Source organism: Globicephala melas, chromosome 15 (assembly GCF_963455315.2).
Source record: "Globicephala melas chromosome 15, mGloMel1.2, whole genome shotgun sequence".
NCBI classification, from domain to species: Eukaryota; Metazoa; Chordata; class Mammalia; order Artiodactyla; family Delphinidae; genus Globicephala; species Globicephala melas.
This window is the reverse complement of record NC_083328.1, coordinates 36,249,632-36,514,251: the sequence shown is the minus strand read 5'-3', so window position 1 is coordinate 36,514,251 and position 264,620 is coordinate 36,249,632. Positions and strand designations below refer to the sequence as shown.

Sequence of the window (264,620 nt, the reverse complement as noted above, 5' to 3'; positions counted from 1 at the left end):
ATCTATCTCCTCCACCTACCCATGAGCTCTGCAAGGGCAGGGATGGGGTCAGTCTTGAGCCCTGCTGTGGCTCCATGCCTAAGCATGGTGAGTGCTTATGAATGTTTGTTGAGTGACTGAGTAACTGACTCTGTGTGTATGTCTGAGAGAGTCTAGGTGTGGACCCCTCTCCCACGCCCCTCTCCGTCTCCTTCCCAGCCTGTCCCCTCCGCAGAGTGGGCACTCCCAGCCTAGGCCCCCACAGCATCGCAGGGTGTGCAAGCAGCTGCCCCACTCTGGAAAATGATTAATAACACCGTGCAGTCCCTCCCTTTGTGGGGGACAGCTGGGGGAGATTTCACACATTCGGGCCTTCCAGAAACTTCCTCCCCTAGAACCACACCCTTACCCCCCAGACCCACTCCCACAGCCTGCTGGGATTCCTCAGCCTGCAAGGGGAGCCGAGGGGAGGGGGCTGCGACCGAGGGCGGGCCCAGCTGTCCTTGATTTGTGTGGGATTTTTCCACTTGAGATACCGGATTTGCCCGAGCACATTGAGGATGCAATTTCCTCCTGGGGAGGGACCCCTAAGAGACGTCTACCCACCTACCCCCAGAGCCCAGTTCAGCCTGGTAGGGAACAAGGGGGCCAAGAGGCCATGGGGAGTGGGGTGGGGGGGGTCGTGCAGCACAGTACAGAGCTGACAGCAAGAACTTTTTAGGCGATGAAGGCTGATTCAATCCCAGCTCTACCCCTCCTAACAGGTGACCTCGGCAGGTATCCAGCCTCTCTGAGCTTCATTTTCCTACTTTATAAAACAAAGATGACACCAGCCCCCACCTCTTTGGGTGCCTGGCTTCTAAGCTCTTTATGATTAGGAGGTAGTGGACATGTGACAGTGACCCTGGCACAAGAAGGGGTGCCCTGAAGCTGCTCCCACCCTGAAAGACCTAAGTACTTCATAATTCATCCTCCTGGGGGTCCAGGCTGGAGAGCAAAGGCCTCCCTAGTCTCAAGGTGTCCAGCCAGCCTGGCTTGCTGGAACCCAGGGTCTTGTTCCTGGTGACCAGCTAGATGTGGGGACACCATGGGACACAAGGGTTTGCCAGGGCAGACAATATTTCCAGCATCAGGAAGGACATATGAAGGGCCCCTTGGCAAGGAGTGGGGAGGAGCGAGGGCTTCCCCAGCCACCCTGAGTGGTCACACACATGCATGGAGCCTGCCTAGGGCTCCAGGGTTTGCCAGAAGGAGCCAGACACCTCTCCTGCACAGGGATGGCCCCCAGCTTGCTTCCAGCCACCCTCACTCCTTTCCCTTGGGTCTTCCTGGAGGGCTCAGCACAGACAGAGGGCCGTTTGCCACAGGCCCCTGCTTCTCCAGGAGAGGGCAGGGCTCCGGGTTCTCAGGATGCACAACTGGGCCTGCAAATTGCTTCCCACCCACCAGCCTGGCCCAGCTCAATTTACAACAATCCTTCTTGGCTGGCAGTCCCAGCCCTGCAAAGAGGAGGGCTGGTAACAGCCTTTATACCCAAGGTGAGTCTAAAGGGGGAAGAAAGGAGGGTCAGACAGAAACAGGACTCCCTCTGTCCCCACCCCATCCCCACCTCCTCCAGCTTCACAGCCCCACGCCAGGCCTCTGGGCGTAGGAGCCTCTTGGCATCATGGGGAAGGCTGGGAATCATCTAAGAGGCCCCACATTAAGACACTGGGGCTCTGTGGCCAGGTCTGTCCGCCTGTGCCCTGGTGAGGGTCCCCATGGACTGGAAGCTGACTGTGAGCACGTTCTGTCAGAAGCAAGGGACCCGGCGCAGGCTCAGGAACCCCACGCTCTGCAGAGGGCACACGACCATGGGTGTACACACACACACACACACACACACACACACACACACACACACACACACGCAGGAGTGGGGTTCAGAGACCTGCTGCCCGGCCCCAGCCACTGTCCCCCACCCAGTGTGGAGAGCCCCAAGTTTGAACCTCCCTGACACGAGTGACCTACTCACAGGTGCACAGCCAGCACAGCCAGTGAACAGTACCCCCACGGAGGGCCACACTCCATCCCCCCGCAATTCCAGGAGAAACACCCCATGCCCACAGTTGGCAAGACAGACATACAGACAGGTATGCAGCCAGTCTTGTTCAGCTGGGGCTCAGGAAGACCCAGAACCCAGAGCCCAGGGCCGAGCATCTTGGGGCAGGTGCCTGGCACTCTGCCCTGCTCCCCGCCAGACCCCTCCCTAAGCGGCAGGCTTCCTGCTCTGACAACAGGACCTTCAAAATTGACTCCCACCCCCTTCTCAGAGAACAATGACTCCTATACCAGTCAGCGCTGTCCTTCCTCTGACTCTAGCTTCCCTGTCCTCCCCCAACTTCCAGACACACCCCAGGGGCTCCGGTCTCAGAGATGGGGTACAAAAAACCTCACACTCTTGAGACTACGGGACCAAAAAGCCACTGCAGTCGGAGATGGGATGGGGAGCCCAGGGCCACAGGCAGACTGCATCTCGGGGTGAGGTGGGGCAGAGCCCACAGGGCCCGCCTCGTCTCTGCTCCAGCCTCCGGCAGTGCAGCCACCAAGCCTTTTGCAGCCAAGAAGAGCTTGTAAATGTCCTAGTTGGAGATGAAACATGATAAGACATGAAACCAGGGGCTGAACCATGGATAATCTCCACGGTTTTACAAGGAACAAATCACACCTAGAGACAGGTGCTGGGGGTGCTGAGGGCCTGGGGTGGAAGGAGCTTATAGACAGGTAACCCTCAGTCCCCTCCCCAGCAGCCTCCCCTCCTGTCTGCTTGGGAGGCCCACCAACTGTCTTCCCTGGGCTTCTTGCCCCTAAGCTCCTTAAGCAGAGCCCTAGTGCCCAGGGCCAGGGGAGAGTGACAGGTGGTCCCGGGGTTCCTGCATCCACCAGGGCACAGATTCACTCATGCAGATGTGTGGTTTGCTCATCCTGAGACTGTGCAGCCCCTGCAGAGGGAGCAAGCAGAAGGCAGTGCAGTTTGATTCACATTCACCTGATTCTACCTCGGGCAGCACCCCTTCAGGGCTTCGTGTTTGGGGTAGGGAACAAGATTACCCCATTCTAGAATGGACTCTGGCTGGCCTAGAGGCCCAGGTGCAGGGGTTTGGGTGCGGGGGCTGTGGGTAATAAAAACAACATAGTTATGATTAAAACAAAACAAAACAAAACACTGCTATCATTTGTGGAGTGGGAAATCAAGACAGTGGGGGGGTTCTGTGGAGCCTCAGCAAGCAGAGCCAGTGGGAACCCCTGAGGGAAGTTACCTGGTCTGATGATTATTTTGCAAAGACCACACCGGTTGGGACAGCTGAGAGCTGTCACTATTGTGGGGGAGAGAAATGGGCAAAGATGCATGGGAAGTGGAACTCCAGGACGTGGTGCTCCCGGGGTGGGCCAGGGTGGCAGCAGGTACAATGAAGGCGTGGAAGGGCCACAGCCAGAGGAGGTTGGGGGCATCAGAGCAGGCGGGTCCCACCCAGCTGCCCTGGAGAAGGGGCTGAGGCTTGGCTGGGGCTGGGAGCGTCCTGTCTCCACCTTCCCCCAGCCCTCAGCTCTGTCCCGCTCCTGCTGACTCCGGAGGGGGCACCCTGGGCCTCGACTGCTCGCCCCGCACTAGTCACCGTCTTGAAGCCCACCGTATGCGGCCCCACCATCACCGGTCGCCGCACCCTCGTACGCCAAGAGGCCTCGGCCTGTGTGCCGGGCACTGGCATGTTGGGCGGGCGCGACCTGGGGGCCAGGTGATGCCGGCGCCGACCACTGGGTGCCGCGGGGAAGCGCTGCCGGGGCGCGGGGCTGGGCTGGGACAGTGCGGGTCGCGGGCGTCACGAGGGGCACCGGGTCGGGCTGCGGCCGGGGCGCAGGACGGCGGAGTAGGGGACGCGGAGCCGGGCTGGGGTGCGAGGCCACTGGGGCGCGAGGTGCGGTTAGGGCGCGAGGACCCGGCCCGAGTGGGGGTCACAGGAAGGGGCGCGGCGTGCGGGGAGCTGGGCGCTGGGACCCGCCCAGACCGTCAGAGCTGTCGCCGCAGCGACCCCGGCGGCACCACGGGGAACTGCAGCACCGCTCAGGCCCCAGCGCTCCTGGGGCCTGAGCGGCCCCTGCTGGTCCGTCCTGCACACGGTCCCTAGGCCCACTCCCAGAGGAGGGGGCCTTGAGGAACGGTTGACTCAGAAGGGGGTCATAGCGCTAGGCCCCCTACCAGGGCCTTGTACGGGGGTGGGGGCACGGTGGATGACTTGGCGGTGACCGCAGACTTCTCCGGGCTGCCACTTCCACTTGCCGGCCCTGCCCACGTGCCCGCATGAGGTCAGGGGGTCCTGAGACCTACCCACAGGACCTGCCCTGAGCAGCACTCCCCCCAGGGTCACGGCTTTCCCTGGCAATTGTCACTCAGAAGAAAGGAAAGCCTTGGATGAGCGGAAGTCCCAGTCATTGTCAATTCACTTGTCTGTCCCACGTTTATTGAGCTCCCCTCTGAGCCGGTCCCTGCCTCCAGGCTGGGGATCAGCAGAGTCCCAGACAGATTTCTTCTTTCTCCCACTGGTCCGCTGCCCAAGGTGCCCTGCTCTGCCGTGCTGTGCCTGGGCCTGCTGGCTGCTGTTGGCTGGTGTCGGCAGAGCACTAGGAGCTGTCTGCTCCCAAATGCAACACTTGGCTCCGAAGGTCGTGTCCTAGGGGCTCCACCTGGCAAGGAAGGGGGCACGGGTAGGGAGCAGAGGGGGATGGGCTCTCAAAGAGGCTTTTGTTTCTCAAGAAGCAACTGGGGCTGCAAGCCAGAGGTTATGATGTAACCCAGCAGCGGGGGGAGGGGTGGGTGACATGATTCTACCTAGCCCTTGGCAGAGACACTGCCCGGGGCCATCCATTTCCAGGCTCACGATGTGAGGGGACCTCGGGGTCCTGGGGCTCACCCTCCTCATTCCCCTTCTCCAAGGACACTGCTTGCCAGCTCCCACCCCCCCAGTTAACCACCATGTACAAATGAGCGTGGGGCCCCTGGGGTGCAGGCAGCCAGGCACTGCTGCTCACAGCTCCCCTACCAGTCTCACCAGCCCCAGCCCCAGTCCACCTGGGCACCAGCAGATCTTCCATCCAACCCCGCTACAGGTCTGAGCCCAGAGAGGCACCCCCAGGGGCATGGCCTGGACACATTGGCCCAGTTTGCAGGAGTAGGCCAGCCTACTCTTGGGCCGAGTTCACGCTCAGGGAGCCCCCTGGGCCAGTATGCAGAGCCAGGAGTGCTGGGAGAGGTGAGCAAAGTCCAAGGTCCATTCTGGCCCTGGGGCCGAGATTCCTGCTGACCATTCAGCTGGCTTCCTCCCCACCCCTAGCCACCTTCAACATGCTTGCTGACATCAGACTACAGTCAACAGGTGGTCGCGACCTTCCCAGAGCCACCGTTTGTCATTGGGGGTGAAGAAGAGAGGAAACGGACAGGTGTGGACAGAGAGGACCTGAGGCTGAGCGGTCTCAGGCAAGTCCCGCCCCCTCTCTGAGCCTCCTGTTCCTCCCCTGGAGAATGAGTACCTGCCCCACCAGGGTTAGGGTAGAGCTTCAGCACCGTGATGCCCATGAAGACACACTAAGCACTCAATAACTGCTCACCTACAGTGGGCTTGCCCTGGGCCAAAGCTGGCTGCTAGACTTGGCGTGAGCAGGCCACAGGCTGGGCTGGGACAGTGCCCCAGGGCCGGTAATGACCCCAAGTGACTAGGCTCCACTTCAGCCGGTAACCAGTTTGGGACACAGAGGGGAGTTTGGTCAGAGATACGAGCTGGAAACACAGGGTTCTCTGCAAACCCAGCTGGATTTTCTAGCAGCTGCAATCAGTGCTGGCCCCCAGCAGGGCAGAGATGGAGAGGCTTTCTAGACAAGGAGGCTGCCGCACTGTGGGGAGGGGATGAGCTGCAGGAAGCCCCTCCTGAATGGGGGTCCTCCGCATTGGCCTCCTTGGTGCTTTGTCAGTGCTGACCCCTCCCACCCGCCACATACCTTCCCCTGCTCAGCGGCTCAGGTCTAACTCACAGAGCAACATGCACTCAGAATCCATGCATCAACGCCACCTTCCTGCCCCACCCCCATGGCTTTCCCGTGCCCTCACCCAACAGGGAGACAGGCTGGGTTCCCCAGACAGGGGAAGGTTATGTGCACCGCCCAAGATCGAGAAGTAAGCCGGAGGCCCACCAAGGCCCAGCAGGTGAGCCAGCAGCCCCTGCACAGTGACCCTGTGCCAGAGCAGAGACCCCTGACCTGTGGCTGGGGGTCAGGGAAAGGGCAGCACTGGCCTCTCCCTCCTCCCTCCCCAGCCACACCAACCTCATCTGACCACCTCTGCCTTCACACCTGCAGGCTCCACTCTGCCCCATGTGGGATGCTCCCAGCTGCTGAGTACGTCTGTTCCAATCATGCACTCAGAACTGGAGGAATAACCGCAAAATGGGTTTGGAGACCCACTAGACCCACTGTGAGATGGACCTGAGCTAAAACTCCATTGACCGCCGGGCCTCCATAAGCCCCTACTTGACACAGTTTGTGTATCCTGGAATTGGTATCAGTCCAGAGCCAGTATCCAGCAGTCCCCAAAATGTCTGATTATTTCCGTTTCCCCAATGCAGAGTGACCCTGGTATAGGTCACTTTGGAGAAGGCTGGGAGAAAGATTAACAATCTAAATTTTTGGTGATATAGCAGGGTCCTTCCTTGAGGGGTCCCACCTCTGGTTCATTCAAGGTGTTCTGGGCATGTAAACTGGCTCAAGCCTGGGAATTGAATGAGGGGTCATGACTGTCTTTATGACTCAAGTTAGACTCTTGCTCACTTGACCTAGAACTCTTCTGCTCATTAAGATCAAGTGAGAATTCAGCAGGCTTCCGATCTATTTCACTTCCAGGAGCACCCCGTCCCACTGGCCGACGCTGTAATTCTGTGGGAATCAGACTATTCTGACAGCCGCTTTGCCTCTGCTGGCCATCACAGTGAGCACCACTCCCTTGCCTTTCATCACTGAGCGCCACCACGTGGTCCTGTCACCCCGGGATCCAGTGATCCCCGTGAATTTCAGTCTTCTGATTCAGTGGCAGCAGGTCTTCTGTAATTCCTGGCCTACAGAGAAGAGTGATCAAAGAGCGCTTCTATGATGCTGGGGCTGCGCGCACAAACTTTCCTCACAATCGTGGTGAGAGGTGTGCTGTCTGGATCCTCCAAGGTGGGAGAGCAGGTCCTAAATGACAGACCCACTCTAACTTTCCTGTCTCCCTAAGCCTTTGGATCCCTCCCTCCATTGAACCAAGGCAGGTCTGGCATTACAGCTCATTCAGTGTTGGCCACTTTTTAGTCCATGTTTCAGCCAACCAACCAACCAAACCATTAGAGCCCTTTCTGATCCCCCAAGCTATATCATTAAACCCAGAATCTCTGCTTAGTGAGCCCCTATCAATAAATTTGACCTGACCCAACGTTATGTTCCTTCCAACCTTATCCCACCCTTAGTATTCATTCCAACACGTTCCCTGGATTTCTGTCAAGATAAATTGGGGGGAAGCCACCACAATGAGAAGCCTGCACACTGCAACGAAGAGTAGCGCCCTCTCGCCACAACTAGAGAAAGCCCACGCGCAGCAATGAAGACTCAATGCAGCCAAAAATAAATTAATTAAATAATTTTTTTAAAAAAGATAAATTGGGAAAATAGTGTAGTTCTCCTGGAGTACACCACACCTCCTCACGGGGCCCATTGTGCACATCCTCCTGCAGGGCCTGGGGCAGGCCAAGTCCGTGGCCTTCTCAGGGCCTCTGCATATACTGTGGGAAGCTCTTCTCCTTGCTTCTGTCACCTTCGCTGCTGACCTGGCATGACTCCTCCTTGGCATACCCCTCCCTGACCACTGGGCCCAAAGCACCAGCCCCCTAATTGCTCCCCCGCCCCCATATTCTAGCGTCTCTCTCTGCTGTAATCATACACAGCCCTTCTCTTCATCTGGCGTGAACTTACTGTCTCAACTATGCCTTAAGACCTTGAGGGCAGGCCCTGAACCAAGATGGCGGAGTAGAAGGACGTGCTCTCACTCCCTCTTGTGAGAATCACAACTAGTTGCTGAACAATCATCAGCAGGAAGACACTGGAACTCACCAAAAAAGATACCCCACATCCAAAGACAAAGGAGAAGCCACAGTGAGACGGTAGGAGGGGCACAATCACAGTAAAATCAAATCCCATAACTGCTCGGTGGGTGACTCACAGACTGGAGAACACTTATACCACAGAAATCCACCCACTGGAGTGAAGGTTCTGAGCCCCACATCAGGCTTCCTAACCTGGGGGTCCGGCAACAGGAGGAGGAATTCCTAGAGAATCAGACTTTGAAGGCTAGTGGGATTTGATTGCAGGACTTTGACAGGACTGGGGGAAACAGACTCCACTCTTGGAGGACACACAGAGTAGTGTGCACATCGGGACCCGGGGAAAGGAGCAGTGACCCCAGGGGAGACTGAAGCAGACCTACCTGCTAGTGTTGGAGGGTCTCCTACAGAGGTGGGGGGTGGCTGTGGCTCACTGTGGGGACAAGGACACTGGGAGCAGGAAGTACTCCTTGGCGTGAGCCCTCCCAGAGTCTGCCATTAGCCCCACCAAAGAGCCCAGGTAGTCTCCAGTGTTGGGTTGCCTCAGGCCAAACAACCAACAGGGAGGGAACCTAGCCCCACCCATCAACAGTCAAGCGGATTAAAGTTTTACTAAGCTCTGCCCACCAGAGTAACAGTCAGCTCTACCCACCACCAGTCCCTCCCATCAGGAAACATGCACAAGACTCTTAGATAGCCTCATCCACCAGAGGGCAGACAGCAGAAGCAAGAACTACAACCCTGCAGCCTGTGGAACAAAAACCACATTCACAGAAAGATAGACAAGATGAAAAGGCAGAGGGCTATGTACCAGATGAAGGAACAAGATAAAACCCCAGAACAACAACTAAATGAAGTGGAGATAGGCAACCTTCCAGAAAAAGAATTCAGAATAATGATAGTGAAGATGATCCAGGACCTCGGAAGAAGAATGGAAGCAGGGGCTTCCCTGGTGGCGCAGTGGTTGAGAGTCCGCCTGCCGATGCAGGGGACACAGGTTTGTGCCCTGGTCCGGGAAGATCCCACATGCCGCGGGGCGGCTGGGCCCGTGAGCCATGGCCGCTGAGCCTGCGCGTCTGGAGCCTGTGCTCCACAACGGGAGAGGCCACAACAGTGAGAGGCCCGCGTACCGCAAAAAAAAAAAAAAAAAAAAAAAAACAAAACAATTAAGAAAGTGGTCATAGGAACATACATATCGATAATTACCTTAAACATGAATGGATTAAATGCTCCAACCACAAGACACAGGGTTGCTAAATGAATACAAAAACAAGACCCAGGGCTTCCCTGGTGGCGCAGTGGTTGAGAGTCCGCCTGCCGATGCAGGGGACATGGGTTCGTGACCCGGTCCGGGAAGATCCCACATGCCGCGGAGCGGCTGGGCCCGTGAGCCATGGCCGCTGAGCCTGCGCGTCCGGAGCCTGTGCTCCGCAATGGGAGAGGCCACAACAGTGAGAAGCCCACATACCGCAAAAAAAAACAAGACCCATCTACATGCTGTCTACAAGAGACGCACTTCAGACCTAGGGACACATACAGACTGAAAGTGAGGGGATGGAAAAAGATATTCCATGCAAATGGAAATCAAAAGAAAGCTGGAGTAGCAATACTCATACCAGATAAAATAGACTTTAAAATAAAGAATGTTACAAGAGACAAGGAAGGACACTACATAATGATCAAGGGATCAATCCAATAAGAAGATATAACAATTATAAATATATATGCACCCAACACAGGAGCACCTCAATACATAAGGCAACTGCTAACCGCTATAAAAGAGGAAACGACAGTAACACAATAATAGTGGGGGACTTTAACACCTCACTTACGCCAATGGAAAGATCATCCAAAATGAAAATAAATAAGGAAACAGAAGCTTTAAATGACACAATAGACCAGATAGATTTAATTGATATTTATAGGACATTCCATCCAAAAACAGCAGATTACACTTTCTTCTCAAGTGCGCATGGAACATTCTCCAGGATAGATCACATCTTGGGTCACAAATCAAGCCTCAGAATATTTAAGAAAATTGAAATCATATCAAGCATCTTTTCTGACCACAACACTATGAGATTAGAAATGAATTACAGGGAAAAAAACATAAAAAACACAAACACATGGAGGCTAAACAATACATTACTAAATAACCAAGAGATCACTGAAGAAATCAAAGAGGAAATCAGAAAATACCTAGAGACAAATGACAATGAAAACACGACGATCCAAAACCTATGGGCTGCAGCAAAAACAGTTCTAAGAGGGAAGTTTATAGCTATACAAGCCTACCTCAAGAAACAAGAAAAATCTCAAATAAACAATCTAACCTTACTCCTAAAGGAACTAGAGAAAGAAGAACAAACAAAACCCAAAGTTAGCAGAAGGAAAGAAATCATAAAGATCAGAGCAAAAATAAATGAAATAGAAACAAAGAAAATAATAGCAAAGATCAATAAAACTAAAAGCTGGTTCTTTGAGAAGATAAACAAAATTGATAAACCATTAGCCAGACTCATCAAGAAAAAGAGAGGACTCAAATCAATAAAATTAGAAATGAAAAAGGAGAAGTTACAACAGACACCGCAGAAATATAAAGCATCCTAAGAGACTACTACAAGCAGCTCTATGCCAATAAAACGGACAACCTGGAAGAAATGGACAAATTCTTAGAAAAGTATAACTTTCCAAGACTGAACCAGGAAGAAATAGAAAATATGAACAGACCAATCACAAGTAATGAAATTGAAACTGTGATTAAAAATCTTCCAACAAACAAAAGTCCAGGACCAGATGGCTTCACAGGTGAATTCTATCAAACATTTAGAGACGAGCTAACACCCATCCTTCTCAAACTCTTTCAAAAAATTGCAGAGTAAGGAACACTCCCAAACTCATTCTATGAGGCCACCATCACCCTGATACCAAAACCAGACAAAGATACTACAAAAAAAGAAAATTACAGACCAATATCATTGATGAATATAGATGCAAAAATCCTCAACCGGGGCTTCCCTGGTGGCGCAGTGGTTGAGAGTCCGCCTGCCGATGCAGGGGACACAGGTTCGTGCCCCGGTCCGGGAAGATCCCACATGCCGCGGAGCGGCTGGGCCCGTGACCCATGGCCACTGAGCCTGCGCGTCTGGAGCCTGTGCTCCACAGCGGGAGAGGCCACAACAGTGAGAGGCCTGCGTACCGGAAAAAAAAAAAAAGAAAAATCCTCAACAAAATACTAGCAAACAGAATCCAACAACACATTAAAAGGATCATACACCATGATCAAGTGGGATTTATCCCAGGGATGCAAGGATTCTTCAATATACGCAAATCAATCAATGTGATACACCATATTAACAAATTGAAGAATGAAAACCATATGATCATCTCAATAGATGCAGAAAAAGCTTTTGGCAAAATTCAACACCCATTTATGATAAAAACTCTCCAGAAAGTGGGCATAGAGGGAAACTACCTCAACAAAATAAAGGCCATATATGACAAACCCACAGCCAACATCATTCTCAATGGTGAAAAACTGAAAGCATTTCCTCTAAGATCAGGAACAAGACAAGGATGTCCACTCTCACCACTATTATTCAACATAGTTTTGGAAGTCCTAGCCACAGCAATCGGAGAAGAAAAAGAAATAAAAGGAATACAAATTGGAAAAGAAAAAGTAAAACTGTCATTGTTTGCAGATGACATGATACTACACATACAGAATCCTAAAGATGCCACCAGAAAACTACTAGAGCTAATCAATGAATTTGGTAAAGTTGCAGGATACAAAATTAATGCACAGAAATCTCTTGCATTCCTATACACTAATGATGAAAAATCTGAAAGAGAAATTAAGGAAACACTCCCATTTACCAAGGCAACAAAAAGAATAAAATACCTAGGAATAAACCTACCTAGGGGAGACAAAAGATCTGTATGCAGAAAACTATAAGACACTGATGAAAGAAATTAAAGATGATACAAACAGATGGAGAGATATACCATGTTCTTGGATTGGAAGAATCAATATTGTTAAAATGACTATACTACCCAAAGCAATCTACAGATTCAATGCAATCCCTATCAAATTACCAATGGCATTTTTTACAGAACTAGAACAAAAAATCTTAAAATTTGTATGGAGACGCAAAAGACCCCGAATAGCCAAAGCAGTCTTGAGGGAAAAAAACAGACCTGGAGGAATCAGACTCCCTGACTTCAGACTATACTACAAAGGCTACAGTAATCAAGACAATATGGTACTGGCACAAAAACAGAAATATAGATCAATGGTACAGGATAGAAAGCCAAGAGATAAACCCACGTACCTATGGCCAACTAATCTATGACAAAGGAGGCAAGGATATACAATGGAGAAAAGACAGTCTCTTCAATAAGTGGTGCTGGGAAAACCGGACAGCTACATGTAAAAGAATGAAATTAGAACACTCTCTAACACCATACACAAAAATAAACTCAAAATGGATTCGAGACCTAAATGTAAGACCGGACACTATAAAACTCTTAGAGGAAAACATAGGAAGAACACTCTTTGACATAAATCACACTTTTGATCCACCTCCTAGAGTAATGGAAATAAAAACAAAAATAAACAAATGGGACCTAATGAAACGTCAAAGCTTTTGCACAGCAAAGGAAACCATAAAGATGACGAAAAGACAACCCTCAGAATGGGAGAAAATATTTGCAAATGAATCAACGGACAAAGGATTAATCTCCAAAATATATAAACAGCTCATGAAGCTCAATATTAAAAAAACAAACAACCCAATCCGAAAATGGGCAGAAGACCTAAATAGACATTTCTCCTAAGAAGACATACAGATGGCCAAGAAGCACATGAAAAGCTGCTCAACATCACTAATTATCAGAGAAATGCAAATCAAAACTACAATGAGGTATCACCTCACAGCAGTTAGAATGGGCATCATCAGAAAATCTACAAACAACAAATGCTGGTGAGGGTGTGGAGAAAAGGGAACCCTCTTGCACTGTTGGTGGGAATGTAAATTGATACAGCCACTATGGAGAACAGTACAGAGGTTCCTTAAAAAACTAAAAATAGAATTACCATATGATCCAGCAATCCCACTATTGGGCATATACCCAGATAAAACCATAATTCAAAAAGACACATGCACCCCAATGTTCATTGTAGCACTATTTATAATAGCCAGGTCATGGAAGCAACCTAAATGCCCATCGACAGATGAATGGATAAAGAAGATGTGGTACATATATACAATGGAATATTACTCAGCCATAAAAAGGAACGAAATTGGGTCATTTGTTGAGATGTAGATGGATCTAGAGACTGTCATACAGAGTGAAGTAAGTCAGAAAGAGAAAAACAAATATCGTATATTAACGCATATATGTGGAACCTAGAAAAATGGTACAGATGAACCAGTTTGCAGAACAGAAACAGACACAGATACAGGGAACAAACGTATGGACACCAAGGGGGGAAGCGGCAGGGGGTGGTGGTGGTGGCGTGATGAATTGGGTGATTGGGATTGACATGAATACACTGATGTGTATAAAATTGATGACTAATAAGAACCTGCTGTATAAAAAAATAAATTTAATTTAATTTAAAAATTAAAAAAAAAAAAAAGACCTTAAGGGCAGGCCCCGTCTGCCTTTCTCATGGCTGCATCCCCAGCACTGAAGCTAGAGCCTGACACTGAGCTCAATAACTATTTGTGGAACAAGTGAAACAGCTATGCAAAGCCTGATCCTGGGTCCTGGAGTCCCTGATGTTGTTAATAAAGACAGCAAGCCTGGGTTCTGTTTGTTTATTGATCTCTTTCTGATTACTCCAAAGAGGATTCAAGATGGAAGGGACTTCGCCCACCCTCCCTGATGGCAGGACCCTCAGAGCATGTGCAGTGAGGCACAGTCACTGTGTCCCCGGAAACGGTGAACTGTAGGCTGTGAGCTCCGGTGTCCCCAGCCTTGCACAGTCAAGGTGATGGAGCAATAGCTGCTTTCCTAAGCCTGAGTGGGGCAAGCAGCATCCACACAGATGGTGCAACAGGGTTCGGGATTTCTCCTTTCATAACCGAGAGGCCAGAGATCTGACCCCTCTGCCTGCTCCCCCAGCAGGTCACAGATCATCACCACTCTGGCTGCCTGGAAGGGTTTAGTCAGAGAGAATCATAGAGTGACCAGGGCTGGAGCAGCCAACTGGAGCCGCCCCTGTTTGCGTTCTCTCTCCTAGCACAGCCTGCTGGAGACAGGCAAGAGCTTCGGCGAGGGCCAGAGCCCATCTCAGAACTGGGCCTCACCGGGGTGAGTCCAAACAGGCAGGGAGGGGGCAGCGGGCTGAGGAGAGAAGGTAGAGGCTGCACCATCACTCTAAGATGAGCCAGGCCTAGAGCCCCCTCCCTGAGACTCCTGTGAGAGCCGACAGTGGGGCCTCCAGGCACCCCCTGGCAGCCTAGTGTAGACTTCTCCTTTTCCCAGCCTCTTCCCTTCTCCTAGCCTGTTCGGAGGCAAGGCCTCGGGAACCTTCCTGATGTTTCAGCTACCCCTCTCCACCCCCCCCCGCTCCCCTGTCCAAATGTCTGAGGTTCCACTTCTAAGGTGGGATGTCCAGAGTGTGGCCACAAAGCAGTGTCCATCTGGGTTGGGTGTGGGCTGCCCACCTACTGTCCCTGGGAGGCAGAAGTTTCTTTGCCTGGAAGAAATGAGGGAGGGGAGAGAAAAACAAGTCGCTGCTAACTTAGGTTTCAGACACCGTTCCCTGGCCCAGCCCACTCCCACTGCAGCCTGCAGACCAAGAGAGCTGGGAGGACCCAGACCCGCAGCCTGGGGGTGTCTCTGTGCCCAGTTCTTTCCCTGAGATCTGCAGGAGAACCCAGAGTCTGTCTTTCCTCCACACGTACCGGAGGACAAATAGCTACAAAAGGACAAAAGTATTATCAAAACTTTATCACGCACCGGCCCTCACAGACAGCCTCACTTAACCCCACAGTGAGGGCAGCGAGCAGGTGCTGTTAGCAACCCCATTTTACAGAGGATAAAACTGAGACTAGGGACTGGCCGCAGTCTTGCGGGCAGCAAATGAGGAGAGGGATTTGAGGTACAAAGAGTGCGAAGGAGTCCAGAGGGCGGCTGGGGATGCAGACAGAGAGAAATGGGTCAGAGAGGAGGCTGAGCTCAGATAAAACACACACAAATGAAAAACGGCTCCCAAACAATCTACCAGTGATAAGAATATTGCCAACAGGAGCACATATTTACTGAGCCCCTACTACACTCCAGACCCCAGTGCACTTTCATGCAGCCAGTCTTAACGGGCCTGTAAAGGAGGCTCTGCCATCACGCCCACTACACAGAAGATGAGGAGGCTCAGAGAGGTTGACGAGCAAGCCTGCAGCTGCACAGCCCCAGAACTCAACCTCCGCACCACCCTGCACACAATCAACCAGATGCAGGAGGCAGGACATCTGCCCTTTGTCCCTGTCCCGCAGCCACCTTCCAGTGGCCCTGGGCAGCGCGCTTTGGTGCTCCCATGCTCTGTCACTGTAAGTGCATGAGAACAGTGTGCCCCTGGGCCTCTAAAGGCCTGTACATAGGCCTGAGCCCAGCTGCCGGCAGGCAAGCTCACCTTTAGGGATGAACTTCAGTGAGCTGCTGAATATTCAGAAGCGGGACTGTCCACGCTTGGGGCCATCGTTCAGGAACTCATGGCCCAGCCCATTGCCACACCTGCCACAGGACACCTGGGAAGACCACAAAACAGCCATGAAAACAGCTGCAGCCATGGCCCCTGCTGCCACCAGCACATGGGGTCCTCCCCATGCCTATTTCCCAAGGTAACTTCTGGCATGAGAGGTTGGCCTTGGCCCAGAACCTGCCCCGGAAAACCATCTTGTTTCCCTGTTCCCACCAGGACCCCAGGCTCTCCCAATAGTTTGGGGTGTCACTCCCCTGGCTGAAGCCAGAGGTCTGGAATAGACAGACCCTAGGCCCCTACAGCTGTAGGGGGAACAGCAGGAAGGGGTGGGGGGCTCTCAGGACCCCCCTGGCTGACACCTCCTCACCGCCCCCCAGTTGCTACCACCCACCTTTAAGGCTCCAGGCTGATTGTGCTCTGGACGCTTGGCCACACTGTCAGCATGGATGGTCTCGGTGAAGGCCGGCCATGGGGATGAGTGTGCGTACTTTGAGCGGCTGGAAAACAGCTCATAGCCACATTGGGCACACACGTAGATGCCTGGGGCGGAAGGGGAGGTAAAAGCAGAGATGCTGGCTCCAGCGCCTCGGAGGTGAGCACCTAAATCCTTGAACCCAGGAGAGGACAGCAGCACTCCGGTTACAGGGTGGGCTGCACACCCTCCCCACTCACCCACCCACCACCCATAAGCCTGGGTATCGGCTCTGTGGGGGAGACACAGCATGGAGCTCACATTTAGCAGTTCTGAGCCTGTGCCAGAGGCCAGGAGAGCCACTTTTCACAATTATTTCTTTCACTCTTCTTAACAGCCCTGTAATGCAGATGTTCCCATTTTACAGATGAGGAAGCTGAGGCTCAGGGATGCAAAATGCTCAGCTACAGGGTGTGCAGCCAGGAAGGAACCCAGGCAGTCTGATGAGGACACAGCTCTGCCCCTCACACACAAGCAGGCCCCACACGGTGGGGGCTGTGGCATGGCCAGCACCACCACTAGCCCCCCGCCCTTCCCACGTGGACCTCCCTCTGCCCAAAGAAGCCGTAAGGTGGATGCCCAGACACCAGCCTGCTCTCCAAGCAGGAAAAGACTGATCCCAGCAAAAGACCTCCAGTCAGACAGAGGGCCAGGAAGACAGAGCACCAGGGAGAAGGATGAGTTTTAACCTACCGCCAAAAGATCACCCTGAGAGGGGAAAAAGAAAGGTTGCAAAACTGACTCGCAGAACAGGAAACTGCTTGGGGGTCACTCGAGGGGTACTGAGTCACCCTTCGCCCCCTGCCTGGCCTGGAGACAGCCTGCCCTGGAGTCTGTGACCTACTCAGCCTTTACCAGTAACTTGAGGAAGAAAAGAGGAAATGGGAGCTGCTGTGGGAGTGGAGTTTCCAGCTTGGCAGAGTAGCCTGAGGACAACCCGGAGTCCCACAGCCAGAGAGTCTGAAGGGAGGACTTTGCCCAGAGGGTCCTATGTCACAGCTGGCTCACAGAGACCAGGGTGTCACATCCCAGCTCCCTCGAGGGCTGACACCCAACAAATCCCACCCAGGGGTAGGTCGCTGCCCTAGTCTTGCCTGTGGACATATTTTTACCAAATTAGTCCATGACCAGGCAGCACAGCCCAGAAGGGGATTCATCTGGGCCTCTCAAAGCCTGGGCCCAGGGCTGACTGCCGGCCATGCCCCCAAACCAACCACTCACCCCCTACCTTCCACCCCTCCTACCTGACCCAGGCTGTCCAGTCAAACTTCACTGGCCATTGGCAGCCTGGCAGCACTCCTGGTTACCCAAATCTGGGGCCCTGGGCAGGTGGGGTAGGCACCCAGACGGTCACATTTGGATCCCAACAAGACGTGCTTTCCAGCTTACCCCGCAGGTCTGGGGCACCGGGGAGAAGAAAGGGCTGGAGTAATATCAGGAGGATGCCCCAAGGAGAGGCAGGCCAGTCACAGGAGCTGCCCCTGGACAAGACCTTCCACCGCCTCCCCCTAAAGTTCCGATCCTGACCCGGATACCCGCAACGGCGTCACCACCCCTATACCTTGACCCCGCAGATTTCCTCGGAAAAGGCCACGCTCACACTCAAGTTCTGTTGTCCTCGAGGACAGCGACACCCTCTCTCCAATGTCGCTCTCCCCTCAAGTACCCCTACTCTCCGGAACCCCCAACTCCTCCCTTCTCTGTATCCCCTTTATCCACATGCGTTCCTCCCCGCGCGGTCACACTCGGCCCCCGTTCCCGGGACTCCGGGGCTCCATCGCCACCCGGAGGGCTGCGACGCCCCCTCTAATACGCGTCCCCGCCCCCGCTGTCCTCCAGGAGGTCACAGGTCGTACCCGGCTCAAAGTGGTTCTGGAAAACCTCGCCCCCAAAGAAGCTGCAGAACGACATGGCGCCGGCGGGACCGCTGCACGATCGCCGCCTCCAACAGATCCGAGGCCACAGACCTACGACCTGGTGCTTGTGCCCGCCTCCTGCCCCGCCTCCCGAGAACCAATCCCACTCGGATTCCGGACCTGCCCCGGCGCCCTAGGCCGCGCCCCCCAAGGGGACCAATCACGTCCAGAGGTGCGAGACACCCTCGCAGGGCCCGCCTCCCGTTGACCCGCCCTTTCCACGGACCAATCCCACCCCGGGACTAGGGTTCCGGCTTCCGCCTCCAGGAGGCCCCGCCCCCTCCCGAGGACCTGCCCCCTCCGTCTTCCAGCAGGCCCCGCCCACCACTAAGGACCACTCCTGAGCGGTCTCCGCGGCCCCGCCCCTGCCCCCCTGCCCCCCCCAGCCCCTAGCAGCAGGGCGGGGCGCTGAGCTGCGCTGGGTTTGGGGTGGCTGTCGCGGTGCACCACACTGAGCCGCGTACGCTCTCGTCGTTTCCCGGCGCTTAAGCCCCGGGCTGCCGGCCGTTGACCAGCCTTTCCGCGCCCCCCAACTCTGAGACACCGCGGGAAGAGTTGTCTCTGGCTTTTATTAGACAAGGGGACAGGCGGGGGTTGCGCCGCGCTTTTTTCAGGCTCCCTCCATCCCATCCTGCCTACAAGTCTCCCGAGGTTTCCGGCTTTTCCTTCTCAAGATGCTTCTTCTGGGGACCCTGGTGGGAGAGGGACAGGAGGAGCGTTAGTCACAGGGGTCTAACCAGCCGCCTGGGTTACGCGGAGTCGGCCCTGTGCCCTCTCCCACTTGTTCCTCCCCTACTTCCTTTCTGGCAAGAATCAGTGCCCAGGACTGGACCCCTAAAAGCCCCCTCCTGTGGATGAGTGCAGGGACATGCGTGCCACCCCCATCTGCTCAGCTTCTCCGCTCTGGGGCAGGTAGGATGTGGTGTCAGAGCCCCAGAGAGCAAGGCTGGTGGGCTCACCATGAAGACCCTCTTCTCTTGGGCTGTCTGGAAACGGCCATGGCCAAACTTGGAGGTGGTGTCAATGAACTTGAGCTCGATGTTCTCCAGGGCCCTGCGGCTGTGGTGCACCAGGAGGGACTGTGGCCGGTGGGAGAGGGGAGCTGTCACCGTGGGAGGTCCCCACTCAGCCCCTCCCATTACCCCCAGTCAGGAAGGTCTTGCTCACCCAGATTCTGTTAGAACCTCTCCCTCTTTGCTTTCCCCATCCCCACCCCTCCTGAAGCAGGCTGGAGGACAGGGTAGGCCAGCCGCCCAACTCCCCCAAGGCCCATGGGGCTCCCACTCCCCAGCTCACCACCTGGCACTGACCTTCCTCAGCGTGATGACCCTCTTCTTGGTGCCCGCGATGCAACCTTTCAGCATGATGAAGTCATTGTTGACTTCCCCGTAGTGGGGGAAGCCACCCTGTGGGAAGGTGAGTCCAGGAAAGGGGCTGCTGGGTTAGGAGGCAGCTGGAGGCCCTAGGAGAATTCCCCTGGCCTAGGGTGACATTCTCAATCACTAATCAGGGCAGCATCTGAGCCACACCCTAAGTCCTTCCCGTGATTATCTTATTTAAAAATCTGCATTTTACAGAGGAGGAAACTGAGGCTCAGAGGGGTGAAGTCACTTGCTCCAGGCCCCGCAGCTGCTACCCACTGCAGCTGGAGTTTGAGCCCAGGCAGCCTGACTCCAAGGCCACAGTCAGAGCTGTTGCACTCCGCACCCTGTGACAGCAGCTGGAGGATGAGCTGTCTGCAGTGGTGGCTCTGAGGATGCAGAAACAGCAGGGGTTTGGTCCACCAGGTGGTCCACCCTGTAGCCTGAGCTCTTGGGAGAGGGCAGCACCCCACAGGCCTGCCCCACAGCCAAACTGGCGGCCCACCCTCACCAGTGGTGTGATGGATTTGTCGGTCACATCGTAGCTGGTGGATGCGTTGTTCTTAACCACCTTCCCGTCCTCCGTGTGCAGCCCCCGACCAATGCGGTAGATCTGCTAGGAGCACAGGGCACATTGGGGACAGCAGGTAGCCTCTGGGGCTGGCAAGATGCCCACACCCATCAGAATGTGGGCTTAGACCCAGGCGCTGGTGGGGGCATTTCAGAGCCTTAGGGGGCCAGGCAGCATCTGGGTCATGCACCCCACTCACTGGGGTGTGGTCACGGGCATCCCCCCTCAAACCAGGCCTGCGGACACACCTTCTTGTTGAGCTCTGTGCGGTGATGGTAGCCCTTCTGCCCAGCCCGGGCGATGGAGCAGCCCACGCGGGCAGGGTGCCAGGCACCAATGCAGGCCACCTTGCGCAGCCCCTTATGGGTCTTCCTCGGCAGCTTCTTGGTATGCCAGCGGCTCGTGACCCCTGCAGGTGGGAGGGGCAGGGTGGGTGGCTTAGAGGCCAGTTTGGCCCCCACCTCCTCCAGGCAGCCTTCCTGGAGCCGCCATCCCCACCCGGCCCTACCTTTGACGCCCCTGCCCTTGGTGACGGCAATGACATCAATGACCTCACTCTGGCTGAACACACTGTGCACTGGCACCTGCTTCTCCAGCCGGGCCTGGGCCCAGGCCACCTTCTCAGCCACCGTGCCGCCATTCAGCTGGATCTCCATGATATGGGCCTTCTTCTGCCGGAAGGGCAGCAACTTCATCTGTAAGACATGGCACGGCCAGTCGGTTCCCAGAAAGTCACACACACACCCATTTGCCGATACGACATGGCCAGCTGGTGATCCCTGGCAGACTTTCACGCATGCATTCATTCAACAGATGATCCCATGCTCTGGTGTGCCTATATGCCACGTTCTGTGCGAGGCACTGGGGATGCAGCATGGAATGAGGCAGACAGCGTCCTGGCCCCCATGGAGCCACCATCTAGTTGGGCGGCAGAAACCAAGTAAACTCTTGGATAGGCCTAAGTGTTATGATGAAATATTGAGGGTGGAGGGGACAGTTATTGCACATGACGGTGGTGAAGGAGGGCCTCTCTGAGGAGGTGACATCAATGGCAAGAAGGAACCACTAGGTGAAGATCTGAGAGCTTTTGGGGCAGAGGGAACCGCATATGCAAAGGCCTTGTGGCAGGGAAGATGGGGGGGCAGTGGTTGGTGGGACAGAAACGAGACCAGTGTGTCTGGACTGTGGTGAACAGGGAGGAGGGTTCAGGATGGTGATAGGTGAGCAGGGGCTTGGCCAGGCAGGTCTCATAGGGAGTAGCTTGGGCTTTATTCCAAGTGCAGGGTGTGACATGATCTGTTGCACATTTTTAAACATCTCTGGCTGCTGCTGTGTGAGGTGGAAGCAGGGACACGGTTAGGTCACAGCATAGGGCTCAACCTGTACTGATGGAGGACCTGTTGCATATAAGCCTCCTGGGGGGTGTGGTACAGCAGTGAGCAGGAAGCTGTGATCCCTGCCCCCATGGAGCTCAAGTCTATGGAGGGAGATGGATGTTAACCAATGACACACATAACCAGGAACTACAAGTGGGAGAGTAACTCAGGCAGGTGGGGAGGGTCATTGCTCCGGGCCTGGGAAGTCTTCCCTGAACGTTCCAGAAAAAGCCAGAGGGTATAGGTAACCTGTCAACCCACACGAAGCCAGACCCCACTCACGAATGTTGATTCACACCCACATGTGCCAGACCCCAAACAGAGGCTGCCGGACCCCCACACCCAACACTGGGCAGGTGATCCTGGACCTTTGGGGCATTTCAGGGCCTTGGTTGACTGCTGGGTGTGGCCAGTACCCCGTAGCCCTCAGAGTGCACTGATGCCCAACACCCCATCCCCGGGGCTGCAGGCGGCTGGCTGGTCAGCCGACACTTTGGGCCCATGCCCGAGGCTCACAGTATTTTTAGGCTGACATTTGCCAGGGCTCAGGGAAGCCAGGCTGAGGGAGGTTGGGCCCAGGTGGTGGACTGGCTGACCAGTGTGGACCAGGGGGTAAGGGCTGACCTGGGTGTGGACGATGACCCGGATGACCTTGCAGTACTTTTTCATGGCAGCAAAGTCCCTCTGCAGCTGCTTCTTGCCGTCGGCATCGCGCCACCTCTTGCAGGCCTTGGTGAAGGCTTTTTTCTTGCTCTTGTGCCTGAGCCGTGCACAGAGGGTGCTCAGCACAACCAGAATGGCAGCCTCTACTGCATCCTACCAAGCATGGGCTTAGATGTCCCCCTCCTCCCTCCTCCCCTTCCCAGGGGAGGCATTGCTGGGCCCCTGGGGTCCCTGGGCTGGTTCCGGGCGCCCTCCTTAAGCACAGACTGTCTTTCCCTCTCTAGGCCTCAGTTTCCTCCTCCGTAAAGTGGGTACCCTCCCTGCCTCCTGGGGCTGAGAGTGAGCAGATGTGCAGGAGCCCAGGGAAGGGGCGTGCCAGCCAGTCATGGCCACGTGCCCACTTTGCCATGGCCGCTGAACCCACTTCTAAAGCGAACAGTCAGGACTGGCCAGGCCCCACACCCCATCGTTCCTAACCCTTGCCAGGATGCTGGAAGGTGGACATCATTATCCCCATCCTACAGATGAAGAAACCGAGGTTCACAGAGGTCAGATGAGGGGCAAGTTGATCACAATTGCAGCAGCAAAAACAAGGCCAGCTGGCGTTCGCTGAGCTCTTTCCCTGTGCTGAGCACTTGACACACTCTGCTCAGCTCATCCTCAGGGCTGCCCCAAGATGCGGAGACCTCTCCTGTTCCCATTTGATGGTGTCTGTGGGGAGTGTGTGTGGGGGGGGTGAGGTGAGGTTCTAAAAGGTCAGTCAGCTTGCCTGTGGTCACACAACCTGCTCTGACACTGGGGCCCAAGGTCCTCGCCTCCCATGGAGGCTACACGTGCCTCTGCCTCCATATGGAAGGGGATGTCTGTGAGGTTCCTCAGGCAGGGGTGCCTTCCCTTTCTGGACTTAATGCCAGGGAAGATTTGAGGCCTAAGGATGCCCTTCTTTCTGATGAAAAGAGCTTGTCAGTTGGCTATTTCCCTTTTCACCCTGGCTACTAGGAAGCTTGAAACCAACTCTGACATTCCATCAAATCAGTTCTTAGTTCACCCTGAGGATGAGAATGTTTGCTTTCCTTTTTCCTCTAACTAATTTCCTCTCCAGCCCTCTAGTCCTTGTCTTTTATTGGAGGGAAGGCATCACACACTCACACGCATACACACACACACACACACACACTTTTCTGCCTTCCACACGCTGCTGACACTCCTCCTCCTGCCCAACCACCCAGCATCCCTCACCAGTCCTTGTAGAAGCGGCGGCGGCACTCATCGTTGAGATGTTCCGCAAAGATGGTCTTGAAGCTCCGCAGGCCTCGTGGGGTGGCCACGTAGCCCACCACGCCCACCACCACCACAGGCGGCGTCTCCACAATTGTCACCGCCTCCACCTCCTCCCGCTTGGAAATTTCTGAACGAAACCCAGAGACAGAGGCGTGGAGGGGGGCCTCCGAGTCCCATGGGGAGTTCCATGGAGAGGGGACAGGGGTGGAAGTGCCGACCACAGCCCCACCTGCCCGCGGGAGGACCCAGCACCAGAGCCCCAGGGCTGTTGCGGACAGAGGCCCCTGTGAGCAGGCCCCTGACCTCCAGCCCTGAGCCTCCCCACTCCCAGCCCTTCTCTCCCTGCTCTGCCCTGCGTGTGGAGCCACTGCTGGGCAAGACCCCACAGGTGTCCATAGTAGCTCTGACTCAGCTCAGGTAAGGCCTGACCTGCTCCTGCCTTGGTTTCCCCACCAGACCGCCCAGGAGAGCCACAGCCAGAGCAGCGTCCCCCAAAGGGTAGGGTTGGTCATCCTCTAGGGGAGTACAAATGGGCACTATGAATGTATATGGATGAGTTCTAGAACAAAACCTAAGACTTGTCCTAAACCCATGATTTTATAGATGTTATTAATGAGGCTGATCTGAAGTCAAAGAAGTATATGCTTAAAATATATATTAGGGGAATTCCCTGGCGGTCCAGAGGTTAGGACTTGGCACTTTCACTGCCGAGGGCCCGGGTTCGATCCCTGGCCAGGGAACTAAGATCCTGCAAGCCTCGTGGCACAGCCAAAAAATATATACTTTAGGAGAGATGGAGAACAGATGAGTGGTTGCCAGAAGGTTGGGGGGTGGCGGCTGTGGCTATAATAGGGCAACAGGACGGACTGTTGTGGGAATGGAACGTTCCAAGGTGGTGGGTACACGCATTTACACATGACAGAAACTGTCATTTACACGTGACAGAACCAGAGAACTAAATAAACACACATCTTATTCAGGAGAATCCAGCATAAGATGAGTAGGGTGTATCCATGTCATTATCCAGCTGTGACATATTACAATGGTTTTAAGAGATGTTTCCATTGGGGAAACTGGGTAAAGGGTGCGTGGAATCCCTCTGTATTATTTCTTATAACCACACTACGATGATCTCAAAACCGGAAGTGTGTAGGGGCACCTGCCCTTGAATCTTAGCTCTTACAAGTTTCATAACTGCTCTATTTCCTCATCTGTAAACTGGGGCAATGACAGATCGGTTCTTGAGGCACGGCCAGCAGTCAACGTTCTGACTGAGGTGCCCATGGGCGGGGCCTGGCCCCTTCTGGGGCTGTTTCCCCTCTGGAAGCCCAGTTGTGGCTCCTAGCCTCTGGAAGAACCTCCAGATCTTCTGGCGGTCGGGGGTGCTCGGCCCGCCCCCCAGGGGCCCCTAGAGGCCACTCACTGAGCCCTGGCCGGTGCACCTCCCGCAGAGTGTGTGTCATGCCAGCCTTGTAGCCCAGGAAGGCCGTGAGGTGCACGGGCCGGCTGGGGTCGTCCCGAGGCCACGTCTTCACCTTGCCCCGGTGCCGGCGGCTCCTCTTGTGTGGCAGGAAGCCCAGTTGTCCATGCCGAGGGGCAGAGAACTTCCGGTGGGACTGGGGACAGAAGGGAAGGGAGATCAGAGCTGGGGTCTCCCTGCTGCGTGCAGCTGGGCAGTCCCAGAGACCAGACCAGAAGTGAGCTAGAGACCCCAGGCTGAGACCTGGTGGCCCTCAGGGCCTGCATCTGTCCACAAGAAAGGAGGGATTTCTCCAAGGGCAGTGTCTTAGGGACAGAGCCAGCGGCAGCCCCCCTTACCCGTGGGCTTCCTGTCTCAGTGGCCTGGTCCTGCCTGTCTGGGCCCAGAAGAGGCAGATCCACACTGCAGCCAAGGCCACAGAGGCAGGGGGCCACTGCCATCTGTCCCTCTGTTTGCCTGTCCTAGGCCTGGAAGCCAGAGCTTGGGCCCCCTGCTGTCCCCTGTAATCACCTACTCTGTCACAGGCCCAAGGACCTTCTCTGCTGGGATAGATCCCAGAAGCCCACCTGCCCCTCGCCAGGAAGCTGGCGTGCTTCCCCCCAACCCCCCTCCCGCCAGCCCACTGACCATGGAGGCCTGTCCCTGCAGGTTAGGAAGGGAGGGGGCCACCTCACCAGGCGTCGGACGTCAAGTGGCAGGGCCAGGACGCACAGCAGCCAGATCCCAGATTTAGCCCCTGGCAGGGGAGCTCTGTCATCTCCTGTGGCGGATGTGGGCTCTGGTGTCAGAAGCGGGCCTGGCCCAGGACAGGGCGAAGGGGGGCAGCCTGGGCAGCCTGGGGGGGGTGCACCTGGAGCTAGGGCTGGCACTCGTTTCCTCAAATGTCCTGGGACTGGGTCACACACTTTGTTTTCTGCTTTGTGTGACCCTCCAAAACGGGAACAACTTGGCCTGGTAGGGGGTTTAGGAACTCGGGTTTGGGAGCTGCCCTTGGGCAGCTGCCATTAGGAGTGTCTGAGTCCAGTTTGCTGGCCTTGAAGCAGAGCAGATTCCTGTGCTATCCTGAGGCTGTGAACCTGAACTGGAAAAACGGTGGGAAGATGGGGAAGTTTGGCTGTGTGCCCAGAGGATCACTAGAGCTGTGATTCAATCAAGGTCCCTTGACTCTAGTAGCTGTGAGCCAAGAACACTTAGGATACTTTTTTTTTTTAATATTTATTTATTTGGTTGCACCAGGTCTTAGTTGCAGCAGGCGGGCTCCTTAGTTTCGGCATGCATGTGGGATCTAGTTCCCTGACCAGGTATTGAACCCAGGCCCCCTGCATTGGGAGCACAGAGTCTTAACCACTGCACCACCAGGGAAGTCCCTTAAGATAATTTTTATGAACTTAAATTTTTTTTTATACTTTTTAAAAATAAATTTATTTATTTATATTTTATTTTTGGCTGCGTTAGGTCTTCGTTGATGCCTGCAGGCTTCCTCTAGTTGTGGCCAGCAGGAGCTACTCTTTTTTTTTTTTAAATTTATTAATTTGTTTATTTTTGGCTGTGTTGGGTCTTCATTTCTGTGCGAGGGCTTTCTCTAGTTGTGGCGAGCAGGGGCCACTCTTCATCACGGTGCGCAGGCCTCTCACTATCGCGGCCTCTCTTGTTGTGGAGCACAAGCTCCAGACGCGCAGGCTCAGTAGTTGTGGCTCACGGGCCTAGTTGCTCCGCAGCATGTAGGATCTTCCCAGACCAGGGCTCAAACCTGTGTCCCCTGCATTGGCAGGCAGATTCTCAACCACTGTGCCACCAGGGAAGCCCAGGAGGTACTCTCAGTGTGCAGGCTTCTCATTACAGTAGCTTCTCTTGTTGCGGAGCACGGGCTCTAGGTGCACGGCCTTCAGTAGTTGTGGCTTGTGGGCTCTAGAGTGCAGGATCAGTAGTTGTGGCACACGGGCTTAGTTGCTCCACGGCATGTGGGATCTTCCCAGACCAGGGCTCAAACCCGTGTCCCCTGCATTGGCAGGCAGATTCTTAACCACTACGCCACAAGGGAAGTCCCTGAAATCTCTTATTTTTTAATTCAAAGATTTTATGGTTATAAAGTTCTGTAATTGTAGAATCAGAGTTTTACAGGCCTAAGATATCTCTGCAGGTCTGTGGATTTTGCATCCCTGGTTGCTAAAATTCTATGCTACTAAAATCTACAATTCTTTGTTTTTGTCGTTGTTTTTGAATGACAAAGCTACTTTTAATACTTTGGGCTGAGTCTGGCAGGAAAAAAATCACTGGGAAGGGGTAAACCCCTCAGCCCAGAAATGGCCCTGGGGGAGAGGGGCTCCCTGAAGGAAGGAAGCACAGGAGTGACATGTTGCAGACTCAGGGCCAAAGGGAACACCCTCGGTGCTGGGCCTGGGAGCACACAGTGGGGGCTCCAGCCACACAGGCCAAGGGCCAGAGGGTCGGACATGGAGCCACAAAGCTGCTTGGGTCCCTCCCTCTCATTTGCCTTTTTCTGCTTCTGCTGCGTGATCTCTGAGTCCGTCTGCTGCTGGGTGGCAGCAGAAAGCCATCATCTGGGTGCTTTCCCTTAACTGAGTACTACTCTGCTTTCTCATATTCCTCTGGTGGGCGAGCTCGTGCTGGTTACTGCGGGTCATGCGATGACTCCGGCCCACCTCCATTGGGTCCCCTCGTTCAGCCCGACATTGCAGGCCAATGTTATGATTAGTTGAGTGTGACAGTTTCTAAGAGTTCATGATTTGAAGATTTAAGGTTACTATGATTCTGGATTCTGTGCGTCCATAGAGTTAATGACTGACCCCAGCCTCTGGGCAGGAAGTGACCAGCACCCATCCTCCCTGGTGCTAGCCAGAGGGTGTGCCAGGTATGGAGATCACAGAGGGTGGCCAGTAGGGCCCTGGTCAGTGGAGCTGCCTCAAGGGCACAACAGTGCTCAGGGCCAGGATGGAACCCTCAGAACCAAAACAGAGTGCCCTGTGCCCAGGGTAGGAGCCACTTCTCCCTAGTCGTGGGGTGGGGAGGGGTGAGGGTGGAGAGGGGAAACCCTACCTCCTGTGCTGTCCCAGGCAGCCCCCTCTCCAAGCTCAGTGGCATCAGCCAGTCCATGAGGGGCCCTGGCAGACACAATGGAGCTCAGAGAGGGATGTAGGGAATGGACAATCCAAGAAGGCTTCCTGGAAGGGTACAGCTTTTGGCAGTTTGTGTTATCTGTTGACTTTGTTATTTGCTCTACCGGCCTGAGTTCTCCAGAAGAGCCCAGCTGTGTTCATCATTCTGCTCCCTGCTGCACTTGGCACGTGCCTACACGCCCTCTGAACTGAATGGTTTCCTTACTCCTGTGTCTGTCTCCCCTTAGAATGTAAATAGGGATCTGTTTCCTTCACCGCTGATACCAGCGCCCAGCACACAGTAGGCGCTCGTCGCGAGTGCAATGGCGCGGCGGTCCCATGCGAGGGCGCTCGCACTGCGAAGCATCTCCCGAGGCCACACTTGGGCAGGCGGGGTGAACTACAAGTCCCATGGTGCCTCGCGGGCGCCGTCGTTGTCCTGCGCAGGCGCGGCCGCTCTCCAGTTGTCCTCTGTGCGGGCTAACTAGGCCGCGGGACCGAGGCGGAGGCCGCGGGAGCGCGTCCGAGAGTCGAGCCCGCCGCGCGTCGCTGCCATGCCGGACAGCTGGGACAACAACGTGTACCCCGAGCCCCCGCGCCGCACGCCGGCGCCCTCGCCGCAGACCACTCTGACCAACCCTATCACCTATTTTACGAAGGCTTTCGACCTCCTCGTGGATCGGCCAGTGACCCTCGCGAGAGGTACGAGCCCCAGCCGGGCCTTGCGCCCCGGGGCCCCCCACCGCTCCCGGGCCCCCCGCACCCGTCACTCAGCCTGGATCCCCACTGCACCCCAGGCCTCACCTCTTGGGACGACCCCGCCACACACACACCAAGAGCCCTCACTGCTGTATGGCCCCTGCCGCCGTCCACGGACCCCTGGTCTCCGGCCTCGCTCAAATGTTAGGGGCTGTTTGCTGATCGAAGTCATCTGCGTCCTGAGGCTTGTTAGATCCCACTCTCCCTAAACGCTTTGCATCCTGCGTTTTGCACAGAAGGCGGTCACAGAGGGCTGTTGAGGTACAGGGGTTCTCCCAACCCTTTGCATGCCTGCAAAATGGCCCGGGTGGTCATTGATGGCCGAGGCCCCTTCCACCTACGTGTGCTGTAACTTGCCCTCCGTGTGTGCCCACGCTTGAGAGCTGCCCAAATTCCGCCATCTCTGGTCCAAACTAGGTGAACGTTTTAAACCATCGTTGCCCAGTTTGTGGTTCAGCCATCTTGGTGGTGCAGCAGGCAGAGCATAATGCCCTTAGTCACTAGTGCCAGGCGATTCATCAATCGCCTAATTAATCAATCCATTCATTCAACAACAGAACGTTTGGGGTGCATAGTATGCTCTGGTGGCTCTTTGTGGGGGGAGGAACCACCCTCACCCCACCCCACCCCGCCCAAGGTCTGGAAAAAACAAGTAGTGGATCTGCTCCCTCTTTTGTATAGCAGTTTTTTAGAAAGTGTTTTATACGTTTGGATGGATGAGATCTCACTAGGTCCAACTTGTTCATTTACGCATGGGGAAGTTGAGGCCAGAAGGTCAGCAGTAGCAGAACTGGGACTGGAATCCCTGCTGGTGGCTCCCTGTTGGGGCCTGTTTGCCTCCACAGTGGAATCCCCGTGCTCTGGGGGAGCTGGGCCGGCAGGAGGGACTGTAGCAGGGTGTGGGCTTGCAGAGAACAGGCTCTGAATCCTGCCATCTCTCAGAGCCTGGGTCTCCTCTCTGTAAATGAAAAGGACCTGCCCCGCATAGGGTAATCGTGGGGACAAAGTGAGTTAATGTATTATGCAACACAGGGTGGTTCCTGGCTTACAAGAAACTCTCCATAAACCGTAGACATTGCCATTTGTAGCCCAGTCCTTTCCAGGACTGTGTGCCAGCCCACACCTCTTCTTTGGGAGTCCAGTTGCCAGTCTTTGTAAAAGCTGGGAACATTTGGGAAACCTGCCTCTTCCACGGCTTATGAGAAATACAAAGCTAAGAGCCCTTTCAAACTGTGGCTTCTCCAAACCAATAAGGCCTTTGGACCTGGGGTTTTCTCTTTGCAGAGTTTATAGAGCGGCAGCATGCCAAGAACAGGTATTACTACTACCACCGTGAGTTCCGCCGCGTGCCGGACATCACTGAGTGCGAGGAAAAGGACATATTGTGCATGTTTGAAGCAGAAATGCAATGGAGAAGAGACTAGTAAGTCCTCCCCCTTGGGCTTCTGCTCTTAGTCAGTGAATACTACTGAGAGCCCTGTGCAATGAGCATATTCCCTCCGGATGCCATGAGATGGTGGCCAACCCAGATCTAGGGGTGGAGGGGCCAGAGCACAGGGCTCCCAGGCCCTGCCTTCATTTTACTTTCCCTGAGTACAGGGAATCCTTATAGACCTTAAGACCAGCGGTCCCCAACCTTTTTGGCACCAGGGACCAGTTTCATGGAAGAGTTTTTCCACGGGGTGGCGGTGGGGGGACGGTTCAGGCAGTAATGCGAGCCATGGGGAGTGGCAGATGAAGCTTCGGTAGCGGTCCACGGCCCTGGGGGTTGGGGACCCCTGTTGTTCATCACCTTTCTCATTTTCCTTTCAGCAAAGTTGATCAGGAAATCGTCAACATTATCCAGGAAAGGCTAAAGGCCTGTCAGCAGAGGGAAGGTGAGAGCTACAGGCAGAACTGTACCAAGGAGCTGGAGCAGTTCACCCAGGTGGCCAAGGCCTACCAGGACCGCTGTGAGTCAGCTCCACCCCAGCCTGCCCCCAGCTACTCCTGCTTCTGCCACCCCACTTCCCAGTCCTCCTTCCAGTCTCTACAGAGCTGGGTACTAGACGTTTTGCTAATTAGCCCAATCTCTGGTGGTTGTAAAAGAAAACCACCTCACCTCATCCCTTATCTGCTCAATAACTTGTCTTAGCTGCCCAAGCCCTCCCTGCATGGAGAAAAGACCACAAATTCCCATCATGGCCTATGACTCCCCTCCCCATCTCTTTCCCAGATCATGACCTGGGGGCCCATTATTCTGCCAGGAAGTGCCTGGCAAAACAGAAGCAGAGGATGCTGGCAGAGAGAAAAGCCACCAAAGAGACTGCTGCTGCCTGAGGCAGCTCGAGCCACCTCATGTGTCTGTCGCTGTTGCTAAAATAAAGAGTAATGGAATCCCTGTGGTGTCATCTTTAGCTCCCAACCTTGACACATTGATAAACCTTATTCAGATTTCTCATCTTATTGGCCCCATTTCCCTTCCAAATTCAGCCACCACTAAACTTGAAAATAGGGAGTTCCCTGATGGTCCAGTGGTTAGGAACTCTGCACTTTCACTGCTGGGGGCTCAGGTTCAACCCCTGGTCGGGAAACTAAGATCCCACAAGCTTCATGGTACGGCCCCCCCCCCCAAAAAAAAACAAGAGACAACTATAAACTAGCTTCATTCACTTTATTTTTCTTATAGAAAACTATGTGGTGGCTACAGCTGGAGCCTGGGTCCTCTGCACAGAAACTCTGGTGTGGGTCTTTACAAGATGGTCAGTGAATTCCTAGAAAAACAAAAGAGGCTTTAGTTGTAACCAAACAGACTGCTACCCTTTGCTTTGCCCGGCCTATGCCTAACAGGGTGGCGGGGCAGGAAGTACCTGATACGGAGACTTGGTGAACACCGTCTCTTTCCAGAGATCAGGAGTGAGATAACTGTAGGTCTTGGAAATGGCATCAAAAGTGGCCTTGGCTGAAAAAGGGAAAATAGCAGAGGATTAGTGAACTGACCTGAGATGAACCCCCAGTTACAGCAAGAAGCTGTCGCACTCCTAGGAACAGAGAGGCCACTGTGGGCCAATCTGTCGTGCATTAGGAGAGCCTTCCTCTCTCTCTCAAAATACACCAACCACACAAAGAATGTGACTGAGCAGAGCTGAGAGAAGCCAGAGTCTACATGTGGGCCACCTACCGAAGTTGCCCAGCGTGGCAGTGCAGCCCCTGGCAGAGGTGTAGCAGTCGTCAATTCCAGCCATCATCAGTAGCTTCTTGGGCACAGGGGCTGAGACGATGCCAGTGCCCCTGGGGGCAGGGATGAGGCGCACCAGCACAGAGCCACAGCGGCCAGTCACCTGGGAAGGAGTAGAGTCAGGAGATGGGCTGGAGAGTCTGCACCACTGCAGGCCCTGCCACGCACCACCATCCAGCCTACCTTGCAAGGGACGGTATGGGGCTTGCCAATCTTGTTCCCCCAGTAGCCTCGTCGCACGGGGACGATGGAGAGCTTGGCCAGAATGATGGCCCCACGGATGGCAGTGGCTACCTCCTTAGAGCACTTCACGCCCAAACCAACATGTCCGTTGTAATCCCCGATGGCGACAAACGCCTGCAAAGAGACTGACGTGGCTGGTGGTCCACTGCCCTTCATAACGTCAGTAGCCACCCACCGCACAGGGTCTGTTGTGCCCCTCAAGGAAAGACTGGCCACCAGGAGACCTATCTGAGATCCTGAGGAGATCCTTTCTCTCTCTCCCCATTACGAAAGTCACACGCATGAACACAAGTGCAACCATGCAGAGCTGAGAGAGTCTCACAAAAGCCTTTGATAGAAACAGCCTAGGAAAATAAGATTGCTGGGGTACCTTGAACCTGGTCCGCTGGCCAGCACGGGTCTGCTTTTGCACAGGCATGATCTTCAAAACCTCGTCCTTGAGAGATGCCCCCAAGAAAAAGTCAATGATCTCAGATTCCTACAAGAAAAAAATTTGTGACAAAACTTTAATAAAACCAAAGGTGGAGCCTAGGACCCCTCAATGTCCAACCAGTGACAAAGCTCCCTCGACCCCAGCCAGGCCAAGGCCCCACCCAAGAAAAAGAGAACCTATGTTTACCTTGATAGGCAAAGAAAAGAGATAGATCTCCTCCAAGGACTTGATCTTCATGTCCTTAACCAAGCGGCCCAGCTTGGTGACGGGGAGCCACTGAAAGAAGAAAAGGCGCAGCAGGTGCCCAGGACCGCCTTCCCGGTGCCGTCCAAGTGCCCGCCTCACGCGCATAGCGCAGACCTACCTCCTTGTCCTCGGCCTTGCCTCCGCGAGCTCCGCGGCCTCGGCCCCGGCCCCGACCGCGACCCCGGCCCCGGCCCCGGACGCCGCTGCCGAAGCCTCCGCGGAAGCCACCACGGCTTCCCATGCCAGGGCCCCCGGGGCCTCCGGGGCCTCCGGGGCCTCCCGCAGCACCGGCGTCATCCGCCATTTGCTAAAAAGAGTAACAAGAACCAGCCGGTCAGTGAGGCCCTGGCATCTACGGACACCTCGGACGCCCAGGCCGGGCTTCAGCCCCACAGCGTGGGCGCACCAGCCCGGACCCCGCCCGATGGCGGCGGATTCCCACCGCCCAGGCCCACCGGCCGCAGCTACTAACGTGAATACTCACGTGTTTTTACGGAAAAAAAGAAGGAAGCTTCCCCCAAGGGAGTCTTTATATAGCGCCAAGCGCCGCGAGATCTCGGCTGCCCCACCCCAATCGCTCTTGCGCCAAGGGCCTATAAAACGGCCTGTGATTGGCTCCGAGGGGCCCCGCCCCCGCCGAGCTCGGCGAGTGCCTGCGTGTCCGCGGCCCCGGAATCTGCGCGACTGGGACGCTGCTATAAGGGACAGCTCGGCCTCTACCTCGTCTTCTCCGGCTGCAGGTAGGTCTGTTCATTAAGTACTTCTGCCTGGCACTTTGCGGCGCTGTGGGGTGGTTGGGAGATCGGCGTTGGCTGAAAATCACCCGCGGCTTTGGCCGTGGCCGCAGGTGAGACTCGGCGCCCAGAGCCACCGGGGGCCTCAGCTCACCGCCCGCTCTTCCGTGTGGGGAGGTGAAACCCAGGCCCCGACACGCGCCGCCGCTCCGGGCCCGGTTGCGGCTGCTCTCATGTTCCGGACTCTGGTACCTGATCCCTGATCTCGTCTTCTACCCTTAGGATGCCTGGATGCTCAGAGCCTGAGGCCGACGCCGCCGTGACCGGGGGGGGAAGGGGAGGCTCTGCTTTCGTTTTTCAATAAAGCTGTTGATCTGATTCATCCGTGTGTGGGTGTTCTTGAACCCCCGACTACCATCCTGGAAAACGCATCTGCTGACGTGGGAACCGAGGTGTGCTGTGGAGGGAGACCTTTGTGGGACACCTTCCTGGCCAGCTCAACTCTGCTTTGGATGCCACGCAGGGGTAGAACCCGGTCTTGAAGGTTGGCAAGTGATTTCTAAGATCCCACCCTCTAAAAGCGGCAGAGCCAGGTTTGAAACCCTATTATTTCTACCCATACCCCGTATCTTCTACATCAGCCTGTAAAGTACCTTGAGCTTGAGGTGAGTCAGGCTGGATCAGCAAAACACTAACAAGGGTGGAAGTGTAAGACTTGCAGCTCAGAGGCTTGCAGTGGCTCCCTATTGCTCTCAGGAAAGGGTTAGGGTCTTTAGGATTTGATGAGCTCAACACTCAGTGGTATTGAAACTGCAGTTCTCTGTTCTGTGCCTCACACATGGAAATTGGTTTCCCCACACCTTTCCTCATAGGCCTACCCAGGTGGTCAGCCTACCTGCTCTGGGAGGCTCTCCCACATGCTAGGCTCCTGCTGCAGTACCACGGAAATCTGGTCCTCACTCCTGGTTTGTACCCTGGAGCTAGCTCCATAGGTCTCTGATCCTAAGAGACCTGATGATGAGTCAATGTCTAAAGCCCCCTGAACTCTTGGGGATCTGGCCACCTGGGCAGCCTATTTGAGGAAGGAGAGGGGAACAGTCCCTGCGCTCCTGCTGGAGCCTCAGCTTTGAGGAAATAGCCCCTGGAAGCTTGGTTCCAGCCTTAGTGCTATTTGAAGATGGCTGTCAGCCACCCCCAAGGCAGAGGCAAGGCAGGGGCTCCAGAGACCTATCCCGGCTCTGGGGTGCCCTGTGACTTTTGAGAGGGGAGCAAGAGCCGGGTGGTGCCCTGGGCCAGGGCTGTGATTGGCCTGAGCTGGACAATGCCACTGTGATGTCGGCCTGCTCCTGCTATGAAATGGAGGCTCCTGAGCCCCAGCGGTCAGTGGAGCTGCCATCCAGAGATCATGGTGAGCATTTAGACCTGTCCAGAGCTGGACCCCATTCCTCACTAAGATGATGTGCACAGTGGGGTACAAGCTCCCAAATAGGACACGGAAACCTTTCAGAGGGCTCTGGCCAAGTCTTTTTTTTAAAAAAGTAGTATTTATTTATTTGGTTGCACTGGGTCTTAGTTGCAGCTCACGGGCTTCTTAGTTGAGGCTTGAGAACTCTTAGTTGCAGTATGCATGTGAGATCTAGTTCCCTGACCAGGGATCGAACCCGGGCCCCCCACATTGGGAGCACAGATTCTTATTCACTGCGCCATCAGGGAAGTCCCTCTGGGCAGGTGTTAACTCCAGGCCAAGGCCAGCTTCTACAGCTGGAGGTTGGTAGTCATGGGGGGTCTTGACCCTCCCCACTGTCGCCTCATAGTGGGTGCTAACCCAGCCCTCCACTTGGGGCTCTCATGTGGCCCACCTCCCACCCAAAGCTTCCTGGGGTCCTTCTCTGGGCATGTGGAGTGGGGAGCCAGATCCTGGTCCCAGCCAGGCCCTAATGCTGTCCTGGCCTTTGCAGAGTGGCGGGTATGATCTCAACCTCTTCACCAGCCCTCCCGACTGCAACTTCCTGTGCTCTGTCTGCCATGGAGTTCTCAAGAGGCCGATGAGGTTGCCATGCAGCCACATCTTCTGCAAGAGGTGCATCCTCCCGTGGCTAGCCAGGTGCTACTGGGCACCCAAAAGGCTGGGAGGGCAGGGGTGGGGCTGGGAGCCATTCCTGGGGCCCAGAACAGAGAGGAAGGTCAGCCAAGCACTGGGTCATGACGGCCATAAAGTTCAGCTGCCAAATCTCCTGGGACACTAATTTATGTGAGTCTGGTCACCCTGTGGTATCTGCAACCCTTAGCCCCAGCCTCAGAGCTGAGAGCTCCCTATAATGCCCTCTTATGTCTCTTCCAGCTAAAGAGAAGGAGGGACCACCAGGGGAGGCATGTTGCTGCCACTTGCTCTCCTCCCACTCCCAATAATCACCCCCACTCATGTCTCCTAGGCAGAAGACCTGTCCATGCTGCAGGAAAGAGGTGAAACAGAAAAAGATGGTCCATGTGAATAAACTCCGGAAGCTCATTGGCCGCCTGGAAGTCAAGGTAGCTCAAAACACCCACTCCCACCACCCTACCCTCCTCACCCCTGTAGGGGTGGGGAGCAGAGCCAGGAGAGAGGTTGAAAAGAATCCCATCCTCAGAACTGAGGGTTTCTACACCAACAGACTGCCCTCCTTGAGGTCATCAGACTTGGCTGAATTTGAGTCACTTCTCTACCACTTACTTGCTGTGTGACTTTGGGCATGTTACCTAACCTTTCTGAGCCCCAGGAGCCCCAGCTGTAAAATGGGGATTATAGAGAATGGAGTGTCTGTTGTGCTGCCCATTACTCTCCAGCCCCATAGTTTTATAGATGCGGAAATTTAGATTTTTTTTTAAAAAACCTGACTGGGCAGTTCCCTCATGGTCTAGTGGTTAGGATTCAGTGCTTTCACTGCCATGGCTCAGGTTCAATCCCTGGTCAGGGAACTAAGATCCCACAAGCCACACAGTGGAACCAAAAAAAAAAAAAAAAAAACCTGGCATACAAACAATCCACCCGACCAACCCAACCATGTAACTCCCTGTTCTCTAAACCTCAGGTCCTGTCCCCCTCCTCTCAGAGATTTAGATTTTTCCCACCTCCAAGCATTTGCTCCACTGTTTCCCTCTCTCCACCAAGCCAGTGGTACATAAGAGCTTGGGAGGCTCCCAGTTCAGTGGTTCCTGCTCAGTGGAATGCCATGGATGGGGGATTCTATGGGGGGCAGCCGGCTCATGGCTGGCAGTGCCTCACCTGGTTTGGCTCACACGATGCTCTCCTCCACCCCCAGTGCAAGAACGCCGAAGCTGGCTGCCTGGTGACGTGCCCCCTGGCCCATCGGAAGGGGCACCAGGACTCATGCCCTTTCGAGCTGATGGCCTGTCCCAATGAGGGGTGCACGTCGCGGGTGCCTCGTGGGAACCTGGCTGAGCACCGGCAGAATTGCCAGCATGGTGCCCATCAGCGCTGCCCCCTGGGCTGCGGGGCCACCCTGGGCCCGGCCGAACGCGCAAGCCACAACTGCTACCGTGAGCTGCGCAAGGCCTGGTGCCAGCGCCAGGAGCGCAGCCGGACCCTGGTGCTGTGCCTGCTACGGCGCATGCGCAAGGTGTACCGGTCTGCCAACCACATCCGCCGGCAGCTGGCCCAGCTCGGAGAGTTACTGGAGGAAGATGACGCCCTGCTCTTGGGCGCCCCGCAAGAGGAGGCTGAGGCCCCCCCCAGAAGGCAGCATTGGGGCTGAGATGTGGGGGGCCCAGGGCCAAGCTACCTTGTAAATAGGAGAGTAAATAAACGCAGAGCCCCGGCCTGGCCGCCTCACCACCGCTGTGCTTGCTGGCCTCACGCCTTCCCCTCCAGGCATTACTCACCTCATCTGAAAGGGACATCTTGGCCTGTTTACCTGAACCTTTCCAAGGTCTTTCCCACTAGTTCTTCACACTGGCTCACCGGCTTCTGTGGTGTCTCCCAAGTGCCTAGAACACTGCTTTGCACGTGGAATGTGCTCAATCAATATTTGAACGACTCTGAAATCACCCGACTTATTTACCTGCGTTATTTCTCATACTATACCGGAAGCCCTAAGGCAGCGCCCGGTTCACAGGCTGTATCTGCTAACTCACCACACCTGACCACTCTTGCCCCAAATCCCAGAATGCCAAGGGGGCAGGAGTCTTGGGATTACTTTAGTAAACATTTCCTACGAATACCTTTTTTGCTTTTTTTTTAATACATTTATTTATAAATAAAGATGCGCACGGCCTTTTGCTGCGGCGAGCCGGGTCTACTCTTCTTGCGGTAAGTGGGCGCCTCATTGCAGTGGCTTCTCTTGTTGGAGAGCACGGGCTCTAGACGCACGGGCTCTAGACGCACAGGTTTCCGTAGTTGTGGCTTGCGGGCTCTAGAGCGCAGGCTCAGTAGTTGAGGCGCAGGGGTTTAACTTTAGTTGGTCTGCAGCATGTGGGATCTTCCTGGACCCTGGTTCGAACTCATATCCCCTGCAGTAGTAGGCGGATTCTTAACCACTAAGCCACCAGGTACGTTCCCGAATACCTTTTTAAATGTCCAGTAAGGGCTTCCCTGGTGGCGCAGTGGTTGAGAGTCCGCCTGCCGATGCAGGGGACACGGTTCGTGTCCCGGAGGAAGATCCCACGTGCCGCGGAACGGCTGGGCCCGTGAGCCATGGCCGCTGAGCCTGCGCGTCCGGAGCCTGTGCCCCGCAACGTGAGAGGCCCGCGTACCGCAAAAAAAAAAAAAAAAAAAAAAGTCCAGTAAAACGACAGGCAGCTAGAGACCTCAGCACACTGCCAGTCGACCCCAGCCGCTTCCACGTTGTTCTACAGCCCGCCCTCAAGGCCGGAAACACCTCTGCCATCTTCCGCTTCCTGACGCCGCTCCGCTGCCCTCAGCAAAGATGTCGCCGAGGCCGCAGCGCTGGTGACGTCACATTAGTTGCCGGCGGTGACGCCATCCCCCGGCGCCGACAGTGTGGTGTCGCGCCCAGGTCTCCCTCACGCGGCGGCGGCGGCAGCGGCGACATGGCGGAGGCGGCAGCCGGAGTGGGCCGCTTCAAGTCCAAGTGAGCCGGGGCTCCGCCGGGGAGGGAGGCGGCTTCGCTGCCGGAGTAGCGAAGGCGCCTGGCGTGGGTCCTGCACCCATTTGGGGAGGGGGTGAGGGCTGGATACGGACAGGCCCGCGGAGTCCTCGCGGGAGAGCCGGCACTGACTGCTCTCGGAGGGCGGGCACTGGAGTCCCACCGGGTGCAGCTGGCTTCCGCTACTTAAACTTGGAGCCGGTTTGGGGAGGGGGAGGGGGACAAGAAATCCGAGAGAGGGAGGAAGGGGCGAACTGAGCACAGGTCGAGGCTGGTCCTGGACGGGAGCGGGACTCCCCAGCGCTCAGGTAGCAGGAGAAGAACCACCTCTGGGGCAGGCGGCCTGGGGGGTTTCATCTGCTGTCCCTCTTATCCGGGGAGCAGCAGGAAGAGAGGTCAGGAGATGGGCTGGTCCTCCGTGGCCAGGAAGCTCTCAATCCCGTGCTTTTTCAACCCCCAAACTTATGCTGAACATCTAAGTGCTCAGTGCCCGGGACCAGACACACTCAGCCTCGCCCTGTGCAGCAGTCTGGTGGGATAAACATATTAAGCAAATCGTTTCTATCAGGACCTGTGACACGCATTAGCAAGGGGTAGCCCTGATGCCGAGACCATCTGTTGAATGGTCGAGTGGGTTCAGGGGGGCTCCGTTTCATCTTGGCTGTCAGGCTTCCTCCAGCGGAGTCATCCAGGCACCTTTGAAATTCGGGAAGAGAGACCCGGGCCACATACAGGGAACAGCCCATGTGAACACAAAGAGTCAGGAGACACCCCTCGAGGCAGGGTCTCGTAAACGTGTAAGGAGAGCAGAGGACTTTAAGGCAGGGTGATGACATGAACAGAGTTATGTTCTAGAAGGCCTCTCTGGGAGCAGGGTTTGAGAGAGTGATAGGGACCAAATGAAGAGGCTGGAGCAGCTCCCCGGAGAGGAGAGTGCAGTGGCTTGGACCAGCATGGAAGTAGCCAAGAGGGAGGGGAGAGGACAGCCTGACACTTTTGCTGAAATGAGAATCTGCTCAGAGAGTGAGATGGAGGAAGGAGCCGGGCTTGGGGAAGGGGCAGGCTGGATCTCAGGAATGAAAGTGTTGAGGATGTTGAAGAGGATGTTGCTCTGGGCTGGTACCCAAGCCTTGTCTCTCATGGCCAGCAGGGGGCCCCCAAGGCCTGGCTTCCTCCATACCGGGGAGTCTGGGAAGACTTAGACTGCCCTGGGACCCGTGTGGATCACGGACCAGCCCAGGGTCCCAAATCTTCTGTAACATGGGGGTACCCATCTCACAGTACAGCTGAGAGTTAAAGAAAGGAACAGTAGAAGAGCTCATCACTCTTCCTCTCTCATGCCTCCTGCATCCCTGCTGCTACCCAGGAACTCCTCAAGGGCAGGGCCCTATTGGGTTGATCTCTAGGGGAGCATCTAGCGCAGGGCTGGGCACTGAGGATCAAGGGGTGGGTGGTTCACTCTCTCCCCGTCTCTCCTCCAGCTATGCTGTCGAGCGCAAGATCGAGCCTTTCTACAAGGGCGGGAAGGTGCAGGTACTGGCCTAGGGGAGCAGAGTGGTGGGGCAGGCAGGGGCTGAAAAGTGTTACCTTGACTAAGACTCCTTTGTCACTAGCTGGATCAGACTGGGCAGCACCTCTTCTGTGTCTGTGGCACCAGAGTCAACATCCTGGATGTGGCCTCGGGGACTATGCTGCAGAGCCTGGAGCAGGTGAGGGCGGGGGAGGGTCAGGGTAAGGGGCTGGTGTGGGGGGCAGCCTATTCTCATGGCACCCTGTGCATTCACTCTCGCCCCAGGAGGACCAGGAGGACATCACTGCCTTTGATCTCAGCCCCGATGACAAGGTATATGGGACCGGGACAAGAGGTGGGCTCCGGTACCTCCCAACCAGAGTTGATGAGGATGGCGTCCATGCCTCTGCCCCCAGCTGAACTGCGTGCTCCCCCAGGTGCTGGTGACAGCCAGCCGGGCACTGCTGCTGGCTCAGTGGGCCTGGCAAGAGGGCAGCATCACCCGCCTGTGGAAGGCAATACACACAGCCCCTGTGGCCACCATGGCCTTTGACCCCACCTCCACGCTGTTAGCCACAGGTAGGACCCCGGCGGGTAGAGGGAGCAGCTAGAGCCAGGCAGGGGGCTTTGGGCATACAGCCCCTGCACCTCGAATACATTCCCACAGGCGGCTGTGATGGGGCTGTGCGTGTCTGGGATGTCGTGCAGCACTATGGGACACACCACTTTCGGGGCTCACCGGGTGTCATACAGTGAGTAGGGGTGGCGGAGGGCGGGTGGGTGGGGCGTCACAGTCAGGGTGGCATAGCTCACCAGCCCCACTCCACCTGCCTGCAGTTTGGTGGCCTTCCACCCGGACCCCGCACGCCTGCTCCTATTCTCCTCAGCCGCAGACACCAGCATCCGCGTGTGGTCGCTGCAGGACCGGTCGTGCCTGGCCATGCTGACTGCCCACTACAGCGCTGTCACTTCTCTGACTTTCAGTGCCGATGGTCACACCATGCTCAGGTCAGTAGCCAGCTACCCAGGCCTTGGCAGGAAAGGGACGGCCACAGCTGAGACTTGGGAACTGAGGTGGCTGTTTCCCCCCAGCTCAGGCCGTGACAAGATCTGCATTGTTTGGGACCTGCAGAGCCTCCAGGCCACAAGGACCGTGCCGGTGTTTGAGGTGGGGCGCCAGGGCCATTGAGTGGGGCGGGGTGGGGTGCGGGGCTGCCACCTCTGACCTGCTCGTCCTCAGAGTGTGGAGGCTGCAGTTCTGTTGCCAGAGGAGCCGGCGCCGGAGCTGGGTGTGAAGTCTGCGGGCCTGCACTTCCTGACAGCTGGAGACCAAGGTGGGTGGGGCCAGGCCAGGGCGGGCAGCAGGGGTAATGGAGGCCTGTGGACCCGTGAGTCCCAGCGGCCCTTGTCCCCACACAGGCACACTGCGCGTGTGGGAGGCGGCCTCTGGGCAGTGTGTCCATGCACAACGGCAGCTGCCAGGTCCCGGGCGGGAGCTGACCCACTGCACCCTGGCCCGAGCCGCTGGCCTGCTCCTCAGCGTCACTGCTGACCATAACCTGCTTCTCTATGAGGCCCGCTCCCTGCAGCTGCAGAAACAGGTGAGCAAGCACTGCCCCTGCTCGGCCCACAGCCCAGGATGCCAGCCCTCCACTCACACAGGCCCTGGCCTGTGTCCCTCCTGCCCCTACAGTTTGCCGGCTACAGTGAGGAGGTGTTGGACGTCCGGTTCCTCGGGCCCAAGGACTCCCACGTTGTGGTGGCCTCTAACAGCCCCTGCCTGAAAGTGTTTGAGCTGCAGACGTCCGCCTGCCAGATTCTCCACGGCCACACAGGTGAGGGCGCCAGGCCAGCGCCCCCGAACTTCACCCAGGACTGGATTGCCCCGCCTTGCCATAGCTGTTCTCTAGCCATTTCTTCTCCACCTTTTTCTAGATATTGTCCTGGCCCTAGATGTGTTCCGGAAGGGGTGGCTCTTCGTTAGCTGTGCCAAGGTAAAGCACCACGAGAGGTGCGGGGGACAGGGTCCTGGGTCAGGAAGCCCAGCCCAGCCTCTCCTCACCCATCCCATCCCCAGGATCAGAGCATCTGCGTCTGGAGGATGAACAAGGCAGGCGAGGTGGCCTGTGTGGCTCAGGGCTCTGGACACACACACAGCGTGGGCACCATTTGTTGCTCAAGGTAGTGGTTCAGGGCTGGGATCCGGGGTGTCACGGAGGCAGAGGCGGGTTTTGCCTTGCTCTCTGAGTCTCCAGCCTAGGAATGTGGACTAGAGAACAGGGGCTGGGGCATCCTCAGATGCTACTGTAGGAGGTTCCTAAGAAGTGATCTTAAGGTTGTGTGGATAAAAGAGGAGGGGTGGTAGACCAGGGACAATGACACTAAGCAGCTTCTAGGGGGAGAGGGTGCTCTTTAGGCCTGGGGCTCCCATTGTTGGGACCAAGTCCCCGAGTTTGACAGCACTGAGGGCACACAGTGCAGACTCAAGTGGAAGCAGGTGGTCCCAGAGGTGTTAAGGCGGTGGCACATTAGTTCACATTCCGGGACAGTCTTTCTGGTTTGGACCAAGGTCTGACAGGCCTGAGCTGTGGTGCACTGCAGACAGGGCTGGCCAGGGCTCAGCAGGTGTCTCCCCCTCCCCCAAATCGGGCCTCAGGCTGAAGGAGACCTTCCTGGTGACGGGCAGCCAGGACTGCACTGTGAAGCTGTGGCCCCTCCCTGAAGCCCTGCCATCCAAGAGCACAGGCCCCGATGGTGGACCTGTCCTCCTACAGGCCCAGGCCACGCAGCACTGCCACGACAAGGTGACCGCACGCAGCACACAGGTGGGGTCGTAGCAGGGCCCTTGCTGGGATGGGGATCTGAGCTGCTGTCTGCTCCCACCACCAGGACATCAACAGTGTGGCCATCGCCCCCAACGACAAGCTGCTGGCCACGGGGTCACAGGACCGCACGGCCAAACTCTGGGCCCTGCCACAGTGCCAGTTGCTGGGCGTCTTCTCGGGCCACCGGCGTGGCCTCTGGTGTGTCCAATTCTCGCCCATGGACCAGGTGTTGGCTACGGCCTCGGCCGATGGCACTGTCAAGCTCTGGGCACTGCAGGATTTCAGCTGCCTCAAGGTAAGCCTCCCTCAGCCCAGGCCTGGCCCCCTACCTGGTGACACCTCACACCTCCCCTCTCCCCACCCTGCAGACGTTCGAGGGACATGATGCTTCTGTGCTGAAGGTGGCATTTGTGAGCCGCGGCACACAGCTGCTGTCCAGGTGAGTGGGTGAGGGCGGGGCAGGGTTAGGGGTGAGCTAGGGGCAGGCCCCAGGGCTGAGCCCCCTCCCAATCCTGAACACAGCGGCTCTGATGGGCTTGTGAAGCTTTGGACCATCAAGAACAATGAGTGTGTGAGGACGCTGGACGCCCACGAGGACAAGGTCTGGGGTCTGCACTGCAGCCGGCTGGATGACCATGCCCTCACCGGCGCCAGCGACTCTTGCGTCATTCTCTGGAAGGTGTGTGGCCTGGGGTGGGGTGGGGGGACAGTGGGCAGGACAGCGTGGGTGTGCCAGTCTGACCCCAGTCTGACCTCAGGATGTGACCGAGGCGGAGCAGGCAGAGGAGCAGGCCAAGAGAGAGGAGCAGATGGTCAAGTGAGTTGGGGGTCTCCACCCAACCCCTCACGGCAAGTCCCATGTGTTAGCACCACCCCTGCCCCTTGGAATAGGGCACATTGGCGTCCCTTCTCTCTATAGCTTGGGGAAACCAAGGCTCGGAGCAGCAACACAGCTCACCCCCAGCGGGTGCTCAGGCCCGGGCTGCAGACTCCTCAGCCAGCCCCGATGGCTCTGCCTTCAGCCCTAGCCAGGTCCCCTAGTGGTCCTGTTCCCTCCTTCCCCCACCAGGCAACAAGAACTGGACAACCTGCTCCACGAGAAGCGGTACCTGCGGGCGCTGGGCCTGGCCATCTCTCTAGACTGGCCCCACACTGTGCTGACTGTCATCCAGGGTCAGTGCTGCCTCGGGCCAGACAGGCGGCAGGGGTAGTCTCTCGGGTCCTTCCCCAGGGCTCAGTCTCCTCTCTCCTCCCGTAGCTATCCAAAGGGACCCCGAGGCTTGCGAGAAGCTGGAAGCCACGGTGCTCCAACTGCGGCGAGACCAGAAAGGTCTGGGGCAGGCAGGTCAGGGCTGGATGGTGCCTAGTAAGGCTGGGGTGGCCCAGCAGGCAGGTCTGACGGTCCCCATCACCCACAGAGGCCTTGCTGCGCTTCTGTGTCACGTGGAACACCAACTCACGGCATTGCCACGAAGCCCAGGCCGTGCTGGCCGTGCTCCTGCAGCATGAAGCCCCGGAAGAGCTGCTGGCCTACGACGGTGTGCGGGCCTCACTTGAGGCCCTGCTGCCCTACACTGGTATGTAGACCCAGCCCCAGGTGGGCGCAGGGGGCCGTCCAGCCAGATTCCTCCTACCCTGATCGCCTGCTGTCCTCCCCCAGAGCGGCACTTTCAACGGCTCAGCCGGATGCTGCAGGCAGCCACCTTCCTGGACTTCCTATGGCACAACATGAAGCTGCCCACCCTCCCCGCGGCCCCCGCGGCCCTCTGAAACACACCAAAACATGTACTTTGCTATCTCAGCTGCCTGTGTCTGTCTGGGCTTTGTCTCACCCCAGGTCCTGGACCACTGCCTGGGCCAGCCCGAGGCTGGGCCCACCAGCCAGCCCCGCCCCCACACTTTGGCCCAAGATCCCCCAGTCCCTGCCCCTCAGCACAGACACTGGGTGGGGGTCAGTCAGGAGAACTTTACTCAGAAGACAAGGGAGAGTGTAGTCTCCTTGCCCCACCAGCCAGGGAGTCCCACCCTCAACTGCGCATCCCACAGCCCTGAGGCTGATGTGGCTGGCAGCCACCATCCTTGGGGTCTGGAGCCTCTGGCCTGCCGCTCCAGCTATGGGGTGCACAGCGCAGCCCTCCACAACATGCCACACACTCTCAAGGGGGTCCGTGACACCCTGGGTCCTGCTCCAGTGCCTCACAGGTGATGGTGCAGCAGCAGCTCTGAATGGCACTCCGAGATGGTCGGGCAGGCACGGTAGGCGGCAGGGTCGTGGCCTGGGGGGACTTGGGGGAGCTTTGGGCCTCGCCCTCCCTGTCCTCACCACCATCTACCCTGAGGTGGAGCCATGGTCCACTGAGGAGTGTGCCCAGCCCGTCAGGCTGCAGTATTGCAGCTGGGAGAAGACCAGTACGGCCTTGGAACCTGTGGGGGAGGGCGGGGTTTGGTTAGCACTGGGCCCTGCCTCTGTTAGACTGGGCCCACCAGAGCCCCACCCCACGTACCTGCACAGCCACCAACCACAGTCTGATGTTTCCAGCACACGCACGCGTGCCCCTGTGGTCACAGACAGCTCATCGGCTTGGCTGCTCTCGTAGGAATGGGAAGCACAGAACTGGTACCCTGGGAACGGATCCTTGGTGGTCACCACAGAGGCCAGGGCCCCACCTCTTAGTCCCTGCATCATCTCCTGCTGAATCACCACCTCCGGGCTCCCCTCTGGATCTCTGCTGACACCAGGGACCGCTTTAAAACCCAGTGTGGGGCTTCCCTGGTATCGCAGTGGTTAAGAATCTGCCTGCCAATGCAGGGGACATTGGTCCAGGAAGATCCCACATGCCGTGGAACTAAACCCACGTGCCACAGCTCCTGAGCCTGCACTCTAGAGCCCATGAGCCACAACTACTGAGGCCCGCGCACCTAGAGCCCGTACTCCACGACAAGAGAAGCCACTGCAATGAGAAACCTCTGCACCGCAAGGAAGAGTAGCCCCTGCTCGCTGCAACTAGAGAAAACCTGTGCACAGCAACGAAGACCCAATGCAGCCAAAAATAATAAATAAGTAAATTAAATTAAAAAAAAAACCCAGTGGGGCTCCGCCTCACTGTGGGGACCAAGCACACACTACAGGGCCACTGGTACCCCCTGGTCGTCCCAAGGCCTCATTCCTCTGGCTTGCGTGCTGCTTGTGACTCAGCTTTGCCGAACACAGCCCCGTGGTGGTGGGTGTGGGGAGGAGGGTTAGTCTCACCACTGCTCCCTAGGGACCATTCCCCATCTCGTCCCTGGCCCAGGGCCACCTCTTCCAAGTAGGGAGCAGGAAACCATGCCATCTGCTGGTCCTCATTCGCCACCAGCCACCAGCCTGTGCCCAAGATAAGGGCAGGGGGTGTTTTGGTTCCTGAGGCCCACTGGCATCCCAGGGGGCAGAAGGATGTGTCCCCAGATTCCCACCCAGGCCCACCTGAGGGGTGTTGCAGCAGCACATCTAGGGCCTCCTGGGCCCGAGCATGGAAGGGCTGGCCCCATGTGTCCTGGGTGCTGAAGGGCTGCAGACAGTGCAGGCTCTGAGCCTCCTGGCTGCGGATGGCAGGGCTGCCCGTGGGGCCTGGCAGGGGCTCTTGTGGGGCAGGCAGGATCACCAGGCTGGTGAGGGTGCAGGTGAGAGGTGGGATGTCCACCTGTCCATTCAGCCTCTAAGCCTCCCCTCATTGGCCCTTCCTCCACCCCGCCTCCCCCATATTCCAGATGTTTCTGCTGGCAGAGAGTTGGGGGTGGGTCAGGCACCTGCCAGCTGGCAGCACAGGCTCCAAGTCCATGGGTTGTGGTGCAAAGAAGCCAGTGAGTACCGGGCTGTGGGTCACACGCTCCCCTGTCGCCAGCAGCGCCCTTGAGTAGGTCTCCAGCAGCTGCAGGCGTGCCAGGCCTCTGCCAGTGCGGCCCCAGTGCACCAACAACGATGCATCTGTGGCCAGGATAGGGACTGACCGTGAGAGACACACCCCAGGGCTCCCCACATCAGACTGCTGCCTCCCCCGCCCCTCCTGGGATCCTTGCTGGCCTGACCTGTAAGCTTGGGGAGAATGCGGTCAGATCTCTGCAGCAGACCCGCCTCCACTGGAAAAGTCTCCTTGAGGGTTTTCTGAAGGCGAGAAGGGGCATGTCAGTCTCCGAGGGCCCACTGTTCCCCTGGGAGGGCGGGGGTCCCTTTCCAGGATCTTAGGGGCTGGAAGCCCGAGTGGGCACAAGGGCAGGCAATGCGGGGTGGTCACGGGTGGGTCATGCAGTTGGGGGAAGTCAGGGTGGCTCCAAACTCACTCACATGGAGTCTCCTGAACTCCTCCCAGCTTCTTCGTGCAAAGGTGTCGCTGTCATCCGACCAGCACACGGAAAAGGCGAACGTCTGTTAGATGAAATAGGTTGGGGGCTTCTTGGAGGCGCTAGGCCAGGAACTCCCTCCCTCCCCCTTGGGGCTGGCAGGGGTCCCATCAGTCCCGACCTGGAGCCTGTCTGTCTGTACCAGAGCTGCCCCGCTCACAGACACCGGGTGCCGGGGGCCTGCCATCGCTGTGGCTTCCCCAGATCTCCGTCACAGGTTTCTGGAGTCTGTCGGGTGTGGTCAAGCGTCCCACTGCCTCCCTGCCTACTTGGGGAGGAGGGGAGGCCTCGGGTACCCAGAAGACGGTTTGGAATTCCCCGGCGATGCCCCAGACCTGCCACGTCCTTGCTGCACTTCCCTGCCTGTGACTGGGTCCTTCACAGCTTCCTCACCGCACCCCTAGCCTGTAGAGGGGCAGGAGCACAGGGCTCCGTGGATGGGAGGAGAAGCAAAGAAAGAGTAGAAGGGCTGGGGCTGGGACTGCGGCCTGAGGCCCTCCTGCTGGAGTCTGGCGGTGGGTGGAGGAGGAGGAGAAGGAAGAGCCATCAAAGTGCCGCCAGGCCTGGCCACACCTCCCGGCTCTCCCACACCCTGTGTAGTGCTGAGATCGGTCAGAGCCACCTGCCGGGTGTGCCCTTTGGCTCTTTGAACTCCCTGGGGAGCTAACAGCAGTCGTCATCAGGAACCAGTGACCCAGTGTTAAAGGCTTTAAGTGCTTTGTTTGGCTTAATCCTCACATTGGAGGAAAGGTCTCTATAATGTCCCCAAATCACAGAGGAGGAAATTTGTGTTAAATGGATATTAACTGTCAGGGTTTCTTTCTTTATGTGTTGGGGAGAGGTGGACGTCACAGTTTTACCCCATAGGTTCCCCTGTGGTGGAGAGACTTGGGGCAGGATGAAGAGGGTCACCAGCGCTTGGGGGATGGGGGAAGTGGCGACTAGGACTGTTTTGAGAGCCATCTCTGAATTCATGATTTATCATAGTTTGCTGTAAACACAGCCTCTGAGATCAAGAGTGACCATCCCCCCACTAACTGGGGTGGTGAAGGGAAGGCCCTAGAATCCCCAGACAGGTGGTGTGCCCAGGTGCCCCACATCTCTGGACTGCTTCCTTATAGGGGAGATTTTTGGAGCCCCATCCAACCCTGGCACACAGTGGTTCTTCCCCCTGTTGGAGCCACCGGCTCTGTGTTGAGACTCCCTCTACCCCAAGCCCTCGAGGGAGGGGTCAGCCTCTATGGCATCCCTCCAGGAAACCACTCTGGCCTTGACAAAAGGCCTTTGTGTATCTGTCCAACCAGTGGCTCTCTCTGAAACCTTCAAACCTTCCCTAGTCTTGGCCCAGGCAATGAACACCTGTGGACATAGGCCTAATTTTTGCAAAGTGCCTTCAGCCCAGCTGTCACCTTGCCAATCTCAGTGGGGGCCACTGGCCTGGTAGGGTACAGGGTGGGACAGATCCTGCTCCCTTGGAAGACAGAGGAGAGAAGTGGGAGAAGGGCCAGCTTACTCACAGCCAGGGACCTAGAAAGATGCTGAGGCCTCTCCCTATGCCAGCTGAGAGCCCCTGCTCTACACCCCCAACAACCTAGATCCTTTCCACTCTTTCTTTCTTGACACCCCCTACCTTCATCTCTCACCTGGACAACTACCAACAGCCCCATCCTCCCCCAAAGCCTGTGCTCCTCACACGCTCCCATGAAATCCACTCTTCAGAGGAATCTTTGCAAAACAGAAATGGGATCAGGCCAGGGTACCCTGCCCAAAACTTCCCAGCACCTTCCCAGGGTCCTCAGAATAAATTCCCAGCTGCCACGGCAGTTGATGATGTCCTTGGTGGGTCCCTGACCACCTCTGGATCTCTCCTCCCACCACCCTTCCCGGGTCCTGTCCCACTGGCCTTTCTGCCCATGCAAGTAGCCAAGATCCTCCTCCCTCCTGCGTTGGCCTTGACTGCCCTCCTCAGTTGATTCCTCATCCTTCAGGCCACTGCCTAAGTGTCACCTCCTCAAGGAGGCCTCCCAGATTTACCATGCCCTGTTCATGGCCCCCATCACAGTTTGTACCTGAACATTTATTAGTGTGACTCTTTTTTGTTTGTTTGGTTTTGTTTTTTCCGTCTTGACCACTGGACTATGAGCTGAGGAGGTCACGGACGGACAAATCTTGCTCCTTGCACAGACCAGTGCCTAGAACAGTGCTTGGAACAGATTAGGCACTACACAAATATTTGCAGAATGAATTAATGTACATATGGAAGCAGAGGTATCCCTGAGGCCACTCCCGACGTGGGTTTAACCTCTTCAAGTAGGCTGTAGGATTCGGGGCGGGGTGCGGGGGAGAGAGGCTGCTCGGTACTCTCGGGAGCCCAGAGACGCACCTCCTCCTTTGCAGGCACGGCCCTGCCCCGCGTTGCCAGGCGCCCGTTGCCATGGCGCCGGTCGCCAAAGTGGAACCCGTGGACCCCCAGCACCAACAGCACGCCCTCTGTGCGCTCACGGCCCAGCTGGGCGCTCCCCCAACTGAGGGCACAGAGCCGCGGGCACGCGGGACGGTCAGAGCGGAGCAATGGGGGCATCGAAGACCGTAACACGGACGTGGCCGAGGCCGCAGCCCGAGGCCGCGGCACGGCCAGGGCGCGTCTTCCACAGCACGCTGCTCTTCTACTGGAGGAGGCTGGAGCGCAGACACGGACGACGCAGGTCGGGCACAGGCCGTGGAACGAGGCCCAGGGGCGCGGCCAGGACTCGGGCCTCCGGTTCCGCGCACACCCCGACCCGGGTCTCCGACGCGTCCTTAGTCCGGACCCCTGTCTCTGCCGCTTCCCGGGCGCAGACCAATGCCCCCAGCCCCGCCTCCATGCCGGATACCGCCCCGGGCCCCGCCCCCACCCCCGGCCCCGGCTCCTGTGGCCGCGCCCTGGCGGCGGCGCGCGCGCTGGCCTGGAGGCCGACTTGGAAGCCCATCTGGAGGCCGACCTGGCCCGGCAGGCATTGCGCGGGCAACATGGCGGCGCCCGGCGAGCGGGGGAGTTTCGGCGGTGGGAACCTATTCTCCTTCCTACCCGGCGGCGCGCGCTCCGAGGTGATGGACGACCTGGTGACGGACGCGCGCGGCCGGGGCGCGGGGCGGAGAGATTCCGCCTCTTCGGCCCGGACGCCATCCCAGGCGCCGGCCTCCGATTCTCAGGTCGCCGAGGACGCCTCCCGGAGGCTGCCCTGCCGGGCCTGCGTGGACTTCAAGTCGTGGATGCGGACACAGCAGAAGGTGCAGATGCGGGGGGGCGCCACCTCCCCTCAGAGGCCCGCGAGCCCTGCTGACTCCTAGCCCCGGCCCCCACACCTTGTTCTCAAGCACCGCGGGCCGACTTCCCAAGGCCCAGGCCGAGCGTTCCCACAGGCCCTAAGCCTGAGAGACTTTGCCTCCCGGGTTTGGCTGTTCCTAAACCTTGACCCCAAGGTAGCCCAGGCCTTTCGGCTCTTAGCCACATGTGGGCTGGATCGGCCTCAGGACTTGTGTCTCCAGTCAGCGGGCCTGCGGCTGGTGGGGGAAAAAGGGGAGCTTTGTAGGTTTCTGGTTGGGGAAAACCGAACTGACCCTTATCGGCCTCCTTCCGCAGCGGGACAGCAAGTTTAGGGAAGATTGTCCTCCGGATCGCGAGGAACTGGGCCGCCACAGCTGGTCTGTCCTCCATACCCTGGCGGCCTACTATCCCGACCTGCCCACCCCAGAACAGCAGCAAGATATGGCTCAGTTCATACATTTATTTTCCAAGTTTTACCCGTGTGAGGAGTGTGCTGAAGACATAAGGAAAAGGTAAGTTGTGTCTGCACAGTCTGCAGGCAGCAGAGCATCCCACCTGGAGCCTGGGCCTGGGGCCCCTGGCTGATGTCATAAAGGGGAGCCTAGAGAAATAAGATGCAGAGGTGGCAGAGGGTTGCTGAGAGCAGGGACCACCAACAGAGAAGGGATTGGATCATCTGAGCCATCTTCTTTCTCCTCAAAGGCCAAGCTGTTTGGGGCTGCTGCTGGGTACTGCTTCTTTCTGCAGCCACAAGGCTCCCAGGGAGGGCTTCCCTCATGAGATCCCTTGCTTAGCACTGATGGAGGCTCTGGCAGGTTTCGGAGGACTCCACTTTGCCTAACTTCTGGAGCAGAACTGCCAATTTCAAGACCTTGGGAACTCATTGCTGTTGCTTCCAGGAGCCACCTTTTCTTCACTGGGGAGCCCAAGAACTGTTGTTTGGCACCCATGGCATTTCTGGGCTGGATGTGGGGGGCAGGGCAGCCCTTGCTGTTTGAAGCCTGGGCATTTAGAACAAGGTCTCTTGCTGAGCTGATGTAGCAGGGCCACAGGTGCTAAGAAACAGATCTGTTTTTCAGTTTTGCCTTTATGCCAACCCCACCCCTTCCACACACTGCCTGGGGCCAGGGACGCTGGGGTGAGGATTCCTGATTGTTACCAGGTTGTAAAGTTGAGGCCTCTGCCTCAATGTCTTGCCCAGGGCTTTTGCCAGGGTTTGCAAAGCTCCCGAGGTGAGGGTTTGAGCAGGCCTAGGAGTCCACCAGGCCTTGCTGCTGCAGGGTCTGCCCCCTTCTGGGAATTCAGAGCATGAGGGCACTTCCGGGTGTAGCTCACAGCAGTGCCCCAGCTCTCCTCCCTGAATTGAGCAGGCAAGGATCTGGTGGGGCGGGGACAGTGGGAGCACTGCCTGCCATCCTTCTCCTTGTGCTCCCCCACACGCAGGATATGCAGGAACCAGCCAGACACTCGCACTCGGGCCTGCTTCACCCAGTGGCTATGCCGCCTGCACAACGAGGTGAACCGCAAGCTAGGCAAGCCGGACTTCAACTGCTCGCTGGTGGACGAGCGTTGGCGCGACGGCTGGAAGGACGGCTCCTGTGACTAGAGGGCAGCCAGAGCCTGTAGGCGGCCTGGCCAGAGAGGGTGGGGCTTATTAAAGTGCGTGTCAGAGCCAAAGCCTGCCTTGTCTCAGTTGGGTGGTCCCCAGACGCTACCCGTGGAGCCCTTTCCCTCTCAGGTTCTGAGTGTAAGTGGGGGTACCCGTTGCAGGCACCCCGATGGCCTCCTCCTCAACCCGCGCCCCGTGGTGCTGCAGGTGAAGGAGGCAGGAGCAGCCTAGGCTGTCCCTTCCCTAGGATTTGGCCTCCCGCCCACTTGACACCCTGCTGCCTACTTCCCCGCACAGGAAGGTGACAGGCCTGGCTGGGCTCCCCTGTCTCGCCCCTCCGGACCAGGCAACTGTCTCCCCATCTTGTAGCTAGGGACAGCTAGGGGTACAACAGGGACGGTAGCTGCAGAGGCTGTGTGCCATTTGCACTTCAGGAAAGAGGCCTGGGGGCTGAGCTCTGCTGTGCGCCTTCTGTCTGGCTCATGGTCTCACAGAGCCGTCCCAGGCCTGTCAGAGGAGGCTCCGTGGAGCTTGAGACCAAAAATAAAATGCTGGAGAAGTGACTGAAGACCTGGCCTCAGTGTGTTTTGTGCTGGGATTTGCAACGATGGACAGGGCCTGCCCTCGTCCCTCTGTGGTCTCCTGCTTCCTCCTATCTGGGTTCTGGCTCCTTAGGAAGAGGGAGCAGTTCCAAGGCAAGGGTGGGCCAGGATGTTCCAGGAACACCAAGGAGGCTGAGTTGCTGGAGCCAAGGGAGGATCAGAGAGGTGAGGGGAGGTCACATGGCAGGAGGTCCTCAAGGCCCCAGCAAGGATGTGGTTTTAACACCCAGCTCCCATGGAACATAGTGGAGGATTTGAAGCAGAGGAACGGCAAAATGTGACTTTTGAAAGGTCCCTCTGGCTGTTGAGCTGGAATGAGGCAGGTGTGGGCGAGAGGAGGGGAGGCAGATAACCCTGTGGCAGCCGAGAGGGAAGCTCGCCCCAGGATGAGTGGGAGGCCTCACTGGCTACACTCTGAAGGTGGAGCCCAAGGTGGCTGTGGGGTTCTGGCCGCTGGAAGGAGGGAGTTGCCCAGTGTATCAGTGAGATGCAGAAGGCTGTGAGTGGAGCAGGTTTGGGGGTGACCTGGACCCAGGTTTTGGGCCTTCACACACCCTCTCAGCCACACCTGCTCCCAGGCACTGGCTCCCAGCTGGAATGGCCCAGCAACAGTGCGCCGTACCCCTGTGGTTGTACAGCTCTCACCTCTCCCCATAGTGTCTCAGCTCCTCCCTGGGCAGGGGCCAACCTTTGGCACAGCCTCCTTGGCATCTTTACCCCACTGGCCCCACGGGGGTGCTGGCTTCCTCAGGGGCTGCCCAAGGGGCCAGGTTACATAAAGAAATAGGAGGCAGGGAGCAACCAGCAGAGAAGTCACTGCTCTTTCCTCCTACAGATGGACGTCCCCAGCACAGGGCTTGTCTCTGGCCTTTCCCGAGTCACCTGTGCGCTGGGAGCCAGCAAAGCTGTGGTCAGCTCAGGAGCACGCCGTCCATGTTTGCTCTCCCTCCTTCCCTGCCTCACTTAACTTTTTCCCTAACTCTGGCTTCCCCGAAGTTTCACCTCCCAATAAAACTCTTTAACTTTGCCACAGATTCTGTTTTCCAGGGTATCCAGGCTAAGATGAGTGGGACTGTAGTTCAAGGGAAAATTCTGGCTCAAGTTGTTAGCATGGAGACCAAGACAGTGAGCATAGAGCAGGGAGAAGAGCCCCAGGACCATGCCCTGGGACCCCTAAGGCTCAAAGGTCACAGATGGAACAAGAGATAACAAGAAAGAGATAACAAGAAAGGGCCCATGAAGTAGGTGGAACACGAGGAGAGGGTGACATCACAAGTATTCCTAGGAGGATGGGGACAGGATGGCAGTGGCTGCATTGCCCCTGGGACTAAAGGGAGCAGTGATAGCTGGAGGGGAAGTGGGCTCAGGAATGGAGCAGGTTTAGGCACTGATGTAAATGATCAAGTAAAAGGGGGAAATGAATGATGCATGAGACAGAGAGGAAACTGTCACTGACAGGGGAGAGGTGATAGGATTGGATGCAGTGTCATGGAGTCAACTAGTGGGTGGCACTTCTGACCACACCTGCCCTGGCTCAGTAGGGATCTGGATTTGAATCCCAGCTCTTCACTTTCTAAGTGTGATGAAGGAACTCAACCAGTCTGCCTTTTGTTTGTTCGTTTAAATTTATTTATTTATTTTTTATTTATCTACGGCTGCGTTGGGTCCTCGCTGTGCACAGGCTTTCTTTTAGTTGTGGTGAGCGGGGGCTATTCTTCATTGCAGTGCGTGGGCTTCTCATTGCAGTGGCTTCTCTTGTGGAGCACGGGCTCCAGGCACACGGGCTTCAGTAGTTGTGGCTCGCAGGCTTAGTTGCTCCGTGGCATGTGGGATCTTCCCAGACCAGGGCTCGAACCCGTGACCCCTGCATTGGCAGGCGGATTCTTAACCATTGCGCCACCGGGGAGCCCTTTTTTTTTTTTTTTTTTTAATTTGGCCAACTGTGCAGCTTGCAAGATCCTAGTTACCCGACCATGGATCAAACCCGGGCCCTCCGCAGTGAAAGCGTGAGTCCTAACCACTGGACCACCAGGGAATTCCCACTTGCCTATTTACCATCTGAAGAATGGCAGTAAAACAGTCCCTGCCTCCACAGGTCGTGGTGAAACACCTGGCACTGTAAATGCTCAACAAATGCAGACTTTCCTCAATGTCCTAGACAGAAACAGGAGTCATCTGGGCCCCTGCCAGGCTGGCCTGGAAGGAACATGCAGGAAGGGACCTTGTCTAACCTGGAGCTGGGCCATCTGTGGCGAAGACCCAGCGGGGGTGCTGGGAAGCTAGGTACCCACTCTTCCAACTCCCCATCTCTGATGCTTCTCCCCACTCCTCGGCCCAAAACTAAATATGTCAGCAGAAAGTCAGTTGGGGAGACCCAGGAGTGTGCAGGGCTCAGTGAGCACCCTCGGAATGACAACATCCAACCACAGGAAAAGAGCAGAGATGCCCCAACTCCCACCCATGTGTGCCTCTGGGCTCTGCCTGCCTGGACAAGTGCCCCTGAGGGCAGAGGCCATCCTCCCTCCCTGTTAGGGAGGATAGAATGTAAAGGAGAAGCTAGGGTGCAGTGGGAAGTCATGGGAAAGGCCCCAGTAACCTCCCTCTGGTCTATGGGGACCAGAGGCAGGAAGCTGGGTTCCCTTTCCCTGAGGGCTGGGGGAGACGCTGGAGCCCTTGGACCTGTTACCTCCTTAGGCACTCAGGAAAGGGCCCTGTACAGAGGAGTGGGGTCATGTCGGTCTGTCCACCCACGTGGCTACGGCAAAGGCTGAGCCCAGTGTCCACCTGCCCTGCTGACTCCTGACTACTTGTGAGTGGCCGTGGGGGACTCAGCCCCTTGACCCCGCCTCCTGATGGGGACCTGGCGGATGGTCTCCATCTCGGACCCTGGTCTTGCGGTGAGAGTGGGTGGGGTGGGGTGGAAGGTGGGCAAGGTGGAGGGAGGTGAGTGCTCCAGCCCTGCGCGCGTGGACCAGAGGGAGGGGTGTAGGCTCGGTCCCGCCCCGCGCGCCCCCGCCGCGGCCGGCGCGCACTCCCGGAAGGCGGCGACGGCAGCGGCAGCACTGGCAGCATCGGCAGCAGCCCCGGGCGGCCTCGGGTGGGGTCGGCCCGACGGACAGAAGGACAGAGGGCGCCGGGGACACGCGGCCCGCCCGGGCTGGCCATGGAGGGAGCCTCGTTCGGCGCGGGACGCGCAGGGGCCACCCTGGACCCTGTGAGCTTCGCGCGGCGGCCCCAGACCCTGCTGCGGATCGCGTCCTGGGTGAGTGGCCCCGGCCCAAGCCCCGCCCCGATACCCCGTCCCACTTCGCCTCGCCTCCCTCATCCCTATCACCTGCCTCTAGCCCCCTTCCTCATCCTTGCCGGCCCCTCCCCCGCCGGCCGCAGGTTGGGGTGACGTCACCGGGCAGGGCGCGCCCACCTGCGGGCGGGGGAGGGGCCGGCGGCGACAGCCGGGTACCTTGAGAGGTCACTGCCCGCCGCACCCACCTCTCAATTCTTCCTTAGGTCTAACTCAATCCCCTTCCTCAGCCCTCGCTCGGTTTTTCATGTGCTTACACCCTGGAAGCGGGCACAGGGGTGGGGGCGGGATTCGCGGAGGGGCTTGAGCGCTCAGCCTCAGCACGAGTAAGGGCTACCGGAGCCAAGAGAATCAGGCAGAGCCTACCCCCTACTTCTGCACGCACATCCTCCTGGCTCCTTCGAAGGGAGCTGGCCATTCCCAGGCCCCCCAGTTGCAGTTGTGAGTTGGGGGGTGTGCTCTGGGAATCCTCTGAGTGGGGCAGCTGGAAGGGGCTCTACACTGAGAAGGCTTCCTGGAGGTGGTGTGGGAGGGGCAGATTTAGAGGCAGCCTAGCCTACTGGGGCAACCTTAGGCCCAGTGGCCTGCTCCTCCTTCCCATCCCTCCAGGCAGGAGAGATGGAAGGTGGAATGCTGAGTTCTGGGTTTTGTCCACCTGGTGGTGGCTGGTGGTGGCACATACTCACCTGTGTTCCAGGAGGGCGGTGCCCAGAGTGGGGCAGGGGCCCTTGGGTGGAGTGACTGGCCAGACCAGGAAGTAGGGACCCTACGTTCTAGTCCCAGCTTTGACCTGATTTGTGGACCAACCTGTGGGTACGTGTCCATATCTTGCACCTTGGTTTCACTCTTGACTAAGTCTCTAGGAGCTGGGGCTGGAAAGGAGAGAAATGAAGTTGAAATTAGAGGTCTTTTTTTTAGAAATATAGGGCTGCCCAGAGCTCAAAGAGCAGCTTCTGGTTTAAAAGGACTGTGGTCCACACTCCTTTGCCTTCCAGCCCTCGTGGGCACAGGGCACTGAGGTTTGACTGAACCCCAGAGGTCAACAGTGTCGCCTTTTAAGCCCAAGCATGTATGGATGGTGTTAATTAGCCACAGTCATGTGGGGCCATCATCCCTGGAGTGCCCACAAAGTGCAGGATGGTGGGTGGGTATTATTCCTGTCCCCAGCACCCCATGAGTTGTGCCTGCTACATTTGGCATGCTAAGAAATGAGGCTGTACAGCTCCCAGATGCTGAGGGTAGGTTCCACTCAGGTCCTGGCTGACAGCTCTGTGCAGCTGACCTTCTGCTGCCTGCCCCCCCCCATACTCCCACCCTTCTTGCCTGACTCCACATCTACTTCCCCTAGCCCTGCTGACTCAGGCCTGGGGATCACTGGTCCAGGTGAAAGCTCATGTTCCCACACTCTGGAGTGGGCCATGGGGGACACTACGGGCTCCACAAGATACAGAGGACCCAGCTTGAATGTCAGCCCTGGCTTTTATCAACCATGCAACCCTCCACAAGGCACTTCACTTGTTGGAGCCCCGATTTCCCCATCTACAAAGAGGATAAGAGCAGTGGCACTCTTGTGGTTGTTTGGGAGGATTCCATGAGCAAACACATGTAGCCATTTTACGCACAGTGCCTGGGCACAGTTGATGCTCACTAAATGGTATGTTTTGTCCATACTTACTAAACTTGAGGTAGATATTAAGGGAGGGGGTCCCCGACGACCCCCACCCAGAGATAGATCCTGTGCTGCAGGGGAACGCAGGGACACTCCCGAGGGCATGGGCACTCACGGTGGGCTAGGAGACCTCGGGCCTCGACCAGGAAGGGGCCATCGCAGGGCCTTGAGCGCTCCCACCGCCCACAGGTGTTCTCCATCGCCGTCTTCGGGCCCATAGTCAACGAGGGCTACGTGAACGCCGACAGCGGCCCGGAGCTGCGCTGCGTCTTCAACGGCAACGCGGGTGCCTGCCGCTTCGGCGTCGCGCTCGGCCTTGGGGCCTTCTTCGCCTGCGCCGCGTTCCTGCTGCTCGACGTGCGCTTCCAGCAGATCAGCAGCGTCCGCGACCGTCGCCGCGCGGTGCTGCTGGACCTGGGCTTCTCAGGTAGGCGGGGCCGTGAGGGGCAGGGCCTGGGGGAGCGCGCGGGGCTTCTCGGGTGGGCGGAGTCGGAAGGGCGGGCTTCGGGGCGGGGCCAGAGGGAGCGCGTAGATTCTCAGCCGATTGGGGCGGGGACAGGTCCGGGCGGGGCGGGAGTGGGCGGGACGGGTCGGGTTCTCGGTCTGCGGATTCTCCTTCCCGGCAGAGCTGGGCCGGGCGTCTCGGTGCAGCATCCCTTGACCCGCCCGCCCACCTGCCCGCAGGGCTCTGGTCCTTCCTGTGGTTCGTGGGCTTTTGTTTCCTCACCAACCAGTGGCAGCGCACGGCGCCCGGGCCGGGCACGACGCAGGCGGCAGACGCGGCGCGGGCCGCCATTGCCTTCAGCTTCTTCTCCATCCTCAGCTGGGTGAGTGCGGCCGGCGGCCTGCGGCCGGCAGGGACTGGGGCCAGGTAAGGGTCGGGGCAGGGTCGGCCCTGGCTGACCCCGGACTCCCCCTCAGGCGGCGCTTACCGTGAAGGCCCTGCAGCGGTTCCGTCTGGGCACCGACATGTCGCTCTTTGCCACCGAACAGCTGGGTGCTGGGGCGGGCCAGACCTACCCAGGCTACCCAGTGGGCAGCGGTGTGGAGGGCACCGAGACCTACCAGAGCCCGCCCTTCACCGAGACTCTGGACACCAGCCCCAGAGGGTACCAGGTTCCTGCCTACTAGTGGCCAGCAGGCCCAGACCAAGGCACAAAGGCTGCCCCACCAATGCAGGATCCAAGGCTTCCTGGGACCTCCCTCAGGTCCTCCTGGCCCAGCAGCAACGTGTGGATGCTGTGGTCCATCTGGGGCCAAGAGAGGGTAGCCTCCAGGGTGCCTGGGCCGTTCCCCCCAAGTTCCTCCAGTCCCTTTAGTCCCCAGCCCAGGGCCAGAGGTCCTGAGGAGAGAACAGCACAGCCCTGGGCACGTGTCCTTCAGCCTCCAGTGGACCAGCCTAGGCAGCGGGCCATTCCCCTCATGAGCCAGCCAGGCAGGGCTCACCTGTACACTCTGGTGTCAGGGGTCCAGCTGCCCTCCATAGCCAGATGCAGGGGCTGCCCTGGACTGGGGGTGACTGGGGGAAGGGACACCACCCTCACCCCGTGGCCACTGTTCCCCATCCCCTGTCCCTGTGGGTAGTGGTGGTCCTTGCTCTGTCCTGGTGGTTCACCCTGTAGGGCCATGTGCTCTGTCTGGAGCCTCCCTCCATTTCCTCTTACAGGCTCACTAGAGTAGCCCAGCCCTGTCGATGTTGTGATTGTGGTCAAGTCTTCAGGTTTCACCTCGTAGTTCCCCACAAGCAGCCCCTCTTTTCTGTGGCCCCAGCTCCGGCCCTTACCTGCCTTGGCCCAGGCCCTTGCTGGGGTGCGGGCAGCTCTGGCCAGGAAAGCACAACATGGCTGTAGGCCTGGGCATCAGCCCTCTCCCAGCCCTTCAGTAAGACCTTGCCCAAGGGAGGCTCCAGACATCTGGGTGCCCAGCAGGACACACCCCTCACGAGGAGAGAGGCCTAGAGGCTTCACCTTCCCACCATGCCCTGGAGACAGCCATTCCCCGCAAACCCCTTTACCTCGGCTCCCTGGACTAGTCCCTCAGCTCCCCACACTGCACCCCATTTTAAGGCCCAGCCCAAGGTTGGGGGTCCCTTTGCATAGCTGAGTACTCATGCATTGCTCAAAGCTGGCTTTTCACATTAAGTCAATACCAAATGTGGTTGCCACATTACATTTTTACAGACAGTCGCCTCCCTCTGGAGTTGCAGTTGAGTGACAACCCTGTACATTGTAGCATAGACCAATTATTTGTGGATATTTAAGTGAACATGTTTACAATTTTTGTATATATGAGTCTCTCCCTCCCTCTTCTGAAAGAACAATCTGTGATTGTGTATTTTCAGTGTCCCATGTTCCAACTGCAGCTTCTTTACAATAAAGACTGTAAATGAGTTTACTGTGGCCCAGACACTCTTGGAATCCTTTCTACTCCTGCCCCTCCAGTGCCAGAGGTTGGGACCTGAGGGGCACCAGGGCCAAGAATCCAGAAAGGGGCACAGGGAGGTGGAGACCAGGCTGATGCCCATGTTCTGGAGAGTGCTGGGGAAAGCAGTTGTGATTTCTCCAGATGTCTGCTTCTTACCGCCTTCTGCTCCTGGGAGACCACCATGTGTACCATGCAGCATCCAGAGCCACATTCCCTGGCCAACTCCCCTTTGGAGATTTCCCCAGCTTGGTCTTGTTTACTTTTGAATTTGTCTATTGGGATTCTTATCTCAGTTACTTTTTCATTTCTGACTTATTGGTTAATAACATTCTGGTTGAATGAAGCAGGTAAGAGCTGGAGCTGGAATGCTGGCTTGGCCGTGTTCAGGCTTGGTCTTTCTGGGCAAGTCTCTCAGCTTGTCTGTGCCTCAGGCTCCCCTTCCGGAAAAGGAAAATCGTAGTTGCCATCATCAAAGGTGCGGGAAGGGTTAATGTAAACGTGTGTGTGTGTGTGTGTGTGTGTGTGTGTGTGTGTGTGTGTGTGTGTGTGTGTGTGTCTTTAAGAATTGGTATTTTCAGTATTGTTAATGAGATAGCTCATCTTCCAGGTTACTCTTTGGGGGTGCTGCTTGTGCTCAGGTCTGCAAAGAGGGCATCAGCTATGAGGGGCTTCTCCGGTGTGGTGGGGAATGCAGGTGGCCTCTAGGCAGTCCCATGGAGAGTGAAGAGCGTGAAGTCTCTGTCTCCTAGTGGGCTCCGAGCATGGCCATCACCCAGGAACTTGCTCCAGTCTCAGCCACAGGCAGGCAGGCAGGCCCTCGGCTTCAGATAGGCAGTACACATGCAGCCGTGTGGCTCTGGCCTGGCCCCACTGCAGGCCACGTCCCCTTCATCACCTGGGGTACCCCCTTCTGCTTCTTTTAGAAAGACATCTCTTTCTTTTCATCTAAGGATGTTGCCTTATTTGGATGTAGCTATGTGTTTAGACCTTTTTTCCTACTATTTATATGTGTTTGTGGCAGAAAGGAGAAAGTTCACTGGGTGTCTGGTTCCTTTTCAAAATACTGGATCCAAATAATTAAGTACAAATTATTTTCTTTCAGTATTTCAGATATGCCCTGCACTGTTTCTAAATTGTTCTTGTTGATCTTTAGTAGCTCCTTCACTGGTCTATGGATTGAAACCTCAAGTCTGTGTTACTCCCAGGTTCTGGAAGAATAGTTTTACTGGGTACACAGTGTAGGTCAAGCATGGCTGTCTCTACTCCTGGAAGGCTTGGGCGGTGCTCGACCTCCAGGACTGGAGCCCAGGGTTGGCTGCTTCTTCCTGTGAGCAAGCCCAGCTCTCCCCACAGGTCTTCCCCGCCCCAGCACTCACTGGTGACCACCTGAGCTGTAGTGTCTGACAACTATGATTGGGGTGACCCCGGAAGGCAGAGAAGCTCAGCTATGTGCATTATTGCAAAATAAATTTATTTGAAGATAAACTGTCTTATAAAAGGTCAGAGGCAATTTGAGATCCCAGTTTCAGCTAGTCTCGTAAAAAGATTCAACTTCAAGTAGCACGATTTCGTGTCTGCTTTTAATCCTGAACGTTTTTGAATAATGAAACAGCCAACTGTTTACACAACACACTCAACATCTGACTCCAGCATCCCTGGCCCCACAGCTCAGGGACCACGGTGCCGCAGCCCTCAGGCTCAGGCGGTCCCAGATTGGGCCACCGTGGCCACCAGCTCTGACAGCACACACAGGTCCTGGCATCCCAGCCCTTCCCTCCCCAGCACCTTCCAGAAGCATGAGAATGTAAACCCAGACCAGCCTGCTGCTGAGGCAGGGGTCTTTCTCCAGTTCCCAGGAGAAATCCAGATGGACTCCTGCATGACGGTGTGCTGACAGGGTGGTGCGGGCCTTCCTGGTGATCCCTGGCAGGCCGGCCAGCTGAGGGGCCTGAGCGGGTGGCCTCACCAGGGCCTCACCTGGCTGCCTGGCAGCCCAGAGGGAGGAGGAGGGAGAAAGGAGGCTCATGGGTGTGGCGGCTCCTGCCTGCGCTGGCAGGAGCTACGTCCGGAGCTACGTGAGGATCCTGGCGATGGCCTGCAGGGAGGGGAAGTCGTCGTCCCGGGCAGCGTGCAGTGCCTGGTGGCTGTTGACATCACCGTGCGCGAGCACCTGCTGGCAGGTGGGGCACACGCAGCAGTCCAGGCCCGCCTGCTGGGTGCTGGCCTGCCATGCACTCTTCTTGCTCTTCTTGGCCTTGGTGCCGGGAGGCCTCTCACGGCCTCGAAAGCCTGTGTGTGCAGACAGCAGCTCCTGCTGCTTGGCCGTGTCAGGCAGGAGCACCAGCAGCTCGTTGAAGATCTTCTGGAAGTTTTCCCCCAGCAGGTCCCGGCAGCTTTTGTAATACTGGGCTGCGGAGATCACGCCCTGCCACCCAGAGCCAGACCCAGTCACACCTGGCCCAGGCCTGGGCCCCAGGTGGCCGGGCTGGCCCCCACACCCCCGCCTGCCTGACCTGTCTGAACTGCCCCGAGTGGCTCTTGAACTTGCTGAAGCAGGCCTCGTCGCTCTGCAGAAAGTCCTTGATGGACTGGATGAGCTGCAGGTTCCTTTCCCGGAAGTTCTCGGGGATCAGGTAGGCCCGTGGCACGGGTGTTGGCCTGGGTTTGGAATCGGGACATGGGGAGGAGGTGGAGGCTTCAGCCTTTGGAGTGGCCCAAGGTGAGGGCACTCCCCCCACAGGGGCATGAGGCCAGGTGGCCCACCCACACTTACGCTTTCGTGGTGGTCGTAGTGCTGGGGACACAGGCCGGGTGGGGGCTAGGCAGAAGGCCAGAGAAGCCAGGGGGTGGCTTGCTGACAGGGGGCACCAGACCCGGTGGAGGTGGAGGCGGAGCGCCCTTCAGGAGCACCACGGTGTTGAAGCCTGTGGAGGATGGGGGGGCACACAGGAAGATCTCAGGACGTGACCCTCGCTGGCCAGGCAGACAAGCCTTGGTCCCCCACTTCCCATAAGCTGCCCATCTCACCAGGGTCAGGGTCAGGCTTTGTCCACAACCGCACCTCCCCCACAAAGCAGGCCCAGGGCCTGATGATGCCAAGAGCCAACATGCATGCTGTGCTCCCTCATGGCAAATGCTGGCCTAAGTTAACTCATTTTTGCCTTCATCTCAAGAGAGTGCTAGGGGCTTCCCTGGTGGTGCAGTGGCTGAGAATCTGCCTGCCAGTGCAGGGGTCACGGGTTCGAGCCCTGGTCTGGGAAGATCCCACATGCCGCGGAGCAACTAGGCCCATGAGCCACAACTACTGAGCCTGCGCGTCTGGAGCCTGTGCTCCACAACAAGAGAGGCCGCGACAGTGAGAGGCCCGCACACCGCGATGAGGAGTGGCCCCCGCTCGCCGCAACCAGAGAAAGCCAGCGCACAGAAACGAAGACCCAACACAGCCAAAAATAAATAAAAGGATGCAGAGAAGTTATGTGGCAGACCAAAGTCACGCCGCTCACAGACATGGAGCCTGCATCCAGACTTGGCCGTCAGGTTTCCAAGGAAGCTGGAAACCACCACACAGGCTCATCTCTCCTCACCTGCACCTGCACAACCTCAGGCTATGCTCCTCTTGGGCCCAGGGGCTCCAGCCTGACTCAAAAACCTGGCCCCTTCCCAGATGCCCAAAAGCAGGCCTGAGCCAGGCACACATACCTGGGGGCGGGGGCATCCTGGGTGGGCAGGGGCCGCAGAGCGCTGGGAAGTCTTCCTGGGGCGTGGGGCAGGGAAGGGGCCCCAGGGGCCTCGGGAGCCCAGGGGGTTCCTTGGGGATGCTCCGAGCTGGGACCAGCCCCTCTGTGTGTCCGTTGACGATGACAGCAGCTGACCCCTCAGCTCTGCCAGTGGGGGCCGCGGGGGCCTGCTCAGCCCCGGGGGGCCCATCTTTGTCAGGGGGCAGTGGCGGGGGAGATGAGGCACCCGACTTCTCGGAGCCCACCTTCTTCTTCTTGCCGACCTTGGTGAAGGTCTGGGTGGAGGCCACAGCCAGCAGGGAAGAAACGGCGACTGTCGTGGGCACGCCCCGCACCTCCTGGGTGGTGAGGCTGGAGCGGCCATCCTCCTCCTCCTCCTCCTCCGCGCGGGGCAGTCCGCTCTTTTTACCACCCTTACCCCCCTTCCCAGCCTTCCTGGGGGGCTGGCTTCCCCCGCTGGCAGACTGGGCCCCTGGGGCGGGATGCGCCACCTTCTTGCTACCACTGCTGTTCCAGGCAGAGATGAGACTGGTGGGGGCAGTGCTGGGCTTGGAGGCAGAGGACACCAGGGCAGGAAAGTCCTCCTCCTGGAAGGTGCTCCTGCCCCTGGCGGGGACAGAGTAGGCCAGCGCCAGCCCCACGGGGCCCAGGGCAGCTGCTGCGGAGCAGGGGGAAGAAGTGGAGGAACAGAGACTGGGGAAATCTTCGTCCTTGAGCTTCGAAGTGGGGGGCGGGAGAGCACTGTGCCGAGAAGAGGAGAGGGGTCAGTGGCCTGCCAGGCCCTGGCCTGCCCGGCGGCCACCCTCTACCCACCTTACATAGGAGCCCCGGTTTGTGCACACATGTACCTTGGAAATGTGGCTCCTGCAGCCGAGCCAGTTGCTGGCAAGGCCTCTTGGCTCACAGGACCATTTATTGAGGCTTCCTTGGAGCCTACAAGACACAAAAGAACCCTAGGTCAGGGCTGACCAATGCTGAAGGGCAGGATCAGACCCTGTGGGGTGACTGGCGAGCACACGGGTTCTCACTGGCCTTGTGGGTGGAGGCCCTGCGAGTCCAGGCACCGCCACGCTGGTCAGGAGCCCACCTCCCACCTCCTGCACCAGAGTAGAGTTGCCTACAGGGAAGGCCCACTCACCTGGGCCTTCGCCCTGAGTCCAGGGCGGGCGCCAGGGGCCCCGGGGCTCCTCAGGACCCCGCGCACCTGCCTCCTCCTTCCTGGGCCTGCTGCCCTCCTCCTGGTCCTCACTCCTGCGTGTGTCCTGCTGCTGCTGCTGGTGCTGCTGGTGCTGCTGCTGTTGCTGCTGCGCGGCCACCGAGGCCCGGATGGCAGCTGCCACTTCTCGGTCTTCTTCTTCCCTGGGATGGGGATGACTTCAGGCTGGGCAAGGCCCAGGACTACAGTGACATGCAGGATGAGGGGCTGGGGAGGGGCCTTGCCCCTGGGAAGCCTGGACACCAGGAGGCTGCCTGCCAGGAGCCAGCGGGGCCGGTGCCAGCCCAGCCTCCCTGTCCAGGAGAGGGCGCTGTGGAGGGAGCTGGACCATCCACCTGCCAGCCTCAAGCTTCGGCTCCCTGGGCAACACCCGGCCCTGTCCTCTGGGGTAGCATTTGGGGTCCACAGATGCCTCGATCCAGCCCGGCCATCGGGGGCAGCCCAGCCTGAGTGCGTGCCTGCCACGCTGGGGCTTCATGGCACAACTGCACTGAACCCCCAATTACCCAGGACCCCCCTTACCACCCCAATCTGCAGGGTCCCAGTGTCTCTGGCTAAAACTAGGGGAAAGTGAAGGAATCCTCACTGAGGACACCTAGCAGACCTGTTGCCATGCCCAGGACACCAGAGGCCAGAAAGCCAAAGTCCCCTGACAGCGGTGCCTATCCCCAGCCCAGCTGTTGGCTGCTGCCACCGCCTCAGGGGTGGTGCCAGGAGAACGTTAAGTCCTGGCGGCACGCAAATCCTCCCACCTCTTGTACCTCCAGCTTCCTCGGCGGCTCTGCTGGGCTCCACGACCACTGGCCCGGCCCGTGCGGCCCTGGCGGTTGTACCTGTCCAACTCCTCGTAGTCCTCGCCACCAACAACCCCTGCGGCCAGCACACAGCCCGTCACGGGCCCAGGCCAGACCGAGGCCAGTGCTCTGGCTTAGACAGCAGAGGCCTCCCCACCCACCATAGCACCTGAACCTGGGGTATGGGCGCAGACACCTCTCAGGGTTCACAGTGGTCCTGGGCCTCTAGCCTAGGCACCAGGTCAGAGCAAGAACTGGGCTGGGGGAGGGGCCTGGGCCTGCTGGCCCCACAGTCCCAGGAGGGACCTACACACAGTGGGCACTCAGTCATCCTCCTGACCAGGGGAAGAGTCCCAGGGACCCCAGAACAGCAGATCTGAGAACCTTCAGGAGCCAGTGAAGAGCTCCCTGTCCCAACATGCTCAGGTGCTTGGGGCTCCTCAATGGGCTGGGGGGACACAGGCTCAACAGGCTTGTCCCTTGTCCCCGCTCACACGTGAGGGGTCAGATCAGGACCTGGGTCTGAGGCCTCCAGAGCAGGGCTCCGCAACGTGAGCCCTGCCTTGGGGCCCCCGCTCGGCAGGGCGGGCCCCACTCACCCTCGTTCCGGCGCGAGTGCCGCGGCGTGTAGCTGAACTGCAGGTCGATCTGGCGGTTCTGGCGGGCCTCGGCACGGCTCCGGCTGTGGCAGGCCATCTTGTGGGCCTTGAGGTCGATCTCCGTACGGAATGCGTGGGTGAACTGCTCGGTGCTGCAGCGACCCTCCTCGCACAGAAAGTGCTTTTCTCGGAAGTGCTCACGCAGATACGCGTAGTCGCTGCCGGAAACCGGGTGTCAGCAGGGGCCCTCGCCCAGCCCGCTTGGGTGTCCCAAGGTTGCCGTGCGCCCACTCCCACCTGTAGTAGTCCTGGGCCCCGTCTGAGTCGCAGAAGTGGCAGAAGTAGTGGTCGCGACGCAGGTGCTTGAGCAGCTCGTCGTTGTCCAGGTAGCGCTCGTCACAGAACTTGCAGAGCGGGTGCCCACGGTGCGACGTGTCGTCAGGGTCCCCCTGCATGCGGTGCCGAGCCAGGTCCTTGCGCGAGTACCACTTGCGCTCATATGTGAAGATCTGCAGGGAATGGGGGGCTGGGAATGGGGTGGGGGCTCCCAGGCCTCCTGCCCCTTCCCACGGCCCGACAATGCAGGGGACCCTGTGGCATCAGTTCTGCCCCAGAGCCCCAGACACCAGCAGCCTGGCAGGCTCTGTGAGGCAGGAGAGCTGGGGATGCTGGGAAACCCTGGGGATCTGGCCTGTCCAGGGCCAGAGGCAGCAACAAGCCGCTCACAGCTGTCTGGCTGAGCACCCTGTGCCAGCCTCTACTGGGCCTGGCCTCCACCCACCTCCACCAGGTGCTCCCTGAATGCCCGATCCCCAGGCAGGTGCCATGGGGTAGGGTTCACCTTGAGGTGTTTGAGGCACAGCTTGCAGCAGAATAGCTCATGGTGCTTCCGCATATGCTGCTCCAGGTCCCCAAAGAGGCCAAAAGGTGGCAGCTCAGGACACCGTGGGCACTCGTGCTGCAGCAGCTGCCTAGGGAGACATCGAGAGCCACCAGTGCCCCCGAAGGCACTCAGCATCACTGTCCAGAGGGGCACTAGAACCACCCCACGGCCCCTCACCCAACGCCCCTGCAGATGCCCTGGAAGCAGGAGCCAGGAGGATGGGCACTCCTGCCCCACCGTGCATTTCAGCACTCTGACCACTGAGCCAGATGGCGCTGGGCCCAGAGCCTGAGCTGAACAAGGCCACGGGGTGGGGCTGGGTCCACGATCCAGGAGACTGACCCCTGCATCAGATGGACATGATGACTGAGCCCACACAGGTGCCTGCCCCCTCACCTGGAAGATGAGGACCACCCCCAAAACAACTGTATCCCTTTATGAGGTTTTTCCGCCATAGGCTAAGAGCTTGATTTGCAGGAGCTCCTGACCACCTCAAAGAGCCCCAGAAAGCAGGGCTGTGTGCCTTCCCTGAATTCACCCCTTGTCGCCCACTGCCCCCTCTTTACCACCACCCCAGGAGGGGGACTGTGAGCATCCCCCGTTACAGTAGAGAAAACCAATGATAGAAACCAGCCACCTAGCCTTGACATCTGCACCACACCAGTGCCCCCTCCCCACTGAGGGATGTGAGGAGCAGAGGAGGTGACAGTCCGTCCCCACCACAAAGCATCCCACAGACCCTCAGAAACCCAGGCCGAGAATTCCCCTCTCACCTGTACAAGGCAAACACTTTTCCATCGGCAAAGTAGATGTCATACTTCTTCTCATGCTGAAGCTGATGGATAGGGATTGTGGCAAAGGTAGGAAGCTTCTTCCCAAAGACCACCTGAAACCAAAAGCAAAAGGGACTGGTGAGCCGGACCATGGACGCGTCAGGCTGAGGAGAAAGGGAGGCACTCAGGGCCCCTCCTGGGAGGCTTGAGGCAGGTCCCAGCAGGAAGCACCCTCTGCCAGCCTGGGCCAGCCTTGTCTCCTCTCCCCACCCGCAGCCCACCCACCTAGCGTTGCCAGGACAGAGACGCAGCGGCTGGCCTTGCCACCAGGGGGCAGCCGGCTCCACACTCATCCACAGACAAACTGGCACCTGCCAGAGAGACAGAGGCCGCCCCAGGGGCAGAGACAGGGATCAGACAGCCAGGCAAACCGGGGCTTAATCACATGGGTATTGGGCACAGGATGACTTTCACCAGGAGAAAGGAGAGACACAGTCCAAGGAGCAGCTAAGGAAACAGTGAATGCTACCAGGCCAGATTGCATGCGTCAAGGCCTGGCTACCCTCCACGCACCCATGATGCTTCCATGATGGCAAAGGGGGAGAAGGGCTCCCCCACAGGACTCGGTCATGGCCCCCGCCTGTTCTTGGCCAGCTTCCTGCCTGTTAACTGGGCTGTCTGGGGGTGCCAAACAGAGGAGCTAGTGTGCTGGTTGTGGACACCTCTGCAGCCTGGCCACTTCTCAGGGGTCTCCAGCACTCTCAGGTAAAGCCTGCTGAGCCTGGCCCAGCAGCCTGCTCTGCCTCTCCACAGACCCTGGCACTGGACGATGACCAGACCCCTGTCCCAATGCCCCCAGCCTGGCTCCCAGGGCCCCCGCACAGGCTCAGGCCTACCCTCTGAGTCAACAAGGGCACTGCTCCCTCCAGGGCTCCCTCATCCTCCAGTCCCCCTTTCTCTCTGTCCCCTCCCCCTTGCATCAAGACCACACTGGCCCATCTCCTCCTCTCCGTGCCCCTTTCCGATCCACCACTGTCCCCCAGCCTGGAGCTGGCCACTCGCCTCAGTTCAGAGTCCTTACCAGCACACCCAGGGGGACAGCCTTTCCTTGGTAAAGGCCACATCAAGATCACCCCTGTTAGGTTTAGGCCCAGTCAGGGAGGATGTCTGGGGCCAGGGTGGCCATGAACTTGGGAAAGCGTAGGACTGGCTGGGGAGAGTGGGTGGTTACACCATCCCCAACAGCAGGGTGGTTAAAACTGATTCCCTGGAGAAGGAGATGGGGAGCTCAGCCTCTACTTGTGAGGACATGCTTGGGGGTGTGGAGAGCAGGCTGACAACCAAGCCTGCCCCCCACCCGCCCCCACAGGAGCCCAATGGAAGCATCATGGTCCAGCCACAGCCATTCTGGAGGGTCAGAGCAGGGTGGGGGGGATGGGCAGCGCCCCAACAGGCTTTTCTTCCCCTTGTCACCATGTCTGGCAAAGCTGGGCAGGATGAATGTGGCTGCCCACCCCTGCCCCCGCCACACGCTGAGCGCACCTCATCCCAGCTGCACCCTGTGACCCATCTTCACAGGGAGGTCTTGGCTCTGCCTCCAAAGGGTCACCCTCCGCACCCTCTGCCCCAGTTTTCTCCGTAGTCCCGAAGGGACATGGGGAAGGTCCCCGAGCCTTCCACTGGCCTCTTCTCATGGGATCTGCCCTCCTAGAGCAAGCCCACATCCAGCCCTGCCTTCCAACCACTCCCAAGGGTACCTTTCCAGCACAGACCCCAGTTCCTGCCTGGGGATAGGCGCCTGCAGGTGCAGGGCCATGAACCACTCAGGATGCCGCTGGAGGAGCACAGAGCACAAGGAATTAACCACCGGGACTCGGTGCCCATAACCCCAGCCTCGAGGGGAGCCCCAAAACTGCCAACAAGCATCCAAGCTCGACAGACTCAGCAGAGGAACAACTTCCCTCCCAGAGAAACCTGTGCCGGGAGGGCCCGCGCCCCACCCTCACCCCGTCACCCTGGCACCCTCCTTTCAGAGGTCTGCTCTGATCCACCACAGGTGGTATCTCTCCTTGGGCTGTGAGCACCCTTGCCGTGGACTGAGTGACAGTCAGCTTGGGTGGGGTGTCTGTCCCTCCCGAGCAGTCTGGTAGGGCAGCCCAGGTTGGGCACACCTGAGCCAGGCCAGAAGGGGGACACTGGGTTGGCTCAGGAAGAGACTGGAACCACAGAAGAGGCTTGGGAAAGGAAAGTGTTCATTTGAGAATGAGGGTGAGCAGGTTTGGAGCTGGGGGGTGGGATGGGGAAATGCTAACTGCCCCTCACAGACAGGCTGGGACCAGGACTGGGCCCCCCGGGCCTGCACCAGACGATGGGATGGCAGTGCAGCCTGGAATGGCCAGTGTCCCTGCCCTCAGCAGAGGGTGAGGTGAGACACAAAACTGCATGGATGGAGAAGGATGAGGGTATGGTGGCCTGGCCAGGGATGGGCAGGAACCCATTAGGGATCCAACCAGTGTGGCCCAAGACCCACCCACCCTGGTGATCACCCTGATGGGAGGGGATCATGGGTCCAAGGACAGAGGTACAGGCCAGGCCTAGATACTTGAGGAGGGACCGCCCTGGGCAGCCCCTGGGTGGGCCAGGTAGTAAATGACTAACGGGGCAAGGGTGCCTCTGGGTGGGCCCCAAGATCAGGTCCTGAGGAGAGGCAGATGGGGGCGAAAGTCCCCTCAGACTCCCCCACCACAGGGGTTTCTGCCTGGGGCCTTGCTGCTCCCCACTCCCAGCGTGCAGCGAGCACTCACGGAGAATGAGTGCGTGAGAGGACAGGGATGGGTGTCAGCAACGACCAGTGTGAGAGCGGCTGGACGGGGAGAGTACAGGGACCCAAGGAGCCAGACGTGGACAAGCAGGTCCTCTCAGAGGAGGCGGGCCAGGACCAGGTTGGTGGAGAGGGGGCAGGGACAACAGAAGTACATGGCCTGAGTCAGCAGGTCCTGCCTCCTGACCTGCCTTCAGCTTCCCCTCCCAATTCCTACCTATGAAATGGGGCAGTGGGGCTGTACCAGGTGGCCTGCAGGGCCCCTCCTAGCTCAGACACATCCCACTTTGTACAGCAGCCCCATCAAGCCTCTTCAACATCACCGGGGATCAGAGCAAGGTGGAAAGTAAGACAAGAATTGTCTTTTAGAAGAAAGTGGCCTGGGGGAAAGATACAACCAGGGAAGACAGGAACCCAGGACTTGACAACAGTCTCAGCCAGTGTGCCCTCAAGACCAGGGCTGCTGCTACCCATCAGCTGGGAGCCTGCCTCGGCCTCCACCCTGAGCAAGTGCCGGGCAATCTAACTGATCTGGCTCCTCACCCAGGCCGGCACAGGGAGGCACCAGGTCAAGATGTAGGAATTAACCAGCAAACGGAGCTGGCCTGTCCCAAAAAGCATTTTGGCACACTTTCCTCCCAATTTTTTACAAAGACTTAGTCCCATAAAAGAGACAGAGGAGAGGCAGGGTTCAGGGGTTTGGGGCTGCTGTGGGATTTCCGAGCAGGCATGGGACACAGGACGTATTCAGAGGACAGTGCAGGACTCAGCAGGGGAACAGAAGGGATACAGGGGCGTTCAGAGTTCAAGAGTGAGATGCAAACAGGATGAATGGAGAGGAGCATCATCTTCCCAAACTTCCCAGAACACCCTCCTGCTACCTAGCAACTAGGAGCAGGCCTGAGAGGAAGGCCAGACTTGGCCAGGGCACCTGATGCCAAACCACACCCCAGCTGGAGCCAGCTGAAAGCTCATGTCCACACCCCCTTGCCACAGAGTCCTTGAAGGGTATGGGACCCACAAGGTATGAGAGAGACCAGATGCTAGCTACAACACCCATATATAGGTGTCTGCTTACTTCCTGAGACCTGCAGTGCCCAGGGCCGGGGCCTCCGCTGCACGTGCCTGCCTGCCTGCCTGCCTGCCTGGAAGGAAGCTACAGGTGTGCTGGGAAACCTGGCCATTCAAGAGTTACATCACGTTATGCAAGACTGGAAGGCAAGGCAGGCTCTGGTGAAGTTGGGAGGTGCCTTCTGACTAAGTCACAGACCCAAGGTTTCCCCAACTGCTCCTGCACCCCAGATCCCTCCCAGGTCCGGGTGCATCTCTGTCCACCCCATTACAGACTGACAGCATCTCCAAGTGTCTTTTTCAGATAGGGCACAGAGTAGGTGCCCACAGAGTGCTCATGGGATTACAACATTTTCTTGGCTCCTTTAACATAAAAGTCTACTTTTAAAAAAGAAAGTGAAGAAAGGATGTCGTTTCCTTTCGTTTCACAACTCTGGAAGCAAACATATCTCAAAGCACAGCAAACCAAGGGAGCTCCAGCTAGGTGCTCCCAGCCAGCAGCGGGCATTGCGGGGAGGGTGGGAGAAAGCTCCGTGGAGCCCTCTGACCTCACTAGGGCTTCCAAGTCTGGACAATCAGAAACTCCCTCTCCTCCACTCTGGAGCTGAGCCCCACCCCGCCCCCCCGCCACGCCACCGCCACCAGGTGGAACCGGCAAGAAGGAGGAAAACTTCGCAACACTTTTATCCCCATCCACCAAGCACCCTGAGGAGACCTCAGTGGTTCTGCCTTCCCCTCTGGTGGTGATGGTGAGTACAACCATCACTTAATAGATAGAAATACCATTCTCAGAAGGAGTTTGCTCAGCGTCACCCAGAAAGGCCCAGAAACACAGCTAGGCTGGAAATGCCCAGATTGACCCTCTGCTTCCAGGACAGATTGCCACTGAAGGTGCCCACTTTCCCTGTTGCCTCCACCGGAATGGAGACCTCTGATGAATAATCTCCCAAGACGAGCAGGTCTAGGAGCTCCTGCTCTGATCATGCCCCTCCTGTGGCCCGGCAGGAATTCCCGGGGCTCAGGAGGAAAGCCCCCAGACTCTGTCCCCACAAGGACCGCTGCCTCTTCAAATAAGCTCGGCCACCTCCTGCCTCCCGCCCCCTCACGCCCCACAGTCGGCCCCACGATGGGGACCCCGCCCCGGGTGGCCCCGCCAGGCCTCTCTTTTGGAAGTCGGCGCCACTAGGCCTGCAGCCGGACACCAGGAAAGCAAACTCCCCTTCCGGCCTCCGGGTGACCAGCCGCCCCGCCCGGCCGCGCCCCCGCTCCCGCCCAGTTGCCCCGACATGCGGCCCTGCCAGCGCAGCTCACCTGGCGCAGCTCCTCGCGGCACACGGCGCAGTAGCGCTGCTCGCACAGCACCCGCATCTTGGTGGAGCAGCGGTAGCACACCGGGTGGTCGCAGCGGCCCAGCGCCGTGGCCTCCAGGTCCCCGCAGCACAGCACGCAGCTCCCGCCGCCCCGCTCAGGTGCCGCCACCGCCGCCTCCAGGGCCGCGCGCCTTCCCTCCAGGGCCGCCGCCGCCGCCATGGTCCGGGATCCGGCCCCCTCCCGGCCGGCGCGGCGCGGCGCGGGACAGATTGGCTCCCAGCGGGCCCGCCCCTTCCGGGGCGACGTCACCGCCCCGCCCAGCAACGGCCCCACCTGGCGGAAGTGCGCTCACGACTTCCGCCTCAGCGAGGCGCCGGCTAGAGCGGCGCCACCGGCACCGGGCGCTCTAGGCGGAGTGGGCAGGTTGTAGGTCAGCTGCCGGTCCGGCGCCGGGCTGCGGGCCTCAGGCCCTCCTCTCCTCTGACCTTAGTCTTGGGCCAGCTCTGTCCTCCCAGAGCAAAATGTTTAATGCTCCAAATATTGATGGGTCATACTTATACTAAAGTGTTACTCGTTGTTCATCTGAAATTCAAATTTAACTAGAAGTCCTGTATTTTTATTTGCTAAATATTTTGCAACCCTTTTAGGAGCCCAAAATCTCTTTCCAACCCAGATCTTTCTTTTGAATTTGGGACACACACGGGCGTGGTCATAGGGCACACACACGCGCTTGCGCACTCACAAACACAATCCCTATCAGAAAAGACAACACGTGGTGACATCAGTCTCTGAACTAGGAGCGGTCTCCCCCAGTCCCGATAGAAAGGCGGGTAGAGAACCTGTCCTCTTCACGGCTGGGCCCACCCAGCTAAGCCCGGAGGCTTGACGCAGAGAAACATCAGGGCAGGTTTGCTGATTGGACGGTTGTGAATCCTGGGGCTTTGGGTCTCTGCAGCTGTTGGGGGGCCTCCTCATTACCCGTGGGGGCCAGGCACACTCAGGACCTCCCTTCTGCTATCACAGGAGGCTACTCCGGATCTGAACCCTTCTAGAAAAGAGGCGGTGTGTTGTGAGCGGATGAGCTTGGACTTTAGAATCAGAAATGGGCTGGAGGACTTCCCTGGCTGACCAGTGGTTAAGACTATGCCCTTGGGCTTCCCTGGTGGCTCAGTGGTTGAGAATTTGCCTGCCAATGCAGGGGACACAGGTTCGAGCCCTGTTCCGGGAAGATCCCACATGCCACGGAGCAACTAAGCCCATGCACCACAACTACTGAGCCTGCGCTCTAGAGCCCGTGAACCACAACTACTGAGCCCGCGTGCCACAACTACTGAAGCCCGTGCACCTAGAGCCCGTGCTCTGCAACAAGAGAAGCCACCACAATGAGAAGCCCGCACACCGCAACAAAGAGTAGCCCCCGCTCACCACAGCTAGAGAAAGCCTGCGCGCAGCAACGAAGACCCAACACAGACAAAAATAAATAAATTAAATTAATTAATTAAAAAAAAAGACTATGCCCTTCCACTGCAGGGGACAGAGATGTGATGCTGGAGAACTATAGAAACTTGGCTTCACTGAGACATCAACTCAGCAAACCTCCTCTCATCACCCAGATGGAGCAGGAAGATGAAATGGAGACAGTAGAGAGAAGAATTCATCAAGATACCTGTTCAGATGAGCTGATTCTCCTTAAAGCCAAACAACCACAGCAAAAACAAGGTATTTTGGAGAAATATACACTCAATGGCAAGAAGGAACAAACTCTTGGAGGCAATCCCATTCAATGCAGTGAAATTGTTGAAGCCTTGAGTGTGAAATCTAGCATTACTCACAGTAAAATTTACCCTAGCAAGAAACTCCATCGATACCTTGACTCTGCAAAAGTCCTTAGAGATTCTTCACATCTTAAGCCACCTGAGGGAATTCTTCCTCGGGAAAAATCTTATGAATGTAAAAAAGATGAAAATGCCTTCCTCAGGAGTTCTAACTTAGCTGGGCTTAAGAAACAACATACAGAAGAGACATCCTATGAATGCAGTGACTGGGGGAAAGTCTTAAATTCAATCTCACACCTTAAGAAGGATGAAAAAACTCACATTAGAGAGAAACCTTTTGAGTGTAATCAGTGTGGTAAAGTATTACAGAGCCATTCATCCATTAAGTTGCACATGAGAACCTACACTGGAGAAAAACCATTTAAGTGTGATCAGTGTGGGAAAGCCTATAGCTCAAGCTCTTACCTTACACATCACAAGAGAATTCATACTGGAGAGAAGCCCTATGAATGCCATGACTGTGGAAAAACCTTCCAAGATAGCTCACTTCTCAGACAACATTCAGGGACTCATTCAAGAGAAAAAGCCTACAAATGTAATCAATGCAGCAAAACCTTCAGTAGAAGCTGTAGGCTTACCATAACCAGATAACACATACTGGAGAGAAACCGTATACGTGCAGTGATTGTGGGAAAACCTTCAGTATCCTCCCATATTTTAAAAGACATAAGGCAATCCACACTGGAGAGAAATCCATTGAATGTAGCCATTGTGGTAAAGCCCTAAGTAGTAAGTCATCTCTTAAGATACATCTGCGGATACATACTGGAGAGAAACCTTACAAGTGTGATCAATGTGGGAAAGCTTTTAGGCTGAGCTCCAACTTTATCAGGCACAAGAAAATTCATACTGGAGAGAAACCCTGTAAGTACAATGACTGTGGGAAAACCTTCAGGGATAGCTCATGCCTTAAAGAACATGTGAGAATTCACACTGGAGAAAAACCCTTTACATGTAATCGATGTGGAAAAGCCTTCAGAGTGAAATCTTTCCTCGTTTTACACAAGAAAATTCACATGAAAATGAAACATGAATGTAAGGAATGTGGGAAAACATTCCGTGGTCTCTTATCTCATAGGAGGCATATGAAAATCCATACCAGGGACAAGAAACCTTTTAAGTGCAGTGAGCATGGAAAAGCTTTTAGCAGGCATGTGTCCCTTACAATACACATGAGAACTCACATGGAAGAGAAACTCTATGAGTGTAATCAATGTGGAAAATCCGTTAGTGTAAAGTGTAATCTCATTGCACACAAAAGAATACATACTGGAGAAAACCCCTATAAATGCAATGTCTGCAGGCAATGTTTCAGTAAATCCTTACCCCTTTGGTGTCATGAGAGAACTCATGCTCAGTAAACCTCCTTTTAATGATATCCATGTAAAGTAGCTTTCAGTGAACTCTCAATCTTTAAGACATACAACCAAATGCTAAGTGAAAAGAACTGGTTGTGAAGAATGTGAGAAAGCCTCTAAGTAATGCATATATGGAAGAAACCTAAGTTATACAATGATTGTGAGAAATCGTTTATTCATTCATTATCCCTTAGAAGATATGTGATAACGCTGAGGGAAAATGTTTTAATATCTTCAAGACTTGTTACTTGAGAAAAATAAACACCTAATGTTTTAAGTCAAAAAAAAAAAAAAAAGAAAGAAAGAAAAGCTGTCCTGCTGTCCAGCTGCCCTACAGTGAAGCCCACACTCAGCAAGCCATGCCCCCCCAAAAAGGAGCAGCCAACCAGTGTTGCAGGGTCTCACTCACAACTGTGCAAAGGCAACAAATGATCTCCAGACTCATGAGGAAAGCCTGCAGTGTGTGATACAGGGATGAAAACAAGCAGACCCAGAGATCAGAAAGAAATTTTAGACAGATCATAAACATATATATATATATATATATATTTATATTTATATATATATAAGCCACAGAAGCAATCCCAGAAAAGGAGGGAAAAATCTGAACTTGGATAGTGGCAGTGGAGATTAAAAGGAGGAGAAAGAGGGCTTCCCTGGTGGTGCAGTGGTTGAGAGTCCGCCTGCTGATGCAGGTGACACGGGTTCGTGCCCCGGTCTGGGAAGATCCCACATGCCGCGGAGCGGCTGGGCGCGTGAGCCATGGCCGCTGAGCCTGCGCGTCCGGAGCCTGTGTTCTGCAAGGGGAGAGGCCACAACAGTGAGAGGCCCGCCTATGGCAAAAAAAAAGGAGGAGAAAGATTCAAGAGATGTTCCTCCCTCCAAGGATATATATATATATATAATTTATATATATATTATTTATATATATATTATTTATATACATGTATATTATATATATATATATGGTATTCACAAGAAAGATATTCCTTCCATGAAATGAGACTAGGATGCCTTGAACAACCATAACAACCACAAAGCAGAGAACAAGAAAGAGCCCTTAGAAATTAAAAATTAAAAACATAACAACAGGGACTTCCCTGGTGGTCCAGGGGTTAAGACCCTGCACTCCCAATGCAGGGGGCATGGGTTTGATCCCTCATTGGGGAACTAAGACCTCACATGCCACATGGTGCGTCCAACAAAACAAAACTAACAACAACTAAAAGTTCAAGAGCAAAGTGGGAAGATAAAGTTGAGGAAGTCTCTCAGCAAGCAGAACAAGACAACTAGATAGAAAACAGAGAAAATAAGAAGATAGAAGTCTGAATCCAGACATTGTAGTATCTAACTAATAGGAATTTTAGAGAGAACAGAGAAAATGGAGAGGCGCAAATTATCAAAGAGCCAATAAGGCAAGATATGCCAGAGCTGAAGGACATGAGTCTCCACGTTTAAAGGACCCAATCAAGTAAAAAAGACCCTCAGTGAGGGACATCATCATGGAATACCAGAGTACTACAGATAAAGCAAAGGGCCTGAGAGCTTCAGGAGGGAGGGGGTAAGGAGGGAGAAAAACTTGTATGATGCATTGAGAATCAGACTTACAATCCTGGGACACTGGAAGCTAGAAATTCTCTCCAATTTCTGAAGGAATATGATTTCCATCCACAAATTATACACCTAGAATAACTTTCCATCAACGCATAAAGCCATCAACATAAAAAGGACAAAGTATTTAGCTCCCATGTCCCCATTCAAATGATGCCTGTGCAGAGGCTTAGAGAGTGGATGTCCAGATTGGAGCAGGAGGCCAAGGGCTCCCAGAGGGAGATTTCCAGAGTAAATAAGGAACTGATGGTGGGTGATCTCCTTGTGTGCTTGAGAATCAGGAAAATTTATTGCAAGGAGCTTGGAGCTCCTTGGAGCATTTGGGGGGAAATAACAAACTAAGAATATACAAAAACAAGGAAAGAAAAATAATAAGACAGCTATCAACAAGAAAAAAATGTAATTATAGTAACACTACTTGGCTCAGCAGAGAGTAATATTTACATGGTCAGAATAATATAAATGCTCACTAGTGTCAACCAAAAATTATGATAAAATCATATTGGGAGGATGGAGAGATGAGAAGTGAGGTGACTGGGGTGGGAGAGAGCCAAAGCTTCATCTAAATTAGGAGGAAGCCATGGGACTTCCCTGGTTGCGCATTGGTTAAGAATCCGCCTGCCAATGCAGGGGACACAGGTTCAAGCCCTGGTCCAGGAAAATACCACATGCTGCGGAGCCCCTGTGCCACAACTACTGAGGCTGTGGTCTACAGCCCGTGAGCCACAACTACTGAGCCCACACGCCTAGAGCCCGTGCTCCACAACAAAGAGAAGCCACCGCAATGAGAAGCCTGCACACCACAATGAAGAGTAGCCCCTGCTCTCTGCAACTAGAGAAAAGCCCGCGCGCAGCAATGAAGACACAACGTAGCCAAAAATAAATAAATAAATTTAATAAATTAGGAGGAAGCCATTTGATGCCTAAAAAAAGGTAAATTTAAAAGCAGCAGTTTATAATCTCAGTTAGTGTTTCTCAGTTGGAAGTGATTTTGGCCTCAAGGAGACGTGGAAATGTCTGGAGACATTTTTGGTTGTCACAGTGGGGTGGGATTGTTACTGACATCTACTGATGCATTAGTTTCCTATTGTTGCTGTAAAAAAATTACAACAAACACTGGCTTAAAACAACCCAAATTCATTATATTACAGTTCTGGAATTCAGGAATTCAAAATGGGTCTCACTGGGATAAAATCAAGGTGAAGGTGGGCTGCATTCCTCCTGGAGGCTCTAGAGGAGAATCCATTTCCTTGGCTTTTCCAGCTTCTAGGGGGAGCCTGCATCCCATGGCTCGTGGCCCTTCCTCCTTCTGCAAAGCACATCACTTCACCCTCTGTTTCCATTGTCACCATTCCTTCTCTGACTCTTCCTCCCTCCTCCACGCTAAAGAACCCTTGAGATTACATTGGGCTCACCTGGATAATTCAGGGTGCTTTGCTTATATTAAATTCAGTGAATTAGCATCCTCAATTTTATCTGCAACTTTAATTCCCCTTTACCATGTAAAGTAAATATTCACAGGTTCCAGGGATTAGGGCATAGATGTCTTTGGGGAGGGGCTATTTTGCTGCCTACACAAATGAGTAAAGGCCAGGGATGCTGCTCAACATCCTACCATGCCAGAACAGCCTCACAAATGCCAACGATGCTGAGGTTGAGAAAATTCCGATCTAAGGTGATAGATGAGTTATTCTGGGGCTTCTGGCTAGGAAGTGGCGTAAAGGAGCCCCCTAGGGAGCTGAAATCTTTTCTACCTTGATCTGGGCTGTGGGCACACAAGTGTAGGCATATGTAACAAATGCAATTGTTAAGATGTGCACACTTTACTCAAAGTATCTTATACCTCCTTAAAAAGACCACCCATTTTTAGAGTAGCAGTTAAGTTTATGATTTCAAAATATGGAGGCAAATACTAGGAAAAATAGCTGAAAGAGTTGGAAGTAGTTGCCCCTGGAGGGCAGGATGGGGATGTGAAAGGGTGGAACAGAGACAGCTTTATTTTGTCCCTTATACTAGCATTTGACTTATAACGTATATGACCTTGATATTACAAAATATAATAATTTTTAAAATGACAAAACGGAGAGATTTCCTCATTTACTGTGTCATTAGGATGGGGTTCCTGTTGGCAGCCAGGCTCTGTGCCTGGGATGGGGGCCGTGAGTATGAGGCAGACATGGTCCCAGTCTCTGGAGGGCTTGGTCCAGTGTCAGGGGAGGTGGTGTGCAAATAGTCAGAAGCCATGATCAGTCAGCTTCTAGAAGGGGCTGTGTGTGGATGAAAGGAGTGGTGAGCCCCAGAAAGACAAGGCAACTCTTATGGACCATTTGGGCCACTACCTCCTCTGGCAATAGACTTTGGCTCCAGAGTCCTGGGTGGGGGAGGGCTGGCAGAGACATTTGTCCCTGGGCCCCTGGGGTCAGGGCTAGGTAAAGCACAGAGCCCCTCTTCCTGAGCACCCCAAACTAGGAGCCACCAGGGACCATCAAGTTGTTCTGTGCTTTTCTCCCTTACCCAGCCCTGGGCTCCCTGCCTGCCTGCCTTCCACACACCTCCAGCTGACAGGCAGCCGCCCTGCTCTGTCCTAATGTGGCCTTCATCCTTCACCTGCACCCTGACATTTTCACTCTCTCTGGTTCGCAGTCATAAACAAGCGGGAGGGATTGCCGGTATTTAAACTTCAGACACCAAACGTATCATTGTGCAGAGCATTTTTTTCTTTGCTCAACGTTGCGTTTTCAGATTTACCATGCTGCTAATTGTAGTTCTCTTAAATTTTCCAACTGCGCAGAAACGTCCGTTACAGCATAGGCCATGATTGATCAGATTTCACATCGATGACGTTCTCCCTGCAGAAGCTCCCTGTCTGCCCAGGCTGCAGTCCTCTGCATCCCCTTATTAGGGAGGGGGCAGCAGTGCCAGGGGACCCTGGCAGCCCGCTTGTGCCACACTGCCCGCCCACCAAGCGCTCTAGGCAGCTCTCAAGGTGGAGGGGCCCCAGAAGAGTGAGGCAGAGGTGGGAGGGGCAGCTTTCCACTCGGCCCACTGGTCCCTTCGGTCCTCCAGGCCCTTCCAGGTGTGCAGGTGGCTTCCTCTGTACCCCCTCCCTGCCTGGTCCCAGCGCTGTCACCCCTCCATCAAAGGGATTTCTCTGACAATTTAGGGGACTAGGCAGCCGCTAGAACAGCAACAGCAACAGCAATTAGATGGTAGCCACACCATTTATAGAGCGCCTACTGCGTGCCAGGCACAGTGTCAAGATGTCAAGGCCCAGCCTGAATTTTTTTTTTTTAATATTTATTTATTTATTTAGGCTGCGCCAGGTCTTAGTTTCGCGTGCGGACTTCTTAGTTGTGGCATGCATGTGGGATCTAGTTCCCTGATCAGAGACTGAACCTAGGCTCCCTGCATTGAGAGCGTGGAGTCTTACCCACTGGACCACCAGGGAAGTCCCCCAGCCTGGATTTCTTTTCTTTTTTTAAAAAAATTATTTTATTATATTTTTATTTTTGGCTGCATTGGATCTTTGTTGCTGAGTGCAGGCTTTCTCTAGTTGGTGAGTGGGGCGTTGTGGTGCGCGGGCTTCTCATTGCGGTGGTTTCTCTCATTGCAGAGCATGGGCTCTAGGCGCCCAGGCTTCAGTAGTTGTGGCTCATGGGCTCAGTAGTTGTGACTCACAGGCTGTAGAGCACAGGCTCAGTAGTTGTGGGGCAGGGGCTCAGTTGCTCTGCGGCATGTGGGATCTTCCCGGACCAGGGATCGAATGTGTGTCCCCTGCATTGGCAGGCAGATTCTTAATCACTGCACCATTAGGGAAGTCCCAGCCTGTATTCTTAATACTCACAGCAAGCTGACCGGGATTATCCCCAGTTTACAAATGAGGAAACTGAGGCAGAAGAGGTTGAGGCACTTACCCCTCCCCCCACACCCACCACCATCAAGCCTGGGTCACTGGGCTCCAGGACACATTTCTCAGCAGCTCTGCAGGGCCTTTGTGGGGAGAGCTGCTGCTGCTGCTGCTGCTGCTGCTTCTAGAGCTCCCCAGGGGATTACCAGAATCTCTCTGCCCCTCATGCCTCAGAAGCAGACACCGTCCTCGGCACCCCTCAGCCCCTCTGTTCCTCTTCCAGCATGCAGGTCTGAGAGGAAGGACAGACTCAGACTGTGTTCCCCCATGCCCCCGGGATCACCCCTCCTTTTTGCTGAAGAGACAGGCGGAGGGGGATGGGAGGTTTCCATTGAGCCCTGCAGCTGGGGTCCCCAAACTGGAACTCTCAGGCTGGGGGTCTAGGTTGGGCCCCACTCCCCCTAGTGCTTACCCAACAGGTGACCTGGAACAAGTTAATTTTCCCCATGCCTTAGTTTCTTCATTGGTAGATGGAATCAATAATTGTCCCAAGTTGTGGCATTGTTTGGAGATCAAAATAAGATATTTCAGGATCCTTGGTGTCTGGGATCTAGAAGGTGCCCTGTGAGTGGTGTGGTTGCTGGGGGGTGGGGTGAGGTGTGATTATTTTGAGGGCTGCATCCTCCCTGGTTTAGGACTCAGGCAAGAATGGGTCAGGCCCTGTCCTCTGGAAGGGGGCTATTAAGCCCAGGCAGGCACAGAGGGATACTCTGGGAGACTATTCAGAGAAGGGCTATCTAAGCAGGATCCTGAAGGATGAGTAGGAGTTTGCCAGATTGAAAAGGATGGAATGTCCCAGGCACAGAAGCACAGAGGTGGGCAAACTCATGGGTTGTTGGGTATGGCAAGTGAATTGAGACTGCCCTGGCCAGAGAAAGTGGTTTTGGGGGGGATCATAACCAAAGAGGAGGCTGGAAGACTGCAGAGCTTATTCTTCCCAGGCAGTATGAGGGGCTGACTCTTTATTCTGGGAGCCTAACCTAACCACTGTTTCAGAGAGGGTTTGATGTGGCCAAACTTGCAGTTGCAAGCATCCATCCAGCTGCAGCTGGGAAGTGGGTTGTTGGGGAGAAGCTAGGGGTTAGGGAGGAGAGGAATGGGTGTGGGAACAGATTTGATAGCTGTGTTAGGCGAGGACAGGGAACAACCCTCCAGGGGGAACATACACAGAGGGGTCTTGAGTGGTGCAGAGGGCCCCCACCAATCAGCTCTCCTGCTTTACCCCAGTAGGGCTCTGCCGGCCTCCCTGTCTTTGCTCTGCTTGTGCCCCACCTGCAAGAGCTCTGGCTCAGGGAACATCCTGTTCCCCCATCCCTATGCCTGGAAGTTCCTCTCTTTGGGGGGAAGAGGCAGAGGGGGGCTAAGAGAGAGGAGCAGGGGAGCCCCAAGCAGAGCGTCAAGATGAATTCTACATAGAGGCCCACTCAGCGAGGGTGCTTCAGTAACACACGTCCCCGCCTCGCAGCCTGGGCTCCTCCTCTCACTTCATCCCTCCCCCTACCCTTGGGGAGCCCCTCAGGTACCGCGGGGGCGAGCAGGGGCGGGGCCACCGAGCAGTTATAGCTGGACCCACCCGCACCAACTCCTAGCCTGTAGCCTCCCGCACTCCAGCTTCCCGACACTGCGCGCCCAGACACGACTGAGCCAGTTTCTGGTCCGCCCTCCGGGCGGCGGTCAACGTGAGCACCCTGGCGCGGGGCACTGGGGTGCGGAGCCCCGGGCGGGGGCCCACTGCGAGCCGCTGGCTGATCGCATTGCTGTTGCTGCTGTTGCTGCTGCCGCTGCCCGCCGCCGCCTGGTACAAGCACGTGTCGAGTCCCCGTTACCACACGGTGGGCCGCGCCGCGGGCCTGCTAATGGGGCTGCGCCGCTCGCCCTACGTGTGGCGCCGCGCACTGCGCCCGGCTGCCGGGCCCCTTGCCTGGGACGGCTTCGGCCTGGGCGTGTCCCCCCAGGGGCCATCTGCCAGAAGCACCGTTTCTGGGGGGCCCGCCGCCCGCGATGCTCTGTTGCTTCCCCCCGGAGTTCAGAAACTGTGGGAGGTGCGACGCAGAAGCTCCCGCGCAGGGCTCCCGGTGAGTGCGCCTCGCAGCCCGCGCGCCCCGAAGTCCGCGCCCCAACCGGAGCTGCGGCGGGGATCCTACTCCTGGACCTCTGAAGAGCGGGCCAGGTACGCGGGGAGAGGAAGGGGACGGGGACAGCAGTGGACGAGGGTGTCTCGGGAGATCTGAGACCGGAGCGCACGTCTGCCTGCCCACAGGGCACCCTACAACCTTTCCATCCCCGACTCCCAGTAGAGGAAGGCTTTCCTGGGGCAGTCCCTACTCTTCCAGCCTGGGGAGTCGGGGGAGCGGCAGTGGAGGTCGCACAACCCTCTTCCCACGGTCCTCTCTGTTCTTTCCAGAGCCTTCGGAGTGTCTCCTGCTCAGTCATGGTCTGCGCAGGGAACCGCCTTCGCCAGCCCCCGCCTCTCCCCAGAGCCGTCCTGATCGCAGCCCCTGCCCACGCCCCCACGCCTGACGCAGGCGGAATGTCTTCTGCCAGCAGGCTGGCCATCTGGTCAATAAAACCTGCCTAGTTGCCGCGCCCCGGTGTTTGACCCTTTTCCTCCGCGATGTGTACTTTACATCTAGCTTCGGGGCGCAAACAGCCGCGCCCACGCCCTGGCAAATGGCAGGAGCCCTCCAGCTGGCCCGGGCAAGCTCCCCTCAACAGCCGAGATCTGTGTGTCCTTGCGGGGCAGAATGGGGGACGGAGGCTGACTCTGCTGGGGGCTGGGTCCCCTTCTCCCTTCTCTGCCAGTGCTGCCCCTCCTGTTAGGGTGTGAGGTCATTAGACCAGGTCCCAGGGTCCCCCAGGAGGGGAGGGGTATCCCACGGTGGGGGAAGGCAGTCAGACGCTGGGTCCTGCTGCCACTTACCAAGGTGTGCAGGAGGAGGAGAGCAGTAGCTCACACCCTCCGCGCTGAGCTGGAGCCCCCACTCCAGCCTCCTAGGAGGCCCACAGGAGGTCCCCTCACTATGCCCCCTGGCCAGCATGGGGAGAATGTCCTCCCCAAGGGGGTGGGACCTTAAGACCTGGCAGCCCATCCAGTCTTTTCCCCATCTCCCAGAATTCATTTCAAACCCGGATCTCCTTGGAACCCCTCCCTCCCCTCAGCCAAGGGCTTCCAGAGACAAAGTGGGAAACACCTGGCCCCCTTCTTCATCCCTATGGCCGTGATCTCTCCCTAGGGAGGAAGGGTCCCTCCACCTGAGACCCCCTTTCCTCCTCAGGAACCCCTCCACTTCTTATCCCCTTCTGCATTTCCAGTTATTATCTCCAGTCCCCCCATATAAATGTGCTCTGCCATCTTGAATAGCAAGGACCTCCCTCCACCTGGGTCCCCTTCCAGTGCCCCCCTCACTCCACCCTTCTGTTCCCCCTTCAACCCTCTTCAGTGTGGTCTCTGACTCCCACAACTGTCCTGGACCTCGAACTGCCTGGTCACTGTGCCCTGATGCTGTCTGCCCTTCTAGTCCTCCCTTGGCCATGTGGCAAGGCTGCCCTTGGGGCACCCAGCAAGGACAGGGGAGGGGTGGCCTCATGTCTGTCTAGCTCTTGGTTTTGGGGTGCCCACATGGAGCCAGCTCCCACACTAACCTCCTTGGCCTCTGGAAGCACCCTCTGGAGGCCTCTTCCCACTGGCAATTTCTTCTCACCTCCTGGGTGCATCTCTCTTCCACATGGTCTGCTAATATGGGTACTCTGTTTTACTCCACCCTTCCAATTCTTACGGACTCCAGAATTTATTTACTCCGATTCCACTCAGTATTTTTTTCTTCTAGGATCTGCGCTGGGGGAAGTCACAGACCACTGAGGTCAAGCTCCTCTCCCCCAACTCCACCAGTGCTCTCGCCCCTGCTCCTCATTGAACTTGGCCTTTCAAAACATGGGTGTCCTGACCTTGTCACCCCCAGTCCACAACACCTCAAGGGCTCCCACCACCCATGCAATGAAATCCATGCTCTGAGGCCAGGCCCTGTTCCACAGTCTCATTCCTCCCTCCCCTTCCCCACACAGCCTGCAGGAACTCTAGGCAGATTCCAGAACAGCCCTGTGGTTCACCCTGCCTGAGGACTCCAGGGCCCCAGGCCAGGTTAAATGCCCCTCCTGGAGGCTGCCCCAGCCCTGGGCTTCCCCTTGCCAAGGTACACAAATCTGTTTCCCTGGGTCTCAGTGATGTTTCCCCAGTGCTCGCCAGGGCCTGGCACCAAGTGGCCTGCAAATGTTTGGTCACAAGTGCTGGAACACTCGGTGAGGGGCTAGATTTCATGGTGCCTGAAGATACCCCAGTCCAGAGAGGTTGGTGCCAGATTCAAGACGAGAAAGCAGAGCCTGTTAGGAGCTCAGCAGAGGCCCAGCTTCTCTGCTACCACTCCCATGGCGCCCCTATGCTCCTGCAGTGCAAGCAGCCCTAGGGCGCAGGTGTCACTCCAATCCCCCACTCGGCAGGGCTGGACCAGTCAGAGACAGAGAGGTGGAACCTTGGGCAGCTCCCCGGACGATGTAATCCCACTCATCGCCGGCAGGAAGCGCTGCGCGGCTGCTCTCCCGGGCTACAGTCGCACTCCGCTCCTCTGGCGATGGGAGGAGGTAGGCGGGGCCATCCCTGGGTGGGCGGGGCAGTCCACCTGGGAGTCCTTGACCACGGGCCTTATGCACTTCCGCACTCTTCGATTCTCGAAGCTTCTCCAATTCTCTCTCCCTCTCATCTCTGGGTCTCTTGTTCTCATCTCTCTTCCCGTTGTGCTGGTCCCGCCTGCTCCAATATGGGGCTCTGAAGAGAGGCCTGGCGAAGTCTAAAGGAAAGGGTCGTAAGCGACGCCTGGTCATCGCGCGAGGCCCTTAATGCCTATTAGGGAGGGGGCTCCGGCCCTCCCTCAGGTGACAAGGCCTCTGCTCACGGTCACACCAAAAGAGTCTCTGCCCAGACCCAGGCTCTGCCCCATCTCCGCAGGGAGGTAGGTTCAAAGGTCAGAGGAAACCCCCTCCCCCCAAACAGGAGCACAGGACAATCCTACACCAGGTGGACCTAGGGGAGAGAAGGACTGTAAGATCTGACATACTTCCTCTCCCTCTGTCGCATCCCAGCGGACCAGAATGGCTGGAGTGGGGTGAGCACAGGAGCGTGAGGGGGTGGGGGTCACCCAGACCTCTGCTCACCTGCAACCTGCCCGCCTTCCCGCCTGCTGCTGGCCTCGTGCTCACCTCCCCCAGCCCATCCCCAGCGACCCAAACAGCTTCCAGCCCAAACACCTTTCAGTGCACACTTCCGGGCCACTGCCCAGGCTTCTCCCTTCCCTTTGCTGCCTGGACTCTCTCTTCTTGCACCTCCGCACAGTGCGGCTGAAGGAAGAGGCCTGGGAGAGTTTGGCCAGAGAGCTGCTGGGTCACCTTTCTTCACCTCTGTCACCCCAGGCGCTCCGTACTCACCCTGTTCCCTCTCACTCACTCCTGCTCTCCCTTCGGAGTGGTTCCCTGCTGCCTTTATTCTGTTGCTTTTATCCACTTCCTTTGCTACCTGTCCCCTTTGTTACTATGATGTTGGCTTTGTTACTCTGCTAACCTTTCTTGGTACCTCCTTGGCTTCTCTTTTGCTTTGGGGCCTCCTTTGTTATTCTGGGGCACAGTGTTCCTGGCCCCTGGCTGTGACCACATCCCTTGGTTACCCCACCCTCCAGTGGTGTTCTGTTCCCATCCATCTTCACTCACAGGCTGAGTCCTGGGCTGCAGAAGGCTGATCTGGGAGTGTCTGTTCTACAGAAGGGGAAGAGGTCTCCAAGCCTCCTGACCCAAGGGATCAGGGGTCCCTACCTTCCCTTCCCCTTGGTCTGGGGGTCTCCCCTCTAGCCACCTCCCTCGTCTCTGGTATGGCCTCAAAGCTATAGCATGGCAGGTCCTGGGTGGTCCTGGTTGCTATAGGGTGACCCCTAAACCCCACCGGGGGTGGCATATGGTGGACCCCACTGTCCATACCCACCCTCACTGCCTCCGGGGACAGCAGTACCAGGTTGGGTTCAGGGAGGCCAGTCACAGGCCAGACAGGCAGCCTCTGGAGAGACAGACAGACAGATGGAGGTGGCTAGCCAGGCAGCAGCCTATGGCAGCATCATCCAGGGGATGGGGGAGCAGCCTTGCCGCTTCAGCCTAAGTGGCTTTTAGGGACAGCAGCTGGGGTGTGGACACCCAAGGGGCTGTGGCCCAGGAGGCTGCCTAGAGGCAGGCCCTGTGCTTGGGCCGGGGCTATGAGCCCAGGCTGCAGGCACTGGCAAGGGAAGAAGGAGCAGCAAGGACTGGGCCTGAGCACAGCCTGCTTTTCCCCTCATGGGGAACTGTCTGGGCTGGCTGTGCCTGACCCCTGGGGGCCAGGCATGTGCAGGGTGCTGAGCAGGGCTGGGGAGGGGCAGGTTGAGGGTGAGCCTGCAGCTCAGCTGTCTTCCTGTATGTGTGACTGAGAAAGCTGAAGAGGGTGGACTTGGGATCTCACCACCCTGGGCCCAAGGGGAACTGGGGAAACTTGCATGGGTCTCTTCCCTCTCCAGACCTGTTTCCTGATCTGTAAAATGGCCTGAGACCCCTAGGTTTTTTCCAGGTAAAATGTACTCAGAGAGGTACACAAAGAATAAATGACTTTCCATCGGTTGGGAGAAGGGGGCATTCATGCTGGTGGAGGTGGAGGGAGGGGAGGGGAGGAAGAGCTGGGGTGCAGGAGGGGCCTGCTCAAGGGAGCAGGTCCCGTGAATGCTGACTGGCTAGTGCTCAGAGGCCCAAGCCGTCAGCACATTTCATCCTAGGTCAGGAGGAGGGTAGCAAAGACCCCTTCCTTCCAGCCAGATAAGTGCATGTCATTCCCTCACCCTTTGCAGTCACCCACCAGGCCTGGGATGGGCAGGGATAGGAGTGAGGGGTCCTGGCAAAGGGAGGGGATGGTGGTGGGGAATGCTTAATGGTCCAACGTAGCACAGATAGGCACAATCACTCCTGGGCAGGGCTAGGAAGTCACTCAGTCACTGGCCTACAGGATATAGGAAGGGGCTGCTGCCTTGTCAGTTTCAAACCCCTCTTTTTGCCTCCTGGACCATCCTGGGACTCTGTGCTGGGTCAGGGAAGCTCTGGGTTGCAGGAGGGATTCTGATACAGGAACGGGCCATGGGAGGGGAGAGGGGGGAGGGGTAGGGGGGTTCCCGAGGAGGGTGGGCAGAGCCATGGCGATTGTTCTTACCCTCGGGCCCCTGTATAGGGGTTCCTCAGTCTAAGGATCCTTTCTCCACCCCCTTCCCGCCTCAGGGGCCTGCCTTGATACCCCTGCTGCTCATACAGTAGGTGCTCAATAAATGTTACTGGCATAGGAGGCAAAGGCGCTGGCGCCAAGAAGGCTGCCCAGAATGGGAGCGAGACAGAGGGGTACTGGTGATTCGGGGGTCCCCTGACGCTTCCCCCGGGGCCTCCCTGGGCTGGCGGAGCGCGGAGGCAAAGGAAATGACCAGGGTGGCTTGGACCCGGGGCGGGGGCGGCAGGGCGGAGGGGGCGGGGAAGGGGCGGGCGCGGGGGCGGTGCCGCAGCCAGAGCCCGAGCCGGAGCCGGAGGCGACGGGAGCCGAGCGGGAGCCGCCGAGGCCACCACCGGGTCTCCAGCGCCGCCGCCGCCTCCGCGCCCCCCCCCATCCCCGCGAGCCGGCCCCCGCGCCCCTGCCTGCTGGCGGCGGGCGAGAGCGCCGTGGCCAGCCCTTGGCCGGCCGGTGGGCAGCCGGCACCATGGCCGCACCGGAGCCTTTGCGGCCGCGTCTGTGCCGCCTGGTGCGCGGCGAGCACGGCTACGGCTTCCACCTGCATGGCGAGAAGGGCCGCCGCGGGCAGTTCATTCGGCGCGTGGAGCCCGGTTCCCCGGCGGAGGCGGCCGCGCTGCGCGCCGGAGATCGGCTGGTCGAGGTCAACGGCGTCAACGTGGAGGGTGAGACGCACCACCAGGTGGGTGCTGTGCTCCATCCCCGGCCCACCGCTCCGCCACCCCCCACCGCCCCCATCCCCGGAGCGCGTCCCTGCCCCGCGCGCGCGGAGGGCGCCAATAACCACCGAGCTCGGGGCTGCCTGCGCCCAGGCCTCAGCTCCCTTCTCCGGGCCAGGAGGGGATCGCACAAGGGCCTGCGGTGGGCTCCCGTGGAGAGGTGGGGGACGTGGCCGCTGAGGCAGAGGCAACCGGCCTCCTTCCTAGCCTCCTCCAGCCCGGGTCGGTCCTGCACGGAGCGAGGCGGTGGGGGGTGGAATCCTGGCAGAGAGGGGCCCGCATTGCGGCTCCTCCGTGTCTCAGCCCTCGCTCTTAAGTCTTGTTCCGGCCTCAGCGCAATGTGTGGAGCAGTTGGCCCCTCGGGGGTCTCCCTGTGCCTGGGGATACGGGTGCTTTTCTATCAGCGTGTACACATGTGCGTGTGTACACAACTGGGTATGTCTGTGAATGTACAGGTCCCTCGTGTGTGTACCTGCAGGGGATGTCACAGGGAGGGCACACCTGTGTGTGCCTGCATCAGTTGAGTGAGTGTGTGTGCTGGACTGTATGCACATGAGTATACAGGTCTGCACCCCTAGATATATGTGTGTGCATACAGATCTGCATGCCTGGACGTGTGTGAACTGGGAGATGTGTGTGTGTGTGTGTGTGTGTGTGTGTACCCTCCTGTGTGTGGCTGTGTATATATGTGTCCCGGCCTCTGTGTCTGTTGGCTATGTGTAGTCGTCAGTGTGTCTGCAGCCAGTGTACTAGTGTGTGTCCTGGCTGATGGTGTCTGGGTCCTGGTGGGAGTCACCGCTGTGGCAGCACATTCTTCTCCAAAGAGGCTGCTGGATGGCCTGGCAGGGGTCACTGATCGCAGCCCCCTGGCCCTTGCAGCTGAAGATAAAGGCCAGAGGGAGGTTCTCTGCAGGTTCTGACCCCTGGGGGGTGTCCGTCTCCCACTGACCAGGGACTCACCTGGCTTGGGTCCAGTCTTCCTCCACCCCTTCTACTCAGGCTCCTCTGTGTCCCCCCAACACCTGTCTGTGTGGCCAGGCCTGGGCCTAGAGATTAGTAAATTGGCTGGGCTGGGAGCTGAACTCTCACTTCTACCCTTGGAGATTTTGTCTGTCCGTCTGTCTGCCGTCCTTCTGTCTTTTACCCAGAGTGTCAGCTGGATAGGCTGTTTGCTGGAGGGTGGGGGTCAAGGCCAGAGAGCTTGGATTGACAGGCCATAGGGAGGGCCTGGTAGAGCTGGCGCCTGGCCTCTGTTTAACAGTTGCTGCCACCCTTGCCCCTAGAGCAATGCTTATCGCAGGCCTCCCGGGGTGCTGGTCTCTAAGAACTTCACACAGGACCACTTGAGACCTTCCCACTGTCTTGGGAGGGAGAAGGTACAGTTACGGCTCCCATTTTACAGATGAGGAAACTGATGCTTGGGGATACTGGGTGACTCGTCTGGGTCCCACAGTCAGGAAGCATGAGGGTCCTGGAGTCCTCCTGTGACTCTGTGGCTCATGGGGAAAGACAGGTACAGAGGAGGGCTGGGGCAAAGATGGGCCTGGTTCAGACCCTCCTATCTCTTGAGAACATCTACTGAGAAGCTGGTGGGGGCCCTGTCTGTCCTTTCCCAGGCCTAGGGGTAGGGGTGGGGTATTGCCCTTCCTTCCCCAATGCCCAGTGGGCACTGCCCCTCCTGCGGGCACACACTAGCATGTATGCGCCGTCACCATGCACATGCTCTAGATACTTCACAGACACCTGTGTAACCACACCTGTCCCACAGGTGGACCTGCCCCTCCCCACCTCTCCCTGCTGTGTCTGAATCCTGCTTTCCGGGTTATGGGTAGGTACCTGAGGAGGTGCCTTGCCACAAGAATCCAGGTGTTCTCTCCGCAGGTCCAGTAGGAATAGGTCCATTGTCATGATCTGGAAGAGAATGGAAGGCCTAGAGGCAGGGGTTTAGACCACTATGTTCCACCACTGGAAAAGACAGAAAAAGGCACAAACACACTGAAACTGGGACCCAGGGAGACAGTTCTCTCCTTCAAACCCAGACCTAGAGACACCCTGAAACAGAAGGCTGCAGGGTGCAGGCCGCACACATGCACACACGCATGCTGAAAACCCGAAGCTCAGCCGAGCCCCGTCTTTGTCACTTCCTGGGCCGAGGTGAGGCCCTGTGAGGCCCCCACAGCCCTTGCAGCCTGGGCGCTTGTGTCCGGAGTCCCAGGAGAAGAGGGAGGGAGCTGCTGGAGTGGGGGTGGGGGGCGGAGCCAGCGGGCCTCTCGATCCAGCCGCCCACCCCTGCCCCTGGTAGGCTCGCAGCCTGCCCACAGCCCTGGGCCAGCCCTGGGTGGTGCCGCTGCCCATGTGCTGCCTGCTGCCTGGAGTGCTGGCCGTGACCTCCCACCACCCACCTGTCCCAGGTGGTGCAGAGGATCAAGGCCGTGGAGGGGCAGACTCGGCTGCTGGTGGTGGACAAGGAGACGGACGAAGAGCTCCGCCGGCGGCAACTGACCTGCACCGAGGAGATGGCCCAGCGAGGGCTGCCCCCTGCCCACGACCCCTGGGAGCCAAAGCCGGACTGGGCACGAGGGAGCAGCCTCAGCTCTGAGGTCGCCCAGAAGGTATGGTGGGCTCTGCCCACAGGGACCACCTGGGCTCTCCCAGAACCACCTTCTTGTCCTCCTGACAGCAGTCTCTGCCTCTGGTCACCTCCAGAAGTATCTGTCTCCGTCTCTGCTGCCCCTCTGGGCCCCTTCTCTGCCCCTGGTGAAAACCCTCTTGGCTACCTGGAGCCACTCTTTCTGCCCTCAGCCTGTGCTCTAAATCAGGTAGTGTCAGGGCAACCTGGCCCTGGTCCACAGCCCCCGTCTCTGGCCCTCTTCCCCAGGACGCTCCTCAGAGCCACTTGTCCTAGGAAGGGTCATTCTGACAAGCCACCCCCTCCCTGGCCTAGGGGCTGAGGAACCTGGGGAGGGGCTGCTGGGATGTTCTGGGACTGAGCGTGCTCAGCTCTGTGCCTGTGTTGGGTGTCTGTCTGTCCGTCTGTCTGAGGAGCCTGCTTGTGCTCTGAAGGCCTCAGAGGGACTGACCCTCCTCCGTGGTGGCAGCTGAGGAGACTCTCTAAGCTGGGTCCTCAGCTCTGGGGTCTGCAGGGGTTGCGGCACCTCCCCCTTCTCCCTGCTCCCCCCTCCAGACAGGAAGAGCTAACTGGGGAAGAGCTGGGGAAGGGGGAGGTGGTGGTGGTGGGGAGTCTAGTTCTGTCTCTTTCTAGGTAGCAGGGGCTGGGCAGTGGCCCTATTGGGGCAGCACCTGGATGCCAGGAGGAAGAGCCTGCTTGTCCTGCCCTCCTGGAAGCCCCGTGCCCTTACTACCTTCTGTATTTTGTGCCCCTACTACCTTCTTCATTTTTTTTTTAAAGAGAAAAATCCCTTAAAGGAAGATTCAAGCCGAGGGGCTCCCCAGAGCCCACTTTGAGAACCACTGGCCTGGGGCTGGTGGAGGTGTGAGATCTGACATTTCTGGGTGTGCAGGGGACCCTGACACCTGCCCTGTCCCTGTCCCGGATGTCTCCCAGGCGAGCTGGCCATGCCTGTGACCTGGATCCTGTGGGGCCTTGTGTTTCTCCTGGAGGGGATGGCATTCCCGGTGGGGAGGCAGCCTGGGCACAGGCATGAGCATGAACCCCTGCCCCACTTTTTTGTTCTTTGTGGCTCTAGGGCAGGCTAGGGGGTGATGGTTAGGGCCACAGTGCCAAGTCCTGGAGTCTGGACTTTGCCCCAGGGCCACTGAAGGCCAGAGTAGGGGGTGTTAGGGTCAGATTTGTGATTTCAGGGGAGCCCTGGGATGGTGCACTGGCTGACCACCCCCCCAGACTGAGAGCTGGAGTCTCCCTCCTTCCCAGGGCATCTCACCCCCAGGAGGAAGTGCCCCTCCCCCTAGGCGTTTGTCCATTGATTTAGACACAAATGGCTGAGTTCACCTTCCTGTGGAAAACTCTGCCCTCAGGCCTTATCTGGAGGGTGGGGAGGCACCTTGTCCTTGGGTGGGACCTTCTCCCTCCACTATTTCAGGCTCTGGGGGCTGCAGGAAGCCGAAGGAGGGGTCTTCCGCTGGTGTATTTTTTTAATTTATTTTTATTCGACTTATTTTATTTTTGGCTGTGTTGGGTCTTCATTGCTGCGCGTGGGCTTTCTCTAGTTGTGGCGAGTGGGGGCTGCTCTTTGTTTCAGTGTGCGGACTTCTCATTGGGGTGGCTTCTCTTGTTGCGGAGCACGGGCTCTAGGTGTGCAAGCTTCAGTAGTTGTGGCTCGCGGGCTCTAGAGTGCAGGCTCAGTAGTTGTGGCGCATGGGCTCAGTAGTTGTGGCTCTCTGGCTTTAGAGCGCAGGCTCAGTAGTTGTGGCGCACGGGCTTAGTTGCTCTGTGGCATGTGGGATCTTCCCAGACCAGGGCTCGAACCTGTGTCCCCTGCATTGGCAGGAGGATTCTTAACCACTGTGCCACCAGGGAAGCCTGCTGCTGGTGTAATTTTAGAGGAAAAGAGTGGGGCCCGTCTGGCAGGTCCCTCCGTGGTTGGGGCTGGCAGGGGGACAGGGACCCCATAAGGTCAGGGGAGTCCCTGAGGGCACGGTCTCTCTTTTCCCTCCCAGCCAGAGACCCGGTATTTAATCGGCTGAGCTCAGAGCATGGGAAGGAAGAGCTGGACCTCCGCTGACCTCCACAAACCAGGCTTAGCTTCCGCCCATCACAGGCTGTGAGGGAGCCTGGGTGAACGATGCTTATATACAGGGCTATGCCCTGATAGGGCCTCAACAGCAGTGGGTCAGGAGAACTGGGGAGAGATGTGTGTTGTTTGCTTCACGGTGGGGGATGAAGGGGCCCACCCTCCATGCCCTGTGGGGGGAAGGGCTGAGGTGGGAGTCCAGGCCCCAAGGGCCCTTCTGGCTCTCTCAGCCTCAGTGTCCTCCTGTCCTGGGTAGGGAGGAGGGGGTGGGCAGGGGAGGACACTGATGTGGCTGGCCCCTCCCTTCCGGGGGCTGTCAGGGCTGTCAGTGGTGACTCAGCCCCGTTCAGACTGGGCTGGGGTGGCCGCAGCTGCAGTGCAGCTGATCGTGACAGTGATGATGGGGGACCGCCCCGAACAGCGACGGGGCAGCCAGCGGTGCCAGGGCTGCAGGGGTGTGATAGACCCCGGGCCCTCCTCCCCCTCACAGCCAGCCCATGCCTCCACCTCCAGTTCTGGAGGCCTTTGGGGGCTGAGAGTGAGTGAGGTGACAGAGTCCTGCAGAGGGTGACCGCCTGGTACAGGACGTGGTGCCTACAAGAGGGCTTTTGGGGCTCCCTGGTTCCTGCTCCCCATCCCCCCGTGAGCTGCAGCAGGACTGTCTTATGTTCTGAGATCAGGGTCCCCTCCTTTGCCTCCTTGTCTCCCCAGCCCTGGGTCCTGGGAGCAGGGCAGGGCCTCCCAGCAGTTTCCTTCCTTCCTTTCTTGGGACGGAAACCTGGCCGGTGGGGGACACCCGGCTGGAGCCTGAGAAGGGGAGGGGGGCTCAGCCACCACCCTGCTCCTCAAAGTGACTCAGCCCTATGTCCCCACCCGTCCCTGGGGAGCCTGGGCCACAGTGGGAGGTGGATAAATGGGGTGGCAGCCTGGGCTGGCTGGAGAGCTCAGGCCACTCCAGCTGGACGCTCGCCGCTTGCCGCTTCTGTCCCGCCTCCTATGGCCCGCTCTGGGAGTGCCACACCACCCTCCCCGGCCCCAGGAGCCCTTCCACGGAGCCCATCCCGGAGGCTTGTGCAGGTCAGGTGGGGTGGGGGCAGGGTGGGCAATGAGGAAACTGGCAGCCAGCTTAGTCTCTGTCCCCCAGGATTGGGAGAGGGGACGCTGGGGACCCTGGTGTGAGCAGGCTGGACCCTGAGCAACAATGGGGGCCTTTTTCTGCCAGGGCTGGTGAGTCACCATCTGGGGGGTGGTACAGCCTGGCTCCAGGGGTACCCCCATGCCAGCCTCTTTGTCTGGTTAGAGGCATGTCCGGGAGACTAGGGCTTGTCCAGCTCTGTGGCTGCCTGGTAGGGAATGGGGCTTGGAAGCCTGTGGAAGCCTGAGGGCCTAGCTGGGAGGCAACAGGAAGTGCTCTGAGCCAGGGCAGGAGGGAGGAATGTGAGCAATGCGGCCAGGCCCAGCCTGCACCCCCTCCTGACCTACTATGGTGCTGGGCCTCCCCGCGGGCTTTCCCCCTGGGTCGCCTTGCTGCCAGCCTTGTCTCCCCACTGTCCCCCATTGCAGCCCCTCAACCTGAGGGGTCTAGTGCCAAGTTTGGCGCTCCTTGGACCCTGATCGTAAGGAGAGGGACTTAGGTCAGATGTTAGGAGAAACCTCTTGGCTGTGCGGTGAGAGGCAGCCGTGCTGGGTTGAGGCAGGGAGATGGCCAGTACGGTCTCGAACCAGAAATGACTGCATTCAGCCTGGCTTCATGGCCCCAGCTGTCCCCCCCGACAGTCCTGCTTCCCATCTGGGGGCCTTGAGAGAACACTCCCTGGAACCATTGTGGAGGGCGTGGGAAGAGGCCACAGGGCCCGGTGCTGAGGGCCGTCCTTTCACACGATGGGTCACCGCACGGGTCCATGAAGCCTGTTTGCGAGCGTATGTTTGGATGTCTGGTCTCTGTGACCATGTGATGCCCCGCTGCCACCCGGGCCCAATTCCACCACCAGCTGTGCTCATGTCACACTTCCACGGCCACACATGGCCCCGGCCAGCTTTGGGACCTGTGCTCTGACAGCCTGGACCTGAGAGGCACGTCAGAGCTGCACACCTGTACTTCCAGGTGTGTCTGGAGAGGGGCTGAGTCTATAAGTGAGCTCCTGGAGCACCCAGGGGTCTCACAGCCCCAAGTTCAGCCCAGGATGCCTGGCTGAGCCCCTGGGGGACTGAGGAGCAGCAGCCCAGTCCCTGGAATTCCTGGGGTTATGGGGCAGATGGTGGCCTGCAGCGGGGGTTCCAAGGGGGCACGCTTTGGGGGGTCGGGGAAGGGGTCATGGAGAAGGGGCACAGGCTGGACCGGAAGAAGGTGTTCCCCAGGGGTGGGAGGGCCTAGAGACTGAGGTAAGGCACCACCCTGTGAGGAGAGACACGCTTGGTCCCACAGCTGGGTGGCCACAGTCCGATTTGGGGTTTGGGGGTGAGCTCGAAGGCCTGGAGGCTGGCCCTCCCTCAGTACAGCCCCCAGCCTGGCCCAGGGTCACTGGCCACACACAGGGAGGTAGAGGGACAGGAAAAGGCCCTGGTGAGCACCCCCTCCCTGCATAGTCTCATCTGCATGCGCACTTGAGCCCCAAGCTCCCAGGAAACCTGAGCTGCTGGCCGCCCGCTCCCTCCGGCCACCGCCATGTTCAACTGAGCACCGGTGGCCGCTGGCCACTCAGCGCTGTGGTCACTACCTCAGGCCCCGGCTGGGTGGGGGCCCTGGGGTCTGGCCTCTGCCTGCACGGCCCTCCCGCACCCCCAGCCCAGAACCTACTGCAGGATGCCAGAGGTAAACGGAGGCAGAGCCCTGGGGTGTTGGTGGGGGGACCCTCAGGGCACCGTGAGCCTTCCATGGAGGGCAGGGAAGATGGGAGGCAGGCCCCATCCTCGGCCCCTCACTCTGCTCCCTCACTGGGGCTCCTGCCCAGGCTCCAGCCGGTGCCTCCCAAGCCTCTGGGCCCTGTGGGGGCGGGGGCGGCTCCAGCTTGATCTGGAATGTGAAAGCAAACACAGCCGCACTGCCATCAGCCCTAGGGAGACCTTTGGGAGCATAAACAAAACAGCCGGTCCTACGGCCCTACCCTGCCAGCCCCACACTCCGGATGGGGGTTGGGTAGAGGACAGGCGGGGCCCACAGCCTTCCTGGACGCTGTGAGGAGTGGCAGCTCATCGCACTTGTCTCTCCTAGGCCCCTGGTCTGTGCTCAGCCCTAGCCTTGAGCCCATTGATTCTCCCAACACCCCTGTAAGGCCCCTGACCCTATCACAGGTCCTAAGGCTTTGTTCAGGATCCGGAAGCTGGATCATCACAGGCAGCCTAAGCATCACCCCCCCAGCCCCCCCCCCCCGCCAACCCCGTGTTGGTCCCTGAGACCTGGGGATGCTGTCAGGTGGGGGCATGATGCTGAGTGTGGGGCTGGGGCTCCCTCCCACCACCTCCACTCCTGCCTTTGCACACTGGGGACGGGACTGGAAGCCTCAGGGGTGGGGTCAGCGCCTCTAGGGTGGGAGGTCAGAGCTGGAGCCTCACCCTGCATCCCTGTGCCTGCAGGATGTCAATGGGCCCCTGAGGGAGCTGCGCCCGAGGCTCTGCCACCTGCAAAAAGGCCCCCAGGGCTACGGGTTTAACCTGCACAGTGACAAGTCCCGGCCTGGACAGTATATCCGCTCGGTGGACCCAGGCTCTCCTGCTGCCCACTCTGGCCTCCGTGCCCAGGACCGACTCATAGAGGTACCCGCCCTGTGTGTATATGTCTGCTCCTGTGTCCCTTCTGTTTGTGACTGGGCCCGTGTCCCCTGTGTGTGTCCGTATGTTTGTCTATGCCTGTGCCCTCCCACGCGCGCGCGCGTTTGTGTCTGGGCCCCGGGTCCTCACTGGGAGGAGGGAGATGCTGGGAACCTGAGCTGGTGCTCCTCTTGCTGCCGTGGCTGGTGACAGCGTTGATGAATATTTGATGTCACACCTGGCCAAGTGGCTTGGGGGGCTGGTGGGGACCTGCCCTCAGGCAGCACTGATCCCATGCTGGCGGCGGCAGGTGAACGGGCAGAATGTGGAGGGGCTGCGCCACGTGGAGGTGGTTGCCAGCATCAAGGCACGGGAGGACGAGGCCCGGCTGCTTGTGGTGGACCCCGAAACAGATGAGCACTTCAAGCGGCTGCGGGTCACACCCACCGAGGAGCATGTGGAAGGTGGGCGGCTGCCCTGGGGCCCAGTGCTGGGGTAAAGCATTGGGGGCTGAGTGGCCAGTGACACACTGTCCCCACAGGTCCATTGCCATCACCAGTCACCAACGGGACCAGCTCGGCCCAGGTGAGAGGGTGGGAGTGGACAGGGTGAGCCCAGGAGACCACAGGGGCACCTTTGGGGGTCCCCAGACCTGACAGAGCCCCTCCGACATTTCTGTCCTTGTCTAGCATGGTTGTGAGATCGAGCTTGGCCCTGTCACTCCCAGCCATGATGCCCCTTGGATCCGTCTTGGGTCAGCCACACCCCAGCGCCATAGGGCACTCGGGCACCTCCAGGGTGTAGTAGAGGCTCAGTGGCCACTGCCAAATAGAGGAATAAAGGCAGCTCTGGCGTGTGCACGCGTGTCTGCACGTGTGCGTGTAAGCCTGTGTGTGCACAGCGGCTCCTGGGTGGGGTCCCTAAAGCCAAGCCTTACCCTTGGTTTCCCAGCTCAATGGTGGCTCCGTGTGCTCATCCCGAAGTGACCTGCCTGGCTTAGACAAGGACACTGAGGTAGCGGGTGCCTATCCACCTCTACTGCTGTTCACACACTGGGGGGCCTGAGGCCTTAGGGGCGGGCATCTGTGGAGCTGTCAGCCTGAGCTGTGAGGCCACCGCCTCTAGGAAGCCCTCCTGGGCCTGCCACCAGCTGGCCTCTGGTGTGAACTCCCTGGGAAAGGCCACCTGTCTGGGGGCCTGGGTCCAGGGCTCACTCTGGCCACCCACCCACCATATCTGCCCCTAGGATGGCAGCACCTGGAAGCGCGACCCTTTTCAGGAGAGCGGCCTCCACCTGAGCCCCACTGCAGCCGAGGCCAAGGAGAAGGTGAGAGCCACCAGGGTCAACAAGCGGGCACCACAGATGGACTGGAACCGGAAGCGAGAGATCTTCAGCAACTTCTGAGCCCTCCCTGCCTGTTTCCTGCCGGGCTCCTCCTGCATGGACCTTGGGCCTTGCCCCTCGGGCCCGCCCAGAGCTCCCCTCAGTGGACTGGAGGGGACATCCTTACCCCCCAAGCCGTGGTGGTCCCACCACCACCCAAGAACCAACCTGTGCCCCAGTGAGACCCCGTCCTGCCCCCCACCCACTGGGTGCTAGGGGAGTGTGGCAGCAAGATGGGGAGAGAGAGCCCCTGAGATGTGAGATACCCAGAGAGACAGTGATGGGATGTAGGGAGAGGAGGGAGGGGGGGAGAGGGGGAGAGGGGGAGAGGCAGTGGTAACCCGCGGGGCCCGGCCCTTGCTGCTCTGCCTGGGCCTGCTGACTTAAAGGAATTTGTGTTTTTGCTTTTTTTCCAGAAAGAGCTCTAGCTCCACACATGTTTCCACTTAATACCAGAGCCCTGCCCCCACCCCCCTCAGGACGTGCTCTCTAAATAATTGCAATAAAACAAACCTTTCTCTGCAAACCATTTTCTCCCCACCCCCTCAGCAGCAGCCATCCCAAGCAGGAGTGCCAGGGACGTCCAGGGACAGAGTTGGGGCGCTTGCAGGCCGTGTTCATTCAGGCTTTGGGGGGTGCTGGGGATGCCAGATGTGGCTGTGAGAGCTGCCCCTCTGCCCTGTCCCTGCCCTCCCTGGGGGGGTGGGTCTGGGGTACAGGGCCTGGGCTCTTTGAGGGGCCTGAGGATGGAGGCCCTGTGCCCCTGAGGAGGGCAGACTCTGGACAGGCACCTTGTCCCTGCACGGCAGCCCCCAGACCTTTGGGGTGTGACTGTGTGAGAGCCTGTCCTCAGGAAGGACCCCAGGCTCCGGGCTTGGCCCCTGCTAGGAGCCTCCCCCAGAGGAAACCCCACCGACTCTGCCTTTCCCCTGCCCAGAACCTGACCGACCGACATCGCTGTCTGCCCCATAAGCCATAGCACACGCGCGCCTTCAGAATAAACAGGCCTTCCTTGGACCCTGGCTGTCTCTGTCCTTCCTGAGCCTTCATTTTGGGGGTTGGAGGGATCATGGTCTGGGCAGGGAGGTGGCAGCCTGCAGCTCCCCAAGTCTCAGCTGCTGGAAACAGTCCCATTCCTAAGCCTCCCCTCCCCAAATCCATCCGCTAGCCCCTCTCAGCTCCTGCTCCCTCTTGCTTATCTCTCCAGCGCACTTGGGACCCCTGTGCTTCGGAACCCTGCCCTCTCACCAGCACCTCCCTGTGAAGCCTTCTGGGCCCCTGGCCCCCCAGCAGGTACACGCAGGTCAGGCCCTGTGCCCTGTGTTGCCCTCCCTGGGCCTGCTGGTGTCCCTCTGAGACCAGGTGGCTCTGTAAACACTGAGGGTGGGGCCCTCGTGGCAGAGGCTGGGGCTCTCAGGGTGCACAAGTTCAGGAAGGGGCGTGTGTTTCCAGGTCCCCAGCCAGCTGCTGCGGGAGGCAGCCTGGGCTTCCAACGTCCCCAGCGGGCTTCCAGACAGCTGGCTGCAACTGGCTCCTACAACCCCCCCGCCACCCCTGCCCCCCAGCACTCAGTCCAGATGGTCACGTCCCCATCCTGGCCTCCCAGGCAGCCCTGTTCCAGACACACGTGAGCACGGATGCAAACACAGCTCATGCATGTGCTTTCCAGCATGCCGCCTCCCACCCACCGGGGTAGAAATCAGCCAGACCCTAACTACAAACAGCCCCCAAACTTTATTATAAACAGGCTATGGCTCTCCAGCAAAGGCACAAAGAGGCCAGAGTGGTGCTGGGCAGAGGCCCCAGGCCCTCAGAGTCCTTGTGCAGCTGGGCACAGGGCCCGGTTGAGGCAGGCCTGGCAGCGCGGGTGGAGGGGCAGGCAAGTCTGCTGGCCAAAGCCCACCAGCAGTCCATTGATCTCGCTCCACAGCTCCCTGTGGGGGTGGGAGCCATCAGTGTGGAGGGAGGGTGGGAGGGAGGGGAGCCCGCCCTGCCCCACCCCAACCCTGCACACCTGGGCAGCCACTCTTCCAGTGCCCTGCGGGTCTCCTCCGGGGACTTGGTTGCCTTCCTGGTCCATCTGAGTCGGTTTACGATTCTGTGCACGTGTGTGTCCACTGCTGCTTGGAGACGGGGCAGGGTGAACACGGGGCAGGCTCACCGGGCCAGACTGCCCCATCCCTGCCACGGCTCCCAGTGCGGGTTGGTGGGGGGCTGAGTCTGAAGCCTGAATCCCCCTACACACCTCCCCAACCCCTGCTGGCTTCTGAGGAGGACCCAGAACTGCGCAGGCCTGAGAGAGAGTCACATGGGCCATCCCTGCTGCTAGGCAGGGGCTGGAGTCAGATCCAGAGGACTTGGGCCTTTTTCCTGGGGTGCAGGCAGCAGTGCCTCCTGGCCCAGGCACCGGCCATGGGTGCTAGGCTGGGTGGCAGCAGCTTGACCTAGTGGGCCGGCATGAAGTCACTGCCTGCAGAGCCAGCACCTGCCACTGCACCATCAGGGACGGAGAGGGGAGTGCGGCCAGGCCAGCTGCAGCTGTTGTGCACCCGGCCGCAGTCCCGGCTCCCCGTGGCCGGCCACCCTGGGGCTTGGCCTGGGCACCTGCTCACCAAGGCCCCCTCCCCTAGCCAGATGCAGCCCCTGCCTCCTCCTCCTATGTGTCTGCCGAAGAGAAAGCGAGTTCCTGCACTGGCCCACTTCCCCTGCTGCTGGCTGCCTGGAAAAAGGCTCGGGCCTGCCCCAAACAGCGATAACAGGGGCACAGGGAGAGTATGCAGATGGAGAAGCCACACCCCTGGGTCACCACCAAGCCTGTTTCTTTCTCTGTAACACGTAGGTGACCATGCCCTTAAGCTACCCAGAAGCCCAGCCCAGGGCCACACCACACTTGTGGGCCTGTCCAGCAGGGCTCTGCACACCTGTGCCTCTAATGGGAGCAACTACTTCCCCTGCTTTGTGGCCCAGCTCAGAGAAGCCAAGTGCCTTGCCCAGGGTCACCCAACTGGGAGGGCAGAGCTGGGATCAGCTGCTGTATCCCATGGCTCTGGCTCTCTACTCGAGGGGGCTTCTTCTCTCAGGAAACCCCCTGGGAAGTGGGGCCCACCCTCCCTAGGATCTCCCTGCAGGTGGCCTGGCCCACAGACAACCAGATAGGGCAGCATTCCCACACTCCTGACTGCTGCAACCAGCTGCAGGCAGGGGCCCTTCCCCCACAGACCTGCCAGACCACTCCTAGACACGGGCAGCCGAGGACAGCCGCCCAGATAAGCTCAAGTATCTGCTGAGAGGCCGGCAGCCGCAGGAGCCCAGTGAGGGAGGCTCTGCCCGGGCCCCGCCTGGCCTGGCTCCCGCTTTTCAGGGTTTCTGGGCTCCAACCTCATCAGGTAGCCAGAGCCCTCCTCCTCTGGCGGGCACTGCAGGGAAGGGGTCCCTACCCCAGGGGGCAGGCTTCACAAGCCTCGGAAGCCCTGGGGGGATCCCCACCACCTCTCCTGGCTCCTCTGCATGAGTCCCTGAGAAGCACCACGGTGGGAACACACAAGCAGGTCATGGGTCAAGCCCTGGTTTCCGGGCTGGCTGGGCCTGCGCTGTGCAGCCTCAGAAGCCCCCACTCGCTGGGCAAAGATCTGAGGAAGCAGTCCCACCCCAACCCAGGGGTCTGTCTCCACTCGGAGCTCCTCCAATGCCAGAATGCCATACAAGGACCCAGGATAGGGATTCCAGGAAGGGCCCCCCCAGCCGCTTCCTCCTCACCCCGGGTCCCCATGTCTGCACTGCCCCTGCCCCCTCTGCCCACGCTCATTCCAGAGCCTTGTGCTCTGGCCCTCTTCCCCAGCTCACGGCTTTGCAGATGCTGTTCCTTCTGCCCGAAATGCACTTCCTCCTCTTGGCCTGGCCAGCCCACCTCACCCTTCAGCTCTTGGCTGAATTATCACCTCCTCAGGAAGTCCTCCGAAATGCCCCAGACCAGGCCAACTCCAAAGGTGCCCTGCATGCCCCCATCAGTGTTTCTACCCCAGTGTCTCTCTCCCTCAGGCAGCATAGACCCGAGTCCATCTAGGGCCTCTCCCAGAGGCCAGCATGCTACAGGAGCTCCTCAGCAAACAGGAACTCCTCCTGCTAGTACCCATCTCTGGGTGGGGTGGGCCTAGCTCTGAGCTGGGAACACCTTTCTGACCCTTCGGGCTGAGTTGTGAATGAGGAGACCTGAGCTGGGGTCACTGGTCACAAGGATGGGGGAACCTCAATGGCAGCCAGCAAGCCTGGAGCCAGCCACTCCTGCCTTGTGGGCGCATGCCACTCACCAATGCCTGACACAGTGCCCCAGGCCACTGCCATGGCCAAATGTGCCATCTTGGGCCCGACGCCTGGCAGTGCCACCAGCTCTGCCAAGGAGGCTGGGATGTCCCCATCATAGCGCTGCTGCAGGATAGCACTGGTCTGCTTGATGTACTTCACCTTGTTCTGAAAGATTGCGGGGGTCAGCGCTGGAGGTCAGGAGTATAGCCCGACCTGGGAAGACGAGGCCCAGAGGAAACCCACAGGTGCCCAGAGCTACCCGCCAGCTGTCCAGGACACACTCAGAGGCACCTGCTTGCCTCTGTCCCCCCAGGAGGTGGGAACAAGCCAAGGGCAGGAGAGCCCAAGGAAGGCCCAATGCAGGCCTAGACCCTGCCTCCCACTTGCCTGGGGCCAATGACAAGTGCGTGGGGTCAGGCTTGAGTCTCCCTGCCCCATCATTCCCTACTAGAGACCAGGCAGGCTAAGCAGGACCAGCTAAGCCAGAAGCTGGGCTCAACAGCACCTGGGCCTTCAGGAAGGAAGGCTGGAGCCTGGGGCTCCCCCACCAGCCGCCAGGCCAGCCGGGCGGTTCCCATCCTGTGCCTGAGTGGACAGGGCTATTTAAAACCCATCTGATGAACTGTAGCCCACGCCAGCGCCAAGGGGAAGTAGCCCCACCCACCCGGCTGCCTTCAACAGACCCGCCCACCCACCACCCTGTACTCTGTGGCCTGTTGGGGCCCTAGAGGGGTTGTGCACTCCAGGGAGGCTTGGAGTAAACAAAGGGATAGATGGGTGGGCAGCCTTAGTGAGGAAGAGAAGGGCCAGGCGTCTGGGAAGGGAGGTGGAGGAAGGAAGGGGTGGGCTGCAAACAGGAAAGGCCAAGGAGCTCCAGTGCCTGGACTTGAGGCCCCATGGCCAGGCCCCCTGTGGGCTGGTCAGAGCGGCAGGGGCAGGGCGGTGCTCCAGTGGGAACTCATAGCCAGGCCCCCACGGCCAGGGATGCCCGCCCCGGCCTCCCACACCCCACAGCCCACTCAGTCTGACATCCTTCGCAGGCCAGTGGCACCCGCAGCCCCACTTGCACGGGCTGGGCTCACCCTCCAGAAGCCCACAGGATAGATGAGCGTGCCCAGTGTGCTGTCATCCATCTGCAGGATGCTGTCCACCGTCAGGCCCCGGGCCCGCAGCCGCTGCATGGCGCCTGCTGTCACCTGGTCCTTGGTCTGGCTGGAGAGCATCAGTGACAGCAACACCTGGTACCTCCGCACCTGCTTGCACAGTGACAGGCACCAGGGTGGGGGTGGGTCCTGGGTGCTCAGCCCAGCCAAGCCCTTTACTCATCTGCACGTGTCACCCCAGGCAGTGCATGGGATATCTGCCTCCTATCCGCCCAGGCCAAGGGTGTGTGTGTGGTGTATTTTCCACTTATGTGGAAAATAGCAGCACCTGCTTTGCAAGATCACTGTGAGGCTTAAAGAATTATTACTGCATTCAGAATTGCACCCGGCATGACGTCAGTGCTCAACAGCCCTTGGTTGCTCTTGTTATCGTTATTGCTTTGCAAAGGATGCTGCTGCCCACTTTACAGACAAGCAAACTGAGGCCCGTCACCGGGTAGCAGAGCTGGGATTGGAATCAAGTTAGTCTTAGGACCAGGCTCTGGGCCAGTGAAGTGTAAGGAACTCCCTCTCTCTCTCAGCAAAAGTTACTGAACACCCATGATGTGCCAGCTGTCCCCTGCTAAAGGCCTGAGAGGAAGCAAGTGTCTTGTTCAGAAGGGGGTCACCAGCAGATGGGTGCCCGCCTACCTTCGGGGGTGCGCTGAGGTCATAGCAGTGTTCAACCCCCAGCTGGTCCACAGGCGCGTCCTTTCCACTCCTCATGGTCCGGATGTTCTCCAGCTGCTGCCGCCAGTCCTGAGGCTCCCAGGCTGGTGACTGGAGATGCTCGACCCCCTCTCCTTTCTCACCTTCTGAGGCCTCGTAGGCCACATTCAGTCTTTGAGCCTTCCGCTGACGCTTCACAGGGCTGTAGCTTTTCCTACCTTCTGCAAAAAGTACCACTTGGTCCCTTCAGTGAGGGCTACAGGTAAGGAAAAGGTGTGGGTGCTGCCCTACCTGCTATCTCATCCTACATCATTTATTCAACAACCACCCATCACCTACTACAACTGCGGGTGCTCTGGCCTCTGCAGCATGTGCTCCGGGCCAGGTCAGCCTTCCTCATGCCGTTGGCCCTCTGACCAAATCCACTTTAGCACATGACGACTCTAAGTAACAGCCTCCACCATGGTGCCCCCAATCTAGTCTCGACACTGTCAGAAAGAACTTTCTAAAATCTGAATTGAGGGGCTTCTCTGGTGGCGCAGTGGTTGAGAATCTGCCTGCCAATGCAGGGGACATGGGTTCGAGCCCTGGTCTGGGAAGATCCCACATGCCACGGAGCAACTGGGCCCGTGAGCCACAACTACTGAGCCTGCGTGTCTGGAGCCTGTGCTATGCAACAAGAGTGGCCACAATAGTGAGAGGCCCGCGCACCGCGATGAAAAGGGGCCCCCACTTGCCGCAACTGGAGAAAGCCCTTGCACAGAAACGAAGACACAACACAGCCGAATATAAATAAATAAATAAATAAAAATTAAAAATTAATATCTGCTAAAAAAAAAAATCTGAATTGAGTTGTGTCACTTTCTGTTTAAAACTCCAAACTGTCCTGGCATCAGAGCTCCTGCCTACCTGGCTGGCATTATCGCGTGCCTGTCCCCCCCAGCCATGCTTCTGCCCAGTGTGTCATTTTGTCTGGACTACCCCTGGGGTCTTTGGGTGTCCGTAAGAATCCTCCTCTGGACAATCCTGCAGACGTCCAGGCAGGACAAGTGGCAGGGGGCCCTGTCGTTCTCGCCCACCGCTGAATCTCAAATTAGGTCCTTAATAATGACGTAAACGTAAGGAAAGCCACGCCGTTTCCCACTTTCTCTCAGAGGCACCCTCTAGCAGGGGGAGAAAACTTCTGGCTGGGACAGTCCTTGGCACCGGGCCTCTGAGCTGGAAGCAACTATGAGGACAGGGCCGGTTTGCCTCGCAATCAGCCTGGCACAAGTGGAGTACCCTAGGGCATGCTAGTGGGACCGGGAGAACTTTCTTCAACAGGACGAAGGTGGGGGAGGTGGGAACGCCTGAACCCAGCCCCTGTCTCCTGGGAAAGAGCTTAGGGCGGGAACTCAGGCCCCCACCCCGCCTCTCTTCCTGTGACCCCGCGCGGGCGCGGCGCTACCTGCAGCCGCCTCTTCTCTCCGGAGCGGCGCGGGCTTCTCCCTACTTCCTTGCTGACCGGCCCCGGGTCCCCGGCTCCGGCTGCGGGTCACCATCCTCACGCCCACCGCATTCATGCCGGATTCCTGCGGACTACACGTCCCGGCGGCCCCTGGGACCCCGTCACGTGACTAGCACTCGCCCAGCCTTTCCTCCAGAGGGCGGCCCTCGGCGCCTTCCCGCTGCCGGAAGTGCAGGTCGCGCTTCCGGCGGCGGCTTGTGGCCGGGGGTGTGCTCGGTTCTCGGCGCTGGGACTGTCCCGCTCGCTGCGGGCGCGGGGAGTGGTGAGTGGCTCGAGGTGTCCTGACCGCCGACTCCGACGGGGCAGCGGAGGAGGCTGCCTCTCCAGGCCTGCTCGGCACTGAGGCCGTGGGGGCGGACCCCGCAGTGTCAGGCCCGGCTCTCGGGCGCGCCCACCGCAGCCTGATTCTGGAGCTCCAAGCATTCCTTGGTTTTAAGTCATGGCGGGTGCGAGGGGGTCCCTGCTCCCGGCGTCCCCCAACAGTCCTCCTCCACACGGGGAGAAGAGAGATGGCAAACGTCAGGGCTCCCTGGACCCCGCGGCGGCCGCCCCCTGGCCCCAGTTCCCCTCCCTCACTCCATGCACTGAGGCGGGCGGACGGCCTGGCGTTTTCCAGGTTTATTTCTGGCCGGAACCGCGCCAGCCTGTGGTGGAGTTTTCTCGGGGGCTGTGGGAGGGAAGAAAGGTCGTGCCCACCGGAGACCTAGGGTTCGCGGGCGGTCCGCGGCGGGGCAGGTGGGTGGAGCCGTCCCTGAGATCTCTGCCTGATTGTCGGCACAGAGGAGTCCTCTGATGCGTCCCTGCCCAGCATGGCCAAGCCAGCAAGCAAAGATTCAGGCTTGAAGGAGAAGTTCAAGATTCTATTGGGACTGGGAACTCCAAGGCCAAATCCCAGGTCTGCAGAGGGCAAACAGACGGAGTTTATCATCACGGCGGAAATCCTGAGAGTGAGTGAGCTGCCTGGGTCTTCTCTGCTAGCTTAGTGGGAGGTGCAGGGAAGGCTGAGTTTGGTCTGTCACCAGGTTCTGTGGGAGATGGGCTGCTGGTGACCGTCTGTGGGGCTGCTGTTCCCAGTACCATGGTGACATATGTGTCTTTTCTCTGGAAATTCAGGAAGTCAGGATCTTGGCGACTTGGTCCAGCACAATTGAGTTAGTATTCAGATGTTGATGCAAGAAAACTTGTTTTACTAGATGACCTAAAGGCCATGGTCTCCACAGGTGATTAGGGTTATGGCCAGGGGTAACTGGTAATGTGTGAGTTTCTGGGAGAAGTAAGGCTTCACTTTTTTGTCTGTGTTGGAATCTCACAGACGTGCCTACTCAGTGCTTTACCCATAAATAGTGTTGAATGTTTGCACTTGTAAAGTTTCCCGTTCAGAAACAACCAAAATGCTCATCAATTGGTGAAGGTTTAAACAAAATGTGATGCCTTCATACGATGGAGTAGTATTTAACAAAAAGAGGAGTGAAGCACTGATAACATGCAACAGCATGGATGAACCTTGAAAACATTATACTAAGTGAAAGAAACCAATCACAAAAGCCCACATAATGTATGATTCCATATATATGAAATGCCCAGAATAAGCAAATCCATAGAGACAAAGTAGATTAGCCTTTGCCAGGGCTTGGGGGGAGGAGGGAATGGGGAGTGAAGCTTCTTTTTGAGGTGATGAAAGTGTTCTGGAATTAGTGGACCTGGTTGCAAGCACTGTGAATATGGTAAAAACTGGATTATACAGTTTAAAGTCATTACAGTGGTGAATTTTATCATATGTGAATTTTATTTTAATAAAGTGCAGCTATGGAAGAAAAAAAAATTGTCTGTTCTTACTCCCCTAAGGTGGACTAGTCAACTCTGGTGATTCTTGGTTCAGAAGATTCTGCTGTGGGTCTCCAGCATGGGAAAGGCAGGGCAGTTCCTAGAGTGCTCTTGATTGGCAGGTAAGGAGACCTGGTGTCTGAGCACTGGCCTTCTTTCATCTCTCCAGGAGCTGAGTGTTGAATGTGGCCTCAACAATCGCATCCGGGTGATAGGGCAGATCTGTGAGGTTGCCAAAACGAAGAAATTTGAAGAGGTAGGTGTGTCTTGGGTGCCTGGAGAGATTCATGTGAGCTGCATTAAAGCCTGATTTGGCTCTTTTTAGGAGCAGGGTTGACAGCTGACTTCACTAATGAACTGATATGCACCATTTGAGGGAAACTTAGTCTTCATCTTAGCGATGAGGAAGCTTCTGGAAATGTCCTGAGCATAACCCTGAGAGGCCAGTCACATGTGGAGGTGGGGAGCAAGAGGATTAGGCTCTTTTAGCAGATCCAGAAGCGGTTTTGTGGTGCTTACAGAAACGCACGCTCACTTGTCCTCTCACATTACAGATTCGCAGGAAGGAAAAATAGGGGAACGTCAGGAGAGCATGTGGTTTCACAGAGAACAAGCCCAGGCACACCAGTCTCTGTCTTTCTGGGAGAGATGTTTGGGTGGTATTAAGCAGCCTCACAGATGTAGGAGTATTTATTTTGGGCAGATACTTCCAGGCTCTCTCCTGATGTCCTGTGGACAGAGTGGGAAGCTTCCTGCCGTTAGAGTTCCTCAAGGGCTCTGCTCTCGCCTCAACCCACTTTTGTGTGAGTGACACAGGAGGAGACATGGGTCTCATACCTGGCGGGTTCAGATTTGCTCAGTGGGGAGGAATCACTATGTCCTCTGCAGGTCATCTGAAACGTGCAGGCTGCACATGACCAGGGATAAATGTGAGGATAGGCATCTATGTTCTTAAAGTTGTTTGTGTACGATAAGTACGGAAAGGGGAGCCGTGTCAGAGCTGCCGTCAAGTGAATAGACAGATAGGCCTAAGAGGCTGGAGTAGTCCATGGGCTCAGTGTCTGTGTGCTCTTGTGGCTTAGGGTGCATCAATAGGAGTATTGTGAATGGGACAAAGGAAGTAAAACTTCCAGTGTATTCCAGTGTATGCCCGAATAATGTTGGTCAGACAACATTGAAAAGACATTTTAGTTCCCGTCTTAAGAGGAGTGAGCCCGGGAAAGGGTAAGTGGTCTGGAAACTCTGGCTGGAGGGAGTCAGGGATGGTTAACGTGGGAAAGGGAAGCTGACACAAGAGAGACTGATTCTGGGAGCTGAGGGGAAAGCACCCAGCAGCTCCCTTGTGGGCTAGGTGGACTTAGGAGGCAGATTCCAGAAGCCTGGACAGAGTTCTTAGCAAGCCAAGCCAGGCAGCAGAGTCGGGGTTGGGGTGGGGTACTGAGTGGCCCGAAGCTGGTTTGTTTACACAGGGGAGATCCAGAGCATGGGATTCCTGGGTCAGGCTGCAGGCCCGGGGACCGCTGTGGTGCTTCTGGTTCTGAGACTCTTCCAGTGGCTTTTCCGATGGAGCCTGAGCAAGCTCTCAGAGACTCGCTGCTGATCTCTGGAGGCAGCCAGGACGGCCTCCCTGGCCTTCCTGCTTTCCTCCCTCCCCTCAGACTATGGCCTGGTGAGGGTTAAAGGGACCTGTGAGGGTTCGAAGTAGCTTGGAGCTGTTCCCCTTGTCAGGCTCGTGGTCGCTGTGGGCTGTGACAGGTACATGAGGGCTTTAGAAGAGTGAGTTCTAAGTCAAAAGACCACGTTGTTCTGCTCTGTCCTTTGCCCATGGAACTGTCCCTCAAGTTGAGGGGCCAGCACACCAATCCCTGTCCCTTCTTTGCCGGGCAGCATGCGGTGGAAGCACTCTGGAAGGCCGTCTCGGACTTGCTGCAGCCAGAGCGGCCGCCAGAGGCCCGGCACGCCGTGCTGGCTCTGCTGAAGGCCATCGTGCAGGGGCAGGTAAGAGGTGGCCGCTCTGTGCCTGGGGGGAGCTGTGGCGGGCCACGTGCTGACTGCTCCCGCGGGCCACACTTGGACCCTCGTCTTTGGCGAGAGCACCAGGCACAGGTTCGCTGGTTCCCAGGGGCCCTGCAGCCGAACTGCCCGAGTGGGCATGCTGGTGTCACCTCTAGTATCTGCGTGACCCTGGGCAAGTCACTGGAGCCCCCTGAGCCTCCACTTCCTCTCCTCTAAAGTGGGGATGCTTGTCATTCCCTTTTTTCTGGGACGTTCTGGGGAGTAAATGAGGCAGTTCACCCAAAATGATGAGAATGGCTCCTCACACGAGTGAGCTGTTGTTTTCTTGCTCTCACTGACCTCCTGCCCCTCACCGTGGGCTCCTGCCCCTCACCGTGGGCTCCTGCCCCTTGCTCACCGTGCTCCTGCCATGCTGGAACACCCAGGCCACCTCTCACCATTCCTGCTTGGAAGGCTTCCTCTCCTCTTGGCCTATTTTCTCTACGCCTTCACACCCCGCTGCTCAGAGAAGTCCCCACTCTCAGCTTCGTTAGATGGCTATCATCATTCCGTGAGCATCCCTCGAGGGTGGGTGCGTTGGCTCCTGCTGTGTGCCCAGACCTGGGCTCATAGTAGGTGCTCCACACACACACTGGTCAAACGATGACCAGTGCGCCTGATCCCCTACCCAGTTAGTCCCTCACAGCCGCTTCCTCGGGGAGGGAGAAAGGGCCCCAGGGCTGGGAGTCTTGGAGCCCACAGCACTTCTTGGACTTCTCATAGCTGCTTGGGAAACCCAGGGGGATCTTGGCGGGACTGCTGACTCGATGGTTTTGTCTTCAGGGAGACCGCTTGGGCGTTCTCAGGGCCCTCTTCTTTAAGGTCATCAAGGATTACCCCTCTAACGAAGACCTCCACGAGAGACTGGAAGTTTTCAAGGCCCTCACGGACAACGGGAGACACATCACCTACTTGGAGGAAGAGCTGGGTGGGTGCCACGTTGGGTGTGAGGTCTCTCTGGCCTTGGTGATCAAATTTAATCTGGGATGCAGGAAGGCCTGTCGGGCCCAGAGGGAGTGCTGCAGTTCACAGGCGTGGCCTGCAGAGGGCGCTGCAACACACTGGTCTGCTTATCTGTGTGCAACCAGGATCAGCCCCCCGAATCTCCCCAGGAGCTTGTTAAAAATGCAGAGTCTGGGCTTTACTCCAGACAGGCTGACTCTGAATCCCTGGGGAGTGGGGCCTAGATGTGCCTTTTAGGCAGGCAGGAGGTGGTCTGCGTTTTGCTGTTGGGAGAGCATGCTGCTGACCCAGGCCTCAGCCTGGGTCTTATCCAGAGTGCCCTGAGGTTTTTGGGGGGCTGGGGCCACCTCGCTGCGTCTTTCTCCTTGCCCTTTTCATGCCCGGTCTGGCCTCCTAGCGCTTCCCTTTGGTGGCCATCCTCCCTGTTATCCTTATGGTGTGAGGTTTCCATGAGTCTTGAGATTTCATGTCACTGCTGTGGGGAGAAGAGGAAGGCAAAGGAAGAAGTAAATCTGACTTGGGCCTTGCTGTTCTGTCAGAAACGGGCCTCAGCTGTTGGTCCACCTGCAGGACAGGTGCTGACAGTGAGGATGTGGTTAGTTTTTCTGTCCAAGTTTATGTGTCTAGCAACCAAGCGTTGCTTGTGTCTCCTTTGAGAGATTCTCTGTGGGGATGGGGGCCTCCTAGACACTCGCCCCGTGTTTGCACCCCTAGCATCGGGGTCAGGGCTCTGAGCATCAAATGCACAAACGCTGCCCCTGCCTCAGCTCAGACCCCTTCATGCATCCTGGGAGCTGGTGAATTCCAGAGTCCATGACATGCTGACCTGCTCGGGCTCCAGCTGAGCCTCCATCGGTCCCGTGCTGGCCTGCCTTTCATTCCATGGGGACCAATGATGCTGTTTCCAGCAGTGAATGGGATGGGGACTCATTTTCCTGGGGAGGAGGTGAGTAGGAAGGACATTGCTCTCCTCTTTTTCTCCCCTAGCTGAATTTGTCCTGCAGTGGATGGACATTGGCCTGTCCTCAGAATTCCTTCTGGTGCTTGTGAATTTGGTCAAATTCAACAGCTGTTACCTCGATGAATACATTGCATCCATGGTCCAGTAAGAAAAACATGTGATCAGTAACATGCACTGATCACAGTGCTGCTGTCTTGTTTCTGCAGTTCAGCTCTGTAGGGTGAATAAAGCTGTTAAAACCATCAAATAAATGGAGATGTTGGCAGTGGCCAAAGCCACCTTCCACATAATGTTTGTAGCAGATGTGTGACATTACTTGATGTTTTGTTTATTGTTACTTGTCATTTGTTCAAAACACTCCGTGAAACCCTGTGGGCAGAGGCTTGGTCTTGGTGCTGTACACTCAGTGCTGAGCAGTGGTTGGGTGAGGGGAGCCCTGAGGGAGGATGAGCCACTTTTTTAACTGACTTGGTAGAGGAACCAGGAAGTAAAATGGAGCCACCCAGCCTCTGGGAAGTGTCCTCTCAGCTGACTTTGTGTTTCTTCCCACAGCATGATCTGCCTGCTGTGCGTCCAGACCGTGTCCTCCGTGGACATAGAGGTCAGTAGCTGGCCCCGTCCAGGGACAGTCCCTTTCACCGTCCTTCTGGGCAGGCCGGGTGGTGTAGCAACTGAGACCCCAGGCCCTGGGGTCAAGCCCTGTGCTGCCCCTCACTGGCTGTGTGGCCTCGGGAAAGCTGCTTGACCTCTCTGAGCCTCAGGACTGTCTCCTGTAAGTAAGGGCGTTGGATGACATCCGTTGTGGGGTCATAGTTCATGATGGGATAACCCACCGTGACTGGGATGTAAAAGTGCCTCCCAGATGCTTGCTCACTCTGTGGTTCCCAGGAAGGCTGCTTTGACAGAGGGGAGGGGCAGTCATTGCTGACCAAAGGATGGTCAGTGGAGGAAGCTGGGAGTGTCACTTCCCTGTGAGCAGGAGGCAGGGCTGGCCTGACTCTTTTCTCCGCCCCACCAGGTCTCTCTGCAGGTGCTGGACGCCGTGGTCTGCTACAACTGCCTGCCGGCCGAGAGCCTCCCCCTGTTCATCGTCACCCTCTGCCGCACCATCAATGTCAAGGAGCTCTGTGAGCCTTGCTGGAAGGTAGGGGTCTAAACTCTCATCTTGCAGAGTTCTTGCCCGGATGAAGTGATAAGCCAGGCTTATGGACAGGACAAGGGCCATCTTGTCCTCAATGAATGGCCATCTTATTCTCGGAGCGGCCAGACAATGGCCTGTTGAGGGGAAGCCAGTGGCATTTTCCCAGTGGCTGAGCTGAGGTCAGGGTTTTGGTGACATTTTGAGAACTTAGCTGCCCCTGTTCGGGAGGAGATGGTGGAGAACAGCTGGACGTGGAGGGCTTCAGAGTGGTGGCCGTGCGAGGCCCCGGGCTCGTGTTTGTGTTTGCCAGTCTAACGACGGTGCGTCTTGCTTCCCAGCTGATGCGCAATCTCCTGGGCACCCACCTGGGCCACAGTGCCATCTACAACATGTGCCGCATCATGGAGGACAGGCGAGTGCGGGTGGCCCAGCCAGCATGGGTGAGGGCGGCTTGGCGGCCGCAGGGCCTCCTCAAGGAGGCTCCCTGTGTGGGCTCTATGCCTCGGCACAGGCTGATGCGGAGCTTCCTGTTCTGGTGGGGTGGCTGCTCCAGAAGCGAGTCCTGATCTAGGGCTCACGTCTTATGCTACTGGTCACCTGTCCTCCCCTCCTCCTGCCAGTAAAGTCAGAACATGCAAAACTGAGCTCTCGACCTCCCTCCCACAGGCGGACCTCCTCCAGTGGGGCTGCCTCACCACCCACTTGTCACGAGGCCCTGCCTCACCTCCCACAGCCAGACCGTCTCAGGTGGTGTTGCTTCTGCCCCTGAGATGGTCGTCTGTCCACTCCCGGGCCCCCCCACCCCCTCAGCTCTCACCTCCTCACTGCTCTCCTGCACTCACTCTTGGCCTCCTGAAGTCCATTCCTCCACACAGCAGCCACACATAGTTTTTCCAGCACAGATCTGACTGTGTCACTTTTTGCTTGAAGCCACAATGGCTCCTAGTGCTCTCAGGATAAAAACCAAATGGCAAGGCCTGGATGGTCCAGCCCTGCTCAGCCTGTGAGCTTCTCGTTCCCGCCTTGTTGCCCTTCTGCCACCCACCCAGGACCTTTGCACGTAACTTTCATCTTGCTGAAATGTCCTTCCACCTGGGTTGAGTTTCCCTGAGTGTCCTTGACATTGTAGTGTTGCGGTTAGATTCCCTGATCACCCTGAGCAGGTCTGCTCTCGTATCCCATGGCTTTCCTTCTTAGCTGTAATCTGAGTTGGAACCTTGGTGTTCATTTACGTGATCCTTTGGTTCACACCTGTGTCTCCTAGGCTGTCAGCACCATGATGCTGAGGGCTGTTGAGCGAATGCGTGAATGAATCACACGGTTGCTGCTGGCCCCTGAGTCCCCTGCCCAGCCTACTTCCCCAGCTTTGCTTCTGCCTCATAAGTGTAGGGACCTCCAGGGAGGCTGCCAGAAGCCTGGGTAGATGCTGGGCTGGGCCCTGCTTATATCCTCTCTTCCCGGGGAACGCTTTCAGAGCCTACATGGAAGATGCCCCACTGCTGAGAGGAGCTGTGTTCTTTGTTGGCATGGCTCTCTGGGGAGCCCACCGGCTCTACTCTCTCAAGAACTCCCCAACATCTGTGTTGCCGTCATTTTATGAGGTAACTTGGCTTCTGTACCGCAGTGAGCTGGTGAGGGCGGGAAAGCTCACCTCAGCCCCACCCAGTGGGGACAGGCCTGTCAAGACGGGGAGTCTGCTGCAGGGGCAGGAGGTGGGGGGTGGGTACGGGGGGAACGTGTGCAGTCATTTGCTTTGCAAGTGGGGTTGCGATGTAGGGCCTTTGAAGGTTTTATCCTCAAGCAAATATTATATTTTGTGAATTTCATTTTCTACAAATTAGCATCAGGACTGCTCAGGATTCCCCCTGGGGATAGTGACATACTTGCTTTCGACAGTTTCCTTGGTCAAGTGGCAAACTTGCTCTTGGTCTAGAATGAGGCCAGAGTTAATAGCTTGTGTTTCCACCGTGCCTGTTGGAGTTCGGAGCACTTTGCATGTTTTCATGTAGCTGTCATGGCACCCTGGTGAGCTGGGGCAATCACACCATCCTCATCTTACCTGACAAGCAGATGAGCTGTGTCATGTCCCAGCTGCCCCTAATGGGGTCCTTCTGGCCACACCCTGTCTCCTGGGCAGTGGAGGCCATGTTCTTTGCACGTTGCTTGCATCAGGGTAGCTTTCAGGTTCTTCTAGGCCAGGAAGCCAGGTACCCAGAATTTGAAATGAATGGTCTGGCTACGTCAGGCCCTTTGGAGCCAGTATAGAAAACACACTTCTGGGTTCCTGAGATACTACTTTTGTGTATCCCACGAGATATCACATCCCACGAGATGTGCGTGGGAGCGAGGCATCTCATGCTAGGTTCCAAGGGCGACGTGCTGGGGCTTCTGTGCGTGAGCGCAAAGGGGCTGATGCTGCGTGCCCCCCGGGCCGTGTTCCAGGCCATGACCTGTCCGAACGAGGTGGTGTCCTATGAGATCGTGCTCTCCATAACCAGACTTATCAAGAAGTACCGGAGGGAGCTCCAGGCTGTGACATGGGACATCCTGCTGAACATTGTTGAACGCCTGCTTCAGCAGCTCCAGGTGAGGTGGGCACAGGGAGAACTGAGACGGCCGACCCGTTGGCCAGAGGGCCCCTTCCTGGGGGGCGTGGACCCATGGGGGCCTCTCCCCGCCCCTCCAGGGCCCTCCCTCAGAGCTTGCTGGGCCGTGTTCTCTGATGGCTCTTGGGTGGCAACTCACCGTCCACTGAAGACGGCTGTTTTTCCCAAATCCCCTCTATCAGTTGAAGCAGGACTATGTAATAGGTGAGCAAGGGGGGTGGGGGGTAGTGTTGATCAAGGTCGACAGAGTAACACGCCAGGTGGCCTCCATGGCCTGCAAGTGGACCCTGAAGACAGTTCCCAAAGTGTCTCGAATGCTGCCTGCAGTTGGTGGAACTTTGGAGGAGGGCTTTGACTGTGGCAGGAAGGAGGACGTGATGGTGCAGGGGCTGCAGATGAGATGAGGCCCCATATAGCATGGGCTCGGGTCTGGGGCACTGGGGCGGGCTTTAGGCGGACGGCCAGGCCCGTGGGAGGAAGGACCGGAACTCAGCAGGGCCTGGGTTCTTGTCCCTCAGGGGTGGCTGCTGGGCCAGATCATTGTCACGACCAGCTGGTCAGGCAGTGCTTCATCTTGGAGTGATGGTCTGGAAGGCCACACCCCTGGGGCCTCCAGAAGATGCGAGAGCCTGAGGGAGGTGTGAACACACTAGTAGTGGAGGCCCGCCATGTGGGCACAGCCAGGACCCCTTGGGCCCCACCGTTCCCCAATGGGCAGGAATAGCACTCGTGCCCCCTGTCCAGTGGGAGGACCTGAGAGGGTGTCTGGATTCAGCTCATTTGAGCTGAGGACTCCAATGCCGAGTCCTTGAAGGGAGCTGAGATCCCTCCTGTGTAACCGTGCCTTCGTGTTGCAGAGCCTGGACAGCCCAGAACTCAAAGCTATCGTCCACGACCTGCTGACCACGGTGGAAGAGCTGTGTGATCAAAATGAGTTCCATGGCTCGCAGGAGAGATACTTTGAGCTCATTGAGAGATGTGCAGACCAGAGGCCTGTAAGACCACCTCTTTCTCCAGCACAGTGGGCCTTTGGTGCTTGGGCAAGCGGGTGGTTTAGGTCAGGCTGCTGGGGGAGAGGAGGGGCTGCTCAGCTCCCGGAGGTCTGGCTGTGGGGGTCTGGAGGCAAGTTTTCCGTGAGTTTGAAGTAAAAACCTTGGCAGGCTTCTGCTCCCCTGGGATTTGTGCTCCAGCAGAGAAGTCTGCCGTGCCGTCAGGAGGCTGAATGCGTGTGGGTCTGTGAGAGCATATCACAGCCTAAGCATCCGTTTCCTCCCACCTGTGCGGAGGGAGGGGCCAGTTGGCTTCATGCTCAGCATGTCTGCTCTCCGAAAGGCAGGCAGTCCTGGTGCCAGAAGGGCTCAGCCTGATGCAAGGCTTTTATGTGGGTTTTATCTTTTATTTCTTTATTTTGGCTGTGTTGGGTCTTCGTTGCTGCACGCAGGCTTTCTCTAGTTTCGGCAAGCGGGGGCTGCTCTTCGTCGTGGCGCACAGGCTTCTCACTGCGGTGGCTTCTCTTGTTGCAGAGTGTGGGCTCTAGGTGGGCTTCAGTAGTTGCAGCAAGTGGGCTCAGTAGTTGTGGTGTGCAGGCTCTAGAGCACAGGCTCGGTAGTTGTGGCACACGGGTTTAGTTGCTCCACGGCATGTGGGATCTTCCTGGACCAGGGCTTGAACCCATGTCCCCTGCATTGGCAAGCGGATTCTTAACCACTGTGCCACCAGGGAAGTCCGTTATGTGGGTTTTAAATGAATCTTCACTGCTGCCAGCAGGGCCTTTATCGTGTGGGCTCCCTACCTGGGCCTCGGAGTGGCTGGTCTCTTGGGCCAGCAGCATGGGGCCGTATTTATCAAAAAATCTCTGGAAGGGCAGAGCGGCTCATTCACTCCAGGTCTTTCTTCCTTTGACAGGAGTCCTCCCTCTTAAACTTAATAACCTACAGGGCTCAGTCAATCCATCCAGCAAAGGATGGCTGGATTCACAACCTGCAGTTACTGATGGAGAGATTTTTCAGGTAGGCAGCCTCTGGAGGCCCACCTGACCCTGTGTCTGCACTGCAGGCAGGACACTGAGAGTTAGCACTTTCCTCTCCGATTCTTGAAAGTGACAGTTCTCACTGAGCAGGAAAGGGTTTGTCTTCCAGAGGACAGAGTTCTCTGAGGCCTCTGTGCTTACTCCCTCCTGTGGAGTGGTCATCTAGAAAGAGGCCATCTCTGAGGGCCAGGTTCTCTGCCCCTTTACCCCATTCTTGGTCTGGATGTTGCCGAGCTGGGCCCCACGCGGGGAGGATCTGGAGTCAGTCTTGCCTGACACGGAGGCGGGTGGGTCTGGGGGCTGGGTCCCCAGGGAAGCCATTGGAGGTTGGGCTACTCGGGCTGGGGGAGGGTGAGGCCGGTGGCTGGTGCACCCGCCCAGCCCCAACAGGTGTGCTCCTCCCCCCAGAAACGAATTGCGCAGTGCTGTGCGTATCAAGGTGCTGGACGTCCTGTCCTTCGTGCTGCTCATCAACAGGCAGTTCTATGAGGTGTGTATCCATGCTGGCGCGGGAGCCCTGGGGCAGCAGGTGTGAGGGCGGCCTCCACAAGCCATGCGGGGTGGTACTCACCCGAGAGGCAGCGCGTGGCCCTTTCAGGGCACTACACGCCTCCTGGGGTTGGCCTGGGACCTGGGGTCTGCCAGCGCCTCTCTGTGGCAGGCTTTGTTTCCTCGTTCATCCCTCCCTCCCTCCCTTCCTTGGTGCCTTCTGCCAGGCCTGTGGCTGAGCGGCCAGGATGGCATAGTCCCTGCCCTCAGGAAAACAGTCTTGCATGGGGACATTTTCTTTTTATAATCACACTCATCCTCCGGGCTCTGGGCTGATCACCAGATGCCAGGGTGGTGGCAGCCCCTACCAACCTCTCTACTGCATTTCTTCCCCTCCAGTCCATCCTTCACTAGGTTTGCAGCCAGGGCCTGTCCTTCTTTCAGAATCGGCAGCGGCCTCTGCCCACTGGGCTCTCTTCTCCGGGAGGTGTGCTCAGGCTCTACATCTCCCCTCGTTTCCCAGCACCTTCCTCACCGAGGCCTCACTGGAATGCCTGGTATCCCTAGGACCTGCCCACCCCTCCTACCCTCTCAGCCTTCCCTTTCCCTGCATCTCTGTCCCTTGGAATTCATTCTTTTTCAGAGTCCAGCTCAGTGCTGCCTCTTTTAGGAAGCCCTCTGGGTTCTTGAGTCCCTCGTGTTGGGGTCGCTCTCGTCCTGCTCTCTGCTCCTGTAGCGCTTTGTACCTGCTTCTGTGAAAGCGCTCGTCCTGCTGCCCCGTTACAGTGGGCTCTGTGATGTCGGGGACGAGGTCTCTCTATCCCCAGGGCAGAGAGCCCTCCACATGGGATCCTTCTTAATTGTGATGTTGAATGACAGAGAGGGAGCAGGGACATTCACTGCTGCATCACGTCTGAGTCTGAGCCTGTAGTCGTCATCATTCTCCTGAGCCGAGGGGACGCACAGAGTGCCCTGGAAGAGGCCTGGGCCTCTCAGGCGCTCGCACACCCCGCTGCTGTTGTCCCAAGTCTTTAACGACGTGTTAGGTGAGTTTTGGCCGTGTGGCCAGTGGCTCACCTGGCTTCTCTTGTGCTTGGTGCAGGAGGAGCTGATCAACTCAGTGGTCATCTCACAGCTCTCCCACGTCCCGGAGGATAAAGACCACCAAGTCCGAAAGCTGGCCACCCAGTTGCTGGTAGATCTGGCTGAAGGCTGCCACACCCACCACTTTAATAGCCTGCTGGACATCATTGAGAAAGTGAGAGCCACTCGAGCCTGGGGCTTGGGGCGCCTGGGCTGCCATTGGGACCCCTCTCTGTGGCAGAGCCCAGCGGACAGCAATGTTCTTTGGACTCGCTGTCTCCGTTCTCTGCAGGGAGACTGCCTGGGTCTCTCCGAGATGGGGTTCCCTCCTAACAGAGATGGGGCGGTGTTGGGAGGTCTGGCCGGGCCTGCTGCTGCTTGGCGCTGTCCTGCTGCCGTGCTGCCCAGGGGTCCTGGGACATGGCTCTGTGGCTTCGGGGGAGACTGGCTGGGGGTGGGGTTTGGGCACATTGTCCTTCTGCACAGCCAGCATCCTTTTAATTTCAAAATGCATTGCAGTTTCTGAACCATGCCCTGGATGAGGGGAGTGCATCTTTCCTCTTGAGAAATAAAGGAGAAAGTATTTTTGGGTAGAAAATATCAGATCTGATGGTTGCTGCCTCAGGGAGCCCAGAGTTGGGAATTTAAATAGAGATCTCTCTGTAGGTGATTGCCCGCTCCCTGTCTCCACCCCCTGAGCTGGAGGAAAGGGATGTGGTGGTGTACTCGGCCTCCTTGGAGGATGTGAAGACTGCAGTCCTGGGACTCCTGGTCATCCTTCAGGTGGGCCTCTGCATTTCATTGGAGTGCTGCTCTTTAGCGACCCATCCCCGAGGAGACCTGGGCACTCCCTGGGGTCTCAGAGGGCAGTCCGAGTGTGATCCCAACTCCTCGTTACAGTGGGGGGACCAGTTCAGAGCCCTGACCAGGTCAGGGAAGCGTGGACAAGGCCCAGCCAGAGCCAGTCTGTGAGAAACACTCCCAAGCCAGGGCCAGAACCACCACCTCACGTCTCTCCACAGCCAATGAGGTGGGAAGGGCTGGTGTCCGTTCTGTCCCCACGGTTGTTTGGTCTTTTTTTAATAGCTTTTTTGAGGTGTAGCTTATATATCATACAGTTCATCCGTTTAGAGTGTATGATTCCGTGGTCTTTGTTGTATTCATAGAGTTGTGCAGCCATCATTAGAGACATTTACCCCAAAGCAGCTCCATACCCATTAGCGGTCACTCCTTATTCTCCCCTCAGCACCTCCAGCCCTTGGCAATCACTAATTCACTTTCTGTCTCTGAATTTGCTTATTTTGGGCATTTCATAGACATGGAATCACACAATATGTGACCTCATGTGTCTGGCATCTTGCATTGAGCATAATGTCTTCAAGGTTCATCCATGTTGTAGCGTGTGTCGGTACTTCATTTCTTTATATGGATGGGTAATAGTTCATTGTACGGATAGACTATATTTTGCTTATCCATCAGTTGATGGACACTTGGGTCACTTCCACTTTTTGGCTGTTGTGAATCGTGCTACAGTGAACACTCACAAGTTTCTATGTGGACATGTGTTTCATTTCTCTAGGGGATCCACCTAGGAGTGGAATTGCTGAGTCAGCCGGTAACTCTGCTTAATCGTTTGAGGAACAGCCAGGCTGTTTTCCACAGGGCCTGCTCCATTTTACATTCCCAGCATCAGTGGATGAGGCTTCCATTCTCTCCACATCCTCACTCACACTCCTTATTTTCGGTTTTTTTGATTATCACCATCCTAATGGGTATGAAGTGAAATCTTACTGTGGTTTTGATTCGCGTTTTCCTAATGATGTTGAGCATCTTTCCATGTGCTGACGGGTTGTTTGTGTATCCTCTTTGGAGAAATGTCTGTTCAGATCCTTTGCCCATTTTTTTTTTTTTTTTTTTTTTGCGGTACGCGGGCCTCTCACTGTTGTGGCCTCTCCCGTTGCGGAGCACAGGCTCCGGATGCGCAGGCTCAGCGGCCATGGCTCACGGGCCCAGCCGCTCCGCGGCATGTGGGATCTTCCCGGACCGGGGCACGAACCCGTGTCCCCTGCATCGGCAGGTGGACTCTCAACCACTGCGCCACCAGGGAAGCCCTCTTTACCCATTTTTAAACTGGGTTATTTGTCTTTCTCGAGTTGTAAGGGTTCATTCCATACCCTGGATACAAGTCCTTCATCAGTCAGACAATTTGCACACATTCTCTGTTCCCAATCATTCTTGCCACGTCGTGCTCACTCTCCTGCGTGGTGGCTGTCCTCACACGCTCCTGGGCACCGCCTGGCTCTTGAGGCTTGATGGAGCTGTGGACTTGTCCCTTTACGTCCCCAGCAGGGCAGCGATCAGGCTCTTCCACTGGCTACTGCCCTCGATCACTGACTTGCAAAGCATTGTGGTGTTATCTATACTCAAGGTCACCTGCCAGTATCAGTATTGTGTAAAATGTAATATTTGAATCAATTGGTTCATAAACTACTTCGTAAAATGTTGATGGTAGAACAGTTTCCGTCATGTTTATACGTGATGGACTTTTATTATCTGGTGTGGAAGTTTAAAATTTGATAAAAAGTGGACGGCACCTCCTTGGTGTCTTGTCCATAGCAGCCCCGTGCTCCCTGTGTCCTGACTTGAGGGGTTGTGGGGAGCCCTGTGGCCTGGATGAACCCAGAAGCCTATACGGAGAATGAAGAAGAGATGGTCTGTTGCCCTCACTTGGAAATCGAGCCCTGGTGACCCGGGGCCGCAGAATTGAGCTGTTTCCTACTTGAGCAAAGTCCTGGGCCAGCCTGTTTTCATTTTTTGTAATTAAAAAATAATATATATGTCTAGTTAAAACACGCGAACAGCATAAACATAGCAAAAAGTTCTGTTCCCTCCTTTCTTCCCACCAAAATGGGCAAGCAGAGCAGTGGCTGCCCAACTCCATGGGTGTCCTTCCTGAGATGCTTGTGCTTTGTCAAGCGTGGTGTCCAACTCCCTCCCCTCTCCCTTGTGTGTGTGTTTTGGTTTTTGTGGAAGGCAGGGATAATGCTTTTATGTTGTTTTTTTAAAATTAATTATTTTATTTTGGGGGGCTGCGTCAGCTCTTTGTTGCGGCGCGCATGCTTCTCTCTAGTTGCGGCGTGTGGGTTCCAGAGTGCGTGGGCTCTGTAGTTTGCGGCACACAGACTCTCTGGTTGAGGCGCACGAGCTCAGTTGTTGTGGCCCATGGGCTTAGCTGCCCCACAGCATGTGGGATCTTAGTTTCCCGAGCAGGGATTGAACGCGCGTGCCCTGCATTTACCACTGGACCACCAGGGAAGTCCCTATATTGTTTTTGAACCAAAGAGATACCACTCTGTTAATCATTTTTTTCTTTAAAAAGAATATCAATAAAAAAATAAAATTCAAAATAAATAAGTAAATAAAAGAACATCAGTGATACGTTTTTGAAGCACTGCTCTCCTCCAAGGCTCAGAGTACCACAAAGGGGACCCTTGGCTGTAGCTGGGTCCCTTGGGTCCCTCCTGCCCCAGCACCACCCCATAACCCCTGCCCCCAGAACCAGGTTGCTGGCAGCACCGCGAACTCTCACACCTGGCCTCCCGTAGCCTGGCTTGTCAGGGAGGTGCTCTTGACCTTGCAGAGGTGGGGGAGACGGGCTCACCGTGGGGTTAATAACAGCCCCAGCAGCTAGGGGAATTATCCCCTTTATAACCCCTCATGAAGCACACCTCCCACCTTGCTCTGCCCCTGGTTTCTCCCGCTTTGCCTCGTGGCGTTGAGAAGGTGCTCTGTCGGTGCACGTGGATCCTGTCATGCGTTGCTGTGTTGTGTGCCATTGGGCAGGTTTCTCTGATTCATTAACCAATTCCCTGTTGATAACACAGATATGTGGCTGTTTCTGGTTTTTTGCCTTCACCAAGGGTGGGCGCATGTGGGCGTACCCGTGGGATGAAGCCCTGAAGCAGAGTTGGTGGCTTGAAGTGTTTGTACATTTCAAAGAATGGTGGGTACGGCCAGTTACCTCCAAAGTGCTTGCCTGGCCTCTCCCCCCGGGCATCAAGGTGCTGACTCCCCGGCTGCAGTTTGGCCTCCTGCCCTTGCAGTGACCAGCGCGCTCTCTCTGCAGACCAAGCTGTACGCCCTGCCTGCCAGCCACGCCACACGTGTGTATGAAACGCTTGTCAGCCATATCCAGCTCCACTACAAGCACACCTACACCCTGCCCATTGCCAGCAGCATCCGGCTGCAGGTATGTTCCCTGGGGCACCCAGCAGCTGCATCCGGCCTGGTGAATGCAGGCTGCAGACTGGAGAGGTGGCAGGGGGCCCGGGAGGGGTCTTCAGCAGACTGTTCCTTCCTTAGCACCAGCTGTGGCTGCGTCCTCCCCAGGACCTGCTGCTTTTTCCTTTGCCTGTGGTCTGCATGCCTCTCAGTCACATGGCAGCCTGAGATGGGGGCAGAGAAAGGGAATTGCTCTGGAGCCCCAGACCCCTGGTGCCGCGGAGTCTGTTGGTGACTGGCAGCAGGGGTGCAGGGCAGGGCATACTGGTATGAGCTCCCACCATGGGAGCTGGCACCAGGATGAGCAGAGGGCGCTGGGATGGAAGCCCCGGTCCCTTTCAGAGCGTCTGCCCAATGGGGCAGCCCCCTGTCATTTGGGGACTCCAGTTAAATGACCCACCAATAGCTGGGGGAAGCGACAGTGTCCTGAGCAGAGCTCTGCTGTCTACACCGGGGCCGTGCGATGATGCCTGGGCAGGTGCAATATGTCCACTCCCGCTGTTTCCCCGGGTGTGAGAGGCTGCCATGTCGCCCAGCTTTTGTGGGAATGTCACAGCCTCCATGGGCTCTGAGGGAGGAGGCCATGAGTGCCCGCGCCTCTCCGCCAGCACCACCGTCTGCAATGAAGTCAGGGCGTGGTTGCTGTTAGCGCGGCAGCCTTTCCCGAGAGCTGCGCTGGTCTGCATGGCCAGGTGGCGGCTTTCTCTCTGTTGGACCATGCCTCTTGCTCTCCGCAGGCTTTCGACTTCCTCCTGCAGCTGCGGGCCGACTCGCTGCACCGCTTGGGCCTGCCCAGCAAGGACGGGCTTGTGAGGTTCAGCCCCTACTGCGTCTGCGACTACATGTACGGTCCTGGGTCCTGGGGCGGGTGGGGGGTGGGGAGCTCGCTGCCCTCCGCCCTGGGGTGGTCCTGTGTCTGAGGGAAGGTCCCAGAGGCATCCTGAGCACAGCCCTGGGTTGGGGCTTGGGGCCTGCATCCGTCCTTAGCCTTGTGGAGCGGGAGCTCTGGCCTCAGTGCTTCTCCCACTTGCTTCCACAGGGAGCCGGAGAGGGGCTCTGAGAAGAAGGCTGGTGGCCCCCTGTCACCTCCCACTGGGCCCCCTGGCCCGGCACCTGCAGGCCCCGCCGTGCGGCTCGGCTCGCTGCCCTACTCCTTGCTCTTCCGTGTCCTGCTGCAGTGTTTGAAGCAGGTGAGATGGTCAGACCCTCCGGCTGCATTAGGTCAGACCAAGCAGTGACTGGTGCTGCCCGGGGGCCACCGTTCTTCTCCCACATTGGCAACCTTGGGAGGTTCGCTGCCTGTTTCTTGGTTGTCTGCCTCGAGGCCTCACAGCGGTTCCATAGCCATGTGTTGAGCGCCTGCTGTGTGTGGTGCATCACCAGAAGCTGGGTGCGGAGCCGAGGAGACGTTCCTTCCTCCAGGTGGTGGTTTTGGTACAAGAGTGAGGTGTATTGACAAATAACTGGATTGTAGGATGGGGTGTGCCTTGGGAGGAGGCACCAACAGGCTGTGCGGGACTGAAGCAGGGGGTGCCGTCACATCTGGTTGGGGGCATGGGGAGGGGCAGGTGAGGGCAGTCTTGAAAGAGGGGGAAGATTCCAGCGGCAGGAGTAAGCAAAGCCTGGAAGTAGGGGAGGTAAATTCCCTGTGGCGGGAGGTGGAGGAGCTTGGGCCTGTTCCCCAATGGGGCAACGAGGGAGGAGGGTTGGTCAGCAGTGTGCCGCAGGCGGGGCTGGGCAGCCCGGAATAGGCTGGGGGGCACTCCTGGGGGCCACGGGTGGGGAAGCAGAGCTGGATGGAGAGGCGGTAGCAGGTTCCCCGGGGGTACCGGGGTTTGGCATTAAAGGGGTTTGTCGGAGATTTCCTGTGAGCGTCTCAAGGTCTCCGTGTCACAGTTGGGATCTGGGGAAAGGCTTTTAGGACTCCTGGCCATTGGTGTAGTTTATGGGCAGTGGTCACCCCAGTGGAGGTTGGGAGGGCTCACCAGGGAAGGTCCGTGCAGGCCACAACCCTGTCCTCGATGCTGTGGTTCTGGGTCAACTTTGGTCCTGTGGCAGGTATGTGGGCTCATGGATCGTTGAGGAACACTTGCTTCTCTTTAAGCTAGTACAGTAGCTTCTTTCCAGATCCATCTTCATTGTGCTCTGGGCGGGCATCGTCAGAGCCCCTTGGGTCCAGTGCCCTTGGTAGGCCGTCCTCGGATCACCGTTGGGAAGGTGGGGAAGATGGGGCCGGTGTGCAGAAGTTCCAGGTCCTGCTGAGAGGAGAGGGGTGGTGCTGCACTGGGCCTCCTGCCCTGCCTGGCGTTTGGAGGCAGCGGCCGCCGTCCAGGGCTGACTTTTTTCTGAGTAGCGTCTGCTCCCCGAGCTGCAGGGACTGAGGGCCCAGGCTTGTGTGGAGAACAGGAGAGCAGGTCTGAGGCCTCGCTGCTGTCCAGATCAAGCTTCCAACCCTGAGACCCCGTCTTCCCTGTTCCTGCAGGAGACTGACTGGAAGGTGCTGAAGCTGGTGCTCAGCAAGCTGCCCGAGTCTCTGCGCTACAAGGTCCTCATCTTCACCTCCCCGTGTAGTGTTGACCAGCTATCTGCCGCCCTCTGCTCCATGGTGCGCCTTCCGCTTCGGGCCTTTCCTGCGTCGTGCACAGCGGGTCCGCGGCCTATGTGGTGGGTGGGGCCACAGCATAGTTCCTCAGCTCTGAAAGACTGAGGCCTGGGAGGCAAACTTGTTTCCCTCAGAGGCTCGGACCCCGGCTGGAGTGCAGATGGTGCCTCTGGGAGCCTGTCCTCCCATCCCAACTCTCGGGCAGAGGATTGGGGGCCTCAGTGAAGGGCTCGAGTGTGCAGGACTGAGCAGGGTCTTAACTCCTTCCCCTCTCCTCCTCCCTGGGGTCTGTCTCCCTGGCGGATCAGTGGGCAGCCTCCCACTTCTCTGAGAAGGCAGGCTGCTGGCTAGAACAGGAAGTAGGAAGGTCCTCGGGCTTTGACCCCTTCTCCCACTGGGCCTACATTCTCAGGGGCCACCCCGTGCCCCCTGGCCACCCAGCTTGACCCAGCTGCCGGGCAGGGCTTCACATCTGGCCCTTGGCTGTTAGCTTTCAGGTCCCAAGACCCTCGAGCGGCTCCGAAGCACCCCAGAAGGGTTCTCCAGAACCGACCTGCATCTCGCTGTGGTTCCCGTGCTGACAGCGTTAATTTCTTATCATAACTACTTGGACAAAACCAGACAGGTACCAGATGGGAGCGGGTTGGTTGAGCTTTGAAAGCCTGGTCCCCAGGATGCTTGCTTCAGCCAAAGGGGCCCAGCGTTTTCCTCCTAACGGGTGGCTATTGGGCCAGGGCGAGGGCATCTGGCTCTGCTTCCCTATGTGGCCAGTGCACCCCTGCCAGCTGGCCCAGCCTGGAACCGCGGACGTTTGAACTCACTGGTGCTCCTGAGTTGTCTCAGGGAGGAGTGGGCTTAATGAAATGCTTGAATATCCCCCCTCCACACATATGCAGTGCTATTTTCTTTCTAAGGAGCTTTGCCTGGCTTGTCCTTGCTACAGTGTTAGGATAGGTGCTGAGACGCTTGGCGGCGCCGAGCCTGTTTTGAGAGGCATAGCAGCCGGGCAGAGGGCCCCCCCTCCGCCTACCTCCAACTCTGTCATGAGGTGCAAAAAGCACACGCAGTAATGCCTGTTTTCTTAATTCTGCACTGCTGGGTGGGAGGCCTGCAATGAGCCATCACCTTTACTTTCTCTTTAAATTCCTGATACTTTTGTTACTCTGCCCTCATCAATCAGGGAACAGAAGTCTTAGGGAGCTCAGGTAGCCCACTCAAGGCCACAGCAAGGCGAGAGGCCTAAACTCAGACTCAGTCCTGTTTGGGTGGTGAGCCCATGCTCTTGATCAAAGTGCTGTTGGAAACTCACACTCGACTTGCCATCCCCCACCTCACTGCCCACCCCAACTCCTGGGGTGAGTGTGAGCTCCAGCTCCTTCTGTGTGGCCTGGCCTGGTTCTCACTGGGGTTCCCCGAGAACCCTCAAGGCCCAAAGTGTTTCTGAGGGGTGGGGCTGGCTGCAGGAAATCACAATCATCCACAGGGCCTTAAGCTACCAGGTGGTTTGCCCGAGGCTGTGGCCTGAGATGGCACTTGTCTCCTGCTGGGCACAGCTGAGCCATCTTCATGGGGGACTCTGTCCAGGGTTGGTGTGGGCCCGGCGGCCTTGCTGTGTTAGGCAGATCCTCCCCTTGCCAAAAGGCCAATCAGTTGGGGATTCCAGAACCAAGGGGGTGATGAGCCTAGCATGTCCTGGCTCCAGGGTGGGCTGGGGACCTGGGACCCCACCTTTGTGGGGGTGTGGGGAGGTGTCAGGAAGACCTTGACCAGACCAGCTTTGCTGTCCCCTTGGCTCAGGTGGGGTCAGCTGCTGGTGGCTCTGCCGCTTAGGTGCCTGAGACCTGGGATAAGGCACTTGGCCTTTCTGAGTCTTGGTCTTCTCCTCTATAGAACATTCTGGAGTGGGAGAGGGGAGACCAGGCCCTGGCTCACCAGAACGGCTCTCTATGGGCAGGGACGGGGCACAGAGGGCCAGCCTGTGGTGGGCCTGGTCTGAGGCATCCGTGTTGTCCCACAGCGGGAGATGGTGTACTGCCTGGAGCAAGGCCTCATCTACCGCTGCGCCAGCCAGTGCGTGGTGGCCCTGGCCATCTGCAGCGTGGAGATGCCTGACATCATCATCAAGGCGCTGCCTGTCCTGGTCGTGAAGCTCACGCACATCTCAGCCACGGCCAGCATGGCCATTCCACTCCTCGAGTTCCTGTCGAGTAAGCATCTGTGGCTTCGCACGTGTGTATCTGGGTGTGTGTGAGTGAGGTGGACCTTGAGTTTGGGGCTGTGCCTTGCCTGAAGTAACTTGTGCTGCCTTCTCAGACCTCACCTTGGCTGCCTGTAGGCACGTTGTGCTCCGTGGGCCACCCTTTGCTGCCTCAGGGCCTTTGTACCTTCTGCCCCTGTGCTTTGAACGCTTTCCTTCTTGGCCTTCAAGTGGCTGGCTTCTTTCCTTCCCTCAGTGTCAGTTTAAATGGCACAGAGCCTCCTGTTGCCTGACCTTGGTCCCTACTCGGCCTGGCTCTTAGAGCCTCCTCTCTGTCCCCCCTCAGCACACACTACAACTTGGAGGGGCTCTACTCACCCCTCAGGTTGTGACGTCCAGGAGCTTGGGGTGCCCCACTCGCCCCTTCCCAGTACCTCATGCATGTCTGGCCCTCAGTCGTGTGGACGACAGGAGCAGGGCAGGGCTTTGTTTCTGTAAAGGGCCACGTGTGATATGCCTTGGCTGCCTGTTCTTTTTGCTTACAACTTTTTGAAAAGGTAGAAACCATTCTTAGCTCACAGGTCATAAAGTGAGGCCACTGGCTGGATTGAGCCTGGGGACCATAGTTTGCCAGCCCTTGGAGTAGAGAGCCGAGGCCCAGGGGCAGGGGAAGGTCCTGTTTGGGTGGGTTGTGACCTTCACTGCTTTGCTGCCTTCTTGGGTCGGAGTAGCTGCACTGGCTTTTTAGACACAGAGCACAGGACTCTAGCAACACCTGCCCTGCTGTGGCCGTGGGCCCATCTTTGCCAGGCCCATCTGGGCTCCCTCACTGGCTGTCTCTTGGTGTTGCAGCTCTGGCCAGGCTACCTCAGCTCTACAGGAACTTTGCAGCAGAGCAGTACGCCAGTGTGTTTGCTATCTCCCTGCCGTATACCAACCCTTCCAAGTAAGTGCTGCCTTGTATCCCTATGAGACCCTACCCCTCCTGGTTGTGGCCCAGGCCAGCCGGAGGCCTCTGCTTGCTGGAGGCCAGGCCTCTCGGAGTAGAAAGCCACATAGGCTCCCTGTGGCCATAGCACCTCTGATCTGCACCCCCAGCTCCTGGCTCATTTCCCTCGGGTGCCACGCTGGACCTCCAGCACTTCTCTTTTCTTCTTGTCGCAGGTTCAATCAGTACATTGTGTGCCTGGCCCATCACGTCATAGCCATGTGGTTCATTAGGTGCCGCCTGCCCTTCCGGAAAGATTTTGTTCCTTATATCACTAAGGTAAGCCAGCGGAGGCCGCGTCCTTTGTTAGGGCCGGGACCTGCTTTGCCGCTGGCTCACCATGGCTGGATCAGGGTGACGGGCAGGGGAGAGAGAGGTGGGGCGCCACTGGGACACAATTCTGCCACCCTTGTCCTGGGCCTGTAGCTCATCCCAGGCTCACAGTGTACCTGGGCTGGCAGGTGTGGAGGGAAGGAGCCTGTGGGTGCCTGGAGGGCCAGTACCTTCTGGCCTGCGGCTCAGGTCTGCTCCACTCTGCCAGGGTCTGCGCTCCAACGTTCTCCTGTCTTTTGATGACACCCCCGAAAAGGACAGCTTTAGAGCACGGAGCACCAGTCTCAACGAGAGGCCCAAGAGGTGCGGGGCCTGTGTGGGCGGGCCTGGTGTCAGTGGGGCAGGGCAGGCCCGCAAGCTGTGGCCTGTGGCCGGCATGGTGCGTACGGGCTGGGGCTGAGGGCACGCCCTGCGCAGACCATGCTGGGCTCCAAGGTGCCCTGGGGTTGTGAAGCAGGGCGGGGCCTGAGAAGGCTGCAAACGCCCCACACGTGGCTGGAGAGGCCAGCGCTGCTCCTCAGCAAGCCGGTTGCTGTGGCCTGCGGTGTTGTGGAGCCTGCGTGCTGGGTCGTGGCCAATCCTGCCTGGGTGACGGGCGAGTACAGATTTGCTGAGTTGGAGATTGAGGTGCTAGTTCTAGGGCGTCAGGTTTTGGGACTGACTCCGCTGAATAAGCCCAGGGTTGCATCAGGGCAGCTGACTCCTGAGAAGCCAAACACCTGGCCTGGATGGGAGGATCCAGGGTCCACAGATGCCCAGCCTCGGGCCAGGGTGGCTTGTCCCCCGAGCTCTCGCCCAGCCCATTGCTAATGGGGTCATGCTCTTCTTCATCACAGCCGCTTTCGCCAAATCTGAGAAGAGCCGTGCTAGGCCTTGTGGTTTCGTTTGCATTTCATTTGAACGGCTACCCCCCTTCCTGTCCCCCACCTTCCTGTCCAAGCTTTTTTGGCTCTCCCTAGGTGGGAATACGGCATTTTCCAGAATGACCACGTCAGTGTGACCTAAGTCAGAAGCTGTTCTCTCAAGGTCCTGGTGGCTGGGGGCCAGGGCCTTGAGCTAAGAACTGACCTCTTTTTGAGCTATGACCTTCGGGGCCTCAGCACCTGGTCCCGAGCGGGTGGGCGGGACGCCTGGTCAGCACAGCCTGGAATCTGCCGTGCGATGCGGTCCACACACATTTAGTTTGCACTAATGTTCTTTGTTTTGGTATCATGCGTGAAACCTTACTTTTTCTGTCATGTTTACAAGATGTATTTTCATGCATTTTTGTTTTCTGTTTCTTCCCCCTGCTAACTGGCCTCTGGCATGGTTTTTTGTTCATCTCACCCGTGGGCTCTCCATCCTGACCCTGTGGCCTGTGACCTTTCCTCCTCATCCCTCCAATGGCTTGTTTTCCCCTCCCGGGAGCTGGGCTCTCTGGGGCTTGGGCCTTCCTTCCTCACCTGGTAGTTTGAGGATAGCCAGACCCCCCAAACAAGGCTTGAATAACTCTCCACCCGTGAAAGAATTCAAGGAGAGCTCTGCAGCCGATGCCTTCCGGTGCCGCAGCATCAGTGTGTCTGAACATGTGGTCCGCAGGTAGTGGGCTTTGTTGGGTGGGGGGCTCAGACCCTGGAGCTTGGCCCGTGAAGTGGCGCTGCCAGGCGGGAGCACCCGGGTGGCGGTGCATGGGGCTGCTTGCATGACCTCATCTCCTGCCCACGCCCTCCCTGGCCAGAGCTGGAGGAGAGCCCAAGTGGCAGCCCTCAGGCCGCAGGGGCCCGTCCTGCCAAGCCCTGCCCTTGGGCCCGGGGAGCCTGGTGGAGAGGGGTGGAAAGGTTGCATTCTGTCACCAAGGCTCGTATGGGTGCGGGCTGGCTGCACAGCATACTCAGAGGCCGGCCTGGGAGCCTAAAGCAGGGTGACCACTGTGAGATAGAGGGTGTCCAGTGGCAGCGCCCACAGGCCTCTCCCTGGTGGTCAGGGGCCTTTGCAAATGAAAGCAGCGCCCATGCAGGTCAGGTGGGGACACACTCTCCAGGGTTCGGCTTTTCTTTCATATTCTCTTCAGTGGACTTTCTTCTTAAGCTTTTTTTCTAGAAAAGGTCTGTTTTCTGCTGTAGCTGAGAGGGAATGGGGGCTTTTGTGTAGGTCAGTGGGCTGGGGGCCAGCCTGCGAGAGGCCGGGCAGGGGAGGCCTGGCCTCTCCAGGGGTGCAGTCTCATCACTTCTCCCTGCTGTGTCCGGGTGCAGGTGTGGGCTCTGGCGGGGGGAGGGTTATTGCTTCGTGCCGACAGGCCAGGCTGCACTGTCTCCTCACCTGGAAGCTCCTTCAGGCCTCAGTGTCCCACAGCTCGGAGACCCACCCGCTTGCTGACGCCTGACTGGGGCTCCAGCCTCAGGCTGGCTTCCACCAAGTGGGGTTTGACTTGGTGGGGAGCTGGGGTTGGGGAGTGGTCAGTGAGGCTCTCCTTTTAGCTCTTTTCCAACAAATTCTTTATCATGAGCAAAACTCGGCAAAGGGAGTATGAAATTTGTATCAGAGTGAAACCTGCACAAGCCCCTCCTCCTGGTCACTGGGGCAGGGCCGGGGCGGCCCAAGTGTGTGGGTGAAGAGCCTCACACAAAGCCCAGACCCTTCCTGTCCTCCATGGGAGGTGGCCCTGTGGGCAGAATGCAATCTTTGTGTGTCCTGTGGTCTCCGTGTCTCTGCATGACTACACTGTTCTGCCACAAAGCCATCACCTGACTCTTCTGCGCTTCGGTGAGGGGACAGCCTGTCTCTCCCCATCTCCTAAGCCTCTGCTCCGATGAGCGGGCCTGGGTCTCTCCCATGAGCCCCTGTCTGCCCACCCCCTGGGATGATGTGTCCACTCGGTTTGCCAAGCTGTGGCTCGACTGGCCACACGCCCTGGCGGGTCTTTCTGAGTGCAGCCCTCTCAGCACCTGCATGCCTTGAGCTTTGGCCCCGGTGGTAGATGGCTCAGCCCCCACCTGGCACCCTGACCTCGCCGTGACTCCTCCCTCCAGCAGGATCCAGACATCTCTCACGAGCGCCAGCTTGGGGTCTGCAGATGAGAACTCAATGGCCCAGGCTGATGACAACTTGAAAACTCTCCACCTGGAGCTCACAGAGACGTGTCTGGACATGATGGCCAGATACGTGTTCTCCAACTTCACGGCGGTCCCCAAGAGGTGCGAGTCGGGCTCCAGGACTGGGGCAGGGCAGGAGGGCAGGGCCTAGCTTTTCTTCTATGACTGCACTTGGCCAAAGGGGCAGCAGGAGTGGCACGTGGGACTTCTTCTTGCGGGTGAGGTATTGACCAACATTCCTATGCTTTCAGGTCCCCCGTGGGAGAGTTCCTCCTGGCAGGGGGCAGGACGAAAACCTGGCTGGTTGGGAACAAGCTTGTCACCGTGACGACGAGCGTGGGGACTGGGACCCGGTCTCTGCTGGGCCTGGACTCAGGAGAGCTGCAGGGGGGCCCAGAGTTGAGGTGACCACCTTTCTGCCCCTGCCTGCCTGACCTTGATGGTGGCTGTCCTGAGCCCAGGCCTGCATGAGACAGTGTCGTGCTGGCCTGGAGCCCCTGGAATACCTTGGTTACGCTCTGTGGTGACCCTTCTGTCCTCAGCTCTGACCCCAGTGTGCACGTGAGACAGACAAAGGAGGCACCAGCCAAGCTGGAGTCCCAGGCTGGGCAACAGGTGTGCCGTGGAGCCCGGGACCGGGTCCGCTCCATGTCTGGTGAGCCTCTGCCCACCCTGCCTCCCTCCTGGGTGCCTCTGCGAGTCCCTGTGCTCAGGAAGGCCCTGGGAGCTGAGGATCAAGGTGGCTGGCTTTATTTAGGCCTGCTCCAATTTTTGAATAACTAGAGTGCTGTCTGTGAGCCCTTGTCACGGGGTTGGGGTGTGGGGGGACATGACCTTCTGTGCAGCTGTGGCACGAGGCCTACTTGCCGCTGGGGGCCTGTTCTCGTGGTCAGTGTTTCTTATGAGCCCTCAGCAGTCCTGGCCCTCAGCCCAGCTCACCCCTTGAGCTTTTTACTCTACTGTAGCTGAAATGAGCCATGGTCTGACTATGGGACAGGTGATGGGGGCCCTTCCTGCTGCCCTGGGTCCGCCAAGGCCGACACTGACACTGGAAGAGGGCCATGCCTGGGGATGGCTGAGCTGCCTCTGGGCACTAGCTCAGGGCTTGGCCAGCCCAGGCCCCAGGTGGAGCAGCCAGGCCTTGCCAGTGGCTTTTCCACTGGGTGGTGGTGGTCACCAGCCCTCCTGCTCTCCTCCTCAGGGGGCCATGGCCTTCGAGTTGGTGCCTTGGATGCTCCAGCCTCCCACTTTCCTGGCAGCCCCGCTTCCCCGGGCTTACAGACTGCTCCAGCCAGCAAGCCCGAGAAAGCCTCAGCCAGCACCCAGCTACCGGCACAGAAGGAGAAGACAAACCTGGCGGCTTACGTCCCCCTGCTGACCCAGGGCTGGGCAGAGATCTTGGTCCGGAGACCCACAGGTACCCCAGGGGTGGACCTGCGCTGAGCTGTCCTGGGCCGCTGTCAACCCGTAGTGTGGGACAGTTACATAAAGACTCTGGACACACAGAAGCCAGTGGCAGGCAGACTGGGCCACGGGAGCAATTTGGAGGTGACTTTTGAGCCGAGTCCCCAGAGAGGAACAGTGAGGGGAGGTCCCATGGCTAAGTGAGGAGAAGGTCTGTCCTGGTCTGCTCAGGCTGCCATAACGAAGCACCACAGACTGGACAGCTTAAACAACAGAATTTATTTCCTCCCAGCCCTGGAGCCTGGAAGTGCAAGGTTAGGTTGTCGGCAAGGCTTGTTTCTCCTATGGCCTCTCTCCTTGGCTTTTAGATGGCCGTCTCCTCACTGCATCCTCACGCGGTTGTCCCTCTGTGTCTTAATCTTGTTTTAAGGTATCAGTCAGAATGGATTAGGGTCCATCTGTGCGGTCTTATTTTACCTTAATCACCACTTTAAAGAGCCTGTTTCCAAATGCAGTCGTTTTCTGAGGTCCCAGAGGTTAGGGCTCCAACACGTGAATTTGAGGGGACACAACTCAGTCCACGACAGGGCCATTTCAGCCAAGGCCCAGAGCCTGGGAGGAATCTCAGGTGCAGTGTGGGGCCAGTGGTGACCGAGTGGTGAGGAGAGGGATGGGGTGCTGGCCCCATGGAGGCCTTGCGTGCTGGGCTGTGGGGCCGTGGGGGTTGGGGCAGGGAGAGGCTCCTCGTGTGTGTTAGCCCAGTCCTCCCGGTTCCTGTGAGGGCATGGCCGTGGGGGAGGCAGGAAACCAGGTGGGCTGGGAGGAGGTGGACTGAGGTCAGATGAGATGCTGGGATGTGAGGCTGCTCAGTGAGGAAGGTCAAGTCCAAGCGTGGTCCTCTGGGCCTGGAGGGGAGAGTGGACAGAGCCCAGAAGCCTCTCTGAGCCCCACCCAGAACCCCCCTTTGGGGAGGAGTCTGCTGCGCTGAGTTGCCTTGGCTGCTCGCCCTCTGGCCCTGAGCCTGGCTGAGCCTGTCCTGAGTGTGGGAACTGCCCTGGGGCAGCAGGTGCTGTGAGCTAAGGGCCCCTCGTGCTTGTCACTGAGGCTAGTGACCACTGGTGGCTGCCCTGACCTCAGGGCCGGGGCAGGGGGACTGGGGGTGGGAGCGTCAGGGCAAGGCCAGGGGCGTGCCTTGCCTGGTCCCCCCACCATTACTCCCTGGTGGAGCACGAGTCATGCTCCCTAAAGGCCAGCGTGGCTGGGGCTGCCTGGGGAGGTCCGGGAGGGGATGGCTGTTCGGATGCGCTGGGCCCGAGCCCTGAGCCCTGTGGGGTGCTGGCTGCCCCTCTGCAGGGAACACCAGCTGGCTGATGAGCTTGGAGAACCCACTCAGTCCCTTCTCCTCGGACATCAACAACACGCCCCTGCAGGAGCTGTCCAATGCCCTAATGGCCGCCGAGCGCTTCAAGGAGCGTCGCGACACGGCCCTCTACAAGTCGCTGTCGGTGCCGGCGGCCGGCTCAGCCAAGCCCCCCCCACCCCCACGCTCTAACACAGGTGAGCGCTGGCCTCTCGCCCACCTGGTGTGCCCTGTCTGATGGCAGATGCGCCTGGGGTGGGGTCCTGAGCCTTGGTGCTGCCAGCCTCAGGCATTGGGAGAAGGCTGGCCGTTGGGGGGATGCCCATTTCCAGAGAGCGGGGACGGCTCCTGCAGGGGCGACCTTCTTCTTTGGAGGCGCGGTACCATGAATCGGTGGGCTCAAGGCCCTGCTCAGCTGGCCCTACTCATGGGGTGGACACGGGCAGGGCCAAGCGAGGCCTTGGTTCTGCACCTCCTCTGGGTGCCTGGTGCCAAGGGTTCCAGGAGGCTGCCACACTTCTGCTTGGGTTTGGGTTTGGGTTTGGGTTTGGGTTTGGATGCGCCGAGCATACCTGAGCCTGCCTGCGCCTGCCTGCGCTCTCATGGCCCTGCCCAGCTGGGCCCATGCTGTCCTTCAACCCCCGGCCTTCCCTGTGGCCAGATGACACTTAGAGGCTGAGGACCTCTACTCACAAGAAGGAGGGATGCACTCCCGCCAGATGTTCGCTCAAGCAGCTTGGAGAGCTGGGACCCGTGTGTGCCACACCCGCCCCTCCAGCCGATCGCTGGCCCTCCCCTCTCTCTCTCCAGGCTCTGGGTCTGTGCAGGACTAGTGGTGCCTGTGCTCTCTGCTCGACCTGTGCGTAGTCTCTCCTTCTGCTGACTGGCCGCTCACGGTTTCCCTTGCAGTGGCCTCTTTCTCCTCCCTGTACCAGTCCAGTTGCCAAGGAAAGCTGCATAGGAGCATTTCCTGGGCAGGTATTCGTGCGTCTCTTTAAGGAAAGCGGTGTTTGCTGCAGAGCACCACTCTGCCCCCTAGATGCTGACTCATCGTCCCTCATCCGCTCACCCCTCCATGATGGCACCTCAGCCTCTCGTCGCCCTCTGGGTGCAGGGCCCTGACTCGCACGAGGACATTGGTGCCGAATGCGTTTGCTTTGCCAGCGGGAACCCCCACTGTCTCGCGCTTTCATGGCTGAGCTCTGTTCCTGAGCCAGACAGGCCCTCCTAGCCCCTTCAGGCCTGAGGAGGTGACCTCGGGCAACTGAACCCCAGAGGCCGACGGAGGATAGCTCTTGGGGTACGAGCCTGGCTCTGGGCCTCGGCCGAGCTGCCCCTGCCCTGGCCTCTGGTGCTCTGACTGGCTTTGTGAACCCACAAATTGGGACGTGTCTACCTTTCACAGTAGGCTGGCCGAGGGCCTTGCAGACCGGCTTCTGGCCCGTGGCTCCCAGGCCCCGGCAGGGAGGGTGTGGCCTGCTCGGGGCTCCAGCCGCCCGGGCCCTACTGCATGGGCAGGAGCCAGCTAGGAGCGTGCAGTGGCAGAGGGGCTCTTATGGGCAGCTAATGGACTGCGCGTGTGCGGGGCTGCGTGTGGGCGGCGCTAACCCGGTTGCTTCTTCTCACCCCCCTCGCCCTGGTGCTGGCACAGGAAACGCGGCTTGGGGGCGTCATGCTCTCTCCTAAGTGCGCCCGGCTCGGAGTCGGCCTGGACTCGGAAGGCGAGCCTCCGCTCTCCAGAATGGCTCCCGAGCCTGTGTTCCCACACAGGGACTTTCCCGCTGCAGTCTTTCGACCGGGGCCAAGCAGGGAGGAGCTCTGGCTTCTCCCCAGTTCCTGAGGGCTGGTGTAGGCATGCCCTCCTCCTGAGCCGAGGCCCCGTCTCAGGCGGGGCGGGGGGTGGGGGGCTTCCTCATGGGAGTCCGGCCTGCCCTTGCCCACCTGCCTTGCTGAAGGAGCAGAGGTGGCTTCTGTGGACACAGGGGTGGATGGGTGGGGACTGGAGGAGGCAGATGTCCTCTCATCCTGACCCCTGGGAGCCCATGTAGGAGACACCCTGTGTCAGGGCTCATACCCAGGGTGCTCAAGAGTGCCCTCCTCCAGCTGGCTCGATGGGAGGGGGTGGCCCTGCTGGGGGGCCACTGTGCCCTCTCGTGGGGGAAAAGCTGGTACCCCTGAGGCCACGTGAGCTCCTGGCGGCCGGGCTGGCACCCAGCAGCACCGTGTGTGTCTTTCCAGACTCTGCAGTAGTTCTGGAGGAGGGAAGTCCAGGCGAGGCTAGTTTGCCAGTGGAGCCCCCCGAACTGGAAGACTTTGAGGCAACCCTAGGCACAGACGGGCGCTATCGGCACGCTGAAGCTTTCAGCAGGGTGAGTGCAGCTGGGGACCAGAGCCGGCCTGAGGGTCCCTGTTGGTGCTGCCATCTGGACCTCCATGGCCAGGCAGGCCTCTAGACCTCAAGCCCAGCTACTGGGGGGGGGGGGTCGGGTGGGAGGCGGGGGCTGAGGCAGGGGCTGAGTCGGGGGTGGGGGCAGGTGTGGGACCTCCACCTTAAGCTTTGTGGCACATCACTGATTTGCTCTGAACTCTAGAAAGTTTTTCCACTGTTCCGCCCACCCCATTCCCTTGCCTTTTCTTATCTAAAAAAACGGCTAGATGTTCTACCAAGTCCCTGCTGTAAGACAGTGTGGGGTTTTCCAGTGGTCTACTCAGGGATATAGCTTCTCATTGCTGGTATCCTTTCGTCTGCGAGGCTCTTGTCTCCTCTGCTGAGCGTGGGGCACAGGGAGATGCTTTCAGGGGATGGGGGGACCATCAGTTCGGTGCTGGGCAGCTCCATGGCCCTGGGCTGGAGGATGGGTGGGGCCTTGTTGCCTCCAGGTGGGGTCAGTGGTGCCTCTTTTTTTTTTTAGTATATTGAATTTTCATTGTTGTTGGTTTTTTTAAATTTATTTTTGGCTGTGTTGGGTCTTCGTTGCTGTGCATGGGTTTTTCTCTAGTTGCAGCGAGCGGGGGCTACTCTTGGTTGAGGTGCGCGGGCTTCTCGATGTGGTAGCTTCTCTTGCTGTGGAGCACAGGCTCTAGGCGCGTGGGCTTCAGTAGTTGTGACTCGCGGGCTCTAGAGCACAGGCTTAGTAGCTGTGGCGCACGGGCTTAGTTGCTTCGTGGCATGTGGGATCTTCCCAGACCAGGGCTCGAACCTGTGTCCCCTGCATTAGCAGGAGGATTCTTAGCCACTGCGCCACTAGGGAAGTCCCCTCAGTGGTGCCTCTTGATGAAGATTTTCTTTGGATATACTCTTTGCAGTCATCTTCGACCTCCAGCCAGGAGGAGAAGTCATTCCACGCCGAGGAGTTGGCTGCTGGGGGAATCCCCATCGAGCGGGCCATCTCCTCTGAGGGCTCCCGGCCCTCTGTGGAGCTCGCATTCCAGCCCTCGCAGCCCCTGAGCAAGTCAAGCTCATCGCCTGAACTACAGACGCTGCAGGACATCCTTGGGGACCCTGGGGACAAGGCTGATGTCGGCCGGCTGAGCCCTGAGGCCAAGGCCCGGTCACAGTCAGGGATCCTGGACAGGGAAGGTGCTGCCTGGTCAGCCCCAGGCGAAGAGAGCCAGGGCCAGGGTCCCACCCAGCCTGAGGGTCCCTTGCCTTCCAGCTGTCCCCGCTCCCCCAGTGGGCTGCGGCCTCGAGGCTACACTATCTCTGATTCGGCCCCGTCACGCAGGGGCAAGAGGGTGGAGAGGGACGCCTTCAAGAGCAGAGCTGGGACCTCCAATACCGAGAAGGTGCCGGGTATCAACCCTAGGTGAGCCTCGCCCTCCTGGTGGGAGTGCCCGGATGTTCCCTGTGGGGACGTGGTGCCTGAGGGGCCCAGGACAGAGCAGGCTGGGGTACAGGTCTGCACATCCTCTGCCCCGTGGCTGCTCGGAGCCACAGGAGAGAGTAGCTCCTTGGGTGATGAGGCTCGGGCCCTGCTGCTCTCCACATGGGCTGTGACCGTATTGGCTGAGACCCTGGACCTGGGCTTGTAGCTCCAAGCCCAGCCCCTATCATCTCTCTTCCCCTTCAGCTTTGTGTTCCTGCAGCTCTACCACTCACCTTTCTTCGGTGATGAGTCCAACAAGCCAATCCTTTTACCCAATGAGGTAGGCGGGCCCTCTCTCCCCTCAGGGTCCCCCTGGAGCCTGGCTGGGGGTGCACAGTGGGATGATGCCCCAGGGCTGGGCAGTGGGGGCTATAGCCCAGGCTCGTGGAGGGCTACGGCCTCAGGTCCCTACGGCAGCCTGCGGTAACCTGCCTGCGTGAGGAGAGGCCTCTCCTGGACAGGCATTGGGCTGGGGCTTGCTGGGCAGGGCTGGTGGTAGGGGACAGCCTCTGCCCTGGGCTCAGGCAGGGCTCTGTGGCTACAGTCTTTTGAGCGGTCAGTGCAGCTCCTTGACCAGATCCCATCGTATGACACACACAAGATCGCCGTCCTGTACGTGGGAGAAGGCCAGGTGAGGCTGCCAGGCTGGCAGGGGCCAGCCTGCATGCTGGGCAGAGCTGGGCGTCCACCCCACCGGGGCGGGGGGGTCTGGGCCCTTGTCCTCCGCAGAGCTTGGTCACTGCAGGGCCGCTGGAGTGTCGGGTGCCCATTGAGCTCCGTGCCAGGGGTCCAGGAGTGAGAGTGACAGGTAGTGTGTGAGCACGTGGTGCACGGAGTGGCAAGGACTGAGGAGGAGGAGGAGGTGGCGGGTCCAGGGAGCCCGCGCAGGTGTGAGCGACACGCTTTTCATGTCGCTGATCCGAGGGAGGTGACATGGAGTGCAGACGTGGAAGAAGTGAGGGAGGCGAGCGCACATGCAGGTGGGGGCGGCATAGTGCGCTCCTGGGCCAGCGCAGAGGGGAGGGGTGCCGGGCGGGGTGGGGGCGGTGGGGGCGGGAAGTAGTGGGGCTGTGGTAGGAACTCAGCACCCAGTGAGATGGGAGGGCCTCAGGTGGTTCCAAGCGAAGGGTTCAAGTTGACTCGACCTGAGTCTCAAAAGCACCCTCCGGCTGAGGCTGAGAACTGGCAGAGGTGCGGCAGTGGGTGGAGTGAGAGGCAGGTTGGAGGAGCAGGGACAGAGGGGTGCCGAGGGCTCTGGGTGTGTTCTGAAGCTGAGCTGGCCCAGTTTAGTGACAGGCTAGTTACGAGAGAGTGGGGGAGCGGGGTGACACACCTGGGCAACGACGGGAATGAAGCTGCCTCACCCTGAATGAAGCTTCCTCACCAAGTCGGGTCGATGGCAGAAGTGGGGCTGTCTGCCCAGCCACACCAGTCACCCCTCCTCTGGGTCCCCAGCAGCAACAAGCCCTTGGGGTCCTGAGAGCCAGGGAGGGGCAGCATGTGGCTGGGGGGTGGCCTGGGAGCAGGTGCCACCGTGCCCCGCTTGTCTCCCTGCAGAGCAACAGTGAGCTCGCCATCCTGTCCAATGAGCATGGCTCCTACAGGTACACAGAATTCCTGACGGGGCTGGGCAAGCTCATCGAGCTCAAGGACTGCCAGCCGGACAAGGTGTACCTGGGCGGCCTGGACGTGTGCGGCGAGGACGGCCAGTTCACCTACTGCTGGCATGACGACATCATGCAAGGTGTGTGCCCTCCCCCACCTGCTCCTCCCAGCTCCTGCAGGCCCTCAGGAGCCTCCGGAGAAACCTAGCCCTCCTCTCAGGGGCACTGAGGGCTGCACCCACTGCCACCTGTCCTGGCCCCCAGCCTCAGCCTGAGGAGCCCTCACTGGCACCCTGCCTGGGTTGGCGCCACCCCGCTCAGCTCCGCTCCGCCCTGCAGCCGTCTTCCACATCGCCACCCTGATGCCCACCAAGGACGTGGACAAGCATCGCTGTGACAAGAAGCGCCACCTGGGCAACGACTTCGTGTCCATTGTCTACAATGACTCTGGCGAGGACTTCAAGCTCGGCACCATCAAAGTGAGCAAGGGGCCCAAAGGGCAGGTGGGCGTGGATCTGAGCCCCAGGCTGGAAGCCGGATCTCTCTGGGGAAGTGCCCCCTGTCTGTGTTGAGCAGAGATAGCGAGCTTCGCTGGGTCAGCGTTGGTGACATCACGACCTGCTTGTGTAACCCCCTGAGGTGGCGGGCCCCCACCTGGGCCGTGTCCTCTTCTGTGATGAGGACAATACCCGTTGGTTTCCTCTTGGAGCCGTGCACTGCTGTGGGTTTTGTGCGACTGTGCTTGGCGGGTGCACGGCAGGTGGTGGGTATGCAGCGTTTGCTTGTAACAACCCTGAGCCCTGTCCCCCAGTCCGTCCCTCATGTCGTCGCTCAGCGGTTGGGCTGGGCCTGGTATCACCCGCTTTCCTAGAGGAAGTCGCTGGGGCTCGAGGTCCCATGGGGAGGAGGCGGGCTCAGTGCAGGTGGCTTGTCACAGGGTGGCCACGTGTGGATGAGCTGCAAGGCCGAGTGGGTGCCTGGCGCAGCCCAGGGTCTGAGGTGCCAGTGCTCAGGGGCGTTGGGATTTATTCTGAGTGCATTGAGCAGCCTTGCAGGAGGTCACTGAACACAGACCCCCTGAGGTTTGGGGCAGAGACTCTGGTAGAGGCAGGAGTGTCTGGGGAGGCCGAAGTGGCGCGTGCACGCACGCGCGCGCGCGCGCCTGATGTGTGGATGCTCCGTGTGCCATCCTGGGCGGCCCAGGAGCTCCACATGCTACTCTCAACCAACAGTGAGGCAGGTGTCTCCTGGGCAGTGTGGAGGGATTGGGAGCTGTGTGACCGTCTGGCTTATGCAGGCTGTACGTGAGGCAGTAGAGGGGTGACAGGGTGGTGGCCCCCAGGCCAGGTGAGAAGTAAGTGTGGGTGTGCAGGTGGCGGCTACATGTGCTGTTAGCGAGCATCTAACCAATGAGCCAGCTGCCCTCCTGGGCTAAGTGTGGGGTGGCAGAAAGTGGCCCTTGGTGCTGGGGTGACCCCTGCTCTTGTCTGGGCAGGGCCAGTTCAACTTTGTCCACGTGATCATCACTCCCCTGGATTATGAGTGCAACCTGGTGTCGCTGCAGTGCAGGAAAGGTGAGGCGCGGGGCCAGGTGGGGAGGCACCCGGGGCTCTGAGCCCCACATGAGTGCTGTGTCTCCCCAGACATGGAGGGCCTCGTGGACACCAGCGTGGCCAAGATCGTGTCCGACCGAAACCTGCCCTTTGTGGCCCGTCAGATGGCCCTGCACGCAAATGTGAGCAGAGGTGGCCCCCGGGAGGTGGGTGGGACAGGCCCACAGGTGCCACCTGTGCAGGGCTCACTGTTCTGCCCTCCCCGCCCCAGATGGCCTCGCAGGTGCACCACAGCCGCTCCAACCCCACCGACACCTATCCCTCCAAGTGGATTGCCAGGCTCCGCCACATTAAGCGGCTCCGCCACCGGGTAGGGAGGTTGGGCCATGGGCATGCTTGGCATTGGGGGTGGGGGCGCTCCCTCAGAGACGTGATGGCTGACTGGGGGTGCTGGTATCCAGCCTGGGGAGCATGTGTCGCCCCTTCTGGACTTGCTGCTGAAGCTCCCTCTCCCTCAGATCCGTGAGGAAGCCCACTACTCAAACGCCAGCCTGCCCCTGATGCAGACTCACCCTCCTGGCCACGCCAAGGCCCCCACGCAGGCCCCAGCTGAGTCCACGCCCACCTACGAGACAGGCCAGCGGAAGCGCCTCGTCTCCTCTGTGGATGACTTCACTGAGTTTGTGTGAGGCTGCACGGGGGCTGGTGCCTGGTCCTGTTGGGGCTTCTCTGAGATGCTGAGCACGTGCCTGGGCTCCCCCAGCTGTCACCTGAGCAGCCGTGCTGCCGGACTCTCCCTGCCCCCATGAGGCACACTGGGTGGTATTTATTTGTGCAAATAAAGTGCTGGTGTGGCCCAGGCCTGTGTACGTGGACACAGACACTGGAGTGGACACGGACACTGGAACGGTCAGTCAACTCATTTATTTGACTTCGTCTGTTGGGTGGGGTGGGATCAAGGCTGTAGCTTTGGCCATGCCCACTGGAGTGGGGAGGGGGCCTGTCAGGCTGCTGTTGGGGCCTTGCCCTCAGGAAAGCCTCACATGTGCACTGTCATGCTCACCTCCCCTGGCCCGGGAGCCAGCCCCCGGGGAGAGATCTTTCCCCTTACCCACCCTAGGGCCCCGTGCCATGCACTGGTGCTGCCCCTCACCCAGACCCACCAGCAGGCCTGGGCAGGGGAGGAGAATAAGGCCATGGTGGTGACAAGAAGGGCCCGGGGTGGTTGCACCCCTCCAACCGTCCTCTCTGCCCAGCACCTGCCCAAGGCCAGACTTGGAGCCAAGAAGTGGCTGTTGCTTCCCTAGCCGTGTGGGCAGGTGTCTGGGGAGGGAGGCCAGCTCTGCAGTCCCAGCTCCCCCTTAAGGTGGGTGACAGTGGGCACAGGCTGTTTCAGCCACCAGGCCCCTTGGCCCTATTGAAAAATAAAAGCGACGTACAAAAATATATACATTTTAACCCCACATAAATTACTGACAGACAATAGACACACAGCGGCAGCTGGAGGTGAATGCACTCAGCAGGGGGACAGAGGAGGTAATAATTTAGGGAGGAGGATGACAGGAGGTGCAGGTTCCATCCCCCATAGCCTGGATCCTTAGCAAGGGGGAGATGTCTGCCCAGGAGGTGGGGCCGGGCACAGCCCGCTGTACCTGAGGACTTGGGAAATAAATTAGCATCTCAGAGGCCGGGCACTCAGTCCAATACTGTTGTGTCCTCCCACAGGGAACTGGGGAGGGGACCTCCCACAGGGAACTGGGGAGGGGACCCTGGGTCCTAGCTGGCCACGCGGCCTCTTTAAAGTGCTGAAGCCCACAGAGAGACACAAGTGCTGCCTGCTCTCTGGGGGACCTGCGTGCAGCTGTTCTGCCTGGCCTGAAACCTGGAGGGTGGCAGAAGGTAATAATACTGAGCGGTGTCTGCTCTGGCTCTGAGGGGCCAGAGTGAAGCCACAGGCCCACCCCAGAGAAGAGGCATGAGCCCAGATCCCCTGGGACTAAGTGCTGCTGGGGTGGATCTTGTTCTTGGCCCGCAGGGATGCCCTGCTGGGGCCTATAGCCAAGCCAACGCCTCCACTGACCCGGACAAGGCGGCTGGGCAGGACTGGCCTCAGGCCTGGGGAGGGGCTAGGGGGAGGTGAGGCTGTGGGCCCGCTGCTCCTACGGCCATGCAGGCTCTGCAGCCGCTGCTCCAGCTGGTAGACATCCTCCGTGGCCTGGTTGAGTCGGTCAAACTGGGCGAGTAGGGCCTCAAACACGGCTTGGAGACGGGAGGGCTCAGGTTCGGGCTCCCCTCGGGGCCCTGGCCGGCCCAAGCCCACGCTCAGCGCATCCAGCTGGCTGGAGGAGGTGGAGGGGCGGGAGGCGTCGGAGCCTCCGCTGGGTGGGGGCACATCCGGAGAAGACTTGGAGCCCCTGGATGAGCGGGAGGGCAAGGGCTCCATCCCTTCAAAGCGGACTTTGTGGCGGAACTGGGGGCGGCACAGGGGCTCGGTCAGTCCGGCTGCGCCCTGGGCTCAGCTGGGCCCAGGGTGCGTCCCTCTCCCCCCCACTGGGCCGTACCCACCTCCTTGACTTTGCTGAAGCCCATCCAGAGGCGCAGCCGGCGCAAGAACAGTTCCACCATCTCGTAGTCCTGCGGCTCCCAAGCTGGGCGGTACAGCTCCCCACGCAGAGCGTGGTACCGCCACCGCAGGAGGACTGCCCCCAGCCTCAGGGCACCCCACAGCCGCAGGGCCCAGAGCCCCGTGCATAGCACAGGGGACAGGCGCCAGGACTCTGCAGGGCACAGGGCAGGACCCCCAGCCTCGGGACACAGCACCAGGAGGGCCCGGGCAGCGCTCCGAAGTGAGTCCACGCAGGAGGAGACCAACTGTGGGGAAGGCGGTATGAGTGAGGCGCGGCCTGGGCTAAACCACCCTCTCCGATGGCCCCACTGGCACCTACCAGGACAGCCAGTTGCGCGTAGGCCACGGCGAGCACCACCAGGCCTAAGGCCGCCCCCACGAGCTCTGGCAGGGCCCGGCACAGCGTCTTGCCGAAAACCGACCACTGGCGCACAAAGCGCAGCTGCTGGGCAGCCTGTGGACAGAGGGCGTCAGCCGACCGACCCCGCCAACGCCGGCTCGCCCCGGGCACACCGGCCCAACACTCACCTTGACCAAAAGCAAGAAGAGCAGCGAAGCGGTCAGGCCGCGGGCCACGGCGCTCAGCTGTGCCACCTGCTCGAAGCTGGTAAAGCGGCGCGGGCGGCCGCGCAGGAAGCGGGTCCACTGGCGGTCAGCGGCGCCCAGCTGGGCCAGGCGCACCAGCGCTGCAGCCGCCGTCAGCGCCACCAGCAGCCACCGCGCCCAGGTCCCAGGCCGCGTGGCGCGCGCACGCCCCTCCCTGCGCCAGGCGCCCACCTCAGCCGCGGAGAAGTACACAGCGAACAGCAGCAGGCTCACCTGTGGGGGCGGGGCCGGGGAGGGGTCAGGTCAGGGGCGGGGCCATCCGGGGCCGGGGCGGGGCCGGGGCGGGGCCTACCGAGGTGAGCAGCGGCAGCGAGAGGCCGGCGCTAAGGCGCCGCAGCGCGAACGGGCGGACGCTGAGCGCCGCTACTGCGTGTCCGGCCGCCGGGAACTCCAGGCGCAGCGTGACGGCGGCGTGCAGCCCCACCGCCGGGCTGTAGTGCGTGAGCTCCACGAACACTGCACGGCTCCTGCGTGGAGGGCCCGGAGTCAGACGGGGTGGGAAGGAAGGGGACGCGCCAGGAGAAGCCAATGCGCTCGCAGAAGAGGCTTGGGGTCAGGTTGTTGGGAGGGTGAGGCGTGCACTGGGGAGGCCGCGGGGCTGCAGGCGGGCTCGCTGGGCTCCTTCAGGGGATGATAAGAAGCAGCGAAGCTGGGCGCAGGAGTGAGCCAGCCCGCAGATGTGACCGATGTGCACAGTGGGCGGGGTTCGGGAGGGGCTGAGGGCAGGGCGCCCACCTGTTGTCGATCCAGTTGTGCAGCTGCAGGAAGCCCAGCTGCGCGCGGCTCTCTTCCAGGCTGGGCCCCAGCTCCTGCACGTAGCCCCCGCTGTCATACACGGCACAGGAGCCCCAGTACCAGACGCTGCCAGGGAGGAGGACAGTGTCAGAGCCGGCGCCATGCAGAACGTGGGAGTGGGCTGGAACGAGGGGCTCCTCTGGGGAACTCCCCCTGCCCCCTGGGCACCCTGACCTGCCCTCCGTGCTCACCCCAGCAGGTCTGGCGCCGAGTAGGCCCACATCTCAGAGCCGTTGTGGGCAGCACTCCCCCAGCCAATGCCGTAGTCGCTGGTGCTGAAGCCCCCTGAGGCTGCTAAGCACGTAGGGGCCCCTGAGCCAGGCGGGTCCAGGCAGAGCGCTGAAAGCAGAGGGCTGGGGAATGAGCCCGGCCAAACCAGGAGCATTGACTGTTCACCAGCCTCCTAGGCTGAGCTCTATGGGATCTCACCGAACCCTCCCAGCAGCCCAGAAGATAGATGTCACTGTCTCACCTACACATCGAGAAACTGAGGCAGGGAGGTCACCCAGCTAAGGGAGTTGGAACCAGACCCTGGCCAAAGGCTTCTCTTTGGAAAAAAGGATGGGTAAGTGGCAGGGTGCCCCACCCCAGCTCACCTTCCTGTAGCCGCACCTGCCGCAGTCGTGGGGGCCCCAGCTCTGGTCTCGACGGGTTCCCGTGGATGTAGGGGAGCAGCACGTGGGACATCCACGGCCAGAACTCATCAGACCTGACCACACCAGACAGAGTCACATGCTCCATCCTTCAGCTTCCAGTGCCCACCAGAGGTCAGAGGCCCAGACAGCATTGCTACTGCAGCCCCGGCCCAGCCAGGGGGAGGTGGCCAGTGCTACCCCAGGGGATGAGGCACAACCTGGTTCCTCAGCCAGGGTGTTGAGCAGTATCTGTGGTCTCTACCCATTGTCAGCAACACCCACTCCAGTTCTGACAACCAAAAATGTATTGAGGTACTTCCCGATATCCCCTAGGGGCTGGGTTGGGCCAAGGGCGGGATCAAGGTGGACCCTGGTCAGCATCAGCACCACCCTGGCCAAAAAGACAGACCTGTGCCTGCATATCGGGGCGTCCATACCGGGTGATGGCCAGGAAGGCCTGGCTGTCCAGCTCCTGCTTGATGGCGCTCTGCAGGCGGTAGGCATGGTCGTGGCACGAGGTGTCCCCATAGTTGGCCAGCAGCGTCACCAGCAGGAAGAACATGTATACCAGAAGGCCCTGGGGGGCAGGGATGACCCGGAGTCAGCCGAATCCTGCCTGCCCCCACCCCACCCGTGACAGAGCAGGGCTTCCGGATGCTGGGCAGCAAAGTGCCCACAGCCAGGGGGCCTTGTGCTGAGAGCCAGGTCTGGGGGCAGACGTGGTCCGTGAAGGCCAAGGAGCCGCACCAGGGCCCAGTGAGGCCAGGAAGGAGCAGGCGTTTGAGTTGGGCAGGAGGATGGGCCAGGAGGTGATAAGAGGGAGTTGGGGCGGGGGCTGCAGAGCCCTACACCACCTGCTAAAGGGCCTTTGGTGGTCAGAAAGAGGGTGCAGGTGAGACTTTTGAGAAAGGCAGGACCTCCTAGAAGATGCTGCCCTGGCCAGGAGGCCAGAGAGGGAGGGCAGGCGCTGGCTGCGTGGCCTGAGCTCACCCTCAGCATCCTGTGCAGCCTCTTGACCTTTCGGGCTTCCTCCTTTGCCAGGAAGAGCGCAAAGCCATGGGGCGGCCGCACGCGGGGCACACGCTCGCTCACGGGCGTCACGGCCGGGCTTTCCACCAGCGTATCATCCTCATCAGGGTGCAGCCGCTTGGCCACCAGTGAGAAATACAGAGCTTCCAGCAGGACCTGGACCAGGGCTAGCATCAGAGGGGCCCATGGGTGCCAGAGGCTGGCAGCCTGGCCCCCCTGCATCCCACTTACCTTGAGTGGCTCCCAGCAGAGGAACGAAGCCAGGAAGCTGGAGCTGCTTGAGAGGAGCCACATGACAGACACGCTGGGGGGGAAGCCAGCGCCGACCCACCCTGACACCCCCACGGCCACGGCCACCAGGAGCAGGCTGAGCCCGTGGGCCAGGGGCGCACACCAGGCCGGCAGCAGTCGTTTCCGCAGACCCTCCACCAGCCCTGGGGAGGCAGACACAGACAGGTCACCAGCAGCACAGAGGAAGGGGTGGGGAGGGCCAACCTGGGGATTCGGGAGCGCACCTGTCCTGGACAGCTCTGCCGGCTGGGGCTGCTCCCACGTCAGGCTTGGGCTGGGCAGCCCCCTCTCCCCTGGCAGTATTAGCGTCTGATTCCTCTCACCAGGGGCACTGCACCTGAGGCACAGGCAGAGCAGCCAGCACTCACCTGTCGGCCCACATGCCACCCAAGGCGCAGCCAGCCCACCTCTCTGGGCCCGTCCATTCCCTTCTCCTGGTCCATGGAGAGAGAGGACACTGCCCCAAGCCAGGTGGAGATGGTGCTGAAGGCCAGAACACCACTGGTCACTCTGGGGAGGGGCCAGGTCACCTCCTCCGGGACCCGGTCCTCGCCTCACATCACTGTGACCTGTTGCCCCTCCGTCCTGCCACCGCTCCAGCAGCCATCGCCCCCCACAGCGCCACCATCCGGCCTCCAGCCTGGTCCCCCAGCCTGATCTCTGTGCCAGCACACCAGGCCTCGCTGCACGCGAAACCAAAGACCGGCTTCTGGACAAGGAAACGTACGTGTGTCTTTCACATGCCGAGCTGCCTGTCTCTCCCGGCGCCACCCGACCTGACCTTCCGGGCTCCAGAGCTGCTACAGAGACAGGGCAGCTACAGGAGCCAGAGCAGAGAGGAGAGAAGAGGGAGAAAGAAAAGAGGGAAGATGGTGACAGCCATGAACTGGGGACAAAGTGCACACACTTAGCAGCGGGTCTGCACCACTGTGCCCTGAAGAGAATGGACCTCCAGACACGCCTGCCGCTGAGTGGCGGCAAACCTTTCTGGTTTTGTGCGTCTCCCAGGGAATAAAAGGCATTATGGCTTCTGGAGGTGGGACAGCACAGAGAGAACAGACGTGAATATACAGGACACACTTTTCTCTTGAAATGGATTTTTCTGATTATAAAAGTAGCATAAACTATTTGTAGAAAATAGATTTCCATCATGCAAGGAACAGCAGTGTTAATAGTTATTTCTAGTCCTTTTTCTCTATGTGTGTTTACATCTTACATGCAGATAGAAACAAGTCGTATCGGGATCAGTGGTTCAGCTAGAATACATAGAGTTTGACATTTGACTCTAAGCTGCAGGAGAGCAAAGGCTATGTCTGATTGGGTTCACTGATTCCTTCAGTCACAACCAGCATGACGTCCCCTAACTAGATGCCAGGCCCTGCTCTACGCACTGAGACGAGCACAGTCCGTGTGCATGTCATGTACACGTGCTGGTGGGGGAAGCAGACAGAAAGCATAAGCGAAGCAGGGAAGGACACGGAGACAGAAGCCTGTTTCTGCCCTGCACGAGCACGCGCCCACATTCCCGTGCCTTTTACATTATTTACATGGGGCAGGAAGGAAGGCTCTGATCAGGAAGTATCTGAGAGGAGACCTGAAGGAAGTAGAAGGTGAGGCTCCTGTCTTGGGAAGAACCCTCCAGGCAGAGGGAGCAGCAAATATAAAAGATGAGGACAGAAGAGCAACGGAAGCCACAGCCAAAGGAAGTGGGTGACGGAGGTGGCAAGAGAGGGACAGGGAGGGGGTGGGGCCAGATCAGGTGTGGTTGGGGGAGCATTGTGAGGACTGTGCCCAGTTGCAGCAGGTCACCTGCGGGATGGCCCCAGTGATGCTTTCCTCCTAACCAAGAGGATACTGTGGAAATGATTGTGTGTGAATAAGGGGCTGGGCCACAAAGGACACTATGGCTTCCACCTCGTTCTCCTGGACCACTCACTTTGGTCGCCATGTTGTGAGGACGCTCAAGCAGCCTAGTGCTGAGGTCCAGATGGCGAAGAGCTGAGGCCTCCCACCAACAGCCCATACCAATGTGCCCCCCTCCCCACCCCAGGAGGGCAGTGGCAGGGTCTGCTGCAGGGAGAAGGAAGGTGAGCTGTAAGGAAGGAACAGGACTCTGCTGAGTCAGCCCTGGAATGGTCCAGGCAGAGGATGATGTTTGGATGGTAGGTGCAAGGGCAGGTGAAGAGAAGGTCAGATTCCGAATCTGGAAAGTAGCAGACAGAATCTGTTAAAGGCTCGTGTGAGGAAGTACTTGAAAAGAGAGGAGTCAAGAATGAATCTAAGAGTTTTGTCTTGGTCGGTCCAAGAGTGCACCTGCCCTTTCCTGAGACATCTCATGTTGCTGTGCGAGTCTGTGCTGCCCTGGACACTCATGTGGAGAAGTTGCTTACTGGCAGGTGGATGTCTGGACCTGGGTGTGAGGGAGGGCTCTGGGCTGGAGATGGTGGGGTGGTCAGCTGCTAATTACTACCAGGGCTTCCTCATAGCATAGGTTTCCAAATTGATTGGCAATTCCTTCATTAAAATTCTATCACGGCATGGTTATCTGTCTTCGTTAAACAAATTGAGAAGCTTTACCTTTTTCTCTGTGTTCTGGGAAAGTTCGTATATCTCAGTAATTTTTGGTTGCTTGAAAATTAGAATAGTTAGAAGGAATGGAAATACGGATATTAAAGTAGGTACACATGAGAAAAGAGGTATGAGGTAATTCTATGTGAATCTTTGTTATTAAATTGGAAACCAGCCAAGAAGTTGAGACATTCTTAAAAACATAAAACTGAAGGGAATTCCCTGGTGGTCCAGTGGTTAGGACTCGGCACTTTCACTGCCAGGGCCCAGGTTCAATCCCTGGTCAGAGAACTAAGCCCCACCGTGCGGCCAAAAAAAAAGAAAAGAAAAACCATGAAATTGAAATAGAGTCAAAAGGAAAAACATTAGCTATTTAAAAGGCTGCAACGACCCCGCATCATGGCAGGTTCTGCCATCCTCACACTGGTGGCCTTTTGTTACTCAAACATCCCTCCCTCCTGCCACCCTAAAGGGAACACTGGCTGGGCCCTGGTGACCCCACGAGGTCTTTCAACAGATGAGGGACTCTGAGGCCTAACAACTTCGCCCCAGCCCCACAGTGGCTGGACAGCACGAGGGCAGGCCCAGACAGGGAGCAGGGTTACTTGGCTGGGCTCCCTGCTGCCCCCCACCCACAGGAGCTGGGCACTCACAGGCCAGCGAGCAGATCTGTTTCTCCTTGAGTGTCCTGGGTGGGGGCCAGGCTGCCAGCCCCTTCAGCCAGGATCTGCCGGATCAGGTCTTCATCTGGAGGGAGCAAAATGTGTCAGCCCTGGAGCCTTCCCTCCTCCTGGGGGGAGCTGGGGGACACCACCCTCCCCACCCCTGCTCACCCACCTGAAGCTGAGAAGTATTTGGCAGGTGAGGAGGGGCTGACCAGGGAGAGACTGTCATCCTCCGGGCCCGGCGTGCGGCCCATCCGGCCCCGGGCCAGCCGCTGCAGGGTGCTGCCCATGACGGATGGGTCACTCAGCAAGTCTGGCCAACTGAGGGTGCCTTCGCTGGATGGCCAGCACACCAGGCTGCAGGCGACAGGTCAGCAAGGGGAGCCCAGAGGACGCGTCTGCACACATACCCAACCCAAGTCCCATCACACATGGACATGCGGTGCTGCTGAGCAAACACTCCCGGGACAGCCCCACGACACACGGACGAGGACACGTGACGTGGCACATGCGAGGCGCAGCTGACCTACAGGAGAAATGGCTCACGTTTCCTCTAGAGACCCCCACCTTTTAGAATCCTCCACAAATAAGTCATGTTTCATTTGTCCAGCAAAGGCCTGTTGAGAAGCACAGAGGAAACCTGATTCCAGGCTGCCCAGAACACGACCCCATCCGGGCAGGCCCTGGGGAGCCCGCACCTCAGCACCGAGTCCTGGGAAGGCAAGTACGGAGCTGTCCAGCACAGATGAGTCCAGGCAGCTGTCCATGTCCAGCGCCTGCGGCCCTGCTGGTGTGGGGCTCGGGCCCCCGGCCACCTGCAGGAGAGGCAGGCGGTCAGTGGGAGGCAGCTTGGGCCCCTGCTGTGGGGAGGCATGCTCGCTCCTGGCAGGCAGAGTCTAGAGCAGTGCTCTCCTGGAGAATGTTCTAGATGCACACATTCTACACCTTCATTGTCCATCACAGGAACTACTTGCCACATGCCAATACAGAACACCTGAAGTGTGGCTGGTGTAATGGAGAAGCTGAAGTTTTAATTTTATCTAATTTTAATCAATTTAAATATAAACAGCCAGGGACTTCCCTGGTGGCACAGTGGTTAAGAATCCGCCTGCCAATGCAGGGGACACAGGTTCGATTCCTGGTCCGGGAAGATCCCACATGCCGCAGAGCAACTAAGCCCGTGTGCCACAACTACTGAGCCTGTGCTCTAGAGCCCGTGAGCCACAACTACTAAGCCCGTGTGCCACAACTACTGAAGCTTGTGTGCCTAGAGCCCACGCTGTGCAACAAGAGAAGCCACTGCAATGAGAAGCCCGTGGACCAAAACAAAGAGTAGCCCCCACTCGCCGCAACTAGAGAAAGTCTGCACGCAGCAATGAAAACCCAACGCAGCCAAAAAAAAAAAAAAAATATATATATATATATAAAAATATACACACACACACAGATATATATAAAAACAGCCACATACGGGAAATTCCCTGGCAGTCTACTGGTTAGGACTCCGTGCTTCCACTGCAGAGGGCGTGGGTTCGATCCCTATTTGGGGAACTAAGATCCTGCATGCCCCATGGCATGACCAAAAATTTAAAAAAAAACAAAAAAAAAACCCTGCCCCCCCCCCCCAAAAAAAACCCAGCCACATACAGCTAAGGATGTCCATTCTGGGTTCCTGGGGGAAATGCCACTTGTCATGGTATATGACCCTTTCTTATGAGACATGGGCATCAGCCAGTTCCCCAGCCAGTCCTGTTTGCTTCAGTGGTGTCAGCAGTGACCCCTGTTCACTCCTGATTCTGACACCCTGCATCTCTCCCCTGGCTCCTGACCCCTCTCTGGCTGCTATACTGAACAGCACAGCCCTTGGCAGGGGCAGCCGTGCCCATGCTCCAGGAGCCCCACCCACCTTGCTCCGGGACATCCGGAAGAGGAACAGGATGGCCAGGTAGACGGGGTAGACAACCAGGCTGGACACCAGGCCGACGGCGATGGTGTCGATGCTCAGTGGGATCAGACTGGACGCGGGCCTCACACTGTGGCAGGAGAGGAGAGACGGGCCGGCTTGGGGGGTGGGGCAGAGGGGTTGGGGGTTGGGCAGAGAGAGGGCGTGCCGACCCCCACAGCACCCACCTGTAGGTAGCATCTCCCACAGCACCGTACCACACGGCGTTGGCACCCAGGAAGAGGCAGATGAGGAGGACGCAGCACGTGGCTCGCTGGACACGTGTAAAGCGGCTCCGAGGTGGCCGGTCCCACATGGAGAGCCAGACATGTTTGTCAAAGAAGCCGCGCTGCAGTTCGGCCACCAGGAGGCGCTGGAACCGCTGCAGGGCCACATCACCTGGGCGGGGACAGGAGGGCTTCAGGAGATCCCAGGGCCAGGCGCCCGAGCCCCCCACCCCCACCCCATGGCCCCGCCACCGGGGCAGGGCCTTACTTGCCGCCAGCACCTCCTTCTCCACCAGGCCCCCGTTGGCCTCCGTCTCCACTGACAGCCAGTCGTTGACCAGGAAGAAGGTGCTGCGGGCGTTCTGCAGGTCCCTGACGATGATGTGCTGCAGGAACCAGGCGGGGCTCAGCCCTGCAGAGGGGAGGGGCAGGGTGGTCAGAGCTGGGTGGGGCAGCAGGGGGGTGGGGGCGGCAGCAGCGGGGCCCCCAGACCTTTGTTGTCATGCCACACGCGGATCTTCCACACGCTGCCCAGGCTGTGTGGGGTGGCGATCTGGAAAATGTCCAGGCTGTTGCGGTGGAAGGCTCCGTCCCCATCCAGGTGCCGGTGGCCGCTGCGGCTGTCCGCCCCGTACAGCATGATGCCCACATGAGCTGTGGTCCCTGAAGGACGTAAGAACAGGGGGCAGGACTCTGGGTTTGCCGCCCACCAGACATTGACCCCGGGCGGGTCTGCCCTGACAACCTTCCTTTGACAGGCACAGGCAGCCCCCACCCTGTGGCTCTGATACAAATGGATCTCAGTCGCCTCAAACCATTAAATGAACGGCCCCCAGTGACACAATTCAAATGCCAGTTGTGGTGGTGCCTTAACTACGAGTAACAGCGTGGAACGTGAAGGTGGCTGCCAGCCTTCAGTCCGCTACACGAGATGCATGTCCTGATGGGTGACATCACCTCTCCCAGAGGCTGCTGGTGACCAGTCACCATACACCTCTCAGTCCCCACACGGACCACCAAGTGCACAGCAGTGTTGCCCCATGTCCCCAGTGATGAACCTACACGACGTTTTATAAAAGTGGGTCATCAACACAGAGGACCAAAAAAAATTTAAAAACTAAAAATAAGGGGCTTCCCTGGTGGCGCAGTGGTTGAGAGTCCACCTGCCGATGCAGGGGACACGGGTTCGTGCCCCGGTCCGGGAAGATCCCACATGCCGCGGAGCAACTAAGCCCGTGTGCCACAACTACTGAGCCTGCGCTCTAGAGCCTGCAAGCCACAACTACTGAGCCCACGTGCTGCAACTACTGAAGCCTGCACACCTAGAGCCCGTGCTCCACAAGAGAAGCCACCACAGTGAGAAAGAAGCCCACGCACTGCAATGAAGAGTAGACCCCCACTCACCTCAGCTAGAGAAAGCCTGTGCAAGCAGCAACGAAGACCCAACGCAGCCAAAAAAAATTTTAAAGATAAAAGAGAGAACCAAGTGACAAAGATGAAAGCACAGCATAGAAATGAAAAATGGTACCAAGGAAGCGAAATTTGCATCAAAGGCAAACACACGACTGAAGAAACAGCCGACCACGGGGCCACTGTCGCTGCCGCTGCCCCAGGGGCTCTGGAGAGGCCGTCGCTGACAGCAAACTCACCAACATGAGTGAGAGCAATCGTTGAGACAAAAAGGATGAAGACATCACATAGCAATGGATGCCGGCAAAAACTTCACGTGGAAAGAACTCTCAGAGGTACTTCACAGAGAGGAGAGCATGACAAGAGGTCGGCAGCAAAGTGTCCGCTGGCCGAGGCACAAAGATGCCCCCTCGGGTGGCAATTACAGATGAGAAGGCAAGTGCTGCTCAAACTACTCTTGGTAAGTTTCCCACAAAGAAATAAGGCACTTTAGTTCTCAGCGTCTAACGCTTTATGTTACACTGTACTAACTCCACATCATCAAGTTACTTTCCACATTTTTAACCAAAATTCAAGAGCTTTTGATGTCTTGAAAACAATCTTTTCACCAAGACGACTTATTACCATTTAATAATCATTTCCCACACCAATCGTCAGGCTGTTCCACCCGGCTGCGCACGTCAGCGGCTGCCCACAGGGACTACGAGCCCACTGCATGCCCACAGGTGCAGATGAACGAGCTGCTGCTTGGCACAGCCATGGTGACCCAAACCCCTGCTGGAAGCCACCCCTCTATTACAAGAGTCCCCATCAGGAAGGCAGCCCCCCTCACCTGAGCCCCGGCCCCAGCCGGTCTTGACCAGGATCTCATACTTGAAGCGACCCCCCTTCCCGCAGAACGGGATGACGCGGACCCGGCTGATGTCCAGCTGGTCCAGCTTACGCAGGATCACAGCCGTGACCGCGTAGGTCACCAGGCACACAGTGCACGTCAGCAGGACGATGTAGTTCACGCTTGAGGCTGGCTCCTAGGGAGACAGAGCCATCAGGCCCCAGGGGCGCAGCCCAGCCCTCGCCTGCTCAGGGCGGAGCTGGGGCTCCCCAGAAGTCCAAGGATGCAGCACCACTCACGGGGAAGATGAAGTGGACGTGGCTGGGAGGCACAAAGAGACTGGCACCGAAGGCGGTGAGGTGGCGGGTGAGGCAGACAGCCTGGCTGGGCGAGGTCTCCTCTAGGGGCACGAGGCCCTCTGTCCGCCATGCCATCTCCTTCTCGCTGAAGTACTGGCAGAGGGACGTGTACAGACCCACGGACACCTCCAGTGCTGACCATCGGAAGTGGCTGGTCAGGTTCAGGTAGTAGCTAGCGCCCAGATCTCTGGTCCTGGGAGAATTGGGGGTGTCATGGCCAGACCTGGCCTGGCCCGCTCCCCAAACCCCACAGGGAGCCCCTGGGCCCTGGCACATACAGATCCGACCATGTCCACCTGCCCTCAGAGATCAGCCCCACCCCGCCAACAAGTCCCACTGCTCCCAGGTCCAGGGCAGGACGTGCTCACCCTGGGGCGATGAAGAAGGTGTAAGGCCTGTGGTCGTCGCCTGCCAGGACCTCCAGGCTGATCCTCCTGCTGGCTGAGCAGTTGTGCTCGTTGGGCCAGGGCATAGCGTGCAGGTAGGCGGCCAGGTAGGGCTCAGGCTCCTCTGGCAGGTAGTGCTCTGCGGGTGGCATGTGCAGGCTCAGACCCCTGCTCGGGCAGCTCACACACCCCAGGGGACAACCCCAGAAGCCCTCCCCAGCCACCCCACTGTCCTCCAGCCAGGCCCCCAGGGCTCCACGAAGCAGGAGACAGACTTTACCAAAGGCCACGAGTTGGGGGTGCCCGCGAGAAACACCTGTTCACCTGGCCACCCCACTGCCCCACACAGGCTGGGCCACAGGAGGGAAGAGGAGGCCGCCCACCGAGGGCCCCGCCATGCCACGCACCGTTCAGCACCATGAAAGTAAGCTGCAGGTGAAGCCCGGCCTCAGGGTTGCTGTTCTCGGGGGTGACCACGACACTGACTGAGGCCTGGGGCTGGACGATAGTGGAGCCAGCAGGGATGCGGTGACCCTGGGCAGCCTGGTCTGAGTTGTTGGGCACCTTCACGGTGATGGCGCGCTCTGAGGCCAGCTGCCCAATGGGGATCTGGGTGCCGGCCTGTGTCTGGAAAGCCATGGACGCCACCTTGGTGGAGACAGTGTAGTTGCTGATGTAGCCAAAGGGGAAGGGGTTGGAGTCGACGAGGAGGATGAGTTGCACCACATCACTGAGGTTGGACAGGGCCCCGCTGAAGGCTGTGGGGATGGAGAAGTGGCAGCCGGGGCCCGAGGCGTCGCCCTGGCACAGCAGACTCAGTGGATCCGAGCGCTTGCCCTGTGCCACGATCTCTTCACCCGCCAGGGTCAGGGGCTCCTCGTTGAGCACACGGGAGCGCATGAGAATACCCATGAGGGCCGATGAGAGCTGGTAGGCCCTGGATGCCACCAGTAGTGACGGCGGCTCTGCCCCCAGCTCCGAGGGCTGTGGGCCCTGCACGTCCGAGCTGGCCAGGTGGATGAGGTCACCTACGGATAGGAGAGATTAGGCGGAGAAGTGGGGAGAGGGATCATGGGGAAAGGTTGGGGGGAGAGGTCCGGTTTGGGGAGAGGTCTGGTGGGGGGAGAGGGGGCAGAGAGGTTGGGGGAGAGGTTGGAGGGAGAGATCCGGTGGGGGGCAGAGATTGGAAGGGGGGTAGAGGTGGGGGAGAGGTGGGGGAAGGTCTGGGGAGCAGCAGGCGCCCACACCTGTGATGTTGAGGATGCTGTCAGCAATGGCAGTGGGCGTCCCAGTGCCCGCAGCGGTCTCAGCCTGCAGGATGCGCATCATGCCCTCTAGCTTGTGCAGTGTCTTCTTCAGGCACGAGCGGCACACGAATTCCCAGCTGGACACCTGCAGGGAGCCCATCACCATGTCCAGCCCCACTCCAGCCCAGCTGACCCAGGCCAGGTAGGGGCCACTCAGCAGCAGCTCCCCCCACTTCTGTCCCTCAGCCCAGCTTGGCTCCGCCATGCTCGCTGTGATCCTGGAGCAGCCTCTGTGACAGCGGCCTCCCCACCTCCGTGGAGCCGTTCCAAACCACCTTTCATGTTGCAGCTGGAAAATCCATGCCAAACACGGCTACACCCATGGGCATCTCTGCCAGGAGCCCTTCAGTGGCTCTTCCCCACACACAGGCAGAGTTCAAGGTAATGTGGCCCCAATGGCCACCCCGGCCACACACACAGCCAAGTAAGCCATGTCACAGACAGGGCGACCCCCACCCAGAAAACCTTCCCCTCCCTTCTCCTCCACAAGGCCTCGGCAGCAATCCCTTGCCACCCTGAGCACAGTCCCCTCCCCGCCGTCAAGACAGAGCCCAGCCCAGCCCAGCTGCTGAGTCCTAGGCGAGGGTGGCGGAGTCACGTGTAACCACAGGCCCACAGGCGAGAGTACAAAACAGCCTCACCCCTCCCCACACCTGGGCCTTGTGCCCTGGACCCCCGCAGGGTCACCCTGGGGGGCACCCGTGGCTCATGCTGGGACAGCTGAGAATGGGCACGTGGCCACACAGACTTGGCTAGGAAAGGAGCTCTCAGGTCGTCAGGGTTGGGGGCTCAGGGCTGCCACAGGGCCTGTATCTCGTCCTACCGTGCACTGGGCCAGGGCGGCTGCAACCTGCTGGATATCGTCCACGGTGTTAACCCGCAGGGAGACCAGGGTCTCGGTGACATTCTTGCGTATCCGGGCGCGCAGCTGCCGCCTGGGGTCTGGCTCTGCCACCATGGCCAGGGCCTGCTCGTACTGCAGGCACAGGGGAGCCGTCAGCAGGAGATGGGCAGCCCCGCCTACAGTGCAGGCTGACCAAGGGCAGGCATCTCGGCCGCTGCCTAACACCAGCGGCAACTCGAGCCCTGTGTCAAGGGCAAAAGGGGTATTCCCCAGGACCCCACGTGGGGGCTAGGGGCACAAGGAGAAGAGGAGGCAGCCTGGCACTGGGGAGGGCCCCGCAAGTGGGTGCTGCTGGGAGCAGGAGTGGTGCCGAGGCCCTGGTCAGGAGAGGGGGTCTGGGCCACCCCCAGCACAGAGGCCAGCACAGGAGGGGCTCCTCAGCCGCACTGACCTCATTGAGCACAGCGATGAGGGCCAGCGAGTACTCGATGACGTGCTGGGGGTCGGCCTGGCGCAGCAGCCCAGGCAGCGTGCTCTCTGTGAGGCTGTACAGCCAGGGCGTGAGATCTGGGGGGCCGTCGGGGGACTCTCCGGGGGGCTCTGGCAGGGTGATGGCCAGAGACCTGTGGGCAGAGGCTGTGGATGAACAGGTGGTGGGTCCCCCTCCCACCCCCAGCCAGGCCCTGTTCCACGGGCACAGGCTCACCTGTTGAGGGCGACCACGGCGGCACCCAGCTGGTCCTGCACAACCACAGCCAGGCCCACCACAAAGTGGGGCGCAAAGCCAGGTGGCAGCACGGCCCCATAGGTGGAGAGGCTGCCCTTGTAGACACAGAACTCCTCGCAGTGGCCCTGGTGACAGCGCCGCAGCAGCAGGGCATACACCAGTGGAGCACCCGCGTCCTCCTCATCCTGCCAGCCTGTGGGACCCCAGGGCATCAGCGGGGTCCCAATGTGCCCCCCATCACCAGGGCCTGTGGGCCGTACTCACCCACACACTTGAAGTGCACCTTGGTGGTGAGGGCGCGCACGGCCTCGAGCGGGAAAAGGCGGCAGGAGCCCCCCAGTGGAGGGCGGTTCGGGGCAAGATGGATGGAGGCGCAGCCCTGCTCCTGGCCCGAGTGGCCCAGCACCGTGAGCGTGAATGTGTAGCCCTCGCCGTCCCGTAGTACGCCGCGCCGCACCACCAGCCGCATGCCCGCACTGCCCGTGGACGTGGTCGTCTCATCCAGCACCAGTGTCTCATTGCTAAAGCTGCGCGCGGCCCAGCGCTGAGAGGGCACCCAGATCACAGGTGCTCAGGGGCGGGTCTCCCCCAGGCCCACCAACTTTGGTCCCCACCTGGGGCCCCCTGCTCACCCCGCGCTCGGAGCCCCCGCCGCAGTTGTCACAGCGGCCCTCCAGGTACACGTAGGAGCTGCGGCTCACTGCGTACACCGCCTGCGCCTTGCAGGACACACACTCCAAGGACACGATGGGTACCCGGCCACTCCGGATCAGCACCTGGAGGCCGGGCAGGATTAGAGAGAGGCATGCCCACGCTGGCCAGGAGCCTCCGGATTGGGGCTCTGCTCCTGAGGCCCAGACCCTTGGGTCTGCCCCGTGTGGTGGGTGGTAGCGAAACCCATGAAAGAGCAGGGCCCCTGCCCCTGCCATTCTCCCACTTGCAGAAACTCCTCTCAGACCCAGCCAACTCCTAAGTCAGCCCGAAGCCCAGGTTCTGTGGGGCCATGAGCTCAGCCCTCACCCAGGATGTTTGTATCGTTTTGTGACTCCTAGGATTGGCGAGGGACAGGGGAGGAGGATGGGGGAGGAGGGAATTTAATGAAGTGCAGACCATGATGGGCTTATTTTCTGCAGCACCCCGGGCCGGTCTTGGGCCTGGCACACAGCAGGCACTCAACAGGTGCTCAGCTACAAACAGATAAACAGAGGCGTGAAGGTACAGATGGACTAGTGTCCGCGTGGGGACAAGCATAGCTCAGCTCAGCCCCGTCTGAGCCTCCCACTGCTCTCTGCACTGGGGGCGGGGCCCACATCAGACAGCCCCAGACAGCCACTCCGGGCAGAAACCTGGCACGAGGGATGGACGCCCCATCCCAGGCACCAGCAGGGCCTGATGCACCCACTCCTGTTACAGCAGCAGGAGTGGTGCCATGGGGCCAAGCATACGTGGTCCTGACCGCCTGGCAGCTTAGGGAGGGAGAGAGAGCGTGCTCCACACACAGGCAAGAACAGGCCCTCCTCATTCAGGGAGGGGACACCATGCTCTGGGGAAGGGACGTGTCTCCTCGCTGGTGGCCTTCAGTGCTGCGGGGACAGTGAATTTCTCACAAACCACTAGGGCCTGTGCTGTGCCTCTAAGCGTTGCGCACAGCTATGGCCTTTTTGGAAGAAAGCAATGCCAGAGGAGCATCTTGTTAAGTAGAATTAACATCAAGGGTAATAATGACTTAAAACCAATAGCTTCTAGAAGTACTAAAACAAAAAACCAAAAAACCAAAAAAACCCTGAAAAATGGGTGCTCGGGGACTTCCCTGGTGGCACAGTGGTTAAGAATCTGCCTGCCAATGCAGGCGACACGGGTTCGGGCCCTGGCCCGGGAAGATCCCACATGCCGCGGAGCAGCTAAGCCCATGTGCCACAACTACTGAGCCTGTGCTCTAGAGCCCGTGAGCCACAACTACTGAGCCTGTGAGCCACAACTACTGGGCCCGTGTGCCACAACTACTGAAGCCCACATGTCTAGAGCCCGTGCTCCACAACAAGAGAAGCCACCACAATGAGAAGCCTGCACACCCCAACAAAGAGTAGCTCCCACTCACCGCAACTAGAGAAAGCCCACACGCAGCAACAAAGACCCAACGCAGCCAAAGATAATTAAAAAAAAAAAAAAAAGGGTACTCAGTACTATGTGCAGGCAGGGGCCCTGTGCACTCAGCCTCTCCGGTAGTTCCCCCCACCCTGGGGGCCGGTAGCTCCACCCAGGGCTGGGCCAGGGCAGCACCCACCGTCTGGTTGGTGACCTCCTCCTTGCGGCCTGCCTTCCATACGGTCAGGTTGAAGGTGTACTCCACACCGGCTTGCAGACGCTCCCGGGGGATGGTGACCACGCTGCTCCCACGGGGCCCGAAGTTCAGTGCACACCCGCCAGTCTCACTCTGCAGTCCGTGACGGGGCCAGGGAGGGGGTGCGCACGGGGGTGAGATCCTAGGCCTGCCTCCAATTAGATCCTGGCCCGGGGACGGCTGGGAAGACCCCTCCCCCTGCTGGGATCGAGCCCACCAGGCACTCAGACATATCAAGCAGACCCAAGAGCCTGCCAGCCTCATGCACACAAACGACCTAAGGGGGATTAGGAGAACGATTGCCCCGCCATGTGACTGACCTGCGTCGAGGCCACGCAGGCCCAGTGGAAGCTGAGTGGCGTCTGGTCACCGTCCTCCAGGTTGGGGTCATAGGACTTGCTCCCATCCAGCACCAGGTCCTGAGAGTCCGACCACACACGGTAGGAGCCACCCTCGACAATGGGCACCAGGCGCTCAGGGGCCACTGTCACATTGGCCTGGATGCTCTGTGCCAGCGGTGTGTCCCCAAACGACACCACGAACACAAAGCAGTAGTGGCCCACAGGCAGCACCATCCGTGGCACCACCAGCTGGGGCCGGCTCACATCCACACTGGGCAGGGTCACCCGGGCCATGCGCCCAGGCCGCTGGCAGCTGGTGGCACGGTACACCTCCCAGCGGTACTCAGTCTGGTACGTGACGCAGTCACGCAGGTCGACGTGGGCCTCCAGGTAGTTGCGCTGGGAGCGCCGCATAAGTACCTGTGGGGGCAGGGCCACATCCACCTCGGGCTCCCTGCAGGCCAGCACATGGACGGTGACCGTGGTCTGTGCCACAAAGAAGCTCACCAGGTTGGAGGCGTTCACCTCCACACGGTAGTCCCCAGGCTGCAGGTAGGAGTGAGCCACCCAGGGAACCTCCGTGTCCTCTGCCAGGGCCCCGTCCCCAAAGTCCCAGTGGTAGGCCACTCGCCGGGGGCTGGGGCTCGTGGCAGCCTCGAAGCGGGCCGAGCGGTTGGTGAAGCAGCGGCCGCTGCGCAGCGCCACGTGCTGAATGACGTCCTGGACATCAATCATGAGTGTGTGGTTTACGCCGCCCAGCTCATTGAAGGCTCGCACGTGGATCTCCAGCAGCCCTGCAGCCACGGGAGTATAGGTGACGTCGCGACCCGACAGGATGACCAGTGAGTCTCCCTGAACCTTCTGCAGCGAGAAGTACCACGCGTAGGCAACACGGGAACCCCGCTGCACCCGGGCCGTGAAGTTCCTCTCGGAGCCCGTGGCGATGGCCGGCTCGCAGCAGTCGGGCACCTGGAGCCCACCCACGGCCTCCAGCACTGAGACACGCACCTGCGCCTGCACCCGGCTTACGTGGTTCTCGGCCTGGATGCTCACCGTGTAGTCCCCGAGCCGGGGGAAGCTGCGGGAGAAGTGGGGCCCAGGGAGCACCTCGAGGCCAGCCCCACTGACCTGTAGGTGGAAGCTGACGGCCGAGCCGGCAGCCAGCAGGATCTGAAAGTGAACCAGCTGCCCGGGCTCCACCACCTTCCTGCTGGCCCATAGCACCAGGCCCACGATGGGCTCCTCCACCGTGAGGTTGTGTGTGGCCACGACCCAGCTGACCGCGTTGGAGGCGTTGAGCTGAATGGAAAAGGTGCCGGCGTCGGGGAGGACCACGGCGATGTGTTGGCCATGCCTGCTGCCACCCGGCACGGCCCAGCACCAGCTCACATTGGTGCCCGAGGCCAGCTGCCCCCAGAAAGGCACGGTGGAACTGGCCACCACAAAGCTGCAGTCCAGTTCACCAGCCCTGATGCTGAGGCCACTGACAGGCACTTGCACAGCCACCTCAATGCTGGCGTTGGCTGAGCCCAGTTGGTTCTTGGCCATGACTGTGACCAGGTGCATGCCGGGGCTGGGAAAGGTGTGGGTGGTGGATGGCTCTGGGGTCTCCCAGCCCAGCCCTTCCTCCAGGGACCAGGTGTAAGTGACGCCACTGCCACCAGCCAGCTCAGCACGGAGGGTGACACTTGCATTGACAGCCACTGGGTTCGGGGAGGCGGCGGCGGCCAGCCACCCCACAGGCTCCACAAAGTTCACGGTGCGGTTGGCCGAGGCGCTGCCCAGCATGTTGGTGGCCCGCAGCTGGACGTGGTAGGTGCCAGCCTCGAGCACGGTGAGCGAGAAGGCTTTGCCGCTGCCAGCCAGGGCCAGGCCACTGTCCCGCTGAGCGGTCCAGCTGTAGGAGATATTGGTACCATCCCTGACTGAGGCCTGCAGCTGCAGCGTGCGGTTGGTGGGGAAGCAGCAGCTACTGCCGCCGCCCACCACCTGCAGCCCCTCGATGTGCTGCAGGACATAGATGAAGATACTGTCCTGGGCGGCGCCCACCTCATTCTCAGCCGTGACAATGATGTTGAAGGTGCCGACAGACCGGAAGGTGTAGGAGATGGTGGGGCCCCCAGGGATGGGTGTGCAGCGGTCACAGAGGACCCAGGAGTAATGCACGTCACTGCCCGCCTCCAGGGAGGTGCTGAAGCTCACGCTGCCGTTCAGGGGTACCACCGTGCGGCTGGCGTTGACGCTGAGCCCCCGCACACGCTGCTGCACGGTGACATTCAGCTGGGCCTCCCCACGGCTTACCTCGTTCCAGCCAGACACCCTGACGGGGAAGCAGCCCGTGCTGCTGTAGGCGTGGGTGACCGCAGGGCCCTGGAGCCGCCCGCCATCCCCCAGCTCCCACAGGTAGGTGGCGGGGTGCCCGCGTCCCACAGCAGAGAACAGGTAGGGCTGCTGCAGCTCCAGCACATGGGAGCCATTGACCCTGATGCCTGTGAGATCCACAGGCTCCTGCACCTCCACGAGTGCCGAGTCGTTGGCAGCTGAGATGTTGTTGGACACGGTGACGGTCACCAGGTAGGAACCTGAGTCCCAGTAGGTGAACGTGGCCTCAGGGCCCCCAACGCGGGCAGCAGCATCCTCAGTGCCAAAGTCCCAGGTGTAGCGGTAGGGGAATGGGGGCCAGGCACAGGCAACTAGCCGGGCTGTGTCCCCGACCCGCACAAACTGCCTCTCGGGCCACATGGTGATGTTGCCCACCTCGGGCTCCACGCAGATGCTGCTGAAGTAATGCGCCTTATTCACGTGGCTCGACAGGACCAGTGCCAGGGGGAATGTACCACTACGTGTGAAATTGTGCATCACTGTCGGGTCCCCCCGGACAGTCGTGTTGGATGATCCGTCCCCGAAGGTCCAGTCGAAGATGTAGTTGGTAGGGTTCCCAGTGACGTGGGCTGTGAGCTGGGCGTGGGGCTGGGTGGGAATGCAGGCTGTAGGGTCGATCCACAGCACCTCCAGGACAAAAACCTGTATGGGCAGGCTCCGGGCCAGGTTTCCAGTGGGGCTGGACGCGCCCACGGTCACCGTGCAGTTCTGCGCCCGCAGGTACACGTGCTCTACTGTGGCCTCAGGGCCCATGAGCACTGTGCCGTCCCCCATGTCGAAAGTCCATGTGACGTTGTCACCCGAATCCAGGGTGGCGCTGACCACCACAGGTGCACCCTGCTCCACGGCCGGGCTCAGGCTCACGGTCAGCCCACGGAGCTCCTCGAAGACACGGACGCTGATGCTCGCCACTGTACTACTCACCGTGTTGTTGACCTCCAGTTGGATGTGGTATGCGCCCCTCGAGGCGAACGTGTGGTTGATCTCTGGCTGGAGCTGTGTTACATCTGGGGAGCCATCCCCGAAATCCCACGTGTACAGGACACCCCCAGGCGAGGGAAGCGGGTGCGGGAAGAAGGTGACAGGCCAGCCAGCCACCAAGACCTGGCTGCCCGTGGCCACGGCCACGGCGGGCAGGGTGGCGCGCACACTCACAGGCACCTGCTGCGTCAGGTTCTCGAAGGTACTGGACACGAGCAGGGTCAGGTTGTATTCACCTGGCAGACAGGCCCAGAATGGGGACGGGGATGGGGACGGGGCCGCCGCCACCACCTACTCAGCAGAACCCCTCCTAACCCCGTGCTGTGGGCAGGGGCCTGGGGTGGGGGTGAGGCGCAAAGCAGGGCCCCAGTTATAACGTGAACAGAGAACGCCCTTGGACCCAGGCCCGGGTGCTCTCAGCACAGGGCAAGTCGCAGGGCTGAGGCAGAAAGATGAAGAGCAACCGTCTCCAGGTACGACTGCCCTTGGGGTGACAGGGCAGGCATAGGTGCAGGGCTGAGATCACAGGAACAGGGCTGGGATCATAGGGGCACCACTGTTTACTCTGCATTTCTTGTGTGTGAGGATTCTGGAATTTCAAAAATGACTAAAAGGAACCTTCCCTTCTCCCCCAAAAAAGGCTCAGGGAAGGAGTCAGGAGGGGATAGAAGGGTCCGGTTTCTGGCCGGCAGACTTGAATCATGGGTCTCAGAGACCTAGTTCACCCCTCAACCCTGTACATCCCTCCTTCACCCCAGTGAGGGCCCTGCGCCAACAGCCCAGGCTGGATCCCGGGAGGCAGGACCAAGGGGGGCTGTCCCCCAGGGAGGGGCTGTCCCCGGGGCAGGGCTCACCCAAGCTGGAGGCTGGCAGGGCAGCAGGCCTGCCCCTTACCTGGGACAGTGTAGGTATGTGTGATGTTGTGCTCCACCAGCACCTGGGCCACTGTGGGGTCTGGGACCTGGAAGGACTCGTTGTATGGAGGCTTGAACTGGCCGATCACCTGCTCCCCATCCCCGAAGGTCCACCTGCCAGGGCAGCGAGCAGGCAAGTGAGCAGGCAAGTGAGCAGGCTAGGAGGGGTGGGGTAGGAGGGAGGGGTGGGGAGGGCCCAGCTGTAGCCCCTTTCCTTGCACCTCCTTTCAGGGTACCACCCGCCCTGCTGCAGCCCTCCAGCCGGTCCCAATGTCCTATGTACCCAGCACATCCTGACAGATGAGGAGGTGGAGGCTGGGGCCCCACCCAGGGCCCAGCACACTCACAGAAAGGCCACCTCCATGGCCGAGTCCACCAGCACGTCAGCCGCCAGCGCCAGCGTGGCATTGGGGGGCAGCACGGGCGGCACCGCAGACACCCGCAGGCCCCGCATCCTGTGCATCCGCTCGACGGTGACGTTGTAGTTCACGGTGACGTTGCTCACGTGGTTGGAGGCCGTCAGCTGTGGGGACAGGCGGCAGTGAGCAGGCCACCAGCCGGCCACAGGGCAGCGTGGACAGAGCCCCTCCCCGCACTCACCCACAGCTGCCACGGGGTCCTCGGGAGCAAAGCAGAACAGAAGGCAAAGGTGAGCAGCGGACAGCCCAGCCCCCGCCCCACCCACCCCCACCCTATTCTCCACCCTGTGCCCACGCCCCCCGCCCACCGAGAGCTTGAAGACGGCGGCGCTCTGGTAGATGACGTTGAAGACCACATTGTGGAAGGTCAGGGACTGCTTGTCATCAATGGTCCAGCGGAAGACCACATCCGAGCCAGCCTCCACCACGGGGCTGTACCTCTGCGGAAGGGCACAGCGTCAGCTGGCCATGGCCCTGCCCCAGCCCAGGGTCTTTGGGGGACCAACTGTGCCCTCAACCCACGTCTACCCGCCTGGACATAGCTCCCTATGGGGCTTCCCTCTAGGCTAAGGAGGCCACATAGTGCGGGGCTGAGCCTGGGCTTGGTTACATCCTGACCTCTCTGTACCTCAGTTTCTTCATCTGTAAAATAAACCCAACACCCGTTGGGTTGGGCCAACCCACCTCAGTCTGTGCACCCCCACCCCAGGGCTCCTGCTCAGGCCCCCGTAGCTGGACAGCACAGTGCCGTTTGGGAAGGCACGTGAGTCTCAATGGGCCTCATGGTTCTGGATGTTTACCTGAGTCACCTGATAGAACAGGTGTGAACAGGGAAGCCAGGGGAAGGGGACACAACCACCCAACAGCTCCTGTGCTAAGGCTGCAGAACTGGTGGCTGCCTTATGTGAGGTGGGTACTCCCAGGACAGGGACAGGGACAGCCGCTCCCGGAGTGGCAACAACAGTGGCCGGGTGGCATCAGATCCCAACCTCAAAAAGCGCTCACTTTAGCCAGGTGGGAACACAGCAGGACCCCGAAAACACACCCAGGATCAACAAGGTCAGAGGTGGGTGGAGAGTTCGACAATTCGTGCAGGAAATGTGAGAGCAAAAAGAAGCATTTTCAGAGCAACTGTTTCACAGGTGACTTCCCCAGTAACTTAGGAATTAACGAACCATCTGAGGAACCACTGAACAGGACCTGCCCAGAAACCAACACTGAGCCCACTGTCCCGGGCAGCCAAGTGCTCTCCTCGCTGGGGAGAGGCCACCCTCAGCATAGGCACCTTGTCTCAGGGCGGGGCCCACACTCACCACCAGGACGCCCTGCAGCACTCGGGCCTCAGGGCTGGGCGTGGCGCGGAGACCTCGGATGGGTTCCTCAGCCTTCACCCGCAGGCTGAGGTTGGCCCGGCCAGCACCGTTCTCCACCACAACCTCCACATCGTGCTCGCCCTCGCTGAGCCCGGGCAGTGCCAGCACCGAGAACAGGGTGCTATTGGCCTCGTGGGCACAGCCAGGCACCAGGGCAGCCACAGTGGCAGGGCAGGCAGCCTCGAAGGGCGCACTGACGTTGCCCCCAGGCCAGCGTGCAGTGGCCGTGGCGTTGGTGCCGGAGTCCACCTGGAGCACCAAGGCCGAGCCGTTGGTGGGCATGTAGAGGCGGCCGTCGTAGGGGGCCGGGTAGATGGCCCGAAGCCCTGCCACCGGGGAGAAGACGTTGAAGCTGCAGGACAGGTTGTGCCTGGACACGCTGTTGCCCACTGTGGCCCTGACCTCATAGCGCCCTGGCCGCCGCAGCCCTGGGTTGGGGCTCAGGCCCAGCAGAGGGGTGAGCCGCTCTGTGGCAACAAGCAGCCGCAGGGCACAGGCAGGGCCAGCCGGGGCCGCCTCCAGCTTGGCAGGCAGGTGGGCCAGCCAGGCTGAGACGTTGGTGGAGAAGTACGGGGCCTCGGAGCCAGGGACGCTGAGTGCTGGGGGGCAGCGCAGGAGGGCGCCCGGTCCGGCATCGTGCTGCAAGCTGATGAGGTCACCAGGGAGCAGGGGGCTGCCCTGGTCGTGGAAGGTGACCTACAGGAGAGGGGGTTGGGCCTGTGTCAGGTCCTCACAGTGGGTCAGGGGCCTGTAGGCAGCACTGGGCCAGGGGCTCCAGCGGGCTGCAGAACCCCCCTGGGGTAACCCAGAGTCACCCCCTACAGGGGTCTCAACACTCCTCATTCACTCACACACCACCAGGCTTCACAGGGGCCTCCAAGGCACTCAAGATGGGGACAGACAAAACACACAGGGCAGAGAGGATGCAGGCAGGGGTGGGGCTTCCCCAGACAGGGGAGGGACTTCTGGACACTGGCCAGCCTTGCCCAGAGAGGGGAAGAGTCCTCCTTAAAAGGCAAGTGCAAAGGCCCTGAGGCGGGAGCTTCTCACGGTTGGCAGAGGAGGAGAGCATTGCCGAGGCAGGAGGCGGGTGGGTTAGGGGACCTGGAGGGCTGTGCAGAACAATCTGCATTTTATTTGTGTTTGATGGGGAGGCAGAAGGCACCTAGGCCAGTGATACACACCGAGTACTGGGCAGGGGGGCCCGCAGGCACAGAGAAGAGGAACTCTTTCCACAATGCATAGGAGACCCCAGGGAGCCCCAGCCCTGATGTGGTTCCGTTGGCACAGGCCCGAAGGTGGCAGGGGGTGTCCAGAGGCAGGCAGATGTTGGATCTGGGGCACGGGTGTCCTTCTGGTGTGCATGTAGGGATGGGCTCAGTCCTGTTTTCCAGGGACCTACTCTGGGGCTCGCTGCTGTTTCCTGGGGCCCCTGCAAGGAAAGGAGGGGTGTCAGGTACCCCAATTTGCTAACAGATCATAAGGACGCCCTGCTACAACATGAGGTCTCGCCAGGCAGTGTACCCGGCCCCCACCATCACTCCTCTAACCCTCCCCACACCAGGCCAGCTGACTGACCCCAGTGAGTCCCCAGCCCCAGCAAGTTCCCCACCAAACCCATCCTTGGGATCCCCAGCATGAGTTGGCATCTCTGTGGACCCCACTGTCCACCTTGAGGCTGGAGACCAGTCCAGTGGGCAAGGGACCAGCAGACACCACAGTGCAGAGAGGCTGCTCGAGCCTCCCAGGTCCCACTGCCAGGATGGAGTCCCACCTGTTCCTCGCATGGCTCGATACACCTGCAGCCGCAGCTGGGCAGGCCCGCCGAGCTCCGGGGTCCCGAACTCGGCAGCAGTGAGGAAGGCTTCACGGCTCGGGCTCAAGCCAGGAAACACCATCACCTGCCAGGGCAGGGGGGCCACTCAGCTCCACCGACCCCGGCCCTCAGCCGGCCCCACCCCGATGCCCAAACACCCACCAGGTCAGAGGGGAGGAGCCACCAGATGGGCCTTCAAGAGGCCCCCACTGGCCTCATTTCACACAGTGGGAGACAATGTCACTCAGGAGAAAAAAATCAGGTCAAAACCATCTGTGAGCAACAGGAATTGTACCTTCATTTCTAAAAAATCCCCAAGCACCAAGAGAAAAGGCTCAGGAGCGTTCAGAGCTCTCCCGATGCCAGGCCTGGGTGCTACTCACCTCTGCATTGACTCTACTAGACGCAGAATGTTAATAAGGCCCAGAAAAAGGCTTCTTGTTTTTTAAAGGGAACTGCAACAGCCAGGGCAAGAAACCTGGAAGGCCAGCCTACCTCAACGGGCTCCCGGGGGGCTGTGAGGGCCTCCTGCTGCACCAGGGGGCTCAGGGGCCCCTGCAGGTCCCCACTGGGTGCTCCCACGAGGAAGTTCTCTGCGTCCCACACAGGGCCTGTGGTGCAAGTGTGCAATGAGGTGCTGTTCCCAGGCCGAGGAGGAGTGTGTTGGGGGCCCAGGGTGGGACCAGACCTGGGACTGAGCCACCTGGCAGTAGCCCCTGGCTCCCTCCACCTGTTTTGTCCAGTGTGGGCTCAGTCCGGGACAGTAGACACTCAGCAAACACCTAACAAACACTGAACAGCTAAGGAATGAACTGGGGTGCCAGGGGCAGCTGTCCTGGCCAGGATGGGAGGAGCTCCCAGGGTGGCCAAGGGACCCTGTATGCTTTGGAGGAGGGGTGTCCTGGGCCAGGGCAGCAGGTGCTCCCCAGCCTCCCAGGGGCCCCAGCGCACCTCCGGGCCGCAGCTCACAGACGTAACTGTGCGGTGCCGAGCACAGGTCCGTGTTGCACTGCCCAGCAGGCCCGAGCCGCACGCAGCGCTCAGCTGTGGCAGGGTGCGGCTCCCCAGGCAGCCAGTTCTGGCAGCTCTCCAGGCTGAAGGCCTCACCCTGCGGCGCTGGGCCCACCTCTACCCCCTCCACAGCTGAGAAGCCGATCCACACGTCCAGGCTCCTGCAGGCAGACAGAGGGAAGAGCAGGTGCTCAGGGGCTCCCCAGAGACAAGCACCCCTCCCTCTGCCCTCTCTCTGGGGGCACCCTCCTCAGAGCAGCCTGTCAGGCAGGCTCTGCCTGTCCCCACTTTCCAAATGGGGAAACTGAGGCTCATACATGACTTGGCAAGCAAGGCCCACACCAGTGCCCACCCAATCACCTATCCCATGGGGCCAGGGGCCCAGCTGAGACCCTCATGGAGCTCCACCTCACTCTGGCCCAGGGCCACGTAGACCTGTGTGTGCCCAGAGGTGAGGATCCAGGTGTGGCATTTGGGGACAAAGACACCCATATATCAGCCCCCAAACAGGCTACTTCCCACAGCTCTACCAGGGCAGAGAGACCCTCCTGGAGGCAGGGCTTGTAGATACAAGGACAGGGGCAAATATTGGGACAGGGTCAGACAGAGGAACAGGCAGCAGGGGTGGCTGAGGTGCTGTGGTCAGAGCTGGGTGCTGGGGCTGCATTACTACCTGGGAACCAAGTGACCTTGGGCAAGGGCTATGACTGCTTTGGGCCTCGATTTCCCCTCGGGAAGTCCAGGGTGACCCACAGTCCAATCAGTCCCTTCCCACACAGGGACCCTGGGAGAGGAGGGGGGCCAGCCTCCACCCCATCCCGCCCCCTAGCCACTGCAGGTGCTAAGGGCTGAGTAGAGACCAGGCGGGGCCATCTATGGTGACCACTACAGAGCGCATGCCCCCACAGGCCTGGGCAGCCAGAGCGTCCAAGAGGCTCCTCGTGCATGGGCAGCGCTTGGCAGCAGTGACCACCCAGGAGGGAGCAGCAGGAGGAAGTGCAGCCTCCGTGGTCACACCAGAACCTCCCCGGTCCCTGCCAGGAGGGGCCCAGAATGGGACAGTGGGGGCAGGATACAGGGCAGGGGGTGCACCTCCCACAGTGGGCACCCCCGTGTCCACATCTGTGCCGAGAGAGCTGATAGGAACGGCCACATGTGGGCACAACATGGTTCCTTATCCCCAGAGCCAGGCTGGCTGGCTACAGCACCTCCAGACACCCCAATGTGCTCATGCTCCATCCCCACCCCAGCATTCTGGGGACCTCCCCCGACCTCCCAGCCTCTCCGAGGACCAGCGGCATTTGGGCAGGCACCTGGTGACGCGGGAGACCAGGAAGTGCTGGACGGCAGGACTGTCCACCATAGCCAGGGCGGCCCCGGCCCAGGCCCGGCACTGCTCCTGTGCCTGCAGCCAGGCCGCCTTCTCCACCACCAGGCGGTAGCAGCGCCCGTTACCAGGGAAGATCTCAGTGTCCGAGGGGCAGAGCGGATGCACCACTGGGGGGTCAGAGAGCAGAGAGATAAGGCATCGATGTGTGCCCAACCAGGGCTGCCCCACCCACCCCGACTCAGGCCTAGGGGCGGGGCGGCCCCACCTCGGGCTGGCTCCTCGCCCAGGGCCACAATGCTGTAGGTGGCCTCGAGGCCAGAGCCGCCACGGTTTCGGACGCCAAGCTTCAGGGTCTCGTCGCTATGCACAGAGGCCAGACACATGAGCTCCAGGGCTACGGGAGCCGCCTCCACCCACACCTCTGCCCAGAGCCGAGCAGAGCCGACCCCCAGGGCCAGCACGGCCGTCACGGGATAGCGCCCAGGCAGCACATAGTGGTGAGTGGCATCCGCGCCAGCAATGTCCACCTCAGGGGAGCCGTCGCCGAAGTCCCAGCGCGTGGAGCTGACTGGCAGTGAGGCAGTGACGTGGAAGGCTGCGGGCTGGCCAGAGGCCAGAGGTCCTTGGGGCCCCACCAGGGCAGCCCCTGGGGAGGCAGGGAAGATGTTCTGGAGGAGGGTGGGCCCCCGGCAGGTGGGGGCGGGGGGCAGTGGGGGGCTGGAGCAGGAGGGTAGGCAGGCCGAAGAGGCATTGGGAGGCCGGGCCAACCCGCACAGGCACCTGCCCTGCTCTGAGAGGGCCGCGAGGCCCCGGCCAGCCGCGAAGCAGAAGGCACTGCAGGCCTCAGGGGCCAGCGGGCCCTCATGGGCAGCTGAGAAAGCCACCAGCGCCACGGCGCCCGAGCTGTCGTCAGGGACACAGGCAACGTACTCCTCACCTGGAAGGGGCAGGCAGGCTGGTCCCGAGGGTGCACCCCACCCCATTCTACACCCCAGATCACATCATCTCCGACCCTCCAACAGCTGCGTGGCGCTCACCCCCACCCCCAGACTGGTTTCCCCGCCTCACACCTACGTGGTCCCCTGGTCCAGAGGGCCTCTGCGACCCCTCCCCCAGTCAGTCTGTCCTAGCCCCTGTAATTATTTCTCTCGTGCAGCTGTTCCCCGATCCCCATCTGCCACCATAGGCTGGAGACCCCTGAAAACCGGCAGGGTTCCCGCCGGCTGCTTGGCCAAGCTGTCCGGCAGGGAGGGACCAAGTGTGTCCCGCCCACCCGCACTCACCACAGCTGCTGTCCAACAGGGGGCCGCTGAGGAGGGGCCGGCCGGCCAGAGGGCCGGGCCCAGCACACGTGGCCGCCTCAGGCCGCACCACACGGACCTGCTGCTCCTCTGCCCAACGCGGCAGCCAGGCCAGACCACAGTCACACTCCAGCGGGTTCCCGCTCAGGTTTCTGCAGGGGGCGGGGCAGGCTCAGAGGGCAGGTGTGGGGGCCACGGGCCCAGCTGCCGACAGCCACCAAAACCAACAAAACTTACATTTCACTTAAATTAAATAAATTAGCAAATATTCCTTCTTCTAATGTAGAAATCTTGTTGTTGCTTATGTCCCTAAAAGAAAGGAGAGATTCGACATGGTCTGACGCGAGCCCCCTCAACCGCAACAATGACAGGCAGCCGCCACCTGCCCAGTGCGTGGAATCCCGCAGCAGCCCTGGAGGGGACACTCACAGCTCCGTCAGCGCCGAGAGGTTCGCCAGGAGCCCGATGTCCAGCGCTCGGAGCAGGTTGTGGGAGACATCTCTAGAGAGCAAAGCAGCTGCAGGTCAGTGCTGGGGCCCAAGGCATGGCACAGAGTCCACCCGGGCCCACCTCAGATGCTCTCCAGCTGCAGCCTCCCACCTTCTGAGCTCCCTCTTCCCAGGGCCAGAGGTGGAAGACCTGAATGAACTCTCATCTGGAGAGCCCAAGGCAGGAGAGAGCTGGCCCCTCAGCACTCCATCCATGCCCTGCCCCTTCCCCTCCCACCCCCTGCCCCCTGCCCCCTCCCCCAGCAGGACTGCACCATGTAGGGCAGGCTTCACCCCTCCACACAGGGTTCAGAACACACAAGGAAGCCCAGGGGTTTCCAGGGCCAGGGGCCCAGCTGCTACCAGCTGGAGGGTGGGGGGAATGTGGCACAGACCACACAAACGGGAAGGGGGCTCTGGCGGACGACCCCATAGCAGAGCAGTACTGACAGCCCGTGCTAAGTCTCTGGGGTCTGGGCACCAGAGTTAGAGCTGGATCTCCATAATCCCAGGCCCTCAAGGTCAACAGAACCATATCAGAGAACCGAACATGGTGCAAGACACGGGAGAAGAGTCACGGGTTCTCAAAGCATGAAACTATGAGCAGAAATAAAACATCAAAAGTCGAAAGATCCAACTGCACAAAAACATGCAACTTACACACAAAATATCATAAAATCAGAAAACAAACTACAAGCTGGGAAAAGCACTAGCAATTTAGATGATGGATTAAAGGCCCATAATCCCCTTTCCACATATGCTGTTAACAAACCATAAAGAAAGCAAGTTACTCCAGAGGGAAAAAAAAGGCTAAAGATGAAAATAGGCAAGATTAACGAAAGATATACAAATGTCACAGATACACAGAAAAACACCCGGTCTCATAACTGGAGAAACACCATGAAAACAGAACAACAGCACTTTTTGTCTACTATCACCCCCAGTGCAGGTGACGTGGTGGTGACACACCAGTGACTACACTCCAATGACTACATGACCCCAGCCCCTCGCGAGTCTTTCCGAGGATACACTCTCTAGCCAACAATTCCACCTCCCCGCCCGGCATAGAGGTGGAGGCCAGTCACCCGGCCCGTCCACCTCCTGGGCAGGGACCCTGGACCAGCCTGACTCAGTGGACACCTCCAGTCGCCACTCCTCCCAGGCCTCCCTGTGCTCCCACAGGTCTATACCTCCCACCATAGTCTCCAAACTGACGAGGCCTGGGCCTCCCACCCTTGGGGCCTCTGCCCTTCCAGGTGTCACTCTGGCCCTCTGATGTCCCCAGAATGCCTCTCACCAGGTCTGCCCTTCCCTGGCCTGTCAATGCCTCCTCCAGGCCTATCTGTCTCCAGGTCCTGTCAACCCAGCTCCTAAAACATTCAGACTCCCCCACCCTACCCGAGCCACAGCTTGGTCCAGACCCCCATCCCTGGGCACCCGCCCAGACTTCACAGTCCCTCTAATCCGAGCTCCCGTGGCAGCCTGAGGGGTGTCCTGAAGCCCAGCTCCATCAGCCACCCTCTGGAATGGGTTTTGCTCTCTCCAGCTGCCCCACATACAACAAGAACTTAATAAGAACTGGCTGGTGTGAAGACAAGTCCCTCCTGGAAGCCAGGGGCCTGAGTGCCAGCCCAGACCCCACGACCATGCCCAGGGGTGGTGCTGGGATGCCTGGTATGATACCTCTGCCTGGCTCACAATATCCAGGACCACTTCTGGAATGAGGCTCAGGAAATGGCCCCCACCCCAGCCCCTGACCACTGCTCCTTCCTGGGGACCTGCTATCCACATGGGGCCTCATGGCCACCTATACCCAAATACTGGCTGGGGGCCAGTTCTCAGTCAGGCTGCTCACGTGATCCTGGCTTCCAACACAGCCAGGTGGCCACCTGGGGGACTTCTGGAGGGGTACCACCTGCCTGCAGGTGATACGAGGGAAGCCAGGCCCAAAGGGGCTCCTGTCCCCCTCTGGCCCCCACCAAGGGAGTGAGGAAAGGGGGACTGGACGCACTCAGCTAACCCCTGGGAGCCTGGTCTCTCCCTCTGCATAGGGGGCAGCCATCGGGAGACTTGGCACTGAGTGGACGGCATGTGGACATGACATGCTCAGCCGATGCTGGCTGTAGCCTGCCTGGGGAGGCAGCAGGCCACAGGCAGCCTCCAAATCATAAGGCCTCAGGCAGGAGGGTACAGGCAGTAGGTGGGCAAAGGTGGGCAAGACCAAAGTTCTCCCCTGAATCGGGGGCTTCCTCAAGAAGGGCTGTGAGTAGAACCTCGGGCACAGTCAAAAGAGCTACATAGCTGCAAGGGGCAGGGTCCTCCCAGCAGCGGGACCTCTGAGACTGGACAGGGGTCCCACAGGGTCAGGGCTGGGGCTGCAGCTCCTGCTGGGACCACATGGGGACGGAGGCTTCAGCCCAGAGGACCTGCAGCCCCATCGCTGCTCTGACCAGTGGCCTGACTGTGCAGGCTGGGGGGACACCTGATTTGGCAAAGGCTCTATCCCGGCAACAAGCGCAAAACGGCAGTGTGGGTGCCACCCAGTAACGCCGCATGCCCTGAGAGTTCAACTGCTTTGGGCACCAGCACAGCCACATGCACGCCCCGAGGCACAGACGTCTTTCCCCTCACCCATGAGATGTGACAGGAGCTGGTGAGCAGGTGTGGCTCACACCCCCGCTTAGCCACAGAGGCAGGAGAAACGCAGCTGCAAGATGCAGTACCCCCGCTCCCTGTGACTGTTCAAACTCTAAAGAAAGCGCTGGAGGGGTGCACGGTAATAACCCCACTCCTGAGAGCAGGCAGGCCCCTCCATTTCCCACACTTTCATTCTGCTCTTCAAGCAGGAGAAAGTCGGTGCAGGAGGGGACAGACAGGATGCCCAGCAGGACCTAGAGCGGGGGCTTCAGAGGGGAGCAGACGGCGATGGGCTGGGCAAGGGGGGCCAGCAGCCACACCAACCGGGGAGGTCAAGGCAAGGCCTCCTCCACTCCAAGAAGCGGCACGGTCCACTGACAGTGGGCTCAAGGCTGGAGCTCCACCCGACTCACCCGAGCCAGGGGTCCCAGACAACCCCACTGAACAGCTGGGTTTCCCATCTGAATACTGGCGGGTGTGTGCGCGCGCATGCAGGTCCCTTCCCCCAAAGGCTGCGTGACAGGGAGCCCATGCCCAGAGCATGGGTCCCAGGAACTCCAGAAGCAGAGACGCCCTTGGGGGCCAGGGGACATAGTGACAGGACCCTCTGGCAGGGTCACCTCTGCCCCTCACAACGGAGCCTAGCTTCCCCCTTCCATCTGGCAGTGCCACTGGGTAAGCCAAGCTGGGCGCTCACAAGCAAGCCAAGAGCAGTGGGGGAGGCAGCAGTCGGCCTTCCTCCGGGGTGCTCCGTGCCCTCCACAGCAGCCCCGCCCAACCCCGGCCGGCCGATCCAGCGCACAGACTGGGAGACCAGGCCCAGCAGGATATAGGAGACACCGAATTTGCATGTGTCATGGCAGCTGCAGCCGCCCAGGCCTAAGGGAGCCCATGGCGCCTGCGCATCACTGAAGTTCGCTCAAAGCCTTTAGTCTGTTGCTGAGGAGTGAGCACGATGCCAATGCACGGCCGCAGAGCCCTGGATTCTTAATGGTTGGCGAAGATTCCACATACAAATTCTTTGAGTTTATCCTCACTGATCCGTTCCATAAAGCTACAAGAAGAAATCCTGACACCCAGCGGATCACCAAAGCACGGTGAGGCTCTCGCAGTGCAGCCTGGAGAAGGCATAACGCTCTCCAGCACTGCTGTTACTGCTAACGGAAGCAATGCTTGTAAAACTCCTACCTAATAAACAATTTGGGACAGTCTCATCTGCTTTAAAAAAAAAAAAAAGACACACACACATGGTGTCTCCCAGTACAGGCCAAGGCCCTCTACCACTGCACATGAGCATGTGTGCCCAGAGGTGGGCTGCTGGGGCATCCACACCATCCCCGCGGTGGGTTGAGGCAGGCCAGGAGACCAGGGAAAGGCAGACAGACTCCACCCAATGTCAAGTACAACGCACCAAGTGGGGACGGCTGTGCCATGAGAAATTTCAGTGAGACTCAAGCAGGGGCTCCTCTGAGGCTAAAGGGAGGACAGCTGTGGAATCCGTGCCTCTGAGAAGTAGAGCTGCAGGGGCCCAGAAGCAAAAGCCCTAGGCAGTCAGATGATCCAGAGACGGGGACTGGGGGACAGTGGGACACAAGGGTGAGTGCAAGCATGAGACACCCACCAGGGGCACCAGGGACAGCTCCCCAGCCAGGGCCTCAAGCAGAAGAGGAAAGAAGGAAAATCCCTACAATATTTTTCCACATCCCATTTTCTGGAAAATCCATCATTAGCGGCAGCTGCGGGGAGCCATCTGCGGTGCCAGAAAAACCAGGGCAGGAGGAGGGAGCCGGGTCTACCTCAGTGTCCCAGCCAACGCCCACCCTGGCAGGACACCATCATCCCTGGCCTTACTGGCCCATGGCTCTTGGCCATCCTGGGCCCAGCTAAGTCTTCTATCCAGCTTGGCCTGGCCCAGCTGCCCCCGGGAGGCTTTCCCCCCGACTGACGAAGACAGCCTCACCCCGTCATGAGTGCTGGCCACGTGCTCCCCATGCTCCCAGCTCCAGGGAGCCCCTTCTCCCCAGGACTCACCTGGGTCTGGTCAGGGCCCACAGTGCAGAGAAAGACCCTGCCCGGCAAAGCTCCTGCAGCCTGAAGGCAGAACCAGGACAAAAGCCAGGTGCATCACCACAGGCCAGGGCTGCCTCGGAGCATCCGTAAGGGGCGTGCCACGGGTAACAGTGTGGTGGGGGTGCAGAGAGGACACTGGAGGAGGGCCTCTGGAGGCAGACACTGGTGGAGTCCTCACCTGGCCTCAAGGCCCTGAACAGCCATTTTTCCACATCTCCATCTGCTTTTTTATAAAAATAAATTTATCTTTGGCTGTGTTGGGTCTTCGTTGCTGTGCGTGGGCTTTCTCTAGTTGCGGTGAGTGGGGCTACTCTTTGTTGCAGCGCGCAGGCTTCCCATCGTGGTGGCTTCTCTTATTGCAGAGCACGGGCTCTAGGCGCGCAGCCTTCAGTAGTTGTGGCAGATGAGCTCAGTAGTGGTGGCTCGCAGGCTCAGTAGTTGTGGCACACGGGCTTAGCTGCTCCACAGCATGTGGGATCTTCCCGGACCAGGGATCAAACCCGTGTCCCCTGCATTAGCAGGTGGATTCTTTTTTTTTTATAAATTTATTTTTTTTAATTTATTTATTTTTGTCTGCGTTGGGTCTTCATTGCTGTGCACGGGCTTTCTCTAGTTGCAGCGAGCGGGGGTTACTCCTTGTTTCGGTGCACGGGCATCTCACTGCGGTGGCTTCTCCTGTTGCGGAGCACGGGCTCTAGGCACGCTGCCTTCAGTAGTTGTGGCTCACGGGCTCTAGAGCGCAGGCTCAATAGTTGTGGCACACGGGCTTAGTTGCTCTGCAGCATGTGGGATCTTCCCGGACCAGGGCTTCCCGGACCAATCCCCTGCATTGGCAGGCAGATTCTTAACCTCTGCGCCACCAGGGAAGTCCCTCCATCTGCTTTTGCCGTCACTGTTCTGGGGGAATGCCAAGGCTGCTGTGGGCCAGCCCCATCCCACCCCCAGCCCCTCGGGTTTCCACTGCACCCCCCCGTGACATCATCATAGTCACTGACGCCCTGCCCCCCACTCAGGTTCTCTCTGTCTTACAAAGCGGGGCGGTGGGGAACACAGCAAGCCCAGGGAGCCACCTAAAGGAGCGCAAGGAGCCCAGCAGAGCTGGCAGAAGCAGCAGAGGCTGGCTAAGCACCACAGCAGCCAGCCCCCACTAGGAAGAGAGCCAGCACCCAAGAGGTCCTAGGCCAAGCAGGGTCCACCCTCTGGCCATGTGGACCCTCCCAGACCCCTCCAAGGCCCAAGCCAGCAACTTCCAGGGACCCCAAGTCTGGAGGGGTCAGGCCAGCTCAGGGGGAGGGGTGACCTGGGGACCACACACACCACCTGGGGACAGGCACACACCCACAACAGCACAAGACACGTGTCACCTCCCTGGGCACCAGGGACCAGGCTAGCCCACAGCACTGGATGGAGATGGGGGCTTTCTCATACCTGGCTCGTCCCCTCCTGTTCCCCCTCCTGACCCGAGACAGTTAAGTGTGTTGGGGGAGGAGTGAAGACCCCTGTTCTACCCCCACACCTGGGCCTTCCTTCTCCTCTTCCCACAGTGCCCAGCTGTCACTGGAGAGCCCAGTCTGCCCCCAGCACTGGGCTGCCCCAACTCCCCCTGCCTTCCAAATCAGACATCCAGCCTCCCGGGGGAGTGTGTCCTTCTGGCTCCGATCTTTCCTATTCCAAGCAGGAGCTGGGGGTGGGGGAGAACCCCTGCTTCCACCACCAAGCTGGAGGTGTCCAGCAGAAGGTGCTGAGGGGCCCCAATCCTGTGGACAATGGTGGCTCCCCCTGACCTCCCCACACAGGGCTCAGCCCCTGCTCACACCCTAGTTCTCGCAGAGGGGCAGGGAAGGGTGTCTCAGGGCCCAACAGGGAGAGATGGGGAAGGGGCTGTTAGATAAAGCCGAGTGGGAAGAGGTGTGTGAGGTGGAGGCCAAGGAGAGGTCGTTTTTGAGCCCTGGGTGGCTCCAAGTGCAGTGCCTCCTAGAGCTGAGGAAACGGAGGCTGCAGATAAGCCAGGACCCTGCCCTGCAGCCCCAAGCAGCCTCAGTCTCCTTCTCTGTCAAGGCGGGGGAGTGGCCAGGGTGCCTGCTCCCCAGTCCAGATGCCAGGCGGGGTCTGGGGGCCAGCCGGAGCCCCAAAGGAAACATCTGCACATTCCAGACGCATGTGGTCAGCAGTGGAGGCGAGCACCAGGCCCCAGCCCAGCACCCCACCCGGCGCTGGCCGCCACGCTGGAAACAGGGCTTGGGGGGGAATGGGCTCCGGAGAGGCCGCCTGCAGATGTTACGTAACCACTCTGCCCGAGCCAGCAGCTGCCTCCTCCCTCTGGCAGGACAGGACAGAGCTGCGGCAGAAGGCCCCCCACTCCCCATCCGAGGCCTAGGGCTCCTGCTTCCCGCTCTCGCTGGGCTTCCAGAAATGCAGCCTCAGCTGCCCTGTCCTCTCCATGGAGGCCCCAGGGCTCCAGGGAAACAGGCTTCCCTCAGCCCAGCCACGGGGGACCCCCAACACATCCCCTCAGGAGCCAGGTTGAGGCAGAAGGGATGAGAGGCCACAGGCTGGTCCCGGTGCCCTGGGACCCCACAGGCTGGTCCAGACCCCACCCACATGCTCGGCTCCCAGTGCCCCCACTCGACGCCGCGGTAACGGCTCCTTTTGGCAGTGGGACGGGGTGGGTCAGTTTGAGTCTAGTAACCTCACTCTGTCTTCATTCCCTTCTATTTATGGTGAGAGAGGCTGGCTTCCAGGGGCGGAAATGATGATGTTTAAATTAATGAATTCAAGTTTTGGAGAGAGAGCCGATCTGAAGAAAAACATGCGGAGAGGGTGAGCTGCAGGGGTGGGCAGGGGGCAGGCTCTTGGCGCAAGGGCATGGAGGGGCCAGCCCGAGCCACCCACCCCCATCTGGCGCCAAACTAGGGCCCAGAAGGGGGGTCTGGACCTCAAAGACAGGGAAAGGCCTGCGAGAGCCCCCTGGCGCCTTGTCCCAGGGCGTCGGAATAGGAGGTGGCCTGTGTTTCCCTGAGCATGTTATGGGCTCCCTCACCGGGCGTGGCCAACCCACGACTGAACCATCACCAGGATGAGACACAGGCGTCTGGTGTGGTGACATCCCCTGCCCAGGAAACCCCTGGAACTACAGGCCAGGACAAGGAAGGGAGCCCCGAAGAGGGGCCTTCCCAGATCAGCCTACAAAGAGGCAGCCACCGTCAGGGCATTAATAAGACTGGGGGCAGGGGGTGGCGAAGGGCTAAGAGGGGACCCTCCCAGGAGAGGGCCCAGCTTGCCCCTCCACCTGCAGCTGGGGATTTGGGGCCACTCTTCAGGGCAAGGGGAGGAAAAGGACCAGTACCCATGGACACTGGCGCCCATGTGCTGCCTTCAGCTGGGATGTCCCTCTGCACTCTGGCCCGTCACAGTCAGCCAGGGCAGGGGCTGCGCCGACCCCTTCTACAGATGGAAACGCTGAGGCTCCAGGAGGCTGCCCTCCTCACCCTGTGGTCGCTCCCAAGAGTCCGAACAGTGAGGGACAAAGGTAGCTGGGGCTCTCCCCATCCTGGCCTGGGAGCCGGCACATGGCCTCCAGAATTCCAGGGGCAGAAGCATCATCCAGCGTGGCCAGCAATCCCGTCACCCGGTCAGCCGCTGGGCACGGCCACTGGGCTATAGGGCTCAGTTTAGAGGTGCAGGATCTGGAGGCCCCGGGTGCTTTTAGCCTTGCCCAGAGCACTGGCCCTCATTCCTCGCCTCAGCCAAAAGGCAAGGCTGGCTTCTGCCCCACCTCAGGACAGAGCCCTTTCCAGGGCAGCCCCATAGGATCCAAGAGTGGACTCCAGGCCTGCTAGAACTGGGGACACACTTTGCCAGGCCTGGGCCCATGGGCACCTCAGAGGGAGAAAGAGCCCTGCCCACTGTGGTCCCCAAACGTAGCCCCCTCCCTGGCATGGGCGACTGGGTACCACTGGGCCCTTCGGCAGAGACAGCTGCCAAGCCATAAAGAACGAGGTGTTCCGGGAAGAAAGGACGTGAGCCGCATTTTCCAGCTGCGGTTGCCCGACAGCGAGACTGCAGGCACGTGGCCTGGCCGGCCAGCACGGAGGGTGAGCCCCAGCGCACCCATCCCAGGCGGCGGCCGCCACCCCAGACAGCGCGGCTGGAGCAGGGTGTTTTCATTCCAGCACTCGGTGGGCTGGGCCCGGCTGGGTTCCCGTTGTGGCGCTGGCCACCGCAGAGTGTTCCGGAAAGGAAAATGTGTGTCTCATCCAAAATGGCTTCCTCACTTGAAACCAAACCCCAGCCGGGGTCCCCCTCGGGAGCCAGGGTCCCCACACACCCACCTACATGGCACAGGCCCCCCAGGTGGGGGGCGAAGGTGGCGGCACCGCCACCCGGCCAGCTGTCACAAGATGGCAGAGCAGCCGGAGAGGAGCCCGAACCTAACCTCTGAGGCAGAAGCCACAGGACTGGGAAATCTGGGAAAGGGAGACCGAGTCTGCGCAGAGATCTGGGAAAGGGAGAGATCTGGGAAAGGGAGACCGAGTCTGCGCACGCTGGGCACACCTGACCCGAAAGCGCCTGCACCAGTCAGCTCCTCAAGGGACAACTCGAGGGCTGCAGTGAGCGGGGCAGCCACGGGGAGCACTGAGCAGCTCGAGTGTGCGCAGATTCCAATGGTGCCTCATCAGCTCAGGGCACAGAACAAGGTGTACACAAGAGCTCACAGTGCGGTTTATGCCTCATAACTTCACCATGTTACACATCCATACATGAAGGCATCGAACACACAAATGCATAAAACAGATAAAAACACAAGAGAAACATGCGAGGCATGATACATCCCAACAGCCACCTGGCTTTGCATTGAAGTCACCTCTGAGGCCAGACCAGAGGAGGCAGGAAGGCTTCTGAACATGGGGCCTCCTGGACTGGGTGCCAAGGGGTGTGTAGGAGCCTGCCTGCCCAAGGCTAATCTGTGCGTTTCCCATCTGCTGCAGCATTTGGTCTGAGCAACACAGTCACGGGCACATGTGCACCAGCTCAGGGGCACCTCTCCTCAGGCTTTTTGTCTGCTCTGTGGCAGGGCAGGTCCTAGGGGCCCAACTCCTGCCAATGCTTGGGTATAAGGTAATGGGCTCTGAGAACACAGAGAAGGGACAGGGGGGCCACTCTGACAACAGTTATGATTATCGTGGCCACCATCAACTGAGTCCCGTGGGTGCACCATACACCCTCACCTCTGACGCCCCACAACCACATAAGGTTCATCCACTCATGGTACCCATTTTGCAGGTGAGGCAACTGAAACTCAGAGAGGCCGAGTGACTCAGCCAAGGTCATACAGGAAGCGGAGGAGCTGGGATGTGAACCAGGTCTGACCCAGAGCCTAAGTCCCCTACTCCTGTGTTCCTTGCCTCCCTCCTGGAACCAAATAGAAAGTCAGTGGGGAGGACCAGAGCAGGGACAGCCAAGGGAATTTCAAGGAGGGAGCTGGTGGGAAGGGCTGGGGAGGGCAGGCCCAGGCAAGCAGCTGGGGCCTGAGTCCAGAGCCCACCTGGTCCCATTCAAATATAACCCAGCCCCACTCAGGGATGCCCCCACCGCCACCTCTGTCTGCTGACGAAGCAGGTCACTGGTGCTGTACCCCAGGCCCCCGAATGCAGTTCCAGGGATATGTCCCAGAGCGTGCTGATGAAATCACCTCTCTGCCACAACCTACCAGCCACGTGACCCTAGGAAGTGACTCAACCTCTGGGAGCCTCAGTTTCCTGGTCTGTAAAATGGAACCAAGTGTGGTTCTAACCCAACTGCATTGGGGCAACACATCACAAGAAAAGGGCTCAGCAGAGAGTCCCCACTCATGGCAACCGTGGAGAAGACAAGGCGGCTGCAGAAGTGGGGTGCACCCCTGGGATATTTTCTTCAGAGATTTGTTTTATAATTCACATACTATAAAGCTCACCCTTCTAAAGTTTACAATTCAGTGGTTTTTAGTATATTTTCAAGGTTGTGCAACCACCACCACCATCTAATTCCAGAACATTTTCATCCCCCAAAACAGAAACCCCACAATGCTTGGCCACCATCCCCCACCCCCATCCCCCATCCCAGCTGTAGACACTAGTCTGCTTGTGCCTACATGGATTGGCCTGTTCTGGACATTTTTTATCAGTGCAATCATGCAACATGTGGCTTTTTGTGTCTGGCTTCCTTCACTGAACATGTTTTCAAGGCTCATCCACCCTGTAGCATGTATCAGTACTTCATTCTTTTTCATGGCTGAATAATATTTCATGAACAGACCACATTCTGTGTATCTATTCATCTCTTGATAGACACTTGAGTTGTTTTCACCTTACAGGTACTATGAATAATGCTGCTACGGGCACTTGTGTACAAGTTTTTGTGTGGACGTAGGTTTCGTGTCTCTTGGGTGTACATACACCTGAGAGGAGAATGGCTGGGCCCTATGCTAACTCTATGCTTAGCTTAATCTTCTGAGGAGCTGCCATACTGTTTTCCAAAATGCTGCCCCATCCTACATCCCCACCAGCCGTGCACGAGGATTCCAATTTCCCCACGTTCTCACCAACACTCCTTAATGTCTGTCTTTTGGTGACAGCCATCCCAGTGGGTATGAAATGGTATCTCACTGTAATTTTGATTTGCGTTTCCCTGAAAGCTAGACACTGAGCATCTCTTCATGTGCTTATTGGTCATTTGTGTATCTCCTTTGGAGATTGATCTGTTCAGATCCTTTGCCCATTTTTTTAGCATTGAGTCATAAAGGTTTTTATGTATTCTAGCTACAAGTCCTTCATCAGATAGATGGTTTGCATGTTTTCCCCACCCTGCAGTCGTTTTGCAGGTGTGTTCACCCTCCTGGATGGTGGCTGTCCTCACTGCTCCCAGCTACTGCCTGGCTCCTGAGGGTTACTGGCACTGGAAATGCTCTGGTGTTGGTCCCTTCGTGTCCCCAGGTGTCACAGATGAAGCTGAAGCCTTCCCATTCACCTGCCTGACCTGCCAGGGGACCTTACAGAAGGCAGTATGTGCCCTCTTGTCCACAGTTCAGACAAATCTGCAGTCTGTGTCTTACCACAAAACTAATGTTACATGTGCACTTAGTCTGCATTTCCAAGTGCCAGCTATCATATGCAGCTCAGGTAATGTGAGGGTGAGACCAGCTGAGTACGCAGGACACCCAGGGCCTCCTGAAACCCACTGTCTCCACGCCCCAGCTAGTGTTCTTTCTAGAAGATGCCAATCATGACGCTTCTCTCCTGGGTCCCTCAATGCTGCCCCCCTGCTCTCTCGATAGAGGCCCCACCTCCCGCCCCTCCATCACCTGGCACCTCTGAGACTCTACCAGGCTGTCCCCTCTATCTGGGACGCTCTCTCCCAGCCCCTGCATGACTCCTGCGTGAGCACTGAGTCTTGGCTTCAATGTCACCTACACTGGGGATCCTTCCAGGGAGCCCCTCCAAAACGGCCTCCTCCTTATCATCTGTCTTTTGGTTTAACACTAGCTCTGCTGTCATAAAAGCCTCAGAGACGTGGGCCTTGAAGACCCCTGGCACAGGGCCAGGAACACAGCAGCCAGGCCCTCCCTCTGGTGAGGGCCCAGAGACAGGGCCCTCCGCTGCCCCGCCAGCCCTCAAGGCAGCCACGTGCATGACACCTGCAATCTAACACGTTACACACACGCCAGGCCCACGCCAAGCCCAGGGGTCTACTCCCTGATGTCCATCTTCCCTCACACCCATGTCCTGTGCAGGCCCCGGGGGCTGAGTCGCCCAGAGATTCCCCTATTATTTAGGGGCACAGGTGAGGAAGGGCGAGGCCCTGGGTGCCCCCAGCCAATGGAAGACCCTAAGGCCCCAATATTTTAATCAGCAAACCAAGCGCCTATTGAGTCCCTGCTCTGAGCCTAGTCCTAGACCCAAACATTCACAAGACAGTACGAGGCCCACTTTGGGCCCCTGGCCAAAATTAGCAGCTCACATCACCTGAAAAGCTGTCAGCCAAAAGCAACCACACCTGAAAATGACTGACAGCACCTGGAGCAGTGCTGTCACATCTAGAACTCTCTATGCCGTCCCGTCCAACATGGTAGCCCGCTGGCTCTGTGGCTCGAGCACTTGAAATGTGGTTCACCATACAACACAGCTCTGGACCCGACCATCAATGTACAGGAAGAACACCAAGGGCAGAGGGACACACAGAGACACAATCCAAAAGAAGGTGCCATCGGAGCCGGTTTCTTCAATAAATCGCACAAGAGGAAACAGATGGAAGGAAAGCCTACACATCCACAGAGATTTAAAGGACATCAACTAACCGCACTGCCACTGCGTGGACCTTATTTGGGTCCTAATTCAATCTACTAAAAAAACTGAGACAACCACAAATTTGAACACACTGGACATGCAAAGTGATCAGGGTATTATGCACTGTTTTAGGTGTGATCGAGGTGTCATCATACATTCCAAAATGCTTACAGATCAAAAGTAGGATGGCTGGAATTTGCTTCCAAAATGGGTTGGGGTGGGGTGGAGGTGTGGAGGGGTAGGCCAGGCCACAGGGCAGTGGGTCCATGAGGTTCATCACACTATTCCTCCCACTTTTGTGTATGTTCAAACTCTCCAGGATAAAAGCTTTAAAAATAGGAGAGCAACAACATTTTACTGAGTAACGTCATCTTTTTCAGGCTGTCATCTCCCAGCAGCATCACTTAACCCAAGAAAGGCTGCGGTCTCAGACTCCTGGGCTATCCTGCATGCTGAGGCCCAGGGGCCCCGAATCCCCCACCAGCCAGCCCCTGTCCTCCCACCCAAGTCTGGACACAGCTGTCCTGCCACACCTCAGGCTGGCCAAGGAGTCTCAAATGGAGGCGTGGCTGCGAGACACTGATGACAGAGACGCCAGGCCTGAGCCTGCTAGAGGAGGCTGCTGGTGACAACCAGGAGGCAGGGGTACTGGGGCCCCTGGACACGCACACCCTCACCCGGGAGGCTCCCTGGCATCTCTGAGCTCAGCCCTGCTCCCTTGGAGAAGAGAAGCCTCACCCACCTCCTGCTCCCTGAGGAGGGGGTTTGCAGGGTGGACAGGCAGAATGGCTGGGGCAGCCCACAGAGCACAGATGGTGGCCTGAGGGACCGGGGTGAGGGGGCCTTAACATTTGCACCCAAGGGCCCAGTTTACCATTTTGCACCCAGTCCTCTGGAAATCTCCCAGAGGCAGCTTCAGAGTGTCAACAAGAACATGAAGTCTCCTCTATTCCCCATCCCCCTCCTCCCAGAGTCCCATCATCACATGCTGCAGGGTCAGCAACCCTGGGAATCCTGCTGGCTCAGGCCAGGCCACCAGCTCCCTGGACCTCCAAAACCCAAGACCAGAGCCTAAGGGGACACATGCAAGGCAACAGGCTCAGGCTCCGTTGCTATGCCTGGGAGCCTGCACCCTGCTGCGGGCCCCTGGCCAAGCTACCAGTGCCGTTTATTTCCTGGACAGCTCCTGGACGCCAAAACGCCGCCAGGTGATGAGGAAGCGGGAATAACCAGCAGGAGCTGGGGCCTGACCCCCCAGCAGCTCTCAGCCCACGAGAGATGTATGTAACCTTACTCACAGCACTGAGAAACAAGGAGTGGCGTGGATCCAAAACGACTGTGTGGGCACTGGCTCCAGGCCAGAAGCCCACCTCCACAGAGACAGCCGTGATGGCAAACACTTAAGCTGGCAGGGAGCAAGATGACAGCGTGGCCCCATGGCTCCCAGCCGCTGCCCCTGGAGAACCTGGTTGCCCCCAGCCCCCAGCCCCAACCCCCAGCAAAGCCCCAAGGAGGACCCATCCAGGAAAAGCACCCACCCCTGCCCCACCCACCAACATCCAAACTCGTCTGAACACTGACCATGAGGGTCCTCCTCATAAAAGGTGGCCACACACTGGAGTCACCCAGGGAACATTACAAAACCAAATCCCAGGTTTAATAAGCCTGGGGATGTTAAACCCCCACCAAGGGATTCCAGCATGCAGCCAGGGAGTGATGGAGTCCTGGCTTAGGTGTCTGCAAGTACCCAAACGGGGCCGGAGGGATGTGGATAAGCAGGCCCTGAGCCTGTCCCCATCTCTGGGGACAACCATCTGAAAATCTCAGTCCCCTGAATCCCTTTCAATCCAACCCTCAGCTCCTCACAGTCAAACCCTGCCTCTGCCATGTACTGGCTGTTACTTGCTACTTGTGCTTGGACAAATCACATCACCATCACCTCTGGGCTGTTTTCTCATCTGTAAAATGGGCATCTTCACTGTACCTCACCTCAGAGGGTTAGGATGAGCGTTATGTGTGACAGTTCACAACCAGAGCTTGGCACAGGCCCGGGCTGGAGGCAAGCTCTCCATAAAGACTGCCTGTTATTATTTCTGCCAAAATGCAAACCTGACAATTGCTTTTCAGCGTTTTAAACCCCTTCATGGGCATGCTACCCCCCTACTGTTCCCAGGATAACATCAGAACGATAAACTGCACAAATGAGGCCCTTCATGACGCCAGCCCACCACCCATCCTGCTCCCACTCCCTCACACTACCCCTTCCCCCCACAGCTGCCACACTGGAGGTGTACCCCTACACCCACGTTCGACCAAGTCCAGCCTCCAGTCCTTTGCACACATGGTTCTCTCCTCCCTTCCCCTAAACCCACCTTCCTACCCCTCAAATAACAGGCCAATTCTTACACATCCATCAAATTCTTGTCCACCCCCTCCGGAGAGCCTTCCCTGTCATCCCAGATAGAGCTCTCCACCTCCTAGCTTCCTACTCCTGGGCTCCCAAGTGCTGGGTATGCCCCCAGGCCAAGCTGCATCCTATTAAGCTCTAATTAGAGTTTAAGTGTTTTTCAGAGACCTTCCCGCCCCGCCTCCGCACGATGCTACAGGCCCCCAGTCAGCTGGCGTTAGCGGAGCCCCACCGGGTTGTGCGATGTCTCTGCCTGCACAGAATCCGGTATTTTCCTATTTCCCTCTGGCTGAGGCCAGGCGGGCTGAGAGCCGGCCCCGGTCCCAGGTTTTCCTTATTTAGTCGGGCCGACCTCACTGCGCTGGAGCCTCGCCCTGGGAGAGGCCTGGCCCGCACTCCGTTTCCCCTTCTAGAGGCCGGGGACGCGCCCACGCCCTGTGAGGCCCGCCAGGCCGGCGGCCTGCCCGGCCGGCCTCTCCCCGAAGGGTGCAGGCGCCCCGCGCCCCGCCGGGCCCCGGCAGCCGCCAGTCCTTGCGCCCGCCGGGCGCCATGGCAACCGCCCGGCCCGCGTTGCGGGCGGCGGGTTACTCACAGCGCTGTGGCGTCCGCGGGGATGCGCAGCGCGGGCCCGAGCGTCCGCAGTCCGCGGCCGGAGCAGTTGACGCGGCAGGCGGCGCCGGGCGCCGGGCCGCAGAGGCAGGGGGGCGCGCACGGTCCGCAGCCGCGCCCGGGGACCCCCGCCAGCGCCCCGAGCCACAGGCCCAGGCCCAAGGCGAGCGCCAGGCGGGCGGGCGCGGCGGGCGGCATCGTCAGGGCAGTGCAAGCATGGCCCCGGCCCGGTCCCGAGGCCCCGAGCCCGCCCGGCCTCGGAGGCCTCGGCTCAGGGTGGGCCCGCGCACGGCATGGCTGGGCGCGGGAGGGGGATCTGGCGGCGGCGCGGCCGCGGCCTGTCTGCCTGCGCGACGCCCGCTCGGCACTCTGGCCCGGTTCTGAGTCCACAGCCGTCCGCTCGCGCGCTGGCGCTGCAGTGCGGGCCGGCCGCCGGCGCCTCCTCCTCCCGGCGCGGCGCGGGGCGGGGCTCCCTTAGGCACCGCCCCCTGCTCCGCCCTGTTGGGCGCGGCGAGGGGCGAGCGCCAGGGCGGGTCGCCCCAAGGCTCCGCCCTTCGCTCTGCAGCTTGGGGGCCTGTGGGGCGGGGCTAGATGGGCGGGGCGACTGGAGCTCCTCCCTTCGCACAAGCAGTGGGCCGGGCCTTGGGCTCTGCTCCCCAGGGAGCGCCGGTCTAGGTCTGCGCTCTTCCCCCTCCCCGTCGCGTGCGCCCCTCCCAGACCTCACTCAGCGCCCGAGCAGTCACAACACTGAAAACACCAGCCGGGACCTCCGAGCGCCCGTTACGCGCGCTCATCCACTCCCAGCGCCTCTGTCCCTCTCCGCCACCGCGGTTTCCAGAACGCCTGGCACATAGTAGGCACTCAATAAATGCGCATCGCCTCCTCTCATGGAGTTACCAGGGCGCCGGCGAGGAGTGGCGGCTAGCTCTCGCTGTCACGGTGGTGACGCCCAAGTTGGGCCTCACCTGGGCGGTGAAGTTCAGCCTCCCGGCCTCCCGCCGGCCGCTGGGCATAGGCTGCGCTCTGCGAGCCAGGAAGCCCACGTCCTCCCGCTCCGGCCGCAGTTTGCCCGCTCTTTCTGTTCACGGCGCAATGTACTCTGTGCTGTGACTCTGCCAAGGGAGATTTTGTTTCTCTGTGTGCGCAGGATTTAATTACGAAACTAACGCAGGTGGTGGGAAGAATCCAAGCCGAACAACATGGATGAACCCTGAAAACATGCTAGAAGCTAGACAAAAAGGACCACATATTATATGATTCCCTTTATTTAAAAATGTCCAAAACAGGGGCTTCACTGGTGGCGCAGTGGTTGAGAGTCCGCCTGCCGATGCAGGGGACACGGGTTCGTGCGCCGGTCCGGGAAGATCCCACATGCCGCGGAGCTGCTGGGCCCGTGAGCTATGGCCGCTGAGCCTGCGCGTCCGGAGACTGTGCTCCGCAACGGGAGAGGCCACAACAGTGAGAGGCCCGCGTACCAAAAAAAAAAAAGTCCAAAACAGGCAAATCCATAAAGACAAGAAGTAGATTAGTGGCTCCTGGGGCTGGAGGGAGGGGGAATGGGTAGTGACTGCTAATGGGTGTGGGGTTCCTTTTGGGGATGATGAGAACCTTCTGGAATTAGATAGTGGTGATGACTGCACAGCCTTGTGCAGTGTACAGGCTAAATCACTGTGCAGTGTACTAAAATCACTGAATTGTGCTTCCTAAAAGGGTGAATTTTACGGTATGTGAATTATATCTCAACTTTTAAAATAATGAAGAAATAATAAAATTGTTTGACCATTGGGCCACGAGTGGATACCTGACCCACCCTGGTCAGATGAGTCCCTCCTCCAGAGCCTGGACAGAGTGGTCACAGGGAGGAGGTCCCCAGGCCCCCATGTGAGCAAGGTCTCTGTACCACTGTCTGGAGACTTGGTGTCAGGCCTCATCCTGAGACTTCCCAGCTTCCTCTCTGTGCTCTGTCTCTGCTTAAGCTAGCTGGAAACCTCAACTAAACCCACAGGTGCTGGGCCCATGTCCTGCTGCCACTTGCTGGGGGAGTCCAGGCAGGACCACTGTGGGGCACACTGAAGCTCTGCTATTCACCTGGGCATGAAGCAGCACCCAGATGCCTGCCTTTCTCATCTGGGTAATGAGAATAGTAAACCTACGTTTTAGGGCTGGGGGAAAATCACAACAGCTCAGAGCCAGCTCCCAGGAAAGACCCAAAGAAGAAAAGGTCCCCAGCACAGGCACAGGCCAGGGATGAACAGGGAATAGCCTGCCATGTCTCACAGGTCAAACAACCCAGGAGCAGACAGAGGATCTCCAGCCTGTGGCCTGGGGTAGGGGAAGGGGATGGTCCTGCTCCAGCAGCTGTGGTCCATTCTCAAGACTCAGTTCTCACAACCCCCTTTGTCTCCAAATCAGTATCTTGGAGCAGTTTGGGGGAGTGACTTAAGTTAGACATGAGGAGGAACTTCCATCCTAACAGGGAGGGATTGTGAAATCTGCAAACCTTTTGGGACTCATGAACCTTTTTACACAGAATCACAGAGGGAGTGCTTGGGAACCCAGTTTGGAAACACTGGCATGGGGGCTAAGCCAAGGTGGGGTTGATGGGATGAGACAAGGGGAGGGGGAAGGAGCAGGAGGCCCAAGTGGGAAACAGTCTCAGGACTGGTTGTGGGAGAAGTGGGAGGAGGAGGAAGCTCAAATGATGCCCTGCCTGGAGGTTGGGAGCCAGAATGGGTGGAGAAACTGTTTGCTGGGGGAAAATGGGGGATGGGAGAATGTCCCAGGGAAGGAGAGATGTGGAGGGAAAGGTGAGGATGGGGTTCTGGACAGATGGTGCTGGGGCCACTTGAGAAGGTACCCAGAGCGTAGCTGGAAGTGGGGTGTGAAGCTGGAAGGGGGTTGGTGAGCGCACCTAGGACAGGTGGAAAAATCCAGAGGCAGGGAACCCCAACCTAGAGTTGGGGAGGAGGGAGACCTTAAGGGGAGTCTAAGTGAGACAGCCAGAGAAGTAGAAGGAAACTGAGGCACAGTGTATGGAAGTTGAGGGAACAGCTACAGGGGAGAAGTCAACAGGGGCTTGGGCTACAGGAACAGAGCAGGGCTGGGCAGGCGCAGCTGAGAGTCCCTCCCTGATCCCCCCACATACTGCACAGGCCCACATGTACCTCCACTTGGGGCTTCCAGAACTCTCTACAGCCTCACACCACCTGGACTTTCCCCATGTTCTTTCCTTTGCTTGGAATGCTTTTCCATCCCACCCCATGCAGACTCAGCTGAGGTGCCTCCTCCTCCAGGAAGCCTCCCCAGCCCCCATCTCATGCTCATTCACATCACACAGCCATTCAGGGGACACATTTTTGAGCTATCTACTGCAAACCAAACATTTGTCCCCCAGTTTGTCAATACCCCTACTGGACAGCACTCCTCAGGGTCAACCTGTGCCTCCACCCTGCCATGTTGCTGCACGAAACTGAAGGCATGGTGTTCACCAGTGACCTTTACTGAGGGCACGTTGAGTGGAGGGGCTGGTAGGAAGACATATGCCAGCAGGTTGGTAGTAAGTGAGGGGGTGTAGACATGGCTTGTTTCACTGTTTCTAGAAGATTAGACATGAAAGAAAAGAGTCAAGGGACAAGAGAGGAACACAGAGCAATGGCAAAAGTTTTTTATTTTTTTAAATATATTTTTTAAAATATTTTTATTTATGTATTTATTTGGCTGCGCCGGGTCTTAGCTGTGGCATGCGAACTCTTAGTTGCAGCATGTGGGAGCTAGTTCCCTGACCAGGGATTGAACCCAGAGCCCGCTGCATTGGGAGCGTGGAGTCTTAGCCACTGGACCACCAGGGAAGTCCCGAAAGTTTTCTAACATGGGAGAGACTTGAACCACTTTCCAGGCTAAGGGAAGAGTGTCAACAGAGAGGGAGAAGCAGACCACAGAGAAAGAAAAAGACTGTGTGCACAGGAAGTGAAAGGATTAGTGGTGAGAACTTCTTGAGAGATTGGAGGGAGGAAACCCACATCCTTCAATTCTACACCCATTCATTCATTGCCTTATTCCATTGTCTCTTCACAACTCTGGGAGGTGGATTCTATTATTATTCCCTCTATTAAATGAGGTAACTAAGGCACAGAGAGGTTAAGAAATTTGCCTGGTCACACAGCAGGTAAGTGAAAGGACAGAGATTACTTTCCAAACCCAAGCTTTTAGTTCCAGTCAATGACAAACTGATAAGATTCAAGGACTCAAAATGAGAGAAGGTAAACCCATAAGAGGCAGTGATGTAGGGGCTTCCCTGGTGGTCCAGTGGTTAAGAATCTGCCTTCCCATGCAAGGGACACAGGTTTGATCCCTGGTCAGGGAGCTAAGATCCCACATGCTGTGGGGCAACTAAGCCCACGCACCACAACTACTGAGCCCCCACACTCTAGAGTCTGTGTGCTGCAACTACAGAAGCCCACGCACCTGCACGCTGCAATGAAAGATCCCACATATCACAGCCAAATAAATAAATAAATTTATTTTTTTAAAAAAAGAGAGACAGTGATGCAAAATGAGCAAAACAGATTAATTATCTAAATGATGGTTTGAAGGTGGTTGTGGAGTAAATGCAATTGTTTGGAAAGGATTTCTAAAATAGAACAGACATATATATATATACTTTTTTTTTTGCCACACGGCATCTGGTACCTTAGTTCCCTGACTGGGGATTGAAACTGCACCTCCTGCATTGGAAGCACACAGTCTTAACCACTGGACCACCAAGGAAGTCCCCAGGAAAGACATATGTTTAAAGAAGAAAATTAATTATCTTGGACTTTCCTGGTGGCGCAGTGGTTAAGAATCCACCTGCCAATGCAGGGGACATGGGCTCGATCCCTGGTTCAGGAAGATCCCACATGCCGTGGAGCAACTAAGCCCCTGCACCACAACTACTGAGCCCGCACTCTGCCACAACTACTGAAGCTCATATGCTCTAGGGCCTGTGTGCCGCAACTACTGAGCTTGTGTGCTACAACTACTGAAGCCCACGCACCTAGAGCCTGTGCTCTGCAACAAGAGAAGCCACCAGGGCAGCCAAAAAAAAAAAAAAAAAATTAATTATCTGGAAATCAAATTCTGTAGACTATTTCAGCAAACCACCTGGTGAGTCAGAGGAAATAAAATGTGCCAAAGATCTTGTCTGATTCAGAGAGTGGGACATGAGAGAGATGTTTAATTCTTGATAAAATGTAGATTTAAAAATTTTTATTAATAGTTAATGATAACTATTAACATAAAATAAAGGGGAAAACTAGAGGTGGGGTGAAAGAACCAAGAAAACTTGATCAGCCCAAGCAGGAAAGAATTTAAAAAGGAAATAGTGGATCAGTGTATTAATCAGAACACAGACTAAGACCAAGCATGTGGGTGATCATTATAAATATAAATGAGTTAAATTCCCCTGTTAAAGAGCAAGGATTCTCATAATAAGAAGACACACTAAATCCAGGTAAATGTGGTTTACAGGGACACAGCTAAGACAAATAACCCAGAAGGCTGAGAGTAAAGAAATAGAAAAATAAAGACACAAGAGGGTGGGGTGGCAGTATTAATACTAGAAAAATAGAACCTAAAGCAAAAGATAGTAAATGGGGAAAGAGTCCAATTTTTTTAAACTAATTAAAGGTATAATCTGTGTAGAACATATAATGCTCAAAAAATAGAACATCAAAGCTTCCCTGGTGGCGCAGTGGTTGAGAATCCGCCTGCTGATGCAGGGGACACGGGTTTGTGCCCCGGTCCGGGAAAATCCCACATGCCGCGGAGTGGTTGGTACCGTGAGCCATGGCCGCTGAGCCTGCGCGTCCGGAGCCTGTGCTCCGCAACGGGAGAGGCCACAACAGTGAGAGGCCTGCGTACTGCAAAAAAAAAAAAAAAAAATAGAACATCAGCACACACAACTAAACTGTTGAAAACTCACAAAATCATTGTGGAGGCTTTCTTACACCTTCCTTGGAATTTTACAAATCAAGTAGACAATTTTTTTAAAAATTCAGTAAAGATATGGAGAGTTTGAACAGCACAGTTAACAAGTTCTAGTTTATGTAACAGTATTTTGTCAAGTATCTGGAAATGAATAGGCAATAAAATGGCCTTAGGAAACACTGCCCCCTAGAGGTGCTCTGGGTCCTTTCACCTGCTAACTCCACCACATCATAAGTCTAGCCCACAGCTGGGGCTCCCCCAAACCCACCCTAACCCAGGGATGCTCACCTGAGTAGAAGCCTGAAGAGCAATTCGCAGAGAATCTTCAGACAAGGCTGGACATCCAGACGACTCAGATAATTGAAAGGTAAATGTGGAAGTGATGGATATTGTCATTATCTTAATTGTAGTGATGGTTTCATGGGTGTATACTTATGTCAAAACTTATCAAATTGTACACTTTAAAAATCTGCAGCTGGGACTTCCCTGGTGGTCTAGTGGGTAAGACTCCACACTCCCAATGCAGGGGGCCCGGATTCGATCCCTGATCAGGGAACTAGATCCCACATGCATGTCGCAACTAAGAAGTCTGTATGCTGCAACTAAGAGTCCGCATGCTGGAACGAAGATCCCTCATGGCGCAACTAAGACCCAGCGCAGCCAAATTAAAAACAAATAAATATATTTTTTTAAATGTGCAGTTATTGGATGTCAACTAGACCTCAATAAAGTTGTTTCTTAAATATCTAACCACTTACAGTGACAAAAAGCAGATCAGTGGTAGCCAGGGGCTGGGGTTGGGGTAGGGAATTACTGCAAAGGGGCATAAGAAATTTTGGGTGACAAAAATGTTTTATGGCATGAGTATGGTGATGATTAAATAAATACATTTGTCAAATCTCACCAAATTGTTTAGTTAAAAATGGTGAATGTTGGGCTTCCCTGGTGGTGCAGTGGTTGAGAGTCCGCCTGCCGATGCAGAGGATGCGGGTTCGTGCCCGGGCGCGGGAAGATCCCACATGCCGTGGAGCGGCTGGGCCCATGAGCCATGGCCGCTGAGCCTGCGCGTCCGGAGCCTGTGCTCCGCAACGGGAGAGGCCACAACAGTGAGAGGCCCGCGTACCGCAAAAAAAAATGGTGAATGTTAGTGTACATAAATTATGCTCCAGTAAAGCTGATTTTTAAAAATCTAACCCTGTAGAAATTGAAATACCCTCTTTTAAATCTTCTAACTTTTAGAATTTAACTTTAATAATTTTAAATCAAAATTAAAATCAGATTATTAGAAGTGACTAGTAATGAGCATACATCTTATCAAATCTCTGGGATGCAAAGTTATATTGATACATGGAGAGAAACTGATAACATTACTTAAAAAAAATTTTTTTTTGGTATTTATTTATTTAATAATTTATTTGGCTGTGCCAGGTCTTAGTTGCAGCATGCGGGGTCTTTAGTTGTGGCATATGGGATCTAGTTCCCTGACCAGGGATTGAACACAGGCCCCCTGCATTGGGAGCGTGGAGTCTTAGCCCCTGGACCACCACAGAAGTCCCTCACTTTTTTAAAATTGATGAGCATGAAAAATCAAAATAGTATATAAGTTGAACATCCCTGTCAACATTCTAGAAAAACAACTATAAAATAAACCAAAAGAAAGTAGAAGGAAGGAAATTAGAAAGCTAAGAACAGAAGTTGGTTATTTTAAAAGAAAGAGAATTGATTAATAAAATCAAGAGCTGTTTTTTAAAATTAATTTATTTATTTTTGGCTGTGTTGGGTCTTCGTTGCTGCACACAGCCTTCTCTTGTTGTGGATCACGGGCTCTAGGCACGTGGGCTTCAGTAGTTGTGGCACACTGACTCAGTAGTTGTGGCTCGCAGGCTCTAGAGTGCAGGCTCAGTAGTTGTGGTGCACGGGCTTAGTTGCTCCGTGGCATGTGGGATCTTCCCAGAGCAGGGATCGAACCCATGTCCCCTGCATTGGCAGGCGGTTCTTAACCACTGCACCACCAGGGAAGTCCCTCAAGAGCTATTTTTAATATACAAGGCTATTAATTTTTTTAAAAAAACCTGTTGGCAAGTGTAGCTGAAAGAGAAATGAAAATAAAATATAGCGCATTAAGATTGAGAATGAAGGTTTATTCGCAGAAATAGAGAGTGAAAAGTTACAAGACAATTATGTGTAACTGTTTTTGGGTTTTTTTTGCGGTACGCGGGCCTCTCACTGTTGTGGCCTCTCCCGCCGCGGAGCACAGGCTCCAGATGCGCACACCCAGCGGCCATGGCTCCCGGGCCCAGCCGCTCCACGGCATGTGGGGTCCTCCCGGACCGGGGCACGAACCCGTGTCCCCTGCATCAGCAGGCGGACTCTCAACCACTGCGCCACCAGGGAAGCCCAATTTTTAAATTTATTTTTGGCTGTGTTGGGTCTTCATTGCTGGGTGCAGGCTTTCTCTAGTTGCAGCGAGCGGGGGTTACTCTTCATGGCTGTGCGCGGGCTTCTCATTGCAGTGGCTTCTCTTGTTGCAGAGCATGGGCTCTAGGCACGCTTAGTGACTTAGTGTGGCTTCAGTAGTTCTCGGGCTAAGTAGTTCTGGCTCGCAGGCTCTAGAGCACAGGCTCGGTAGTTGTGGTGCATGGGCTTAGTTGCTCTGCGGCATGTGGGATCTTCCTGAACCAGGGATCAAAACCGTGTCCCCTGCATTGGCAGGCGGATTCTTAGTATTTGTTTTGGTTGGTTTTTTTTTTTTTTTTGGCTGCATTGGGTCTTCATTGCTGTGCACAGGCTTTCTCTAGTTGTGGGGAGTCGGAGCTACTCTTCGTTGCGGTGTGCGGGCTTCTCATTGAGGTGGCTTCTCTTGTTGCAGAGGCACAGGTTCTAGGGGCGCAGGCTCAGTAGTTGTAGCTTGCAGGCTCTAGAGCGCAGGCTCAGTAGCTGTGGCACACGGTCTTAGTTGCTCCGCGGCATGTGGGATCTTCCCGGATCAGGCCTGGAACTTGTGTTGCCTGAACTGGCAGGCGGATTCTTAACCACTGGACCACCACAGAAGTCCCTGGCAGGTGGATTCTTAACCACTGCGCCACCAGGAAAGCCCTAGTCCAGATCTTTTAATGGAAAAATCCTATCAAATGTGGAAAGATCAGATAGTTATGATTTTATTTATACTCTTAGAGAACAAGGATCATATCTCAATGTACTTTATGCATATTTATGCATAAATATGCAATGTGTTTAGTAACATAATTTGGATACCTAAAAAAACTTGGACAAAGATAGAAAAAGGAATCCTTAGTCCAGTGACTTTTAGGTCTGTTCAGCCACAGAACCCTTGTTTCAAAGTCCCAAAATAGAAAACTTGAATGGCCCTGTTGCAGCTGAATAATGGACCCCAAAGATATACAGGTCCTAATCCCCAGAACCTGTGAATGTTACCTTCCATGGCAAAAGGGGCCTTGCAGATGTGATTAAATTAATGATCTTGAGGTGGGGGATGATCCTGGACTATCCAGGTGGGCCATAAATGTAGTCACAAATGTCCTTATAAGGAGATTTGGGAATTCCCTGGCAGTTCAGTGGTTAGGACTCTGCACTTCCACTGCCGAGGGCCTGCTTCAATCCCTGGTCGTGGAACTGAGATCCCACAAGCCGTGCAGCATGGCTAAAAAAATAAATAAATAAGCAGATTTGATGGCAGAAGAAGAGAAGGCCAAGTGGCTATGGAAATGGAAATTGCAGTGATGTGGCCATGAGCCAAGGAAAGCTGGAGGCCACCAGAAGCTGAAGAGGCAAGGATTCTCCCCTGGAGCCCCCAGAAGGAATCAGCCTTGCTGACACCTTGACTTTAGTCCCATTAGACTCATCTCACACTTCTGGCCTCTGAGTGTAGGATGATAAATTTGAGTTGTCTTGTGCCACTGTGTTTGTGCCACAGCAGCAATAGGAAACTCACCCAGGAGTCATTACCAAACCTAATAGTGGTTACTCCTGAAGGACAAGATCTGGTGGGGGAATGAAGACTTTTATTCTTGCCTTTCCCTTTTGTGTTGTTGACATGCCTGCAAAACTCATATATTATTTTTATAATTAAGAGAAAAGAAAAGACAATGCAAGTGAAGCACTTGGCCCACTCCAGGGGTACTCCAAGTGCGCAGACTTCAGTGGTTGTCATGGTTACACCAGGGTTCATTTTATTCCTTTACACCAACACCGATGACTCCCCTGCCATGAGGCCATGTGTGGTACCCTGGAGCCACGAGGCAGCTGGCGGTGTTCTGTGCTGCTGGAGTCCAGAGGTCTCACCCACATGGGGCCTCAGTGCAGAGTATGGATCAGATTGAGGCCTCCCCCTGCATCCACCACTCTGCGGCAGGCACGTTTTATGTCCTGAGACCGCCAAGAGTGTTCAGGTGTGAGTACCTGAGCAGCTGTGGGAAGCAAGGACAGAGGGCGGACCTACAGGGAAACAGCCCTGTGCTCCAGCCCTCCCACCAATTGGTCCTTTTCCACTCAGGCAGGGATGGACACACACCCCTTACTACCTACAGGGCCTCAGTGTCACATGGGGGAGGGCGGGGCAGGTAGGTGTGTCCTCTTGGAAGCAGGACACTCAGTGTGGCCCCTGTGCACCCAGGCCTCTGGGGCGGTGCGGGGAGGGCTCCTCTGACACGAGCTGTTTCCTCAGGTAACTCTGGTGGAAGTCACATTCCGTGCTGCTGCAGTTCCTCTCTGATGTCTCCATAGCAACGTTCACAAGGATTTCATAGAACATAAGGTGTTTGAGCTGGAAGGGACCTCGGAGATCAGTTCCTCCCGCCCCCTCATTTCACAGAGAGGGGAGCAGGCCCAGACTGTGTATGCTACACGCCCGGGGTCAGTCAGCAAGCCAGGGACCCAGCCGGGGCCTCTGCCTTCTGGCACCACTCCCAGCCAGGGTCCCTTGTCCTCAGATCGCAGACAGCTGAATTCCTTAGGACTGTCTTCTTGGGAGGTGCTCTGAGGGCACAAGTTTTGGGGGCTCTGCCCTTCCCCCTTTGCTAAAGGACACTGAAGCCCAGCCTCACTCTGCCCTGCTCAGTCCTGTAGCTCTCATTCCCGTGCTTGGTGAGGGCAGGAGTGGGCACGATGGGCACTGTACTCTGGAAGCTCACAGGCTGGCGTGGAGGCAGTGAAGTCCCCCAAGAACCACTGGAGAGCAAACGTGTTTCCGTATCTGCGGAGCAAGAGTTGGGGTGGGAGAAGCCCAGGAAGTTTGCCCAGAGGAGGAGGCTCCAAGCAGAGCCTGGGACAAAGGTCGAGGAGGACTCTCATTCCTGTCTAAGGCTGCCTGGCTTGAGGGCCACACCCTGTGGGTGACTGGGAATGTGAGCGTGAAGCTTGAGGGCTTGGAAAATCGGGTTCCAGAGAGAGACTGCCCCAGGTCATAGGTTCCAGAGGGTTCTCGTGTCTGGGGACTCATGGCACACATCACTCTAGGACAAGGGGGTCAGACACATGGAAGGGCAAGTCAGAGGGCAGAGTGTAGGAGCTGAAGGCCCTGGACATGAGGGGACCAGGAATCTGGGCCAGCAGAGGGTGCTGGGATAAGGGTTCAGAAGTGAGTCCTGGGGTTGTTCCATCCCTTTGCTGGGACATGGAACCATGTAGCCCCTCCCCTGTCCAGCAGAGCCAGCCCTATACCGGAAGGGTTGAGGGCTTGTAAGTCTGTATCCCCCTCCCCAGGGACACAGACCTCACTCCTCACCTGTACCTCAGCCCCAGGGCTCACTTCAACTCCAAACCCTGCTTCAGGGACCTGGCCTGGCCTGTGGGAGGTCTTCTCTCTAGATTAGAAGATCCCGAGAATCTGGGCATCCCCAGATCCCGCCAAAGCTACCTTCCTGAACTTTCCCACCAAACTGGTCCCTTTTCTCCCCCTTGCTGGGTACCTGTTCTCCTTCTCTATGCCATGTGACAGACATTTCCAAATGCTCAGAGTCTGCAGTGTGGCCGGGACGCAGTGCTCGGTGGGGACAGCTCACCTTGGCTCTGCATGGAACCTGCCAGGGTGTCTTCTTCACTCACGTGGATGGCAAGTGGGGTCCTCTCCACCTGGGCTTCTCCATGAGGCCACCTTGGCTTTCTCACAGTATGGCAGCTGGGTTCCAAGAATAAGTGTTCCAGGAGACAGGAAGGGAGAGCTGCCAATCTGGAAGGTCTGGGTCCAGAAACAGGCACAGGGTCACTTCCATTGGTCGAAGTAATCACAGCTCCTGCCAGGGTAGGAGACATAGACCCTCCCCCTCACTGGGAAGAGTAGCAAAGAATTTGCCATCTTTAATCCATCTTAGCACCCTCTGTCTCTGCCCCAGGGGCTCTGACTCTTTCTTGCCTCCCCTCTGGGCCTGCAGATTCTGTCTCTCCTGGAGTTCTCCTCCATCCCCATTACTTCCCCATGGGCTACTGCAGTCCCCTCAAACTCATCTCCCTGTCCACAGGCTGCACCATCCATCCCCTCCTGGCCACTCCCTGTATTCCTATAGCAGTGCCCTCTCTCCATTGCTCTCCTCAGAAACCATGCATGGCTCCCTACTTCTCACTGAACAATTTCCAAGCTCCTAGGCAAAACATTCAAATTCACCTTACAATCTAGCCCCCTCCTATGTTACCTATTGAATTAGCACCCATTTCTTCCAAGCCACTGGACCACACTTTGGCCTCTTCTGCTCAGGCTCTCTGAGCCTGAACATATTCACTCTCTCCACCTGGCAAGTTTCTCTATCTCCACCGCTGTTGGACTCCTGCTCAATCTTCAAAGCCCAGTGCAAATGCCCCTCCTCCACAAAGCCTTGCTCTCACTACTCATCACACTAGTCTTACTCTCATTGTATGTTGAGGCATGTTCTCCCTTAAATCCTTATTGGTAATGATGTGTCCTCTTGAAGTGGGGCCCACATTTTTAACTCATACTTCTTTCACCAATTTAATAACTGTTTGTTGCAGCCTGGAGCCAGCTGCCAGGGATATGACAGTGAGCAAGACAAGCTGTTTCCTGTGCCCAGAGAGCTTACATTCCAGAGAGTGAGACAGATGGCAAATAGAGGAACCAAGAGACATAATGATCAAAGATTAGGAGGACTGTAGGAAGGCAAGAAAGGCAAGAAGCGGTGCTGCGAGGCAGGGACCAAGAATTCCCTCTTTTCAAGAGAAATGAGAGACCTGGATTTTTATATACTCTCCTAATTTTAAAGGTTGCAAGGTCAAGTCTTTCTCCTCTGCTCTCAGCTTCTCTCCCCTCCTAGCTTCCCACTCTCTCTGGAATGCCTGCCTCCTTCTCTCTTCCTGGTTACCCTATCAGCAGCCCACTCCCCAACTCAGGACGCCCCACCCCTAGGGTACCCAAACTCCTCTGTGGTTCCCATGCCCTGGCCATGCTCTGGCAGCAGCTGGCAGGAGGATGTAGGGAGCCCACTGCCTAGGATGCTAGGGCCAGTGGGCATCCCCTACCTGAGACCCTGGGCCAACCTCCCTGATGTTGGCCTCCTGGGAGTGAGACACCTGGAGTCCCCAGGGCCCCAGCAGTGGGAACCCAACACCCCCACTGCAGGCTTCACTAACCGCATCTGGCCTGGAAGAAGTGAGGAGCCAGAGGAGCGAGACAGAAAAGGACGCCAGGGGACTCTCAGAGGGCTTCCTCAGGTTGGTCCCCAGCTCTGACAGAGCCCTGAGGGATAGGTCTCCGTCTCCAGGGAACCTCTGGGCAAACCCTGCCGGGAACAGTTTATGCTCTCTGGAGCCAGAGTTCCCACGTAGAAATCCCGGCTCTGCCACTTCCTGCCTGGTGACCTTGGACATCTCCCTTCCCCTCTCTGGGCCTCAGTTTCCCATCTGAACACTGGGGATCAGAGCAGCACCCACCTCACAGGATAGTTCTAAAGATGACATGCACCTGGCACACGATGGCGCTCGGTGAAGGGCAGCTTTCCAAAGCCTCTCCCATGCAGGGCCCTGCCAGGCCCTTTCGAGGAATTGCTTTGTTGGGCGGCATCCTTCCATCTGTGTTTTCCCAGACCTCTGAGCCCTAGAGACAGCTTCTGCCCATTATAATTATTTGGACTCTGGGCACTGCCAGCTGAGAGGGCTCAGGCCTCTGAAGGGCCCAGGCTCCCAGTAACAGCTGTCATGTCTCAGGACGGAGGAGGACAGAGCAGGAGGGCTGCCCTTCGTCTGCACCTGCTGCCCCCAAGCCCTGGGAGAGGGGCATGTCTGCTCACCACTCCCAGGATTCCATGACCACCTCAGCCTCACTCTCAAAACCCAGAGCATCTTGGGTGGGTGGAAGTCCTGGGACAGAGCCCCAGGAAGTCCAGGAGGGGAGCAGGTGCCAGGTCCTGGAGAGGAGTCTGCCAGGGACCAGCATAGGGTTTGGATTATCAGCACTTGAAAGCACTGGAAAGCCAAGGAGACAGCCACAGCCTGGCAGAGGGTCCTCCCACCTCTTTCACCTCCCAGATCCCTGAGGGCAGAACCCCAGGGGAGGGGACTCTCAGAGGGCCTGCTTCTGGCTGTGACAGTGACTTCCCTTTCCCCAAGGATCCTGAAGCTTCAGCCCAGCAGGCAGAAGCTGCAGGGTAGAGCGCCCTGCCGGCTCAGCCCTGCCGCTCAGCCTGGCCGCTATGTCCTGTCTCTGATAACCAGCTGTCAGCTGAGCCCCGAGCGGCGGGCGCACCCGGGTTTGTTTGCCAAGCCCGAGTGTTTGAGCTTCCTGGACCTTCCTGCCCTGGAAGGGAGGGGGTCGGTGCCGCAGCAGGCTAGGTGGCATCTCCGGCGGAGAAGGAACAGAATCCCAGGGTGCCTATCCCACGCAGGTCCACTGCCTCAGTGCCCCCATCTCACGGCACTCTCCTTGTCCCAGGCCCGGAGGCAGTCCAGTGGGGGCCACTGGGCAAGGGGCAGAGCCGGGCGGGGTGGTGCACAGCCAGCAGAGGAACGACAGGACGCTGGGTACTCCCTCCCTCACCCACCGCCCCCAACCCGCACCCAGGCCCGATGCAGATATGGAAGGGCGTCGCTGGCTCTAGGGCAGGGAGGTAGCTGCCCCCAATGGACAGAGGCGCTCGGACCCCGAGCACCCAGGGCAGGGCCCGGACCTCCTGACCCCGCCCCCGGGGAGGCCATTCATTTGCATGGCCCCGCCCGAGAGCGGCCATTGGTAGCGGCGGCGGGAGGCCGGGCCTGAGTGGCTGCGGGGCTGCGGGGCGGCGGGGCGGCGGGGGCGGCGGGGGCGGGGCAGCGCGGAGCTGGGCGCCGGGGAGGTAGTTGCAGACGCCGCGGGACAGTTTCGGCTTAGGGTCTGGGTCTGGCTCCGAGGGCGCGGGGAGCAGGGTGTCCCGGGGCGCGGCGGCTGCAGCGGGAGCGTACTGAGCGCCCGCCAGCCCGCCTGCCATGTCCAGGAAAAAGACCCCCAAGAGCAAGGGGGGTAGCGCGCCCGCTACCTCCGCACTGCCCGCCACCGACGGGCCCCAGCCCGTGCGCCCCGGGACTGCGCGCCCTGGCCCCGAGGCACCTCCCAACAGGCCCCCGCAGCCCGGCCGGTCTTCGCTTGGCGGCGGCGGCGACTTCTACGACGTCGCCTTCAAGGTGAGCCGGGCACCCCCAGCCCCATGCGAGCGCAGCAGGTGGCGTCCGGTCGGAGCCGAGTGGGGAGGGTCCGGGGAAAGGGTGCAGGGCCCTGCAGACCTTTGGCGAGGAGCTGGCTCGAGCGGCACCCCGCAGCTGCAGTTGGCATGGCTGGCGCGGTGCATCACACACACACACACACACACACACACAGCTGTCAAACCCGGGTTTGGGATACCCAATATATGACAGGGCCTGCCCCCTCCCCCTCCCCACCTAGCTGGCATGGCCGGACAAGGGGTCCTGCGGAAGTAAGAGCCTGGCAGGTGTCCTCTCCCTGTTCCCTTATGCTTCTGCCCCCACCCACGCCCATCATTTCCCACATGCTGCCTTCTCTCACCCCCAGGGTCTTTTGGTCTCTTCTCTTTAGGAGGCGAGACTAAGAAGAGGTTTGCCAGTTTGGTGGGGAATGCTGGGGCCTCCTTCAGGCCAAGGCAGAAGCTTGTGAATTGTGGGGGCGGGGGTGGCAGGCCCATCTTTGGGTTTTGGAGCCTTTGGCAACAGGCTGGGGGAGGGGAGGAGAGGGAGGCCTGACTGCCCCTCCCTGTCCACAGACGTGGTCTGAGCCTCTCCTCATGTCAAAATCTGACCTTCACTTGGCAAATTCCTCTAGAGCCTTGCTGGGATTGGAAGAAGCCCCCTGGCACAGAGGCCCCCCACCCAGGCCTCCCAGCGGTCAACCCTCAGGTTCTGCTCCCCACTAAGCCCCAAATGCTCCCCTTCCAGACCAAGCATGGTGTCCAGGTAGCAGCCCCTGGATGAAGGCAGCTACTCCCACTCCCCACTGATGGAGACAGGCCAATGTTCAGGAGAGGGGACAGAACCTTCTAGAGGTGGAAGATGGAAGTCCAGGCTCTGTGTCTCCCCCAGGCCCTGCTGAACCTGCAGACTTAGGATACCTCCCTCCACTCCTGACCCTCACCCACAGCCCATCTGACCAGGCCAGCTCAGAGAAGACCAGACACCCCTCCGGGTGGGCCAGCACCCAGGTCCCCTCTGCTCTTTCTTTGTGCCCCAGGTCATGCTGGTGGGAGACTCGGGCGTGGGGAAGACCTGTTTACTCGTGCGCTTTAAGGATGGCGCTTTCCTGGCAGGGACCTTCATCTCCACTGTGGGCATCGACTTCAGGGTAAGAGTGGAGGCTGATGTCCCGAGCACTGACTGGGCCCAGCTGATGCCCTGGGCCCCCAACACCAGCTAATAGCTGCTCGAAACACCCCTGGGCAGCTGGTTCTCCGGTTCTCCATTATCCCTGTGGCACCGACAGGCTCATGAGGTGGAGCTCCTGGCTGGACCACCTGGCTCCCACGGTCAAGGTGGTTGAGGTGAGATGCCTTAACCACCAAGCTGCCTGCCTCCCGACATCTCAAGGTCCTGGAGAGAGGTGGTGGCTGTATACAATCGAAGCAGAGATGGTACCCCTGTGCCTGGGGCTGGCACGACCCTGGGGGCTGTATCTTGTGCACTGGGGGCGGTGGATGCTGGTGTCCCCATGGGAACTCAAGACCCGTGTCCACTCAGGAGGCCAGCATCGCTGCCCCACTGTACAGAGGGGCCCTGAAGTGCCAGGTGGCCTGCCCAGGCCATACCAGACAGATGGCTGAGGCATTGAAGCACACACCCAGTCTCAGAACCAGGGAGAAGTCCCTGCCCTTGGGTGAGGAGGCTTATGGTAAATGCTCCCACCTGGATGCTTTCCCTGGCGGAGCGCCCTCACCACCTCACCCCCTGCTAGAGGGCTATGTCCTGGGGTCCTTCTGGGGTATGTCCCTCGACTCTTGGCTCCCCAAGTGCCCTCCAGCACCCCAAGCAGCCTGTGGGGTCACAGGGGAATGATGGGGGCCACAGCCTTAGGCATGCAGAGCTCAGGCATCAGTCTAAATTCCACGTGCTGAGGTGATGTGTTCTCAGCAAATCCCAAATTTGCATTTTTCTCACCCTTTCATTAGACCCAGTCAGCAGAAGGCTGGCAGGGAGGCTCCTTCTGGGGACTGGGAATGGGGGACTCCGTCCAGTCTGGGGAGCCATTCTCTACCCTATCTGTGGGGGCAGAGCCCCTCAGGTCCTCTGGGATGAAGTAAGGGTTGAGGTGACAGAAGGGGGAGGTTTAGGCCCAGTCCTCTGCCTGTTCTGGCCTCACCTCCCCCCTTCTCACCTCCCTCTTGGCTCTGGGGCAGGTGGTGAGGCTGTGTGGTTCACACCCCTGTTCAGGGTGCCAGGGAAGGCGGGATGTCCTCCCCAGCCTCCCTGCAGCAGGACAGATGGCTGCACCCAGTTCCCTGGAGACCCAGAAGCACCCTGACAGCAGGCGCTGGGTGAAGAGGGAGGTGGTGCTGTTTCCGCTGCCTGGGGCCTCAGCTGGTGGTTAGCAGCTCCTGTCCCCACCCCAGCAGATAGGAACCGGGGTTGAGCCACTCCCTGCCCTACTCCTGAACTGGGAGGGCCTGGCTAGGGAGCATCATCAGCCAGCAAGCAAGCACATAATGAGCACCCACTGTGTACCAGGCCAAGTTCTGGGCTCTGTGCTTACTGCATGGGGCCCTATCCTCAGGCAGCTGCCGTCGGAGCAGGAAGAGAGGCTTTCAAATTACAACAAACACTTTAGCTCGTACCAGGCCAGACTCGTTTCTCAGTGCTTTGCATACAGTAGCTCATAAAGTAATCGGGGCAGCCAAGTGATGAGCACCCTGGCTACCCCCATTTGTGGATGGGGAAACTGAGGCACAGTGTTAGTAATGAGCCTGGGGTCACACGACTTCAAATTAAGTCGTGCAAGTGGCTCTAAGCAAAAGGAGCAGTGTGTGCAGAGCTGTGAGAAGTGCTGGTGGCCTGGGAGAGGGGGCTGGAGCAGGGCCTTGAGACGTAGGAGCAGAGTGCAGGGGGCAGGCGTGCAGTGTGAAGCTGAACCAGCAAGTAGGCTCAGGGAAGCCACCCACCGGGGCTGGGCACCAGGCGGAGGAGGGCAGCTGCGGTAAAGGAGAGGGGAGGGGCTGGGTGCAGGACTCAGTGAGTGACTGGGGTGGGTGGCGACCGGGGGCCCTGCAGGGCAGGGGAGCTGGTGGGGCTGTGTGTCAGGCCTCCAGGAGGGGCAGAGGAAGAACCACCCGGCCCAGAATGGACACAGCTGGCCATGGAGGGCGGCAACCTTCCAGTCCATCAGGACAGCCAGCTAAGCAGGGGCGGCCTGAGCACCCTCTGTGCACAGGTCACCAGGAGGGGCTCAGCAGCAGGAGATGTAGGAGGTATGGGGGAGGGCTGGGTGGACACCAGGACTTGGATTCAAGGGGAAGCGTTACCTGTAGGTAGAGGGCAGTGAGGTAGTCAAGAACCAGGTGGGCCCTGGAGGCAGAGCCAGCTGGGGCCAGGGATAATGAATTAGGGACACACCGGGGTCCCCTCAGTCCCAGGCTCAGTCCTGGCCTGGCACCGCCTGCCTCCCCCACCCTATCCACCCCCTTCCCCCCCATCCCCCACCGGAGGGTGGCACCGGTCTAGCTGCTGCCTAAGATGGTGCACTCGGCCCTGGGCCCTCCTTGGAGCTGGCTGGTTGTGTTTCAGAACAAAGTTCTGGATGTGGATGGCATGAAGGTGAAGCTGCAGGTGAGAGGTGACTGGGGGAGGGGGAATTGAGGGCAGGGGGCACCTGGGAAGGACTGGGCAGCCCTGACAGCTACACTATGCCCTTGCTGCAGATCTGGGACACGGCTGGCCAGGAAAGGTTCCGCAGTGTCACCCATGCCTACTACCGAGACGCTCATGGTGAGCTCATGGGCACCGTACCCTAGCTCCAGGGAGTCGGGGCCACACTCCCGAGGCTTCTGCTTGGAGTAGAGCACCCTGGGTGTGAGTGGGCAGAAGTGTGAAGGGTGCGATGCATGAGGGTGAGGGTGATGGGGAGCCGCTGTGGGCTCTGCAGGTGTCCTCACTGGCCCTCTGCCCCCAGCACTGCTGCTGCTCTATGACGTCACCAACAAGGCCTCCTTCAACAGCATCCAGGTCAGTGGCTTCCTTCCTGGTGGTGGAGACAGGCCGAGATGGGGCCTGACCCCATCCCCAGCCTCCCTCAGGCACAGATGGCATCAGGATCCCAGAGAGTTGAGGTCCCTACTGACAGTGTGGAGAGGAAAAGACTGCCCCTCTGGGCTCCTAATGGCCTAAGTACAGTGGTTCAGGTTGAGAATGAGCTGAAGGGGGCTGGGGTGACCTTCTAGTCCACCAGCCCAACTCCTTAGATAAGGTACCTGTTGGATCGCCCCTGCACAGCACATGGGGAGCACTAGTTCAGGGGCCCTCCTGTTAGCCAGACACTGACAGGCACTCTGTGGGGTGTGTCCTGGAGGGGGGCAAGGGGTGCCAGGAGCTCCAGCCTCCAGCCTGTCCTCAGCTCTCCCCCCACAGGCCTGGCTGACAGAGATCCAGGAGTACGCCCAGCATGACGTGGTACTTATGCTGCTGGGGAACAAGGTGGGCACCCCAGCCTGTCTCATCTACCCTGGCTCTACAGAGGGTGGAGGGAGGTAGGGGAGTGAGCTGGGGCCAACTCTCACCAAGACTGCTGTGCCAGGTGGACTCTGCCCAGGAGCGTGTGGTGAAAAGGGAGGATGGGGAGAAGCTGGCCAAGGTGAGCTGCGGTTGGGTGGGCAGCCAGAGTGCCCCTGGGGCTGCAGGGCCTGAGCTGTCCCCACCAGGTTGCCAACAGCTGTTTGCAGGAGTACGGGCTGCCGTTCATGGAGACCAGCGCCAAGATGGGCCTCAATGTGGACTTGGCTTTCATGGCCATAGCAAAGTAAGTCCTGGCAGTTATCAGGAAGACCCCCAGACCCAGCGTCTGAATCCCCTTGTTGGGGGTACTGGCCACCCTATTCCATGGTCATCCCTGCCCCACAGGGAGTTGAAGCAGCGCTGCATGAAAGCTCCCAGTGAGCCTCGCTTTCAGCTGCACGACTATATCAAGAGGGAGGGCCGGGGGGCCTCCTGCTGCAAACCCTGAACCTGGCTGGGGATGGCCACCAGGGTGTTCTCCTGGAAGACTGGATAGAGTCTACACACCCCTGACTTCACCACCCAGCAGCCAGTCCCAGGGTGTCTGTTTCTAGGAATCCCAGGCTGAGCCTTGCCCTTCCCTCGTCTGGGCAGCCATCCAGAGCCTCAGCCCCAACAAACAGGCTTCAGGAAGCCAGAGGGTCCGCAGCCCTCCTTCACCTGCTGCTGAGGGCTGTGCCCCCAAGGCCTTCACAGAAGAGCAACCAACTTCTTCACAGGAGGGCTACCCAACAACGTATAGACTGCCAGGCACCTGGTCCTCCGGACCACGGTGCCCGTGCCCCGTGTACAGTGCCTGAACACCTAGAAAGCCATGTCTGCAGCTGCACATCCTGCCCAGGCAGGATTCCTGCCCACACCTGGGGCAGAGGGCTTCACCACAAATCATATCAAGGACCAGAGCTGCCTGCTACCAGCCCACCCACCAGGAGGCCCTGGTTCAAACATCAACAGGGTCTTTCATGTTACCCTGGAGGATGCCAAGGCTGTGGCTTTGTAATGCAGTGAATAGCATGTGGGAAGCCACAGAAATGTCAGGCAAACCAGGACTGCCAGCCCTCGCCTGCTGACTAGGGCACCAACTCAGCAGGCTGATACAGGGCCTGGGCTTGGCAAGGTCAAGCCAGGGGGGTGGGCAGGGCACTCCACCTTGTACTAAAATCTTGAAATGTTTTGATTGAGAGTTTTTGTTTCCAGTCCTAGTGAATAAAGTTGTGTTTTCTGGAATGCCTACCTTGTCCATTGAAAAAAAGCAATGCTCAGGGACTGTTAGTGAGGAATTACAGGAATTAAGAGTTCACCACCCACCCCAAGGCAAAGGCACAAAAGAAAACCTATCCTTACAGGTAAAAACAGAGAAGGCTGTCCAAATAGGTGGAAAGTCACTGGCGCGAACTTCCATTTTCATGCTCTGCCCCTAACCGAGACTGCCCAGAGATGACCCAGTCATCCCATGGAGTCCTCTGGGGTGCAAACAGGCATGAAAATAAAGACACGTGTGCTCCAATCAACTCACCACCTTTGCTTTATTGCTAAGCACTTCAGAGACTTACAGATGTCTTTGAGAACAGAATCCAACGAGACCAAGAATCCAGAAGAGACCAAGACTGTGAAACAGATGTGTTGGGCTGGAAAATCCCCTTGACCCACAAGAATGAGGAAACTGTAGTTACTTTTGTCTTCCACCCAGTCAGGGCCTGAAGCTCCTGCTACTACCTTATCTTGAAGTGTCAGCAGGAGAAATGGTTGCAGCTGCTCAGCCACCTATCTCTTACCTCAAATCTCCCAAGTGACGAGGACCCCAAGAACTCTTTATTGGGAGGATGAGGGGCGGAGGTCTGTCTTCTGTAGCTTCTTCAGGCTGGCACTGGGCTCATGGACCCTACCTAATTGGGGCCACGGAACTCTTGCCCTGTTTTGTCCAGGGGCCCCAGGGTGACTTCTGCTATTCCAGTACGATCTATTCAGGGAATGGCTGGAATCCCTACATCACCATCATCTTGATGTGGAACTGTTGCAACCTGGAAGCAAACTTAACAAGCAGATTAAAAAGGCAGGGGCCAAAGTTCAGTAAAAGGATTATGGCAACTAGAGGTCCAAGCAGGGGGCAAGAACCAGGTCTCACTTGGTAACATCTCCTTAATTGTAGTCTAGGTCAGCGCTTGGGTTACCCTGTCTGAAGGAATGAAGCCATTTGGCGTGGTCACATTTTCTTGACGTCCTCTTCTACTAGCCCAGAGTTATTGATGTAGGTGCAACATGTCTTGATAACTGCACATACTCCTCCTTGTTTGGCTAGGAGAAAGTCTAAGGCCAGTCTATTAGCCATCACTTTACTAGCCAAGGAACTTAGAGACAATGAGAGTCTGGTGAGTGCATTCCCTGTGGATTCACTCAGGACAGGGCATCTGAAAGATTGTGGAGCACCACTTCACGATAAACAAAGCTTCCCCAAGGGGCCACCAAACCAATGGCAGCTCCATTTTCTGCCGAAAGGAGACCAATTGCCCTTTTGCCCCAGAGGTGGGTGATGTTATAGATGGCAATACCTGGGTTTGTTTGGTTACTCAGTTGGCCTAGTGTTACATTGTCCTGTAAACAGAGCACTGTCTATACAAGGAAAGGCCACAGCTAATCCCAGGAAAGGGAAAGAGGAATTGGGGGTTTTTTGAAGAGGACAGTCAGTTTGCACCTGGACCACAAAGGAATAGATGTCTGGGAGGGGCACATGCCTGACATACTGTTGTGGAATTAAACCACTTCAGTAGAGTCTGCCCAAGGCGGGGGTTCCAGTACAGTTGGAAGAAAGGATCCCACCACTGAATAAGGGTGTATGAGTCTTTTCGAAGGCTTTGGGAGAGGCAAAAAACATGTACTACACGCAGGGAAGATATGTGTTAGACGCTTGGCGCCAGGCCTGTCCAGGAGACACATCCCACCAGCCAGCTGATCTTGGAGGAACCAATGGGTGGCGTTAACTGTTTGATCTTTGCAATTAAAATTAGGGGTAATGGCGGTGATGTCAACTGCTGGTGCATTGCAGAATTTAGTCCAGGCTTCTGGCATGGGCAGCAAGATGAGTTACCTTCATGACAGAGTAGAAGACAAATATGCTTTGATGGGGGGAGCTTTGTGTGCTGGATGCACTAACGAGAGGGGTCAGGTCCAGGCATGGAAGCTGTGCCAAGGGCTGGATGTGGACTGAGGGGAGCAGGGGTTGCAGGACCTTCAGCCAGAGTAAGTTCAAGGTCATCATTACTGGATGTGTAGCTTAGTTCTTTAAGCTTATAGGCGTCGCTTTGAGGATTGGGATGTTAGAACCCAGCACTGAGACAGATTCTCTCCCTGAACAATAATTCTTGAGATTTACTATTGCGTTGGATCCTCACTCCCCTGACATGAATCCCCAAAGGAGGGGGAGAAAAGTTGGGGTGACTAATAACTTCATAATGACATCAGAGTTCTAATTTAGGAAGCAACCGGAATGCAAGTAGTGTTGAAAGAAATCCTGCAGTAAACAAGAGCCCAGTAACAAATACGGGCTCCCAGCCTACCGTCACTTATCTTGCTTTTGTTACCCAGAGAGCCCGAAATAAATTAATGTCAAAGTGAGAGTTTACTTATCAATGCAGTTGTCACTGGCTTGGGGATCACCTTCTTGAAGAGGTATTTGAGGTCTTGGGCAGGTTCACAGGAATAGCTGGGATGTGGGTCTTCAGGTTCCTGTAACAGATCAGTGGAAACAGGTTTAATTCTGGGTAGATGAACCCAACTAGTGACTCCATTAAGTTTAACCACTGTAGGGGTGCTTACCAAAACTTGATAAAAGACTGTTTTGCTTTGGGAGTAGCTGGTCACCAGGGGACTCATTTTTCCAGGTCTTTAAGAGCACCCAGTACCCAGGGTTTACACTGGAGTCACTGGGGCTGTTATCTGGGGAGAGCTGAACTGTTTCCATTCTTGAATAGCCCCCTTCCGACCTGGCCCAGGTTAATAATGTATTTAAGGTGTGCCTAGCTTTCTCAGCTGGTTACCATGTCCAGGGTGAGGAATAGCCTACCATGTCATTTCAAAGGGGCTCAACCTAGTTATTTTAGGGGCTGCCCCGCTGGCAGCAGGTGGCACCACCTGCTATTACCAGGTTCTGATATTTCCTGCTAAGAGCTTACCCAAGGTTTTCTTTAGGGTATGACTGGTCTGTTCCACCTTTCCTGAGGACTGAGGTCTGCAGGACAAATAAAGGTAGTGTCTATTTCCTAGGGTCTTTTGGGTAACCTTTGCTATGAATTGAGGGTCCACTGTCAATCTGGAGGTGTCAGGGCAACCCAAACCTAGGGATAATTTCCTTCAGAAGTGCTCTAGCCACTTCAGTTGCCTTTTCTCTCCTAGTGGGAAAGGCCTCCACCCATCCAGTAAAACTAGCCACAAAGACTAATATTTGAAGCCCTGGAAAGAGGCCATCTGAGTGAAATCCATTTGGCAGGCCTCTCCTGGCTAAGGCCCACGTTGCTGGACTGGGCTAACAAAAGGGGGGCGGGGTTTGAGATGCCCTCCTTATTTATGGGTGGCACAGGGCACAGGCTCAAGTAACCCTTTAACATCTGGGAGTCATTTTCTCGTGAAAAGCCAGAAAACCACTGTACACAGTATCCTTCCCCAGATGGAGAAAAATCACGTAGCCCTTTGATTTTCCATTCGTCAGAAAAAGCAATTTTTGATGCATCACCAGCCTTCTGTTCCCTTAGTTCACCCTTTTTCTTGCGCCCAGGTTTCCTCAGTAGTACCTGGGCATGTTGTAAGGGGTAAGGGATGGGATTGTCATTTGTTGTATCAGGACTTTCTCTGCTTCTCCATCTGCCCTATTGTTCCCTTTGATAATCTGGGAGATTCCCTTTTGGTGTCCATGGCAGTGAATGACTGTTACTTGATTTGCTTGGTTTTTGAGCTGCCTCTGTGAGATCTCAGCCCCATACTTTACAGGGGAATATTTTGCATTCAAGTCCTCTTTCCATATAGCTCCATTGGCATGTAGAACGAGGTAGGCTTATTTAGAGTATGCTTACAATTTTTCCTTCCCCTAGGATTAAGGTTTGGGTTAGAGTTCGGCCTTCTGGGCTGCCATGGGCAGCAAAAGTTTTCACCTCTATGATGCTCTACCCTCCTGAGCCCGTCCTTAATGAACTGCCATCAGTAAACCATTCTTCCTCAGGATTGTCAATGTCTTGATCTGTCATATCAGGCCTATAGGGATAAACCTGGTCAAGGTAGGAATGTATTACCTTTGGGATTTCAGCAGGCATCAGTGTAGTTGGGTTGAGGGTGTAGCAAGTTAATTTTATTGACGTAGAGTTGATTTACAATGTTGTTAGTTTCTGGTGTACAGCAAAGTGATTCACTTATATGTATATACTTTTCCATCTTTTCCGTTATGGTTTATTACAAGATACTGAATACCGTTTCTTGTGCTATACAGTACCCTGTTTATCTATTCTATATATTAGTTTGCATCTAACCCCAAACTCCTAGTCCTTCCCTCCCCCAAGCCACCACAAGTCTTTTCTCTGAGCCTGTTTTTCACAGATAAATCATATGGTATGTCTAACTTACTCCGCTTAGTATTTCTAGGTCCATCCATGTTGCTGCAAATGGCATTATTTCATTCTTTTTAATGGCTGAGTAGTATTCCATTGTATATATCTACATCTTTATCCACTACTCTACTGGACATTTAGGTTGTTTCCACGTCTTGGCTGTTGCAAATAGTGCTGCAGTGAACACTGGGGTGCATGTATCTTTTCAAATTATAGTTTTGTCTGGGTATATGTCCAGGAGTGGGATTGTAGGATCCTATGGCAACTGTAGTTTTAGGAACCTCCATACTGTTTTCCATAGTGGCTGCACCAATTTACATTCCCACCAACAGTGTTAAGAGGGTTCCGCTTTTCTCAGTGTTGGGAGTTTTGAGGGTTACCTCTGGGGAGTCAAGTAAACCCTGGTACTTAGTACAGTGGCCTCCAGTTAGCCAGTGGTGGCCTTTGATCTCTAGAAACCTTTGTACTTGATGTTGGGGGGCGGGGGTCTGGACTTCCAGTGGCCGTCCAAGGTAAGCTTGTTAGCTTCTTCCACTGATGAAGTGGTGGCAGCTGCTGGCCGAAAGCAGCCAGGCCAACCTCAGGGCACACCATCTAGTTGTGTGGAGAAATAGCCTATTGGCCGAGGAACTTCTAGTTTCTTTTAGGTCGCCCAGAGCTTTTAGGGGGTTAGGACTTCTTACAAAATGAATGGCTTTTTAAAACTGAGGAGACCCAGAGCAGGAGCTTTAATGAGGACCTGTTTGATACTATTAAAAGCCTTTTCCTGTGTTCCTCAGCCCGAAGTAATGGTTCGGTATCTGGGCTTTTAATGGCTTCATACAGGAGCTTAGACATTAGCCCAAACCCTGGGATCAAGAGTCAGCAAAACCCTGCCTTTTTACCTTTGTAAAAAGGTACGAAGAAACGTCTTTGTGGCACTTAGGCCTAACATACTCGTTTTCTATCTTGCGACAGCTGTCTACTTCCAGGGTTTATAATGTGTCCCATGTATTTAACTTGTTGCATTGAGATTTGTGCCTTTTTCTGGGAGATCCTGTAACCCTGGACCTCAAGGAAATTAAGAACTTCAATGATGTTCTCACTTGAGCCTCCACGGTGGGGCTACATATTAATATATCATCTGCATGCTGTAGCATAGCCCCTTTTAGGCCTATTTCCCTTGGTTCCTGTCCCAGGGCCTGGGCAAACACTGTGAGCTGCCCCCAAACCCGTGGTAGGTAGTGTTGTCCAGGTGTATTGTTGCATCTGGCCCGAGTGGGGGTTAGTCCACTCGAAGGCAAACAAATATTGTGAGGGATGAACTGGGATGTAAAAGAAGGCATCCTTGAGGTTGAGCACAGTAAACCATTTAGCATTTACAAGGTCTTGGGCTAATATATTATAAGAATTGGCCACAAGGGGGAGTATAGGAACCACTGCCTCTTTTACTGCTGAGGTCTTGCACCACCCTATATCCCCCCATTAGGCTTAACTGACAAAATAGGAGTATTGCATTGGGACTGACAGGGAACCAAGAGGCTATGTTTTAAAAATTTATGTATGAGGGGTTGTAACCCCTTTTTTGCCTAACCTAATGGGGTACTAGTCTCTGGTTAGGGTAAGCAGCTTCTGGCTTAAGGCTAGTTTCTGCAGGTTGGGCATTTATAGCCCTCCCAGGGACTCCTTTGTCCAGTTTGCTGCAAGGTTCACTGCTTGTAGAATATCGCTGGGAACAAGCCCTTGCTCCTGTGTTGATCTGCCTTAGCCAGGGTTAAGATAAGGGGCCGCTCTGCTCGGGGCCTCCTAACAGTAACGCCTTGAGGGAGCCCAGAAGATCTCTCCCTAGTAGTGGGGTAGGATACTCAACTAAAAAGGCATGTTCAAAATGGCCAGTGAGAGCCCCAGAGAAGTGAAGGGTACGAGGCTTTCCATTGACACCAGTCACTGCAGTTTTTAGAGGAAAGAGGCCCAGCGTGAGAAATCAGGGCAGAGCAAGTAGCTTCTGTATCAATTTAAAAAATTGATCTTACCTGCCACCAGGGGCTCCTCAAAGGAGATAGACATCTTGTGGGGACGGGGGGAACCGCCAGAATCCCTGGGCTGCTTCAGTTATCCAGCATGGCCATCTCAGGAGCAGGAGCCCCCATTCCCCTTGGGGACCAAGGGCAGTCCCATCTCCAATGACTGGTCTGTTTGCAGACTGGGCAAGGCCCGGGAGCTTCTTCTGGTACTCATGGGCCCAATGGTCAGGTGACTTGCATTTAAAGCATCCCCCCTTGGTCTTGCCTCCGGACTGATGGTTGAACCTTCTTGCCCCCTTTGGGTTGCCCTGAGGTTGCAAGGCACGGCTGACAGCAACAGCTATCAGTTTAGCGTGAGCCTCGGCGTGCCTTTTTCCATGTTGAGTTCTATCCTCTTCCTCAGTTTGATCTCCATTATAAAATATTCCAAAGGTCACCTCTAGGAGTTTGTGGGCCTAACTAACTTTTGGAGTTTTTGCCTAATATCAGGGGCAGCAGGGACTGAACCCTGGGAGCAGAGAGATCTGTTAGCAAATTTTCTAAAAAGCCTCCACAAGCTGTCCCTGAAAGAGAACAGGGCTTTCTTCTTCCTCTTGGGTCACTTCCTTGACCTTTTCATAATTGACTGGCTTCCAAATGCACTTTCTCGTTCCTTCTAATAGGCACTGGACCTCGTGATTCCTGGCCTTCCCCCCCCCCAGGCAATTATAATCCCAAATGGGCTTATGATTTGGGACATAAACGTTGGGCTGGTCCCTGGCAAACTGGTCGGCGTACACCTGTGCTGCTGCCCATATCCTCTGCTTCTCCTCATGGGTACAGCAGGTAGGTAAGATCATTTGGACGTCCTTCCAAGTTAAATCAAGGGCCAGGGTTAGGGCCTGAAATCCCCCGTGAACCTACTAGGGTCTTCAGAAAATTGGCCCAGTCTTTGTTTGCATTGGGCTAAATCGGTTAAGAAGAAGGGCGCATGTACTCGATTGTGCCTTTGCCATATGCCACTTCCCTAAGTGGGCGTATTTTCCCTGGTCCTGGGCGATAGGAAGTTCCACTATGGCTTACTCCAGCAGGACCAGCACTTTCAACCTGGGGTATCGTTGGGTACAGAAGAGCATAGGGAAGAAGGGTTTGGGATTGGCCAAGGGAATCCGGAGAAGTACAGGTACTTGTAGAGTAGAAAAGGCTCTGTTTCCCCCTTAAGAGTTGGAATGTAGCTAAGAGAAGACTGTCTAGAAAACCGGGAGGGTTCTCTGATTCCCCACGTCTCGTGATTACAGGAGCTGCACAGAGTGGGATTACTGGAGTTGGGCGCACTGGAAGGTGGCACGAGGGCAAAGGAGTGTCGGTAGATGGCGAGATAGGAGACTAAGCAACAGAAGAGTCCAAAGTCATTCACCCTGCTTTCTTGGTAACAAAAATAAAACCTGAAGAGTCCTGTGAATTCTACCCGACATAGCACTGGATTTCGCAATGTTGCGGGAGCAGTTTAGGAATGAGGTTCAAGAAATCCTTTCCCCAAATGGTGCAAAAGCCCAGCTTCCCGCCAAAGAGGGAAGGCTTAGAAAAGAAGAAAGGCAGAGAGAGGGAGAAGCCAGAGGTCTCCACGCGCAGCTGGGCAAGGCCCATGATCTACCTTGAATCCAGGGATCCGAGTCAGGGGACCAAGGCCCCTAGACCAATGCTGATTTACCTCAAGGTCTCCAGCCGGATCACCGACAGTCCTGAAAGTCAGAAACCGCCCAAATGCAGACAGATGCCCAATCCTGCCATTTCCGGCAAGACCTGTTTTCACCCCCCAGGCCCTTCCATCAAGAAGGCGCACCCTAAAGCCTCAGTCTTGCAAAATAATCAGACTGCGCGTGCAGTTTTCATGCGAGGTGTCAGAAATTAAAGCAATTCATCACAGGCTCGGAACTGAATTTGGGAAACCAGGCCCAGCCCAGCCTTACCTATACAGGGAAACAGATCTGGAGATTGCGACTTCCCGACGGGACTGGGGGCAGAAACGTGTAGAATGCTGAGGACCAAGATGGGTTTCAGGCGGAGGCTGGACCCGGGGTCTAGGTTGGCAGGTTTGGGCCACTTCCCCAACCCGCTCTGGGCCCGGTTCCTCCCTTGACCGTGACGTACGGAAAAACGAAAAAAAAACCTTATGACCTCGTACTCGATTCGGAAAGAACGCAGAAGCCTGGGGCTCAAGCTTTTATAGAAACTGCTCCACCTCTGCGATTGGGCAATCCCAGCGGAAGTATCTTCCCTCTTCACCGCTGATACGCTCCTTTCTCTACTCTCCAAATCTCCACCAATCGAGCCTTGACATTTCTTTTGGGGGCGGTCTCCCTGACCTGACACCCGAAGCTCCACCCTTTTGCAGAGGCCATTGAACTTAACTGTGAGCGACGGATATATATAGCCAATCAGAGTCCGATCTGCAACATAGAGTGATTCTGAAGCCACCAATCCCGCCCCGCAACATCTGAGCCGCCGGAAGTCGTAGTTTCTGAAGAGCCTCGAGTAAGGCGGCCGCCTGGGGCCCCGAGAGCCAGGGAACTGCAAATCCCGGCGGGCACAGCGCCTGAGCGCTTCCGGCTCGAACGTCCTGTCCCTTTCCCGGCCAGCGGTAGAGGGGGCACGATGAAGCGGGAGGGTGGCGCTGCGATTCCCGAGCGGCCACGGGCGGGTGAGTGTCCTAGCGGCGTGCCGGGCCTGGGGCTCGCGCCTTGGGCCCGCGCGGTGGGGCGGAGGGCCGGCGTGTTGGTGTCTGGGGAATGGGTCGGGCCTGGGGGGCGGGGCTGAGACGCTCCGGGGTCTCCCCGGTCAGTCCGTCTGTCTGTCAGCTGGTCCGTCACTCATTCCCTTTCTCCATTCTCTCCTTTATTCATTCCTTCTTCCTGCGTTTACTGATCGCCGCCGGGTGCCCAGCACTGTGGTAGGCGCGGGGAGACTGCGGAGAGCATGATCCCAGTTCTCCTAGGCTCTTCTCGTTCAGGGTTTGTCACAACCTCGCCACTCTTGATACTTCGTGCCCATCATTCCCTGCTGTGCCTTGTAGGGTGTTGAGCAGTATCCCTGGTGTCCACCCACTGGATACCAGTAACCTCCCCCACCCCCGAGGTGACAACCAAAAATGTCTCCAGACATTTCCAAGCATACCCGCTTTGAGAACGGGTGATCTAGAGAGAGGTGCGGGATTGACAATGCACAGACACAGTCATGAGGATTTGTGATAGGTGCCATGAAAAAAAGAAGCGAGGTGTTAAGAAAGAGAGTACCAGGGGCTCCTGAATGGCTTGGGGAGGGGGCACCTACAGTGAGCATCCCGTCCTGGAAAGTTGCTGGAAGAGCTTTTTGGGCAGAGGTAGCAAGATGTGCAAAGGCCCAGGGTGAGGAAGCTCAGCGGACACCCGCGGGTACTGGCAACGTCATGAGAGGTGAATTGGTGAAGATACACCAGAGTGCAGGATGGGGATTGTATTGTGCTTACAAGGGAGGCTGTTGGAGGACTCAAGCACAGGAGAGAGGGCATCAGGTCTAAGTCTAATAAAGAGCCTCTGGTTGTGAGTGGAGGATGGACTGCTAGCTTCAGTGGGGAAGTAGGAGAGAGTGAGGAGGCTGGCCTGTGTGCAGAGGAGAGTGGGTTGGGGCCCTCCTCTCCTAGTTCTCACTGGGTCTGGCTGCCCGGGCCTGGTTGTCTTGAGCCAGGTCAGGGTGGTCAGCTGCGGATGAGTCTGGGGTCCTGCTGGATGGCACCCTGCTCTAGTGGGGAGGGGTTCCACCCTACTTTGCTGTGTCCCTTGCTTAGAGCTCTATGCTGCCCAGCCTGTCAGCACACCCTTCTCCCATCCCTCAGACCCCTCCCCCCCCAACAGGCCCCCTCTCCTGGGACCTGCCCACCCCCTGGCCTTTGCCAACTATGTGGCCTCTCTCTTCCTCATTCCTTTTCTTGGGCCTCTCCCTTCCCACACCCCTTCCCCTCTCCGTCATAAATTCCCACTTTTCACTGCTCTGCGGATTCAAGTTTCTCCATGGAAACCCCAGGCCCTGTGTCTCAAGGTGCCTGCGTCCTATAGCAGTACTATCTCCAGGAAGCCAGAGCAGGGAAAAGGGCAGTCTGGCTGAAAGAGACAGGCTGGGAAGGAGAGTAGGGCCTGGCCTGCAGTGGATGTGAACCTTAGCCAGTTGGCTGGACAAAGGAATGGACAGTTTGGGAAATGGAAGAAGATGCAGTTGAAGGGCCTGAGCCACTTGGGAGGCTTCGGCAGCCCCGACACGGTGATTTGGCCGCTAGCTGGCATGGCTTGGGGAGGAGCTGGCTTACATGCAAGGTGGAGCTCCTCAGCTTGCCTGCGGCAACAGAGGAAGCAGAAGGAACAGGGCTTTGGTCAGCCTTGGTCATGACCCCTCGCTGGCTGTCTGTGCCTGGGGTGGTCTCTCAGCTTCCATTTTCAGTTTTCAAGGAGGAGCTGATGTCAGTGGAGCCTTCACTGTTAACTCACATGGCATCTCGCACAGTTCCTTCCAGACTTGGGTACATCCACTCCATTTAATAGGTGAGAAATCCGAGGACCTGGCAGGCAAGTAACTTGCCCAGAGTCGCACACCTGTTAAGTAGCAGAAGCAGAATTTGAACTCAGGTCTGAGTCTGGCACTTGTGGGTGGGCACCTAGGACTTCAGACCTCTGGCTCAGACCCATGAAGATGGACCCACCAACCCCTCTCAACAGATGCCTTCAGTGTCCTCTGTGCACTGGCTGTGGGGCAGAAGAGGTATGGATGCTTCCCAGAGGAGCGTGGAGTCAGGTGGGGCAGGCGAAGCAGGAGGTAGGCATTGGGGTGGTGCTGACGTCACTGTGCATACCTGGCCCTTGGCCGCCCTAAGCAGGAGGAGGCGGGCTATCTGGAAGCCTTTTGGAGGGGTGAACAATCCCAAGAGCACCTAGGGAGGGCACCCGGCGGGGAAGGAGCAGCCCAGCAGACACCAGGACTGGAGGAATGTGCCAGAGGGCTGGATGGTGAGGGCTAGACAGAGGAGTGGGCTGGGCCAGACCTCTGCCCTCCACGCTCCCGGTCACCTCCAGACCCAGATCTGGCCCAGGGACTGCGTGCCCTTCCTGACTTCTACAGGGGAGCAAGAAGGAGGAAGCCCAGGAGACAGAAGCCACGCAGGGAGTGATGAGAAAACGGCCAAGGGAGCCTGGAGGTGCAGACTGGGCCCAGGCACTGCTGGCCACTTGGCTCTTGGGTGAAGGCCCAGGGCCTGTTTCCATGAGTTTAGACCCACTAATTTAGGGACATGCTTCCCAGTTCCGCCCCTGCAGTCGAAGCTAGGCTGGGCACTGAAGTGGAGGGAAGGTGTGGACAGGAAAAAGTGGCCCTGCAGCCGGACACTGAGATAGGGGGATGAATGCCACCTCTTCCCAGAACATTCTCTCCCTGCTCTGGATCTGGCCAACTCCTTCCTCCAGGAAGCCCTCTGCATGTCCCCCAGGCTGGGCCAGGTTCCCACCTCATACATGGCCATCAGATGTGGGAGATAAATGATGGGGAGATGAGGCTGGCCCCAAGGGCACTGGGGAAGGGAAGGCATTCCCATTGCCAAGTGGGGGTTAAGGCCAGGCCACAGAGCAGGAGAGACTCCCTCCCTCTAGCACAGGGGCCCGGGGAGGCTGGAGAGGCTGGACCTGGACAGGAAAGGCCAGGATCCTGGGTGGAGGGTGCAAGGGGGCAGAGCCCTTGGGAGGGGAGGTCACAGCAGGTGTCTAGGCAGGCAGCTTTGAAACCTCTGGGGAGTCCAGGCTGTGAATACCGAGGGAAGGATGGCAAGGTGAGGGCAAAGGTCTGGGCTGAGTGCTGGGAGGGAAGGGAGGCCGGGCAGACCTCAGATCAGGGCCTGCTGAGGGGGTTCCCAACATCACACCCTTCCTGTTTGGGATGGAAAAGGCATATGAAGGGGACTCCAGGAAACAGCCAGGGGAAGTGTGTGTGGCTTTGCTATGGCAACCGGGCCTGTGTCTATAGGATTTGGCAACCTGGCCTGGGCTTGGGCCTGGGGACCTGGGGGACCAGGGAAGGGCTTACTGGGGGGCTGTGCAGTCTGCAGGTGATGCCAGGGGCTGCACCTGGAGCTCCGGCCACAGTCCAGCCAGCTGGCCACCCACGGCTCCGTGGCAGGAAGGGCCGAGGATTCCCGAGCCACCCACGCCCCTCCCTGGGGCAGTCGGTGCCAAACGTGTGGCCTGACGACATTTATAGGGCAGTCCACCCCCTCGCTGGCTCAGCATGTGCTGTTCAGGGAACCCCACCACATCTGCTGCCTAGGGCTATCAGAGGAGCTGCCTTGAGGTGGGGCTCGGCCTCGTCTGGCCACCCCACTGCCCCCAGCTCTGGCATGGCCAGCCTAGGCCACCGCTCCACTGGCTGCCAGCCACGGGACCATGCCTAACCCACACCCACTCTGGGTACTTACTAAGGGAAAGGGGGGTCATGTCCCACAGTCCTGAGGGTGAGGCCCCAGAAGATCCCTTTGGGCTCCCTCCAGGGGACAGGCTGAGGAGGGGCCCCGATGGAGCTGGCCTGCCCTCCTGCGCAGGCTGCTCAGAGAAGGGGGCTGGTGAGGGGCTTTCCTGAAGAGGGGCTGTGGTGGAGAAGTGCAGGGGCTGGGGCATTCTGGGCAGATTGCTGGTTCCTCATTGGGTGGTGAGTGCACCGCAGACCCCAGGAGCCCCTTAGACATGGATGTGGGTGGACAAAGACCCCTGGGTCTTGACCCCTGGCTCAGGCGAGGCAGGAGACGGGCTGCTCCTGCACGGACTCTAAGCATCCGTTGGTCCCACTCTCCCATCAGCCTTATCCAAGGTGGACAGCCCCATTTCCATCAGGACCTGGGGGCTTTTCTCTTTCTGGGATAGAATCCCTGAGTCCCTCCCCTGGGCTCTGCTGAGGCACCTGGGAACAGGTGTGGGGACTTGGCAGGGAGTGGGGAAGGACTGAGGGGAAGCCCTTTCTCGCCCTCCCCAACCCCAGGTCTCCCTAGTTGGCCCATCCCACACGGCTTTTCCCAGTTTGAGAGAGGCCAGGCTCTGGGTTGGCTGAGGATTCTTGCTCTAGTTGACAACTTCCTGCCTGCCTAAGAGCCTCAGGCTGACTGTGGGGTGGGGAAGAGGCCTCCTTCTCTGGGGGGCCAGGGCACACCCCCAGGACGGCTGGGCCCAGCCTCCCTGTAGCCCCAACCAGGGGAGTGCTGCGTGTGCTGTTGTGTTTCTGGGGTTTTGGCCTCCAGAGCCAAAGGATACTGGGGAAGACTATTATTGCGAAATGCAGCCCCCAGGGACCGGCCTGAGGGCAGGCTGAGGGCATCTTGCTCAATTCTGAGATGCTCTGGATGCAATCTCTGGTTCTGGTTCCGGGTGGGCGGGGCGAGCAGGGTCTTCCCCCCACCCCCCTGTCCAGGGCTGGGGCTGCACACTGAACCCTGTGAACCGGGAAATGGTTCCCTCCCTCCTTCCCTCACTCAGCTTGGTTCACTGGCCGGTCTTGTACATCCCCTCCCGGGCCTGACCGCTATTGGCTGTCTGCGGACTTTCCGGCCTGATTTGCATGTTGCCCTGCGGGCCCTGCGTGCCTTTCTGTTTACTTCACTTCAGAGTGCAGGACAGCCAGACGCCAGCTCTCCCAGGCTGCAGCAACAGGCACTTGGGCACCCGGCACCGAAGGGGGCCAGGCAGCGGGCTGGCTGAGGTCCTGGGGGAGCGCCTGCTGTGGTCCTGGCCACCCGGACCGTGGGTGCCGCTTGCTGGAGCCAGCAGCTGGCTTCTTGGCCCTGGGAGCTTGCACTGGAAGGAGCAGATGGATTGTAAAATCCAGGTCAGTGTCAGCCAGTGGCCTCCCTGTGACACCCCCCACTTCCGCCCCCGTGGTGCTAAGGCTGGAGCCAACCCTGGGTTTCCCCAAAGGATGGAGCTTTTCATGCTGATGTGAGGAATCTTGGAGCTCCTACTCTCCACTGTCTGGGCCTCACTGCAGCTAGAGTGTCCTTACCCCAAGCAGGGCGGCCTCCAAGACTTCCTGCTTAGCATGCAGACTCGCAGCGGGGCTGGAGGTGGGCTTCGGGACAAGCCCCTTTCACCCCTCTGCCTGAGGGCCTGGCGCTGCCCACTCTCAGGAGCCCCCGTCTCTCCCCTGAGAGGACAAGCCACCAGAGAGCCTGGGCTGGGGCAGGCAGCCAAGCCCCTCGAGTCACACCAGGGAGAGTGGTGGGCAGGACAGGGGGGCTTTGGCCAAGCTCTCAGGACCCCCTATATAGCCAGACCCACAGGGGCTCAGAGCCCTGCGGGGGAGGTGCCTCATGGCAGTGCCAATTGCAGGGGCCAAGAGCCACCCTGTCAATGCCTGAGTCTCAAAGTTTGGGGGGGTGGCGTGCAGGTGGCATTTGAAGGGGTGAGCAGCTTGGGAGCACAGTGCAGAGGGCCGGGTATGCTTGAGAGCCCACCCCCTCCCTGCAGACCTGCAGGCCGGGTTGGGGGACCATTGGGTGGGCCCCAGGTCACACTGCTTGGCCGTGGAGGGGTGGGGCGTGGACATCGCTACATGGTCCAGGTCAGGAGGACCTGGTGTGGAAGGTGCCAGAACCAGCTGGACTGTACAGTTGCTCTCTGCTGGACTCACAGTAGGGGGCAGAGAGCATCTCCCGCCTTCTCCCACAGTGTGGGGGGCTTAGCAGCCCTTCCCCCCTGGAGCCTCACAGTCCTGCAGGACTCCAGACCACAGAGTGGGCCCCTGCCTGCCACGCGGCCCCAGGAGCAAGATGAGCCTGACCTCCTAGAGCAGTTCCTGATGCTGGTCTGATGGCTGGGCCGGGCACCAGGCAATGAGCCCACAGTCCCGGGGATGCTGCTGGGGGTCTCCTGAGGTGGAGAGCTCAAGTGGGCCTGTTGACAGCAGTCCTGAGCGTCTGGCCTTCCTCCCCGTGGGGAGCTTGGCTTCAAGCCGGCGGTCTCGTGGCTCTCAACACAGCCGACTGCTGCAGGGGGAGACTGTGCTCCTGGCTACAGACTGTTGAGGGTCCTGACATGGGGAAGACCGCTCCCAGGGGGTGCCTGCTGATAGGGCCACCACAGGGTGGGCACTGTCTCGGGAATGGAGCAGCTCTCCCTGGGGTCCCGTCCTAGTGTGAGCTGCTGACTGGGTCTCCTTTTCTTTCTAATCTCTTCCTACTCTGTGGGTACACCTGGGCCTGGCCAGCTCTCTCAGGGCCCATCTAGCCCCTCTCTTCTTGGATGGGAGTCACCAGAGACCTGGGATGATTCCCACTGTGCCTTCTCCCTGCCACCCCAGCCCTTGAGACTGGGTCACACTGGGGCACCCTTTGTTCCTGGAGTGGGTGACCTGTACAAGGTCAAGAGTCGGAGTTCTTCGCTCCTCCCCCACCCGAAGGGGCTTTCTGCATGTGATGAGGCTGGTGAGGGGCTGGGCTCCAAGTACGTCACCCACAGGTTCTCTGTGGGCACAGCCAGCATCCCCGACATCCTGCAGACCAGGTGGCTTCGGCCTGACCACACCTGCCCTGGCAGGAAACAGGCCTGTGGCTTTGTCCTGCTGTGTATACCCAGCCTTGGCCCCAGGGACATTCAGACCTCGGACCCAGAGGAGCAGACAGAGCAGGGGTGAGGGGCTCTCCAGCTCTGGGGTAGAGCTGGTGGGCTTTTCCAAAGGGTTAAGCCTTAAAGCAAGGTAGAACTGAGTGTCAGCTGCCTGCTTGAACCCAGGGTCTCCTCCTTTTCTCTGGCCTGTGCACACCTGGGACGGGAGGGAGGGGAAGGGACTTTGCCCGCATGGACCTGCCCTTGTTGGGATTGGTGGTGGAGAGAGACTGAAGCGTGCCTTGTGGTGGACTGGCCAGAGGGGGCCTGCCTGTGTGGAGCGGCCCCACCAACCGACAGGGGCTTGGCCACCATCTCCAAAGCCCTTCATTTGTGCTCCACCCATAGGGGATGCTGCCCGAGGACCTTAGATGCCTCTCTAGAGCATGAGCTCGGGCAAGAGCGCCCGCTACAACCGCTTCTCCGGGGGGCCTAGCAACCTTCCTACCCCAGACGCCGCCACCGGGGTAAGGGGGACACCCTCGGGGAATGGTCTGCCTCTGTGCACACCCCACATACCCAGGGCCCCAGAAGAGCTACCAGAGCAGTCCTCTCCCTACCTGGAGGTCCCTCGGGTGGGCCATGCCGTGTGTGTGGTTGGCATGTCTGAGTATATGCACGCATGTGGACTCGTTAGTGAGAAAGCATGTCAGCTCATGTCCACGTGTGTGTCCACATCCTCGCTGGGGTCAAGGCCAAGTCTCCTCTGTTCTCTCTCCAGACCAGAATGGAAACGACCTTCGGGCCCGCCTTTTCGGCTGTCACCACCATCACAAAAGGTGAGCCTGTGAGCCCAGGCCAACCTGGGCTGGGCAGGAGTCCCCCATCCTGCTCCCTCCTGTTCCACTGCCACATCCTCCTCCCACAACCCCACATCCTCCTGCACCTGCCTCCCGGGGCCTCGCCTGCCACCTCTCTGGGGTGGGCCGCCCGACTTCTCCGGCACCACTTTGCACACCTGTCCTTTATCAAGCGACCCCTGACTCGTCCCACACAGGCTTCTAGCAGGCCCTGAAAGGTCAGGACTGGGGACCAGGCTGGGCATGGGGAGGTGATAAGAAGTACTCACGGGGTCCTTTCCCGAGTCTGGTCCCATGGTTGAGCCCTCAGCACTGTGTGTTCTGGGAGGTGGTGAGGAACTAGACCACGAGGGCACAGCCTCCTTCCCGAAGACATGAGGGCATGGGGCCCCTCCTGTCAGGACCGGTGCTTCTGGGGAGCAGTGTGTGTTCTTTTGCCTTTTCAGGACTGCCCTTCGTAGGAGAACACCAGCTGCTAATTAGTTTTTTAATTGCTTTTCCACGGTATCTTCTGGATACACTTTTCAGTGGGATCACCAGGCCGCCATGGACATCTGCTCACACAGGCTTCTTTTTACCACTGGGTGACCCCCTCAGGGGCTGTGAAAGAGCCCTCCTTTATTCTTAGATGTTCTTTTCTGAGGAAAAAACAAATATACATACCCCTTAATCGCATCACCCGAGTAATTGTTCTTTAATTTCTTATCCAGCTTTAGAAACCATGTAGCACCCTGTCGTGGCAGTCAAAAGCTCCTGGGCAGAGAGTAACGGGGGCCTGTCTCGCCCGTGGCCAACCCAGCGACTCCCTCAGTATCAGGGATGGTCAGAGCCAGTGACCAGGCACGAACAGTTGCCTCGCCCAGCCCCTCTCATTACAGACAGAGAAACTGAGGCCCAGTCACAGGGCAGCCATTTGAAGCCTGGATCATGAACCAGGCCTTTGGGGCTGGTTGTTGTGACATCTGGCCCTGGCTGGGGCCTGAGACCAGTGTTGGCCACTGTAGGCCTCTGGCTGCTGCCTTCAGGGCCTGTGAGGCTGGCTCCTATTCCCACGTGGACCCCTGACCAGTGCCTTCTCTGGGCAGCTGGGGTGACGTGCAGGAGGAGGAGGACCATGCCTTCAGCAGCCTTCCCTGTAGGAGGCCAAGAGGGCCTGTGGCCGGTTCCTGATTCTGGCCGCACCAGGGGAAGAGGTGGGCGGAGAGGGGACCTAGACCACCAGGCTGCCATCCTGGCCCCACCACGTACCAGCTGAGGGGCCTCAGACCTCTCTGCCTGTGGGTGGCAGGGCTGGGGCTGGGAGCTTCTGAACTCAGCTCTGGGACTGTCCAGGGCAGGCTGAGCCCTGCAGGTGAGCTGCAGGCACTGGTTAGACCTGGGGAGGCAACCACAACCCCCAGCCCAGCCTCCGCCCCTGCCTGGCCCATCTGCGAAGGAGCCCACTGCCTGCCACGGTGGTCAGGCCTCCCCGCACGGCCCCGCTCGCGGCATCTCAGCCCTGTTTTCTTCGCAGCTGATGGGACCAGCACATACAAACAGCACCGCAGGACGCCCTCTTCCTCCAGCTCCCTCGCCTACTCCCCACGGGACGAGGAGGACAGCATGGTAGGTCTGCACCTCGCTCCCCCCTCCCCACCCCTCCAGAGCCTGCCTCCCACCATGCCCTCCCTCCAGGCGCCCAGGGCCCAGGAGGAGCTGAAGGTGGAGCCTCAGCCGCGAGCTCAGGTCTGAGGGTGAAGCGAGCTGGTGTCAGAGGCCCAGCATGTGCGACACCCTGAGGCCTGAGCACCCATGGCTGGGTTTCCAGAGAGAGGCGCTGGTGAAGGTGGCTGAGCCAGAGGGTGTGGCGCCTGCACGCTGAGAGGAGGCAAGTTTGGCTCTATCTTGTGGGAGTGGGAGCCACAGAAGCTTCATTCGGGAGGGTAACTAGATCAGATCCCCTTTTAAAAAATATTTATTTATTTATTTTGGCTGCATTGGGTCTTCGTTGCTGCACATGGGCTTTAGTTGCAGCAAGGGGGGGCTACTCTTCTTTGCAGTGCGCAGGCTTCTCATTGCGGTGGCTTCTCTTGTTGCGGAGCACGGGCTCTAGGGCGTGCAGGCTTCAGTAGTTGTGGTTCACAGGCTCTAGAGTACAGGCTCAGTAGTTGTGGCGCACAGGCTTAGTTGCTCCACGGCATGTGGGATCTTCCTGGACCAGGGCTCGAACCTGCGTCCCCTGCATTGGCAGGCAGATTCGTAACCACTGCACCACCAGGGAAAAAACCCCATTTTTAAAGCTTCATCTGTTGTTGAGCAGAGGATGAATGGGTGGGTTGCCGGGTAGAGGCAGAGGCCCCGAGTTTGGGGTTCCTGACGAGGGAGACGGGGTTCAGCAGGTGGGGAAAGATGGATAGGCCCAGGCTGGGGTCAGTGAGGAAGGGCTTTGGGTCAGAGTTGGAGCTGGCTGTCGGTACCCAGGCCGTGTGGCCAGGGTCACAGTGGCCATTCCCTGTTTGTCGGTCCTCGCCCGGCTCTGGGACTGCTGCGGGAAGCGAAGGCTGGCCTGGCTGGTGGGGGTGGGATGCGAGCAACTTCCCACTGCCACTCACCTCTCCTGTGCCTGCTTTCTGCTTTCCCTCAGAGGCCCCGACAGACCCCGGTCAGTGCTCCAGCCCTTCTAGCCTCCCAGCACCGAAGGCTTCTCCTCATGCTGGGCAGCCAGGCCTTTGTTTCCTATTTAATAGAGAGAAAAAAAGTATTTTTAATTATTCAAACAAACACGTTTGTGTGCCCAGCACTGCACTAGGCCCTCCCTAAACACGAGCTCCCCCTTCCCTTGGGCTCTGCCTGCCTCGGTCTCCGGGACCTGTGACCTGCCCATGGAGTGAGGCTGGGAACAGAAGGCTCGCCTGCCCAGCTGGGCCTTGAAGGAAGTGAATTCCCCGTGCCTGTGGTTTCTGGAATCCTTGGGTTTTGGTGGCTCTAAGGAGGTAGGCGTGTGCTGTGAGGGCCCTGAGCCGCGGCCACCTGGGCACCATCTCTGTTGGATGTTCGGCCCCCACAGGCTGCCCCCTCTGCTTGCCCTGGGGAGCCAGGCCTTCCCCCAGGCTCTGTACCTTAGGGCCAGCTACCCTGCCCCCAGCCCAGGCCTGGCAGCCACAGCCTCTTCACTCAGGAGGAGTGGGAGCCCAGCAAGGGGCAGGCGGGCAGGGGGGCAGGGGGCTAGGGGGGCAGGGGAGAACAGAGCCAGGCCAGGCCCCGTATGCTTAGTCCAGCTCCTGTCTGGACCTGCTCTCACCCTCTGGTTTCCATCGCTGCCCTGGGGATAACTTGACTCACTTCTTCTGATTTCCCCTCTTGTTCCTCATGTGGCATTTCCATGCAAACATGCCACTTGAGATGCTGTGACGGGAGGTGGGTGCTGCCCTGGTGAGGGAGGTCCCTGTCTGCGGGCATGCTGGGGACACTGATCTCTGCTGCACCCGCTCGGGGAAGCCGGCCCCTGGAACTGCCCGGCCAGCCTCCCTCTGCCCGCTGTGGGTCCCACACCCCGGGCTGGCGGGGAGGGGATCATTCCAACAGTCCCCACACCCACAGAGGCTCAGACAGAGGCAGCCAGGTCCCAGAGTGGCTGGGACCTAGAGGGGGCAGGTGGGCTGGGCGTGGAGGCAGGAGGTTTATGGCTCATGAATGAAGCTTCGGGGCAGGAGGGGAAGAGCGTGGGGAGCGATTGCTCTTGGAGTATCTCTTCTGGAGGGTTCCAGGCCCAGAGGGGAGGAAGGGACAGTACCCCTTGCCCTGGCACTCCCCCAGATCCGTGTTTCTGGTGGCTCAGACAGAGACGAGCACCCGTGGCCCCCCCTCCTGCTCTCAGAAGCTTGGTTGGGGTTTGGTGGGGGTGTCCCCACCTCCCCTCAGGGAGCCTCACTGGCCTGGGCTAGTGTCCCCGGCCAGGACGGCCAGGCGGGTGGCTGAGCCCAGCGGGCACCTGGAGCCCTGCAACTTCCCGCGGCCAGCCTTCCACCCCCTTCCCTCCAGCAGTCTGGGGGCCGTGGCCACCCCTGCCCCGGGATTGGCTGGTGGAGGTGTCCCCTCTGCGGCCTACATTCCCTCACGGGAAGCAGGAAGCAGGCCGAGCGTGTCCTCGTAGAATTGAATAGCAGGAAGTCTCTCCATTTACACAAAGAAAGTTGGCAGATGTAAGCAGGCGTCCCAACCACAGGGCCGGGACTGCCAGGCAGGCGGGGCCTGGGCGTCACACCGGCTCCCCGCGCACAGCCGGGCTGTGGGCTAAGTGGGCGCCCACTGGGACGGGGTTCCGAGCCCGGCCCTCCTGCCAGCTGACGGCCTCCTGTCTGCCCGCAGCCCCCCATCAGCACCCCACGCCGCTCTGACTCGGCCATCTCCGTCCGCTCCCTGCACTCGGAGTCCAGCATGTCCCTGCGCTCCACATTCTCGCTGCCCGAGGAGGAGGAGGAGCCGGTAGGTGTGGCCGGGCAGGCTCGGTGCAGACTCCAAGGGACCCTCCCCGTCCTGGGGCGGTGGGGGCACCTTCCCCTCAGGCCCTGATCGGGGCCCCTGATCCGCACAGGTCCACGTCAGGGACTCGGGGGGCTGGGCTGGGTCCCCCAGGCGCCTTCTTCTCACTCCCCACCCTAGGGGCTGCCCAGGCATCAGCTTTGGGAATGAAAGGTGGGTTCCACGTGGGGCCCTTTCTAGTCTCTGTCCCAGGGAGAGGGTAGGTGTCATGGGGTGAGGGCATGGCTGGAGGGGTCCTTCCTGCTCAGGTCTGCTGGAGCTCAGGCCCAGCTGTAGGCTTCAGCGGACTCCTCCTCTCAGGACACATCCTGGCAGAGGTGCTTCCACCCCAAGAGGGCAGCCCAGGCCCGCAGAGGAAGGGGCTGGGGCCCTGGGTGCCCGCACTCATGTCAGCAGTCCCAGGCCCCACCTTCACCCAGCCCTGCCTGTTCTAGGAGCCGCTGGTGTTTGCCGAGCAGCCCTCGGTGAAGCTCTGCTGCCAGCTCTGCTGCAGTGTGTTCAAGGACCCTGTGATCACCACGTGTGGGGTGAGGCTGCCCCTCCCCGACCTGTGCACCACCGGGAGGCCCCTTTCATGGGGAGCCTTGGCCTCGCTCACAGGCCTGGTCTGGCCGCCCAGCAGGTGCCCTTTGCAGTGGGCACGGGGTGGGGGCAGCTCTGCACCACACCCCAATCCGCCCATTGTCTCCACAGCACACCTTCTGTCGAAGATGCGCCTTGAAGTCAGGTAGGGCCCTCTCAGCCTAGGCTCGGCCAACTTTATTCCCCAGCGGTGGGAGGTCCCTCCGGGGACGTCCGGCCTGGGTCCAGCACTGATGGAGACCCTGGCTGCACAGCCGCTTCTCCCTAGTCCTCCTGCGGCAGTGGTTCCTGGGTGACTGCTCAGGCCAGGTTCGGGCCAGGCTCAAGACCTTGACGAGCACGGCAGCTCAGAGCCCGAGCACGGCAGCTCAGAGCCCGCCCCACAGCGGGTGTGGGTGGGCCTTCTGGGCACAGTGCCCACTCTCTCGGATGCTGCCCCTGCTGTCAAGGCTGCCGGCCTCACCGTCTCAGGCCTTAGCAGCTGGCCCAGGACTGGCCCTTTCTGTGCTCTGTCCTCAGCTCTCTTGGCCCTGCCCCAGACTCTCGGGTCAACTGAGAGGCCTCTGCCACCACCTGCTCACCCAGTGGTCATTCTTGGTGGCCCAGCCGTGCACCCTTTCCTGTTACGGGCGCCCCAGAGGGGAAGGTAGATGGGTGGATTAGGCCCCTGACAGAGGCTCAGCCCACCCAGCTGGGGGAGCATGTTCCAGGCCTGCCGCCCACCAGGGAATGGTCTCCCCCAGAGCAGCCTGGCCACAGTGCCCAGGGCAGGGCTGCCAGGGGAGATGGTGGCTGGGTGGGCTGTGGGGTCAGCATGCCCTCCCCCCCAGAGAAGTGTCCCGTGGACAATGCCAAGCTGACGGTGGTGGTGAACAACATCGCAGTGGCTGAGCAGATTGGCGAGCTCTTCATCCACTGCAGGCACGGTTGTCGGGCAGTGGGGGGCGGGAAGCCCACTGTCTTTGAGGTGGACCCCCGAGGGTGTCCCTTCACCATCAAGCTCAGCGCCCGGAAGTAAGTGCCCCCCTCCATCCCCAGTCCCCACCCCCCAGGGGTACTGAGAACCAGTGCCCCTGGGGACTCAGCCCCCCCCACGTCCCACCTCCTCCAGGGACCACGAGGGCAGCTGTGACTACAGGCCTGTGCGGTGCCCCAACAACCCCAGCTGCCCGCCCCTTCTCAAGATGAACTTGGAGGCACATCTCAAGGAGTGCGAGCACATCAAGTGTCCCCACTCCAAGTACGGGTGAGTGGGCGGGGGTGGGCGCACGGGGCTGCCCCGGGGTGGGGGTGGGCGGACCTGAGGGGGCGAGTGGGCCTGGGCTGGCATTCACGGTCCCTCCTTCAGCAAACCTTGGTTGAGATCCACTTGTCTGCCAGGCTCTGGGGAGACGACCTTAGCGGGAACCACACCATCGTCTATGTAATTACAAACTGAGGTACAGGTGCTGAGGAGACCTGCGCACCATGGGAACACGGGGGACGGAGCGGTCAGGGAGCTGCGGGTGGTTGGGGAAGGCACGAGCTGAGAATGAATGCATGCGTGGGCACGAGCCAGGCAAAGACCTGGGTGAGGGCTTCCGGCAGCAGAGGGGAGGTGGGGGTGGGAGAAGAGGCAGCAGCTGGCTCTTTAGGGCAGAAGCTGGTGAGGTGGTGGAGGAGCCCTTGAAGAGCTCTGAGCAGGAGTGAAGTGACTGGATTGCTGGGTAGAAGCAGGGTGGGTAGGTGGGTTGGTGGGCATGCAGGTATGCAGAGGATGGTGGCCCATTGGGGCTGCAGTGGGCACACAAGTGGGATTTGAGAGAGATTCTTGGGGTTGGGGAGGCAAAGGGAAGGGCCCAACTGGGCGGGCAGTTGAACAGGTGGGCAGGGCAGCTGTCCTGTCTCTCCAGGTGCACGTTCATTGGAAACCAGGACACGTATGAGACGCACTTGGAGACCTGCCGCTTCGAGGGCCTGAAGGAGTTCCTTCAGCAGACGGATGACCGCTTCCACGAGATGCACGTGGCACTGGCCCAGAAGGACCAGGAGATCGCCTTCCTGCGCTCCATGTTGGGCAAGCTCTCAGAGAAGATCGACCAGCTGGAGAAGAGCCTGGAACTCAAGTTCGGTGAGAGCCTGGCCCAGAGGTGGCAGGGGTGCAGCCCCTCCTCCTGGTCCCTGACACCCTTCTTCTGGTCCCTGCTACACAGATGTCCTGGATGAAAACCAGAGCAAGCTCAGCGAGGACCTCATGGAGTTCCGGAGGGACGCGTCCATGTTGAATGTGAGCGGGCAGGGGCCTGATGCAGGGAGGTGGGGTGGGGTGGGGGACACAGGACCGTCTCTCAGCTTGGGTCCCAGCAGGAGGCTTGTTCCCACTTATGATTAGGTGTCTGTGCTGGGAGGGCTGTTGCTGCATCTGCCCTGCCCTGGCAGAGCTCAGGCCTGGGGCCATGGAGGGCTGTGGAGCCCCGCCCACCCCACCCTCTGCTCTACTCTTGGCCTCGCAGGACGAGCTGTCCCACATCAATGCACGGCTGAACATGGGCATCCTAGGATGTGAGTATGGGCCCACTGCCGCTCCCGCCGCCATCCCCGAAGCCCCCTCCAGTTCCCCCATCACCAGTTCCCCCATCTCTCTGCAGCCTACGACCCACAGCAGATCTTCAAGTGCAAAGGAACTTTTGTGGGTCACCAGGGCCCTGTCTGGTGTCTCTGCGTCTACTCAATGGGGGACCTGCTCTTCAGCGGCTCCTCTGACAAGACCATCAAGGTGGGTAGGGTCCTGCCTAGGGGCTTGGCAGCCTGGCGGGGCAGGGGTGGGCATTGCACACCAGCGTCTGCCGGCTCCAGGCCTGCTCATGGATGGGGCTTTCTCCCCTCCCCCCATGCTCACGTCATTCCTGCCATGGTGCCCCCTGCCACTGGGCTGACCCTGCTGGGACCTGCCCTGATCCTGGTCTCTGCAGGTGTGGGACACGTGTACCACCTACAAGTGCCAGAAGACGCTGGAGGGCCATGATGGCATTGTGCTGGCACTCTGCATCCAGGGGTGAGTGCAGGCACACGTGTGTCCACAGACCACGGGGCCCATGTGGAGCCAGGGATGGGAGGTCCTGTGGGCTGTGAGCTTGAGTCCGTGGCTGCACGTGTCCTAGAGTGGCTCTTGTCTGCTCCTCCTGGGAGACGCCCTCCACCCTGAGCAGGGCTGAATCATGGGTGGCAGCATGTGGGCCTTCCACCTCTGAAGCCGTACATTCACAGAGCAGAGCCTTGGCCCTGGAGAGCCTCAGGCAGCCAGAGGACAGAGGTGGGACCAGAGAGTGGAGGCAGGGCCTCAGCTACTGCTGGCCGACAGCCAGAGCCCGGGGCGCAGCACCACAGAGAAGCCTGCCTGGCCACCCCCTCACCCCTAGGGTGCCCCTTCTAGACCTTCCCTCCTGTCTTGTGTCATGAGGCTTCTTGTGGGCGTGAGTGTGTGAGTGTGTGTGTATGAGAGAGAGATGCTGGCTCACAGGAAGCAACAGCTTGACTGCCAACAACACTAACAGGGGTAATTACCTCCCAGCTCAGCTGTCAGATGCTTGCCAGGCAGGCACGGGGCTGGGCCTCCACTTCCAAGGTCCCCTCGCTAAGGCAGGAAAACCAAGGCTGGGCTCAGCAGTGATCCTGGCAATGGCCCAGGCTGCTGGTTCCCAGTGGCCAGTGCTCCCCCAGCCTGGCCAGGGCATTGTCAGCGAGGGTACTGGCTTCTCGCACCCTGACACCTTGGCTTTGCTTCCCCAGGTGCAAGCTCTACAGCGGCTCAGCCGACTGCACCATCATCGTGAGTGGGGCCGGCGGGTGGGCCGGGACCCCCAGGCTCACTGTGCCATTGGGGCCTGGGCTCGGCCAGGGCCTAAGGCTTCCCGTCCTCCCTCCCGCCAGGTTTGGGACATCCAGAACCTGCAGAAGGTGAACACAATCCGGGCCCATGACAACCCGGTGTGCACGCTGGTCTCCTCACACAACATGCTCTTCAGCGGCTCCCTGAAGGCCATCAAGGTCAGGCAAGGTGGTGTACGTGTGTGCGGGGCGGCAGGGTGCCGGTGCCTGCCCCCCAGGCCTGCGCTCACAGCCACTCCCACAGGTGTGGGACATTGTGGGCACCGAGCTGAAGCTGAAGAAGGAGCTCACCGGCCTCAACCACTGGGTGCGGGCCCTGGTGGCTGCCCAGAGCTACCTGTACAGCGGCTCCTACCAGACAATCAAGGTGCGCCCTCCCTGTGCCGGCTCCATCTGCCCTGCCCCCACGCTGCTAGCGTGGGGAGACCCTCACAAGCACCCTGGGTGGTGGGCTGCTGAGAGGCCCAGGGGATGAGGCGCCTGGCCTGGGACCAAGTGGCCCGCACTTGCCCATAGATCTGGGACATCCGGACCCTCGACTGCATCCACGTCCTGCAGACATCTGGTGGCAGCGTCTACTCTATTGCCGTGACGAATCACCACATTGTCTGTGGCACCTACGAGAACCTCATCCATGTAAGAGTGGATGCCAAAGGGCAGGGTCTGACTCTGGGCCCCTGTCTTCCCCGTCTGTGTCTCTGACCTGCCTGTGCCACCCCCTCAGGTGTGGGACATTGAGTCTAAGGAGCAAGTGCGGACCCTGACAGGACACGTTGGCACTGTGTATGCCCTGGCGGTCATCTCGACGCCAGACCAGACCAAAGTCTTCAGCGCATCCTACGACCGGTCTCTCAGGGTGCGAGCTGGCCTACCGACAGTGGGAGGCTCAGGGCGGGTGCCAGGCCTGGGCGGTCCTCATGTCCCATGTGCCCCCAGGTCTGGAGTATGGACAACATGATCTGCACGCAGACTCTGCTGCGTCACCAGGGCAGTGTGACTGCGCTGGCAGTGTCCCGGGGCCGGCTCTTCTCGGGAGCCGTGGACAGCACCGTGAAGGTCAGTGCCTTGGCTCAGGCCATCCAAAGGGGCTGCATGGGGGGAGCGGGGGTGGGGGAGTTGGGATCTAGCGGCCCTGGGCAGGGGGCAGTGAAGGCAGGTATGGACGGCAGCTGGCTCTGGGACTGGATGGCCAAAGGGGCACCTGAAACAGAGCCTTTCCCCTGCAGGTGTGGACTTGCTAACAGAATCCAGGCCAGGTCTTGGCTTCCTCTGGGCCTGACCTAGGCCTGTCCAAGTCCGGCGAGCCACGTGACTGGTCTTGGGGTCTCTGCCTACCCCATGGGAACAGGCAGGCAGACTCAGCCAGGCAGACAATGCCCTCCCTGCCCTGCGCCCAGTGAGCCTCTCTCTGCTTGGCCTTGTCATCGTCACTGCCAGGACAGTGCCCAGACCGTCTGGGTGCCAGGTACGACGCTCACCAGGCCCACCCTCCATCCCCACTCCAGATGGACTGTGGGCCTTTTTACTCACCTTTTCTACTGTTTTTAGACTGTGTATAAATTTGATTACTTCCTGATTGAAATAAAAGCTGCACAGACTGTGGCTTTGAATGGGGATGGTCCTCAGGGGGAGGAAGAGGCCACCTGAGGACACTGGGGAGCACAGGCACCAGCAGCCAGTGTGAGAGAAGCTGGGGTGGGAAGCGGGGCAGGGACCACAGGAGGCTCCTGTTGATATCCCCAGGATGTACACTCTTGGTGACTTCTCCTCCCTGTCGGGAACAGGCTAGCCCCCCACTTGCCCCAATGTACATACCCCAAAAAAGTGAGCCAGGCAGCTCCATATTCTGCTGTTTATTGACAGCTGACAGTAGCTCCCTGCCCGGACCCCCCCTCCCCACCTGCTGGTCCTGGCCTGGGCCACCCACTGAGGAGAGGCCAGGTAGCTGGCCAGGCCCACCCACCCGGGGACGTGCCAGCACATGACCACTGGAAGGGGCCCCACACACCCAGGCACCACCTTGGCAGACCCCCTCAGCCCACCCGAATCACAATCGCTGGTTTTCGGCGCTTTTTAATTCTCTTTTTTGTTAAGAAATGTCAAAGTTGTGCCCAACACGTGGATCAGCAGACACAGTAGAGGAGGCCAGTCAGTAGTTTTTGGAGTGGGGAGACGGAGGAAGAAGGCGAGAACGACCACACAACACGGCCTCAGACCATGAGCAGAGCGTCTGTAGGAACTGGAGCGGGGGTGGGCTGGCTGCGTGGGGCCAGCTCAGGGCCCCAAGGAGGGAGGGTTGGGCACACCCTCACACGCACCACACGCAGCTTGGCATGCATGCCCTGCACCCACTGCTGTCACCCAACTGACGCGCCCACGTTCACCACGCTGTGCACACAGCTCCCCTGAAGCCCAGATGCACCCTAACACCAGCACCCATGGGAGAGGCAGAGCCCTCCCCACTGTCTCCACGGCGTGGATGACACAGCCCAGCGGCGAGCAAGGCACATCCTTCAAGTTCTTCAGATGCAGAGAAGTTAGGAGAGAGAGCAGAGGGAAGGCCCTGGCGGAGCACAGACCCCTCCCCCAGACCCCAGCCTCCTGTTTGTGCTACTGGGCCCGGGGGTCTGGCCACTCCTGGACAGAGGGAGGGAAGGATACACAGACAGATGGCCGGGGCCTCTAACAGCTTTTGTCTTGAGCTGGACTCCAGCGTCCTTGCAGTTGGTAAATGGTTTTCTATAGAATCAATAATACTTCTTCTTTCTTTAAATATATATTTGTTAAAGTTATACCTTTTTATTTCTCTGGGGAAATCTGCCTCAGCTTATTCCCAATAAATTAATACTCTTCAATAGCTTATATTTAGGGAGGGGGTGCAGTGGGGCAGGGGGCCCAACCCCAGCCCCTTGTGCTGCGCTGGAGTGGCTGGCAGAGGTCCCCAATGGGCAGTTCTGTGCTGGGCATAGGCCTGTGCTCTGCCACAGATTGGGGAGGGGGCTACAGCAGCTGCCCCCCTCCCGCTGCCTCCCAGGGTGGACCCAACCTGGACTCAGGGCAGGCGGTTCAGGAGTTTCCCCTCCTCCACCCACAGCGGGCAGAGCCTGGTGGTGGGTGGGCAGGTGGCCCAGCAGTTATTGCACAGGGAGCAGCAGATAAGGAAGGGCACCCACAAGGCAGCAGCATCTGCCAAGAGCCCTTGGGTCCACCAACCAGGCAGTCCTCCAAGCTGGGCCCAGGGGCAGGAGTTGTGCTTGTGCGGGGTCTGGACAGAACGGCCCACCCCCGCCTCGTGCCCGCGGCCGCCTAGCGGGCTGCCCCCTGCACCCCTCCCCCTTGGTCCACCGCCCTGCCCGCTCGCGCCGCCCCCAGAGGTACCCATCCTGAGGTAAAGGTCAGTGTGCGGGCCGGAGCCCAGGCGGCGCGGGTGGGCCGAACTTGGGCGGCCGCGTCACTCCAGCATGGCGTCCAGCTGGTCGGCCAGGTCGTCAAACATGCTGCCAATGTCGTCCAGGATGCTGCCGGTGCTCTTCTCGGCGGCCGAGGGGCTGGGGGCGGGCGCAGCGTGAACTGGCTGGGTCAGCGCAGAACTTCCAGCCCCCATGTCCCGCCCATTCAGCGCGAAGTCCCGCCCCTCGCGGAGGCCACGCCCCCGCATTCAGGGGCGGGGCCGGATCAGTCCACGTACTCCCCACATCTGCCCCGCTCCGCCCCCTGCCCACTCACAGTAGCCTCTGTCGGGGACTGGGGCAGCTCGTAGAGCCCCGCCCACGCCAGGCCGTGCCCGGCGCAACTCGGGCCCGGCGCAACTCGGCCCCGCTCTCGCCGGGCAGCCTCCAGGTGTGCACCCGCCGCGGGAGCGCACAGCCCCCAACCTACGCCCACGCCGGACCGGGTCCTGCACCTACCGCGAGCCTTGCGCGTCCTCCTGTCGGATCTTCTCTTCTACGGCTTGCAGCGCCGCCGCCAGGCACGCGCTTGTCTCCTCAAGCTTCTGCCTGGCGCTGTCCCCCGGCGAGGCGCCGTCGGGCGCGGCGGGGGGCCCGGCTACCGCTGCAGCAGCGCGCGGCGGCTTGGCGGGCACGTGCAGCGCGGGCACACCGGGGGACGGGGGCCTGGCCGGGCTGGCACTCAGCGAGGGTGGCGTGCTGGCGGGCTTGGTGAGGGCAGCAGGCGGCTGGCGTGCCGGCGAGGGCGACGGGCTGGCGCTGCCCGACTGCAGCCCCGCCGCTGCCTTGGCCGGCTTGGGCGCCGTGGGCGGTGGTGGCGGCTTGGGAGACACGGGCGGCGGCGTGCCGTGGGCACGCTTCACCTCTGCGGGGAAGAAGAGAGTCGCACCGGGGTGGGAGGTCGCGCGGCGCGCGCGCTGCCCATCCCGGCATAAGCCCTGCCCAAGCGCCCTGCCTCGAACCCGGAATTAGAGATAACGCCCTTTGCACTGCCGCCGGGCTCCAGCTCCAGCCCTCCGCCCCCGGCCTCCCTGAGGCTGCCAGGGAGCGCGCTTCCCTGTGCAGGCCTGCTTGGGTCACTGCTTCCAAACCCCGCCCGGTCCGCCCCCCACCTCCATTCCCCTCCAGGTGTGGCCTGTTGCAGACACCGGCCCTTCCGTTGCTTGAATGCCACAGGGCCTTTGCACCTCTGATCCTTCTGCCTGGAAGTCTCTCCCCTCCCTCCTGTGCTTGGGTCATTTTACAGCCAGGTCAGAATCCTCCCTTAGCCTTCCAGCATCGTGGGCCTGTCCTCCTTCCACAGGTGCTGCTATTCATGGGTTTCTGTGTCTCCTTCGCTGAGGAATGTAAGGATCATCCACCCTTGTCTCAGCTCTCGTTGGTGAAGTGGTCCAGTGGGTGGATGGACGAGAGGGTCTGAGGATACTTTCCCACCCCACTCCACCTGGCCTTCATCAAATCCAAGAAGTGGAAAACCCCTCAGACCATGGCATGGGGAGCTGGAGAAGGGCCCTTCCCCAGCTGGTTCCCTGCAACCTACCTGGGCTGCCAGGACCTGGCAGTGGCACCTTCTTGGAGGCAGGTGTGGGTGAGCCCTGGATCTTGGGCACGGGCTGAGCCAGAATGGGCTTGGGAGAGACAGGTGGCTTGGCCGGCTTCCGGGCATCACTGTCTGGCGGGGGCAGCGGGGGCAGGTGCAACAGGTCAGAGGGCGGGGGCTCAGCGGGTGGCGGTGGCGGGGGCAGCTCTGGGGGCCCAGCCTGCTCAGAGGCCGGACGGCGGCGCACAGTGCCTGTTCCATTCTGGTACACGGACAGTGGTGGTAGGGGAGGCTCGGGACCTGCCTCCCTCTCCTTGGCCTTGGGCCGGCGCTTGACCGTGTCGGACTCAGTGAGGATGAACTTGACATTCTCCTGCTGGCTCTGCTTGGCTCGGATGCGCCTCTTGAGCGTGGCACTGGCCTCCACCCTGGCCAGTGGTGGGCCCTCCACACCCGCCTCACCCTTGGCTGGACCTCGAGGCCGCTGCCGGGTAGCGCCATCTTCCACAACGTGGCCGTGATCTGCAGGCCCCCCTGGCTCTCCCGGACCCCGGCGAGCAGTGGCCAGAAGTCCTGTGACGGGCCCACTCAGTGTGCGGCGCCGGTTCACCACCTCGCCGTCAGGCCCAATGGCCTCCTTGTGCTTCACTGAGGCCAACACCGTTGCCACCCGGCCTGGCTCTGGGCTGGCGGGGCGAAGCATGGGGTGGCCCTCAGGGGGCCTGCGGGCTGCCCGGCCCCCACCCCCAATGGATGACAGCTCGAGCATGGCTGCAATGCTCTTCACGCTGCCAGCGCTTCCTGTGTCCACACTGCCAGCCAGGTCACTAGCCCGCCGGCGCTGTGCCCGGACCCCCAGCCGGCCGTCCTCAGCCCCAGCCACCTCAGTCTCCGCATCTGGCACTGACTCATCAGCCAGGTTGGCACTGGCCATGGATGAGCTGGAGCGCTTGGGTGGGGGTGGGGGTGGGCCCTTCTTTCGCGGCCGCACAGCAAACGACTGGCTGCGGTTGACGTTCTTGTCAGCGCCAGCAGGTGCCCGCACCGAGTGGCTGCGGCCCACACGCCGCTGGACTGTGGCGTAGGGCCCCACCGTGGCCGGCACCAGCAGCTCGTCCCGCTCCGGCTCGCTGTCAGACGCCGCATAGCGATTCAGGCTGTGGGCACGCTTCTTGGGCCGCCCTGACTCCATGTCGGCCTCAGGGGGCAGGCACAGCATGGGCACAGGCGCGGGCACGGCCGCAGGCGCAGGCCCCGGAGCAGCCGGCCCTGTCTCGCTCTCCACGGGTTGGGGCAGCACGTAGGCAAAGCCACGGTGTGTGGGTGACTGAGGCAGCGAGCGGGGTGACATGGGTCGCTCCATCGGTGGCAGCAGCTGTGGGGTGGGCTTCACCTTGGCTGTGGCTGGGGCTGGACCATGAGGCCCCCCCAGGGCTTGCGGGGAGCCTGGCCGGGCTTTTGTGGGAGTCTGGGGGGGCGTGAAGTGGCTGGTACCTGGTGGAAGGACCTGCCGCGGCTTGCCAGGCACTGGGGGCACACTGGCCCGCTTGACGCTGTGGCCGTGGCGGCTGGGCCGGGCCTCCTTGGGGGGGGTACCCGGGGCCGGCCCCTCCTCCAGCAGGTACTCCTGGCTTCGTGACATGGGGCTGCCAGGCCCTGGGGGCCCGTCGCCCAGCAGCTCCTGAGAACTGCTCATGTGCCGTGCCCGCCCACCCAGGCTGGGCTCCTGCCGCATGGAGGCCCTTGGGGTGGGTGGCAGGTGGTTGGAGGGCTTCTCAGTAGGGGCAGCGGCAGCGGCAGCCCCTTCAGCCGGGCCCGTCAGGGCAGCCTGCAGCTCACCGCTGAGCTCACTGTCCTGGAAGGTGGTCATCTTAGGAGACTGGCAGTCAGCCGGGGCAGGCTCGGGTGGGGGTGGCGACTCGATGGCCATCACTTCAAGTGACTGTGGTACCTTCCGGCGCAGGGGTCCCCCCTCATACTTGGCGTACTCTGCCTTCTGCAGCTCTGCCAGTTTCCTCACTGCCAGCATCAACTTCTTCTGGTGTCCTGAGTCGGGCGGGGGGCAGGTCAGGCCAGGGAGGGTGGCGGGGACCAGGAGGCAGTGGGGGCGGGGTGGGGCCTCACCCAGCTTGGTGATGCCGATCTCCTGCAGGTCTTCCCAGGTGATGTCGGTGATGAAGTCGATGTTCTCGTAGCCGTTGTCCACCAGCACCTTGTAGTACTGAGCCAGGCCAATCATGGACAGCCACATGGCCAGGTTAGCCTACGGAGCAGGGGACACAGAGGGCAGCCCGAGCTGGCTGCCCACACCCTGCCTATTACTCAGAGCTGTCAGAGGAGAGGGCACCGGGCCAGCCTGGCACAGAGAGACGGAAGGACAAACAGACAGGCCCGAGGCGTCAGCTTTGGAGACAGTGCAGCCTTGACAGGAGCCCAAGGCCAGCTCACACACACTTGAGAACATATGCAAACACACACAGAGGGGTGATTCTCTCCTCAGGATACCCTTTGGGGGAGGGGGAAGAATGCACTTCTGGCGGAAGAATGCGCTTCCTCACCTGCCCAGGCAGCCGTGGGGACAGCATCCACGTGGACACACCACACACGTCATGGACACAGATACACAGCACCACCGACCAGATACGTGTATACACACACCCTGCATCCCAGCCATCCATGGGCACTGACACCCCTCTGAGTCATGCTCACGCCCTCTCACCACTTCCCCACCAGCATCAGGCACACGTCACACAGCCTCGTCACACGCCTGGCAAATATCTGTGATGGTCTTCACCCAGAACCACCGGTGGCTGGCTCCCTGAATGGCATTCACCCGTCCACACTCCCAGCTGGATGTCACTCATGCACCAACACAGGACACTCGGTCACCTCCTTGGGTGCACAAGCAAAGTGAAGCCCCTGGGACCCAGACGTGCTGGCTGGGAGGACCCCTGAGCCGCTGACTGAGTGGGGTGAGGCAGAGTGGATGAGCACAAACCCACCTGTCACCAACCCACAGCCTGGGGCTCTCGGTGGCCATGGCATCTCCCTCACAGACGGGTGGGAGCCCAAAGCACAGCGCAAGGCCCAGAGAGGCAGCATGGATGTGACAGGCCCTGGGCCCATCTTCTCCCAGCCCAGAGCCTGTCCCACCACAGACTGCCTGTTCGTGACAGCACGGGCCGCGGCTGGTGCGGCTGTCAGCCAGTGTGTGCAGTCACCAGTGGGTGCCTTGAATGTATTTAGCATACGCGTGCTGGGTACCCGAAGCACACACAAGCGTCTTCCCCATACATGTGCCTGGGTGTGTGCAAGCACGTCCCATCCCCATGGCCCCCTGCAGTGTCTGGGTGGGTGTGTGATGGGCAGTGCTGTGGTGTGCCGGGTGGCTCCGGTGGCCCTGTGTGGCTGCCTGAGTGTGGAACACACAGTGGAGATGGGGACTCTCCAGGCTTCAGGCTCCCCTTGCCCTGACAGCCCTCAGAGGTGGTCACCACTGCCCCTGCCCCTGCCCCAGGGAGGCAGGCCCCAGTGCCCCTGACGGACAAACAGAGGTCATCCTCTGCTCTCCTCTCTCTGGACTCCCCGGAGGGCAGGGGTGGGCTGTAGCCAGGGAGGCAGGCTGTCTGTCTGTCTGTCTGCCCAACCTGGGACTGGCCACTGGGGTGCAGGGGGCCTTACGGGTTTGTGCTCAGGCAGCCAGTCGGGGATGCTCAGGCCGCTGATCTCTGCAGTGATCTTCTTCCGGTGGCCTGGCTTGGTGACCCCGATGGCCGTGAGGTCCTAGGTCGAGGAGAGGCCCATTAGCAGAGGCTGGGGGCCCATCTCTGGGTCAGCTGGTAGATAGCCTTCGGGCAGCTCACCTCAGGGGTCATGCGGCTGATGGTGGGCAGGTCATAGCCGGCGCTGATGAAGTTGGGGGCGTAGAGCTGCAGCTGGAACGTGGCAAGCCACTGGCTGACAGCCTCGGCGCCCTGGAAGACACAAGGCACCCGCTGCAGGCTTGCCCGCCTGCTCCCCCGCCAGGCATGCACCCCAGCCACCGCGGCGCCTCCTTCTCTGCTCAGCTGAAGACCACGCAGTGCAATCTGCTGTCCGCTGGGCCGTCTGCAGCCAGGCCCCGTCAGCCTGGCCCGGGTGCTCCTCCTCGCTCTGTGGTCCTGGGTGCCGCTGTCTTGAGCACTGTCCAGCACCTCGGCCTCCTTCTGTGATCTCCACCAGGAGGGTCCAGCTGCTGTCCACATCACAGGCCTCCCTGACCGTCCCCCCCATTCCTGGACCAGAGACACCCTGCAGTGTGGCCCCGTGTGAGGGGCTCTGGGAATGGGGCCTCAGGCGGGGCAATTTAGTGCTTCCCCTCTACACCCCAGAAGGTGGGCTCTACCCAGAGGAATGCAGGAGGACTCAGCCAGCAGCTCACGCCCGCCCTAGCACGCAGGTGCATGCACACAGGACCTGTCTCACCCACATACACGCCTTGGCTTGACTCACATCCATGCCATTCCACACACACACACATGTGCACATGTGCCCGCATCACAATCACACCAGCCACACAAACACACCCCCACTCACCTCACACCTGTGTCACACTTCCTAGACACACTAGCTTATACGCACAGCGTGTACAAGAGACAACAGCTACACACACAGACTGACAGACCAACAGAAGGACGGGCCCGGCCTGTCAAGGGCCCTGGCCATGCTGCGGCCAAGCCAGGCAGGCTGCCCTGGGTGCCCCCCCACCTGCAGCCGGCCCAGGCCTTGTACCTTGCCCTCCGATGCTGTCTCCAGCTTTTTGGATGGCTGCTCCCCATAGACCTGCCCGGCATGGGTCACTGGAGTCTGGGACCGGGTGGCACCTGGGGACGAGAGGGTATGGTGGGGCAATGGCTGCCTGGGGGCTACCTCCCGGCCAGGCCAGCAGTGCTGTGTCCTTGCTTTTACCTGAAGAGCCCTCCGGAGGTTTGACAGGGCTGTCCCCGGGGCTGGAGTCGGAGACAGACTTCTGGGAGAGCACCGTGGCCAGGAGCTGCAACCCAGACAGGCTGGCTGGCCAGTGCTGCTCTAGACACAGGCCATCCTGGTCCTGCCACCAACCCACCTACCTTGACCCCTTCAGAGCCTGCGTGCAGGGTGTGGCCCCCGCTGATCCGGCCACTGGCCACACTGCTCAAGCTGCCACTGCGGTCCCCGCCTGCCAGCAGGAGGGAGCAGCATCAGCTAGTGCCAGCCCTGCATAGCCCAGGTGCTGCCTTGCAGAAGTGCCACCACCACCACCCTCCAGAGGCCCCCACCTACCTGCAAATGGCTTCCTCAGCACCCAGATCTCCTCGGGAGGTGCAGAGGGCCCTGCTGAGCTGCATCCCTGGGGTGGGCTTGGTTCGGCGCCTGCTCGGGAACCTGCTGGCCAAGCACAGTCTCCCTGAATCCTGGACTGGCCCAGGCCTGGGGCATCCCCTGGCCTGGCCCCCAAGTCTGCGCAGAGCAGAGGCTGGACACACACGTGCCTGGGGGGTCAGTACAGCCTCCTCCTGCCCTGTGTTCGAGGAGCTGAGCGACCCTCAGAAGGCCCTTCCCAACCTTGGACATTTGAGAGCAGGAGAGCATGGTAGAGAGGGGCGCAGGCCAGGCTATCCTGTGGTCCTGTAGGTGGGAGTAGGGAATTGCAGGAGAGTGCAAACCCCTCTGTGCCTGGGGAGCAGGGGGAGGGAGGAGGCCCCCAGGAGCCTGGGTCCAGGCTCCTCACCCCAGGGAACTCGATGACCTTGGGTGGATTGGCCACACCTCCTAACTGGCTCCCCTCTGCCCTCTCACCCGGCCTGTCAATCTCCATATCCTCTCTGTGGGGTAAACCAATCACACCAGTCCCCCATCTGAAGCCATTCCATGGCCCTATGGCCTCATCCTGCACCCCCTCCCTCTCTGTCACCAAGTCAGCCACACTGGGCTCCTTTGGACCCTTACACAGTCACACTCTGTCCTGCTTCAGTGCCTTTGCACGTGTGGTTCCTGCTGCCTGGAATGCTCTGCCTGTGGCCAGCCCCTCCCACTTCTCAGGGTCTTCTCTGTCCACACTTGTCTAAAGTGGGTCTCCATCTGCAATCTCTGTGTCACTGGTTGGTACGTTTCCTTCCACATTTATTTTACTGTTCCCTTCTCCCCTCCCTCCCCGAGGGCAAGCTCCTTGGGAGCAAGAATGACGTCCATCTACTCCTAGTGCCTGGCATGCAATGTCTGTTGAATACATGAAGGAGTGGGTCTGGGGACGCTGATGAGGAGACAGCTGGCAAGACACACTCTGGACCCCACACCTAGCAATGACTAGAGCTGACAATCCTTGCCCTACCACCCAAAACGCCGTGCACCTGCTTCCTTCTGGCCCGCGAGCCCATCCCCAGGTGGGACTTGCCTGCTCGCTTGATGATGGCCTCGCCCAGGGAGGAAGGGAAGTAGCCCACACGGTCATTGCCTGTCCTGTTGTCATGGATACAGCCCTTCCACCGGCCGTCTGGATGCTGCTCGAGGACCTGGTCAGATACGGTGGGAGGAGCATGCTCAGGGAGACACCCCTCCATGTCAAGTGGGTAGGTGGCCTTGGCCTCCTGCTCATACCCCCCAGTTGCTGCCAGGTGTTGCGGGGAGCATCCCAGGTCCCATTCATCCCTGTTCCAGCAGCCCCAGGCCATCCTTACTGTGATAATGTCCCCGGCTTTCACGTTGAGGCTGGTCAGGTCGTAATTGTTGCAATAATCCTTGGTTGCCCGGACCTGCAGGGCTGCCGAGGCCTCTGGGGACACAGGAGGTGGCAGACCCCCCAGTCCTGTGAGCCGGCCTGGCCCAGGCCCCAGCCCTGCCCCCTTGCCCCGCCCGGGCCCACCTCGCAGCAGCTGCTTGATCTCCTTGCTGGCCTGGGAGGTGGTGAATTGGTGCACGATGTCCAGGGCTGTCTGGCTGTAGGTGTTCCTCACGTGGGCATTGATCCCGTTCTGTATGTGCCAGAGGGTGAGGACTCTCAGGAGCCCCCTACACCCCCACTTGACCCCAGCTCCCTCTGGCCCCTAACTCACATCGAGCAGCAGCCGAACCACTTCCGTCTTCCCACAGAGTGCGGCCTCGTGCAGGGCCGTGCCGGACTTGGTCTGGCGGTTAATGTCAATGCCAGCTTGGAGGAGGAGTCTGACAGGGAGGTAGGAGGAGCAGGCAGGGCCCTGCACAGAGAGTCCTCTGCCCCAGCACCCCCAAGCCGGGCTCCAGTTCCTGGGGGCTGAGGATGAGCTAACCCTGTCCCACATCCCCGACAACCCCTCCCTGTGTTAACCCTTCACGCTCCTATCTCGTCTCATCCTAGTGTAGACAGTGCTGCGATGCCCACTTTAAGGATGAGGAAACTGAGGCTCAGAGAAGTTAAGAGTCTCCTCAAGGTCACCCAGCAAGTGGCACAGGCTGTGGGGCTATAGAAGACCACTCCCCACCCCCCTCCAGTACATCCTTTATGTGGGCGGCTTGAGGCATCCTTCGTATCCAGAGACCTCATCACATCCCCATGGCTCCCTGGCTGCTCCTGTCTTATTGCCAAGCCAGGAGCAGGAACCCCAAGGCTGGGTGCCCCTTACCCCGCCCCCTCCCCACGGCCATACCTGATGATGTCGATGTGGCCGTTCTTGGCTGCCAGGTGCAGGGGGCTGGTGCCATTGGGGTTGGTGGTGTCCCCTGGCCGGGGCTCTAGCAAGGCCGCACACATGTTGCTGCTCAGGAGCAGCTGGACCACCTGGAAGGAGGGGTCAGAGTAGGGGGGCCCAGGAATGGGGTGGGGAGCTGCAGTTTGTCTCCCATTCCCACCCCAGGAGTTGTTGGAGTCCCACTCAGCTCCCTGGGGAGACTTACCCCAACGCGGCCGAACTCACAGGCAAGGTCCAGGGGCGTCTTCCCCGAGTTGTCCACCATGCACGGGTTGGACTGGTGCTGGAGCAGCATCTCAGACTGCAGGGACCACAGGGTGTGGTCAGGCCCAATGCATCCGTCGGGCTCATTCTGCCCCAGGTACCCTGTCACCCTTGAGGTGGTCCTTACCACGTCGTAGTGACCATGCTGGGCCGCCAAGTGCAGGGGGATGTGGCCCTCATCAGACGGGACATTCACCGCTGAGCCTGCCTTCAGCACCAGCTTCATGGGCTCCTTCCGGCCCTGCCAGGCCGCATAGTGTAGCGGCCGCATGCCTGGGGGCAAGGGGGCGGTTGGGAGCTAGCCCCTGACCCTGAACCCAACCCTGACTTCTAGGACGCTGATCCCATGAGAACCTGCCTCAACCCAGACCAAGACCCGGGGCTGAGACCTCAGTTGAGGGGCCATCCTGGCCTCCAGGGACCCCAATTTTGACCTTGACCCCCTGCCTCTGGCTCTGAGGTCCCTGACAGGCCTTGCCTTTGTTGTCCTTGATGTCCACAGCAGCCTGGGCCTCCAGCAGCAGGGTGATCAATTCCGTGTTGCCATTCAGGGCTGCGTGGTGCAGGGCAGAAAAGCTGGGACAGGTGACAGACATGTATGGGCAAGGAGCCGGGCAACCTGCCTTCCCCAGGAGTCCTTGACCCCCATACCAGACTGACATCTCCCCGGGCTGAGAACTCACCCATCTGGGTCTTGGAAATTGACATTGATCTTCTTGGTGGAGCCCAGGAGCTCTGGGGTGGGAAGGAGACATGGTGAGGGAGGCTCCGTCCAGCCCCTACTGAGGCCTACCTGGGTCCCAGCCCCCTCTAGACAGAGAGCAGGCAGAGAGCGGCTGGCTAGCTCCCTGGCAGGCTCAGAGCCAAAACTATCTAGGTCTTTAGTCTAGAAACGTTCATTCATTCAACCCTGTTTCCAGCACTCAGCATCAGGTACCAGCTTTTGGCCCTTGGTTTCCCACTGAACTAAGACGTTGGGAGGTTCATAGGCCCTGTCCCTGTCTGGGAACAGAAGCCAGGGCTGTACACCCACACAGGCGCACACATGTGCACATGAACCCCCCTCCCTTGAGACGCTGGCTGAGCACCTGCCAATGGTGGGAGGGAGAGAGCCAGCCCAATCTGTCTCTCAGAAGGACCCAGATGGGGCCGGGGGTGGCCCAGGAAGGCTGGAACACCCGGAAATGGGGGTATCTCTGGGGAAGATCTGCATTTCCAGGGTTCAGCCTCCCCCAACTCCCAGCCCCGGGCCTGGCCTGTGTAGATGAGCCCCATTTGGCAGGGCAGGATGGGGAGGCAGGCAAGTGGGCCAGTGCCTCCAAGCAACCACATTACAATGGCCCCCTCATCTATGGGGGCATGCGCAGGCCCCAGGGTCAGCCCGCCTGAAGCCCGAGGGGCTCCAGCCCTCCCTTGGGGGTCCCAGTCTCCTCCCGGGGCGTCCCCAGTCCTGGCCTCCACCAGCCGCCTGCCAGAGGAGGGGAGCCCACCGATGCCCTCCCCGTGGGCTCAGGTCCAGCCGGACTCGGGCCAATCCCCTGCCTGTCTGGGCCACGATTACATAAACCATTTGTGGGTCAGTCACTCTGTGAGGGAGGGGCTGGCAGGACAGAAGCCCCTTTGTCCAGGCTCAGGACAGGGATGGGGGCAGGGGGCTGAGGGAGTCAAGTCACAGAGGGGCTGCTGCAGGGCCTGCTCTGTGACCAACAGCAGCCCCGGCTGCTCTGGCCTTAGTTCTCAGCTTTTGGATATAGGGTGTGGGTCCCCCAATGGCCCACAAAGTCAGACGGGCCTGAATTCAAATCCTCCCTCTGCCCCTTACTAGCCCTGAGGCCTTGGCTGTGAGCTCGAAGGGTCTAACAGGGCCAGCCTCACAGGCCTAAGGGCGCCTCCAGACAACACATGAAGGGTCTGACACAGAGTCAGCTCAGCACGTGGCAGTTCCTAATACTAGCCCTATAGGAATCCCACCCCACCCTCCCCAGCAAGGGGCTTCTCCGGTGAAGAGCCGAAGAGCTGAGGCTCCAGGACAAGAGGCATCTCCGCTCCCCTGCCCCTCCCCCCACCTCAGACACTTGGCTGATGCTACCGGCTGTCTAAGTTGGCAGCAGTGCCACCCCTCCTTCCGCGTGGTGGTCCAGGGAAAAACCTTGTAGGCAGCCCTGGGTCCTTTCTTGAGCCCTTATAACTTCTCCATCGGTCAATCCTGTTGGCTCTACTTTAAAGACACTTTCAAAGCACACCTGGAATCCTACCCTTTCTCACCAGTACCATCATCACCACCCTGGGCCAGGCCAGCATCCCTCGAAGGACCACTGCCATCACCTCCCCCTGGCATCCCCATTTCCACCCTGCCCCCTCCAGTCCATCCTCCATACCCACTGAGGTCAGGGGGACCCCGTTAGAACATGGGTCCGGTCCCATTGCTCCTGTCTCAATGGGGTTGGAGGGCAAAGCCGGACAATAGCCCTGTATGATGCAGCCCTCCTTTCACTTCGACTTCCTCCTCACCCCTGTTCCAGCCACCTGAGCCTCCTTGATGGCACTCCAACACACCTGTCTCCCCTGCCACAGGGCCTTTGCACATGCTGTGTGTGTGTGTGTGTGTGAGCCATTCTTCTCTCAATTATCCCCATTATTCCCTCTTCATGTCCTTCAGGTCTCTATCCAAGACCTGCTTGTCAAAGCCTCCTCCCCCATCTAAAATGGTAATCCCCTGGGAGTTTCCTGGTGGTCCAGTGGTTAGGACTCGGCACTTTCACTGCCATGGCCCAGGTTCAGTCCCTGGTTGGGGAACTAAGATCCTGCAAGCTGTGCGGTGTGGCCAAAAAATAAATAATAAATAATAAAGAAAACGGTAATCCCCTTCCCATCTCGTGTCTGTTGTATTTTTCTCTTTAGCCCTCATACCACCATTTATCTTGTTTATTGTCCATCTCCATCACTAAATTACAGGCTCCAAGAGGACAATGGTTTTTATCTATTTTGCTCACTGCCGTATCCTTGCTGGCTAAAACAGTACCAGGTGCACACACAGTGCTCAGTAACTGGTGACTGAACTGTACCCTCATCCCACACACTTTGTCCACCTGCCAGAGCCGGCTTCAAGTGTGTCACCTGTGCAACCACTCAGAAGAGTCCCACACCTGGCTGGATGCTCTGCTGTCACGAGATTGTTATTTTGTTTGTTTTTGGGGGGTTTTTTTGGCCCCATCTTGTGGCATGCGGAACTTCCCTGACCAGGGATTGAACCCGCGCCCGCTGCAGTGGAAGCGTGGAGTCTTAACCACTGGACCACCAGGGAAGTCCTATTATTTTTTTGGACAAGTCACCCCCCCACCATTTTCATTTTGCGCTGGGCTCTGTGGATTATGCGGCCGGGCCTGCCACGGTCCCTTGTTGTAAAGCTGAAGGGAGCCCAGGCATCGCTGTCCCCAAGCACCCCTGCCTTGCTCAAGCCCACCCTCAGCACATTCCCCCACCAAAAGGCTCTGCCCCCCAACTCTAATGTCTGCTGCCCCCCACCCTTCTTAGTTCCCATGTAGCCAGTTCTCAGCTTCTCCCCACAAGACTTCCCAGGCCAGCTCGCTCTCCTCCCTCCCGCAGCCAGGGTGCCCAGGCAGCTACGGAGCCAGGTGCTGAGTGGCGCCCGAGGCCAGGCCCACCTGCTTGCCCAGTCACAGCTGCAGGTGCTGAAATCTCAGAGGGGCTGGAGATTGAGGCCCAGGAAGTGACACAGACACCAGTGGGGAGAGGGTGTCTCCATCCAGAAGGGGATCACTCCCCACAGGAGAAGGAGCATCTTGCTAAGGTCATCTTCCCCGCCCCCCTTCCGGCCACTGGTCTCCTCAAAGAGGAAAAGTACTGGAATTGGATGAAGGGGGGCTTGAGGTCTTGAAGCACCCCCAATTCCCATGGGGACACTGGACACCCGGGAAGGTCCCAGAACTTCAGCCTGCCTGGGGCTGGGGGGCTGCACCTCATGGAGACAGGTGCCCTGAATGAAGCTGGAGCAGAGCACGGCTTCAGGGGCCTGGGTAGGTGGGAGAGAGGAGGGAAAGTGGGGATAAGCTGAAGGCCCCAGGAGCCCCTTTCCCTTTTCCACAAGGGCACTAAGTCCTACAGACTGCCATCAGTCATAGTGCATATGCCTTGCCCCTGACCGCCCCCATGACTTGGGCTCTCCGGTCTCCTATCACCCCAGCCCTCTAACTGCTCTCCTGATACTACCCCTACCTTTTTTTTTTTTTTTTTGGCGGTACTCGGGCCTCTCACTGTTGTGGCCTCTCCTGTTGCGGAGCACAGGCTCCGGACGTGCAGGCTCAGCGGCCACGGCTCACGGGCCCAGCCGCTCCGCGGCATGTGGGATCTTCCCGGACCGGGGCACGAACCCGCGTCCCCTGCATCGGCAGGCGGACTCTCAACCACAGCGCCACCAGGGAAGCCCTACCCCTACCTTTGAAGTCACCTCCAAACTCCAGCTGCAGAGGCCCTGAGGGGAGCCCACCCCAGACCCTTTTCCACTCTACCCTTGTGGCCTCCCTCCACCCCTCTGCCAAGATGCTCCTCCAACCACGGAAGCCACCCACAAGCCACCTCCACAGAGCCACATCTGTCTCCTACAGGGACGTGGTCTTGGCCTCCTCTGCTCCCACCTCAGATTGGCTGAGTCCTGTGGCCTCCAGCATAGAAAGGCACCCTCTCAAATCCCCCAGGGCAGGCAGCTCTGAGCCAGACGCTGGAAGGGAACTCTTAGTGGGCCAAGGTGAGTGAGCACAGGAGTGCTGGCCGTAGTCTTCAGTGAAATGGAAGAAAGGGGAGGTTGGGCCCGAAGGAAGAGCAGGGTATCTGCCCACACCCCAGAAGACCAACCTCCACCCCAGTATTTTCTCTCCCTGGCAGTCTCTTCTTCACTTCAAGGATGATTGCTAAGGGTGACGGTGCCTGTGCCTGTAAGTGGAGGCTCCCTTCAGGCAGGATAGGGGTGCTGACAGAGCCTGGGGTGTCACTGGGGTGTGGGGTGAAGGGAAGGTGTCAGCACAGGGAGGAGACTGTGGAAACAAGAATCGTGGGAACACCTCTGGAGTTGGGGGCCCCAGGGAGCACCGCTGGATGCCCCTACCCCATGGCCCAAACTCCAGCTGTACTTTGCTGAATCAAAATACATCTTACTCCAAAGCAGGCCAGTGTTGCCATGACAACCGAGCTAATTCATGGAGGGATTTCTCCATCTGATTTATTATGCCCGCCCCTGTGAGTCAGAGAGCCCAGATTCGGGTGCCAGGGCAGGTGTCTCTCCTACCCGGAGACCAGGCCATGCAGGGTCAAATGCAGAGATCTAGGCGGAGACACAGGTAGAGGTAAAGGTCCCCACACCTCCCCCAGATGGCCAGAGTAGAAGGGGGGAGGAGTCCCCAAATCTGATGCCCCCCACTTCCTTGGCGCACCGCCCTGGGCCGTCTAGGGAATGGCCACAGTTAGCACTTCCGGAGCATTTACTAAGTGCCTGAGCTTCATGCGTGTACTCGCTGTCCTTACAACAATGCTACGAAGCAGGGACCGCAAACGTCCCCATCCTACAGATGAGGAGACTGAAGCCCAGAGACTGGAGATGCCTGTGCCCAAGGTCGATGGCCACTAGGTGGAAGACTTTGCCTTGCCTTCCACCTCTCAATCCCTGAGCCTGCTTTTGAGGCTCAGCTAAGGTTGCCTCTGCCTGAAAGCCCTCCCTTTCTGAACACTGAGGCCCTGAAGCCAGCCCTAACTGGCAGACTATCCCTGGGCCTCCGGTGTGGAAGGCAGGGCCCACCTGTGTATGTGTTCTTGCGAGGCACAGATGTGTAGCTCTCTAATTGCACAGAGCAGATAGTAGCAGCCAGGCAGGGGCTGCAGTGGGAGGGGTCCTCCTGGGGCTCAAGGACCTACCCCACCTGCCCCAGAGGCTGTCTCAGTTCTCAGCATCTCCCCTGGAGAGATGGGAGGGTACCTCCCTGGCTTACATACAGTCCCAGGGGGTGGCATGGGGAGTCGGGGCACCCAGACCCCACCTGCTACCCAGCAGAGCCCTGCCCGCGCCCGCACAGGTGCCTTGACACACTGACACGGCCATACATGCGCAGTCACACACGCGGCTGGTCCACACGCCCATCCATCCATCTCCAGAGTCCCCGGGGGAGGCTCCAGGCTGAGCTGGGATGAGTGCTGGGATCAGGGCACCAAGCTTCCAACCATCCCCTGGGACCCCCACAGAACAAGCCCAGGATGGCCAGTGGGAGACCCCCTCCCCCCCCAGTCTCATTTTCCAGCAGGGAAGCCAGAGAGGACCAGGGTCTGCACCTACCTCGAACTCAGCCTGCCCTGGGCTGGGCGACCTTGGGCCTCTGCTCCCCCTTCAGTAAATGGCCCCCAGCCGGCCATGCCTGGGCAGCCACACCCCCAGCATGGTCCTGCCACCCCCCCTTCCTGCTAAGCACGTTATTAAACATGGGGCAGGGAGGGGGTCTGACAGAGACTGTCAGCCCTGTGGTCTCCCCTTACCGCAAGAGGCCCCTCCCTCTCTCCATGGCGTGGGGGGGAATCCGCCTCGCCCTTTAAAGGCCCAGAAGAGACCTCCAGCTGTCAGCCCGCAGCCCGGGAAGGGAGGGGAACGGAGGCAGGAGAGAGGGATGCGAATGCCTGCGGCCTGGAAGGTGGGTGCCGCCAGGTGCCCGCTGGGGGGCTCAGGTGACGGCCTGGCACTCGATACAGCCCCTCCTTCAGTGCTGGCAGCGGGGGGCGCAGACGGAGGGTCTGGGCACTGCTGGCCCCGCCCCGCCCCCGGGGACCCGACAGCATCCCCCTCCCCGCCCTGCACCGGGCGGGGTGGGGGGCTCGGTGCTGGAGACGGCCCCGGGGCGCGCCGCGGCTCGCGCCCGCTCTCCGCGCCCCCCGTACCCCCCGCACTCACTGGCCTTTCCGGGCCGCGGCCTCTGCAGCAGCCTCTGCGCGGTCCCCACGTCCTCCGCCTTCACCGCCTGCACCAGTTCCTGCTCCTTCCCCATGGCGCGACCGGGGCCGCAGCGACGCGGCTGAGCTCCCTGCGCTCGGCGCGGCTCAGAGGCGGCGGCGGCCCCACGGCACCCGCCGCATCCTCCTCCCTCCCCCGCAGCCTCCTCCGCCGCCCGCGCCCCTCGCTGTCCTCGGGCTCCGGTTCGGTCTCGGTCTCCCGGCGCGGAGGGGGCGGGGAGCGCGTCACGGGCGGGGGGCGGCCCGGGGGCGGGGGCCGGCGGCGGCGGGAGCGGGGCGGGGGCCGGCGGCGGCGGCGGGAGCTGGGTGGGGGCGCGGCACCTGGCGCCACCTCCCGGACGCCTGGGTCCCCCTTCCGCGGCCGCTGACCTCGGTGCGCCCGCGCCGGCCGCGCGCCCGACTCCTTGGCTCCGCCCCTACATTAGGACCCGTCCTCCCGAGACGCCCCCTCCCCACGTGCGGGCCGCGCGGATCAGGCCCGGCCTCTGCGGACCCCCCGCGGCCCCGGCGACCGCCAGGGGCTAGGGACAGCAGCTGCCGGGGGGCCGGACACTGAGCCCCGAGTCGGCGGCGGCGCCAGGCAGAGCCTGAGAGAGGCTTCCAGAGGCTGCGGGACCCACGGGGGGAGGGACTCAGGCAGTGGGCGGGCGGGGACCTGGGCATGGAGATACCCGGGCATCGGCGGCACAGAAGCCGGCCCGCCGGGGGCTGTCAGACATTTCTGGCCCGTGGTTCCCGTGGGAGGTGTCGAAGGACTGTGAAGAGGAATCTCCCAATAATGAATTCGGTGTCAGGGAACCCGCCCTCCCCCTCCCGCAACTGCACCTTCATGCCCTGCAACCTCTGGCTCTCTCCACAAACAATGCTAGGCGACCCCCCACCGCCCCCTCCTCAGTCGAACCCCAACCTCAGTGCACCTGCCCAGCACCAACTGGGGTTCAGCCCCTCACACTTACCACTAAGAGGGGCTCGGCTCCCCCATCCCCAGCACCAACTGGGGTGTAACTCTTCAGGTCTACCACCCAGGGGGTTTCAGTCCCCCCATTCGCAGCACCAATGGGGTTACAGCCCTGCCCAGCAGCAGTATGAACCCCACAGAAGCCTGCTTACCCCCAGCCTCCAGGCACAGATTCTGGCAGCCCCACAGGGAACTGTTCTGCTTGACACTCACCCTCCCCCCACCCACCCCCCACACATCCAGAGGTCTCTCCCTTCTGACCTCCTGGGTCTTAGCCTCCGGTCTTCACCTTGTCATGGCTGCAGCATTCTAGAGACAGACTGGTTGGGGTCTGTGTCCTGGCCCAGGTTCAGTTTCCTCATTTGCAGGGAGGGGCATATCATCACCCCAACCAGGCAAAGTTGTTAGAATCTTGGGAAGGTTCACACATATGATGGCTGGACACCCCCCCATCTCCCTATGGCCCAGGCCATCAAGCTGGTCCAGGAAGAAGGTGGCCAGAGTGTGGAGGAGGGCAAGCAGCAGGCACTGGGAGTCCCTGATCTGGACAGCTGGTCAGTCCCCTCCGTGGACTCTTCTGTGAAATTTAGGGAGCAAGCCTATGCCTCCCACTGTGCTGGGCTCCCACAGGGGTCCCTAAACACAAGGGCCCTTCCCCCCACCCTTTATGGTGACCAATTCCTGGGCACCTGCTGGGTCAGGCACCATGCTGGTCACTTCATAGATGAGCTTGGACTTACTGTGCCCTTTTTACAAATGAAGAAAGTGAGGCTCAGAAAAGCCAAGTGACTCACCTGAGGTCCCAGAGTCTCCAGGTCATGAGTCTGAGATTTGAACCCACATCGGCCTCTTCATTTGTCCCAGATCTGCCTCTTACCAGGTTTGTTTTTCCAGTCACTTTGTCTTTCTGAGTCTCAGTTCCCCCTCCATAAAATGGGGGAATGATACCTCTCAGTAGATTATTTGAGGATTAACTGTGATGCTATTCATAAAGCACCTCACAGAACTTAGTAAGTTCTCAGCAAATAGCTTCTGTGGATATTGTGATATTCTTGGGCCTTCCTACCTGGGCCATCTGGGTAGCAGTTGCATTTTATTCATCTTCGTGTCTGCAGAGCCAAGCAGTGTGCCTAGCACACAGGAAACACTACAAAAGAAAAAAAAAAAGATAGTTATTATCCTTACCATTATTTTCATGTTTTGGCTAGCTAAGGCAAACCACTCTGGCCTGAGCCTAACATTTTCAGGGCTGGGGCAAGAGTACAAACAGAGGCCCACACACCAAATGTCTAAGTATTCAAATGTTATAAATCATGCTAATAATGTATTAAATAAAATATATTCTGTCATCCTACCTTGACAAATACACCTTCATCATGAACTGAAAGGCCAAGTTCTAGTTGCGAATTATCGCATAGCTCTGGGAAATGAATTGGCCCCTGCCTCCAGCTGCCTCACCTCCGTTCTCTGCCCACTTCCAGCTCCAGCTCCAACTCTACCCAACAAACAGGTAGCCCTTAGTCACTCCTCAGACCTAGGCTTGGGCAACTTGCTGTGTGGTCCACCTTCTGGAGGACAGACCTGGGAAGAAAGCTGTACAGAGTCTACTAGATTCATCCTGGTAAATGAGGCTAACGCCCTAGGAGGAGTCAGGAATTCTAGATCCGCTACCCACCAGCCCAGTGAACCTGGGACAAGCTCCCTAAGCTCAGCTGCCTCATCTGGAAAATGGGTCAGCAGCTCTGCCTGCAGTCCAAGGCTGATGGGAGGGTCCATCTGGAAACAGAGATGTGAATCTTCCTGGGGTCCCCCCAGCCTGGGGACGGGGGCAGCACAGCAGGCCATCTACTCTGGCTGGGGGTATGAGGATGCAGAGGCGTGGGACTTGGGCAGCCCTCCAGGAAGTCAGACCTCCGAGGACGATCCCAGGAGGAGGGGCCGCTGAGCCAGCAGAATTGCTGAGGCTCAGCCTGGAGTAGAGCTGGCTGCTGCTTCACTGCAGCCTGGGCTGGCCCCCTTCCCAGCTGCACGGCAACCTCCCCCTTCCCCTGGCAGCAGCGCAACCCCTGCTCCTGTCCACCAGCTGTGCGCCCGCTCAGGGACTCCCTGGTACCCCTCCCAGCCCCCCAGAGCCCTGATGCCCAGCCCCTTAAGTATAAACTGGGGATGACGAATGTACCCTCCTCACGGGCTGCTGGGAGCATGAAGCATGATAGCTGCCAAGGTTTCCATCTTCTCAAAGATGCCACCTCTGTAAAGTGCTCAGCTGATGCTTGGTACATAAGAAGGGATCAACAACCATGGGTCCTATCTCCCCTTCCTGCCCAGCAGAGATGCTGGGGCTGCTCAGGCTGGGCATGGAGCCTGGCCTGGTCTCTCAGTTACCCATAGGCATGGGACATGTGCAGCCCTCCACCCAGAGTCCCCACAAAAAGGCAGACAGCTCAGGACTTGCCCCCCTGGGCCACAGATACCCCACAGACATCTGGCTGAGTCTTCCAGACCTCCTTTGCTCTCACCTCTCTCTCCCGCTCTCAGGCTCTCAGGGTTTATCCTGCTCCGGACATCCTTCAGGTGCTAGGGTTCACAGGGCTCTTCCTCTCCCAGGCTTCCAAGCCCACATATCCATCTGCCACTCCCCAGAGCTGCCTCTGAGCCTGGTGGAGCTGCCCTGGGGAGCTCCTCTACGTAGAGAGGAAGATGAAGAGGATGTATGAGGTGCGGAGGTTGCCTGGGAAGTAGTCACCTCAGCCAGAAGGGGGGAGATCAGGGGAGGGATGAGCCCAGCAGGATGGGTTCTGCCATGTTCTAGCCACATGCCCTTGGATACATGACTCTACTTCTCTGAGCCTCAGTTTTCTCGCCTCCAAAATAGGGGGTGGTTCCTCCTTGGCAGGGTTATTGTGAGGACCCAATGCAGAATGTGGGTAAAACGCTCAGCATAGTTTGGCGGTTCCTCGAAAAGTTAAACATGGAATTACCACACGATGCAGCAATTCCACTCCTAGTATATACCCAAGAAAAATTAAAACGTGTACTCAAAGAGATACTTGTACAGAAAATTTCATTTGTAATAGCTAAGAAGTGGAAACAACTCAAGTTTCCATCAATGAACAGATGAATGGATAAATAAAATGGGGTCCATCCACACAATGGAATATTATTCAGCCATAAAAAGGAATGAAGTACTGACACAGGCTACAACCTGGATGAACCTTGAAAATGTTATGCCCAGTGAAAAAAGCCAGACACAAAAGGTCTGTTGTAGGATTTCATTTATATGAAATGTCCAGAAGAGGTAAATCCATAGAGACAGAAAGCAGATTACTGGTTGCCAGGGGCTGAGGGGAGGTGGGGTGGGGGGATGGTGAGTGAGTGCTTAACTGGCGGTGGGGGAGATGGGGTTCTTTGGGGATGATGGAAATGTTCTGAAACTAGATAGAAGTGGTGTTTGCACAACTGTGAAGGTACTAAGTGCCACTGAATTGTTCAGTTAAAAATGGTTACTTTCATGTAATGTGAATTTCACCTCAATTAAAACAAAACACCCAGTATAGCCCCCCACACAGAATAAGCTCTCAAAATGCTATGAAAAGTCCTGAAAAAAACAGTTCAGCAGTTGAAGAGGTAGAGGTGAAGCATCCTAGGTGTGGGCAAGCATTCAAAGAGAGGGTGTAGTGAATTCTGAGACTGTTGTTCACTCATGGCTTGTGTAGTGGAGAGAAGGAGAAGCCGCAGGGTTGGCAGGGGCTGGGCCCAGGAGTCTGGAGGGTAATGGGGGACCCCTGCAGGCTTCTAACAGGGGTCAGACTTAGGTTTTTAGAAGACCACTCTGTAATGTGAAGGACAGCCTGGAGGGGGCAGGAGTGGGTGTGGGGAGGCTGTTCCAGGAGAGGGAGTGGTGGCCCATCTTGCCTCACTGTCATACATGGGTGGGCACTGCACACAGAAGGGGAAGCCTTTGGGGGAAGGTCGATCATGAACTGTCTTGGCTGTGGAAAGTGGTGTCCATGGGGCCTTCAATGGAAAATGTCAAACAGGGAGCCGGATGTGAGCTGGAGACAGGGTGGAAAGGCCCCGGACCAGGGATGGTACTGAAAACCCTGAAGAGTGGGCAAGAGCCCCCAGGGATAGTGTGGAGACAGGAACTCTGGAGGCCACCAGCCTTTAGGGGAAGGCAGAGTAAGAGACTGAGTGCAGGGCAAGAAGCTGGGTGGCGGTCACGGGAGTTTTCTAGGAGCAGTGCTGTCAGCCACTGTGCAGACAGATGTGGCGAGATGCAGAAGGAAAAG

The 264,620-nt window shown here is 58.4% G+C and overlaps 19 protein-coding genes, 2 long non-coding RNA genes and 4 other non-coding genes across 71 annotated transcripts; 12 read left to right on the top strand and 13 right to left on the bottom strand.

Moving 5' to 3' along the window:
- Positions 1-11,337: 11,337 nt before the first annotated feature.
- On the bottom strand, positions 11,338-18,341 carry MSRB1 (methionine sulfoxide reductase B1). 2 transcript variants are annotated; one of them, XM_060285239.1, is made up of 4 exons: positions 18,172-18,326; positions 16,235-16,383; positions 15,775-15,889; positions 11,338-14,841 (listed from the first exon to the last, which is right to left on the bottom strand). In XM_060285239.1, the coding sequence occupies exons 1-4, from the start codon at positions 18,224-18,226 to the stop codon at positions 14,810-14,812; spliced, it is 351 nt and encodes a 116-aa protein (XP_060141222.1). In that variant the 5' UTR covers positions 18,227-18,326; the 3' UTR covers positions 11,338-14,809. The 2 variants fall into 2 exon arrangements, with proteins under 2 accessions (XP_060141222.1, XP_060141223.1); XM_060285240.2 differs by lacking the exon at positions 15,775-15,889 and having other exon boundaries at positions 18,172-18,341.
- A 513-nt stretch (positions 18,342-18,854) lies between these two features.
- On the bottom strand, positions 18,855-25,728 carry RPL3L (ribosomal protein L3 like). Its single transcript, XM_030848617.2, has 10 exons — positions 25,638-25,728; positions 24,907-25,099; positions 23,442-23,610; positions 22,164-22,299; positions 20,672-20,858; positions 20,412-20,572; positions 20,104-20,205; positions 19,542-19,637; positions 19,191-19,310; positions 18,855-18,923 (listed from the first exon to the last, which is right to left on the bottom strand). Exons 2-10 carry the CDS (start codon positions 24,944-24,946, stop codon positions 18,867-18,869), a joined length of 1,068 nt encoding a protein of 355 aa, XP_030704477.1. The 5' UTR covers positions 24,947-25,099; positions 25,638-25,728; the 3' UTR covers positions 18,855-18,866.
- A 2,811-nt stretch (positions 25,729-28,539) lies between these two features.
- NDUFB10 (NADH:ubiquinone oxidoreductase subunit B10) lies at positions 28,540-31,216 on the top strand. The gene is made up of 4 exons (XM_030848616.2): positions 28,540-28,781; positions 30,123-30,261; positions 30,651-30,790; positions 31,054-31,216. The coding sequence occupies exons 1-4, from the start codon at positions 28,634-28,636 to the stop codon at positions 31,155-31,157; spliced, it is 531 nt and encodes a 176-aa protein (XP_030704476.1). The 5' UTR covers positions 28,540-28,633; the 3' UTR covers positions 31,158-31,216.
- Positions 31,217-31,474: 258 nt separating this feature from the next.
- RPS2 (ribosomal protein S2) lies at positions 31,475-33,480 on the bottom strand. Of its 2 annotated transcripts, none has more exons than XM_030848609.3 (8): positions 33,462-33,480; positions 33,096-33,284; positions 32,918-33,007; positions 32,669-32,776; positions 32,239-32,412; positions 31,999-32,158; positions 31,688-31,779; positions 31,475-31,591 (listed from the first exon to the last, which is right to left on the bottom strand). In XM_030848609.3, exons 2-8 carry the CDS (start codon positions 33,279-33,281, stop codon positions 31,511-31,513), a joined length of 891 nt encoding a protein of 296 aa, XP_030704469.1. In that variant the 5' UTR covers positions 33,282-33,284; positions 33,462-33,480; the 3' UTR covers positions 31,475-31,510. The 2 variants fall into 2 exon arrangements, with proteins under 2 accessions (XP_030704469.1, XP_069899811.1); XM_070043710.1 differs by having other exon boundaries at positions 33,450-33,462.
- Positions 31,513-38,033, top strand: RNF151 (ring finger protein 151). Of its 3 annotated transcripts, none has more exons than XM_060285421.2 (5): positions 31,513-33,717; positions 33,994-34,255; positions 35,670-35,791; positions 36,144-36,240; positions 37,011-38,033. In XM_060285421.2, the coding sequence occupies exons 3-5, from the start codon at positions 35,757-35,759 to the stop codon at positions 37,461-37,463; spliced, it is 585 nt and encodes a 194-aa protein (XP_060141404.1). In that variant the 5' UTR covers positions 31,513-33,717; positions 33,994-34,255; positions 35,670-35,756; the 3' UTR covers positions 37,464-38,033. The 3 variants fall into 3 exon arrangements, with proteins under 3 accessions (XP_060141404.1, XP_030704471.1, XP_030704473.1); XM_030848611.3 differs by having other exon boundaries at positions 33,994-34,304; positions 35,670-35,815; positions 37,011-38,030; XM_030848613.3 differs by having other exon boundaries at positions 35,670-35,815; positions 37,011-38,029.
- LOC115848180 (small nucleolar RNA SNORA64/SNORA10 family) lies at positions 31,846-31,972 on the bottom strand. The gene has a single exon (XR_004037603.1). It is a non-coding gene; the product is annotated as a small nucleolar RNA SNORA64/SNORA10 family (small nucleolar RNA).
- Positions 32,482-32,615, bottom strand: LOC115848179 (small nucleolar RNA SNORA64/SNORA10 family). The gene has a single exon (XR_004037602.1). It is a non-coding gene; the product is annotated as a small nucleolar RNA SNORA64/SNORA10 family (small nucleolar RNA).
- On the top strand, positions 33,785-33,911 carry LOC115848182 (small nucleolar RNA ACA64). Its single transcript, XR_004037605.1, has one exon. It is a non-coding gene; the product is annotated as a small nucleolar RNA ACA64 (small nucleolar RNA).
- Positions 38,034-38,667: 634 nt separating the features above from the next.
- TBL3 (transducin beta like 3) lies at positions 38,668-46,191 on the top strand. 2 transcript variants are annotated; one of them, XR_009558984.1, is made up of 23 exons: positions 38,668-38,798; positions 40,295-40,346; positions 40,427-40,522; positions 40,609-40,656; positions 40,761-40,902; positions 40,991-41,075; positions 41,161-41,331; positions 41,416-41,491; positions 41,564-41,657; positions 41,743-41,924; positions 42,017-42,158; positions 42,259-42,317; positions 42,401-42,504; positions 42,980-43,127; positions 43,213-43,443; positions 43,517-43,587; positions 43,671-43,827; positions 43,907-43,965; positions 44,218-44,321; positions 44,407-44,478; positions 44,567-44,725; positions 44,809-45,404; positions 45,688-46,191. XR_009558984.1 is itself a non-coding variant. In XM_030848572.2 (22 exons), the coding sequence occupies exons 1-22, from the start codon at positions 38,758-38,760 to the stop codon at positions 44,916-44,918; spliced, it is 2,403 nt and encodes an 800-aa protein (XP_030704432.2). In that variant the 5' UTR covers positions 38,668-38,757; the 3' UTR covers positions 44,919-46,191. The 2 variants fall into 2 exon arrangements, 1 of the variants encoding a protein (XP_030704432.2); XM_030848572.2 differs by having other exon boundaries at positions 44,809-46,191.
- On the bottom strand, positions 45,158-47,766 carry NOXO1 (NADPH oxidase organizer 1). 2 transcript variants are annotated; one of them, XM_060284475.1, is made up of 8 exons: positions 47,647-47,766; positions 47,470-47,550; positions 47,204-47,289; positions 46,935-47,117; positions 46,612-46,793; positions 46,399-46,512; positions 45,653-45,770; positions 45,158-45,572 (listed from the first exon to the last, which is right to left on the bottom strand). In XM_060284475.1, the coding sequence occupies exons 1-8, from the start codon at positions 47,710-47,712 to the stop codon at positions 45,305-45,307; spliced, it is 1,098 nt and encodes a 365-aa protein (XP_060140458.1). In that variant the 5' UTR covers positions 47,713-47,766; the 3' UTR covers positions 45,158-45,304. The 2 variants fall into 2 exon arrangements, with proteins under 2 accessions (XP_060140458.1, XP_030704436.2); XM_030848576.2 differs by having other exon boundaries at positions 46,935-47,112; positions 47,214-47,289.
- Positions 47,767-49,931: 2,165 nt separating this feature from the next.
- On the top strand, positions 49,932-54,944 carry GFER (growth factor, augmenter of liver regeneration). The gene is made up of 3 exons (XM_030848573.3): positions 49,932-50,795; positions 51,148-51,344; positions 52,276-54,944. Exons 1-3 carry the CDS (start codon positions 50,097-50,099, stop codon positions 52,436-52,438), a joined length of 1,059 nt encoding a protein of 352 aa, XP_030704433.2. The 5' UTR covers positions 49,932-50,096; the 3' UTR covers positions 52,439-54,944.
- On the bottom strand, positions 54,668-58,486 carry LOC132593454 (uncharacterized). Its single transcript, XR_009558985.1, has 3 exons — positions 58,129-58,486; positions 57,152-57,216; positions 54,668-54,907 (listed from the first exon to the last, which is right to left on the bottom strand). It is a non-coding gene; the product is annotated as an uncharacterized lncRNA (long non-coding RNA).
- On the top strand, positions 56,022-60,412 carry SYNGR3 (synaptogyrin 3). Its single transcript, XM_030848575.3, has 4 exons — positions 56,022-56,305; positions 58,203-58,440; positions 58,698-58,840; positions 58,935-60,412. The coding sequence occupies exons 1-4, from the start codon at positions 56,207-56,209 to the stop codon at positions 59,142-59,144; spliced, it is 690 nt and encodes a 229-aa protein (XP_030704435.1). The 5' UTR covers positions 56,022-56,206; the 3' UTR covers positions 59,145-60,412.
- A 1,586-nt stretch (positions 60,413-61,998) lies between these two features.
- ZNF598 (zinc finger protein 598, E3 ubiquitin ligase) lies at positions 61,999-73,884 on the bottom strand. Of its 3 annotated transcripts, none has more exons than XM_030848400.2 (12): positions 73,643-73,884; positions 68,440-68,552; positions 67,625-67,754; positions 67,081-67,292; positions 66,784-67,001; positions 66,143-66,260; positions 65,313-65,533; positions 65,023-65,107; positions 64,137-64,915; positions 63,211-63,361; positions 62,951-63,095; positions 61,999-62,862 (listed from the first exon to the last, which is right to left on the bottom strand). In XM_030848400.2, exons 1-12 carry the CDS (start codon positions 73,859-73,861, stop codon positions 62,509-62,511), a joined length of 2,745 nt encoding a protein of 914 aa, XP_030704260.1. In that variant the 5' UTR covers positions 73,862-73,884; the 3' UTR covers positions 61,999-62,508. The 3 variants fall into 3 exon arrangements, with proteins under 3 accessions (XP_030704260.1, XP_060141280.1, XP_030704261.1); XM_060285297.1 differs by having other exon boundaries at positions 65,379-65,533; XM_030848401.2 differs by having other exon boundaries at positions 66,152-66,260.
- Positions 73,860-76,838, top strand: LOC138842348 (zinc finger protein 726-like). Its single transcript, XM_070043721.1, is given in 3 exon segments — positions 73,860-74,061; positions 75,173-76,057; positions 76,060-76,838. Coding segments are annotated over 3 exon segments (1,866 nt in total).
- Positions 76,839-78,337: 1,499 nt separating this feature from the next.
- Positions 78,338-84,922, top strand: NPW (neuropeptide W). The gene is made up of 3 exons (XM_070043720.1): positions 78,338-78,396; positions 84,002-84,523; positions 84,758-84,922. Exons 1-3 carry the CDS (start codon positions 78,338-78,340, stop codon positions 84,840-84,842), a joined length of 666 nt encoding a protein of 221 aa, XP_069899821.1. The 3' UTR covers positions 84,843-84,922.
- Positions 84,923-90,022: 5,100 nt separating this feature from the next.
- NHERF2 (NHERF family PDZ scaffold protein 2) lies at positions 90,023-101,259 on the top strand. 4 transcript variants are annotated; one of them, XM_030848442.3, is made up of 7 exons: positions 90,023-90,362; positions 92,811-93,011; positions 98,685-98,864; positions 99,169-99,322; positions 99,400-99,443; positions 99,810-99,872; positions 100,105-100,410. In XM_030848442.3, exons 1-7 carry the CDS (start codon positions 90,150-90,152, stop codon positions 100,261-100,263), a joined length of 1,014 nt encoding a protein of 337 aa, XP_030704302.1. In that variant the 5' UTR covers positions 90,023-90,149; the 3' UTR covers positions 100,264-100,410. The 4 variants fall into 4 exon arrangements, with proteins under 4 accessions (XP_030704302.1, XP_030704303.1, XP_030704301.1 ...); XM_030848443.3 differs by lacking the exon at positions 99,810-99,872 and having other exon boundaries at positions 90,027-90,362; XM_030848444.3 differs by lacking the exons at positions 90,023-90,362; positions 92,811-93,011 and adding an exon at positions 93,032-96,188.
- A 704-nt stretch (positions 101,260-101,963) lies between these two features.
- NTHL1 (nth like DNA glycosylase 1) lies at positions 101,964-107,949 on the bottom strand. Of its 2 annotated transcripts, none has more exons than XM_030848445.3 (6): positions 107,803-107,949; positions 106,338-106,576; positions 105,627-105,797; positions 104,550-104,709; positions 102,257-102,362; positions 101,964-102,176 (listed from the first exon to the last, which is right to left on the bottom strand). In XM_030848445.3, exons 1-6 carry the CDS (start codon positions 107,915-107,917, stop codon positions 102,053-102,055), a joined length of 915 nt encoding a protein of 304 aa, XP_030704305.1. In that variant the 5' UTR covers positions 107,918-107,949; the 3' UTR covers positions 101,964-102,052. The 2 variants fall into 2 exon arrangements, with proteins under 2 accessions (XP_030704305.1, XP_030704306.1); XM_030848446.3 differs by having other exon boundaries at positions 106,338-106,573.
- Positions 107,950-107,975: 26 nt separating this feature from the next.
- On the top strand, positions 107,976-145,179 carry TSC2 (TSC complex subunit 2). 9 transcript variants are annotated; one of them, XM_030848425.2, is made up of 42 exons: positions 107,976-108,124; positions 108,643-108,809; positions 109,856-109,942; positions 111,574-111,684; positions 112,525-112,669; positions 113,692-113,809; positions 114,218-114,266; positions 114,684-114,809; positions 115,145-115,218; positions 116,281-116,407; positions 117,249-117,392; positions 118,270-118,407; positions 119,318-119,421; positions 119,850-119,931; positions 121,033-121,188; positions 121,680-121,796; positions 125,140-125,262; positions 126,032-126,138; positions 126,334-126,484; positions 127,777-127,899; positions 128,387-128,521; positions 129,914-130,103; positions 130,946-131,039; positions 131,258-131,360; positions 131,623-131,717; positions 132,864-132,992; positions 134,423-134,587; positions 134,737-134,889; positions 135,028-135,140; positions 135,687-135,902; positions 137,243-137,446; positions 138,159-138,227; positions 139,488-139,618; positions 140,556-141,055; positions 141,320-141,395; positions 141,660-141,746; positions 142,673-142,859; positions 143,059-143,198; positions 144,215-144,293; positions 144,363-144,454; positions 144,544-144,642; positions 144,791-145,179. In XM_030848425.2, exons 2-42 carry the CDS (start codon positions 108,672-108,674, stop codon positions 144,959-144,961), a joined length of 5,448 nt encoding a protein of 1,815 aa, XP_030704285.1. In that variant the 5' UTR covers positions 107,976-108,124; positions 108,643-108,671; the 3' UTR covers positions 144,962-145,179. The 9 variants fall into 9 exon arrangements, with proteins under 9 accessions (XP_030704285.1, XP_030704290.1, XP_030704289.1 ...); XM_030848430.2 differs by lacking the exon at positions 132,864-132,992 and having other exon boundaries at positions 134,426-134,587; XM_030848429.2 differs by lacking the exon at positions 132,864-132,992.
- A 2-nt stretch (positions 145,180-145,181) lies between these two features.
- On the bottom strand, positions 145,182-192,639 carry PKD1 (polycystin 1, transient receptor potential channel interacting). Of its 7 annotated transcripts, XM_060284221.1 has the most exons (47): positions 192,246-192,639; positions 176,160-176,231; positions 175,968-176,039; positions 175,713-175,882; positions 174,695-175,366; positions 174,413-174,596; positions 173,040-173,260; positions 172,584-172,699; positions 172,047-172,173; positions 171,457-171,704; positions 170,213-170,968; positions 169,208-169,339; positions 168,828-169,003; positions 168,461-168,594; positions 164,183-167,802; positions 163,806-163,955; positions 162,154-162,297; positions 161,786-162,065; positions 161,501-161,714; positions 161,246-161,417; positions 160,774-160,926; positions 159,891-160,035; positions 159,051-159,671; positions 158,626-158,782; positions 158,198-158,450; positions 157,899-158,094; positions 156,149-156,319; positions 155,925-156,068; positions 155,618-155,828; positions 155,394-155,520; positions 154,186-154,302; positions 154,055-154,104; positions 153,660-153,844; positions 153,476-153,569; positions 150,982-151,071; positions 150,479-150,591; positions 150,195-150,397; positions 149,925-150,119; positions 149,372-149,511; positions 148,896-149,008; positions 148,491-148,638; positions 148,240-148,365; positions 147,797-147,971; positions 147,427-147,717; positions 147,218-147,352; positions 146,838-147,143; positions 145,182-146,742 (listed from the first exon to the last, which is right to left on the bottom strand). In XM_060284221.1, exons 1-47 carry the CDS (start codon positions 192,458-192,460, stop codon positions 146,269-146,271), a joined length of 13,008 nt encoding a protein of 4,335 aa, XP_060140204.1. In that variant the 5' UTR covers positions 192,461-192,639; the 3' UTR covers positions 145,182-146,268. The 7 variants fall into 7 exon arrangements, with proteins under 7 accessions (XP_060140204.1, XP_030704276.2, XP_030704281.2 ...); XM_030848416.2 differs by having other exon boundaries at positions 150,479-151,071; XM_030848421.3 differs by lacking the exon at positions 150,982-151,071 and having other exon boundaries at positions 192,246-192,638.
- Positions 192,640-200,955: 8,316 nt separating this feature from the next.
- Positions 200,956-222,185, bottom strand: LOC115848129 (uncharacterized). 5 transcript variants are annotated; one of them, XR_004037592.2, is made up of 4 exons: positions 221,972-222,185; positions 220,032-221,743; positions 216,049-216,151; positions 200,956-204,425 (listed from the first exon to the last, which is right to left on the bottom strand). It is a non-coding gene; the product is annotated as an uncharacterized lncRNA (long non-coding RNA). The 5 variants fall into 5 exon arrangements; XR_004037593.2 differs by having other exon boundaries at positions 221,656-221,743; XR_009558868.1 differs by lacking the exon at positions 220,032-221,743 and having other exon boundaries at positions 200,956-203,441; positions 204,157-204,425.
- RAB26 (RAB26, member RAS oncogene family) lies at positions 207,506-213,655 on the top strand. Of its 10 annotated transcripts, none has more exons than XM_060284015.1 (9): positions 207,506-207,847; positions 208,905-209,015; positions 211,445-211,486; positions 211,579-211,645; positions 211,830-211,882; positions 212,285-212,350; positions 212,451-212,507; positions 212,586-212,672; positions 213,023-213,655. In XM_060284015.1, the coding sequence occupies exons 1-9, from the start codon at positions 207,653-207,655 to the stop codon at positions 213,434-213,436; spliced, it is 1,092 nt and encodes a 363-aa protein (XP_060139998.1). In that variant the 5' UTR covers positions 207,506-207,652; the 3' UTR covers positions 213,437-213,655. The 10 variants fall into 10 exon arrangements, with proteins under 10 accessions (XP_060139998.1, XP_060140001.1, XP_030704407.1 ...); XM_060284018.1 differs by having other exon boundaries at positions 212,596-212,672; positions 213,023-213,239; XM_030848547.2 differs by having other exon boundaries at positions 212,596-212,672; positions 212,774-213,166.
- Positions 221,849-221,931, bottom strand: LOC115848181 (small nucleolar RNA SNORD60). The gene has a single exon (XR_004037604.1). It is a non-coding gene; the product is annotated as a small nucleolar RNA SNORD60 (small nucleolar RNA).
- Positions 222,186-222,585: 400 nt separating the features above from the next.
- TRAF7 (TNF receptor associated factor 7) lies at positions 222,586-241,032 on the top strand. Of its 4 annotated transcripts, none has more exons than XM_070043760.1 (21): positions 222,586-222,702; positions 230,009-230,127; positions 230,382-230,439; positions 231,974-232,065; positions 234,808-234,924; positions 235,416-235,508; positions 235,675-235,708; positions 236,394-236,577; positions 236,675-236,803; positions 237,456-237,673; positions 237,756-237,829; positions 238,056-238,104; positions 238,191-238,318; positions 238,515-238,597; positions 239,332-239,371; positions 239,473-239,589; positions 239,675-239,797; positions 239,947-240,066; positions 240,155-240,286; positions 240,367-240,486; positions 240,657-241,032. In XM_070043760.1, the coding sequence occupies exons 2-21, from the start codon at positions 230,047-230,049 to the stop codon at positions 240,669-240,671; spliced, it is 2,007 nt and encodes a 668-aa protein (XP_069899861.1). In that variant the 5' UTR covers positions 222,586-222,702; positions 230,009-230,046; the 3' UTR covers positions 240,672-241,032. The 4 variants fall into 4 exon arrangements, with proteins under 4 accessions (XP_069899861.1, XP_030704466.1, XP_030704468.1 ...); XM_030848606.2 differs by having other exon boundaries at positions 236,675-236,809; XM_030848607.3 differs by lacking the exon at positions 222,586-222,702 and adding an exon at positions 226,327-227,885 and having other exon boundaries at positions 236,675-236,809.
- Positions 241,033-242,207: 1,175 nt separating this feature from the next.
- On the bottom strand, positions 242,208-259,572 carry CASKIN1 (CASK interacting protein 1). 5 transcript variants are annotated; one of them, XM_060285585.1, is made up of 20 exons: positions 259,312-259,572; positions 253,049-253,100; positions 252,844-252,941; positions 252,493-252,638; positions 252,307-252,402; positions 252,060-252,190; positions 251,490-251,598; positions 251,300-251,408; positions 251,115-251,209; positions 250,832-250,949; positions 249,721-249,825; positions 249,528-249,616; positions 249,367-249,451; positions 249,190-249,281; positions 248,283-248,393; positions 248,101-248,202; positions 246,544-246,682; positions 244,420-246,465; positions 243,339-243,744; positions 242,208-242,978 (listed from the first exon to the last, which is right to left on the bottom strand). In XM_060285585.1, exons 1-20 carry the CDS (start codon positions 259,403-259,405, stop codon positions 242,882-242,884), a joined length of 4,320 nt encoding a protein of 1,439 aa, XP_060141568.1. In that variant the 5' UTR covers positions 259,406-259,572; the 3' UTR covers positions 242,208-242,881. The 5 variants fall into 5 exon arrangements, with proteins under 5 accessions (XP_060141568.1, XP_030704463.1, XP_060141569.1 ...); XM_030848603.2 differs by having other exon boundaries at positions 249,721-249,822; XM_060285586.1 differs by having other exon boundaries at positions 251,115-251,197.
- Between the last annotated feature and the right edge of the window lie 5,048 nt (positions 259,573-264,620).

What these genes read in the sequence shown, in the direction of transcription:
- MSRB1 (XM_060285240.2), bottom strand. Translation starts at nt 18,226, where the DNA reads ATGTCGTTCTGCAGCTTCTTTGGGGGCGAGGTTTTCCAGAACCACTTT. An exon ending in CCAGAACCACTTTGAGCCGG is followed by an intron (nt 16,384 to 18,171) that starts GTACGACCTGTG and finishes CTTCCGCCCCAG; the next exon opens with GCATCTACGTGTGTGCCCAA. An exon ending in ATCAGCCTGGAGCCTTAAAG is followed by an intron (nt 14,842 to 16,234) that starts GTGGGTGGTAGC and finishes CATTTCTTCCAG; the next exon opens with GCAAAGAAACTTCTGCCTCC.
- RPL3L (XM_030848617.2), bottom strand. Translation starts at nt 24,946, where the DNA reads ATGACACACACTCTGCGGGAGGTGCACCGGCCAGGGCTCA. An exon ending in GGTGCACCGGCCAGGGCTCA is followed by an intron (nt 23,611 to 24,906) that starts GTGAGTGGCCTC and finishes GGTTTCGTTCAG; the next exon opens with AAATTTCCAAGCGGGAGGAG. An exon ending in AAGAGAAGAGGGTCTTCATG is followed by an intron (nt 18,924 to 19,190) that starts GTGAGCCCACCA and finishes CTCTCCCACCAG; the next exon opens with GGTCCCCAGAAGAAGCATCT.
- NDUFB10 (XM_030848616.2), top strand. Translation starts at nt 28,634, where the DNA reads ATGCCGGACAGCTGGGACAACAACGTGTACCCCGAGCCCCCGCGCCGC. An exon ending in ATGCAATGGAGAAGAGACTA is followed by an intron (nt 30,262 to 30,650) that starts GTAAGTCCTCCC and finishes TTTTCCTTTCAG; the next exon opens with CAAAGTTGATCAGGAAATCG. An exon ending in CAAGGCCTACCAGGACCGCT is followed by an intron (nt 30,791 to 31,053) that starts GTGAGTCAGCTC and finishes TCTCTTTCCCAG; the next exon opens with ATCATGACCTGGGGGCCCAT.
- RPS2 (XM_030848609.3), bottom strand. Translation starts at nt 33,281, where the DNA reads ATGGCGGATGACGCCGGTGCTGCGGGAGGCCCCGGAGGCCCCGGAGGC. An exon ending in GCCAGCGGACCAGGTTCAAG is followed by an intron (nt 32,413 to 32,668) that starts GTACCCCAGCAA and finishes GTCTCTTTGCAG; the next exon opens with GCGTTTGTCGCCATCGGGGA. An exon ending in TCACCAAGTCTCCGTATCAG is followed by an intron (nt 31,592 to 31,687) that starts GTACTTCCTGCC and finishes TTGTTTTTCTAG; the next exon opens with GAATTCACTGACCATCTTGT.
- RNF151 (XM_030848611.3), top strand. Translation starts at nt 35,757, where the DNA reads ATGAGGTTGCCATGCAGCCACATCTTCTGCAAGAGGTGCATCCTCCCG. An exon ending in ATCCTCCCGTGGCTAGCCAG is followed by an intron (nt 35,816 to 36,143) that starts GTGCTACTGGGC and finishes CATGTCTCCTAG; the next exon opens with GCAGAAGACCTGTCCATGCT. An exon ending in TTGGCCGCCTGGAAGTCAAG is followed by an intron (nt 36,241 to 37,010) that starts GTAGCTCAAAAC and finishes CTCCACCCCCAG; the next exon opens with TGCAAGAACGCCGAAGCTGG.
- TBL3 (XM_030848572.2), top strand. Translation starts at nt 38,758, where the DNA reads ATGGCGGAGGCGGCAGCCGGAGTGGGCCGCTTCAAGTCCAA. An exon ending in GGCACCATTTGTTGCTCAAG is followed by an intron (nt 42,505 to 42,979) that starts GTAGTGGTTCAG and finishes ATCGGGCCTCAG; the next exon opens with GCTGAAGGAGACCTTCCTGG. An exon ending in ACTGCGGCGAGACCAGAAAG is followed by an intron (nt 44,479 to 44,566) that starts GTCTGGGGCAGG and finishes CATCACCCACAG; the next exon opens with AGGCCTTGCTGCGCTTCTGT.
- NOXO1 (XM_060284475.1), bottom strand. Translation starts at nt 47,712, where the DNA reads ATGGCAGGCCCCCGGCACCCGGTGTCTGTGAGCGGGGCAGCTCTGGTA. An exon ending in GCTGCTGCAACACCCCTCAG is followed by an intron (nt 46,513 to 46,611) that starts GTGGGCCTGGGT and finishes TCTTGGGCACAG; the next exon opens with GCTGGTGGCTGGTGGCGAAT. An exon ending in ATGGTCCCTAGGGAGCAGTG is followed by an intron (nt 45,771 to 46,398) that starts GTGAGACTAACC and finishes ATCCGTTCCCAG; the next exon opens with GGTACCAGTTCTGTGCTTCC.
- GFER (XM_030848573.3), top strand. Translation starts at nt 50,097, where the DNA reads ATGGGGGCATCGAAGACCGTAACACGGACGTGGCCGAGGCCGCAGCCC. An exon ending in GGATGCGGACACAGCAGAAG is followed by an intron (nt 50,796 to 51,147) that starts GTGCAGATGCGG and finishes CTCCTTCCGCAG; the next exon opens with CGGGACAGCAAGTTTAGGGA. An exon ending in GCTGAAGACATAAGGAAAAG is followed by an intron (nt 51,345 to 52,275) that starts GTAAGTTGTGTC and finishes CCCCACACGCAG; the next exon opens with GATATGCAGGAACCAGCCAG.
- SYNGR3 (XM_030848575.3), top strand. Translation starts at nt 56,207, where the DNA reads ATGGAGGGAGCCTCGTTCGGCGCGGGACGCGCAGGGGCCACCCTGGAC. An exon ending in TGCTGCGGATCGCGTCCTGG is followed by an intron (nt 56,306 to 58,202) that starts GTGAGTGGCCCC and finishes CACCGCCCACAG; the next exon opens with GTGTTCTCCATCGCCGTCTT. An exon ending in GCTGGACCTGGGCTTCTCAG is followed by an intron (nt 58,441 to 58,697) that starts GTAGGCGGGGCC and finishes ACCTGCCCGCAG; the next exon opens with GGCTCTGGTCCTTCCTGTGG.
- ZNF598 (XM_030848400.2), bottom strand. Translation starts at nt 73,861, where the DNA reads ATGGCGGCGGCGGCGGCCCTGGAGGGAAGGCGCGCGGCCCTGGAGGCG. An exon ending in GCCGCGAGGAGCTGCGCCAG is followed by an intron (nt 68,553 to 73,642) that starts GTGAGCTGCGCT and finishes TTTTGGTTTCAG; the next exon opens with GTGGTCTTTGGGAAGAAGCT. An exon ending in GCAGGAGCCACATTTCCAAG is followed by an intron (nt 64,916 to 65,022) that starts GTACATGTGTGC and finishes TTCTCGGCACAG; the next exon opens with TGCTCTCCCGCCCCCCACTT.
- NPW (XM_070043720.1), top strand. Translation starts at nt 78,338, where the DNA reads ATGGAATACCAGAGTACTACAGATAAAGCAAAGGGCCTGAGAGCTTCA. An exon ending in AGAGCTTCAGGAGGGAGGGG is followed by an intron (nt 78,397 to 84,001) that starts GTAAGGAGGGAG and finishes CGACTGAGCCAG; the next exon opens with TTTCTGGTCCGCCCTCCGGG. An exon ending in ACCTCTGAAGAGCGGGCCAG is followed by an intron (nt 84,524 to 84,757) that starts GTACGCGGGGAG and finishes TGTTCTTTCCAG; the next exon opens with AGCCTTCGGAGTGTCTCCTG.
- NHERF2 (XM_030848441.3), top strand. Translation starts at nt 90,150, where the DNA reads ATGGCCGCACCGGAGCCTTTGCGGCCGCGTCTGTGCCGCCTGGTGCGC. An exon ending in AGGGTGAGACGCACCACCAG is followed by an intron (nt 90,363 to 92,810) that starts GTGGGTGCTGTG and finishes CACCTGTCCCAG; the next exon opens with GTGGTGCAGAGGATCAAGGC. An exon ending in GCTCTGAGGTCGCCCAGAAG is followed by an intron (nt 93,012 to 98,684) that starts GTATGGTGGGCT and finishes CTGTGCCTGCAG; the next exon opens with GATGTCAATGGGCCCCTGAG.
- NTHL1 (XM_030848445.3), bottom strand. Translation starts at nt 107,917, where the DNA reads ATGAATGCGGTGGGCGTGAGGATGGTGACCCGCAGCCGGAGCCGGGGA. An exon ending in ACCTCAGCGCACCCCCGAAG is followed by an intron (nt 105,798 to 106,337) that starts GTAGGCGGGCAC and finishes CTGTGCAAGCAG; the next exon opens with GTGCGGAGGTACCAGGTGTT. An exon ending in CTGGAAGAGTGGCTGCCCAG is followed by an intron (nt 102,177 to 102,256) that starts GTGTGCAGGGTT and finishes CCACCCCCACAG; the next exon opens with GGAGCTGTGGAGCGAGATCA.
- TSC2 (XM_030848425.2), top strand. Translation starts at nt 108,672, where the DNA reads ATGGCCAAGCCAGCAAGCAAAGATTCAGGCTTGAAGGAGAAGTTCAAG. An exon ending in CAATCCTTTTACCCAATGAG is followed by an intron (nt 141,396 to 141,659) that starts GTAGGCGGGCCC and finishes CTGTGGCTACAG; the next exon opens with TCTTTTGAGCGGTCAGTGCA. An exon ending in TCAAGCTCGGCACCATCAAA is followed by an intron (nt 143,199 to 144,214) that starts GTGAGCAAGGGG and finishes TTGTCTGGGCAG; the next exon opens with GGCCAGTTCAACTTTGTCCA.
- PKD1 (XM_030848415.2), bottom strand. Translation starts at nt 192,460, where the DNA reads ATGCCGCCCGCCGCGCCCGCCCGCCTGGCGCTCGCCTTGGGCCTGGGC. An exon ending in CTGTGAGCTGCGGCCCGGAG is followed by an intron (nt 172,700 to 173,039) that starts GTGCGCTGGGGC and finishes CTTGCACCACAG; the next exon opens with GCCCTGTGTGGGACGCAGAG. An exon ending in GGCTGCACAGGATGCTGAGG is followed by an intron (nt 149,512 to 149,924) that starts GTGAGCTCAGGC and finishes CCTGCCCCCCAG; the next exon opens with GGCCTTCTGGTATACATGTT.
- RAB26 (XM_060284013.1), top strand. Translation starts at nt 207,653, where the DNA reads ATGTCCAGGAAAAAGACCCCCAAGAGCAAGGGGGGTAGCGCGCCCGCT. An exon ending in TCTACGACGTCGCCTTCAAG is followed by an intron (nt 207,848 to 208,904) that starts GTGAGCCGGGCA and finishes TTTGTGCCCCAG; the next exon opens with GTCATGCTGGTGGGAGACTC. An exon ending in CTGTGGGCATCGACTTCAGG is followed by an intron (nt 209,016 to 211,444) that starts GTAAGAGTGGAG and finishes GTTGTGTTTCAG; the next exon opens with AACAAAGTTCTGGATGTGGA.
- TRAF7 (XM_030848606.2), top strand. Translation starts at nt 230,047, where the DNA reads ATGAGCTCGGGCAAGAGCGCCCGCTACAACCGCTTCTCCGGGGGGCCT. An exon ending in TGTCACCACCATCACAAAAG is followed by an intron (nt 230,440 to 231,973) that starts GTGAGCCTGTGA and finishes TTTTCTTCGCAG; the next exon opens with CTGATGGGACCAGCACATAC. An exon ending in CCGAGGAGGAGGAGGAGCCG is followed by an intron (nt 234,925 to 235,415) that starts GTAGGTGTGGCC and finishes TGCCTGTTCTAG; the next exon opens with GAGCCGCTGGTGTTTGCCGA.
- CASKIN1 (XM_060285585.1), bottom strand. Translation starts at nt 259,405, where the DNA reads ATGGGGAAGGAGCAGGAACTGGTGCAGGCGGTGAAGGCGGAGGACGTG. An exon ending in TCAGCCGCATGACCCCTGAG is followed by an intron (nt 248,203 to 248,282) that starts GTGAGCTGCCCG and finishes TCCTCGACCTAG; the next exon opens with GACCTCACGGCCATCGGGGT. An exon ending in GAGGACGCGCAAGGCTCGCG is followed by an intron (nt 242,979 to 243,338) that starts GTAGGTGCAGGA and finishes GCCCGCCCCCAG; the next exon opens with CCCCTCGGCCGCCGAGAAGA.